We start from the raw sequence: 288,358 nt of genomic DNA on the forward strand, positions 1-288,358 counted from the left end.
GCCGCCTGGTTTTGTCCGGGTCAGGCAGACCAGCCCCAGGACGCGCCCAGCCGACCCACGCATGGCAACCTGCCCTTCTTGGCAGGAGTCGCAGAGGGCTTTGGCTTCTGAGGTGGAAGTACCTGTTATGTCTCCTAATTCCGGAGTTTGCGGGGGTTTGGGCTGGCGGGGGGCTCATTGGGAAAATGCTTTTCAAAGCATTCTGTTTGGCTGCCGTGAGCACCTATTTGCCTTATGTGCATATTGAGAAATGTGTGCTTCTACTAAGGTTAGTCGCTGAGCCCAGGGACAGTGTAGGCCTGGATTTCAAATGCATTAATTAGGGTCCAGCACCCAGCCTAGAGACTTCCACAAATGCAGTAGTTATTTAGTCACGGGGACTGAATGCGGAGAAAGTAGCCACACCGTTATAGGCAATTGTTATACCCTTGTGATCCTGCAGAAAACCTGTTTCTTAAATGTGCTTCCCCCCTCTTTCTTTCTATGTACTTTCAGTGCCTTGCAGAACTAGGAGTAGCGTGCTGACTTTGAACACGTGGTAGATATTTCAGAAAGGTAAAATTGTTAGGCTTGTGGATTTGACAGATACAAAATACAGTTGCTCAGACAACTAAAGCATTTATTTTAATAATTGGACTAATGTTTCATTTGATAACATACTAAAAAATAAAACAGGTTGGGCGCAGTGCTCACGCCTGTAATCCCAGCACTTTGGGAGGCCAAGGCGGCGGATTACGAGATCAAGAGATCGAGACCATCCTGGCCAACATGTTGAAACCCCATCTCTACTAAAAATGCCAAAATTAGCTGGACGTGCTGGCGTGCGCCTGTAGTCCCAGCTACTCGGGAGGCTGAGGCAGAATTGCTTGAACCTGGGAGGCGGAGGCTGCAGTGAGCTGAGATTGCACCATTGCACTCCAGCCTGGCAACAGAACGAGACTCCATCTCAAAAATAAAATAAAATAAAATAAAATAAAATAAAATAAAATAAAATAAAATAAAATAAAATAAAGCAGAGTATTTGAGACATAGAAAACAATAAATTACGATGACTCTGCACTCTGAGTAGAAGTAAAAATAAGCCAACTTGTTAATCTTTTTATGTTTCAACTTACTGCCCGGTGGGCGTGGTGGAAAATTCCTTGCGTGCAGCTGTGCCAGGGAAGGACAGCCAGCTTCCTTTCTCTAGGTTACAGCAGGGAAGGACAGCCGGCTCCTTTCTCCAGGTCACAGGATCTGCTCTGCTTGGATTTGATACGGTGGTTAGTGCAGCCCATAGTCCAGTTGCTGCAGCAAAAGTTGCTTGAGTCTTTGATAGGAGAGGACACTTGAAAGCAGGAAATGAGAAACACATTTTGATCTTTATGTAGGAGCTCATTGTTCCTGACTCTCTCCTGGGATAAAGGACAGGGAAGAGTGGACTTTTTTGCACTTCTAGTTCCTTCTCCCTGTAGCTGTAGTCGTAGCAAGTAAAGGGGTTGTACTGATGCTTTTTAAGGCATATTATCAACATACAGCCATGACTTGTCCAGAGAATCTCACCTGACAAAAACTCAGAGAAGAAAGAGAAAGAAGATGAAATGGCTGGTTTTCAGGTAAATGTGTCCCAGTTCAAGGGCTGTGACATGGATAGACTGCATGGTGGTGAAGTCAGGGCTTTTAGGGTATCCATCATCAGAATAACATACATGTCTCTGAATTTTGATATTAGCCATCCTAACAAGTGTGAAATGATATGTCATCATTGTTTGTATTTGCTTCATGATTGAAGATGTTGAGCAGCTTTTCAAATACTCTTAGTTTACGTCTTCACTAAAAAAATATTTCTTTACCTGTCTTTTAATCATGTTATCATTACTGTCATTATTATTGTTGTTTTGGTTTTTTATTTGTATGAGTTCCTTACATATTTTGGATATTAACCACTTAACAGTGGTTTGCAAATATTTTCTCCCAACCTGTAAGTTTTCTTATTGTTTTCTGTTTATAAGTTTTTTAGTTTGATGTAGTCCAACTTTTTTATATTTGCCTTTGTGGCGCACTTTTTGTGTCAGATCCAAAAAAATACTGTCAAGACCAATATAAAGGAGGTTGACCACATTTTGTTTTCTTTTAGGATTTTTAAGAATTCATGTGTTTTATTTGTCCTTACTTTGAGTTAATTTTGGGATATGATGTAAGAAAAATCATCTAATTTTATTCTTTTGCTTGTGGATACCCAATTTTCTTAGCTCCAAATAATAAAGGGATTTCACTTACTGCATTGTGCATTTTCAATATCCTTGTTCAAGATTAATTGATTTTATAGGCATAGGTTTTTTTTTTCTAGGCTCTCTACTTTGTTCTGTAGGTTTTCGTGTTCATTTTTATGCACATGCTGTCTTTTTTTTATTACTATAGTATTGAATATAATTTAAAATCAGAAACTATAGGGGCGGGTGCGGTGGCTCACACACCTGTAATCCCAGTACTTTGGGAGGCCGAGGTGGGTGGATCATGAGGTCAGGAGTTCGAGACCAGCCTGACCAACATGGTGAAATCTCGTCTCTACTAAAAATATAAAAATTAGCCGGGCATGGTGGCGAGCACCTGTAATCCCAGCTACTCAGGAGACTGATGTAGGAGAATCACTTGAACCTGGGAGGCAGAGGTTGCAGTGAGCTGAGATCGTACCATTGCACTCCAACCTGGGTGACAGAGTGAGACTCCATCTCAAAAAAAAAAAAAAGATCAGAAACTATAATATCCTTAGCTTTCTTCTTCCTCAAGATTGCTTTAGCTATTCAAAGTCTGTTGTAATTTCACATAAATTTTAAGCTTGTATTTTCTATTACTGTGAAACAAGTTATTGGAATTTTTATAGGGAGTTTATTAAATCTATAGATCATTTTGGATAATGTAGAATTTTAACAATATTTACTCCTCCAATCTATGATAGCTTTACATTTTTTGTCTTCTCCAGTTTCCTTTATCAATATTTTATTTTTCAGCATAAAGATCTTTCACCTTAGTTGTTAAATTTGTTCCTAAGAAATTTATTGTTTTTTATTTTATTTTAAATGAAATCATTTTCTTCCTTTTAATTGGATAGTTTGTTGTTAGGGTATAAAAACACAATTGAGATTTGTATGCTGTTTTTATATTCTGAAAATTCATTGAGTGCATTTATTAGTTTAAATAGGTTTTTGGTGTACTATTTATGGTTTTTGTATATAAGATCATGTCATCTACAAAAAGTGACATTTTTTCAATTTAGATGGCTTTAAAATATTTTTCCCCAAATTGTTCTACTTAGGACTACTAGTATGTTAAAATAGAAGCATTAAAATTGGGCACAAGGTGGCTTCATTGTGACTCCTCTTATTTCGAGCAGACTCAACTGCTTTCAGAACTTTGATCTGTAGGGCAGATGCCAGGGCCAGGGTTCTGAAGCTGGGTTTGCATATGGCGGCCCTGATAGTAGGTGTGTGGATGAAGTGTGACTTCTGCTGAGTACCTGAGAGGGTTTTCTCTCCCTTTGTGGGTCTCTAGGTGGGCAGAACTGTCTATAAACTATGGTGAAGAGGGCTGAAACTGAGTCACAGACCTGCTTCAGAGGCCACAGTAAAGGTGAAAGGTTAAATTCTGTAGGTCTGCCTCCATTATCATGAATGTCTCTCCCCAGTTCTCTGTATGGGAAGGACTAATTCCAGACCATAACTGGGAGGCATTGGAGATGGTTACAGAGTCACTTCAGGATTCTCAGTGTGACTGAGTAGGATGGGTCAATTCCTAGTCTGTAGACAAGATCAGGGGTTCTCAGATTTGCCCCCTGAATGAGGGCCTGCCTTCCCAAAACAGCCCTCCTCAGTCTTTGTTTTTCACAGGGTATCATAATGCCCTCTCTAATCCCAAAGCTCCCATAAAGGCACTTTTGTCCATGGATGGCTGCAAAAGTATTGTAGCTGTGGGAAGATAAACAAGAGTGATCCCCTTATTCCAACATCCTTGCTGATGTCACTCTCCTTATATGGTTTCACTTTGTATTTTGCTGTATTACAAATTTGTCTGTTATTTTAGATTCATTCAGAACAATATGCTATAATTTCCACACCATGTAAGAAGTAAATCAGACAGGCACTCCCTATTTATTAAAATGTTCATTTGTACATTACAGTTAACTGAAATCATATAGGAATCATTAACATTTTTGTTTTCTCAACCTATATCTAAATGATAAATTACAAAAAATTATTTCAAAATATTTGCATTGTATATAACTCATATTTTACAACATACATGGTTTTACTTTATTTCAAAGTCTAATGCTTTTCTTTGCTTCTAAAGAGTGAATTGCAGCCTTTTTATTTTCTGTGAAAATAGCATCAATATATTAATAGTAACACATTATCTTTACTGTCTTTACATAATCATTAAAAAAATTTTACTAGAGCATTTTCTTAATGTCTGTAATGCATTTTCTGTAAAATTTTACTGCCATACAGTAGACATCAATGATTACAAGTATGTGTGCTCCATAGGTGCACAATCACAGGTGAACTCGGTAGTTACCTAGAAAAAGGTGTTATAATGATATATCAATGTTGCATACAGAATTTTATAGGTAAATGTTTATCTTGTCTTGCAATTCCTAATTACTGTGTTTTTAGTAAGGATACATTTATAGGCAGTTTATTGTGTTTCTGTTTTACCTATGTATTATAATTTTGAATGACAATTTGCAACTCTGTATATATACTTTAAATCAAGGTGGGGTTTAATTCAAAGATGAATTAACCAGCTGTCTATCACTGTTAAATTATACATATGTATGGGCATGGTTGTCTCTATAAATATAACACCAACTTTGTTTATGGTTCATCTTGTGTATTTCTCCTCTTGGCTGATTTTTTTTTTTTTTTTCCGACGGAGTCTGGCTCTGTTGTCAGGCTGGAGTGCAGTGGTATGATCTCGGCTCACTGCAACCTCTGCCTCCCAGGTTCAAGCGATTCTCCTGCCATAGCCTCCCAAGTAGCTGGGATTTCAGGCGTGCACCACCATGCCCAGCTAATTTTTAAATTTTTAGTAGACAGGGTTTCACCATGTTGGCCAGGCCTGGGTCTTGAACTCCTGACCTCAGGTGATTGGCCTGCCTCAGCCTCCCAAAGTGCTGGGATTACAGGCGTGAGCCACCGCGCCCAGCCCGTCAAATATAGTATTATTTTTTGTTTCTAGATATCCCATATCAGTGTATTCAGACAACCTGTCTTGTTGTGACTGCCTTTATTTAGCATGTTAAGATTTTGATTTTATATGTTACATATGCTGATTTTGCAAAGCTGAGCAATATTCTATTTTTATATTCCAAATTTTATTTATTCATTTAAGAAAGTTTAAGCTGCTTTAGCCTATCAGCTTTTGTCAATAATGCTGCATGGGTGTGCAAACAACTCATTTGACCACACATGTGTAGCTGTATTTCTAAGTTTTCTATTGTTTTATTGTTCTTGTTGTGTGCATTTATGCCAGCACCAAATTCCTTTAGCTACTGTAGCTTCACAATGTATTCCAAAATCAGGAGGTGTGACACCCCCGATATTGTTCTTGATATTTCAAGATTGTTGAGTCTTCTTGGTCTCTTTGTAGTCTGTATAATTCTGGGGTTGCTTTTTTATTTCTGCAAAAATAAACTGAGAATTTGGAAAGGACTGTATTGAATCTGTAGACCACTTTATGTAGTCTGGACATCTTCATAATATTAAGTATTCCCACCCTTGAAGAAAAGCATGTTCGAGGGTGTATTGTTTAACTCCCATATATTTGTGAATGTTTCATTTTCTATTTTATTCAATTTTGGTTATAAAGAATAAGCAGTAATATTTCATTTTAAAAAAAGGTGTTAAGACTTGTTTCATGGCCTAACGTCTTCTATCAAGAATATTTTCTGAAATATTGAAAACATTGTGTATTTTGTTGGATGAGGTGTTCTCTACACATGTTGAATTTGATTTTTATAGTGTATTCAAGTCTTCTGTTCACTGTGTATTTCTTGCTTCAATGTCATCAATGTTTGCTTTATAAACTGGAAACCCTGATGTATGATATAGATGTATAATTGGAAACCCTGATGTGTGATGTAGATGTAGATACAGGTATAAGCACACACACAGGAATCCACACACAAACAACATATACAATTTTTATAGGTTTCCAATGAATGAACCTTTGTATTATTTAATGTCTTTTTTATGCTGTAGTTTTGAATTAAATTTTATAAAATATGATAATGATTGACTTAAAGTCTTTTGTCACAGTGACTACTTCTGCTCTCATTTGGCTAACATTTGCATGGAATATCTTTTTCCATCCTGCTTTTAGTCTATCTTTGTGATTGGATCCAGTGATTCTCTTGTACACAGAATATAGTTGATGCTGTTGATACAATTTTTAGAATCTCTTCATGAAATATGTCTTTTGATTGGGAAAGTTAGTCCATTAATATTTTTAAAGTATTCTGAAATGGAACTTACTATTATTATATTAATCATTGTTTTATTATTGTAGCCATTTTGTTCCTTTTTCATCTTTCTTGCTGTCTCACTGATTTCTCTGGTGATATGGTCTGATTTCTTTCTCAATTTCTATATTGTATTTCTCTAATATTTGTGGTTATCATGAAGATTACAAAAATCTTCTTAAAATTACAATATATTTTGAATTGGTAAGATATTCAGATGCATAGTTTTTTTCAGTATGTCTGCTCTCAACTTTGTAAGTCACAAATTATATTGTCATATTGTGTTTATAACTACTTTCATGTTTTTGTCTATCAAATTTTGAAAATAGAATTGTTTTCTGTATTATAATTTTAATACAATTTCCTGTTATGTGCATGTCTTTATTAGAGAGTTATGTGTTTTTTATATAATGTAGGTTTTTTCTAGAATTTTATTTTCAGTGGAAGAGACACCCCTAAGCATTTTCAGTAAGGCAGATATACTAGTGATGTACTTTTACTGCATTTTGTTACTTTGGAACTTTTTTTGAAGACTTTTCCTATAGTATTCTTGCTTTGAAAGTTTTTGTTTCAGCACTTTGACTATATCACTTAACTTTTTTTCTGGCCTGCAAGGACTGTGTTGATAAATCCACTGCAAATCTCAATGAAGCATGCTATAGATGACACAACAGGTTTATCTTACTGCTTGCTTCCAAGATTCCTTTTGCCTACGACTTTTAAAATTTTGCTTATAATCTGTCTTGTTATGAGTAACTGTGTTTATCTTAGCCAAACTAATTTAAGCTTCTTGATATTTTACAAGTATTTTGTTTGAGAATTTCTGTCTTTATGACTTACTGTAGTCTTCAGCTCCATAATTTTTGAAGGTTTTTATAATTTTTTGTGATATTCTCATTTTGCTGCTTTCATTTAGTTGTCTATGTTCCCATTTCATACACTGAGCATCATTTAGATGGTTATTTTGAATATTTTCAAGTAATTTGTATATCTCAATTTTTTAGGGTTCATATCTGGAAATTTATTGTGTTTTTTTGGCCATGTTACTCTGGTACTCTGTTGTCATCTTTCATTGTGATTTGAGCATTAACAGAAAGCTGTCACAGTCTTTATAAAGTGGTTTGGAGTCTGACACCAATTGACCAGGCTAGAGATTCTGGAGGTTTCTAAAGCCTGTTCTCAGGCTGTGTCTACTCTGGGATTGTGTGTTTATTTTCTTTCTTCAGAAAGAAGTCAGAAGTTTACTTCTATAAGCATCATGCTGCATTGGAGAGGAAGAAGGGCTGTGGTGGGTAAATGCAACAAATTTTCCTTCCTCTACTATTTGGCTTTTGGCATTCTGCTTGCCTGGGGTGCTGCAAACTCTTGATTTTTAAACTTATCACAATGGAATTTTGTTCAGGATATTTTTGTTAAGTGTATATGTATATGAAGAAATTAGGGCCTATGATTTTTATTGTGCCACTTTGCTAATGTGCTTGACATAACTTTATACATTAGGTTTCTAACACGTACTCACCTGAATCTAATAAGTGAGGTAATTTATTTTCCCTTTTCCCAGATGTGTATTCTCATTTTATGGAAGACATGTTGCCAGAGTAAAGCACAATATATTCATCTTGAAATGTAATACTGAGAAGATATGGAAGTTATGGAAGTTGTGGCCTTCAGAATTGACACTTACGGAGAGACTAGAACAGCGTGGGTGAGTTGTGAGGGGCAGGAAGCATGTCTTAATGGACTTAACCAATTTTCGTCAACTATTCACAGTAAAATCTTTCAATGTACAAAATTTAGTAATCTGATAAACAATAAACAAAATATTTGAATAGGCATTTTTCATAAGACGTACAAAGGGCAGACAGGCATACGAAAAGGTGCTCAACATTTTTGATCATCAGACAAATGCAAATCAAAACTACAATGAGATATTATGTGACTCAGTTAAATGGCTTATATCCAAAAGGTAGGCAGTAACAAATGCTGGAGAGAAGTGGAGAAAGGGAGCCCTTGTATGCTGTTGACAGGAATGTAACATTTTGAAAATTCTTCAAAACAACTAAAAATAAAGCTACCATATAATTCAGGAATGCCACTCCTGAGGATTCACTTACTAGAAAGGAAATCCATACATTGAAGAGATATCTACCCTCCCATGTTTGTTACAGCAGTGTGCTCCAGCCAATATTTGGAAGTAACCTGATGTCCATCAAGAAATGACTGGATAAAGAAAACATGGCACATATACACAATGGAATACTATTTAGCCATAAAAAATAAGATCCTATTATTTGCAACAACATTGATGGAACCATAGATTAAGTGAAATAAGCCAGGCACAGAAAAACAAACTTTCCATGTTCTCACTTATTTGTCGGAGCTAAAAATCAAAACAATATAACTCATGTAGGTAGAGGTAGTTGCCAGAGGCTGGGAAGGGCAGTGGGGAATGTAGGGGACGGTAGGGATGGTTAATGAGTACAAAAAAAAAGAAAGAATTAGTAAGACCTAGTGTTTGATAGTACATCTGGGTGACTATAGTCAATAATAATTTTAATTGTACATTTTATAATAACGAAAAAAGTAAAATTAGATTGGTTGTAACACAAAGAATAAATGCCTGAGGGGATGATGGATACCCCATTTTCCATGATGTGATTATTGCTTTCTATGCCTGTATTAAAGTATCTCATATATCACATCAATATATCTCCAACTAAGTACCCACAAAAATAAAAAATTTAAACCAATTCAAAATGCCAGAATTTCTATACATTAACTATAAACTACCTGAAAAAGTCAAGTAAACAATTTTATTTATAATAACTACAAAAAGTTTACTCATAAATGTAACCAAAATGGTGAAAGATTTCTATATTAAAATTAAAAAACACTGAGTAGAAAAACTTTCTAAATCACAAATAAATGGAAAGATATTTCTGGTTCATTGATTGGCAGAATTAATACTGTTAAAATGTCTACACTGAGCAAAACAATCTACAGATTCAAAGCAGTCTCTTATCTGTATACAAATGAAATTATTTAGAATATTTCAAAAATTCTAAAGTTCATATGGCATCACAAAAACACTAAACAGCAACAGAAATTAAGCACAAATAATACAGCTGGAAGCATTACACTACCTTTGAAATACACTACAAAGCTTTAGGAATTGATATAGTATGATAACTGGTTTAAAAAGAGAAACATAGGTGAATAAAGCAGAATGCAGAGCCCAGAAACAAATTCATAAAATTTCAGGATCTTACACAAAGGTGACAAGAACACACAGTGGGGAAAGGACAGTTACTTCAAAAGTGGTGTTATGAAAACTGAGTATCTCCAGGCAGAACAATGAAATGAGACCCTCCACCAACATAAATCAAAGACTCAAAACTCTGGAACTGCTACAAAAAACAGAGTGAAAGCTCCATGACATTGGTGGGGACAATAATTTTTTCTTATTTATTTCACCTCAAAATCCCAGCAAACAAAAGTGGAAGTAGACAAATGAGATTACTTGAAAACTGAAAAGCTTCTACACAGCACTAGGTACAACCAACAGAAGAAAAATAACGTATAAATAAGAGAAAATATTTATGAGTTATATATCTGACAAAGGGTTACTATCCAAAATAGACAGGAAACTCAAACAACTATAGAACAATAAACAAGTAACTATTAAAATGGGTGAAAGATGTAAATAAACATTTCTTAAAGGAAGACATACAAATGGTAAAAAATATATGAAAAAAATGCGAGGTAAATTATCATAAGGCTAATCTAAGGTTAAGGCTAATCTAAGGTTAGGACTAATCTAAACCTCTATTAGATAACAACTCACTACTGTTAGAATGACTATTAATAAAAAGCCAAAAAAATAATTATTGGCAAAGATGTGGAGCAAAGGGAATGCTTGCGCACTGAATGTAAATCAGCGTAGCCATTATACAAAACAGTATGGAGATTTCTCAAACATTAAAAGCTGAACTATCATATGATACAGCAATATCATTATTGGGCACATATCAAAAAAATCAAGTATGTGAAAGAGACATCTGTGCTGTTATGTTTATTGCAGCACTATTCACAATAGCCAAGATATAAAATCAAACTCAGGGTTTATTATCAAATAAAATGATAAAGAACATGTGGCATACATCCATTCTGTACGAATGGATTATTATTCAGCCTTAAAATAGAAAATACTGTCATTTTCAATTACATGGATGAACATGAAGGAGATTATGTTAATTGAAATAATCCAGACACAGAAAGACAAATACCTCATGATTTTGCTCATATGTGGAATTTTAAAAAATTGATCGCATTGAAGTAGAGACTAAAATAGTGGAACGAGAGGCTAAGATATTTTGGAAGGGGATTGGGTAGATGTCTTTCAAAGAATATATAATTAGTTAGATTAAAGGAATAAGTTAAAAAAACCTGTTGTAAAGCCTGGTGACTATAGTTAATGATGACATACTGTTATGTTTTAAAAATACTGATATAGTCAATGTTAAGTGTTCTCCATCACAAAAATGATAACTATATGAGGTAAAGCACTTGTTAATTAGCCAGAATTTAATATTACACAATGTATGCATGCTTTAAACCACATTTTACATGACAATACATATAATTTTATCTGTCAATTTAAAAAATTTAGAAACATGAAAAGGTAGTGTTTCAAATAAGCAGTCTGTGTCTTATTCATAAGCTTAGCAGAGTAGTATCAAAATATATAGTTTTTGTGGTGTTTTTGTCATTTCACTTGTCAGTCATAAGCATAGAAACTCAGATATTTACCAGCATGTGCAAGAACCAGCACAGTGCCTGGGAGAATCCTATGTACTTTAGAGCTTTTACTTTGAGCTCCAGGTACCTGGAATTCCTGGTATAGAAGACACTAAAAAGGCAGGTGCTGCTAATGGTTTCGCCTCTGGCCCTTCTGTAAACACTGAAAACAAGTTTGCATCCAAAATCACTGAGAAAATGTTTTAATCCAAAAGCCTGCCATTGTCTTTGAGATTTCTCTAAAGAGAATGACCTAGAATTTGGCTGTAATTAGGTGTCTGAGAATAAAAACTGTGGACTGTAACTGTGCCCATTCAAATAAAAGAAGTTATAATAATATGAGTGAGAAATTTCCCAAGATGGCAATACGAATCCGCAAAAAAGATTATTCCAAATTTTAAACCCACAAAGGTTATTTTATTTTTGTCCAAAACTTATTATACCCACTCAACAACAGAAGATTCTGCATGGAAACAAAAGCAGTGGGATAAATATTTCATAGAAATTTGAATTTAAAATATTTTACTTACCACTAACTCTCCTTAATACAATTTTATTTCTAAGACATGTCTCTAATGAGATATCCAAATTTTGATTTGTTTTCTTATGTAGCACTAATAATACATGGCCCACTGGTATTAATACTTCACTTAGTCTAATTTGATATTTACCATTCTTTGTGTTATAATATAATAATGTTTAACAATGCTATCTGTCCAACGATCTAATCCATGGATACTGCGTTATCTTATCTAAATTAAGTGACAAGAATGTTGCATTTGTAATCTATAAATGACTTCAAATTCTCCAGCTACAAAGAATTTTTAGGCACATTAAAAATAATTCTAACTTGTCCTCAGAACCTGCAGAGTACTGTGTGAAATAACATGGGGTGGGGAGAACAGTGAGCAAGCTGTTGCCATAAGACAGGCAAAGAAAGAGAAGGGCTATAATGCATATGTATTTGGGGGTGAAGATAAAAAGACAGTGAAAGAAAAACTGAAGATAATTAGAAAATAAAAGAAGCAGAATTTATCTGTCTAAATTTAGAGTTAGTTGTGCAGCCTGACTACAGATTTCCTCTCTCACCATGCAAAACCAATGCCACTTCTTCACTCTGGGTGTTTTTAATCTCTTATATGAAGATACAAACTCACTCGAGCAGAAATATTTCCTGATAATTGTAAAGCATTTGTTACACACCTAGCACCGTCTTGTGTTTGTTTACTTCATACAAATGGCAAGAAAATCCCATGGCTTATGAAGCCTCCCGAGTTTTTACCTTAAAAGCATGGCTCAATAAATTCAATAATTATATCAAATATGTCTACTATAAAACATGAAAGAAACAGTAATAAAAACATTTTGCTTAAATAGAATTGTCTAATTGAAAAGATTAAATATACTAATTAAATAATAAAATTTAATAATATACTCACTGCAAAATTACTCAGATCTTCAAATTATTTAGTTAGCACCATTACATTTTACCGAAAGAGCTATAATCATTAGGCAGGTCACGTAAAGAATACTTCATGAACTTTGAAAGAAGAAAATTGTATATTAGGTCTAGCATGAATAGAAGGCAAGCTAGAACAAAGGGTTTGGATGGGGAGATTCTGAACCACAAGATTTTAGAGATGAATGGAAAGCAGAGGAAATAAATTTGCTTTCAGAATCTGTGAGGTTTTAGTTTGCTAGTATATCATAAACACTCATGAAATCATCTGCTTTGTTCTGATATATTTTCCTACTCAGAATAGGTCCACACTCACATAAAAACAATTACTTCTCCAATTCTTTTATATCTAAAGTTTATCTTTAGAGTAATATATTTAGAAATTTTACACCATGTAAATTAAAACTAAAATTTTGTGTTTGTAGAACCAGAGATAACATGTTCAAAAAAATGTAGGCTGAATTTTCTAAATAGTTATTCAGAATTCAGAAATGTAGGGCTTTTGATTATACTCCTATATAATCTTCAGTATAACCATCACAATAACTTCACAGTTACAAAATAAATAAAAATGTAATACGTGGGAACAATATTCTCTAAATTATTTGAAGTATAAGGCCACTGGGAAAAAGAATCACTACAGATGTTATTCCACCATATTACTTAATGGTATAGTCTTACCATGTTTTACCTACAAGCCTGAGTAAGGTAGAATAAGTTAATGTTGACAGCAGGATGACACTTCAATCAATGCACAAGACCCTTAACATATTAAAAATATTTTTTATTTGTTAAAACAAATAAAGTTTACAAATAATCTGAGACATATCAAAATCCACTCTATTTTATTAGTTTTATGTGCATTTGGTGAAACAATTTTCTTCTAAATTTTACAGTGTTTATTAATAAAATGCAGAGGATATGCACTGAACACCTACCTCATGCATCGCTTACAACACTGTTATCACTTAACCACAAACAGCCTCTCCACTTAGATTTTCTTCATGTATCTTACATTTCCAGGTCCTTAATCTTTTATGGAGAAGTATATAAATGATGACCACCTAATACAGAAGGACCGCTCAGAGCTGTAATGCATCAAACATTGACCACATGCTTCCATATAAACATTAGGAATAAAGGCAAAGCACTAAGTTATTCGAAAGTTTAATTATATCAATACTTGCTATTCAAAACATTTAAAATTATTTTAATGCAAATAATTACACTCAATATAATTTTAAATCTTCAAGAAGCAATCTCCTACTACTTTTATCCTACATACAAATAAATTATCCAATTATTTTAACTTTGGATTATTCTCTATAATGAACACTCTGAATAATTTAACTCATGACAGGATTCATACAATTAACCTTTTAAACATTTGTCTTATAGTTTACATCACATTGATTACCCTTTTATCAGATCTCAGTAGCACCAAAAACCTGACAATGGTATAGACACTGCCCACTAGCCTCTAGACACCACGGTCATATGCCCATGGCAACGTTGAGGAGGTTGAGATGATGAAGTCCATCTTGTACATGCCCACCGAGAAACTCACCGGCAGCAGGATGTGCTGATGGCTCTTGCCTCTGCAAAGATCCTTAGGTAGAGGCTGGGGCTGTGAAGGTACCAGGATCTCCTGTAGTTCCTGAATGAGAGTCATCATGTAGACACTTGAGAACAGCATTATTTGTTTAAGAAAAACATCTCTGAATAATGACAGAGTGAAAAACAGTCCTCTGATTATGGAGTTTATTGGGAAAAGTGAACAGTATTTACTGACATGCAAATTGATCTGGGTCACATTGGAAGAAGCCACAGTGTAAAAGATCAGGCTACTACTAACAGGAAAACTGAGAGACCATGAGAACAAATGGAAGGTAAAAATTGTGGATTTCCATTTAAACCTCACCAACCAGGAAATGCTGGGGCTGATGTTGACGACCTGCAGCATGCCCAGGAGGCAGGTGGTACAAATGGAGAGGACCCTGATCACCCTCCTCAGGTAGAAAGATGCCTCATATTTGAAGTCATTCTGAAAATTCAGTGATTCAAAGAGCTGTGGAGACAAGAACACCATGGTGAGAAGGACCACCATGTGGATGAGGGCCACATGACAGACTGGTAGGTAAGTGCGCTCTGGCCTGAGATCCAGAAAAAGCAGAAAAGGAGAAGACGCAGAAAAGAAGGAGAAAAGTGTTGGCTGAGATGCCAATACCAGCTTAGAAATGAAAGGCATTTTTCATGGGAACACAAGTGCAAAGTAATCATCTGAATTACAAAGACAAACATACTTTGTACATCAAAATATGAAGTATAAAAAACATTTTGTACTTCACATCATCTGTATTATATATTCTATGGCCAAAATTATCATAAACATTATTTTTATTCCACTAATTTTTTTCTTAATTAATCCTCTCATATAAATCCTTGATATATATAGTGTATGTGTGCATGTATGTATATATAATTTGATGTATAATGTTGAGAATGTATTTTGAAGAATGTATATGAAAAACTGGCTCACTTTTTACAAAGCATTTCTTAATGAAGAGTGATGGTTACATAACAATAACTCACATGTTTGTATAGTTGAGCTAAAGTAAATTTTATGTTAAGGGAAAATAATCACCTAAAGAAAAAGTTGAAAAAAAAGTTTAACTGACTCACATCACAGCACTCAGTTTCTCTTATTATTTCTTTCACTTTTAAGAATGCTTATAATTACATTAGGCCCAAATCTGTAATTCAAGTTAATGTTTTTGTTTTAGAGTCAGCTGGTTATCAACCTTGATTTCATCTGCAGCCTGAATTCCCATTTCTCATATACCATAATACATGCCTAGAACCTGGTGGTTAGACATGGGGACCTTTGCATGGCATTATTCCACTTACCACAAGTCCTATTAAACGAATCCCTTAAAATAATTCTGGCTCTGTTCAAGTTTTGTTTTTATCCCAGAGAAATCTCATGAAAGCTTTATTTCATCTCAGGAGGAAATTGCTAAAATCCAGTTTTCAATGCTACAAGTACATGGACTACCTTTTTCTACTTTATGGGATCCATGAATTTGCATTAAGTGATAATTTTCTTGATGCTTCACTTTATACAGAGATACCCTTCCATGGAAAGATGCCTTTCCAAGCCTTGGAAAAACACCAAGGTCACTAATAGTAAAGATAATTCTCCATCTCTTAATCATGATATCTCTGTATGAGAACCCTTCATAAAATTTTATTGAATAATTCTGCAATTACTTTCTTCTTTGCCCTGAATACAGTCATCACTATTGTATCCAACTAATTCAGCCCGCAGCTTAGAATAATAGAGCTCTGGCTCATGCCTATAATTCCACCGCTTTGAGAGGCTGAGGCAGGGACATTGCTTCAGATAAACAGTTTGAAATTAGCTTGAGCAACACAGTGACACCCTGTGTCTATCAAAAATAAGAAAGAAATTAGCTAGGCATGGTGGCACGTACCTGTGGTCCCAGTTACATGGGAAGCTGACATGGAAGGATCACTTGAGCATAGGATCTTGAGGCTATAGTGAGCCAGTGAGTTGTGATGGTACTAATGCACAAACCACAAATATAAATGTGCAAGGCAATGAAGATGATTTGACAGTATTTTTTACCTCATACTCAGAAATTAACATCTGAGTTAGAAAACTGCTAACCAATTTTAAACCACCTGATATGGATGAGTTTACAAAAAGGAAATTGCATAGTTTATATATCAGTTTTTATTTTTTCTCCTAACACATAATCTAGTATAAGTACACATTTATCTCAATGTCCAGAACCAAACAATGGATAGTTGCCACCAAAATATACTGATGCCATCAACATGATATGGTTCTTTTGTCATGTTAAACCTAAAAGAAGCTCCAGGATAGTATCAGATTAAAGCCATAATAATCTCCATATATTAAATACTGCAGTCTAGTTCCAGAAAATAAACATGGACAATTAATATACAAATAACTACTTACTACTTATGTAGAAATCACTTTTACTAAATATACTGTGTGTATTAAAAGTTATATCACAGAAAGAGGTAATACAATTAGATAAAACAACATACGTAAGAATTCTATTTTTTTCTCCCCATAAGGTATCCAGATCACACACTTTAATTCATGCCACACCCTCTCTAATGACTACTACATACCGCAAAAGAATGTATCTGCTAATTATCAAACTTTATTTTTCTCTAATGAAGGTTTTCAGGTCATTAATGCTGAGTCTGGAGAAAAGAACAGTGGCTCCCATGAACAAGGGTTGACAAATGTAACACACTTGGTTATATTTGAATTTCAGGTAAATGATGAATTGTTATTTGTATATACTCCAGTAATTGCTTACACATATTATACACAGATATAAAAACATTGCATAGCTATACTAAAAAGTTATTTGTTGTTTACCCCAAATTTAAATGTAACTTATGTTTTCTCTATTTTATGTCACAAATGTGCCACAACTACCATAGAACTATTGTATAATTTGGGACAACATGTTACAAACATGGGAAAACAGAATAAAAGAAAAAATATCAAAGGTTTTATAAAGGCTGAGTGCTGTGACTTATGCCTGTAATTTAAGCATTTTAGGAGGCAGCAGTGGGAGGACTGAGCCCAAGAGTTTGAGACCTGCCTGGGCAACATAATGAGAACCCATCTTCACAAAAAAATTTCAAAAATTAGCCAGGCATTGTACCACCTGCCTGTAGCTCTGGCTACTTGTGAGGCTGAGGCAGCAAGTTCACTTGAGCCTACACGGTCAAGGCTTCTGAGACCCCTGATCAAACCACTGCACTCATTCCTGGGTGTCAGAGTGTGAACTTGTCTCAAAAAAACATCAAAACATGAGATGCAGCAAACTACTGAGAGAAATTCACAGCAGTAAACACCTACATTAAAAATAAACAATTCTAAATTAATAACCTAATGTTTGGCAAAAATAGTTAAGGGCTAATTAACTACTCATCACACCTTGGAGAAAGAATATCAGTGCGGCAAGCAAAAGTCATGTAGAATATCTAAGAGAAAAGACTGAGGAGTGAGGTGCCTGGGGGATTCGGGCTTTGAAAATTATCCACATATTCCTGAGAATCCAGAAGCCCATAAGCATGTTCAGGGTCAATCAAGGGACAGGCAAATGCTCACAAAGACCTACGAAGCTGTTATCTCTCATGTCTGCTTTACCTCCAAGCCCTGCACAAGCAGGAAGAAAAGAAAACAGCAAAGTTGTAATCTTTCTGGCTAAGTAAACCCAACTGCAAGAACTAGTAGATTTATATTTGATGTGAGCAGGCATTTGAGAAAATCTCTGTCAAATAGCTAGCTCACATGAAGCTAATAAAGCAGAGATTTTTATTGCTAAACACGACAAAAGGATGATATTTTAAAAATAATTTTGAAAACTCACCAAACAAACAAGTAAAATTTACAATAAGCAACAAAAAAACCCAACGGGATGAGAGAGAATATTATTTCAGGGTTGTTGTAATAGAAAAAGTCTAGTTTTCAGCAACAGCAATGAAATACAAAGCGTGCAAATAAATTAATGAAAAAATAATGGCCCACTAATAAGATAACAGATATTAACAGAAACAGTCCTAGAGGAATCGTAGGCATTGAAAAATCTAGAAAAAGTCTTTAAATTACCTGTCTTAAATGTGCTGCAAAGATAAATAACATCAAAAGGAAAAACATTTCAGAAGAATAGTGTCTCATCAAATAGAAAATATTAATAGAGATAGAGATTATAAACTGAAGCCAAACTCTAAAGTTGAAAATTAAGATAACTAAAATAAAAAATTCACCACAAAGGTTCAACAAAAGATTTAAGTAGACGAAAGACACAACCAGCAAGCTTGAGGTCACTTCAATTCGTATTATCCCAACTAGCAGAAATAAAAAATAATGAATAAAGATGAACAGAGCCTAAGATAACAATGGGATACTATAAAATGTGCCATTACAAGCATTATGAAAACTCCCGAAAGAAGGGAGAAAGATAAAATGGGGCAGAAAGAACATCTGAAGAAATAATGGCTAAAAAGTTCCCAAGCATGATGAAATACGTGAATCTACACATTCCAAAATCTCATTGAATTCATAGTATAAACTCAAAGAACTCTACACCAAGACAAATTACAATAAAACTTTCAAAAGCTAAAGAGACAACTTTGAAGAAAGTTATGGAGAAAAGACTACTATTTGCAATGCATCTACACTGACATTAACAACTCACTAAAAACTAGAGTCCAGAATATAATTTCTCACTAAAAACTACGGAGTCCAGAATATGATAGGACAATATATTTAAAGTGTAGAAAGAAAAAAAAAAGCCAACAAAGAACTCTATTTTCAGCAAAACTGCTCTTCAAAGATGAAGGACATCCTTGAAGACCTTTGAAGACACTAAGAGCTATATAGATTAAAACAAATTTAACAGCTTGTCACTAGTAGACCTGGTATGCATTAAATGACAAAGGTTATCTTTTGGGTTGAAATGAAATGACAAACTAGGTAATAATGCAAGGCCATATGAAAAAATGAAGAATGCCAGTAAAAATGAGTACATGGCAAAATATAAATGCCACTATTAAAGAATATTTTGTAACTTTTATCTATTGTTCTTTTTTACATGTAATTTAAAATACTAATGCATAAAATAATTATAAATTTTTGTTAATGTCATACAATGCATAAAGATGTAATATGTGACAAAACAACATAACATTGGAGGAGCAGATCTCTATTGAAACAGCTTTTAAAATAAAACTGAATTACGAGCGGTATTAATTTAAAGTACAGTTACACAGTGATGAGATTAATTGTCATCCTTAAGGTAGCCACTAAAAATACAACTAAAGAAAGAAGTGAAAGAGGAAATGAGAAGAGAATCAAAACTGTTTTGGAAAAATACTAGAACATTAAAGATGTCAGTAATATAAGAGTTAATTAACAAAAATATACAAGACTTTAGAAAACAACTAGAAAAATGGCAGAAGTGTGCCCTTCCTTATAAATAGTTTAAATAGAAATTAACATCTACAATTACAATGCAAAGATTGGCAGATGGTTTAAAAATAAACAAAAACATGAACTAACTTTATGTTATCTACAGGAGAATCTCTTTAGTCCTAAGCTCACAAATAGGTTGAAAGTGAAAGGATGGGTAAAAAGATTCCACACAAATAGTAAGCAAAATAAGCTGGGGTGGTTACCCTTAGACAAGATAGGCATTAAGACAACATTGCTATAATTAATTGACACAGGAAATTTTATGTTAAAAAATTATAAATCTATCAAGAAGATAAAATAGTTTTAAATATGCATGTACCTAACAAAGACCCCAATATATGAAGCACAAATGGCAGAATGGTAGAAGTAGAAAATTCTCAATGTGAACTGCTGACTTTAATATACCAACTAGACCTAACGGACAAATTCAGAAACACCTAATCAAAAACCTTGAAATGAGCAAAAATTGATTGCATTTTCAGATTGTTTTCAAGCAAGCAATTTAACCACCTTGCTATTTTATGGCATGCTTATTTTTTTAAAAAAAGTTATGATGAAATATGCATAACATCATACTCAATACAAAGTTTCTGGTATATTTATAATTATGCAACTATAGCCATGGTATAACTTTAAAATATTTCCACTATCAGGACTAGACAATCATTACTGATTTCCCTTTTATGGACATTCCATTTTATCACCTTTATTGTTTGGTTTGGTTTCGTTTTTGAGATGGAGTCTCTGTCATGCAGGCTTGAGTGCAGTGGTGCGATCTCAGCTCACTGCAACCTCTGCCTGCCTCGCGGGTTCAATAGATTCTCCTGACTCAGCTTCCTGAGTACCTGGGATTACAGGCGCCCACCACTGCACCTGGCTAATTTTGTTTTTAGTAGAGACATGGTTTCACCATGTTGGCCAGGCTGCTCTCGAACTCCTAACCTCAGGCAATCCACCTGCCTCAGCCTCCCAAAGTGCTAGAATTAAACGTGTGAGCCACCATGCCTGGTCCATTTTTATTACCTCTTTATTATTGTGGTATGATTACTATTTTGTATAAATGGAATGATACACTGTATTATGTTTTGTGTCTGGTTTATTTCACTTAATGCATGTGAGGTCAGTTATGTCATTTTTTTTTTTTTACTAATTTTTTGTATATTTTAGAAAATGCATTTAGAAGAGAATAAAAAACTTTTAAAATAACTTCCATATTTCTCAATGTTGTGCATTTTTTTCAAAAAATAAGCAAATATTTTATTTTTTTTGGTTTCTTTGAGACAGATCTTATTCTATCACCATGGCTGGAGTGAAGTAACATGATCATGGCTTACTGCAGATTCTACCTCCTAGGCTCAAGTAGTCTTCCCACCTCAGGCTACCAAGTATCTGGGACCACAGCTGCACACCACCATGCCCAACTAATTTTTAAATTTTGTGTATAGATGGGGTCTCATTATGTTGCATGGGCTTGTCTCAAACTCCTGCGCTCATGAGATTCTCCTGCCTAGGCCTCCCAAAGGGCTGGGATTACAGGTGTGAGCCACCACACCCAGCCTATTTTTTTCTAAAGACAGGGTCTCATTCTGTCCTCAGCTCAAGTGCTGTGGCGTAATCATAGCTGAAGGCAGCCTCAATGTACTGAGCTCAAGTGATCCTCCCTCACTGACCCAAAGTGCTGGGATTACAGGCATCAGCCACCATGTCCAGCCTGAAATAATATTTTAATTAAACATTAAGAAAAATAGAAGAAATAAGATCTAGTGTTTCGTAACACAATAGGACAACTATAGTTAACCGTAATTTATTGTATAAAAGATAGAATTGTTGAGTAAGGTGTGAGCACCAGTTTAGGGTTTTGGCACATTCTTTACACTTGAAGAGTTTCTATCTGGTATGAATTATTTGATGTTGAGTATGGGTTGAGTGTCTGTTAAAAGCTTTGCCACATTCTTCACATTTGAAAGGTTTCTTTCCAGTATGAATTCTCTGATATTGAGAAAGGTGTGAGCTCCTGGTAAAAGCTTTGCCACATTCTTTACATTTGAAGAATTTCTCTCCAGTGTAGATTCTCTGATGTTGAGTAAGGTGTGAGCCCTAGATAAAAGCTTTGCTGCATTCTTTACATTTGAAAGACTTCTCTCCAGTGTGGATTCTCTGATGTCGAGTAAGGTGTGAGCCCCTGTTAAAGGCTTTGCCACATTCTTTATGTGTGAAGTGTTTCTCTCCAGTATGTATTCTCTGATGTTGAGTAAGGTGTGAAGCTCTGTTAAAAGCTTTGCCACATTTTTTGACACTTGAAAGGTTTCCCTCCAGTGTGAATTCTCTGATGCTGAGTAATGTATGAGCTTCTATTAAAGGCTTTGCCACATTCTTTACATTTGAAGGCTTTCTCTCCAGTATGGATTCTCTGATGTTAAGTAAGGTATGAGCCTCTGTTAAAAGCTTTGCCACATTCCTTACACTTGATAGGTTTCTTTCCAGTATGGATTCTCTGATGTTGAGCAAGGTGTGAGCTCTTCTTAAAGGCTTTGTCACATTTTTCACATTTGTAAGGTTTCTCTCCAGTATGAATTTTCTGATGTCCAAGTTGTAAGCCCCTGGTAAAAGCTTTGCCACGTTCTTTACATTTTACTGATTTCTCTCCAGTGTTAATTATCTTATGTCTCTTCAGATGTGACTGACTAAAGACTATTATACATTTTTTATTACATCTTTGTGAGCTCTCTCCAATATAAGTTCTTCGATGTTGAGTAAGTTTTGAGGATGGGTTAGAAGTTTCACCACATTCATTAGGGTTGTAAGGCTTTTCTTGAATATGGATACTTTGAGGATTGATAAAACACTTTCTCACATTCATTACATTTGTAATAGTTTTCTAGAAAATGAGTATTCTGATGTTTACTAATATTTGAGTCATGGCTAAAATTTATCTGATTTTTATTACAAAAGACAGATTCCAAAAATTGATGTTGATATTTACTCACAGGAATACATGGTTCTGTAGGAGTAGCTGGCAGAAACTGAGGCTTCTTCAGAAATATTCTATGTTCTTCATCTCCTTTCACAGTTAAATTTTTGTTATGAGAAGTTGTCAAATATTGGCTACATAAATTATAATTCTTTTTGTCCTTCACCTATACTTTCCCAGTTTTTCCATAAGCATAAATTTTCAAGGCCACAGCTCCCATATCTTCCCAGTGTTGCTTTTCCTAGTGTTGCTTTTTTGAATGACTCTTCTATGCCTTGCTCTGGTAAAATGCCTTGGTTGTAATAAGAATATATAGCTCAAAGTAGTAAAAATAACTAATTATTCTACATACTGAATTTAGCTGAATATACTTTACAAATCCAATATGAAATTTTACCAAGCTGAGAACATGAGCACAATGCCATAGTAGAAAACCAACAGAGGACAGAGCAAGATGGCTAGATAGAAGGCTCCAGTGATCATTTCCCCTGGAAGGACACCAATATAACAACTATCTATTAAAAAGCAAACAAAAACCTTCATAAGAATAAAGGCGAGCACTCACAGTACCTGGTTTTAACCCTGCAGTACACAAAGAGGCACTAAAACAGGGTAGGAAAGACAGTCTTGAATCACTAATGCCACTCCTCACTCATGCCCTGGCAGTAGTCACATGCTATGTAGACAGAATCTGTACACTTGGGAGAGGGAGAGCACTGGGATTGTGAGCATTGAACTCAGTGCTGCCCTATCATAGCAGAAAGCAAAACTGGAATGAACTCAGCTGATGCCTGCCCACAGAGGGTGTGTTTCAACTGGCCCTGGACAGAGGGGAATCACCCTCCCAGTGATTGGAACTTGAGTTCTGGCAAGCTTCACCACCATAGTCTAAAATGCTCTGGGGCCCTAAAGAAACTTAAAACAGTCTAGGTCACAAGGACAGCAACTCCCAGGTGTCATGCTGAACTGGGCTTAGAGCCAGTGGACTTGGGGGCCACATTACCTACTAAGATACAAGCTGGGGCAGCTAAGAGAGTTCTTATACCACCCCTCCTCCAAACTGAGGCTGCACAGCTCACAGATTCAAGAGACCACTTCCATCTACTTAAGAAGACAGAAAGAGTAAACAGGACTTTGTCTTGTATTTTGGATACCAGCAAGGCCACCAGTCAGAGTTATAAAACATCCTTCTCAGCCACTAGCTCCTAATTAAAATTTCTAGGTACATACTGGACTATAAGGAAATCTGCTGCCTTGAATGAAGAAATCCGGTACTAACAAGACCCATCAACTGCTAAGTAAAGGGCCCTTGGCCTGGAATAACCTGCAGTGATAACCAGGTAGTTTGCTGTGAGCTTTCATTGAGACTCTGAGGCTTGCTAGAATCAGGTGAGACTCGGCACATTCACAACTGTGGTGGCTACAGGGAGACACTGAAAAAGGTAGAGGAAAAACTAGAGAACTTCATCTTGCAACTTAGGTCCCAGCATGGCCAAAGAGAGGAAGAGCACCAGTGGGCTCTTGGGGTCCCTTATTCCAGGTCTTGGCACTTGGATGGCACTTCTGGACCTGTACTGGGACAGAAGGGACACCACTGACCAAAAGGATGAGTAGCAGGCCAAGCATCATTCACTATAAGTGAACTAAAGAGCCTTGAACCTTAAGAGAACATTGGTGGAAGCCTGGCAGTATTCCCGATGGGCCTGTGGTGATGGCAGCAATAGGATGAGGCCCCTCTGCCTGTTGAGTAAGGAGGGAAAAATGGGAAGAACCGAATTTCATGGTTTAATTGCTAGCTCTACCACAGTACAATAGAACACAAAGTAGACTCCTAAGGTTATTGACTCCAGCCCCTGGCTCCTGGATGGCACCACTGGGCTTGCCCAGAACCTGAGGGAACTCACTACTCTGAAGGAAAGGATACAAACCTGGCTGGCTTACCACCTACAGATTATAAAGCTCCAAGACCTTGAGCAATTACTGGTGGTACCAGGTAGGGTTACAGCTCACCATGGGTGTGATCAAGTGCTGTGCTGGTTTCAGGTCTGACCCACTGCAGTCCTACTGATAGCAACAGAAGACAAACTCCTAGGCAGACAGGGATGGGTGCACTGGTGAAACTCGACCTTCAAGGAAACAACAGTCTAAAAAGCCTGAAAACTGAGCTACCAGTTCCAGAAAGAATTCATGGACTAGAGTGAGAACTTCCATCCCTGTCTAACCTGCTCTCTATTGGTTCTTTGAGAATGATGCCTTTTAACCAATTGAATGGTGTCTTTTCCAAGCCCACCCATGAACCAATCAGCATGCATTCTCCTGTTTTAAACCCATAAAAATCCCAGACTCAGCCTCACAGATGGCTACCTACTTTCAGGTTCCCTCTTGCTGCTGATAGCAAGACCAGAAAACAAAGAACAAAATGGCAAGAGTAAGTCTTTATATAATCAATAACAACACTGAATGTAAATGGACTAAATTCTCCAATCAAAAGACACAGAGTGGCTAAATGGATACAAAAATTAAGACCCAGCGATTTGTTGCCTACAAGAAACACACTTCACCTATAAACACATAGATTAAAAAGATTTAAAAAAATTCCATGTCAAAGAAAACAAACAAAAATAGCAGTAGTTGCTACACTTATGTCAGACAAAATAGATTTCAAGACAAAACTAGAAGAAGAGACAAAGATGGTCACTCTATAATAATAATGAGTTTAATTCAGCATGAGGATGTAAGAATGTTACATACATATGCATCCAACACTGAAGTACTCAGATATATTAAGCCAGTATTATTAGAGCTAAAGAGAGAGACAGGCTCCAATATAATAATACCTGGAGAATGCAACATCACACTTTCAGCATTGGATAAATCTTCCAGACAGAAAACCAACAAAGAAATCTCAGGCCTAATCTGCACTATAAACCAAATGGACACAATGGATATTTACAGAACATTTTATCCAATGGCTTCAGAATACACATTTTGCTCTGCAGTGCATGAATCATTCTCATGGATAGACCATATGTTAGGTCACAAAACAAGTCTTAACACATTTTAAAAATTAAAATAATATCAAGCATCTTTTGTGACTACAATAAAAAAACCTAGAAATCAATAACAAGACAAATTTTTGAAACTATACAAACACATAGAATTTAAACAATATGCTCCTGAAAGGCCAGTGGGTCAATGGGGATATTAATAAATAAATTGAAATATTTCTGTAATATGTCACAATGGAAATACTTAGGATTTACAGTAAAAGCAGTACTAAAAGTTTATAACTAAAAGTGTCTACATAAAAAAATTCAAATGAACAACTTCATGACAGATTTAATGCAATTTCCATGAAAATACCACCAGTATTCTTCACAGAACTAGAAAAAAAACCCTAAAATTAATATGGATCAAAAAAGTGCCTACATAGCCAAAGTAATACTAACCAAACAAATAAATAAAAAATATGGGGTCATCACATTACCCTACTTCAAATTATACTACAAGGCTATAGTTATCAAAACAACATGGTATTGGTATTAAAATTTACACACAGACCAATGAAGCAAAATACAGAATCCAGAAATTAAGCCAAACACAGGCAACTAAACTAATCATCAACAAGGCATATAAAGACACAAATTGGGGAAAGAACACCCTATTCAATAAATGGTGCTAGGAAATACTGGCAAGCCACACACAGAGGAATAAAACTGGATCCCCATCTCTGACCTTATACAAAAATCAATTCAAGATGGATCAAATATTTCAATCTAAGGCCTGAAAGCATACGAATTCTAAATGATAACATAAGAAAAAAAACTCTTCTCGACATTGATTTAGGCAAAGAATTCATGACTAAGACCCCAAAAGCAAATGCAACAAAAACAAACATAAATAAATGGGACCTAATTTAACTAAAAAGCTTCTGCACAGCAAAGGAAATAAGCAGCAGAGTACACAGACAACCCACAGAGTAGCAGAATATATTTGCAAACTACAGATCTGACAAAAAGCTAGTATCCAGAATCTATAAGGAACTCAAAGAAATTAGCAAAATAATAATTCCATCAAAAAGTAGGCAAAGAAAATGAATATATATTTTTTCAAAAGAAGATATACAAACAGCTAATAACAACCTAAAAATGCTCAACATCAATAATCAAGGAAATACAAATGAAAACCACAGTTAGATATCAAATAACTCCTACAAAAATGGCCATTTTTTGTAGGCCAAAAAAAGTCAAGAAAACAACAGATGTTGGCATTGGATGTGGTGAAATGGGAACACTTAACAAAATAATGTCATTTGCAGCAACTTGGATGGAGCCGAAGGTCATTATTCTAAGTGAAATAACTCAGAAATGGAAAACTAGATATCGTATGTTCTTACATATAAGTGGGAGCTAATCTATGAGGATGCAAAGGCATAAGAATAATGTAAAAGACTTTGGGGACTTGAGGGGGAAGGCTGGGAGGCGGGTGAGGGATAAAAAACTACATATTAAGTACAGTGTGCACTGCTCAGGTGACAAGTGCACTGAAATCTCAGAAAACACACTAAAGAACTTATCCATGTCATGAAAAACCACCTGTATTTCCAAAACAATTGACACTTTAAAAAAAAAAAAACCTAATGACGTATCTTAGAGAGCTAGAAAAACAAGAGCAAACCAAACCAAAATTAGAAGAAAAGAAATAATAAAGATCAAAGCAGAAATAAATGAATTTGAAATAAAATACAAAAGGTCAATAAAATGCAAAGTTGTTTTCTGGAAAAAAAAAAAGAAACCTGACAGACCTTTACTCAGACTAAGAAAAAAAAAAAAAAAACTCAGCAGGCAGTGGCTCATGCCTGTAATCCCAGGACTTTAGGAGGCTGAGGCGGGCGGCTGGATCACCTGAGGTCAGGAGTTCAAGATCAGCCTGGCCAACATGGCAAAACCCCGTCTCTATTAAAAAACACAAAAATTAGCCAGGCATGGTGGTGGGCGCCTGTAATCTCACCTACTCAGGAGGCTGAGGCAGGCAGAATTGCTTGAAGTCAGGAGGCGGAGGTTGCAGTAAGCTGAGATCGAGCCACTGCACTCCAGCCTGGGCAACAGAGCAAGTCTCCATCTCAAAAATAAATAAATAAATAAAAGAATAAAAGGAAAAGACTCAAATAATATCAAAGATGAAAAAGGAGACATTTCAACTCTACAACTTATACTGCAGGAATTCAAAAGATCATTAGTGAGTACTATGAGCAGATAGATGCCATAAATTGGAAAATCTAGAACAAATGGATAAATTTCTAGACACATAGAACCTAAGAAGATTGAATTATTAAGAAATCCACAACCTGAATACACAAACAAGACGTGATGAGATCCATAATACAAAGCCTCCCATCAAAGAAAAGCCTGAAATCTGATGGTTTCACTGAATTTGACAAAACATGTATAAAACTAATAGCAATCCCACTTAAACTATTTCAAAACAGAGGAGGAGGAAATACTTTCAACCTCGTTCTGTAAGGCAAGCATTACTCTCATACTAAAATCAGACAAATGCATATCAAAAAAATCTATAGGCCAATATCAGCAATAGATGCAAAATTTCTCATAAAAATACTGGCAAGTAAAATTCAGCAACAGATTAAAAGTTTATTATTCCTCATCATCAAGTAGGATTTATCTCATGGATGCAAAGATACTTCAACATATGCAAATCAATTAATGTAATATACCATATCAACAAAAGAAAGAACAAAAACCACATGATCATTTTAATTGATCCTGAAAATCATTTGACAAAATTTAATATCTCCTCATGAAAGAAACCCTCAAAACTATAGAAGAAACATACATGCAGCCAAAAAACACATGAAAAAATGCTCACCATCACTGGCCATCAGAGAAATGCAAATCAAAACCACAATGAGATACCATCTCACACCAGTTAGAATGGCAATCATTAAAAAGTCAGGAAACAACAGGTGCTGGAGAGGATGTGGAGAAATAGGAACACTTTTATACTGTTGGTGGGACTGTAAACTAGTTCAACCATTGTGGAAGTCAGTGTGGCGATTCCTCAGGGATCTAGAACTAGAAATACCATTTGACCCAGCCATCCCATTACTGGGTATATACCCAAAGGACTATAAATCATGCTGCTATAAAGACACATGCACATGTATGTTTATTGCAGCACTATTCACAATAGCGAAGACTTGGAACCAACCCAAATGTCCAACAATGATAGACTGGATTAAGAAAATGTGGCACATATACACCACGGAATACTATGCAGCCATAAAAAATGATGAGTTCATGTCCTTTGTAGGGACATGGATGAAATTGGAAATCATCATTCTCAGTAAACTATCGCAAGAACAAAAAACCAAACACCACATATTCTCACTCATAGGTGGGAGTTGAACAATGAGAACACATGGACCCAGGAAGGGGAACATCACACTCTGGGGACTGTTGTGGGGTGGGGGGAGGGGGGAGGGATAGCTTTAGGAGATATACCTAATGCTAAATGACGAGTTAATGGGTGCAGCACACCAGCATACCACATGTATACATATGTAACTAACCTGCACATTGTGCACATGTACCCTAAAACTTAAAGTATAATAAAAAAAGAAACATACCTCAGCATATAAAAGTTATATATAGATATATAGATATCACATATAGTATGATACTAAATGGGGAAAAATGAAAAGCTTTTCCTCTAAGATTGACAACATGACAGAGATGCACACTTTCACTACTGTTATTCAACACATGGCAGCTAGAGCAATTAGCAAGAGAAAAAATAAAGGGCAAGCAAATTGGAAAGGAAGAAGTCAAATTATGTTTGTTTGCAGATGATGTGGTCTTATATTTGGAAAATCCTAATTCACTAAAACACTATTAGAACTCACAATTTTAGTCAAGATATAGGATTAAAAAGTTAGCAGCATTTCTATATGCCAACAGTGAACAATGTGAAAAAGAAATCAAGAGAGTGGTCCCATTTACGATAGCCTCAAATTAAAATTAAATACCTAGGAATTAACCAAAGACGTTAAAGATCTCTACAATGAATACTATAAAACATTGATGCAAGAAATTTAAAAAGACAAAAATATGTATTTTATGTTCATGAATAAGAATCAGTATTTTTAGTGTCTATATTAACCAATGCAATCTACAGACTTAATGCAACCCTATCAAAACATCGATACTCTTCACAGAAACAGGAAAAACAATCCTATAATGCAGACAGAACCACGAAAGACTCAGAATAGCCAAAGTTCTTGTAAGAAAAAATTTTGCCTTTATGTGCCTGGCTTATTTGTCTTACCATATGATCTCCAGTTCCATCCATGTTGTTGCAAATAACAGGATCTTATTCTTTATAAGTGAAAAGTACTCCTGGGGGTGTGTATGTACATTTGCTTTATCCATTCATCTGTTGACATGTTGCTTCTAAATCTTGGCTAATGTAAACAATGCTGTGTGAAAGGAAAACAAATCTTTGGACCCCAAAATCACTAAGCTAAAGGGAAAAGTCAAGTTGGGAACTGCTTAGGGCAAATCTGCTTCTCATTCTATTCAGTCATCCCTCTGCTCACTGCAAGTCCTACCAGTACACAGGAGAAATTTTAAAAATGAATAAAAGCAAAATAATTCAATGAAAACAAAAAAGCAACTGTCATTACCTCCATAAGAGGTGACTGTGTAGGTAGAAAATCCAAATGTAACTGACTAGCTGTTAGCTTAACTGTACAAAACACTATTAATATTCCTAAATTCTATCCATACTTAGAAAATAAAATACAATAGCAAACTTCACCTGCTCCACCCTATATTACTCCCTATGTTGATAACAGTTGAGATGTCTCATGTAGCTGATTTATTTAAATATTTGCACCAATTCAGATTTAATCAAATTTTACTATTATTTTTACTTCTTTGTTTTTGCCGACTATTGATTATTATTATTATTTTTTTAAGACAGTCTCACTCTGTGGCCCAGGCTTGAGTGCAGTGGCACAATCTCAGCTCACTATAACCTCTGCCTCCTCGGTTCAAGTGATTCTCCTGCCTCAGTCTCCCGAGTAGCTGGGATTGCAGGTGCACACCACCACACCTGGCTAATTTTTGTATTTTTAGTATAGACAGAGTTTCACCATGTTGGCCACGCTGGTCTCAAACTCCTGACCTCAGGTGATCCACCCACCTCGGCCTCCCAAAGTGCTGGGATTACAGGTGTGAGCCACCACACCCAGCCTGATTAGTATTTTTAATGCATTTCTTTGAATTCATTTTCTCTTCTTTATGGAGTGCATCCTCCAGTTTTGTTTTTTTGGTTTTTTTTCCCCTCACAGAGTTTACAGGTAGTCAGTAGTATATACTTCTGAATAAATTCTGTCTTAGGTTGGTTTCAGTGATAGTTTGGCTGACTGTAAATTTCTATTTCCAATGTTCTTTTCTGTGAGAACCCACTATTGATTTCTGCACTTCTTTTTGCTTCTGATGTCACCACCCTGATCAAATCAAAGTCTCTCTCATTCCTTTGAAGCAAATCAGTTTATATCATTCTGGTGATATAAAATGTGACCTTCATGTTTCTGGGTATGCTTTTTGTTTTTGTTGTTTTCCATTTATCCATTTCAACATAACATGAACTTTTATAACAAAAGCACATTATCCTTTTCCAGTTTCTGGAAGTTTTTCTCAATTATTTTTGTTACTAATTCTTTGAAATTTATTAAAACTGGCTTTATGCCAAGTAAAGTGGTAACTATTACATATGCAATTTAAATGGCTGCATAATATTCTCTAATCACTATATATGTCCATTAAAATCAAAGTGGGAAATAATCTATTCGAATCTTCTATATCCTTATCCTTTCACTTTATTTTATGTGTTCTACTTGTCCATTTTATCTAGTTTTTTTCCCTCTCTCTTCCTGCTTTTCTTTTGAATTTATTTATTTATTTATTGAGACTCAGTCTCACTCTGTTCCCCAGGCTGGAGTGCAGCGGCATGATTTCGGCTTACTGCAACCTCTGCCTCCCGGATTCAAGTGATTCTCGTGCCTCTGCCTCCTGAGTAGCTGGGACAACAGGTGTAAGCCACCATGCCCAGCTAATTTTTTTCTTTGTATTTTTAGAATAGAAGGAGTTTCACCATGTTGGCCAGGCTGGTCTTGAACTCCTGACCCCAGGTGATCCACCTGCCTTGGCCTCCCAAATTGCTGGGAATACAGGTGTGAACCACTCTGCCCAGTCTCTTTTGAATAATTTAAATCCTTCTACCCTCACCCACCAATTCCATCTTTTTTCCTTTGATTGGTTTGGAAATTAAACCTCTATTGGTTTGGAATCTTTACTATTCTTTTAGTTGTTTTCCTTGAAATTTTACACTGCATTTTGCATTACAATTTAACAAAGGCTAAAATTAAGCTAATTTTAACTCCCTCCACAAAATAATGCAAACACTGTAGAATGCCTTCACTCTGATCACCTCATTTTTGTATTTATTTTCAGTTGTTCGCTTATTCTGTCTTGTTTCCTTTAATTCCACCAACCACAAACAGAAGTTGTTTTACATACAGCTTTCTTATTGTTGCAAATACGTGATTAGAGTTTCAGATGTGTCATCTGCTTACTAGCTACTAGATTCTAACTATTCATAACTGCACTCCTTAATCTTTTCCTTTCTTGCTAACCTTCTCTATTAACATTTCTTTATTGAAACTTTGTTGGTCTTAAATGCTCTTAAGTCTTAAAGATTATATTTTTCTGTAAATGACTACCTCAATTTTATTTATTTATTTATTTATTTTTGAGACAGAGTCTCACTCTGTCGCCAGGCTGGACTGCCGTGGCGTGACCTCGGCTCACTGCAACCTCTGCCTCCCAGGCTCAAGTGATTCTCCTGCCTCTGCCTCTCAAGTAGCTGGGATTAGAGGCACCTGCCACCACACCCGGCTAATTTTTGTATTTTTAGTAGACACAGGGTTTCACCATGTTGGCCAGGCTGGTCTCAAACTCCTGACCTCAGGTGATCTGCCTGCCTTGGCCTCTCAAAGTGCTAGGATTACAGGCATGAGCCACCACACCCGGCTCTCACCTTCATTCTTGAAATACGACTCTACAGTTCTTCATTGGTAATGATTATTGCCACTGACTCTCCTTCATGGTGGTTTGTTTCCTCTGTCTACAATTTTCCCTGGAACCTCTGCTGCTCCTGGTATGCACCACTCCAAACTCACTGAGGCCAGACTCTGAGGACACGCCCATCTTTTGTAGTCACTCTCGTGATTGTCGTTATTTGATGAATTTATTTTTTAAATTAATTAATGTATTTTTTTGAGACAGAGTCTTGCTCTGTTGCCCAAGATGGAGTGCAGTGGCGTGATCTCAGCTCACTGAAACCTCCGCCTCCCAAGCTCAAGCGATTCTTCTGCCTCAGCCTCCCGAGCAGCTGGGATTACAGGCACCCACCACCAAGCCCAGATAACTTTTGTATTTTTAGTAGAGATGGGGTTTCACCACGTTGGCCAGGCTGGTCTCGAACTCCTGACCTCGTGATCTGTCCACCTCAGCCTCCGAAAGTGCTGGGACCACAGGCGTGAGACACCCCACTGGCCATGAATTTATTTTATGGAAGAAGATAAACATACTAAAGATTTCATAATTATTTTTCACTAATGTTATACTAACAAGAAGTTACATTATTAAATAATTGCACTAATACTGGTGCTCAATATTAGATAGTGGTACAGTTACTTTTTTGTTCCTCCCATATAAATTTCTCAGCTATGAATTTGTCTTGCCACAAAAGAGGCCTAAAGGATAAATCTATTCAGGCAGATTTGAGAAGAGTAGTTGACTCCCCCAAAATACACATTTTCCTATTTCAACATCATTGTTAATGAAATGAAGTGGCAGTGCTCACCTGGAAGAAAACACTTGCAAAACATACATCCAACAAAAGATCTGTAACCAAAATATACAAGAGCTCTTACTGTTCAATAGTAAGACGATAAATCACCCTAATAAAAAATAGGCAATGGTTTAAACAGATGCTTCACCAAAGAAGACATACAGACAGAAGCAAGCACAAGAAAAGATGCTCTAGATTGGGCGCCGTGGCTCACGCCTATAATCCCAGCACTTTGGGAGGCCAAGGCGGGTGGATCACCTGAGCTCAGGAGTTCGAGACCAGCCTGGCCAACATGGTGAAACCCTGTGTCTACTAAAAATACAAAAAATTATCTGAGCATGGTGGCAGGTGCCTGTACTCCCAGCTACTTGGGAGGCTGAGGCAGGAGAATCGCTTGAACCTGGGAGGTGGAGCTTGCAGTGAACGAAGATCGCGCCACAGCACTCCAGCCTGGGCGACAGAGCAAGACTCAGTCTCAAAAAAGGATATATATAATGATATAGCACTGCATATGTATCAGAATGGCTAAAATTAAAGATGGACCATACCAAAGCTGGTCAAGATATAGAGCCACTGAAACTCTCATACACTACTGCTGAAAATGGAAAATGGTTCAACTGCTTTGGGAAACAACTTGGCAGTGTATTAAAAAGTTGAGCATGCACTTACCATATGCACTAGGCATTCTACTACCAGGTATTTAGCCAAGAGAAACAAAGGAATATGCCTACAGAAAGGCTAGTTCACTACTGATCATAGTCACATTGCTTGATACTTGAGGTCCACAGGAGCAGTAATAGTGACTAAAATTCACTGAGATTTACTAAGTTCCAGGTATTACTTTCATATATTAATTTGTTTAATCTTCATTAACATTTCCATGAGGAAGCAGTGAGGGAGGAAGGACATCTCTCTGGCCAGCCAAATTCCTGGCCAGCCAAATTCCCTTAAGTCAACCATCAATCACTTACCATCGAGGTCAAGTTCATCCTCCTCCAAGGGAAGGCTGAAGATACTGATGGCGGCTCAGTTATGGTATCTCTCAGGGAAGGGAAAAAACTGGCTTCTTCCCTAGAGAGTGGGGCCGTGATCAATGTGGCCATGATTAATGACACACATGTCCTTTTCATGATGAGTTTCATGGTGCATCGCATGCTAGCCTACAGACTGTACCTTTCCACTCTTCCTGTTTCACTTTGCAATGATATTCACTAGAAAAAGGATCTTTTTATGGGCTAACAGGCAGCCAATCTTCCAGCAAATGAACTGGGTCACTTAATGAAGAACCATAAGTTGTCATCAATAGTGATGCAGACTTCTCAATGATCAGGTTTGCAGGTTTACAAAGACAGATCAGTAGTTCTTCATGACAAAGAACAGTAAATGATTATGATCAAAATTGTATTCTTATAATCTAAAACACCAATATTGTCTTTCTTTTTCTTTTTCTTTTTTTTTTTTGAGACGGCGTCTTTCTCTGTCACCCAGGCTGGAGTCCACTGGCGTGATCTCAGCTCACTTCAATCCCCGTTTCCTGGGTTCAAGCAATTCTCCTGCCTCAACCTTTCAAGTAGCTGGGAGTACAGGTGTGTGCCACCACGCCCAGCTAATTTTCTGTATTTTTAGTCCAGACGGGGATTCACCATGTTTGCCAGGCTGGTCTCAAACTCCTGACCTCAGGTGACCCACCCACCTTGGACTCCCAAAGTGCTGAGATTACAGGCATGAGCCACTGCACCTGGCTAATGCCTTGCAGTACACATCTAAAGAGAGCATTTGACTTTATCTAACCAGTGCTTGACTCTGAAATCTGTTAACTGTATGTCTTCTATGTCTGAAAGTATAAGTATTTTTTTTCCAATTCCTATGCTAAGTGCTCTATTTACTTCCTTATCTCATGTGAACCTTACAAACCATACGAACGTATTTTTTAGAAATTTTCCTTGAAACTTTAAGAAAGCAAATGGCAATGTGGTGTGTGCTTTCTTAAACTTCCTTAAAACTTTATTCAGTGTATCCTCTTCCCAGCCTCACTTTTTGTGACTCTTGGCAATGACTGCATCTTTCACACCATAGAAAATAACCTGCTCTGAAACATCAACGCTCACAAGCTGGTCTTACCAGAACCTCCATGAACCAAATGCTGCAAAGAAGCCTCAGAATCACAGATGCATAACATCTAGCTAGCCTGATAACATTACACAGCTGTTTATTTTTTATTTTTATGTCTATTACTTTTAGTGTAGCAGTTTTCTTATACTCAAATGTCTAAACATTGAAAACTCAGCCAATGCAAAGCTATACAACAAACCCTTTGACAGCCTTCGCACATTTGAACAGTATTATTTTTCTTAAATGAGCCAATTCTGAGACACAAATTTCATAATTCTTGAAAGATTTTCTTCCACAATAGAAATTTTGGTTAAAATGATTTATTTGACCCGAATCAAATTATGGAATTATGTTCTAAAACTAACTGTATTACATTTATTACATCTATTGGCCCTCAAGCCAAAATTCTGCCAGCATTTCTCGTCTTCGTGCTGTGCTCACAAGGACCAGCAGCATGTGCTAATACTGACTGTCTGCCCAGTAACATGCTAGAGTATGAGGAAGGCACCTCAGGCACATGGAGGCAATAGCTGCAACTGGGTCAAGGCACATGCCCTATTTCTTCATCACTCACACACTCAGAAATCCACAATGGGGAATATGCATTTTGCATGGAAGAAGAAAAAAATGACTCAATCCTAGCTAGGGGGATTCCCACCTCACTCCCTCACAGCACTCTCTACCCAACCACCTTCCCTCGCCACACTCAGACATGCTCACACCTACACACAAGGATGATCTGGCCACTTCTCCCATTAATTCACCACTCCTAGAAAAACTGTATTTGGCTTAACTTTATCAAGCTGTCTGGCTGCCTGAAGATTTATAGATGTCAAAATAAAAAACTAATTACAACTCGGAATACCGCAGTAGCACCTGATTTAATGTCTAAGGCAGCAGGCCAGTGAACATACTGAGAAAGGAGAACCCTCACACACTCTCCATAAAGGAGCCATGATGAGGATCAGCATGGAGGATCCTCAGAAAACTAAAACTAGAGTTACTATATGCCCACAATCCCACTGATGGGTATACATCCAAAAGAAAAAAAACAATATATCAAAAAGATATCTGCACTCCCATGTTTATCTCAGCCCTATTCACAACAGCCAATATATGGAGTCAACCTAAGTGCCCATAACAGATGAATGCATAAAGAAATGTGGTATGTATACACAATGGAATACTATTCAGCCATAAAAAAGAATGGGATCCTGTCATTTGCAGCTACAAGGCATAACTGGGGATCATTGTGTTAAGTGAAATAATCCAGGCACAGAAAGAAAAATATTACATGTTCTTAGTCATATGTGAGAGCTGAAAAAGTGGATCTTATGAAGACAGAGAATAAACTGATGATTACCAGAAGCTGGGAAGGATTTGGCAGGGGAGGGCTCAGGAGGCTGAGGCAGGAGAATTGCTGGAACCCGGGAGGTGGAGGTTGCAGTGAGCCAAGATCGTGCCATTGCACTCCAGGCTGGGGGACAAGAGCGAGACTTCATCTCAAAAATAAAATCATAAAATAAAATAAAATTGAAAAAAGTTCCCGGTTATCATGTTGTTGAGTAGTACTTAATCAGAATATACTTGAAAACAAAAGATTCTTTGTGGTTTTTTAACTCTTGGTAATTAATCCATTTTAGGCAGTCTTAAAAAAATGATGTAGGACAGGGAAACCAATATGAAATGGGTAGTCTGAAAAGCAGTTATTAGATATTGACCATCATTTTAGGAAAGGCAGGCTATTTACCCCACTATATGCTCCCAGGTAAACTTGTCTTCAATTCCTGTTAAGTCAAACGGGAAAAACCAAACTTGCCATCTCTCTATATTTACTATCATTTAAAAAATTCTGTTAAGAGACACCAAAACATAGTATTTCGTACCTCCTTGCAACATAAAAAATTGGCTTCCCAGCTTTGGAATTCCCAGCTTGGTAAAAAATACTTAATGTTTTCAAAGCCTTGATCTCTTCTTTTTCACATACCTGATGCCTAAAAGAAAAAGAACAGGGTAACTGTGAGGCTTTGTGTTGTCTACTGAGTATGTAAAACAGCCCATAATTGGATAAACAATAAAATGCTAAAATGAAAAATTATTTTAAAAGCAACAGGCATTCTAAAGGGTAATTTGACAACATGCACAAAAAATCTCAAGATATTACTCTTTGAACCACAAAAGCACTTTTAGGACTATTCTAAGAGAACTACTGGATGAGGATATTAACCATAGGATTGTTTTTACTCATGACTTCTTTGTGTCAGACAGAAGTTTATGATTTTTTAACGAATTCATTTTATTAATCTTTTCCTTTCTAGTTTATGGATTTTGAATGGATGAAAAAGGCCTTGCTTTGCCCATGTTTTTTTTTCTTTCTGATTTATGGGAGTCTATCCTCATAAATGGTATGAAAATATTTTTTCAGATCATTACTCAGTTTTATCAACACCATTTATTGAAAGTCCATCCTAATCTTGATTTCAAATACCACTTTTATCATATATTATGTTCCCATATGTATTAAAGCCTGGTTTACTTTTTATATAGTCTGCTCAAGACTCAGTGTGCTTCTTTAACTTCAAGATTAATGTCATTCATCAACTCTAGAAAACATTCATCCTTTACCCTTTCAAATATTACTTCTTCCCATTCTCACTGAGCTCAATTTCTAGGGAACACCTACTAGACATATTTTGGAACTTCTCATTCTATCTTCTGCATCTCTTAATCTCTTTCATATTTTCCATTTCTTTGTCTGTAATGACTGTATGCTAGGTAATTTGCTTAGAAACTACCTTCAGCTATAAACTTAATTAATTAATTAATTAACAGATGGAGTTTTGCTCTTGTCGCCCAGGCTGGAGTGCAGTGGCACGATCTCAGCTCACTGCAACCTCTGCCTCCCAGGTTCAAATGATTCTCCTGCCTCAGCCTCCCAAGTAGCTGGGATTACAAGCACCCGTCACATGCCTGGCTAATTTTTATTTTTATTTTTTTTTTAGTAGAGATGGGGTTTCGCCATGTTGGCCAGGCTTCTCTCAAACTCCAAACCTCATGTGATCCACCTGCCTCAGCCTCCCAAAGTGCTGGGATTATAGGCGTAAGCTACTGCACTCTTCCTAATTTTTTTTAAGTATACATGTTTTCTTTTACACTTAGTGTATCTATGAGTATTGTGATTTGGGAAGGAGACTGTATTAACTCAGCCCATCATGCTGCTGGTACCAGGTCAGCATTTTAAAAATATTAATGGAAACAACCTAGATATCATTTGATAGGAGAAAAACATATACATGTGCATAGATAAATGACTGGGAGACTATACACCATACGTTAACTGAATTATTTCTGAGCAGGAGGATAAACAATTTTTAATTTTTTTTTACTTTCTTTAGATTTCTATATTGAGTAATTCAATAATTTTTTTTAAATAACAGAATATTGGCTGGGCATGGTGGCTCATGCCTGTAATCCCAGCACTTTGGGAGGCTGAGACCGGTGGATCACCTGAGGTCAGGAGATCGAGGCCATCCTGGCTAAAACGGTGAAACCCTGTCTCTACAAAAAATACAAAAAATTAGCCAGGCATGCTGGCGAGCGCCTGTAGTCCCAGCTACTTGGGAGGCTGAGGCAGGAGAATGGCGTGAACCCAGGAGGCAGAGCTTGCAGTGAGCCGAGATCATGCCACTGCACTCCAGTCTGGGCAGCAGAGCGAGATTCTGTCTCAAAAAAAAAAAAAAAAAAAACTGAGGCTATTATAAAGCTACCTTCATTTTTTTAAAACAGAAAATGGGTCTCCAAAAGCATCAGTGGGAATTTAGAACAAAAATAAGATCTAACATTTATTAAACACTTTACAAGTACCAGATACTGTCCTAAGTATACTATATATATTAGATCACATAATCTTCAAAAGCACAAAAGACTGCTTTGTAAGGAAAGGTAGGATCTTAGAAAAAAAGGAGTAATAAAAACATTTTCCTAGAAAAATAGAAAAATGGCCAGGATGTCCTCAGTGATGTTAAATTTAAAAATTGTTTGTTTTGATGTACTCATCTTTATATGTATTTCTATTTACTTATTTTTTTTACTTCTTTTAATTTATATTTTTACTTATTTCTTTATTTATAGACAAGTCTCATTCTGTAGCCTAGGCTGGAATGCAGTGGTGCATTCACAGTTCACTTCAGCCTTGAGCAAACCTCCCACCTCAGCCTCCCAGGTAGCTGGGACCACAGGTACGCACCACCACACCTGGTTAATATCTTATTATTTGTAGAGATGGAGTCTTGCTATGTTGCCCAGGCTGGTCTCAAACTCCTGGCTCAAGCAATCCTCCTGCCTTGGCATCCCAAAATGCTGGGATTACAGACATGAGCCACAGTGCCCAACCTATTTATTTATTTATTTAAGACAAGGTCTCACCATGTTGCCCAGGCTGGTCTTGAACTCCTGGTCTCAAGTGATTCTCCAACCTTGGCCTCTCAAAATGTTGGGATTACAGGTATGACCCACCATGCCTGGCCTAAAAATAGTATTATATTTTTGTATTATATAATTTTCAATTAGGTAATATGAATATTCTGTACAGAAAATATGCCCTTAATTACATAGGAATAAACGTTTGCTACACTAAGAAAAATCTAACAAAGCTAAAAATAAAAATTAATTTGGAAAGTACATTATATACCCATACATTCTTATGTTTATACATTCTTTCATATATTCATATATTCTTTTAACAGTATCAATGGTTTGGAGTTATGTGTACAAAACCATGACCTATATGTAATACAACTAACAACAGGCACTTACAATTCAAGGCATATGATATACAAAGCTTTAACTTCTCATCATCAGATTTTGTTTTTTTCTTTCTGTTTTGGCAGATACTGTGAACACAACATTCAACTCACAGACACTATGGAGACCTTACTAAGCATAAGGTACTGTGAAATGTACTTTAAAAGATTCAGCAAACTACTCTCACTGTATCATCATAGAGTCAGTGTCTAACCATGAAGATCTTTTTGTTCACAAGCTAAATGCCATGAAATGGGATTCAAAACAAATGTCCACAGAAATTTTATAGCAATACTGAAGTAGACTATATTTTCTGAGCCTTAATCTAAAAGAAGTTAAAACCATTCATCTTTATGAGGGTTCTGAAAAGTGTTATAGTGTAGTAGAAAAGTTCTGCACTTAAAACCAAAAGACCTATGAATCAGGTGTGGGATCTCACACAAGCCAGTTATTCACACTGAGTTGCATTTTCCTTAACTATCATCTGAAAATAATGTTTTCTTCATTCCCTGGTAGGTATTAAATGTGAAAACTTATGAAAGCAAGATGATAAAATATGATTTGTTACTACTATTATGGCAATCAACATATAAAACATATTCTTTATATATATATATATATATATATATATATATATATATATATATATATATATATATATAAATAATATATAGAATAGGAGAAAAGTTGGGTCCCCAAACATGGCAATGTGATTATTAGATGCATCTTTCCTCATAGTCTTCTATCATATCTAACAAGTGGCCTAGTGGTAAACTCTGCTTCTCAACCAAAAAGAAAGCAGTCTACATTTCAAGGTTGTACTTTACCTCATCATAAATTCCTCAAACTTTTAACTGGTAAGGTTAAGGCTGGACCGGTATGTATCTGCCACAGGTTTGTGCTCTGGAGGACCGAGGTATACAAGAAGTGTTGCCATTTATCAAAAGGTCATCTTCCAACAGCTTTATGATCCCTAGATATAGCAAACTACTTAGAAAAAAGTAGCAGTTCACATTTAGCAGTACACATTTCTTTAACTTGTAACTGTTGCTTTTCCTTTAACTGTCAGCTGGTGGTCCCTGTTGATTTGTAAACAGCACCCAAAAGACCTCAGGCCCATGTCTACTTCAATCCATTAATAATGCATAAAAGATTAAAATGCTCTGTGGTTTAAACTCCCATCTCCCAATTGCTTACCCTTAGCTTCATAGTCCACTACTTTTCCTGTGAATGTGCTAACCACTTTTATTGGCATTTAAAAATAATTTGGACTCATTTTTCCTTTGTAAGGAACTCCTCATACTTAGGAATTTTGTCCCTTTACAAGTTTATATAACTAGATGGGACAGCAAGTAATTTATGTTAACACAAGAGACTAATAAGAGCTAATGAAACAATGCCCAAATTAATAATTTCAATTTTTAAGTATTTTTTCTTTTTTTTTTTTTCCCCTGAGATGGAGTTTTGCTCTTATGGCCCAGGCTGGAGTGCAATGGCACAACCTCGGCTCACTGCAACCTCCGCCTCCCAGGTTCAAGTAATTCTCCTGCCTCAGCCTCCCAAGTAGCCGGGATTACAGGCGCCTGACACCATGCACAGCTAATTTTTGAATTTTTAGTAGAGATGGGGTTTCACCATGTTGGCTAGGCTGATCTCGAACTCCTGACCTCAGGTGATCCACCCACCTCGGCCACCCAAAGTGCTGAGATTACAGGCATCAGCCACAGTGCCAGGCCAGTATTTTCTATATAAAGCTTTATTTGCATATACTTAGAGTATCACAAATGAGTTTATCATAGAATTGAAACACTGACAATATTTTAATTACTGAATTCCTATGAATTAGCTGTTCTTCAGATTCAAATGCCAACACTAATTTGAACTTCTTTGGGTCTATGACAGTTTGCAAGCCATACAAACCCAAAGAGCTAATCTGTGATTTCTTAACTTGAGAAAATAATAATAATAACCACCACTGGAACCTACATAGGTTTGTTGATTATTTAACATGACTTAACCTTTCGTTTGTATTTTTTTGAAAAAAAAAAAAAAAAAAAAAAAAAAAAGACTTTCTCTTTCTAAACCATAATTCTTAGTCCAAGAAGATGCAAAGTTTTTAAAAAGCACTATTCATGACCAATAATTTTATTGATCTAAATTAAAATGGAGAATGTTCACTATCCTCATGACTGGGAAATCTTACCTGTTGTTAGAAAGACACTGGCCAATTTTCTCCTGATTGTTCCGGAGTAGATGATGTAAAGCGAGCACATTGCCGTCACTGCTGAAGGAAAGGCTATGATTTACTGCATCACTTGTAGGACAATCAGATGCCATATCAAGAAAAAACATTAGAAAATGCAAAGTCACTAGAATTTTCAACACCAGAGACACACCATACTTATGTTTGAATTAAATTTATACGAAGTAACTTTGTGAAGCAACTGAGATGACAATTACAAATATGGAGGGCTTGTTCCCACAACGTGATTTGTCATTAGACAAAGTAAAAAGGACAAGGAGAAAGTTGGCTTTCCATTTCTGATACCTGGCTTCAGCTTCTGTAGTTAAAGAACAGCAAAATTGAGATGGATGAAACTTTGGAAAGAGGCTGGTATTTTACAGATAAGGAAATGAAGGTCCAGACAAAAGACCTCCCCAAAGATATATAGCCTGTTAGGTCAAAGCCAGTATTAAAACTTTGTTCCTTTTAACTTTCTTTGGGCCCTCAGTCTGCCAGAATATGAATCCTGTGCTGACATTCACTCTCTTTCCAACATGGCTTGTCATTCAGCAATATACCTTTTAAACTCCAATTTTCCTAAAAGAATAAAAGTCAGTAACAATTACAATGATGATAAACTGGAAGAGAGAGTTGTACAAGGCTAGCTTAGATGATAAGGATCAATTAGATTCACACTGCATGAAAAGCAGAATTCCAGACATAAATTTACAAAGCACTTTCTTATGAATTATCTCATTTTTTCTCTCTAAAAACAACTCAGGCAAAGAGTTTATCCCCACTTTACAGATAAACCAATAACTCAGAGAAATAAAGTGAAATAACTGGTTATGGAAATCCAGCAGAAAAGTTTTCTAAAATCATAAAGTTCAGTTACTCATGAACAAAATCTTACGTGTTTGCATTACTTGGTTTAAAGAATAACATTTTAGTTTAGATACACTTCCAAATTTAAGTATCACAAATATTCTGATACTAATAAAAACCTTATTAAACATTCTTATGCATTATCAATACCAATTTGGTTTTAGTTTTAAATAAAAGGAATCCTATTTCTTCCTTATCCCCATATTGTACCATCCTCAAATCCTTTATTTAACTAGACATGTCCAAAATGCCTCTTGGTTTTCAAATATGAAAATCACTACCAAATTATAAAAAATATTAATTTATTTCAAGACTGTCTTTTATAGTAAAATAAAATAAGGCAAGCTATGTCTTGACCTAGAGCAGGAAGAGAAAAAAACCTACACGGAACTTCATGTAAAACAGGTACATGGATTTATGTGAAACTGAAAATATTTGATTCAAACAGAGCAAGTGAATAAGTGGCAAGTAGCTTACCTTCAAGCTGCATCAAAGCTGCTTTTCACAAAATCATTGAAAGGCCGCATATGCTCTTCTTTTGTGAAGAGAACATGATTGGCAATACTCTGAAGTATTTACACAATAAAACAGGGTTATAAATAATCAGATTATTTATTGTATGAAGTTTATACATTAATATATTCTTTAAAAATATGAATTTTCTTGATATAATTTCTGCTAGTAGTTAAAATCAATCATTTCTCATTCTATATTTTAGGTAGTGTTTCTATTCTTCCTAATTATAATTATATTTACATGTACAAATACATATTAAAAATGTTTAATGTCTTAAAATAAAAAATCCTACAGCCTTCACTGTAGTCTGTTTCAGAATGTCTAGAATGATTACGCAAAAAATGATCCTCATGACACAAGACATCTGCTATAATAAAACGTATTCTCATGAAAATAAGGTCCATCAGGTACCTAACTAATGAATTCCTTTGTAATATAAACAAAATAAAAACACATAACTGAAAACCGTAGGGTATTTCCAATATAAATGTAAGAGGAAGTACTGTAAGAAAAGCTGAAAATTTAGTTGGAAGGGGAATTTAAGATAGCTAGATTATCAAAATAATTCACCTTTGACATTAACTTCAAGCCCCTTCCGATTCTAGGTGGTGGCTTTTTATCTAAAATCCCTGCTTCATACAGTGAGACAATATCAGGATTCATAAATCTGAGGAACATGGCACTTCCTGCTGCACTGATACTGTTCTGAGGGAAACGTTGGCTAACCCCCTAAAAACAAGTTGAGACTTGAGTATAAGGTTTGAATTAAAATAGGGGCATGGGAACAAAGAGTTCAAAGGTCAACATTTGCACAACAACTCTGAGTCAATCAGTCCTCATGAATGACACATTTCTATTTTTTCTTCTCCCAAAACATGAGAAAATAAAGTTTCCTCTCAATTCTAGTCTTGTATCATATTAAAGTACAATTTAGGTATCTCAGAGGAAAGAAAAACCTCATGGATGAGATGGGTAGAAGAAACCTGAAAACAGATCTTCACTGTATCATCACCTATACTGCAAGTTTGAGGAGTCATGAAAACAGACCAAATTTTCACACAAAGATGATCATAATTTATTAAGATTAACAGACATGAAAGTGTGGTCAACATTATAAGGTGAAACTAAATTTTCAACAACACACCCCCAAAACATCCTATACCTGATAGTACATATTTATGTTTTGTTGTGTACCAGTTACAACTGAATTGAAGAAAAAAATGCTTGCTATAAAAAAACAAAATCTTAGATTCCTATTGAGGAAAAAAAACTTACTTACAAGTAATGTTATTGCCTGTTGCCAGCTTCCTTTATAACAACCTACCTATTATTTGAACCATGGAGGGATGGGAATTCTTGGGCACCTAAAAGAAAAAAGGATCTCAGCAGAACAGCGAACCCCTATGTCTACCTCAATGTATAATTCTGTCAAATAAAAATAATTTAAGAATTCAAGAAATGGTTGTCCAGCCTGAAAAGTAATGTGAACCCAATATTTAAAGTGGATTGATTTTCTCTTTATAAAACATTCTACATTAAGATAAAGTAAAAGGTACCTTAGACTGGGAAGAGTGCCATAAAATGGGTTCAGCCCCCATCCCTTCCCAGTGTCCCCTGCTTTAAATCATGTTATAGATGAAAATTATATTATTTTGGAATTTACATTTTTATATATACCATATATATTCATTTTTAAAGAACACTTAATGTAACATTTTAATCTCTACAGCTATTCTTGCTTAGTGTGGCTAACTGCTGTTTAAAGTAGCAGTGATTACAAAACTGTAGCATTCCACTCAATGTTTTGTGATTCCGAGGATAAACCTTCCTTTCAAAGGATATTGGTGTGGGGGACCCAGATTTACATGCAGAATATCACGTAACTATTTTTTGCACAATGCCTCAATAAATTAATATTTCCTGTCCTAAATTCACATGGCTGACTCCAGATTAACTCTGGAATCGGGATTATTTCACTTCATCCTGTTCAACGCAGTGCTTCATGAAGTCCACATTTTAAATGCATTCTTATCACTGCTTATAATCTCAAAATAGCTTTCTGTAATCTCTAATAGGAAGTTAGTAAAAATTAGATCTTAGAGAATAAAGTATTTGTAAGCGGTGAGGTGTAACAATATAGTCCCACCTTCAGTTACACTACACACAGTTCAGGAAGCTTTCTTTATGTTACAGTGTTTATTGCATGAAGAACAACCTTAACCCTTCAATAAGGGGAAACTGGTGAAGGTGGCTAAATATAGCTGCTTTATTAGAATGGCTTTAAAACCTAAATACCATTTATTTTTAGCTGAAATATATAAATTTAGAATTAGATATAGAAGTTTTAGCTAAAACTATAAAAAGATAAAGAATTAAGAAAAAATTTGAGTGCTTTGACTATTCCAGTATAGTGTTCAACCTTCTGGGGATGAGGAACCTCTTTGAAATCTGATAAAGGTTAGAAAAATGGATGTATGCTTTCACACAAATTTCTTCACATAATTTTAGAATATTCATAGACCATCACTGCTACTGAGTGGTTCTCTTAAAACTCCCAAATTTTAATCTCAAAACAGACAATTCTCTGGTTGGGCATGGTGGCTCACGCCTGTAATCCCAGCATTCTGGGAGACTGAGGCTGGTGGATCAATTGAGGTTAGGAGTTCCAGACCAGCCTGGCAAACATGGTGAAACTCCATCTCTACTAAAAATAGAAAAATTAGCTGGACGTGGTGGTGCACGCCTGTAATCTCAGCTACTTGGGAGGCTGAGGCACGAGAATCGCTTGAACCCAGGAGGTGGAGGTTGCGGTGAGCCATCGTGCCACTGCACTCCAGTCTGGGTGACAGAGCATGCAACTGACTGTGTAAAGTGATATGTAAAGTCATGGAAAAAGGAAAGAGCCTTAACTAGTAACGGTCTGTGGAGGTAGAAGTCAAAGACATCCTTCTCCTGTCTGTCCCTGGATCTAAGGCAGATAAAAAGAAGGATAACTTAAAAAAAATTACAGATATCATTAAAGAAAAGCATATTTGTATATAACTTTTATAATTAAAAACAAATTTTAATGATCAAGAGGAGAAGTTATGAGGGCCTTGCTTCATGCAGTGTTAGCAAAAAAAAAAAAAGAGCACTTTTATGTGAAAAGATGATAAAACTGGTAGGATCCACTTCAAAGCTAACATGTTGCCCATCAGAGGATGTGATCTCAATTCGTAATAAAGCATCCAGGAGTTTTTATAGATAGGTAGCACCATATACCTATAGAAATGCATGAGTAGGACTTCATTATGCCTGCTCCATACATTTTACCTTAAAAGAAGACAATCAGCTCTGCACATTCTGTACATAATCATTACTTGACATACCTCAGCACACACACACACAAAATGAATGATACAAACCTTGAAACAGAGTGTCATTATTTTACTGGCCAAACTGTTGCCTCAGAGGAGAGTCTGAATGGAGTCAGTCTGCCAATTCTACTTCTTTACAAAACATGTTCCAGAGCAGTTGGTAGAGTAAATGCCAAGAACCAAATAGAGTAACCAGAACTCAAGCCAGTTCATCCTGAGAACAAAACAAAATCAGGTTAGTGCATTTTTGTTCTCAGGTAGATAGCTGAAGAGTGGCAAAAACATAAACCCAAAGTTGACAACTACTTGCTAAATTAAGGCAAAGGTGACTGATTAATATTTCTCCTGAGATTTATCTGCGTATATTGTTTATGATAGATGACTATATACGATGTCTACGATAGCTGTTAATTCCAAGGATTAACCGGTGAAAGCTATTAAGAGAGGCCTAGGCTTTACCAGGAGACAAAATCTCCAAGATTCAGTTCAAATTACATCACAAAATGAAAGAGAACAGAAACAGAAGATGACAGCAAATACTTTAGTTTGATTTGTACAAGCATTTGCACAGAGCAGAAATAAGACTGATGATCAGAAGAGTTCTACTCTCTTCTCATACAGTCAGGGGAACTCAGTGAATGCTGAACATAGACTAGGTAGAGACATGACAAAAACAGAAAGACTATAGGATTTTTGAGAAATCAGGAAGAAAAGGAACTGGGCGTTCAGAACCCAGAGATCAGCCAGATTTACATACAAAGCAAGGGGGACAGGGATGAGGGCTGAAATTCCAATTACCTAAATGACATCCTTGTAACTCCCTGTAGTAAAGCAGTTTGGGGTACACTCAAGAAAAATGATCTACTGGTAAATCACTGTTTAATCACAAGAAGAAATTTATAGAGAATAGGGGTAGCCATAAAAAGATGCCTCAATCCTCAAGCAGTAACAACAACGGCCAGGATCATGGCCCATAGCTCTCTAATTCTTGCCTGGTCCCAGGATTACAATAATGTGATAGGTGAGATCTGGCCTAATAGAAAATTCCTTCTCAAAGTCATTTAATATAAAACTCAACAACAAATTAAAGCTACTTGAATTTAACTGATTCTTTATTTAAAAAATTACTGAGTATTTTCAGTGCTAATCATAGGTAGATCCTAATAAGATAATTCACAATAGTCATTTTCAAAACATTTGAACGTTTGTGAAGTAATTTTAGGCTTTAGGAAGATTTCAATGATTTGGGGCTGTTGCTAATCAATCAGTATAAAATTTCAGTTATACAAGGTAAGTTCTAGAGATCTGTGGTGCAGCATTCTGCCTACAGATAGCAATACTGTATTCTACACTTAAAAATATGTTAGAGGGTAGATCTCATGCTAGGCGTTCTCACCAAAATAAAATACCAGAGGAGAAGCATTTCAGGTGGTAGCAGCAGCAAGGGTGCTTAAGGCAGAAACAAGTCTAACAAGGAGGGACAGAAAGGTAGCTGGTGTGGCTTTGGTGAACAAGAAGGAAAATGGCATAAGATGATGTTAGAGATGAGGCAGGGCCCAAATCAGGTGGAGCCTTGTAGGACAGGATAAGGAGTTTGAATTTTACTTTAAGTACAGGTGTAACAAATATCCTACAGCTTTAAGCAGAAACAAATCTACAATGACAGATTACCTTATTAGTTATACTTTACTATAAGTGAAACCATTTTTGGTACACTAAAAAGGAAATAGCCTTTTAACACTGGAAAGGAACCACCACCCTTCTCAACGTTTTCACATGTATTAGGAATGATGTGATTTGAGGAAAATTTTTCATTAAATTAAGAGAGAGACCTAATAGCCATATGATGTTTTCAGTGTTTAAAACAAACAATATCATAATATCAAATGCAAATACAGTGCTTACATTTTTAAAAATTGTGTAAGATATTATGGGGAAAAGAACAGCAAACTGGAGGTAGTAAACAGGCACAAATCGTGGATTCCAATTCCAGCGTTGCGACAACTGACTGAAATTAGGTTTAACTTAATTACCTTCTCAAATATATGAAGACAGCGGAGTAGATCAGTGATTTTTAATCAGTGTTTAAATGGAATTTTTCAGTGGGATGAAATGATATAGGACACTATTCAGGTCTAGCAGTGCCAACCACTTCCCTACAGCTGAAAAGTCACCTAACTAAACATCTAAGATTTCTTCTGGCTCTAAAATTTTATCAATTCATTCAACAAACATTTATTGAACAAATATGTTCTGAAGGATTTGCTATGTGCCAGGCACTTTTCTTCCCCACTTACTCTATGCACTTACCCACTGAGAACAAGGAACCACACTGTTCAGAGCCATCACTATAGGGAGCTCTCCTTGATCACCCATCACTGTGACCAGTTCCACCAATTGCTCAAACCCATCAGCCAATACCGTTTCTGAAGTGTGTCAAATTCTGTGCCTTGTTGAGGGATTTTCATCAGAACTTCCATAAATGTAGCTGTCTGGAGATCCTTGTAGTACCCTAAACCTGATGTGGACAAATGGATGCAAATTTACTAACATGGCCTTACTGAAGTAATTTTTGCTTATCTTACAAGCCAGTTCTCTAGGCTGTGTATTTCTATATGAAACTTTCATTTGATCTCACCTATGGAGTGCATGAGACCACCGTCTATGCTGGCACTGAGTAAGTTTGACATTGCAAGGACTGCACAGTGCCTCCGTGATGCCAACCTCCGAGACATGCCACGTTTCCTGCCACCTGTTTGTGCACTTTCATCTTCAGCTTCACTGCAGTCACTCAAAAGGTTCATAAATAGTGTGAAGTATCTGAGAAATAAAAAGACTGACCTTTACATAGCAAAGGCCGTATCAACTAGAAAGCTAACCAGACATTCCAAAACTATCACATGTGCACGGTGTGACTGGCCCTGGATTAACTGCTTCTCTCCTCTCTCAGGATAATCAGCCAGGGTGACTCATTATGAAGCATGCTGTGTTGGGCATGATTATACCTGATATAGCCTAGCATACCTTTCATAACATAAGCATCAAATAGATGCAATGTTTCCTGGTAAATGTGTCATTTTTAATGTTTAGTATATAAAATTAGTGGTCCAAACAGCTTACACAATGTCACTTTTGTAAATGACTTAGTGAAGCAATCTGGGTTTTATTACAAGCAAAATTTCAGGGATCATATTATTTTCTTTAAAAATCATAAAACACAGTTATTTTCCTAATCCTAGTCCTGCATGGGGAACATTTCTTTGTTTTCTTTTTTGTTTTTTTGTTTTTGTTTTGTTTTGTCTTTGAGTGTGTGTGTGTGTGTGTGTGTGTGTGTGTGGCGGCGGGGGGCTTTATTTGCTTTTGCTTTGTGTTTTTTGGTGACTGAAATTTACTTAAGAAATAACTGTGTCCCCTTTGGCTTCCATCAATTCCACACCATCTCCTTCCTCAGGCTGCACAGGGAGACCAGCTAGAAGTGAAACTACTGCTTCCATGCTTGCCTGGTCCAAATCTCTGAAAAAAAAAAATTAGAGACCATAAATCTTTCAGGTTATTTCACTTCCTCTCAAATAAACCTCTTATTAACAGATATAAACTTTAGGAACTACCTGTTTCATTAAACAAATTATTAGCACAACCCAAATAATTTGAATTAATATGCAGATCCTAGAATACAAAATCATCTCAAATGAGGAGAAGACAATAGTAACTTTCTACAAAGTAATCTTGGCAAAATGACTATCTTCAATCAGAAGCATGTACAATTGGCCCTCTGTCTCAGCGAGTTCTGTATCCACGGATTCAACCAACCATGGATTGAAACTATTTGGGGGAAAAAAAAGTAGGGTTTCATCTGTACTCAACATGTAAAGATTTTTCTTTGTCGTTATTCCCTAAACAATATGGTATAACAACTTGTGTTTATATAAGATTTATATTTATTAGATATTATAAGTAATCTAATGATAATTTAAAATATATGGGAGGATGTGCATAGTTTATATGCAAATACTATGACATTTTGTATCAGGGACTTCAGTCTGTGGATTTTAGTGTTCATGGAAGTGAGATGTGGGCAGGAGTTTGGGGGGTGGTTCCTGGAACCAATTCCTGACAGATACTGAGAGACGACCATATTATAAAGCTAGGCTTGGTCAAAGAAACATATGTAAAGGCTTATTATACAGTCCATAGTGTTTAATCACTTTCTGATATGTGTCAATAAGCATTTATCATTAAAGCAGACTTAATTACACTTAATTACTTCCTTTTTTTTCTGTCTCTGGTGCCTGAATCAGGAAATCAATTATTTTTTAGAAAGACCAACACAATGAGTTCCTCAAATAATACCTTTTTCTATCTAATCATAACATAAATGCAATCTGAGGCTTTATGTACCTTATTTCCCAATAACGGTAGACTATTCTTCATAAACTGACAACACTAACTTCCCAAACATACCGCTCTCGCACATTTATTTTTACAGAAAGTCTATCAGTCAAAAAAAAGTAGTAATAAAGATTAGTATCTTTACATATTTCAACCACAAAAGTTTGACATCTAAAAAATTTAAATACACATAAAATACAAGTATAAAGCTGTAAGGAAGTAATTATAATTCTTACAGGAAAACCCACTAATACTTGAAGGTCATTCTCTTTTTTACCTTGTAATACATTTTACATCATCATCTGCTGCTTGGTTTGATGTTCCCATAACCCAGACTGTCAGGTATTCTACAATCTTATTCCTAAAGAATGGCGGAGAAAAGAGAAACAGCAAACAATTTTTTTGAAGCCACACACACACACACCTTTAATTGTGTAAGATTTCTTACAGTGCAAATAATTTGGCAGATAACTCAGGTGACATGACGACTTTATAAAAGAGATACTGATGTCACAGACGTAAAAGCCAGAAGGGAACAAGCAACGTGGATATTTAACCTCCAACATGGCCCTTATTTATGGTATCAAATTGGAAACAGAATCAAATTCTTAGCTCAAGTACAGCACAGTTTTAGAAAAAGGGAGGCTTGCCACAGGCACAAAGCTTACGGAAATTTGAGGAGAGACGTAGAGAAACACAAACATGTAAATTGCTCTCTTTTTATGTCTTCCTTCCTACCAATAACCAGATATCTACTCTATTTCTGTACTTCATTCAACAAATTAAGATTTACAAGACCCTACATTGCTCTTTTGAGAACTCACCTAAATTTCATCTCTTGGCAAAATAAGAGGTCATCTCTCCTTGCCATCGTTACTTCAACCAACTGACACAGTTTCGTTTTATTTGAATTGCATGGACCATATTCCCAAGCACACGAACATACCTATACAGACACAGAGACAATAAAAAAATTATCAGATATAGACAAAAGAGAAAGCATTCAAAGTACTTTAGTCATCAAATAAAATGAACTAAATGTAAGTCTGAAAACAATATTTATTTTTATGAGAACATACACACCTTCTGGTTACCTGACTGTCACACCCTAGTTTGTGTGCAGTAAAGAATGGCAAATTATTTTATCAATTACTACCAATATCAATGTGTAAGAGGTTTTTCTGATCTCTTAAAGTATGTTTCTGCTACATTTCAGTAGAACGCTTACCTGACCAGATATAACATCATTGGTTCAATGCTAGCTTGCCCTAGATGTTCAGAGCTGCCTTCAGTATGATTATCTAGCAAGTTCTTCATTATAGCTATGGTTTGCTCTACAAATTGAGTGTTGGTATCCATCAATAAAAACTATAGAAAGAACAAATGTATTAATCATTTGCCATCAATGCCCAGAAGACAGACCTCTAGAGAGATGCAACCGACTGATCTAAACACACAAACACAGAAGTGCACCCACAGGCACACAGCCAAACAAGCATACAGATACATGCAGACACTCATACCCATACACAAGGCAGGTATACCCTCAGGCACACATACACACCAGAGTTCCTAAGAAGCAAGCTGACCCCTACATTGAGATGACTCTTCTTTCTGCAATTTTTTGGCAATTTTTAAAAACTGTGAGCACCTAATTTAAATAATTGGAAAGAAAAAGCCTTCCTTATTTCAAACAAGGTGAAAAATAAAAAAGAGCACACTTTACCTGTCCTTGGGAGTCAAAAAACTTGCTGATGGCATTCTTCAGTTTGTTAAATAGCATCAGATAAAGAGCAGGACTCAATTCTAGACCCACCAGGTCCTTAACATTGGCCCGTATTTGAAGTCCCACTTTCTCATGGTTACACACCATTAAGGACAACAGCTGATCCATACATTTGCTGACAGGTGTACCTGCGTTTCCCTCTGAGGACATCACTGAAATCATGGAACCCTGACATTCACTGACTGGACCCATGGGTGGGCTATAGGTTGCCAGGCCAGAATTACTTCTCTGCTGGAGGCACACTCCCCCAAGGGCACAAAGGAAGCCAGTCATGTTGATCCATTCCTGTAGGGAGTCTGTGTCAGACAAATCTGCGCGTCCTCCTCCACTCAGATGGGATATTCGACTCCTAACAATGGTCATGTGAAACTTTCAGCAGCCTAAACACAAAATTTTTGGGCAAAGCATGAATTAAACCTAAATTAGTTGAGACTTGACAAATTACTCTTTATCCAACATTTCTTCCATGACAAAAGTACAAAAAATGTAAAAAACACATTAAAATCAACCCCAAAAATTACCATATACATTTTTAAAGAGCCACTGATTTATTTTTGTCATACACTAATATAATCGCCCAAGTATCAAATTTCTTTTAAAAAGCTTTGATTTCACATGGATGAACCTTGGAAACGTTATGCTAAGTGAAAGAAGCTAATCACAAAAGCCCACATATTCTAAAATTCCATTTACAGAAAAGATCCAGCAGAGACAAATCTGCAGAGACAGAAAGTAGATTCAAGGTTGCCTAGGGCTGGAGAAGCCGGGGGAAGAGAGACAAGAAAGTGGCGGGGAGGTGGGGTAGGGTGTTAGAGGCAGAAATAGCTAAAGGATACAGGGGTTTTTTTTCCTCAATTGATGAAATTGTTCTAAAACGGACTGTGGTAATGGTTGCACGACTCTGGGAATATACTAAAAACAGCCACTGAATTGGACACTTTAAATGGGTGAATTGTATGGTATATTAAACAGTTATCCCCCCAAAAGCTTTCATTCTAAAGCTACATGTCCCCTCCAAATAAAGCTATTAGGTACACAATTTTGCTTCATAAAAACATAACATTTTTCTTATTGTAATTAAGTATGACAGAAAAAAAACATGGGGGAATAACCAGTTTTTATAAATCGCCTAATAATGAGAGGAATATGAACATTACAAATCAATTACACACAAACACCAACTCATCAATTTCCAGAGTAACAGATAATATAGTCAATAGTAATAGTTGAATGAACTGTCCACATTTTAAAATTTCATTTAATCTATGGGTTCAATCTTTTGCCCAAGACATTCCTTAATTAGAATACTTAACAAAATAGCAAAATGAATTGTTTCCGTGTTTTTTTTCTCTACCTCTGTTGCTCCTCTTCTGAAAATTCTGTGAAACACCCTGATGAAGGGATAAAGAGCAAGAAAAGGTCTCTGCAACAGTCTCTAGCAGTGCTGCCCAGTATTTCTGTGATGATGGAAACATTTTCTCTCTCTGCTGTCCAGACTGTCATATGTGGCTACTGGGTACTTGCAATGTGGCTACTATATGATTGAGGAACTAAATTGTATTTAATTTTCATTATGTTAAAATTTAAATAGTCACACGTAGCTAGTGGCTACCATATTACGAAGTACAGGTCTAGATAAACCACAACTAAATATCAGTCTTCAGACAACTATATGCTTACTTTACTGAGTGACTCGTGAGAGATTACCAAAGAGAAGGACATATATTTAGCAGATCAGTTAATAGACAAAAGTCAACTTTACAGACTTACCTGGCTGTCATCCATTTTGGCTTTTGGATAGTTAAAGATTAGTTTTGTTGCTTGTTCCCATTTTGCATGTGTATCTTCCCAAGCCTAAAATGAAGGCAATTATCACTTGAAAGCAACTTTAAGTCTAGAGCTAAACGTCAATCAGCAATGGCCAAGTTTCAAACTTGATGTATAATAAGTACTCAGATATTACACTTCTAACACGCACATATCTTGGATTTACTTCAAAAGCTATTCCTGATTACACATATGTGACAATAGGTTTCCAAAATTGAGGGTGGGCGCCTAGGAGGGGTGTTTCTCTTGCTAAGAGCACACCTCAGTGTTTCCTGCAGTGGGATGCTAAGTGCGCCTCCGCAGTGCCATCACTCTTTCTGAAGTGCTGCTGTTCCTAAGCAAATACAACAGCCAATCAAGTCACTGCACTTAGAGCCCTGCCTGCCAATGGAGAACCTCATAAGCCCTACCCAAAAGGCAGAGTAGGAGGAGCAGAGCAAATGCCTCAAATGATAAAGCCAAAAACTTCCTTTCACTAACCTCACAGGAAAGGTACTTATCTTAGACTCTACAATGTCCACAGCACAAAATAGCTATTCCCACCTATAATTTACTCAAAACATATGCCAATGTGCATAAAACTTCACTATCTACAACTTAGGTGGAGTAAATTATATGATCACAACTGATAATAACATATACTGCCAGTTATTTTTAAAACGTATAGCATATTAAAAACTCAGTGGGAGACTATTTCAAATGCTTTTTCTTTTCATCTTTGTTTCATTTCTTTGTTCAGAAAAGGATTTCAAGTAAGCTACTTGAATTTCCCCTGTAAACTTACAAAGTAGTAACCTTAAATACATTCTCACAATTAGATGTCACGTGCTTCAGGCAGGTTGAGTAAAAAAACCACTATTCACATTTACCTGTTGACATCACATTGCTGACAGAGGCAAACTCCATGAATGTGCTACAGTTGGGCAAGAGGTGATGCACTGACACTTCATCCACCCCACACCAGGTATCTGCTTCCTCACAGAGGTGGCGGAAACAGGACATGGCAACCAGAACAGCTTCACTGTCAGGGTTCCACAGAAACATGTACAGCGCCACACTTCTAGTTTGGTCTGCCCTTGTTGGCAAATCGGGGAAGGGGGGGCGGGGGCGGTTGCACTTCATCCTGCTGCACTATCCTGAGAGTCAAAGTTGTAAGACATATATTTGCAACTTGGGTAATTTTATGTATAAAACCCAACAATGCAATAAACTGTGTGTGTGTGTGTGTGTGTGTGTGTGTGTGTGTGTGTCTCAGCATACAATAACTCACAAGAGTTTTCTCCTTTAATCATCACAGGAATTTTTCAAACCCTCAAATATCTTGTCCAAATGAGAAATGAGATTATCTGGACCAACATAAAGCTACTCTCTGTCCAATTTCAAATCAAATAGGTATTATCCTATTCCAGATTCCAGAAACATAAACTGATTCTAACATAAACAGGTAAAACACTGTAACATAAATCTGCTGCAGTAATGATATAATGTACTTACCAGTCAATTAGAAATGACAAAAAAAGAAGTAGGCCGGGCATGGTGGCTCATGCCTGTAATCCTAGCACTTTGGGAGGCCGAGGTGGGCGGATCATGAGGTTGGGAGATCGAGACCATCCTGGGCTAACATGGTGAAACCCCGTCTCTACTAAAAACATAAAAAAAACAATTAGCCGGCCGTGGTGGCGGGCACCTGTAGTCCCAGTTACTCAGGAGAGGCTGAGTCAGGAGAATGGTGTGAACCTGGGAGGCGGAACTTGCAGTGAGCGGAGATTGCGCCACTGCACTCCAGCCTGGGCGACAGAGTAAGACTCTGTCTCAAAAAAAAAAAAAAAAAAAAAAAAAAAAAAGAAAGCCTAGGTTTTAAAGACCAATAAAATAGTAAACGTGAACGAGGAAAAAAAGAAATGAGGAAACAGTTACAAACATAGATACTGAAGGTAATTATATGATAATATAGAAATAAAATACAGCCTTTAATTGTACAAGTAAAATATATAAATATTATATACAACTCTGCACTGATAAAATTGAAAAACATGTTTTGTAGGAAAGAACAAACCATGAAAAGTGACTTTAAAAATAATAGAAATTCTTCAAAAAATTAAAAATAGAATAACCATATGATCCAGCAATTCCGCTTCTGGATGTATATTCGGAAGAATGAAAGCAGGGCCTTGAAGTTATTTGTACACCCATGTTCACAGTAGCATTATTTATAATAGTCAAAAGGTGGAAACAACCGAAAAATCCATTGGTAGATACATTTAGATCAATAAAATGTTGGTATATACATACGATATCATTCAGCTTTCAAGAGGAAGGAAATCCTGACATGCTACAACAAGATGAATACTATTTCAGCCATAAAGAATGAAATCCTGCCTTTCAAGGCAACATGAATGGAACTGGAGGACATTATGCTAAGTAAAATAAGCCCATGTCAAAAAGACAAATACTGTATGATTCCACTTATGTGACATAGTGAAATTCAGAGAGACAGAAAGTAGAAGGATGGTTGCAGGAGTTGCAGGTAGGAAAGAATGGAGAGCAGTTGAATAGACACAGAATTTGTTTTGCACAATGAAAAGGTTTTGGAGATTGGTTGCACAACAATGTGAAAGATAGTGCTACTAAACTGTGTACTTAAAAATGGCTAAGATGGTAAATTTTATGTTATGTGTATTCTACCGCATAAAAAATTTTAAAGAGAGACAGAAAAACTACATAGATCCATAAGGCAGCTCAAATAAAAGGTGATTAAAGAGTTATTTTAAATAGACAATAGATAGGCTAGTTCTAGAAACAGCATAAGAAACCAGTAGCAGTACTTGACTTAGGAAGAAAAGTATAAACTGAAGGTCAAGAGGGAGTAGGAAGCTTACTTTTCCACTGAATTCCCTTCCTGATGTATAGTGAAAATTTCCATTATGTCAATTTATTTTTTTCTTTAAAACTAATAAGCAAAAGTCAAAGGAAATCTTAAGAGCTTCTAAACTTGATGATTTTACAATGAATTTCTATCTAATCAGATAATTTCTATTACTTAAATTATTCCAGACCATAGAAAAGAGTAATAGTTCCCAAATTCATATTCTAATTTAGCACAAATAAGTGTTAGAATAACTACTTTCAAAAGTGATAATGCATATTATGTTAAATATACACATGTTCTAAGAATCAGAAAGCTGAAACACTGGAAGGAAATGTTTTATTAAGTAGCTACCCAGTACATTTGCCAATAGCCAACCAGATTTACCTCACGCACACACACAAATCAACATACTAAAAGTAAGGATTTCCAAACATATTTCCACTCCAAATTTAAAGTGAAAGTTTAAATAACATATAAACCATCTGACTGGATACAATTCAGCCCTAAAGCTAGAGTTCAGGGCCCCTTATCTTTTGTTCATTATTAATTTTAAAATTTTTGATGTATTTATTAGTATTTATGAATAACATAGTAACATTCCCATAGATTTGCAGAGATCAAATCGAGGTAATTAGCATATCCATAATCTCATTTATCATTTCTTTGTGCTGGGAACATTCAACATCCTCCTCCTCTTTGAAACTGTGTAACATATTGTTGTTAATTACAGTCATCTTACAGTGCTATACAACACTAGAACTTGCTCTTCCTATCTAGCTGTAATTTTGAAACCTTTAACAAATTGCTTTCTACCATCCCTGCACCCTATGCTTCCCAGCCTGTAGTATTCTGTTCTACTTTTTACCTCTATGAGATCAACATTTTTTTAGCTTCCACAAATGAATGAGAACACACAGTACTTAATGTTCTGTCCCTGGCTTACTTCACTTAATATGATGTCCTCCAGTTCAATCCATGTGCCTCAAACTATAGGATTTCATTCTTGCTTATGGCTAAATAGTATTCCATTGTGTATGTATACCATATTTTCTTTATGCATTCATCTGTTGTTAGATACTTAGGATGATTCCATATCTTGGCTATTGTGAATAGTGCTGCAATAAACACGGGGGTGCCGATGTCTCGTCAATATACTGATTTCCTTTTCTTTGGATAAATGTCCAATAATATATTGTTGGACCATATAATAGTTCTATTTGCAGTTTTTTGAGGAACCTCCACACTGTTCTCCATAGTGGCTGTACTAGTTTACATTTCCACTAGCCACATTTAAGTGTTCACTTTTCTCCACATCTTTGCCAGCATTTGCTATTTTTTGTCTTTTTGATAGTAGCCATTCTAAGTGGGGTGAGATGACACCTCATTGTGGTTTTGATTTGCATTTCCCTGATGACTAGTGATGTTGAGCTTTTTAGGAAAACATATTTGTTGGTTATGTGTCTGTCATCTTTTAAGAAATATCTATTCAGGTCATTTGCCCATTTTTCAGTTGGGTTCTTTTTTTTTTTTTTTTTTGCTATTGAGATGTCAAGAGTTCCTTGTATATTCTGGATATTAATCCTCTGCTGGATACATACTTTGCAAATATTTTCTCCCATTCTGTAGGTTGTCTTTTCACTCTGCCAATTTCTTCCTTTGAATTAATATTAATTTTTTAAAGAAAAGTAACTTAAACGCTTGACAATATGGAATTAAAAATACAGTACCTTCAAGCTGGGTGCGGTGGTGCATGCTTATAGCTGCAGCTATCTGAAGGCTGAGGCAGAAGAGGATCGCGTAAGTCCAGAAGTTTGAGACCAGCCTGGGCAACATAACAGCAAGACTCAGTCTCTTTTTAAAAAATGGTATATTCAATTTGGGGAACATGCTACAAATCCTCAAAAAACGGGTACAGAAGAAACATACTGCAACACAATAAAAACCACATGAGAGACCCCCACAGCTAGAATCATATGGAATGGGGAAAAATGGAAAGCTTTTCCTCTAAGATCTGGAACATGATAAGGATGCCCACTGTCACCACTGTTATTTAACATAGTACTGGAAACCCTAGCTAAAGCAATCAGTGCAGCCCCTGATATGGCCCCCAACCCACCCTGCCCCCTGCCACCAGCAGTGTAGCCCCCCCGCAATAGCGCACCCAACACACCCAAACCGCCCCGCCTCCCCGAACCACGGGCATTGCAGCACCCCATAGCACCCTCAACCTGAAACCACCAACCCCCCGCAACAGCCGTGCAGTGCAGCCCTGGATAGGACACTTAGCCCACCTCACTGTTGCCAGCAATACAGTCTGGGATAGTTTCCCCAACAGGCTCCCCGCCGAGGGCAGTGCAGCCCCGGTTAGGGCCCCCAAACCACCCCCCGGTGCAGGCAGCACAGCCCCAGATAGCACACCTAACCAGCCACCCAAGGTGGGCAGTGACGCCTGAGATAGGGCCCCAAACCCGTCCCAGGCCAAGGGCAGTGCAGCCCTGGATAGCCACTTACCCCGATGCTTTTCTACACTCTGGCCGGTTGCAGTGTCCATCGCTGCCACCAACCGCAGCGGGCAAGGCAAGCCAGCGAGGCAAGGCGAGGCAAGCCGGCGAGGTGGTGAGCCAGGGAGGCCAGCCACAGCCCGGTAGGCTGCAGCCTCCAGCATGCAGTGGCTGGCACCTCCTACTCCAAGCTGGCAATGGAGCAGCTATGAAGTCAGACGCCGACGAGGCTGGACTAGTGCAACTCTATCTCTTAACATGCTTTATATACCGAGATTATAAACTACATGTTCTGAGTGGATGAGAGGAAAACACTAGGCCTACTCTGATTGGACTTTATTGTCACGTTCTGATTGGTTAGCCTAAGACTTGTTCTGATCCAATCAGAACATGAAAATAACGTCCAATCAGAGTAGGCGTAGATGTTTCTTTCATCCAATCAGAACGTGAAGTCCGAGAACCAGGCCTGCACAACCCCCAGTATATAAGCTATGCTAAGGGGGCGTCGCGCTGTTGCAGGCTATCGTGTGTTAGCCTCTACTTCTCCCGCAGAGTTTGGAGAAAGCGGCAGCAGAGTGTGCTGCCGCAGGCTGGAGCCTGGAACCTGGAGCCCTGGAGCCTTGAATGGTGTGTGGTGGCAATGGAGAGAGGCAGCTGGCAGTGACAGCTGCTCCGTGCTTGGCTACAGGAAGGAAAGAAGGAGAAGGCACCTACCATAGGCTGTAGGCTAGAGCCTGCAGGACTGCGGCTGGCCTCGCTGGCTCGCCTCCCTGGCTGGCCTCGCTGTGGTTGGTGGCAGCGACGGATACTGCAGCTGGCCAGAGTGTAGAAAGGCAATGGGGTAGGTAAGCTATCCAGGGCTGCCCGCGGCGGGGGCTGGTTGGGGTATTATTCCGGGTGTCACTACTTTGGGTGTACTAGAGTGTTATTTTGGGCGTCACTGCTTTTAGGTGTGCTATCCGGGGCTGCACTGCCCTCAGCAGCGGGTGGGGGGGGGGTTGGTGGGGGGCGGGTTGGGGTCACTATCTTGGGCTGTATTGATGGCAGCAGTAGGGCTGGTTGGGGGCGCTATTGGGTGCTGCACTGCCCGCGACAGGGGCCGGGTTGGGGCTGCTATTGTGGTTGCACTGCCGGCGGCATGGTGGTGGGAGGGCTGGTTAGGGTGCGGACTGGTGGGGGTGCTTACTGGTCGGGCTTCATTGCTGACAGCGGTGTGGGGATGCTATCTGGGGCTGCACTGCCCATGGTGGGGGCTTGTTGGGGGCGCTATGTGGGGCTGCAATGTCCATGGCAGGGGAGAGGTTAGAGGCAGTATCAGGTGCTACACTGCTGGTGGTGGGGCGGGGCAGCGGTGGGTGCGGGTAGGTGCTTGGAGGGTGCGGTTTCGGGCACTATCGGGCCAGACTGCCCATGATAGAGGGCAGGTTTGGGTGCGCTACTAGGGGATACACTCCTCACAGCAAGGGGCGGTTTGGGGGTGATACCCGGCCGGTGGCAGGCGGGGTGGTGGGGTGGGTTGTGGGCACCGTTCGGGGGCTGCACTGTGGTCAGTGGCGGTGGGGCGAGTTAGGTGCTCTATCAGCTGCTGCACTGTTTGTGGTGGGGGCTGGGTTTGGTGTGCTATCGGGGACCATATTTTTGGCAGCGGTATACAGGTTAGGGGTGCTGTCGGAGGCTGCACTGCCCATGGCGGGGTGCGGGTGGGGTGCACTATCCAGGGCATCATTCCCCCTGAGTGGGGGATAGTTGGGGGTGCTATCTGCTATGTAGGGCTGCACTGCTCGTCGTGGGGAGGGGGTTGGGGACCTTAAGGATCCATGGCTGCACTATTGACGGCATGGAGCAGGTGGCCGTGCTCTCCGGGGCATCACTGCCCGCAGCCGGGGGTTAGTTGGAGGTCCTATCCGTGGCTGCATGGCCGACGGCAGACGGTAGGATGGGGGAGTTATCTGGTGCTGCGACGTCCGAGGCAGGGATGGGTTGGGGGCGCTATTGGGTTTTACATTGCAGCGGCGAGGGGCGGTGTTGGGGGCGCTATCCCAGAGCCAACATCAGGCAGCGGATTAGGGGCGCCATCAGGGGCTGCCTTGCTGGTGGCGGCAGAGCTTGCAGCAACAGGGTCTCCAAGGAAGGAGCCTTCTTCCTCTTTCTGGATTTCAGACTCTAAAAGGCGATCTCCTCCTGCTCCTGCTAGAGCGCAGCGAGCGCACGGCGTTTCCGCAGTAATCCTGAGCACGGCAAGGACCCCTTACCCGCCGTGGTTCCCGGGGCCACGCCCTTTTCGCTCTGTGTTGCGGAGACCACCTGGCACCCCTAGGCACGCTGGACACGGAGTGGCGGGGACACCACGGGGAGACAGGGCTCTGTGGGTGGAGGCATCAGGATGGGGAACCGGCATTTGGGTGGGAGGGCTGGCTGTGTCTGAGTTCCTGCTGATTTTGTTCCCCAAGGAGCGCAGTCCTGGTGGGCCCAGCGGTTCCTGTGGATTGGAGCCAGGCAGTGTGATGTTACCAGTCACCACTCCAGGTCCCAGTTCCTGGCCCGCTTGAGCCAAAAGGAGAGGCTGGACTTTGGAGGGTGGATATGAGTGCCTTCACTGAGACTGGCCCCTGCCACCCAGTGGCCAGGATGACAAGGTGAGGCTCTAACGCTATCAGTCTCTGCATTCTCCTCTAGGCTTTTTTGGCTTTGTGTGTCCAGCTGTTCCATGCCAGGAGGAGGAGTTACATGCTGGAAGCTTGCAGATAGCCTGGGGCTGCTGCTCGCCTTGCTGCGGTTGGTGGCAGCTACCGAGACTACCTCGCACCAGAGCGGTAGGAGGACGGCCAGCTGCGGCCATGGCAGGGGCAGGGCTGCGGCGGTGGCCAGGTAGTAGGAGCTTTGTAGGGTGGGCCAGTGCATTGAGGGCAACAGCAGCGATGGTTATAGTGACATCTGCGCTAGTTGTGGCAGCAGCCGCAAGTCCAGGGGCCGGGAAGAGGGAGTAGGAGCGCTGCGGGGCCTGCCCGGCCAGGCCTAGGGTGGGTAGGAAGCTTCGGGTGCTGTACCACAGGCCTCGGTGGAAGTGGTGGAGGAACAGCCAGGGCAAGGAGGAGTTCTCCCCCTTCTCCTGCAGTCTCTGGAGGGCGACCTCCTCCTACTGGCGCATGAGCCCGGTGTGAGTGTCAGCATATTATCTCACTCTTTCTTCCAATATAATACAGTCATGCACTGCATAACAAGGTTTCACCAGTGATGGCCTGCATGTATCAGGGTAGTTCTATAAAATTGTAATGAAACTGAAAAATCCTCATTGTCTACTGACAGCATAGCCGTCTTAACCTTGTAATACAACGCAATACTCACGTGTTTGTAGTGATGATGGCGTAAACAAACCTACTGAGCTCCTGGTTCTATGAAAGTATAGCGCATATAGGCCAGGCGTGGTGATTCACACCTGTAATCCCAGCACTTTGGGGGGCCAAGGCGGGCAGATCACGAGGTCAGGAGATCGACACCATCCTGGCTAACACGGTGAAACCCCGTTTCTACTAAAAATAGAAAAAATTAGCTAGGGGTGGTGGCAGGCCCCTGTAGTCCCAGCTACTCGGGAGGCTGAGGCAGGAGAATGGGGTGAACCCGGAAGGTGGAGCTTGCAGTGAGCCGAGATCGCGCCACTGCACTCGAGACTTGGCGACAGAGCGAGACTCTGTCTCAAAAAAAAAAAAAAAAAAGTATAGCACATTTAAGTATACATAGTACATAAAAGTTGATAATGAACAACTATGTTACTGGTTTATGTGTTTAGTATACTATGATTTTTGACATTATTTTAGAATGCATTCCTTCTACTTACAAACAAAAAAGTTAACTAAAATAGCCTGAGGCAGGTCCTTCAGGAGCTGTTTCAGAAGAAGTCATTGTTACCATGGGAGATGACAGCTCCATGTGTGGTATTGCTTCGGAAGACCTTCCAGTGGGAGGAGATGTGGAGATGGAAGACTGATGTTGATGATCCTGACCGAGTGTAGGCCTAGGCTAGTGTGTGTGTATTTGTGTGTTAGCTTTTACCAAAACAAAGTTTAAGAAATTTGTATGCTTATTTTTTGTTCTGAATACTTACCAAGATACAACTTACAGAGAGGAAGCATCGAGGCACCTGAGTGTGTCTTTTTAACGCTGACATTATCATTGAGAAAAAAATTAAAACACAGAAAAAGCTATTTTTCTTAAGAAAAAGTTTGAGTGTTTTTAACAAATCTATGAATTGATTTGCAATTTCATGGTATCTTTATTGGTAATGTACCTTCAACAATGCAATCATGTGCACATACTTTACTGAGGAGGCACTTAACACAGGCTGAATCACCTATAGATATATTCAACTGATTACCTGTGCCTGTGAGAATACACGAGGTAAACTCTAATGATGTATCAATAAGTAGAAAGCTATGAAGCAAATTGAGACAATTATCTAAATCATCCTGTCAGAAATTCCCTTTTTATCTGGACTACTAGGCCAATAAAATATCATTAATTTCTGGAACCTGTGAAGTTTGCCTCTGTTCAGTTAATTAGGGAAATGAGTCTCTAAACAAATAAATAATGTAAACCAGCAGATTGTGGTCTCCACAAGAGTCAAAGGCAAATAACTGCTCTCAACCATTTGTAAATCCAGTCAAGGAAAAATAGTTTTGTCATAACGAAGAATATTTTATTATAAAATTTGTTATATGATATTGATTATATAAAATATTTTAACATCACATTAAATTAATATGTTGAGGGAAATTAGATTTTGAAATGTTTTATTCTCATTGCTCTATCTTAACTGTATCTATTTGAATGTTCTAGTAGCATGTAGAATCTAATAAAATATCAACTATATAGGGACCTGAAAATACATTGTAGCTATTACTTATCTTTGCGTTTTCAATGTCAGAAAGTTCATTGTCATAGGTAATCTAGTAAGCAAAAGTTAATTTTTCTGAATTTAATTAATTTAAATAATTGTATCATGTGCATTAACCAGTTCATGTAATCCAAGTTAAATTTTACATGCCCTATGGCAAGAAGTTCTAAATCCCTAATGTACATCTCTAAAAGACATGATTTCTTTCCCCAGACTTATCTCATCTTTTTATCTATCCATCTCTTTCTTCCACTAACAAAAAATTCTTTTTATCTATCCATCTCTTTCTTCCACTAACAAAAAATTCTATCTCAATAGTTGTAAATCAGTTGTATCACTAGTCCCATTCCATCTATGAGAAAACTCCAGTTCAGGGATGTTAAGTGACTTCATTAATGCCCCACAGCTAATCAGTAGGAAATAACCAGGAGTGGAGGCTAGAAACCACTCCAGATCTATAGTCTTAACATTGTGCTATGTTTGCTGTGTACTTTCTGACATACAAGTCATAAAAGTATTTCTCAATTCTCTGGGAAATTTCTACACTCCACTCTTGCTCAGCCTGTTCATATACCCAGAGCCCATCACTTATGTCAGCCTTTTGAATTTTACAAATTTTGTTAAAATAAGATACCATTCCTGGTGCTTTTTCCAATTCTAAATAGAGTGATTTTTATTTTTGTGCAATTCTTAACCATTGGATCTATTCCCTTATTATGCCATTTGTCATTATTTACCAGCATTGTTTTTACATTTTTATAGGTATTCTCTTCTCTACTAATTTAGGGGCTCTTTGAAGATAATAATTACCTTGCTGTACTTTAAATACACCAAAATTTGTTATGATTGCTGAAGAAGTAAAAACAAAGTGAAAGCTACCAATTTTATTCAGTTGAAATAGTGGTATACCTCAGATATCGTGGATTCAGTTCCAGGCCACTGCAATAAAGCAAGTCAGACGGAAGTGTTTGGTTTCCCAGTGCATCTAAAGTTTATGTTTATACTACACTGTAGTCTAGTAGGGGTGCAATAGTATTATGTCCATCTTACCATTTCTGTCTATTCAATATATTGGCTATGGGTTTGTCATAAATAGCTCTTATTATTTTGAGGTGTTTCACCAATACCTAGTTTGAGAGTTTTTAACATAAAGGGACGTTGAATTTTATCAAAGGCCTTTTCTGCATCTATTGAGATAATCATGTGGTTTTTGTCTTTGGTTTTGGTTATGTGATGTATTGTGTTTATTGATTTGCAAATGTTGAACCAGCCTTGCGTCCTAGAATCCACCTGGTCTTGGGCTTTTTTTGATCAGTAGGCTATTAATTACTGCCTCAATTTCAGAACTTGTTATTGGTCTATTCTGGAATTCAACTTCTTCCTGAATTAGTCTTGGGAAGGTGTGTGTGTCCAGGAATTTGTTCATTTCTTCTAGATTTTCTAGTTTATGTGCATAGAGGTGTTTATAGTATTCTCTGATGGTAGTTTGTATTTCGGTGGAGTTAATCATTTTTTTGTGTGTCTATTTGATTCTTCCCTCATTTCTTCTTTATTAGTCTAGCTAGTGGTCTATTGATTGTGTATTTTTTTCAAAACACGAGCTCCTGGATTCATTGATTTTTTGGAGAGTTTTTATTTCTGCATCTCCTTCAGTTCTGCTCTGATCTTAGTTCTTTTTTTCTGCTAGCTTTTGAATTTGTTTGTTCTTGCCTTTCCAGCTCTTTTAATTGTGATGTTAGAATGTCAGTTTTAGATCTTTCCCACTTTCTGATGTGGGCATTTAGTGCTATAAATTTCGCTCTTAACACTGCTGTAGTTGTGTCCCAGAGATTCTGGTACATTGTCTCTTTGTTCTCATTGGTTTCAAAGAATTTCTTGACTTCTGCCTTAATTTCGTTATTTTTCCAGGAGTCATTCAGGAGCAGGTTGTTCAATTTCCATTTAATGGTGTGGCTTTGAGTGAATTTCTCAATCTTGAGTTCTAATTTGGTTGTGCTGCCGTCTAAGAGACTGTTTGTTATGATTTTAATTCTTTTGCATTTGCTGAGGAGTGTTTTACTTCTGATTACATGATCAATTTTAAGGTGCCACGTGGTGATGAAAAGAATGTATACTCTGTTGTTTTGAGCTGGAGAGCTCTGTAGGTATCTATCAGGTCTGCTTGATCCAGAGCTGAGTTCAGGTCCTGAATATCTTTGTTAGTATTCTGTCTCAATGATCTGTCTAATACTGTCAGTGAAGTATTAAAGTCTTCCACTATTATTGTGTGGGAGTCTAAGTCTCTTTGTGACTCTTTGCTTTATGAATCTGGGTGCTTCTATATTGGGTGCATATGTAGATTAATAGAGTTAGCTCTTTTTGCTTAATTGAACCCTTCACCATTATGTAATGCCCTTGTCTTTTCTGATCTTTTTGGTTTAAAGTCTGTTTTGTCAGAAACTAGGATTGCAACCCCTTCTTTGATTTCTATTTGCTTGGTAAATTTTCCTCCTTCCCTTTATTTTGAGCCTATGTGTGTATTTGCACGTCAGATGGCTCTTTTCAAGACAGCATAGTGATGGGTCTTGGCCCTTTATCCAGCTTGCCTTTCTGTGTCTTTTAATTGAGGCATTAAGCCCATTTACATTTAAAGTTAGTATTGTTATGTGTGAATTTGATCCTGTCATCATGATGCTAGCTGGTCATTTTGCAGAATTGTGCATGTGGTTGCTTCACAGTGTCCCTGGTCTGTGTATTTCAGTGTGTTTTTGTAGTGGCTGGTAACAATTTTTTCTTTCAATTTTCAGTGCTTCTTTCAGGAGCTCTTACAAGGCAGGCCTGAGGGTGACAAATTCCCTCAGGATTTGCTTGTTTGTAAAGGATCTTATTTCTCTTTCACTTATGAAGCTTAGTTTGACCAGATATGAAGCTCTAGGCTGGAAATTATTTTCTTCAAGAATGTTGAATATTGGCCCCCAATCTCTTCTGGCTTGGAGGGTTTCCACTGAGAGGTCCACTGTTATTCTTATGGCTTTCCCTTTGTAGGTGACCTGGACTTTCTCTCTGGCTGCCCTTAACATTCTTTCTTTAATTTCAACCTTGGAGAATCTGATCATTATGTGTCCTGGGATTGATTTTCTCATGGAGTGTCCTACTGGAGTTCTCTGAATTTCTTGAAGTTAAATGTTGGCCTGTCTTGCTAGGTTGGGGAAGTTCTCCTGGATGATATCCTAAAGTATGTTTTCCAACTTGATTCCATTCTCCCCATCTCTTTGAGGTACCCCAATCAGTCGTAGGTTCTGTCTCTTTACATAATCCCATATTTCTTGGAGATTTTGTTTAGTCTTTTTTATTCTTTTATCTCTATTGTTTCCTGCCTGTTTTATTTCAGAAAGATAGTCTTCAAGCTCTGAGATTCTCTCCCCTACTTGTCTCCATTTTTCTCGGGAGGTATTTTAACAAAATTTAAAGAAATTACCACACCGTTTACAATTACTGTGTATGTTTGTGTTTATGTGTGCACGTGTGTGTATGATGAACCCAAGGAAAGAATATTCTAAAATGAGGACCAGTAATGTTATTTTCTATAGTTTTTTCTTAGTACTGAACCCAAAAAAGGAATATCGAGAATGTTTCAGACAGTAGAGTAAGATAGAGATAAATCCTACAATTGCCACTTATAATCTGGGTAACTTTGGGAAAATTACCTTTCTTTTGAACTTATTTTATTAACTTTTAGAATGAGAATAATAAAAATACCCTCCTCATAGGACTGTGGTGAAGATTAAGAGAACTAATTAATATAAAACACAGCATGGGGCCAAGCATATGGTAAGACCTTAAGGAATTTTATTTCGTTAATTATAAAACACACATTTCTCCCTACATTTTAACATCTCAGTAGAGAAAATGTCTTAGAATTTATGTTCTTATAGTTGATGAAGCAAGGATTCTTACCTAAATACATGATTTATAATTGAAACATAGTTTTTTGTTTAAAAATGTTAGAAATCAACACTATGAAATCAGATACCAATTCTGTCAGTGGGGATAGTTTGCAGTGAGGGAAATAAAATGGAGAATTTTGCAAATTAGGACAAAATTAATATATGTTCTCTTTATTTTGAGTTTATTCATATTTATTCCACAAACATTTGAATGGATATCCATGTGCCAAATTCTGTGTAGGACAAATTTCATAAGATGAATAACATATATTTGTCTTCAAAGATCTAACACATGTTCATGGAAGACAACAGAACCATATAAGTACAGCATCAGTTATAAATATCTAAGCTAATTGTTTACATAGAAGCAAGACTTAATTCATAGGAGAGGAGAGGGTGGGGAAAGACAAAATGAAAGATGTGATTTCTGAACTAAGTCTCAACAGACTGGTAACATGAGTCAGGTGAAAGGTGAGAGGAAGTACGCTCTAAAAGGAGGAAATAAAAAAGGACTTGGGAGAAGAAGAGAGAAGAATCTCTCTTAGGAAACTACATGATATTTAATTTGGATGAAATATTTGCAGAAGGAGTAAAAATTCTAAGCTAGAAGTTTAAGAAGGGTCAGCTTACGGAGGACCTTGCCTGGTTATGCTGATGGGCTTAAACTGTGGCAGGAGTTAAATGAAAATACTCTGAAACAGTTTAAAATGGAGGGGTGATACACTCACAATTTTATTTCCAAACTGTTGTTCAGAATGAATTAAAGTGGATAGGATTGAAGACAAAGAGGATGGTTAGGAGCTTATTGTGATCATCATTAACAGTGGTATTGCACATGTAGTAAAATGGGCAGATTTGAGAGATTATGAAGGTGATAGAATCTATAGTACTTGATGATTAATGGAATGTGAAATAGAGATAGAAGTTAAGTTGTAATAACCACATCTCAGTTCAAATGATAAACAAATGCCATGCAGATCTAGAGCAGGGGCCATGTTCCCAAACAATTTGCCTGAGCCATTGTGCCTAACACAGTGCTGAGTCCACAATAAACCAATGCCAAACAGTTGTGCATTGATATATCATCCATTCTTCTGGAAATTTGAGGATTTCACATACAGATGTCCATATTGAATTAATACATAATTATCAAGAGAAAAATAGCCCTGAGTCAACATTCTAGAAATGTTCAATTGTCTAGAGTGGATTTTCTCATTGTCCTTTTCCATAACAACATAGTGACTTGGAATATAACGTGGCACTAAAAAATAGAAGAATAAAAAGGGTCTTTGAAGCAATTCCTTTTTATCTTGCTTTATTCTTAACAGCAGTTCTCTGGTCTTAATTCTTTTATGGTTCCAGGAGAATTACATTTCAAATTCCGTAATTGCACAGGAGAATTGGAGTCTTGTAAAAATTTAGAATACTTCGTTCAAAGGCAACTTTTATTATGAACTGAACCTATGCTGTGATGCAGCCAAAGAAATTGTTTAGAGCATCATTAAAATAACCTTTTTAATAAGACCACTTTCTCTTGAAAAAGTGTAGTACCCTCTTATTTAATATTACCATATTACAATTGACTGTATGTTTGCTGAAAGTCTCATAGTATGGTATTTAGTTTATTGAACTAGCACAAAATATACATGAACTTTATCAGTTTTCATTTTCCCTTTAACAAACCAAGAACAATATTAAATGACATTTTATGACATTTGATAGGTATTTAAAATTTGTTATTGCGGCTCTTCAGTGAACCATAAAATAACAAGTGTCACAATATGGCTGTGCTTTCATTATGAGAAATGCAAGCAGGAAACATTTAAATCAGCATCATTTTCCATCAGTGTTTTGCTCCTGATTCTCTGCCAAGTTCATTATCTCCTCTGTGCCTAAATTTGTCCATATGAAAAATTAGGAGAAAAAAGAATAAATTAATACTTGCCTCTAAAATGATCTGAAACCCAGGTATGGAAAATCTTACACAAGTTTAAAAGACTGGTTTATCCACTACTGTCCTCATTCGTTTGAACAGACCGCAATGTTCTGTGGGAGAGTAGCTGAGAGACTGATGCAATAATAGTCCTTTTCACACCTTCCATCCAGAAAGACAATTTTTTTATTTGCAGCTGAAGCTATTATATCCAGAGCCTATGGCTGTTTGCCTCTTTTAACGATGGAAATTTTGAAAGAGAAACAGCAAGTAAAATGTGAAAATGTCCTCTGGGATATTATTTTATTACTACATGTCCCTTATTTAGCAAACTAGATGCAATATAAAAAATTAAGTCTGGTGCCTGGTTGGCAAAAAATCAAATAACAGGTACTAAAGAAATAATGATGAGCTAACCTAAGCTCTGTGTGTGTGTGTGTGTGTGTGTGTGTGTGTGTGTATGTGTGTGAGTGCACGCACGCCATAAAGCCAAGGTGGAGAGGTGAATGAAAAAGTCATTAGAGGAGAGGGAAAAGCCATATCGCTTGAAAAAAGCACCATGGTATCATGGTGGAAGAATGGGCTTTAGACGCTGGCAAGCTTGGGTTCCAATTATGGCATTTTGTAGTGCGCTATTTATTTCTGAGCATTAATTTCTACAATGAAAAAATGCATAATACCATAGGGTTTGAAGGATCAAGTGAGATGATTGAAATAAAGTATGAATCAAGATGTCTGTCATTAATTCTCTCTTTTAATCATGGGATCTATTGACAATGCAAAAGTGTACCCAGTATAGCAGTAGAATGATAGTGTATCTCTTGAGATAATGTGTCAGGTTGTTCGCTAATGCCTTTTTCATAGAAATATTGTTGAGCTGCCTTCACATAGATAGAACATCTGGGTTACAACCACTTTGCAGAAAAGCTACCAGGTACAGCTTTTTGAAATTGCCTGCCTGGGTTTAAATTACAGTCTTGTAGTAACTCTTTGGTGCATTTTAGTAACTGCTGAACCGTGTGATGTTGAGTCAATCACATTGATTGGAAAGGAAATTTAACGCATCAGACAATGGAAAGTTACTAAGGTTAGTTGACATAGAATGCTCTTAAGTTAGTTCATGGTAAGTTATGCAAGTAGAGGAGATCATAGATAACTAAATAGCAGGCAAACTGCAAAAAGACTAGCAGAAGTTGGCCAGGCATAGTGGCTCACGCCTGTAATCCCAGCACTTTGGGAGGCCAAGGCAGGTGGATCATGAGGTCAGGAGTTCAAGACCAGCCTGTCCAACTTGATGAAACCCTGTCTCTACAAAAATATAAATTAACCAGGCATGGTGGCTGGCACCTGTAATCCCAGCTACTCAGGAGGCTGAGGCAGGAGAATTGCTTGAACCCAGGAGGCAGAGGTTGCAGTGAGCTGAGATCGTGCCACTGCACTCCAGCCTAGGCAACAGAGTGAGACTCTGTCTCAAAAAAAAAAAAAAAAAAAAGACTAGCAGAAGCACATCAGTTGTTACTATTCTGTAGCAAGTTCAACCAGAATGTATCTCTTTGCTGTTCTCACAGCAAAAATTATAAATGTTTGAGGTGATGGATATGCTAATTACCTTCATTTGATCATTACACAATCTATACATGTATTGAAGCATCATATTTTATCCCATAAATATGTATAATTAGTATATCAATTAAAATTAAAAAATGATAGCAACAACTATTACTCCTTTATATTACACTACTACAAGCGCTTTGTTTATAGCTTATATCCTTGGGAACCTTTTTTCTATTGCATATAGAATGTATAATACAGTCTGTGCTAAATGTCATAGAGCTTTTACAAGCCAGATAAAATTTGACTGTACAGTTAAGAGGTCAAAAAGCCATCTGCCACAATGTAGAGCCCATCTCAGGAAATTAGGATATAAAAATTTTCCAGCAAATGATTTGTAAGAAGTCATGAGTTTTATGGGGAATAACTGGTTAGCCTGGTAACAGATCTAGTGAGTTCTGAAGAATCATATATCCCATCTATGCCCATATTGAAATAGTGGCAGTGCTAGGTTTGTTCTATAATGAATTGTGGGTAGCTGTTGCAGCCTTCTCCTACTCCATATCTTTATTGTGGTCACTGACCTTATATTATTAAGTGTGTACAATATAGATTTAAAGGGTAGACATTGGGTCACCTTTGGTGAAAGAGTCTTACTTCAAGAATATGTACCGTATTCTCTCAACTGACAGTAATTAATGTCACTGATATGGACAGTATTCATATCACCATAATGAAGCCATAAAACATTGTGGCTAAAATAATTTGTGAAGCTCATTTTGAAGAACTTGTGAAAAGCTAGGCCTTGGTGCCAAGGATAGAGAGAAAAGCAACAGTAATGAGGAAAGCACTGACACCTCTTTGGAGGAAAATGTGGCCATATTGACCAAAATTTAAAGTGTGCACACTTAGGCCAGGTGTGGTGGCTCACGCCTATAATCCCTGCACTTTGGGAGGCCGAGGTGGGTGGATCACTTCAGGTTAGGAGTTTGAGGCCCGCCTGGCCAACGTGGTGAAATCCCATCTCTACTAAAAATGCAAAAATGAGCCGGGTGTGATGGCAGGTGCCTGTAGTCCCAGCTATTCAGGAGGCTGAGGCAGGAGAATCGCTTGAACCCGGGAGGTGGAGGTTGCAGTGAGCTGAAATCATGTCACTGTATTCCAGCCTGGGCGGCAGAGAGAGACTCTGTCTCAAAAAAAAAAAAAAGTGCACAGTTTATGACTCAGCATTTTCACTTTCAGAATATTTCTTTCAGATATTGTGTATTTTGCAAATTTCTACATAAATTAATAAGCTTTCAGCATTATTTGTCATAGCTGAATCTTGGAAACAAATATGTCTATTAATAGGTGACTGAATCAATAAATCATGTTACATTTAGAGAATGAAAAACTACACAGCCATTAAGAATTAAGATAGATGTATACATTTTGATAAGAAGCAGTATGTCCAAGAAGTAGTTCTAAGTGAAATAAAGTACAGAAACGTGTGATTAGTACGCTATAATTTATTTAAAAACGTGCTTACAAAGTAATGATAAATGATTGAGGTGACAGATATCCCAATTACCTTGATTTGGTCACTACATACTATATACCTGTATCAAAATAACACGTGTACCTTGTAAATATGTAAAACTATTACCTGTTAATATTATGCATTATGTAAATTAAAAATTAAATGCCCAAAGCCATGTGTTTATACACATATTTGTAAATGCACTGATTATCTATATGTGACTTAGGAATAGCAGTTTTCTTTTAGAAGAACTGAGGGTCTTGGGTGGGAGAGCTATCTTACTGTCTAAAAATACTATTCAATATTTATTTATTTTTTTCTATGTGGCTGGATTACTTAAGTAAAAGAAAGCTTTGAAGGCAAAGCTAGTGTACTGTGTGTTTCACTTAGGACATCACTTAAGACAAACCAATAGTTTGACACAGGAAGATTGTTATTGATGATTGGAACATACTAAAGTAAAAAAATCTGTCCTCACATTCTTTTCATTTCTTCCTATAAACAATAAAAGAGATTCTTACCCTTTTGTTCAAATTGAAATCTCCCCCTTCACATTCTGTATTCCATCCTCTACCACAGTTACAGGGAGCGAGTACCTTTGCTTACCACCTTTCTCTCCTTTCCCTGCTCAACCTTACCTTACAAAAACAAAAACATAATTCTTCCTTGATCTAACATCCCCCTTCAGTTTTCATCTCTCTCCTCTCCTTTAGCCAAGCCCCATGTCTATACCGGTTCTCTGTATCTCTCATTGTCACTTCACTCCTCAGCCTACAGCAATCTGGTTTCCTTCTCCACAATGTCTCTGAAATTTTGCCAAAGTCACCAGTGATTTCTATGTACCTAAATCAAATGGTTACTTGTAAGTTCGTGAATTGTTTGACTTTTTAGCAGTGTTTGACCAGACTGACAACTCTCTAAATGAAAATTCAAAGAAAATCCCATTTTCTTTGCTTATTTTCTTCTGTTTTTTTTTTCCCCCTCTCTATTTACTTTTCCTGTTTCTTTTTTGGTATTTTGCTTCTCCACCTATCCACTATATATTTATTTGTGCTTATTATGGCATTGCTGGTGGCTTGATGTTAGACTCTCTGCTCTTTTCTCATACATATTTCTTAGGCAGTATTTCTTAGGAAGTATATACCCACTTCAGGTCCAAATGCCCTTTCTGTGCTAACAGCTTCTAATATCTAATATATCTATTACCCTCTCCTGAGCTTGAGACTTTTCTGTCCAATCGCTAACTGGTTGTCTTTACTTGGATATCTCAGTGACACATAGTTGACCATGTGTACAAGTGAACTCATTGTGTTACCTCAAATTTTCCCTTCTGGGGTTTGCTATGTCACAAATTAATTACTTTTTGGAGGCAGATTTCCTTACTGTGATATCAAGAGTGAGTGAAAAAAGTGTCTGGTGAATAGTAGTTATTTCACAAATATTTATTGACTCAAGGATTGAATCAATTAATGATACCATGTATGATAAATATCATCAAATGTATAGTACAGAACATTTTGAAACATTTAAAATATTGAAAGACAAGATACCGAAAGTGCAGATTATCCTAATGTGGTAAAATTATGCTACCTCTCTAAGGATGACTATGAATAACAAGGAAAAAGAGTTAATCAAGCATTAATTCCCTGTTAAATTTCTTTCTGCTTAAAATTTTGGAGTTGTTTTTCTATCTTGTACTGAACTCTGATATGTATAGCAATGTATGTGTGAAATGCTGTGATTCAAGGGTAGAAACTAAATTAAAAAAAGGGAAGAATCAAAATTTAACAAAGTAGCTAATCTTTCTGAGGGCAAGTTGTCAAAATTTTGGCAATGGTGTTGAGTGTATGCAGTGTATGCATGACCAATATCCAGAAAGGGGTATCCTGGAAGAGGTTGTATATAGTACTCATCTTCACTCAGTGAATTTTTGACTGAAGGAAAATTTTAAAAAAATTTATTAGATACAAAGTAAGAACCCATGGTCCTGAGGGCTTTCTAAGGTAAAAAGACAAAAGGCAAGAAAAGATCTTTGCATCAAAGAGCTTAAAGTATTATAGTTAATTTAAACATATAGTTGTTTTACATTCTTTTAATAAAGGTTTAATCATATGCTTACATGAAGAACAAAGGAAGCTTAAATGTTGTAGTTGTTACTCTGTTCACCAGTATTTTGTTTTTCCTCCTGAGTGCATGATAGAATTGTACCTCCCTGACACTTGGAAATTAGGTGTGACCAAAAGACTACCCTGATTTGCCTATCGATTTCTGAATAGATGTAATGGCATGCAATTTTCAGATGGAAGTTGTAAGAGCTAGTGTGTGATTTGCCTAAGAAGGATGGTGACATTTTACTGCAGAGATAGAAAGTGAGGGCATATGGGCAGAAAGACCAGCATTAGCAAACCCATGGAAGACAGGGATTGAATTTATAGACATAGAGATACCTGAAACAGGGCAGCAAAATAATATTTTCAAGAACATGTTTTCTATCAATATTTCTAATTTAATTTTATAGCATCTAAGAAAGTGGTATACCACTCACATAAAGTCTTAAACACTCTACATTTTAATTAAACTTTAATTATATCTTTTAATTTCCATGGCTGGCTTTAAATTAAATTTAATTCTACTTACCAGGATTTTAAGAGCTTCTGAATTTGTCCTATCCTCAACTTTCTGCAACTGGGTTTACAGCTGTATTTTCTCACTACTGTTAATTGAATGCTGATGGTAGGGATAGTTCTTACTATTTTTTCCCCCTGTAACTATGTTCACTTAATTCAAGGTCCTCAGGTCTCTGTAAACCTTTGCATTCAAAAAACTAAAAAACTCCACACTGCTTCCTACTGCTTAAGATTTTTCTTATTTCTGCCCCACAGGTTTTGGCTCAAGCTAAAGGAAGGATTGTGCTTGCCGTGATTGTAGATAGGCACAAGATCATATATTTCAAAGGAAATCATATTCAAATTCAAATACAACCTAATGGTGATCTTGTGGTAAATGTATCCACTAACACTCACTTTCTATTCCTTCCTAGTAATTGTTCAGTCTCCAGAAATTATTTCCGTAATTTATTCCTGTTATTTCAGAATTGAATCTTTGAAGGGAATAAGCCCACTGAATTATATGTTGATACAGCCATTCACAAATTGCTTCTTTAATACATTCTTCAAAATGTAAAAATGTTGGTTTCAATTGGTCACTTTCTTCTCCAAACAATTTTTTTAAAGTGGATCAAACATGAAATAAGTTTATTTCTTTCTTTATTTTTTTGAGACGGAGTCTCGCTGTCACCCAGGTTGGAGTGCAGTGGCGCAATCTTGGCTCATTGCAACCTCTGCCTCCTGGGTTCGAGCAAGTCTCCTGCCTCAGCCTCCCGAGTAGCTGGGATTACAGGTGTGTGCCACCACACCCAGCTAATTTTTGTATTTTTTAGTAGAGACAGGGTTTTGCTATGTTGGCCAGGCTGGTCTCGAACTCCTGACCTTAAATGATCCACACACCTCGGCCTCCCAGAGTGCTGAGATTACAGGCATGAGCCACATGCTGGGCCGAAAGAAGTTTATTGCTCACTTAAAATCTGAATGGGTGCTCCTGATTGGCAGGTTCTTCAAGTGCTGATTCTGGAATTCAGGACTTCTCTTTGACTTCATCATCTTCATAAATGTCTTTCAATGTCATTGTGCTCAATGGTATCAAAAATCATCAAGGCCCTTGTATGGGTAGGGCCTGAAGTGTTGCACAGCAGTTTTCATTGTTTTCTCTGAACTAGAACTCGGTCACATGACCACACCTAACTCCAAAGGGGACCCAGAAATGTGATCTACACTTGAAAAAGAGGAAATGGATTTGTCTTTTTCACACAATTGATAACTTCTGGGTTGACTAACATCTACCTTGTTTGATCTATATGTGGAGAAAAAGAGTTTATAAGAAATAAAGATGGGTAGCTCTGTGGATTTCTGGGCATAAGATCCTTCTGGATTTAGTGGGCAAGATCTTCAAACTGCCAACTGGGCAACATGGATGAAAAATTTTGGGTCTTCTGAATAATTTAAAAAGCAAAGAAAAAGAAACTTGACATTTTGGAGACAAACCTGTGTGAGTGTTTTATTGGTACAAACGTATTTAACACTAGGGGTTTTGTACAATTTTTTGCCTTTTCTACTAGAAAACAATGTAAAGTGATTTCACAATGTGAAGAGAAAAAAAAATTGCCGCTGTGACCAAACGCACAGTCTGTTGTGCAGCAACAATGGGCTTCGATCAACTCAGTCGTGATTCAGCTGTAGAAATGCTTTTCCTTCACCTTGTTTGAGCTTTTCCTTTCTTTCCTGTTTTGATTTGCAAAAGAAAATGTCTTTTTTGTGTGAACTTGTGTTGTACTCTGTAGAAAATTACGGGTTTTACTTTAATGGTTTAAGAAAAAAAGCAAGAAGAGCCCTCGTCGCTTTTCTTACTTCATCACAGAGTTTGTGTAGTGAATTTAAAAAGAGAAAAAAAATTGTTAAAATTTGGAGCAAGGGAGTATGTTTTTCAAAAGAACCTCCTTCCTTTTTTTGTGTGTTTTTCCTTTTGTCCCAATGGGGAATCTAAATCTGTTTTAATTGCACAGACACATGGACAAAAAGTCATTTTTTATCTGCCAAGTGTGGTACCGTTCTTTGTTTGTTATTAAACTGTTTAGACCCAGAATTTTTTTTTCTTCTCAGTTTCTGAGATTAACAAAATTTGAAGGTAATGGTGCCTCTCATGGCAGAAAAAGTTTGTTAGCACAAAGATAATTTATTAAGATTAGAAGAGGAAACTCTGGAAGGAATACTGCTATGTTAACAGCCTGATCTGTGTGTGTGTAAGTGTGTGTGTGACTGCACATGAGCGTGTATGCATATTATGTAGTTTTTGTCTCCAATATGATTATCTCTGAAGATGAAACATACTCAAGCCTGCATAATGCACGTTAATTGCCCCCACTGGTCCCAGGATTGAGATCACCAGAGACAGAGCCTCAGACTCTGGAAGGGATAAGTAATGAGGAATGGGGAGATTTGTGGCATGTTCTACATCTGAGTAAAGCCTGAAAGGGGCCTTTGTAAAGAAAAGAATCAAAAGGTGCCTTACTTAGAGGCTATTTGACTCCTGGGCAACATTTAGGATACGGAATTATGGGCAGGTGGAGCAGTAACTTTTCTGTATCTCGAAGTCCACTTTGTTTCAGATGTTGGTATAAAAAGGAGCATAAATTTTCATGACTATTTTCCTTCACAAACAGCTTTATTATTAGGCTTATTAGACACAGAATTAAGAATTTTTTTGTCAAATAGTAATTTTGTCCTTGCAGATTATCTTCAAAAGGATTATATTCTTAGAAGACAGGAAAATGGGAGTCATTGCTGCCTGTCTAACTAGTTCAGGCTTAATTTGCTAGTCAATGAAAAACAAGATGTACTAGAAGAATGAAATGTTCAAAGCTTTATGGAAACAGCATTTTGCAAGACCATTTGGTGCAGGTTTGGGCAATAATTTGGACTAACTCTCTTGTTTATTGTTCTCTTTCACACAGATACAGCCTAGCACATATTCACTCATTGTGTGTGACTTGGAGAGAAAACTTTGTAGGTGGTAGCTAATTTATTTCATGAAATTTAACATTCTGATTCAAAAGAGTCAAAAGAAAAAAGGACTGGGGAATCTAAGAGATATCCAACATGACCCTTCAGTAGGCTAATCTTTTGGTACAGAAAGGTCCTCAATGCACAATTACTGTGCTGAAAGTGGATCTCGCCTGTGAGATACCCCATGCAGAGGACTATCTGTGGCAAATGGAAGTGAAACCTTGCTTTTTTTTTTTTTTTTTTTTTTCCTTGTTCTCGTCCTCTGCCTCTTGGGCAGAATTTAATTACCTCTGTCCCTTCCCTGGTATTTGTTTGTATGTAATTGCCCCAGGTCAAGCTTTTTACACTTTTTCCTTGGGCTATTGAAATAATTTCCAAATTTTTTTGCTAATTTTATTAACCTGCACCAAATGGTCTTGAAAAATGCTGTTTTCATAAAGCTTCAATTATTTCATTCTTCTACTAATACATCTTGTTTTTCCTTGACTAGCAAATTAAGCTTGAACTAGTTAGACTGGCAGCAAGTCCTCTGCCATGTGATTACCATATATTTATACCTTATGTCTCACAACTTTTTGCAAGCACACTTGTACTATTTTAGACTCTTCTCTGGGTATAATTTTTTGTATCCAAATCTTTCTACATTTTTATTATATGCAAATAATATTTTCCCGCCATCGTTATGGAAAATTCTATATTTTGTCAACGTTCATTTTCTTCTCAAAAGCCTTTTGTTATTATTTCCAAATTAATATTATGTGTGTCTCAGACAACCACAGAAAGTTTTGTTTTTGTCACATTCTACTGCTACTGTGTCAATGGCAGCATTTTGATATAGGTGGAGGGACGCTCACATCAACCCCATAATTTGTGTCAGCTTCTCCTGAAGTTATCAGAAGCATACAATTTAAGTAAAAACAGTATCTTCGCTATCCAAATGATGTTCCAAGGTAAATCTCCTCAGATCTCTTCCAGTACATGTATGCTCCAAGGCCTGCTCTATGTAGAACTTTTGGAGCCATCAACGTACTGCTTGAGGTTGCTTTAAACAAAAGGTATTTGACATAAGCTCTATAAGATCAGGGACTCTTTTTTATTTTATTCATTGTTCTTTATCTTCTAGAGCAATAATTTGCAAAATGACTATTTATTGAATAAACTAGGACGGAGGTGAAAAGGAAAGAACAGCTCATCCTTCCAAGGGGAAGAGAGCAGTATCCCAAACCCAAATTGAAGAAAATAAACATATATCTATTCACCAGAAGAGATAGAAGGGAGACAGGGCAGAATTTCTGTGGTTCTTACTATCTCTGTCACCTCTACAGGCCAAACCAGTGAGGACCTTGGAGACTACTAATATCACTGGATTTGTGAATGAGTTCATCCTCTTGGGCTTCCCCTGCCGCAGGGAGATCCAGATCCTCCTTTTTGTGGTCTTCTCTCTCATCTACCTTCTGACCCTCCTGGGTAACACATCCATCATCTGTGCTGTGTGGTCAAGCCAGAAACTCCACACACCTATGTACATCCTACTGGCCAATTTCTCCTTCCTGGAGATCTGCTGTGTCAGTTCTGACGTGCCCATAATGGCAGCCAATCTCATCTCCCAGACACAGAGCATCTCCTGTGCTGGCTGCCTGCTCCGATTCTACTTCTTCTCCATGTGTGCTGCAGAGTGCTTATTTCTGTCAGTGATGTCTTTTGATAGGTTTCTTGCCATTTGTAGACCTTTGCACTATCCCACCTTAATGACCCATCACGTTTGTGCTCATTTTGTGATCTTCTGCTGGGTGGGTGGCTGTCTCTGGTTATTGACCCCTTTGACACTAATATCTCAGGTGCTCTTTTGTGGTCCAAACACTATCGACCATTTTTTCTGTGATCTGGCACCTTTGCTGGCACTGTCTTGTGCTCCAATACCTGGAATTACTCTGACTTGTGGTATCATTAGCGCTCATCATCTTTCTTACCTTCTTGTATATCCTTGGGACTTATTTCTGTGTTCTAAGCACAGTGCTACAGGTGCCTTCAGGCTTAGGAAGGCATAAGGCTTTCTCAACTTGTGGCTGTCACCTTGCTGTAGTGTCTCTCTTCTATGGTTCTCTTGTGGTGATGTATGTTAGCCCAGGTTCTGGGGACTATCATGGGATAAAGAAATTTGTGACCTTGTTCTATACTTTGTCAACTCCATTCTTTAATCCTCTGATCTACAGTTTCCGGAACAAGGGTATGAAAGAGGCACTAAAGAAATTTCTGAGGAATCGCCACACTGTTGATTGAACCAGTATGGCGATTCCTCAGGGATCTAGAACTAGAAATACCATTTGACCCAGCCATCCCATTACTGGGTATATAACCAAAAAATTATAAATCATGTTGCTATAAAGACATATGCACATGCATGTTTATTGAGGCACTATTCACAACAGCAAAGACCTGGAACCAACCCAAATGTCCAACAATGATAGACTGGATTAAGAAAATGTGGCACATATACACCATGGAATAGTATGCAGCCATAAAAAATGATGAGTTCATATCCTTTGTAGGGACATGGATGAAGCTGTAAACCATCATTCTCAGCAAACTATCGCAAGGACAAAAACCAAACATCGCATGTTCTCACTCATAGGTGGGAATTGAATAATGAGAACACTTGGACACAGGAAGGGGGACTTCACACACTGGGGCCTGTTGTGGGTTGGTGGGGGGAGGGATAGCAAAAAAAATTTATGTATGTGTTATAGTAGGAAATTTCTAAAGGATCCAAGAGGCAAATTTAATATAATTCATCATTAATGTTTAGAAGGATGAAAGATCATGAGACCAATGAGATCATGCTTTTTTCCATTTTATTCTACTTTTATATATTGGGAAGATAATTTGAAAGAATTAATTGGACCCATGGTTTCAGTCTTAGGAAGTTATTACTATTATGGTCCAGATATGTTTGTACCTTAAATAGATTTTTTTATTTTTGCAATTCTACTTAATATTTTCATCTATTTCTCTAAAACTGAGCTTCTGCTTACTCTTTTGGTTTTCAGTACATACTGTTTGGTATGTTTCAACATCCTCAGATTCTGCCTTCATTGAAGCAAGTTGTTTCATTTTTTTGAGAGCATAGCAATGGTTGAATGTATTGCAACTAAAAATAGTTTTCCACTGATCCTTCAAATTACCAGATTAAAACACACACACACATACACACCTCCAAAACTCAACAATTCAGGGACAATTTTAAGCTCTGCTTTTTTATTCTTTATAATTTGAAGTATAACTTCTGGGGCTAACAAGGGCCTTCAATAATATTATGTTGACTTGATTGACACCTCACATTTTGCCAATGCTAACACTTTGGCATATGTAGACACAAGAAGGTCAGGTGATGCCCAGTGCAAACCAAAGAGCCATAGAATCTGTGAGATCGCTGACAATCTAGGCCTACTAAGCACTTTTTTTGTGTGTGTAGTTCTTCATTAAACTCTGGAAAAGTGTTCCTTGGGTAATTTCTACCCTCTAATTTATTTTTTTGAGTAGCAATTTATTAATAATTTGCAGTACTGCACTCCATGAGGAAATCTTGTGCTAAATCTTGATTCTGGGGTAACTCCAGCACTGACTTTACTACCAAAGTGTAGTTAAATATTTGCAGCATTCTGCTGGATATTTTTACATGAAGATCTATTTCAAATTCAAATGTCTAATCCTAAATTTGTTAATCTCCTTTTAAATTAGCTCTAGCCATCCTTATTTTCTCATGGATCTATTGATTTATAGCATGAACTTGAAATCTTGAGAGTAGAATTCCTTACCATCTCATTCCCACTTCTAATCTGTCATTAAACAGATTAGGCATCTTCCCTGGGATCATTTGTCATCTTTATGCTCGTCTTTTTTGTGCAGGTTCCTAGCACTCCATATCTGTGATGGCATAATCACTTCATAAATGGTCTGTCTCTGTTATCTCCCATGTCAAATTCCAGAATTATGTTCTTGAACCTCCATCACTTATTTTCTCTCTACCTAAACACAGGAAAAAACCCCAAATTCTTTAGCTTGTAAATGTTTTTAGGTTCTTCTGAATTTCTTCTTAAACTTTATTTTTACCTTAATATGTGTCTCATCACTCCCATTTGACTCACTCTCTCTAATTCACAGAGTATAATCTTAGTTTTACAACCTGAGCTTAAAATTGTTCTATTCATACCTTGCCCATGTTTAGATGCCTCATACAAAACTTTCCTTGCCCACTACAGTATATCATAATGTTATTTTCTAAGTTCATTGCCTTTTGAATTTTGCCAAATATTTACTCAAAATTGGTCTGCCTTTTGGGTATCTATTACAGCATTGTTTGTGCTATTTTTTACTTTCCTACCAGTTAGAATATAAGTTTCTTTAGGGCAGGAAATACGATCTTTTTACTGCTCCTGAATGGCTTCTGCAATAGTAATAGCTCAATTATTGAGTTAACAAGGTTATTTGACAAACATTTATTGAGCTCCTATTATGTATTAGGCATTATCTGAGCACTGAAGCTATAGCAGTGATACCTATTCCCATGCAGTTTATATTACAGTATGGGAAGACAGGGATCAATAAATAGAGAAATAAATATGTAGGATACAATATTTCCTGTGGTGATACATTCTTTGAAGAAGGGCAAAGCAGATGATGGGAATAGATACTAGTGAGAGTGGGGATGCTCTTTTAAATAGAATAGTGTGGGATGGCTTCATTTAAGCTAAATTTTGAGGAGACCTATAGGAAGTGAGGGAGTTCTGTCCTTCCTATTTCAAGTTTACGGTGAGCAAGAAAGCAAGGCAATCATCAAAATGAGTGTGGAAATGCTCTAACAAGTACACTTAGAGATCCAAATCCAAATGGTGGCTATTAAGAAAGGCAAGAAGTTTGGTTTAAAAATGTGCCTGAAGATGCACCATTGAAAAATGGCAGCAGTGTGCAGGGACAATGCCACCTAACCCGCGTTCAGAGCGAAGCCACCTGGTCGGCCACCGGCAGCTTGGGGAAGAAGGGCATGTGGCGCGCCCACTCCACCTTGCTGAAGAGCAGCCGTGAAATTTTTAATAATATTTTTATTTAACCCAACTCACCCAAAATAGTATTTCAACATGGAATTAGTATAAACACTATTAATGAGATGTTTACATTCTTTCATCCCACCAAGTGTTCAAAACTGGTATTTGATTTTATACTTGGAGCACATCTTAATTAGGACTAGTCACTTTGCAGGTGCTCAGTAACCACATGTGGGTCGTGGCTATTGTATTGGACAGTACAGGTTAAAGAGAGGTCTAAGGACTAAATACAGACCTCAAATAATATTGAGGTTAAACAAATATTAAATTGACTTTATTTTTCAGAATGAAGTTTCTTTGCCTGGAGAGAACAAGCATGCTCTTATTTCACGTATTTTCCTAATTGAAATCCTGATTTTGGAAGGGGAAAGAACCCACTGAGTGTGCTACATGTTGGAACTAGTGACCTTACACATCCATGCTCCATCTCCTGGGAAAGTCTTTCCTGAAGAATTGTATCTTCAGTCTGTTTGTCCTGATTTGTCCCAAACTGACAGAAGTACCTGCAGAGCTGGCTAAAATTTCCCTTTCAGACATTGCTGTTTAGGTGAGAGTACAGAGTGGTTGGGAGGGTCAATCAGTTGTAGAACAATACTTAGGTATAATCCAATTTATATACCCACTCAAAACCCAGAGATTTTGCTTCTATATGTACAGAAAGAGGACTTAGAAATACATCCACCAAACTAAACACGCTGCTGAGGAGGCATGTGTGTGTGTAGAGGTGTGGAGATGTGAAAATTTTCACTATTTTGTAGTTTTTTCTTTACAACGACTATTCACTATAAAATATATGATTTATTTGTATAATTAAAAAGTAGACAAAATGGAATACAATTCATTTCAGTGTAGCTAAGCAAGCCCCAGTTAGTAAAACTTTTATGTTTTTATGTACACATTTAGACTAAAAACATACTTTAAAATATTTCAATTTTATATATGAACATCTTTTTCAAGCACAATGAGAGCTTAGATACAAGTGAGGATTTTAGTTATTCAGTTAATTATGGTTCGTTGGCCCCCTCCCCCAAGTCTAAGAATTTTTGGCTTAAAGAGAAAGAGTAAGTGAAGAATCCTCTATATCCATTCTTCACTAGTTCTAAGAAGGATGAAAGGCAAGTGCACAACACTAAATCTCACTGCAGCTTACAGAGATTTTCCAGATGATAATTTATTTACCTTTAGTTTAACTTTTTCTCTCAGAACTCCAGATAATGCAGTAGTAACTTATAAGCAGCACAGTATCTTCTAACATCATTCATCATGAGATAGACAAGTCCTCAACTACCCGAGACACTGTTTTACCCCTTACTCATCCTGCTCCCCTTTCACTGCTGTTGCATAGGTGGATAATTTGATTTCCACCCTGTGTAATCTCTAGAGGAAACATAGCTCAGAGATATGGAATAGTCAAAATGAATGGGTTGTTTGAGTTATTTCTCTCTCTCTCTCGCTCTCTCTCTGTGTGTGTGTGTGTGTGTGTGTGTGTGTGTGTGTGTGTGTGTGTTTGCTGTCCAGTATCTCCATCCCTTTTTATGTTTGAGGTAATCCCAATATTATCAGGCTTGGAGCTTCTATTTATGTAATTGTTGTTTATATTGCCAGATATTAGCTCTCCTAGCTTCCCTTGCACTTAAAGTTGTAGGAATGTACTCTTGCCTTTACCAGATACAGCTATACCAGGCTTTGAATCAAGAAGCAGAAGTAGGAAGAGCAACAATGTTGAAATATTGGCATAAGAAATGACAATGAACAGGCTGGGCGCAGTGGCTTGCGCCTGTAATCCCAGCACTTTGGGAGGCCAAGGTGGGCGGATCACGAAGTCAAGAGACCAAGACCATCCTGGCTAACACGGCGAAACCCCGTCTCTAGTAAAAATACAAAAAAATTAGCCGGGCGTGGTGGCTGGCACCCGTAGTCCCAGCTACTCAGGAGGCTGAGGCAGGAGAAAGGTGTGAACTGGGAGGCGGAGCTTGCAGTGAGCCGAGATCGCACCGCTGCACTCCAGCCTGAGACGGAGCAAGACTCCGTCTCAATTAAAAAAAAAAAAAAAAGACAAGAAGGTAGCACACTTATTGCAGAAAAGACAAGTTCCTAGAACAGAATGACAGTGGTGCTCATGTAGCATCTTGGTGGCCTATAGCACAGCCATGACTGCAGTCATGATTTTTCATCATCAGTTCTGCATGGTGGTTTGCATATGTATCTTTGAATTTGAGCCTCAACTCTGGCTCTTCAGCTTTCATTGGTTCTGTGAGATTCCTGCTACTCCATCAATAAGTCCTTTTTCATTTACATAATCAGCTAGAGTCAGCTTTTATTGGATGTAAGTGAGAACACTGGCAGAATTATACTCTAATAGAGTTATCTCAGGTGGGTATAGTCTCTACAATCTGCAGAGGGCAAGAAGAACTAACGCTTTGGCATTGCAGGTTGCTCTGAATTCTCCCTTAGCTCCACAGTGGTCTATGAAGCTTTATCCCTTAACGTATTTTATTGAAGAAAATATTCCAAAAGTCAAAATAACTTGGAAGAGGATTTGAAGATGTCTGTGTGTGTCTGGATTTTTTTCACTTAGCATAATGTTCTACAGGTTCATCCACATCGTCACTAATGGAAGAATTTCTCTATTTTTTAAGGGCCAAATAGTATTCCACTGTGTGTATATATCACATTTTGTGTATCTACTCATCTGATGACAAATACCTAGGTTGCTTCCGTGTCTTGGTTATTGTGAATAATGCTGCAATGAATTTGGAAGTACAGATATCTCTTTGACATATTGATTTCAATTTCTTTGGATATATGCCCAGAAGGGAAATTGCTTAATCATATGGTAATTCTATTTTAAGTGTTTTGTGGAACTTCTATACTGTTTTCCACGGTTATATTAATTTACATTTCCACCAACAGTGCACAAATGTTTACTTTTCTCTGCACCCTCAGCAATACTTATCTTTCATCTTTTTGGTGATAGCCATTCTAACAGATATGAGGTGATACTTCATTCAGTTGAACTCTTAAAAGTAGAGAGTAGAATGGTGGTTAACTAAGGCTGGAGGGAAGAGGCGGCTGAGGGGAGGAGAGATGTTGATCAAAGGATACAACAATTCAGTTTGATGGAAGGAATAAGATTTAGTGATCTGTTTCATAGAATGGTGACTATAATAAATAATAATGCACCACATATTTAGAAACTACTAAAAGCGTGGATTTCAAATGTTTTAACCACAAAAAATAAGTATAGGAGATGATGAATTTATTAATTAGCTTGATTTAATCATTTCACAATGTAAATGATTATCAAAACATCACATTGTATCCCATAAATATATAATTATCATGTGTTCATTAGAAATAAAATTTAACAAATAATAAAAGAGGTATATGTTCACAGAAAAAACTTGAATATGAAGTCTAATGTAGACTGGATGTTTTTAGTCAAATCATTAACTTTCTCTTCAACATATTGGAGACAACATCACAAACACCTCTCTTTCCTATCCCCCTAATTTTTGTGCCTTAGTTAAAAATATGAAAATTTCAGAGTGTTGGCAGGTGATCAGGTTAAGTAAAGAAGTTTATGTTAAGTGGTGACTTTTTTTAATTTTTTATTTATTTTTTATTTATATGTACTTTTTATTATACTTTAAGTTCTAGGGCACATGTGCACAATGTGCAGGTTTGTTACATATGTATGCATGTGCCATGTTGGTGTGCTGCACCCATTAACTCGTCATTTACATTAGGTATATATCCTAAAGTTATCCCTCCCTCCTCTCCCCACCCCACAACAGGCCCCGGTGTGTGATGTTCCCCTTCCTGTGTCCAAGTGTTCTCATTGTTCAATTCCCACCTATGAGTGAGAACATGCGGTGTTTGTTTTTTTGTCCTTGAGATAGTTTGCTGAGAATGATGGTTTCCAGCTTCATCCATGTCCCTACAAAGGACATGAACTCAAACATTTTTTGTGGCTGCATAGTATTCCATGGTGTATATGCACCACATTTTCTTAATCCAGGTGGTGACTGCTTTAAGGTAGCTTATATTTTGGTTGATAGAGTTGATTCCCTGGTATCCTATGTTTATTTTCTGTAACGGTAGATGTTTCTTCACTATAAGCTCAGAAAGTATAGAAGCCCAGGTTTGAGTAAGAAATATTTAATTATTTGGCATATTTGAATGTATGCATGCCCTTCTATGCATTCTCTTCAGAGCTGGAACAGGAATTTCCCTTAAGAATCTATACCATTTCTAGTTTTTATTTGCTGCGCACCATGAACACCTTACCAAGACTTAGTAATAAGGAAAATACAAATTAAAAAACATTCTTGTTTCAGTGACGGATTCTCGTTCTTTGATATTATAGATAAAGCAATTTAATTTTTGTGAGTACAGTGAGTAGATGCTGTTTTTCATTATAGAAAAACCTATAGTTGGCAAGGAAAAAACAGTTGATAAATTTAAAACACATTTAAGATACATAAAGTTGCATTAGGATAAAGCCAAAATACAAATTAGAAACATGGGTCTTAGCTTTGTACATACCAACTGAATTACATATAGTTTTAGGACTTAAAAAATCTCCAAAATGGAAAAATGATACATAGATGAATAAAAATTGTACAGATCTTACCTACGATGAAACTTAGGACTTTGTATACTTTTTGCTTTGAGATAGGATCAGGGCTCTTTGTGTGTAATGAGTCACGCTTTTATGAGTAAGAAGCCAAGTGCTCAGACATCACCAGAAAATAGTTTTTTTTTAAATGAGAGAAATTTTGCATTTCTTATGGAATAATTGTAGAAGAATGTATATCATTTCAGTGTGTTCCAAGATATTTCTTTTGATGGCACTCCCAGCACTTTTTTAAGGGCATCTGTCATATCTTTGTTCCAGAGACTGTAGGTCAGGGGATTAAAGAATGGGTTTGCTGTGCAGTAAAACAATGTCACAAATTTCTGTGTCCCAGGGTGGCTCCTGGAGCCTGGACTCACATACATCACCATGACTGAGCCATAGAAGAAAGAAACAACCAAGAAATGGGAAGCACATGTAGAGAAAGCTTTGTTCCTGCCTGAGCCAGCTGGGACCCACAGAACAGCTCGCAAAACTAAGATATGGGACCCAAGAATGTAGAGGAAGGTGATGAAGATGATGAGAGAGCTTACTGTAGCACAAGTCAGAGTAGTTTTGGGAACTGGGGCACAGGACAGTGCCAGCAATGGTCCCAGGTTACAGAAAAAATGGTCAGTGATGTTAGGGCCACAGAAAGGCACTCGGGACATAAGCACTGCAGGCATCAGTATGGATAGAAAACCACCTGCCCTGCAGAAGGCCACTAATCGGACACACAGGTGGTGAGTCATGACTGTGGGATAATGCAAAGGTCGACAGATGGTAAGGAACCGATCAAAGGACATCACAGACAGAAAGTAGCCCTCTGCAGCACACATGGAGAAGTAGAAGAACTGGAGCAGGCAGCCAGCATAGGAGATGCTCTTGATATGGGAGATGAGATTGGCCAACATTTTGGGACATCAGAACTAATGCAGCAGATCTCCAGGAAAGAGAAATTAGCCAAGAGGATGTACATAGGTGTGTGGAGTTTCTGGCTTGACCACACAGCGCAGATGATGGATGTGTTACCCATGAGGGTCAGAAGGTAGATGAGGGAGAAGACCACAAAGAGGAGGATCTTGGTCTCCCTGCAGCAGGCAGGGGAAGCCCAGGAGGATAAATTCACTCACAGGCCCAGAAATGTTATTGGCTTCTACGACACTCATTCTTCTAATCTATGAAGGAAATGAACGATAGGGACCACTACAATAGCCATTTTCTCTCTCTTAAAGTGTTATATTTATTTCTTTTGACTCCAAGACAATCTTTTAATGCACTTTTGTGAAAAGTTCCATATAGTTCTCAATTCAATAACTCACCTCCCATCTTTGTCTTAGTTCAATGAAATCAGGGTTATGGGAGAATGTGGCTCAACATGTTACTACGTGATCCCACAGCCTCCACTATATCATATCTCTGTTTTTCAGAGTGTAAGTTTCATTGACATCACATAACATAGGGTCCAAACGACTTTCTCTATTTGCATTTAAATTAATTCTGCTTTGATGTAATGTTTTGTAATACACATATTCAAATATTTATACATATAATTTCTCCCTATTAGAAAATTTTGTATTGTATTTTGAAAAATTCTAAGAAAAATCAGTTTAAACATAATCTAAAATTGAATTAGGTGAGTACAAAAAGAGAACCTCATTATGTTGTCAATAAATTATGTTTTTAGGAGATCTGTCCTGGATAGTTCTGTTGACTGAAGTAGGGTACTGAGGATGCTGCCACAGATTTCATGCTAGCACGTGTTTGTTTGTTCCGTATAGTGGCATTTAACTTCTATTTGCTGAGCAACAGCTAATTTGACACAGAAAAGTTGCCTTCAACCCTTTACTAGGAAGATCTTGCTCTATGATAGAAAAACAGCAAGAGGCAGATGGAAAAACATCTATTTCCTTAGCTCAGATGCCTTCTCATCTTGTTACTATACTGGTGATGAATTATCTTATATTAAAAAATAAACCATAAATTTAACTGTAAAAATGTGAGAGGAATACACCAGTGTAGAATGTTAGTGTCAGAAAGGACCTCTAGTCTTATTAAGCTCAATTTCCTCGTATCACAGAAACTGAGACCAGAGAGGTTAGAATGATCCAAAGTTATGTTGGCTGTTAGAAGAAAGAGGCCTAAAACTTAGGTGTTCATATATTCAGTTCAGACTTTTTCTCATAAGCCTCTGCTATTGTGGGACCCTGCTTTTTTTGTCAGCTCAGATGGTTGCAAAAGTATATTGTGTATGTATTATACTGTTCCTTCCTTTGAATTAGATCCCTATTTATAATAAAGGAGGACATTAACCAGGTTACTAACCAAAGCTGACAATTGCTACATCATATCCCCTATTCACCTTTGACCTGCCCTTTGCCCTAATTCTTGGCACCATTTATGGCATCAATCTACTTTTGGACACTTTCTTTAAAGAACATTTGACTTCTAAGATAGTAAGCATAACAACAACCACTGTCATGTATTAAATGTTTATTGTGACAGTTACATAATGTTCATTATCTCATTAAATCCTCCTCCCCTCTCCTCTCCAGTTTTAGAGTAGAAAAACACTCTCACATGTTTAAATGTACCATTTAAATTCTATTGTGCTTCTAAATACATTGAATCTAAAATTAAAGTTTTTATTCTGTCCAGCTTTCAGCTATGTATATAATGTGCTAGCTGTTTTCTCTCATTGCATCTGATTCCATTTGTTCACATGTAACTTGCTTCTATCTAATTTTTGCTTGTGAATTTGAAAGATTTGCCTCTGGACATCTGTGTTAGGAACTGAGGTTATATATCATAGGAAAATATTATTTACATATTTCTTATAGATTATGTAGTTTACATTAGATACATCACCTGAGGCCAGGTTTGTGTCCTTCCCTTCCATGCAGCGAGTCCTCCAGGCCCCAGGTAGGTCTAGAGGTGTTGTCTGGTACCCAGGGACTGGAGTCAAAAACCTTAGATGTCTACCTGGTGTTCTATTATACTGCAACTGAGCTGGCCCTCAAGCCACAAGACACAGCCCTTCCCACTCTTCCCTCTTCTTTCCACAGGCAGAGGAGAATGACCCTGTGGCCACCACCATCACAGGCCTATGGTGAGTAACTGCCACACTCCCACCTGTGTGTACTTAAGGCCCACAGGCTCTTCAGTCAGCTTGTGGTGAATGCTGCTATGCCTGGGAATCACCTTTCATGGACATGGGCTCCCCTCTGGCCCAGAGAAGCTCCAGAAATGCCATAAAAGAGCCATGGGCTAGAATAGGGAACCTCAAGAGCCCCCTTGATGCACTATGCCCATTTGACTGTGCTGGTACTTAAGGTACAAGACAAAGTCCCCTTGACCTTTCTCTTTGCTTCTCTCAAGCAGAAGGAGTCTGTCACTGTAGTCACCACAGCTGGGAATGTGCTAGGTCTCACCTGAAGCTAGTATGTCTCGAGTCTCACCCAAGGCATATGGCATACTATTTGGGTGTTGCTTCTCATTATTCAGGGCCCAAGGGCTCTTTAGTCAATAGGTGATGGGTCTTGCCAGGACTGGTTCTTTCCTTCAAGGCAGCAGGTTCCCTTCTAGCCCAGGGTGTGTCTAGAAATGTCATCTGGGAGCTAGGGCCTGGAATGGTGCCTCATGACGGACCAATATTCTTTCTTACTGTAATGAGCTGGGATCTAAGATGCAAGACAAACATCATCTTTACTCTTCCCTTTCTTTTATTCAAGCAGAAGTAAAGGATCTCTTTTGGAGCCACGAGCTGTGCTGCTGGGGTTAGGGGAGGTGTGGGCAAGGACTCTCTTAGCTGCCCCAGCTGTTGTTTCAGTAAGTCATGTGTTCCCAAGTCCATTGGCTCCAAGCCCAGCTCAGCACCAGGACTTGCTGTCCTTGTGGCCTAGACTGCCTGTCAAATTTATTTAGGACCCTAGAGTACTCCAGCTCATGGCGGCAAGGCTTGCCAGAACTCAAGCTCCATCTGCTGGAGTGGGCAAATTGCCCTCTGGCTGGACCTTGTCTAAAGGCTCCCTCTGTGGGTCTGTGTCAGCTGAGTTCAGCACAGTTTTGCTTTCCACTGTGATAGGGCAGCACTGAGTTCAATGCAAAGTCTCACGATTGCTGCACTTTCCCTCTCCCAAACACACATTTCTCTGTGCCATGTGGCTGCTGTAGTGGGGATGAGGGAGAGTTGGCATCAACAATTCACGGCTCTCTTTCTGACTCTCTTTAGTGCCTCTTTCAATGATACGGAGATAAAACCAGGTATTGTGAGTGCTCATATTATTTTTGGTTCTTATGAAGGTGCTGTGTTTGTGTAGACAGTTGGTACATTTGGTGTTCCTGTGGGAGGACAATTGATGGAGCTTTCTATTCCACCATTTTGCTCCAGCCACTTCCAAATGCTTTTTCTTTTTCTTATCTATTTATTTTTGAGATGGAGTCTCACTCTGTCACGAGGCTGGAGTGCAGTGGTGCAATCTCCGCTCACTGCATCCTCCACCTCCCAGGTTCAAGCAATTCTCCTGCCTTAGCCTCCTGAGTAGCTGGGGTTACAGGTGCACACCACCACACCCAGCCAATTTTTGTATTTTTATTAGACATGGCGTTTCACCATGTTGGCCAGGATGGTCTCGATCTCTTGACATCGTGATCTGCCCACTTTGGCCTCCCAAAGTGCTGAGATGACAGGCGTGAACCACTGCACCCGGCCCCAAATGCTTTTTCTGAATCTATGGAGATTATATGTTTTTAGTATTTTTGTTAATGTGGTGTACTACATTTATTGATTTGCATATGTTGAATCATCCCTGCATCTCAAGGATAAATCTCTCTTGATCATGAGGTGTGATACTTTTAATGTGCTGTTGAATTCTGTTTGTGAGTATTTAAGTTTGTTGAGAATTTTTGCATCTTTATTCATCAAGAATATTGACCTGTAATTTTCTTATCTTATAAAGTCTTTGGCTTTGATATCACAGAAATACTAGCCTCATTTAATGAGTTTGGAAATGTGGTTTTTCTTCAATAATTTGGAAGAGTATATAAAGAACTGGTATTTTAAAAAAATGTTTGGTGGCATTTATTAACAAAGCCATCTCTTCCTGAGCTTCTTTGCTGAGAGGTTTTTAATCAGTTTTTTATTGCTGATTCAATCTTCTTATTCATTATTGGTCTGTTTAAATTTTCGGTTTCTTCATGATTCAGTCATAGGAGGGTGTACATTTCCAGAAATTTATCATTTCTTCTTGGCCTTCCAATTTATTGTCAAATAATTGTTTATAGTAATCCCTTATGATCATTTGTATTTTTATGGCATGAGTTGTATTGTTTCTTCTTTCATTTCTGATTTTATTTATTTGAGTCTTCTCTATTTTTTCTTGGTTAGTCTAGCTAAGATTTGCCAACATTATTTTACATTTCATCGATTATTTCTATTGTTTTCCTATTCTGTATTTGATTTATTTAATTTCTGTTCTAATCTCTGTTATTTAATTCCTTTGGTAAATTTGGGCTTAATTTGTTCCTTTTTACTTCCTTGAAGTTTAAAGTAAGGTGGGTTTGTTTTTGGACATTTTTCTTATGTTTAGAGTAGATGTTTATTGCTATACTGCCTCAATACCACTTTAGCTGCATCCATAAGTTTTGTTATTTTGCGTTTTTGGTCTTTTTTTATATGTAGATACATTCTAATTTCCCTCGATATCTTTTTGACATAATGGTTTTTCAAGAGTGTATTGATTTCCACATATTTGTGAATTTTCTAGTTTTGCTTGTTATTGATTTTAGTTTTATATCATTATAGATAGAAAAGATACTTTTCCTACTTACATAATTTCTATATTCTTAAATTTACTTGTGCTTGTTATGTGGCCTAACAGATGACCTATCCTTAAAAATGTTATATAGTCACTTGAGAAGAATGTGTATTCTGCTGTCACTGGATAGTTCTGTACATGTCTATGAGGTCCTTTTGTTTTATAGGATGTTTAAGATTGCTGTTTCCCTACTGGTTTTCTGCTAGAGAGTCATTCCCATTATTGAAAGTGGCGTAATGTTGTGTCTCATTGTTATTTTATTGCTGTCTATTTCTCCCTTCAAATCTGTCAATGTTTGCCTTATATATAGTTAGGTACTCTGATCTTGGGTGCCTATACATTTATAGTTGTTCTAACATCCTGATAATTGACCTTTTTATCATTATATAATGACCTTTTTTATTTCATGTGACAGTTTTTAACCTAAAGTCTATTTGGTCTGGTATAAATTTAGCCACTCCTGCTGTCTTTTCGTTATGATTTGCATGGAATATTTTTTTCCCTCCCTTCACTTTCAGCCTTTGGGCATCCTTGAATCTATAGTCTCTTGTTGACAGCCTATAGTTTGATTTTATTTTTTAATGCATTTGGACGTTCTTTGTCTTTTGACTGGGGAATTTTTAATCCATTTACAGTCAGCTGGATGTAGGTTCCACATCCACAGAGTCAACCAACCATGCATAAAAAAAATCACACACCCCCATAAAAATAACAATGATAAAAAATGGAATAATAAAAGTAATGCAAACTAGATGGTGTAACAAGTATTTATATACTGTTTACATTCTATTAGATATGATAAGTAATCTAGAGATGGTTTAAAGTATAGGGGATGGTGTGCATGGGTTATATGCAAATACTATATCACTTAATATAAAGAACTTTAGCATCCATAAATTTTGGTATCCACAGGCGATCTTGAAACCCATCTTTCATGGATACTGTGGGACAACTGTATTTACAAAGTTGTATTAATAAGTAAGGACTTGCTATGGCACTTCATTTTATTTTTTCTGTCTGTGTTATAATTCTTCTTTCTTTTTTCTCTTGCTGTTTTCTTTTGTGTTCATTGATATTTTTGTATTGATATGTATTTATTTCCTTTTCTTTTTCTTTTGTATATTTTCTGTAGTATTTTATTTTTTTGGTTACCTTGGGGCTTATGTAAAACATCATATATATGGAGGCAAAGTTTATTCTAAGCTAATAACAACTCATCTTTAATCACATAAAAAATTCTGCACTTCTCCCACTTTGTTATTGATGTCACAATTACATCTTTTATATGTGTATATCTACTATTATACTTCTGTAGTTATAGTAATTTCTACTTTGTTGTCTTTTGACTTTCATATTAGAAAAAGGTGCACCACCATTACAATGTTGCACAATTTTGTATTTGTTTAAAAAATTAGCTTTTCCAGTAAGTTTTATATTTTAATATGCTTAGTTATGCTTAGTTTTGCTATTTAGTATTATTTTGTTTGAGTTAAAGAGCTCACCTGTCATTTATTTTATGACAAATCTAGTGGTGATGAAGTTGTCTCTCTCAGCTTTTGCTTGAGAAAGTCTTTATCTATTCTTCATTTTAAATTTTTTTCCAGAAATTGCATTCTTGGTTGAGAATTTCTCTCTTTCAGCATTGTCTTGCTTCTTCAAAATTCACTCTTTTTGACTTTTGACATATAATTATAATATGTCTTTGTGTGGACTTCCCTTGAATTTGTTTTATTTCAGTTCCATTTGGCCTCGTGTATCTGTATGTCCTTTTTCTTCTACAGATTTGGCAAGCTTTTAGCCAGCACCGTACTTTCCTTCTTATTTTTCTCTTCTCCATCTGGAACTTTTGTGATCAGTATATTATTTCACTTTATGATGTCCCTTAAGTCCGTAGGTTCATTGGCTCTTTTTTATTCTTTTTTCTTTTGCTCCTTTGTCTATGTAATTTGAAATGACTGGTGTCTGGATTAGCTGATTCCTTCTTCTGTTTGATCAAGTCTACTTGTGAACACCCCCTAGTGATTTTTTTATTTCCGTCATAGAATTCTTAGCTCCAGAATTTCTAATTGTTTCTTCTTGTAAAATTTCTATATCTTTACTTCAATATTTTTATCTTGCTCATCTATCATTGTTGTGATTTCATTTAATTGTGTCTCAGTGTTCTCTTGTGGCATGCTGAATTATCATGGAGCCCCAGAGCTCTCCTTTCCTCATGTGTGCTTCTTCTTTCATATGTGATAACTATAATGAACTTTAACAAATCTCAAATTCGAGTACATTCCCAATCACCTTCTAAAAGTAACCTCCTAACCTCCACTGATTCCTCAGATGTGGTAGTTTGAAAGTTGTTCCCATAGATTTCAACTACAGGCCAACCAGAGGGGACCCATGGCCACTAGAATGGTCCAGTGACCTTTATACTTCAGTGTGTGTAAGAATCACCTGGGATCCTATTTAACATTCAAGTTTCTGAGCCTTCCCCTAGCCAGTAGATTTTATATACAAAATGTGAGGGAACCATTACCCTTTTCAAGTGATTAAAAAAAAATCAGAGGTGAAGCAATTAGATTTGGCTACATTTAATTTGATGTTTTATCTTTCAAGAGATTGGGATGGTTCTAGTGAAAATTATAGCTAATCTGAATACGGCTTCTAACTGTTACTGGGTGTTTATGTCATTTCTTTACTCTGATCAACAATATTGGGCAGGTGTAGTGGCTCACGCCCATAATCTCAGCACTTTGAGAAGCCAAGGCGGGAGGTTCACTTGAGCCCAGGAGTTTGAGACCAGCCTGGACAACCTGGGGAGACCTCCATCTCTGCAAAATAAAACAAACAAACAGACAGACATAAAAACACCTAGCTGGGCGTGTTGGTATACACCTTTGGTCCCAGCTACTTGGGAAGCTGAGGTAGGAGGATTGCTTGAGCCACAAGGTCAATGCTCCAGTGAGCCGTGATTGTGTCACTGCACTCTAGCCTGGAAAACAGAGCAAGACCCTGTCTCAAAAAACAAACAGCATACGTCTTATTGTTTTGTTCGCTTATTTCTGAAATAATCTCGTTAGTAAAGCACTATACTTGATAAACAGTCTGATTTAATGAATAAGGATTTAAACTTTAGATTTTGGAGAGACAAGATTAACTAACTGTTGATCACAAGGAGCACACTGTGCAACAAGCTACTCTGATAGGACAAAAGTCCTAGGAGGGCTATATAAGCAAAATCTCACTCAAGGACTGAACTTTAAGCCCTATTCACTTTTAGCTAATCAAGTGATGGGCAAGTTGACATCTATAGGGAAGAGAGAAGAGGATGTGTTTCTGAGCTTTCCTTCTTCAGTCAGGCAACTCTGTGATTCATTAATTTCCTCCCTTCCTCCTCCACACCCTGGCATGTTGGCCCATAGCCACAAGGTGGCAGGATAACCAGTAACATTTTATTCAAGCCAACTGAAGCCCTGCGGGGGCTTTGAAGTTCACACACACTGTCCACCTTCCACATACTGATGCTGGGAGCAATTTAGAGCAAACATCATCCAGAGTCATATTACTAGATGACTGGATTGCTTCTTTTGTCCCTCAATCCTGCTCTCCTTTCAGTGCTAACTCAAGGAAACACTAAGTTTACACTTTGCAGGAGCCCCTGGAATAGTTAAAGCTTTAAACCATTTCACATCCAACTCAATGATCTGTTACAAAAAATACCTGTTGGTTTTCTGTCACTTTAATGGATACCTAGCTTCCTTTTATAAATTGGCATTACAATAGTCTGGTATTAGTATTGATCTGGAATCTATGTGCTTCCAGATCAGTCCCATTCCTTTTACTTTTAGAATAAGACAAAATGTAGCTCAGACACCATTCTTCCATGAAACCACATCTCTCTAAGAAGATGCTGGAAAGTCAGTCTTTCTCAAAAAGTAGTTTTCCCCTCAAGTTTCAACACATTACTCCACTGTAAGTTTAGACAGTATAAATATGTATAAAATATATATATATAATATATATATATTTTAGTATAATATTATGCTTCAGCTTTTCCTGCATGTTTTTCTTTCTTTTCTCTTACACCCTTCTCTGTGATCTCATCTGACAATCACTACCATGGCAACCAAGCCTCTGTGACGTTCCAGCAAGCTCATTGTCTTCTCTTCACTAAACTTTAGTTAGTAGTTGGTCCCAGTCAGTAACGCTCTGGGAGGGCTCAGGCCACATCACGAAATGTGACAGGATAGCCTTGAACTCATCAATTGCTGGGTAAGAAAGAATTTTAATGCAATGGCAAACAACCAATCAAACAAGCAAACAAAAACAATAAACCCTTCCTTGAGGACCAAGAAGACATTGATTAGCTAACCTAAGAGCTCCAGGTGGAGACCTAGGTCCTGATTGGGTTTCTGAATTTGACCACTAGGCAGAAAACTAGCACCCAAAACCAGTTGGAATAAAATTACCCACCTACAGTGGAGCCAAGGCCCCCAGATCCTTTTTGTCAGGTAAGAATAGGTTGAAATAACCTGGCTGGTTGTGGGACAGGCCCCCTCTGTGAGTGGTGCAGTTAAGGACACCCAGACTGCCCTTTCACTCTGCTTTCCCTGGGGTAATGTGTATGGCTCCTAGTCTTTCACGTTCTCTTCTGTAATTCGGGAGGAGGAAGAGAAGATACTCACTGCACATATTGTGTCAGTTAATACTAATCTGAGAGCAATAATTTACGATCTTTTGAGGTGAGGTTTGATTTTTACCACTGTGCTGTTCCTGTCTCCTAATATGTTGTATCAGATTGTAACTAAGTTGAGGTGAGAATTAATTGAGGACTATATATTTGAGCCTCCTTAGAATCTCACCCACCTTTGAGATAACTTCATGTTTTAGGTTTTCTCAAGTCAGAGTGTTGAGTCCTTAAATCAGTATATGCTGGGCAGTGAAAAAACACTGGTACACTTTGATTGCCTAAGCTTAGTGACCAGCAGGGGCGGTGGGAGGCAGGCCTTTTTAACACCTGTCTTTGCTGAGTTTCATGCTGAAAAAGCCTTGAGGCTCAGACTCAGCCCACAGGTCTCTGCACTCCCTCCATCTCCCTTCTGCCCTTTCCATGCATAGCCTTCACAGCAGTTTTTTGTGAATTATTTATTTTTTTGAGCTCTCTCTTAAGGATAATTTTTCTTAAGAAATATTTACTCTCAATATTATAAAGGTGTAGAAGTTTATTGTAGAGAAATGTGGGAAAACATATTGGCAAAAAGAATATAAGGATAAAACCATTTAAGGTTTCCCCTTCCATCTATACTTATATTTATAGTTGGGCTCTAATGGCGTTTAAATGCAAAATGTAATATACATGTTTATTTATATTTTTAAAATAATAATTGATTAGTTAATTCAACAATAATAATTGTTAACATTCCAGACACTACTATAAATACTCATGAATACAGCAGTGAACAAAATGGATAAAAATTCCTGACTTGTGGAAGTTATATTGTAATGGGGGAAGACGGGGTAAATAAACTATGTGGCATGCTTGGGGGGCGATGAGTAAAGATGGAGAAAAATTAGAAGGTTCAGGTCAATAGGAAGTGTGTGTTGGAGGTGACAGGTGGCAGGTGTACATTTTTCCCTCAGCTTAATTAAGGTTTAATTTGAAAACATTGTATATATTTATGGTATACAAGGTGATATTTTGATATATGTGTACATTGCAAAATGATTAAATCAAACTGATTAACATATCTGTCACCTCACATGCTTGCCATTTTATTGTTGTGAGAACATTTAAGATCAACTCTCTTAGCAATTTTCAAGTATTCTTTTGGCCCTTAGTATCTGTGGTTCTGCATCTGCAGATTCAATCACAGATGGAAAATATTTAGAAAAAAATAAAAATAACAATATGACAAAAAATAATTCAAATATATAGTGTAACAACTATTTACATAGCATTTACATTGTCTTAGCTACTATAAGAAATGTAGACATTATTTAAACTACATGGAAGGATGTGTGTAAGTTATATGCAAATACTGCACCATTTTATATGAGGCGGTTGAGCATCTGCTGATTTTGTTGTCTCCAGGGTGAGCTGGAACTAGTCTCCCCTAGATATAAAGAGACAACTGAACAATATGTTATTATTAATTACAGTCACCATGCTATACAGTACATCTCCAGATCTTATTGATCTTGTTTAGCTGAGACTTTGAACTCTTTAACCAATATCTCCCCATCCCCACTGGGTGTAATTTTCAATAGCTAGTCAGGGAAGGCCTCACTGAGAAGGTGATATTTGAGAAAAGACTTGAAGGAAGTGTTGGGGCAAGAAATATAAATATCTAGCAAAAGAGCATTACAGGCAGAGGAGATGGTATGTGTAGGCGCCACAAGGCAGGGGGATGGCTGGCATGCTTAACACACAGCAAGAAAGCCTCATCTCTTCTTCATGCCTGCCTCACATTGAATATATTTAAATATGGTTCCCTCCCCATCATAACCCTGCAATGGCCATTGCAGAAATCACCAATAACATTCATGTGTCTAAGTCTTATGGACATTTTTTTTTCAAGATGTATCTCTTCTCAGCAGAATTCAGCACTGCTGTTCCAACACATTTTTTCCTTTGGCTTCAGTGTCAACTCTATTCTACTTTGCCTCCTGATTGCCCAGAAAACTCCCACATTTCTGGCTACAACTCCTCTATTTGATTTGTGGGCTTCTTTTCCTTTATTTGGCCATTAAATTCTGAAGCTCTGTGAGGCTGAGTTCCAGGCCTTCACATCTTTCAATGCTATACTATTGTCTAGGTCATTTTCTTCTCCAAAGCTTTGGTTATTACTTATTTGCCAATGAGTATATCAAATTGTTAATACAAATTGCATCCTCAGAGTTCCAGATGACAACTGCTACATGGTATTAATATTTGACTGCTGGATGATAGTTTTACTTGAATGTTTCAGGGGCACCTCAAACTCAACTCCAAAATTGATCTAATGAACTTTGCCAAACCACATTCCCTTCTTGCATTTCTGAGAGAATGGATTCCCATTCATCTGACTACAGTGCTACCCTGAAAGCAGATCCAGAGACTAAGATTCACCTGCAGGTGATTCATTTGGTAGGTATCAGAATCTCTGGTAGGAGAACTGGGAAGTGGGGCAAAGACCCTTATCAAGAGTGAACTATGAAGCAGTTACCAGAATGGATAACTGTGGATTAAACTTGGAATAACTCTGAGATCCAGTGTAGATAACTCATCTCAGAAACATGCTGAGAGATAAAGGGTATTCGTACAACAGTTTCTGATAGTCATTAGTTATGGACTGTCTCCTAGCGGCATTGATTCCTCAGCATGCCCAACCTGCAGCAGGGACAGCAAAAGCGGCTTCTGTGATCAGAGAAAGCCCTCAGGTAAGGAAATGCAGGGGTGAATGCTGGAAGTCAGGCTGGCATGCACTGAAGTATTAGGGTGAGGCGCCATGGCAAGGTATCTGACCATCTTTCTAACCGTTCACCTCCATTTCCAATCTTTAAATACATTTTACTTCCCAAATATGTAATAATATGCATTTCCTTCAATTTCTACCACCACCTCTACTGACTGCCTCCATCTTTTTCAAATATACTTGCCTCATTCAGCACATTCACATTGTGCAACCACCACCTCTTTTGAGCTCCAAAACACTGCCATCACCCCATAGAAAACCCCAGTCCTCTTCCCCTCCATCCATGGCCGCCACCTGGAGTGTGTTTGGCCCATGGAGGACACTGCACATTGTTGGTGGGCATGATTAAATAGTTGCTGCTTTTCTGCAGTTATCACTGTATTTTGAGTGAAAGTTTCATAATTTTCAGTGTTTTATCTGGGTTGATAGGATCCAATTTTAGTTCTTGAGTTTCTTTTTTGAGCAACTATAACAATTTTCAGGATTAACATGTCATGACATTTATTCTTTACTAGAGGTCTTCCAAAGAACAAAGATAAATTTACTTATTTTAAAAACAGAATAAAATTCATCCTGTCTTGCAAAAATACACAAAAATACAAAAACAAATATACTTGCCTCATAATTAGTTTCACATTTACCCTTGTCCTTCTCTAAACTCTTCACTACCGTGGCCACAGTTACTGTTTCAAAAAGGGAGATGAAATCATGTCATATTCTATTCTCTGTGCCTGAAATCCACTTTTCACCCTCATCTCCCTTTATTTAAAGTATGTTATTCATTTTTCTAGGGTCTCAACTCAAGCATTCCTTTCTCAAGAAGCCTTTTATGGTATGAAGAGTGAGACAGAGTTCCCTGCGCCACCTCCATTGAATCATGTTAGGCCTTAATGTACCTTTCCTTTATAACACTTACTGAATGATTAATTTGGCATTTATTTACCTGGCTATTTTATTCAGTGTTTAGGATTTATACTAGATTGTAAGCTCCTCAAGAGTGTTCCAGGTCTAGTTTAGGTCACCATGTATCCCTGATTAGTACCACACATCCCAGTGCACCATGGTTCTCAACAAATAACATGTTATATAAATCAATAAATGACAGGAACAAAGATGTTTTTCAATTTGTATTACAATGTTTTCTACTATCTGGCAGAATCTTAGTAGGATTTAATAGAAATCAGGCAATGTCTACTCCTTAACCTGACTTTGAGAGAGAAACACTGATTTTTAAGAATCACTCCCAATTCTGACTTTTTCTCATCATTATGTGGGTGAGGTAGAGATATTTCTGAGGCTTTTTTGTTCAGGAACTTGTCTCCTTGGACATTTTAACTAGGTCATCACTAGATCATTGCTACATGAAGTATGGTCTATTGACCAGCAACATCAGTGTCAGCTGGAGACTTTTAGAAATGCAGAATCTCCATTCTGACTGGTGTGAGATGATAGCTCATTGTGGTTTTGATTTGCATTTCTCTAATGACCAGTGACGATGAGCTTTTTTTTCATGTTTGTTGGCTGCATAAATGTCTTCTTTAAGAAGTGTCCATTCGCATCCTTTGCCCATTTTTTGATGGGGTTGTTTGTTTTTTTCTTGTAAATCTGTTTAAGTTTTTTGTAGATTCTGGATATTAGTCCTTTGTCAGATGGATAGATTGCAAAAATTTTCTCCCATTCTGTAGGTTGCCTGTTCACTCTGATGATAGTTTCTTTTGCTGTGCAGAAGCTCTTTAGTTTAATAAGATCCCATTTGTCTATTTTGACTTCTGTTGCCACTGCTTTTGGTGTTTTAGTCATGAAGTCTTTGCCCATGCCAATGTCCTGAATGGCATCGCCTAGGTTTTCTTTTAGGGTTTGTATGGGCTTAGGTCTTACACTTAAGTTTTTAATCTATCTTGAGTTAATTTTTGTGTAAGATGTAAGGAAGGGATCCAGTTTCAGCTTTCTGCATATGTGATCACTAAAAAGTCAGAAAACAACAGATGCTGGAGAGGATGTGGAGAAATAGGAATGCTTTTACACTGTTGGTGGGAGTGTAAATTAGTTCCACCATTGTGGAAGACAGTGTGGTGATTCCTCAAGGATCTAGAACTAGAAATACCATTTGACCCAGTGATCCCATTACTGGGTATACACCCAAAGGATTATACATCATTCTACTATAAAGACACATGCACAAGTATGTTTATTGCAGCACTGTTCAAAATAGCAAAGACTTGGAACTAAACCAAATGCCCATCAATGATAGACTGAATACAGAAAATGTGGCACATATACACCATGGAATACTATGCAGCCATAAAAAAGGATGAGTTCATGTCCTTTTCAGGGACATAGATGAGGCTGGAAACCATCATTCTCAGCAAACTAACACAAGAACAAAAAACCAAACACCGCATGTTGGCTCACTCATCAGTGGGAGTTGAACAATGAGAACACATGGACACATGGAGGGCAACATTGCACACTGGGGGCTTTTCAGGGGTGGGGGGCTAGGGGAGGGATAGCATTGGGAGAAATACCTAATGTAGATGATTGGTTGATGGGTGCAGCAAATCACCATGGCACGTGTATACCTATGTAACAAACCTGCACGTTCTGCACATGTATCCCAGAACCTAAAGTATATATATCTATAAAAAGAAATGCAGAATCTCATGCCCCTCTGACTCAATAAGCATTTAAAAAAGTCTGTCAGTATTTTGCATCACTTTGTTCCTCCAAGCCTTGGCCCAACACCTAGCACATAAGATGAAGTTTTGGGTGATGAATGAATATGCTAAAAAATAAGAGTGAAGGAATATATGAAAGGAGGGAAAGAACACCATGGGAAAGTGAAAATATATCATACTATGATATTTGAGTATTAGATCCTGACAATTTAGTTTCAACACTTTTGGTTTTGTATGATATGAGGAAATAGTGTTCACTTTGTCGGTATTAAGCTCATAGGTGTTAAAGCAAACTAAATATGGCCTGAGAAGGACTTGTACTTCCATATTTGAATCCTTGTGGATGAACTGTAACCTAGCTTAATAGGCAGACAAAATTGAAAACCTAACTTACGAGTATGCACCTGCAACAAATAGCTAAGTCTTAGCCAATCTCAGTGGCCATACTTCAATCATTAATACACTGATGAGGCAAATGCCAATCTGTAACCAATGCAGCTGTTCCTGTAACTCACTGCTGATTTCTGTATGTCATTTCCCTTTTGTTTGTCTATAAATTTACCACCACATGGCTGTGCTGGAGCCTCTGTGAATCTGCTGTGATTCTGGGGGCTGCCTGATTTGTGAATCATTCATTGCTCAATTCAACTCCTTTAAATTTAATTCAGCTGAAGTTTTTTCTTTTATCATATGTCTGGAAAAATCCTATAAGAGTAATGTAAACAGCATTTGCTTTCCAGGGTGGGATGCAGTTCCAGGAGAAAGGATACCATTCATTTCTTCTGAACGCCTTCAAGAGACATGTGAATGATAAATGTGCCTGATAACATCTCAGGCACGTTTGTGTTATGAGAGGAAACTAAGGAAAATCTGAAAGTTTCTTGGGTGTATAAATAGAGATGGCTGGAAGAAGATGGGGGAAAGTGAAAGCCATAACTGTTGAGAAAATTAAGCTTGTTGAAATATGCAAATTGGGTCTCGGCTCCATACACGGTGCTGATAGTTAGGACACTGAGACTGTCTCAAGAAGACAACCTTAAAGGCCTGAGAATCCAGTCTGTTTCCCTCTTCTAGGGCACCTCCTTCCCAGAAATGACACCATTAACACTTTTTAGCACTTATGTAAAGGTCTGGATCATTTGAAGTTACATGCCACTGTAGGACATTTTCTCTCTGAGTTGTTGGTAGACATTTAAACTGTAGAGAAAATTTTGCACAATTTAAGTAACTATTTAGAAAATGAAACAAAAAATGGACAAATATGAAAAATATAGAAAAATTATTAATGGCACAGTTCATTTACATCAAATTGTTACTAATACTTTGCTGCATTACTCCTATTTTTTCTACTTCGAATCATATTATGACTAATTTTGAATTCTACTTTTTATTCTATTTTTATCACTTTAATAGCCTATCTTAAGTCTTTACCCATATTTTGGGATAATCTTTAAAAATATTTACTTTAATACGGGGAAGCATTCTATCATGTACACATACTACAGTTCTTAACGATAATCTACTGGTGGATGTTTCATTTATTTACATATTCCATTCATTCTCCAGGGCTTATTTTTCAATGAGGAAGCTTGAAGAATTGAGATAGATAAGAGGAAATGTAAACGTACAAAGTAGAGTATGTCTGAGGGAGGAGTACGAAACCAAGAAGCTGAAACTCTTGTCACACTTTATTTATGTGATGATTTTAGAGCATTGGTCCTATTGGAAGGACACTGGCAGGGTCCCTAAAACAGCACATGCTGCACTGAAGAGAACCTTGTTTCTTAAATGAGCTCTAGGCAACAAGTACATTTCCTTAGAACATTTATAGAAAATATGAGATACAACGAATGTCTTCGTGTACCTATGTATTGTTTTTATCTTTAACGATTAGGTATGCCTATCACGCAATGTTTTTTACAGATTTTGCTGTCAAAGGCTCCTCAGTGGCTGCTTCAGCCAGCAGCTAGGACTTCAGGTCAAAGTCCTGTTATGCTGATGCAGCTTCATTTCCTGAAGCAAGATCACTCCCACTTCACTCTGATGGGAGAGTCTTCTTTCTTTACAACTATTAAGCTAAGATTTTTGAGTTAACATTTTAAAAATATATTTTTCCTTTTATTTTTAGTTGACATGTAATAATTATATTTATGAGATATAGAGTACTAGTCCAATACACATAGACAATATGGGGTGATCAAATCAAGGTAATTAGCACATCGCCTCATGCATTTAGCACTTCTTTGTCTTGTGAACATTCAAAATCCTCTCTTCTAGCTTTGTAAAAATACACAATAAATTATAGTTAACTATATTCACCTTACAGTACTACAGAAACATTTAAAACATTATTTCTTGAGATCTTGGTTCTTTAGGTGACTGTTGTGGTGGTGATTAATCAGTATCATGAAAATACTTCTGTTGTCTATCATGGTATTTCAGAAGACTACAGTTATAGAGCTGGGTGCATACAATTACCAACCACAATGATATGCATTTACATATTTCACCTTTTGACCTATTTCGTCATGAATATAGTTCATCTGTTTATAACTCTTATACTTGTGTGACTGTTGATAGAAGGCCTGAATGTTTATGCTTGCAAAAATGTATGTTATCGCTTATTTTATTGTGTAAGGTGATCTTTGAAGTGTTCTGCTGTGTTTTTATTTTTGTGTTTTTATATGTTACTCAAATAAATACCTTTTAAAAATGTAAATAAATATATCTTAAAGAATTTTTAAAACTATTTTTTCCAGAATTAAATTTTCAGGATTTCAGTCTTTTGGGATGGCGATTTTTGGAATTTTAGACTTTAAGGATTTTGTTCTTTTGATTTTCAACATTCGATTATGGTGTTTGGAACTGTGTCTTTCAAGATTGTGATTGATTCCAAATGCAACACAGGGTTAAAGGAAAGTGGAAAAGACATGAAAAAAATCTGAGCTGTGCCTTATCTGAAGCTGTTGTGTGAGAATTATAGAAACATGTAGAGAGTAGACATCTAAAGTTAGGTTTCTGTCTGCTGGAATACATGAGTCAACCTCATCTTCCTTGGTCTCCCATTTGAGAAAGTGTTCAGCAAAGAGGAACACAGTGGCGCTCACATCCAAAATTTCTTAGAAGGCCTTTAAAAGGGTCAGTGTTGGAAGGTAACATTATCAAGTATAGCAGTTATTTGGAGCCCACCCAATAACCATATTGTGGTTACAAGCAGATGTAAAGGGCACTGCAGTCTTTCCTGATTTAGGAAGCAACGATTACACCTGACTCTTTAGGAGAGTATGTAGCAGACACATTTTGAGCCATGGCTATCATACCCTGGACAGCTCCTCTTGGAGGAGTGGTGACTAAGAGCACGCTGTGTGTACACTCAGTCTTCACTGCTGACCTCCAGTCTCCACCTGCTTCATTTTTAAATAAATGTGCCAAGGTTTATTTTTGACCCTTCTGGATCATCCAACATTTCCAAGTGGACTCATCTAGGGATAACAGTGAGAAAGTTTTGGGAAGATCTCAAAAAGTGTTTCTTAACTGAGATCTTAATTGGTTCAGCCTTTAGGGAAAAAGGGAAAGATGATGAGGCCTGGGTCTAATCTGAATAATCAGTTGACCTTAAGCCTGAATCAGAATATCAAATATAATTGGAAGCCTTGATATATGTTTTTATACTAACATAGCTATGTTTTCCCACAAAATAGATGATACTGGATTTAGGACTGAAAATGTAAGAACAAGGGGTTCTATGAAGTCCAAGGATATAAAGACAGAAGTCAGTTATGGCAAAGAATTTACAAAATGCTTCAAAGGCTTATCTATCTCTTCCCTTCTTTCTACAATTCTGCACATGTGCCAGCCCCAAGGGTTCTGTACTTACGTTGAGATTTTTGGATCAATATCTGTTTTAGTGGTACTTAACTTTAAACTATTTGCCCACTTGTTTCATGAATTTGTCATTTTAGTTTCACTTAAGAAGTACATTGTCAAACTATAGTGAATTTGGCGAAGAACAACTAGAGGGGACTTAGAAGTACGGAAAATGAGTAACAGTAGAAGGAATTGGGATATTTAAATTGGAGAACAAAAAGTTTTATTGAAACAAATGAAAGGTAATTATTTAATAAAGCAAATGAATTTGTCCCATTTAATCTCTAAAGTACAGAATTACTATAATTCTATAGGGTGACACATTTTAATTCATCATGGAGACTTACTTTTTAACAGAGAAATATATGCAATGATGGAACGAGCTGAAGAACAATACTTTCTATCAGTTGCTTTTGTCAGATATAGGTTGGGAAAGTGGGAGAGGGTATCTAAGCATCAGATGCAAATTTCTTTCAATCTTGAAATTCCATGATACGATCTAAGATATTTCAAGAAAAAAACCATTCAGGTTGATTTCAACAACATAAAAAACTGTAATGGAAAATATTAAGGCTAATTAGAACGTGAAGTTTTATTAACATTGATAACAATAATAATATTTTCTAAGGAACACTAGTTGACAGCAGACAAAGGGAGGGGGGATGAAATACTGGACTTGTGGTCAGCAAAGTCCCAGGGTTATGCCACAGGACTACAAGTACTCCAACTCTATTAAGGAAGAAATTGCTAATTTTTTTTTTTCCCCTGAAGCAATGTGTGTGGAAGTCTTTCACTTTCTGAGCCAAAACTTGAGGAGCTGACCCTGAGGTGGCAGTTTTCCTGGGGGAGCTGCTTAGATAGCTTTTCATGCAGGGATAGTCCCTCAATGCATTACCTTTCAGAGGCTATGGCATCAGGCCTCTATCCAGAAGGGGAGGAGGACTAGAGAGCGCTCAGGGGAGAGGGCGATAAGAGAGAGATTTGCTTGTCTAGGTGATGTTGCTGAGTAGCCCAGTGTGGACTCTGTGTCAGAGAGCTCCAAAGTACAGCAGCAACTTGGGGTCTTTACAGCCCCAGAATTTATCTTATCTATGGCATTTGAGTTAACAGGATTCAGCTTACTGTAAAGAAGTAAACACCCTAGGGGGCTATATAAAGAAGCCCTCTTTGGCCCATTTGTCTAACAGATGGTCTCTGAAATTGTTTGCAGTGACTTTTTACCTTTTTTTTTTTTTGCTGTGTTTTTCCAGATTTAGACATTTATACTTTCTCTCAAGCTCATGTCATGCCAACAAAAAGTAGAGAATTAAACTAATTAGTCTACACTAAGGTTTCCATTTACAAAAGAGAATTTATTTTAATATTATGAAAACAACATGTGCTTATTTTAGAAAAAAATAATAACACAGGAAAGTATAGGAAGTTTAAATCATCCACAATACCATTTCTAAGACCATTTCTAGCCTCCTCTGTTTCTCTGTATTTCGTATATTAGATATCTATGTAATTATTTTCAAAATTGGAATCGTAGTGCATGCAGTTTTGTTAATACTTTTGTTTAATATATCATGTGTCTTTCCCCATAGCACTATGTGTTCTTTGAAACATGATTCTTAATGAGAACATTATAGTCCATTTTTATCAATGTACTTTATCCTTCTGTTTGGGGGCACTTATAATTTTATGCAAAATCTCTGTAAATTTGTGAAAATATTCTCAGAAATAGATAACGTGTGTGTATTTTTAAGATGTTTACCTCGTTTTTGCCCATTTAACTCCGTAGCAAGGTAAGCTGTCATCAGTTGGAGGTAAGCGGAAGACAGTAGAGAGTACAGAGCCCTGGACTGTGACTCAGAGGATGAGCACCAGATCCAGTTTGCTGTGCCACAGTGGTAAGTCACCTAATCTTTATGTGCTTGGATTCCTCATATGTAATACAGGATCACAACTATTGTTCTCACTCATGCAATACTACTATTGTGAGAACCTCATGAATTAGAGAAACTCTGAATTTGCAATTTAGCTTTAGAACACTGACAAGTAGCTCATTGATTCTTGCCTCATTCCTCTGGAATAAAGTAGCTTTTTATCAAACAAGTGAACACATTGCTTTCAGTGGAGGCAGAAGGAATTCATTTTGAAAAATGCACATAGCATTCTCCAACCCATTTTTGCATATTCTTTTTTAAGGGAATGCCTTGTGTGAGAGGACTAGCAGGGTATCAGAACTGTTTTTTGAAAGAACTTTGTTTGCAGGTGCTTTCAAATATGTTGTCTTCAACTATCATTTTCAGTGTAAAAAGCGGGCTTGGAGTAAGCACTGCCTGCAGACCACTTTTGTGAGCCCTCCCTTCAGTGATGTGATGGCAATCCAGGCCCCTGCTGGGAGAGATTTCTGCCTGGTTAAACCTCTCACAGCTTCTAATCCTCTCTTTCTCATCTGGCTTTCCTTAGCCTTCTCCAAAGTCACTCACAGAAGGCATCCCACTCAACCTCACCTTGGGGTAAATCAAAATAGTCCTCCTTCTGAAGCTACCGGGTAAAGCGGTGGTAGCTGTGCAGCTGCTGCTGATCAACAGGCTCCAGAAACAGCAGCAGGAGGTGAGCAGTCCCTGCGTTGGCCACCAAGTGGTAGGTGGCCAGCCCTACCTCCAAGTTGCACTGTTTACTTATTCATCTTTCATGGTAAAGCCTCCAGTTGCCTATTATGAAATCAGCAATAATCATGTGTCCCCTATCTGGGTCCCTGAAAAGATGGAAAGAGGCAGATCAGGCTGGTGCTCCGAGAATGACAGACATCAAACAAGAATGAAAAGTGTCACCCTCCTTGGACTTATTCAGTAACTCATGCCCTTGAGCAAAGGAGGATTTTCTATCAAAGGACATGGATTTCTGTGTCTTTCTCTTGAGATAACATTGCTGGGTGACCACAGAAAGCTGGCTCTGGAAGCACAGAAGCTGCCTTTCCTTGAGTAATAATGTCTCTTCAAAGGGAGCTGGAGCATGAGTAGTGTACATGCCTCAGATTTCAGTGAAAAGTTCAGAGGAGGCCTGAGAAGGTCCTGGGAATGAATCATCTAGATGACTCAACCTTGCAAAGCCATCCACCTCATTGTGGATATCATTCAATACATTTGGTGCTCCATCATCCTATTTCCATGGCTATTTCCTCACATTTTTCAAAGTCTGTTTCTTGAGCCCTGACTGTGTCAAATAGCATGCCCTGTTATTCTTGGGCTTCCCTCTCTATTCTAGCATTCAGGGAGATTTCAGAGGCTGGGGTAAATCTCAGACCAAGAAGACGCAATGGTTTTGAGGTAGAGATCCTAGGAATATAGAATTCTGAGCTATGCAGTGGTCCTTTGCTTTCAGGAAATCAAGTTTGATAGTATCACCTGAAGCATACTTACATTATCCACAAATGACAGCTCCTTACTTGAGCAGTTAAATTGTGGCAAGTCTTAACACACAGATTCCTCTTAAATGCCACCTAATCCCTGCCTGGCTTCAAGCCTCTGGCTTCCCTTGGAGAGGGGCAGAGTCTCTCTGTGTGAGAGATTCTTCATTTCTGCTTTCTGCCCTGTCAGTTTCTACTTACTTGCTCTTCCACCTTGTCCACAAGGCTTATCTAGCGGCTGTTTACCTCTGAGCAGAGAAAATGGAAGTCAGCAGAGACAAGGTTGAAATTTCTCAGGAAGGATTTTTTTTTCCACTTTATCGTGCAGCAAGAGTAAAGCCTTTTTTTCGGTGATTCTTTCCTCCACAATGGCCATTGGCTGCCCTCTGTCACACACAGGTGTGACTCCCTTGTTATTAACTGTCAGGTGGGAATTTCTAGGGAAGAAGGAGAGTGCTTTGTTAACCTCTTAACATCTCCCCAAATTGCATCATATTCTCTCCCTTTCCCCTCCCAGCTACCTTTTCTATTTTTGATTTCCTCTTTTTCAGTCTGATTTGGGGATTTCAGTTCCCACTAACTTTGTATAATATCCTCCTATCTCTGAAAGAACAAGTTCCATCTCCATTTTCCAGGAGAGTTTTTTTCCTTGCAGTAAGAGCACCCCATCATCTCTCCATTTCTACCTCCCCATCCCAGTGCTCCCTTTATGGCAGTACAATTGAAGAGGGACCCACAGTCTTGCTGAAGGAACATGACCTTCCTACTGAAGTTGGGATTACGGAATAGAGGGAGAAGAGGAAAGATGGATGTTTATCTGAATGGTCGGATCTTGTTTTCCAGAGGACACAGGCCAATGGGAAACTTTTGGGAAGGAAGTCAAAAAATCAAAGCCAGAACAGGGTTTTGGTAATTTAATCTCCCAAAGAGAGAAAAGTCCCCATACTCTAATTCATATTTTGTTTGACTTGACTGAAGCCCTTTTGAATATTTTTTCTGCTTCTGTTCTGTTCTTGCAATAACAATGACATAAGTTTGCCTTTGGAGACATTAAAATAGTTTTCTCATCTCTTGTTCCAAGCATTTATTTTATTTTATTTTTTTGGCGTATTTATTTATTTATTTATTATTACAGTACTTTTAAGTTTTAGGGTACATGTGCACAATGTGCAGGTTAGTTACATATCTATACATGTGCCATGCTGGTGCGCTGCACCCACTAACTCGTCATCTAGCATTAGGTATATCTCCCAATGCTATCCCTCCCCGCTCCCCCAACCCACAACAGTCCCCCGAGTGTGATGTTCCCCTTCCTGTGTCCATTTGTTCTCATTGTTCTCACCTATGAGTGAAAATATGTGGTGTTTGGTTTTTTGTTCTTGCAATAGTTTACTGAGAATGATGATTTCCAATTTCATCCATGTCCCTACAAAGGACATCAAGTCATCATTTTTTATGGCTGCATAGTATTCCATGGTGTATATGTGCCACATTTTCTTAATCCAGTCTATCATTGTTGGACATTTGGGTTGGTTCCAAGTCTTTGCTATTGTGAATAATGCCGCAATAAACATACGTGTGTGTGTGTCTTTATAGCAGCATGATTTATAGTCCTTTGGGTATATACCCGGTAATGGGATGGCGGGTCAAATGGTATTTCTAGTTCTAGATCCCTGAGGAATCGCCACACTGACTTCCACAATGGTTGAACTAGTTTACAGTCCCACCAACAGTGTAAAAGTGTTCCTATTTCTCCATATCCTCTCCAGCACCTGTTGTTTCCTGACTTTTTAATGATTGCCATTCTAACTGGTATGAGATGGTATCTCATTGTGGTTTTGATTTGCATTTCTCTGATGGCCAGTGATGGTGAGCATTTTTTCATGTGTTTTTTGGCTGCATAAATGTCTTCTTTTGAGAAGTGTCTATTCATGTCCTTCGCCCACTTTTTGATGGGGTTGTTAGTTTTTTTCTTGTAAATTTGTTTGAGTTCATTGTAGATTCTGGATATTAGCCCTTTGTCAGATGAGTAGGTTGTGAAAATTTTCTCCCATTTTGTATGTTGCCTGTTCACTCTGATGGTAGTTTCTTTTGCTGTGCAGAAGCTCTTTAGTTTAATTAGATCCCATTTGTCAATTTTGTCTTTTGTTGCCATTGCTTTTGGTGTTTTAGACATGAAGTCCTTGCCCATGCCTATGTCCTGAATGGTAATGCCTAGGTTTTCTTCTAGGGTTTTTATGGTTTTAGGTCTAACGTTTAAGTCTTTAATCCATCTTGAATTGATTTTTGTATAAGGTGTAAGGAAGGGATCCAGTTTCAGCTTTCTACATATGGCTAGCCAGTTTTCCCAGCACCATTCCAAGCATTTATTTTTCAAGCACCGTATGTGGGCCTTTTGTTCTGTGGAGAATAGGGGAAATAAATTTAAATTTATTTTTTTCCATAGACATTTGCAAGAGTTTTTGTAGTGTCTTTTTTTTTTTTTGGCTTATCAACATTTTTGTTTTTTAAAAACTTTTCTATCCACCAACTCTTTTCCTGTCTCTTTTGCAGTTCATTTGGGTATAAAGTTTTGCTTAAGAGGTGTATCAACCTCCTAGAGTGAGGCTTTTGAGAAGAGGGGCTACTTCTAAACTTCTATCACTTATGTCCATTTTCTTAATTTTATACCCAATACATGTGTGGCAAAGTTTGTTAGCTACATATTTAACACCCAATTTTATTATCTTCCTAACTAATACAACCTCAATTTTATTCAATTTGAGAATGTGCCCAGTTTAAAAAATTAGATGTTGCAGTCTCTTCTGTTTATGGTGATTATCATTTGACATGCTTATGTTCCGATATATAAACGGAATATAGTTTTGCCACTGTCTGACACTTCAGCAGCCATCTTCAGGTAATAAGGTGAACTTAAGGAAAGAAACACATACTACAAAAGATTTGTCAAAAAGGCAGGGAAGCCTAGGTCCCTGATGATATCTTGGCACTGCCCACCTCTGGACTGCAGTGGACTGATTATCTTTAGAAGCACGCATGAGAGAAGAAAACTAAACCTTTATGTTGCATAAATTACTGTAGCTTGAGTTTCTATTATATGCAGCTGAATCTAAGTCTACTATGTGCAGCAAATTTGAGTCCCTGGATAGATCTTGAGTTTCCAACACTTAAGTAAAATGTGGAGTAATTGAATTACTTAATAAAAAGTAATAATTATTTATTCCAACCATAGATACTTTGCTTCGTTGGCCATAGTTGAATTATTATCTTTTAAAAATGGTTCTGTTTTTATTAAGATGACTAGTAGTATATACTTTTGATAGATAAATGGCTTATGTTCTTTAAAAGAGATGAGTGCCCAGTTTGCTCATAATAAAAACTCAGAAGAGATAAACGTTTAAAATATGTTCTTATAATAAACACAGATAAATAAAAGGTAGGTATCCATGGTGTACATGTGCCACATTTTCTTAATCCAGTCTATCTTTATTGGCCATTTGGGTTGGTTCCAAGTCTTTGCTATTGTGAATAGTGCTGCAGTAAACATACATGTGCATGTGTCTTTATAGCAGCATGATTTATAATCCTTTGAGTATATACCCAGTAATGCGATGGCTGGGTCAAATGGTAATTCTAGTTCTAGATCCCTGAGGAATCGCCACACTGACTTCCACAATGATTCAACTAGTTTACAGTCCCACCAACAGTGTAAAAGTGTTCCCATTTCTCCACATCCTCTCCAGCACCTGTTGTTTCCTGACTTTTTAATGATCACCATTCTAACTGGTGTGAGATGGTATCTCATTGTGGCTTTGATTTGCATTTCTCTGATGGCCAGTGATGATGAGCATGTTTTCATGTTTCTTTTGGCTGCATAAATGTCTTCTTTTGAGAAGTGTCTGTTCATATCCTTTGCCCACTTTTTGATGGGGTTGTTAGTTTTTTTCTTGTAAATTTGTTTGAGTTCATGTGGCACATATACACCATGGAATACTATGCAGCCATAAAAAATGATGAGTTCATGTCCTTTGTAGAGACATGGATGAAGCTGGAAACCATCATTCTCAGCAAACTATCGCAAGGACAAAAAACCAAACACCGCATGTTCTCACTCATAGGTGGGAATTGAACAATGAGAACACATGGACACAGGAAGGGGAACATCACACACCGGGGCCTGTTGTGGGGTGGGGGGAGGGGGGAGGGATAGCATTAGGAGATATACCTAATGCTAAATGACAAGTTAATGGGTGCAGCACACCAACATGGCACATGTATACATATGGAACACACCTGCAGGTTGTGCACATGTACCCTAAAACAAAGTATAATAAAAAAAAGGTAGGTATCAAAAACATAACAATTCAAACCCTCTTTTAATTAAAGTTGGTTCTTGTATTAGTAGTAAGCAGGGAGCTTGGGGGGAGAGATGTGTACAAGTGTAGATGGGAGGTTCCCAGGTAAAGTTCTTGATTGGGAAGGTTCATTTGATTGTATGACATGTTCCTCCATTCTCTCTGTCTCTGTCTCTGTCTTTTGTTTTTGTTGTTGTTGTTGCTCTAAGCATCTAGAATGAAAACCACAAGGCCAGGGTTTGCTATCAAGGACCACTCTTTCCTTTGCAGAAAAAGCTGGTTCTGAGTGAAATAGAAGGACTAGGGTGCCAAATTAACTCCTCTCCACAAAGTGACCCCACATGGAAAAGTACTTGAGAAGCTCTGTAAAGACATGGTAAAAGCTTACCAAAGACAGTAGCATTATCCTTTCCCTTACACACAAAGTGGAGGGGAAGTGTGGGTAAGTGGTGTGTCTAAAAGCATTGCTTTAAATTATGCATCCATTTGTAAACACTAATTTTTTGTTAACTCCATGTTGTTTGTAAATTGAACAAAAAATGCATATTTGTCATGGAAAAATTAGGAAATAAAGATATTAGCATAAAAGAGGAAACAACGAATCTTAATTACCCATAATCCCATGACTTCATGTTTGTGTAAGATTATATAATACTATTGTTTCATGATCTGCCATTTTCACTCAGTGACATATTTTGCACATGAAATACGTTTTACATAAATATTTGTATAATTTGACTAGTTATTACCTTAAAACTACTGGAAAGAAATCCCTTAGTTCTTCTACTTCACTCATTTCTTCTCTACAGTATTCATTTCTGGGGTAAATCCAGCTCTTTGGCTTGCATGGCCATGTAGTTCTGAAGTTAGCTACACAGGACTTAGCCACATTTCCCAGAATAGGATGTATGGTACAGCAGAATTCTTACTGAACTTGAAGTCAGAAGAACTGGTTCCTTCACTTACTATGGGTGACCTTGGACAGTATACTTGATTTCTTTGAATCTCATCAGTGAAATGAGTATGGGAATGTCTACCTTAACTGTGTGATGACAGAATTTGTGAGGATGAACTGAACAACTATATAAAAGTGTTTGGGAAATGCTGAAGAGCCCTACAAATGAAAGACATTAATAATATTAACTGAAATAGATTCCATAAATACTATGTGTAAGATCCTACCTTGATTTACCGCATTTAATCATCAAATCCACTGTCTGACAAAAGTATTATCATTAGTTCTATTTTATAGTCTAAACAAATCTAGGCAGAAAGGTCAAATAATTTGCATAAGCTCACACAATCAGTGACTTAGATTTGATCCAATCTATTTCGTTCGATAGTGTTGGTCTTTTCCCCTAATAGTAGTAAAAACTGTGGGCTCCATTGTTAGCCTGCCTGAGATCAGATGCCATCTCCAACTAGGCAAGTTACCTTTTCTGCCTGTTTCACTCTTCAAAAATTAGAGATACAATAATACCAACCCAATTTCTTTGGGTTTCATAAGTAGGAAATAAAATAATACATAGAAAAGACTTGGAACATTGCCTGACACAAAATAGGTGTCTTAAAACGTTAATTATTATTATTTTCAATGTTGCCAAGACAGCGAACCCTGTGGTGGTGAATTTGCATGTGAAAACCTGTTAAACTGATACACACTCTTTCTTTTCTCCTAATATTGTCGCACTTGCACCTTATGTCCTAAGTTTTCTAGTAATCTTGAATGTACATAATGTTTAGTTGTGAAATAAATTTTGCTTTGTGAGGGAATTAGTTGTAATTGAGGGTAGAATCAAAGTTTGTTCAGCGAATTCCATCTATTCAGTTGTAAAGGCAGCGAATAAACACCATGACTTGTATTTGAAAGTAGAAAATACCGACTTTCAATTGTCATTTCCCCCGAGGAAATTCCATTAACCAGCACAATTGTTTTTAAATATCAACCTGAAATAACACTGTATTTTTACTGCTATTCTTTCTCCCTCCTTCTCTCTCTTTGGGATACAGTTTGGCTTTGAAAAAATATGGTATATATGCGGTGTTTGGTCAAATAATTTAGCACTATGGAAAAGGTTGTGAACCAGTCATAGTATTTGAGGTTGTAAGAAGAAACCTTTGAAAAGGTAGTGGCTGCACAAATGTATTAACTTAGTACCACAAAGTAGGGAGTTCTGAAACTGTGGTGGAAATATTGCCTGCCTTGACTACCTGTTCTTCCTGAGTCCATTTGCTGATCAGAACTCAGGTAACTTAAAAGTCATATACCCTGGAAAGGAGTATGGAAACAGGAAAGATCCTCAGCGGCTATACAAGTGAGAGATATGGCAGAGTTCTAATAAGATTGACTAAAAGCTTGATACTGTCTTACATCCAAGGAGCAAATAATTGTTCTACCTGGAATGTCCAGGCCCCAATTCACAAATGCATTCCTACCTTTTGAACTGAATAATGATCTCTTTCCCAATAAACTGTTATAAGACAAAAAATCTGAAAGGAAAATTGTTGCACATACATCATATTCTTATATTCTGTATTTTCTGGGACAGTCTGTTTCAGATTAGATGATGAGTCCTAATTCAGGTTTGCAAAATATTATCAAGGCAAATCTTTATGGAGATTTTATTGAGATATTATTTTATAACAAAAAATGGGATAACTGTAATGTTCATCAAAAAAATTGGTGGTAGAAGGAAGGAAGGTGTTGGAGTGTTCAGTAACCTTACCCCAGAATGCCACAGTACAAATTCTGTGAGAAGTCATTCTTGTGTAGTAGAGGCATTCATTTTTCTCCTAATATCCCTTCTGAAAATTCCCTTTTACTAGTCAGCTCTTAGCTTCTTGGAAAGAAGGCCCTTCGTCTAGGACAATGTTCATCTCCCCACATAAAAATTCACAATTCATGGCATGTTAGTTCAATAAAATATTATGCTTTCTAAGAATGATAATTATGAAAACTTGCTATAAATGGGAGCAAGTTCAACATTAAATCACATGAAACAGACATATTAACAAAAATAGATACATTAGAGCAATTGAACTATAAATGCTTTTTTCCTTTAAAAATTTTCCTTCATGTTATTTTCACATTCTTTTAGCAACAAATGACAATGAACTGCCATTGATTTTATTTTTTGAACTTAAGCAGTGTATCCACAAGTACACCATTGCCCTGTCCAATTTTTAGGGGGAGATATTCTATTATCTAAAACTCAATAAATTGACCCATCACGTTTTTGGTGATACCTTATTTAGGTAAAAATATTAGGCATTTAGAAGAATGCATTTGTGAATATTTTGACTGATATTACTATAGATGGAATTAGAATCTGCCCTTTAGGGGCTCAGAAGGAAGTAATGTTTGGATGTCATTAGGCTAGAATATTTTATTGTCCCACAAAAATGTTGATAAATTGCTTATAAGGGCTTATTTATTAGAAATGACCATGTCACCAAATAATAAAGCCAAATATGATAGGAATCACAATCAGAAAATATGTTTTTTCTTCTTTTATTTACAACCAACCAAACAAAATAACATAGCTGTAATTTTGTCAATGTCAGAACAATAAATTTAAGTCAAATAGAACTTAAAGAATTTTTATCACAGATGAATCAGATGGAAACTATCCAGAAAACACCCAAATATGTACATTCCTCAGTTAATACTCAGTCTAGGTGCCAAAGGGAAGCCACACGCTTCCATTTATCTATATAATTTGGCAACTTTAATTTGTAAGGGGCCCAACAGGTGTTTAATTTCATAGGCTGATATAGTCAATATCACTAGATCCATATTTTTTAGATTTAAATAACTATATAATTCTGATTTCTCTTTGTTAGACTGTACTCATCTGATCATGGAGGAATAATCTAATATGGCTTAGATTATGTTGGAACTCCCCAGAACTTTCCTCAGGGCTGCCTTTATCTCCTTATTCTGGAGGCTATAGATAAGGGGATTGAAGAGTGGGGTCACCATAGCATAGAACAAAGTTTTGATTTTCTGCATCCCCATAGAGTGTCCAAGTCCTGGACTCACACACATGACCATAAGAGAGCCATAGAACAGTGATACCACAGCCAAATGAGACCCACAGGTAGAGAAGGCTTTATGTTTCCCAGTGCTCGAAGGCATACCCAACACAGCTTTCAGGACAAGAGTATAGGATCCAATAATAAAGAGGAAGTTACCAAAAATAACTAATGAGCTTAGAGTGTAGCAAAACAGTTGGATTCTTGGGGCACAGACACAAGCCAATGCAAATAGTGGCCCTGGGTCACACACAACATGGTCATTAATGTTTGGACCACAGAAGGGCATCTGAGAGATGAGAACAGTGGGGATCAGGAAACACAGAAATCCACAAACCCAGCACAGTATGACCAGTTTGGCACAGAGATGCCCAGTCATGATTTATTAGGATAGTGCAAGGGATGGCAGATAACAAGGTACTGATCAAAGGCCATCACAGTCAAAATCAAGCATTCAGATGTACCCAAAGAGAAGAAGAAATAAAATTGGAGAAAACATCCAGCAAAGGAGATGGTTTTTTTCTCTGAAAGGAAGTTGACCAACATCTTGGGAACTGTAGAAGAGACATACCATATCTCTTAAAAGGAGAAATTTCCCAGGAACATGTACATGGGAGTGTGACGTCGCCGGTCACACCACAGGGCGCAAGCAATGGCTCCATTTCCTGTTATGGTCAGTGCATTTGTTGTAGTGAAGAGTGAGAAGAGGAAGATCTGAATTGTCCACTCAAAAGATAAATCTTGGAGTATAAATTCATTTACTAAAGCAAAGCTGGAATTTGGCTCAGAGACATTCATTGGGCCAGTGACCTGCAAGGTCAAGAGACACATTATCAGTCAGGACTCTTTTACAAAATGAGTTCCTTTTTTAAGAATGAAGAGAAGACAATGAACATGAAGTCATTTTTCAAAAGAATAATTAGGAAGATAATATAGTTTAGTTTTTCTTGGCTATACAGTATATGAGTTTTGGGCTTAGTAGGTAGCTGATTGAACAAAAACTTCTGCCAGCTTCTAAATCTCTCCTTAATATGCAATCGTGATAGAACTAGGTAAAGTTAAATTCCTTTTGTAAGGTCATTATTTTGGGACAGAAATGATTTAATATAGTTTCTGGATAGCATACAACCCAAAATTAGTACTTTGAGAAGGCACAAATGTGTTAGTTTCTTACTGCAAACCCAACTTATAGTGCAATAGACTCAGCAAGGAAAGTTTTGACCATTTACATTTCAGCTAAACATATTACTTAACATTATTTACATATGCAAAAGAAATGCACATATTTTAAAATAAATTGGTAGCTATCACGTTAAAGCCATTATCTCTGAATTTCTATTGCTGCTGTTGTTAGCTTAAGTGATTATCTAATGTTGCTTACCAATATTGACTTTTAATATTAATATTGTAAAACTGCATTGTTTTCTGTAGAAAGGGAAGGCTTTAAGTTTCTGATTAATCTTTTACCTTAATTTCATAAACTGATACAGTGATTATTATATTGATAAAATCAATACAGTATTGATTTAGTCATTATGTACAAAAGTTTGCAAAGATCTAGACATTAAACTTTATTTTTGAAGGTATTTCATAAAATTTGGAGATTGATTTTCCTTATATGCTTTTTATAAAATTGAAAAATTTTACTAAATGACAGAAATTAAACACTTTTTTTTGTTATAGGTAAACTTCCTCCTACATTCTTCTAAAAATATATTTAGGGATTTGAGTTACCTGAAAAAACTTTTTTTTCCTCAGAAATATGGAGGGATGTGAGTTCTAGATGTCAAGAGGGCTTGCATTTTGAGAAGAAACACAAATTTTCAGAAGTTTTTCTTCCAATTTGATCTCTACACCAGTGCTCTAGGAATTCTTTTGGTATGACTAGTTAGAAGTTATGTTTGTGCCTCTTTTAGTAATAGATGCCTCTTTAATTGGCTTCCAACCAGAAACATTAATAAACCAACATTAGGAAATTATGGAAACGGATTGACATGGGAGTGTCATGATTCTCAGCAGTGCTCAAAAGGTGAAGCCATCATCGTTTTGACATGAACCAAATCTCTAAATGATTTATTTTATAAACCATATTCTGCCTCCAGCTAGACAGTTTTATTGTGGCCCCAAAATTAAAAATGCACTTTATAAAACTCACTTTCTCCTGGGATGTAGCTTCTATAGCATTAGGAAAGTTATCTTCCAAGCCAATGAATCTTTAAAAAGTTAATGATTAGATATTCTCTGAAGAATCAGTAAAGAGTAATGACAACTATTCTAAGACATCATTATTTACAAAGAGCTTGCCCACCAGACGGATTCCAAAAAATCTTCCAGAAGACACAGTCTGAGGAGAAATAAGATACAAAATGTTACCAAAAGTTCTGACATAATGTTTAGGAACATTTCAAGTGTTACTGTGCATATGTTGGAGGATATACAGCCCAGTGAGGAAAATACTGATGTTCCAACATTGTCACATATTGAGCAAAAACTTACAGAATTTAGAAATAACTTTTAGAAGGATGGCACTTTTTTGGCAGATTCCTTTAGATATGAGAAAAAAGTATAAGAAGTAGCAACGTTTAAGTTAATTGACAGAAATACTTGAGAGGAACATGTGACTTCCCAATTAACATGAGAGAAGTATTGACTTTTATTTGTGTCCCTTCTATTTTTACTTTATGGCATTTAGGGGCCAATATAGTGTAGCTAAACACTCATGTGTGAGTGAATGCTCATACCAAGTGCTGTGAAGTAGTTGAGGACATCAGGGATGTATGCCCTAGGACTACAGACATCTGTCTAAAAGCACACTTCCACTTTGAAAGACTATGGAGGAAAATGTTTATTCAGACCTTTATTATCACTTAATCATAATACTTAGAAACTCCTAAAACATAGCTTTGATCTTGTTGTCTGCTCCAAAAGCCATCAATGATTTCAAGTTCCCAAGTTCTCCACAAATTGACTTCAAATTACTTTCCTGGTGTTATCTTTCCCTACTCTCTTTTACAGATAAATTAGACAGTAGACAGCATTTCATTCTCTGAATAGGTTCAGTTTCCTATGTTCTCTTTTTTGTGATCATTTTCTGTGTTTGGAATTCTATTTATCTCCACCTACACCTGTAAAAACCCTCCTTCAAGATCCAGTTCAAAAGACATTTTTCCCCCCAGAATGTTTTCCCCTCTTCCCCTAAGCAAAGCACCTTTTCCATCCTTGCATTTTTTTTTTTTTTTGAGACATAGTCTCGTTCTGTCCCCAGGCTGGAATGCAGTGGTGTGATCTCAGCTCACTGCAACCTCCGCCTCCTGGGTTCAAACAATTCTCCTGCTTCAGCCTCCTGAGTAGCTGGGACTACAGGTGCGTGCCACCATGCCCAGCTAATTTTTGTATTTTTAGTGGAGACAGGGTTTCACAATGTTGGCCAGGATGGTCTCTATCTCTTGACCTTGTGATCCACTTGCCTCGGCCTCCCAAAGTGCTGGGATTACAGGTGTGAGCTACCATGCCTGGCCCCATCCTTGAATTTTTATTTTACCATCTTTGTGTCTTTGTCATGATACTAATCATAAGCTGCCCTATATCAATGTTCATCCATGATATTGGCTTGAAGTTTTTTCTTGTTGTTGTGTCTCTACCAGGTTTTGGTATCAGGATGATGCTGGCCTCATAGAATGAGTTGGACAGTTCTCAGTTTTTTGGAATCATTTCAGCAAAAATGGTACTGGCTCTTCTTTGCATATCTGGTAGAATTTGGCTGTGAATCCATCTAGTCCTGAGCTTTTTAAAATATATATATATTTTGGTTGGTAGGCTATTTATTACTGATGCAATTTTGGAGCAGGTTATTGGTGTGTCCAGGAATTTACCCATCTCTTACAGGTTTTCTAGTTTGTGTGCATAGAGGTGGTTGTAGTAGTTTCTGATGGTTATTTTTTATTTCTGTGGGGTCAGTGGTAACATGACCTTTTTCATTTCTAGTTGTGATGTTTCTTTCAAAAGATTAGAATGGTAAAAATTATATCTATTCTGATTAGGGCTTCTAGGCATTATTAAATGTTTACACCTTTAATTTACTCTGGTCAACAGTATATTTTTGGGGACTTTTTCTTAAATAATCTTGTCACTAAACCACTATACTTTATAAACAGCCTGATTAAATGAACATGCATTTGAACATTAGACTCTGGATAGACAAGATTAATTAACCTTTGACACAAGAAGCTCACAGTACAACAGGCCACTCTGATAGGACAAAAGTCCTAGGAAGTCTATGTCGGCAAAATCCCACCTAAGGGCTAAACTTTAAGCTCTATTCACTTTTAGCTAATTAAGTAAATATACTGCCATCCCATGCTGATAGTGATGAGCAGTCTCGGGGGAGTTTGACTTCTATAGGGAGGGAGGGAGGTGATGTGTTTCTGCACTTTGCTTCTTCAGTCAGGCATTCTGTGACTTCTTCATTTCCTTCCGCTCCTCTTCAAGCCCTGGCATGTTGGCTCAGAAGCACAAGAGGGCAGGATAATCCTCACTGTCTCATTCACACTGACTGAAACCCTGGGCTTTGAAATACAGACTCACTCCTCCCAAGCTCTACTCTGATGCTGGGAGCAATTTAGAGCAAATGTTATCCAAAGTGACATTACCTAGATCACTAGGTTCTTTCTTTCACCCACCTCCAATCCTGCTGTTCTTTCACTTCTAAGTCAAGGAAACTCCAAGTTTACACTTTGCAGGAGCCCCTGGAATATTTGGGGTTTCATATTGCACATCAAAACTATTTCTCACTGACCCAATCATCTATTAAAAATCTTGTTGAATTTCTGCCATTTTAATGGCTATCTGCCTTCATATGAAGTTCTTGGTATTATAATAGTCAGTGTGCTTCCAAATTAATCCCAATTCGTTTACTTTTACTTTAAGATGAAATGTAGGCAGAGCACAGTGGCTCACACCTGTAATCCCAGCACTTTGGGAGGCCAAGGCGGGTGGATCATGAGGTCAGGAGTTCAAGACCAGCCTGGCCAACATAGTGAAACCCTGTCTCTACTAAAAATAGAAAAAAAAAAAAACAGCCAGGCATCGTGGCAGGCACCTGTAATCCCAGCTACTTGGGATTCTGAGGCAAGGAGAATCGTTTGAACCTGGGAGGTGGAGGTTGCAATGAGCCAAAGTCGCGCCACTGCACTCCAGCCTGGGTGACAGTGCAAGACTCCGTCTCAAAAAAAAAAAAAAAAAAAAAAAAAGAAGAAATGTAGCTTAGAAACCATTCTTCCATAAAACCAAAACCATATCTCCTTAAGAGGATGTTGGAAAATCAGCCTTTCTCATAAAGTAGTTTTCCCCACAAGTTTAAACACATTACTCCACTATAAGTTTAGAGACTATTTTAAAAAACTATTATGCTTCAGCTTTTCCTGCAGTTCTCTCTTTCTTGTCTCTTACATACTTCTCTGTGATCTGGTCCAACAATTATTGCCATGGCAACAAAGGCTCTGTGACATCTCTAGCAAGCTCATTGTCTTCTGCCTTATTAAACTTTAATGGGTAACTAGTAGACAGTAACACTCTGGGAGGGCTCAAACCACATAACCAAATGTGCCAAGATAATCCTGAGCTCACTATTGTCAGGTAAGACAAAGTATTTTAGTGCAATAGCAAACAATTAATTAAACAAACAAAAACAAGAAACCTTTCTTGGGACAGGAAACCATTAATTAGCTAAGCTCAGAGCCACTCATTGAAACCAGGTCCTGATTGGGTTTCTGGATTTGACCACTGGGCAGAAACTAGGACCCAAAACCAATTGGAATGAAATGGTCCGCAGATATTGTTTTCATGTAAGGATAGGTTTGGAAGTATCCAGACTTAGTGGTGGGCCAGGCCTCCCCTGCGAGCAGTACAGTTCAGGACACCTGGACTGCCCTTGCCCTCTGCCTTCCCTGGGGTAATGTGAATGGCTTAGTCTTTCGTGTTCTCAACTGTAACATGGAGGAGGAAGAGAAGAGCCTCACTGCACATATTGGGTCATTAAGAATGATCTTAGAGCCATAATTTACAATATTTTGAAGTTAGGTTTGATTTTTACCACTCCACTACTCCTCTCCCAATATGTTGTGCCAAATTGTAAGTAATTTGCAATTAGAACACATTGAAGACATATATTTGAGCTCCTTAGAGAGTCTCACCCACCTTTGTGGTAACTTTTTGTACTTCAGGTTTTCTCAAGTCAGAGTGTTGAGTCCTTAAATCAGTGTTGGGTAGTGATAAAATTTTGATACATTGGGTAGTGATAAAATTTTAATTGCCTAAGTTTAGTAAATGGGGGACAGGCTTGCTTATCAACAGTCTTTGTGGCATTTTATGCTGAAAAAGCCTTGAGGCTCAGACTCAGCCCACAGTTCTCTGCACTCCCTCCACTTCCCTTCTGTGCCTTTCATGTGTATCCTTTACAGCAATTTTTTTTTGTGAGTTCTTTTCCTTTTTGAGATCTCTCTTAAGGTTAATGGTGTACAGTAGATATCCAGAACTTATTCATCCCTTTTAGCTGAAACATTGTACCCTTTGACAAATGTCTCCCCATATCCCCTGGGCACAATTTTCAATAGGTAGTTAGGGAAAGCCTCAATGAAAAGGTTGGGATTTTGGGATGCTGATAACATTCAGTTTCTGGAACTAGGTACCTTTACACAGGAGTATCAGTTGATAACAATTCATTGAGCAATATACTTAGGATTTGTGCACTGTACTTTTTGTATGTTATAGATGAATAAAAAATTCAGAAATCTCATAAAGGTGATATTTGGATAAAGACTTGAAGGAAGTGTGGAGGCAACAAATATAAACATCTGGGGAAAGAGGGTTCCAGGCAGAGGAGATGGCATGTGTAGGTGCCACGAAGCAGGAGCACACCTGGCATGATTGAGACGGCAGGGAGTCCTCATCTCTTCTTCACCTACGCTACATCTCTGAAATGGCCATTTCAGAAAGCATGAAATTTATTTACATGAGTTTATTTTAACAAATGCTCACTTTTGATATTTTACAAGAGTAACTACAAGTTTATTATAGAAAAATTTGAGAAAACATACATATGCATGAGAATACAACATAACCATTTAACATTTAAAATTTTTCCTTTCATCACACTTATATTCATAATGTTTGTAATTAAGTGTAAAATTTACTATACATGTTTATATTATTTATATTTATATTTTAATATTAAAAACTGATTAGTTAATTCAATAATAATAATTGATTGTGAATGTTCCAGGGACTACTCTAAATGCTCATGCACATAGCAGTGAACAAAATGTACAAAAATTCCTATGTGGAACTTATATTCCAAAGGGAGACAACAGGTGTTAAATAAATAAGTAAACTATAGTATATTAGGGAGTGATGAGGAAACGTGGAGAAAAATTAGAAACGTCAGGTCAATAGGGAGTGTGTGTGGGAGCTGGCAGAGGTGCATTTTACCCCCAGCCTTACTAAGATGTAATTGACAAAAACAGTATATAGATTCACATGAGAAGAAAAAACAATTCACAGAACTAGCATTTGACTGTTTGGTGAGACATTCTGGAGTTTAAGCTGTCATTTAAACCAGTTACGATTTTCCATAGGGAGCTACTCTGTCACTTGGGTCTTTTCCCAGTTAAGCAAGGCTACTTTCCATGGAATCATTATCCAGTATATGAGGCTCACTTGGCACTTGTTCAATATGCGCTTGCCTTATAATAGGTGATTGGATATTTTTTATCAAAAAACTATGCATTTGTGGCATACAAGATGATTTTTTGATATGTATACATGGTGAAATGATTAATTCAAACTAATTAACATTTATCACTTCTACATACTTTCATTTTATTGTGTGAGAACATTTAAAATCTCTTCTAAAAATTTCAAGTATACTTTTGGCCCTATGTTTCCATGAGTTCCGCATTCAGGCATTCAACCAACTGGATAGAAACTATTAGTACAAAAAACCCACAAAAAATACAGTAAAAGCAATAAAAATAAAAAAATGCAGTATAACAACTACTTATAAAACATTTATATTTTATTAGTATTATAAGTAATCTATAGATGATTTAAAGTGTGTGGAAAAATATGCGTAGGTTACATGCAAATATAAAATGATATCATTTTATATAAGGGACTTGAACATCCCAGGATTTTGGTGTCCTTGGGGAGTCCTGGAACGAATCGCCCCCCTGATATTGCAGATATTTAGGGACAATGGTATAACACATGACTGTTAACTACAGTCACTATGCTGTACAGTAGATCTCCAAAACTTATTCATTCTGTTTAGCTGAAACATTGTACCTTTTGACCAATATCTCTCAATTCCCCTGAGTGGAATTTTCAATAGCTAGTCAGGAAAGGCCTCACCGAAAAGGTGATATTTGGTCAAAGATTTGAAGGGAGTGTTAGGGAAAGAAATATAAATATCTGGGAAAAGAGCATTCCAGGCAAAGGAGATGACATGTATAGGGACCACAAGGCAGGAGCATGCCTGCCATACTTGAGAGACAGTAAGGAATCTTCATCTTTTCCTCATGTCTTTCTCACCTCCAATATATTTAAATATGGCTTCCCCCCACCACACCCTTAAAATGGCCATTGCATAAATCACCAATAACATTTGTGTTAGTCCATTTTACGTTGCTATAAAGGAATACTTGAGACTGAGTAATTTATAAAGAAAAGAGGTTTATTTGGCTCATGGTCCTGCAGTCAGTACAAGCATGGCATCAGCATCTGCTTAGCTTCTGAAGCCTAAGGAAACTTCTACTCATTGAAGAAAGCAAAGAGGGAGCAGTTGTGTCACATGGCAAGAAAGGGAGCTAGGTGGGGAGGGGGTTGTCCCATACTCTTTTTAACCATCAGATCTGATGGTAACTCTACTATGGGTAAAATGCAAACCCATTCCTGAGGGTTGGGTTGGATACCATCACCATCCCATGAGGGATTCACCTCCATAACACAGACACCTCCCACCAGGCACCCCCTCTGACACTGGGGATCACAATTCAGCCTGAGATTTGGAGGGTGCGTTGAAGATAGTGTGAGCTGTAGGCTTGTAATACATGGTCTTTATTATGTTGAAGTATATTTCTTCTAAACCAACTCTGTTGAGAATCTTTTCATGAAACAATGTTGAATTTTTCAAATGCTATTTCTGCATCTAATTAGATGATTATATAATTTTGGGCTTCATTTTGTTAATGTATATCACATTTATAGATGTATGTATGTTGATCCACCTTGTATCCTTGGGGTAAATCCACTTGAGCATGGTAAGTTACCTTTTTAACGTGCTGTTGAATTCAGTGTGCTAGTATTTGATTGAGGATTCTTTCATCTATGTTCATCAGGGATATTGGCCTATAATTTTTCTTTTCTTTTCTTTTCTTTTTCTTGTTCTTGTCTGGCCTTGGTGTCAGAGTAATGTTGGCCACGTAAAAAAAGTTTGGAAGTGAAGTATTCCTTCCTCTTAGATTTTTTTTGGAAGAGTTTAAGGATTGCTAATTATTTCAGTGTTTGGTAGAATACAACAGTAAAGCTATTCTGGGCTTCTCTTTGATGGGAGACTTTATTACAATTCAATCTTCTTACTCATTTTTGGTCTGTTCATACTTTTTCTTCATGATTCAGTCTTGGTATCTTGCATGTATCTTGGAATTTATTTATTTCTTATACTTTATTCAATTTGTTACTGTACAATTTTTCATAGTACTCTCTTATGAGCTTTTTTTTCTTATGAGCTTTTATATTTCTATGGTATCAGTTGTAATGTCTCCCTTTTCACTTTTGATTGTATTAATATTTGAGTCCTTTCTTTTTTTTCCTTGGTCTGGCTAAAGGTTTGTTGATTTGTTTATCCTTCTGAAAAAACACTCTTTATTACATTGAGTTCTTTTCTATTGTAGTTTTAGTCTCTATTTTGTTTATTTCTATTCAGATCCTTGTTATTTCTTTCCTTCTGCTGACTTTGGGTTTAGTTTGTTCTTTTTTTATTAGTTACTAGAGTTGTAATATCAGGTTGTTTATTTTATATTTTCCTTTTTAAATGTTTATGGGTACACAGTGACTGTATATGTTTATGGGGTACATGAGATATTTTTCTACAGGCATACGGTGTATAATAATTACATCGCGGTAAATGGGATATTCATCACTTCAAACATTTACCCTTTCTTTGTGTTACAAACAATGCAATTATGCTCTTTTAGTTATTTTTAAATGTACTATAAATTGTTTGGCTATAGTCACCTTGTTGTTCTATCAAATACTAGATCTTACTTATTCTATCTAACTGTATTTTTATGCCGATTATCCATTCCTCCCCTTAACCCTACTATTCTTCCTAGTCTCTGGTAACCATTACTGTATTCTCTATCTCCATAAATCCAGTTATTTTAAGTTTTAGCTCCCACAAATAAGTGAGAACATGGAAAATTTGTCTTTCTGTCCCTGGCTTATTTTATTTAACGTAATAACCTCCAGTTCTATCCATGTTGTTGCAAATAACAGGATCTCATTCTTTTTCATGGCTGTATATTACTCGATTGTGTACATTAACCACATTTTCTTTATTCATCTGTTCATGGACAAACAGGTTGCTTCCAAATCATGACTATTGTGAATAGTGCTGCAATATGCATGGGAGTGCAGGTATCTCTCAGATATCCTGATTTCCTTTCTTTTGTGTATATACCTACCAATGGCATTGCTGGGTCATATGGTAGCTCTATTTTTGTTTTTTTTGAGAAACCTCCAAACTGTTCTCCATAGTGATTGTACTAATTTACATTCCCACCAATAGTGGGTTCCCTTTTCTCCATATCCTAGCCACTATTTCTTACTGCCTGTCTTTTGGATATAAGCCATTTTAACTAGGGTTAGATGATTCGTCTTGTAGTTTTGGTTTGCATTTCCCTGATGAGCAATGATGCTGAGCACTTTTTCACATGCCTGTTTGCCATTTATGTGTCTTCTGAGCAAGATCTTTTGCCCATTTTTAAATTGGATGATCAGAATTTTCCTATAGAGTTGTTTGAGTTCCTTATATATTCTGGTTATTAATCCCTTGCCAGATGGATAGTTTACAAATATTTTCTCCTATTTTATGATTGTCTTTTCAACATCAATTGAAATGATCCTATGGTTTTTGTTTTTAACTTTATGTGATGAATCACATTTATTGATTTGCATATGTTGAATCATCCTAGCATTTCTAGAATAAAACTCAATCGATCATGGTGAATTAAATTTTTAATGTGCTGTTGGATTTAGTTTGTTAGTATTTTGTTGAGGATTTTTGCAGCAGTGTTCATCAGGGATATTGGTCTGTAGTTTTCTTTTGTTGATATGTCTCTTTCTGGTTTTATATCAGAGTAATACTGGCCTAATAGAATGAATTTGGATGTATTCTGTGTTCCTATATTTTTTGGAATAGTTTGAATAGTGTTGGTATTAATTCCTCTATAATATTTGGTAAAATTCAGCAGAGAAGCCACCATGTCCTGGGATTTTCTTCGCTGGGAGACTTTTTATTAGGGCTTTGATCTCATTACTTGTTATTGGTTTGTTCAGGTTTTGGATTTCTTCATGGCTCAAACCTCATAGGTTGTATGTATCTAAGAATTTATCTATTTTATCTGGATTTTCCGGTTTATTGGCATATGGTTGCAAGTGATCCTTTTAATTTCTGCAGTATTGGTTTTATGTCTTAATTTTATTTATTTGGGTCTTTTCACTTTTTCTCTTAGGTAAAGTTTTGTTGATTTTGTTCATCTTTTCAAAAAACAAACTTTTCACTTTGTTGATCTTCTGTATTGTATGCTTTGTTTCCATTTCATTTATTACTACTCTGATCTTTATTATTTATTTTCTTCTAATAATTTGGGTTTGTTTGCTTTTGCTTTTTTAGTTTTTAAAGATACATCACTAGGTTATTTGAAATTTTTCTACTTTTTTGGTGTAGGCACTTGTAGCTATAAACTTTCACTTGCCAGGTTTTGGTATCAAAGAGATGCTGGCTTCATAGAATGAGTTAGGGGGGAGTCCATTCTCCTCATTTTTGGGAATAGTTTAAGTAGAGTTGATACTAGCTCTTCTTTGTATGCATGGTAGAATTTGGCTGTGAAACCATCTGGTCTAGGACTTTTTTGGTTGGTAGATTTTTATTGCTGCTTCTATTTTGGACCTTAATATTGGTCTTTTAGGGTTTTAATTTCTCCCAGATTCAATCTTGGGAGGTTGTTTCCAGAAATTGATCAATTTCCTCTAGATTTAGTAGTTTGTGTTCATAGAGGTGTTCCTAATAGTCTTGGAGGATATTCTGTATTTATCGGATCATCTGTAATGTCACCTTTGTCATTTCTTAATGTGATTATTTGAATCTTCTCTCTCTCTTCCTCTTGCTCTCGCTCTCTCTCTGTTACTGTAGCTGGCAGCCCATCAATCTTGTTTATCCTTTTAAGGAATCAACTTTTGGTTTCATTGATTCTTGGTATTAATTTTCTGGTGTATTTCAATCAGGTCTGCTCTGGTTTTAGTTATTTTTTTTTCTGCTAGCTTTGTTTTAGCTTTTCTAGCTATTCTGTTGGATGCTAGGTCATTAATTTGAGGTATATCTAACTTTCTGCAGTAATTGTTTGGTGCTATAAACTTTTCTCTTAACACTGCTTTTGCTGCATCCCAGAGATCTTGGCATATAGTGTCTCTGTTTTCAGTTATTTCAAAGACTTTTTTGATTTCTGCCTTAATTTCATTGTTCACCCAGAAGTCATTCAGGAGCAAGTCACTTAATTTCCATGTAGTTGTGTAGTGTTGGGTGATGTTTTTAGTCTTTATTTTTATATGATATACTATTCTAAGCTGACAACAATCACAACTGTATGCTTTATTTGCCAACAACAGCCGTACACTTTATTTCTCCTCTCCCACATTTTACGATTTTGATGTCAAAATATACATCATTTTCTTATGTGTATCCATTGACTATTTTTGCTCCATGTGTTTTAATAGATTTGTCTTTTAACCATTGTACTATAGGAAAAAATTGCTTTACACATCATCATTACAGTCTTAGAATATTCTGGATATGACTTTGTATTTCTTATCCCATTGCATTTGTGTTCTCATATGTTTTATATTTTTAATTAGCAGCCTTTTAATTCAGCTCAAAGAACTTCCTTTAGTAATTCTCTTAAGACATATTTAGTGGTGATGAACTCTCATAGCTTTTGTTTGTCTGGAAAAGTTTTTGCTTTTCTCTCATTTGCCAAGGACAACTTTGCTGGGTTAAGTAGACTTGTTGGCCTTGTTTTTTCCCTTCAGCACTTTGAATACATTATCCTACTCTCTCCTGGTCTCCTGAGATTTTGTTGAGAAATCCAGAGACAGCTATTTTTGATATTCCCTTCTATGTGATATGCTTCTAATTACTTGCTGTTTTCAAAATGTTTTCTTTTTCTTTAATTTTTGGTATTTGAATTATTGTACATCTTGGATAACTCCTATTTGGCTTAAACTTGTTTGGATAACTCTGCATTTGCTGTGTTTAGATGTTAGCAACTTTCTCCAGATTTGGTAGTTTTTTAGAATTTCTTCTTCAGATATGCTTTCTGGTCTCTTTTCTATTTCTTTTCTTTCTGAAAACTCCTATTAGATGAATATTAGGTCTTAATAGTTTCCCTTCATATCCAGAGTCTGTCTTTATTCTTTTTCAATCTTTTTAATTTTTTCTCTTCTGACTGAATTATTTTAAATGTTTTGTCTCTAGCTTATTGATTGTTTCCCTTCTGCTTGATTGAGCCTGTTCTTAGAGCTTTCTATTGCATTTTCATTTCAGTCATTTTATTCTTTAAGATTTCTATATTTTTATTATTCCTATTTGTCAAACATGTTATATTGTTTATTATTTTTCAATTTTTTTAATTATCTACCCTTATATTATTGTAGTTCACTAAATTTTTTTTATTATACTTTAAGTTTTAGAGTACATGTGCACAATGTGCAGGTTAGTTACATATGTGTACATGTGCCATGCTGGTGCGCTGCACCCACTAACTCGTCATCTAGCATTAGGTATATCTCCCAGTGCTGTCCCTCCCCCCTCCCCCCACCCCACGACAGTACCTAGAGTGTGATGTTCCCTTCCTGTGTCCATATGTTCTCATTGTTCAGTTCCCACCTATGAGTGAGAATATGTGGTGTTTGGTGTTTTGTTCTTGCGATAGTTTACTGAGAATGATGGTTTCCAATTTCATCCATGTCCCTACAAAGGACATGAACTCATCATTTTTTATGGCTGCATAGTATTCCATGGTGTATATGTGCCACATTTTCTTAATCCAGTCTATCATTGTTGGACATTTGGGTTGGTTCCAAGTCTTTGCTATTGTGAATAGTGCCGCAATAAACGTACTTGTGCATGTGTCTTTATAGTAACATGATTTATAGTCCTTTGGGTATATACCCAGTAATGGGATGGCTGGGTCAAATGGTATTTCTAGTTCTAGATCCCTGAGGAATCGCCACACTGACTTCCACAATGGTTGAACTAGTTTACAGTCCCACCAACAGTGTAAAAGTGTTCGTTTCTCCACATCCTCTCCAGCACCTGTTGTTTCCTGACTTTTTAATGATCGCCATTCTAACTGGTGTGAGATGATATCTCATTGTGGTTTTGATTTGCATTTCTCTGATGGCCAGTGATGGTGAGCATTTTTTCATGTGTTTTTTGGCTGCATAAATGTCTTCTTTTGAGAAGTGTCTGTTCATGTCCTTTGCCCAATTTCGATGGGGTTGTTTGTTTTTTTCTTGTAAATTTGTTTGAGTTCATTGTAGATTCTGGATATTAGCCCTTTGTCAGATGAGTAGGTTGCGAAAATTTTCTCCCATTTTGTGGGTAGCCTGTTGACTCTGATGGTAGTTTCTTTTGCTGAGCAGAAGCTCTTTAGTTTAATTAGATCCCATTTGTCAATTTTGGCTTTTGTTGCCATTGCTTTTGGTGTTTTAGACATGAAGTCCTTGCCCATGCCTATGTCCTGAATGGTAATGCCTAGGTTTTCTTCTAGGGTTTTTATGGTTTTAGGTCTAACATGTAAGTCTTTAATCCATCTTGAATTGATTTTTGTATAAGGTGTAAGGAAGGGATCCAGTTTCAGCTTTTTACATATGGCTAGCCAGTTTTCCCAGCACCATTTATTAAATAGGGAATCCTTTCCCCATTGCTTGTTTTTGTCAGGTTTGTCAAAGATCAGATAGTTGTAGATATGCGGCATTATTTCTGAGGGCTCTGTTCTGTTCCATTGATCTATATCTCTGTTTTGGTACCAGTACCATGCTGTTTTGGTTACTGTAGCCTTGTAGTATAGTTTGAAGTCAGGTAGTGTGATGCCTCCAGCTTTGTTCTTTTGGCTTAGGATTGACTTGGCGATGCGGGCTCTTTCTTGGTTCCATATGAACTTTAAAGTAGTTTTTTCCAATTCTGTGAAGAAAGTCATTGGTAGCTTGATGGGGATAGCATTGAATCTATAAATTACCTTGGGCAGTATGGCCATTTTCACAATATTGATTCTTCCTACCCATGAGCATGGAATGTTATTCCATTTGTTTGTATCCTCTTTATTTCATTGAGCAGTGATTTGTAGTTCTCCTTGAAGAGGTCCTTCATGTCCCTTGTAAGTGGATTCCTAGGTATTTTATTCTCTTTGAAGCAATTGTGAATGGGAGTTCACTCATGATTTGGCTCTCTGTCTGTTATTGGTGTATAAGAATGCTTGTGATTTTTGTACATTCATTTTGTTTCCTGAGACTTTGCTGAAGTTGCTTGTCAGCTTAAGGAGATTTTGGGCTGAGACAATGGGGTTTTCTAGATATACAATCATGTCGTCTGCAAGCAGGGACAATTTGACTTCCTCTTTTCCTAATTGAATACCCTTTATTTCCTTCTCCTGCCTAATTGCCCTGGCCAGAACTTCCAACACTATGTTGAATAGGAGTGGTGAGACAGGGCATCCCTGTCTTGTGCCAGTTGTCAAAGGGAATGCTTCCAGTTTTTGCCCATTCAGTATGATATTGGCTGTGGGCTTGTCATAGATAGCTCTTACTATTTTGAGATACGTCCCATCAATACCTAATTTATTGAGAGTTTTTAGCATGAAGGTTGTTGAATTTTGTCAAAGGCCTTTTCTGCATCTGTTGAGATAATCATGTGGTTTTTGTCTTTGGTTCTGTTTATATGCTGGATTACATTTATTGATTTACGTATACTGAACCAGCCTTGCATCCCAGGGATGAAGCCCACTTGATCATGGTGGATAAGCTTTTTGATGTGCTGCTGGATTCGGTTTGCCAGTATTTTATTGAGGATTTTTGCATCAATGTTCATCAAGGATATTGGTCTAAAATTCTCTTTTTTGGTTGTGTCTCTGCCTGGCTTTGGTATCAGGATGATGCTGGCCTCATAAAATGAGTTAGGGAGGATTCCCTCTTTTTCTATTGATTGGAATAGTTTCAGTAGGAATGGTACCAGTTCCTCCTTGTACCTCTGGTAGAATTCGGCTGTGAATCCATCTGGTCCTGGACTCTTTTTGGTTGGTAAGCTATTGCTTATTGCCACAATTTCAGCTCCTGTTATTGGTCTATTCAAAGATTCAACTTCTTCCTGTTTTAGTCTTGGGAGAGTGTATGTGTCGAGGAATTTATCCATTTCTTCTAGATTTTCTAGTTTATTTGCATAGAGGTGTTTGTAGTAATCTCTGATGGTAGTTTGTATTTCTGTGGGATCGGTGGTGATATCCCCTTTATCATTTTTTATTGCGTCTATTTGATTCTTCTCTCTTTTTTTCTTTATTGGTCTTGCTAGCAGTCTATCAATTTTGTTGATCCTTTCAAAAAACCAGCTCCTGGACTTTTTAGAATTCTTTGTCAGTCATTTTGCAAATCTCCGTTCCTTTAGGGTCCATTGTTAAGAGTTTTATTAGTTTATTTTGGAGGTGTCATCATTCCTCGATTCTTCACAATCCTTTTGTTCTTGCACTGCTGTCTGTTCATTTGAGGAGGTAGCTACCTCTTTTTATAGGTATTAGTTGGCAGGGATAGACTTTCATTATTTAGTCTAGCCTTTCATTCTAGATTGGCCAACTGGTACCAACCCTGGGAAGGTAGAGCTTGCTTTCTGCTTTCAGGTTCTCCGGATGGCTCAGCTTTTGTCTTTGCTCTGAGTTCAGTTGGGACTACTGGCTGGGCTCTGATTTTTGGTATGACCACTAAATGAGCTATGCAATCAGACAAAATTGCTTGCTCGGATGGTGATTGTCTCTGACTGGGCCGGGCCACAGGATGTATTTCCTGGCTGGATGGTACCACTATTTGAGTTCTGGAGTTGTATGGGGTTGCAGGCTTACTCATAAAGTTAAGTGGGGACACTGCTCAGGATGGAGAGAACAGCTACTACACTTGGTGGGAATGCACATTTGATGTTTGCCTTCCTGACTGGGTAGGACCTTGGGGTGGGCTTTGAGATTTGAGCCAAACCACTGTTTGGATTCCTTGTTGGGGTGCATATAGCCCTTTCACTTTGCCAAAATGCACTGCGGCAAGTATCTCCATCTCTGAGTGGGCTTTGGGGATGATTTTGAGGCTGAGTTGAACCACTGTTAGAGTCCCCAGGTAAGGCATTTCTAGACCCTACACTGTGCTAATAATGGGCTGTGGTATGCATCTCCCTGCCTGGCTGGGTCCCTGTTGTGGGTTTTGAGACTAAGCCAAACCACTGTTTGGGCTTCTGAGTGGGGCAGGTCTAGCCCTTGTACTTTACCAAAATATGCTGTGGTCATCTCCCCCTCTGGACAAGGCTTTGTGGTAGGATCTGGGGCTGGCATGGAGGCTGATTGTCTAGGGATTCAAGCCAGGTAGAACTTCCTATTTCCCGGGGCAACCAGCTTGACTTTGTTGGTTTGTTATACTGTTCGCTAATGCCCCTAATCACATACCACTGCTGGTGGTTACATAGACCTACCACCAAGATCTGCATGTTTGTCACTATGAGCTTTGCCTTCCTGCTCTGTTTCTACCTGACCACAGGTAGTCTAGCCATGCTATTACCCCTATGCTCTTTGCAAGGTGAGACCAGAGTTGGCTTCCTGGGGGAGGTATCTTGGAACACAGGGAACGTGAATGTCCACCTCTAGTTCTCTTTTCCTACTGTAGAAACTGTGGGCCTAGAAAAATTCTAAGTGGTGTTGTGCTGACTTGGGAGAAAGGGAGAGGTGATGTGGTCAGAGTGAGGCTATTCTTTTTACACTTCTCATGTGGCATTTTGTTTGGTTATTTAGTTCACACAGGTTTCTCAGGCTTAATCTTGAGTTTTGAAGTGTTCACATAGGAGTTTTTGTCTGTGTACAGTTGTTAATTGAACATTCTATGAAGGGTAGGGAAAACTGGGACGTCCTATTCTTCAATCTTCCTGATGTCACAGAGAATCTGCATTTTGAAAAGATCCATACGTGATGGTGATTGATATGGATATTAAAGTTGAGAACTACTAGGTTAAACATCTGTTTTCATGTGAAACATGAAAAATAAGCTAGATTTTGAGTTGCAATTATAGGGTAATACACATTTTTCAACTTTTTCATCTTTAATCTTGTTCATAAGAGGCTGCAACTGATCCAAAAACAACTTATTCCCAGGCTATAGCAAAGGTTTTCAAACTCAAACAATGTAGAATTACAAAATGTAGAGTTCACATCTTCTCTGGCTAAGATAATGTTGACTAATGAAAATAATGGTAGATTGGAAAATCTATTTGAGTTACTATACTTTCTTGTACCTAAGATAAAATACCCATATGATGATTATTGTTAATCCTCTACAGAAACATGATGAAAAGAAGTTTTAGTTGAGCAGAGGAGATAGAAAGCAAGATCACAGGGGGTTGGGGAGTGAATATGAAATGTAGAAGTAGAGGTTGACTATACTCTTTCATGTCACTTGGCACCCTCCAAAGTAAAAGGAATTTGATGTAATCAATTTGCCACCCATTGCTGGCTGGTTTTCTCAAAGATTGGTGCCATATTGAGGGCTTAACATTGGTTTCTCATCGAGGCTGCATCTTCAGTGGCTCAGTGATTTGTCACCAACCTTGGTAAGATAATGCCTGTATTTTTTGGCACGTGCATATTTTCCATTTATACAGCTTTCTTTATATTCCCTTTTATAAGCTCTGAGGTGAATGAAATCAGAGCTGACTGACATTTTTAGATGACTCATTCTTTTCACTTAGCTATTGAGTGCCTCCACTCTGGAGGATACTCTCTAATGGGCACAGAGTTGAGAAACAAAGATCTGCATACTTTGTGCTTATTCTCATAGGCCCATACATAGGCCTCCACCTCAAATTTCATTAAATCTGATTTTTCTGTATTTTGAGGGGGTTTGCTTAGTGAAACTTTTTTACAACAATCATTATACTACACATATCCTTATCTTGCATAGCAAGCTATTTCTCCCAACATTCAAAGTGGACAACTAAGTATATTGCTACCGAATCACTGGCTTACGAGGATTTCCTCCACCACTACATTCTATGGCTACCCTGGAGAGGCGTTAAGCTGCAGCATTAGTCAGTTTTTATCTTGTCTAAGTGTAGATTCAGACAATCCATTTGTGATCCAAGCCTGAGGCTCTTTCTTCATTTATTAGCTGGTTGTGTGAAATACCATGAAGCCATAGGTATGAACTGAGGAAGAGATATTGTCACAATGAAGGCATGTTTGTATCTTATGGAAATGCTTTTTACTGTATCTAATAGTTTTCAATTCATTCTATCAAGTGCCAGCAAGCTCAATATGAGATAGAATTTAATATTGGTAAGATAAGATTGGTTAATGATCAATTTGAAGATAATTACAAATATGGGCACTGTGCACATTTATAACAGTTGAGATTATATTTTATTAAGAATTTCTATCATTTTTTCTCATATAATTAAGAAATATAAACAAAACTGGCATGGACAGGTGAAACTCAGTGTTAAATTTATCAGCACTTTAAAGAGATCCCACCGTTGAAGTCAGTTTGAATGAAGTTCTAAATTGTTTGTATTTTCTTCCTATATAAAAGAGGTTTTCAGGCAAGTATTTAGCTATTTAATTTACATTTCACATGTGAGGTATAATAAAACAACCACTCTTTTCCCCAGAACTCTCATAAATCCTGCCTTTCAAACCCAGAAAATATTCTCAACTCAGCTTCCTTGTGACACAAAAACTAATTGCAGTTGCACCTCATTTTGTGGAGCAAATAGCTATGATGGCTTACAAATTAAAATTCTGTAAACTACATTTCATATTGTGATTCCTTTTCATTAAGTTTTTGAGAGTTGTATTTGAAAAAATGGCATAGAACGAAACAAAAGTCAAAATTAAAGCAAGATATTAGTCAAATATTTTATAAAATGGATTTTAAGAGTTTTATTTTAGTACTGTCCAGCAGTACTCAAATAAGTCACACAGTATTAATACTAAATTAGTTATGGTATCAAATCCTGTGTTTAAACTGGGTTTACAACAAAGAAAGCTATATCCTGAGTAATGCTCACCTTTTTGTTTAGGTCTTTGCTGCACTATATTCCAGGTAACGAATCTGCTTTAAATTCCTAATTCTTGGTTGTGTACTCTCTGAAAAAACACTGAATATCAAACTAAGGCTATTAGTCTATTTATATAATGTAAAGACCACTTGCTACATTTTGACAAGCTGGACTACTTAAAACTTGGCTCTTTTTCAGCCAGTATCTCTTAGTGGATAATGATTGGATTATAGTGTTAATTGTGAGAGCAGTCTATGATATCTGTCACATGTGTTACCAATTGCTTTAGCTCAGTAATACAAAAAGGACGTCTGCATTCTTTTTAAAAAGTTGAGTTACATATACACGTTCTGATTAGCATAGACATAGAATTTTACATACGTATTATTCACTTCAACAGAAAATCTAATTCACTGTTGAAACATTCTTAAATAAGACCACAGTAATGCAGATTGTGGTGAGTGGTGTTTAAGATGTTAATGGCTCATTATTATAGCAGTTCTTAAATAAAACAATAAATTTGTAGACAAATATTCATGTATAATAAAGTTAATTTGATAAATGAAAATTCTCTTATTTATATTTTATTAACATCTTTTCCAGTCCTGAAGATTTTCCTCAGATAATCTTTCATCTCTTTGTTCCTGAGACTATATATTAGAGGATTACAGAGTGGTGTTATCACAGAATAGAACAAGGTAATGATTTTTTCATTTTTACTGGGTGTGCTGATCCAGGACTAACATACATCACCATGATAGAGCCATAAAATAAGGTGACAACTGCCAAATGAGAGGCACAAGTGGAGAAAGCTTTTCGTTTGCCAGCCTCTGAAGGCATCCGTATTATAGCCAGAATCACCAGAGCATAGGAACAAAGGATAAAGAGAAAGGTGCCAATTATGAAGACAGAATTGAATGTGGAGTAAATGAGCTGGGTGATGATGATGTCTTCAGAACAGGACAGCATCTTCAATGGGACGGGATCACAAATAAAATGGTTGATAATATTTGGGCCACAGTAGGATAGCTGTGAAATGAGAATCACCAGAGTTAGGAAGATTACAAAGACACATGACCATGCAAAAATGATGAGGCCAGTGCATACTTGTTTAGTCATGATGCATGGATAACGTAGAGGGCGGCAGATGGCAAGATACCTGTCAAAGGCCGTGATGCAAAGGAAGAAGCCCTCATCATACCCCAAAGAAAAGAAGTAGAACTCTGCAAAACAACTCATGAATGAGATGGACTTGCTTGTGGAGAGGAAGTTGGCCAGCAGTTTAGTTGCAGTAACATAACATATTTCCAGGAGAGAGAAATTTCCCAAGAGGGTGTACATGGGAGTGTGAAGGTGCTGGTCCTACCACACAGCACAGACAATGGCTGCATTTCCCATCGGGGTGAGAGTATAGGCTACTGAGAAGAGACCGAAGTAGAGGAGCTGCATTTCTGGGCTTGAGGGAAAGCCCATGAGGATAAGGCAGCTAACAAAATTGATAGTTTCCATGCTGAACACATTCATTAGTCTGGAAGACATGGAGATGGCAGAGGTAACTGAAACATGAAAGGGAGCGTGCTGTTTCTTCTTGGAAACAACCAAAATTCTTCATCATGTATATTATAAAGTAGTAAACAATTAGACTTTTGTTTAAACAACAAAACTGTGACTTTCATGACTCAATTCCTACACATGTTTATTTTAATAAATCACAACAATAGAAGGGAAAATATGAATTGTGGAGAGTTTTTTTTCTTGCTAAGAACACTAGACTTGAAACCAGGAATGCAAATTTTGTGATTCCAATAAATTACCTATATACAATGGGTCTACTCTTTCTTCTGTTTACCTGCATTATTGATACTGTATTTATCTGGGTATGTAGTTCTTTCAACAGTACTATGAATACCTGATTCATTATTATTAGTGGTATAAAAATAAAATACAAAACCAAGATATTTAAAAATACTCTTTCTCAATATAGTGCCATGCCAGGGCACAAATTAATATTTACTTTCAATTTCAGCTACTCCCTGTTACTTGTAGTGTTTTAAAGTGGTAATAAGAAAGAATTCTGTCATTAGAGAATATATGGTCTTTTATGCTGTTTCATGTATCTGTACCAATGTTTAGCATAAAAAATACATTCTTTCATTTTTAGGCAGCTGGATACGCTATATGCTGTGAGGAAGTGTGCCATACTTTGGCTCTTAAATTGCTCTGACTAAATATTTTTATATGCTTCCAGGTGAATGTAAGAACTTCATATGCCTATTATGACATTGACCTTAGGGAGAACAGCTGGTCTGCGTGACTGTGGCCAAGTTCAATGTGCTTGTTTTTTGTTAACCATGGTCAAGTCAGCTGCAGGAAAATAAGAAAGGCAGATAAAGTTTATATTACAAAAGTTTCCATGTTTTTTATTCACTGCTTTCTTCCACATGTTCCTTTTCTTCCTTTGACCTTTGGTGTTATTTTGCATCTCACTGTGGTTGTTTTCTGAGGCCTTTCCTATCTAGGCAAATCCGAAACATAAAACTTTTCCCCTGATTACCCTCCGGTTAACTTCTAGCCCAAATAACAACAAAAACAAGAAAAAGTCATATGAGCTGAAGATTTTTGTTTCTTAAATAATAACTAATTTGTATAATACCAAGTCTTATTAATGTAATGGAACTGAAAAATCAGTATTTGGGCTTAAGAAAGAAAATATTGCTGGAAAGAGAAATATGCCATATTTCTTCTGCTCACCAAGTAACAAAAATTGCCAAAATATACCCTTCTCCAGCAATTCATCAGTTAATATACATCTTCACTTGAAATACTATTCTTTTTGTATATATGGCTATTCATATTTTAAAGGGATATGAACCATAATTGGAAAATATTTTCCAGATTTCAGGGAAACAAGAAGAAAAACTTATATTTTTCAGCTTCATTCTTTGCCAGCTTTTCATTCTGAGATATATTTTTAGTTTTCTCAAAGACAAGAAGAAAACATTTTCTATGATTTTTGCAAAAAAAACTGGGTGACTCACATGTTATATACTTCCCATTCGCTCTTTGAGTGAATGCTGAGAAGGTCAGGGACAGGAGACAAAATATTATTCCCCAGAGCCAAAGACATGTGAAGAACTTCCAAGAAATTGCATGATCCTGTTTGTTATCTCTCATGGGTTGCAAAAAGTAAACCCTAAAAGATTTTCCCCACCTTCAAAGCATATATTAATGGTCAAAATGCAAGCTCAAGTGAGTGTATTATATATATCTATTTACTTGCACTATAGCCTTTTGGGACTTGGAGCTCTGTCTCTCTTGGGATATTTTGATAGTGTTTGTTTAAAAGAGGATAACATTTTGAATTTTCACAATCAAAAGCCAGTTCTTACTGTCCCCTAAAGAATAGTGAAAATGTAGAAGCAGATCTTATATTTTCTTTCTTCTTTCGTGTTCATGTATTGTCAAAACTTCCTGAGGAATAATTAAGTAGTAAAAGGGATTGTCATTTTAGCTACAGTGGTTAGCTTTACCATAATACTCTCTAGATCTATTTTGAAGAAAAATCATTCTCTGGTCATCAAATATTTGTACCTGCAGAGTTATTAGAGATATTTGAGTTGAATTTTATGTAGAGCACAAGAAATTTGATTGACATTTAGTTATTCCACAGATATTTACTGAATGCCTACTGGATACTCAAACATATACTCTATATATTTTTAATTTTTTGAGGAACCTCCATATTGTTTTTCATAATGACTATACAAATTTACATTACCACCAACAGTGTATAAACGTTCCCTTTTCTCTGCATTCTTACTGACTATTACCATCTTTTGTCTGATCATGAACATTCTGACTGGGCTGAGGTGCTATCTCATTGTGGTTTTGATCTGCATTTACCTGATGATCAGTGATGCTGAGGATTTTTTCATATGCTTTTTGGTCATTTGCACGTCATATTTTAAAAAATATCTAGTCAGGTTTTTTGCCCACTTTTAAATTGAATTATTTGGTGGTAGTGTTTTTTGCTATTGAGTTGCTTGAGTTCCTTATATATTTTGAATATTAACCCCTTATCAGATGTATAATTTGCAAAAATTTTCTCTTATTCTGTAGGTCATTTTTTGGTTCTGTTGTTTCTTTTGAGCAGAAGCTTTTTATTTTGATGTAACCTCATTTGTCTATTTTTGTTTTTCTTGCCTTAGCTTTTGCCTACATCAATGTTGTGTAGTTTTACAGCTTTAGGTCTCATGTTTTAGTGTTTAAACTATTTTTTGTTGATTTTTTGTATATGGTATGAAGTAAGGGTATAAGTTCGTTCTTCTGCATATAGATACCCAGTTTTCCGAATACCATTTATTGAAAAGACTGTCCTTTCCCCATTGTGTGTGCTTGGCAGCTTCGTCAAAATATTAGGTGACTGTGTATCACCTGTGGATTTATTTCTGGGCTCTGTATTCTATTCCATTGGTTTATGCATCTGATTTTATGCCAGTATCATGCTGTTTTGGTTACTATAGCTTTACAGTATACTTTGAGGTCAGGTAGTATGATGCCTCCAACTTTGTTCTTTTGGGTCAAGACTGCTTTGGCTATTCCAGGTCTTTTGTAGATTCCATACGTATTTTAGGATTGTTTTTTCTATTTCTCTGAAGGATGTCATTGTTATTTTGATAAATCCATAGCTTGTTTTGGGTAGTGTGAACATTTTAACAATATTAATTATTTGAATCCACAAATGCAGGATTATCTTTCCATTTATTTCTGTCTTCAAATTTTTTTCATAAGTGTTTTATGGCTTCATTATAGGTATCTTTCACATCCTTGGTTAAATTAATTCCTAAGAATTATATTTTTTTATTTTGGAGCTATTGTAAATAAGATTGTTATCTTGAATTCTTTTCAGACAGTTGATTATTACCACATAAAAGTGCTGCTGATTTTTGTATGCTGATTTTGTATTCTGCAACGTTACTGAATTCACTTATCACTTCTAAGAGTTGTCTTGATAACGTTTTTATGTTTTTCTCTATATAAGATCATGTCATCTGCCATGAGAAACAATTTGACTTCTTTTCCAATTTGAATGCGTTTTATTTCTTTCTCTTGCTGATACTCTGGCCAAAACTTCCAATACTATATGAAATAGGTGTTGTGAAAGTGAGAATCCTTGTCGTTTTTCAGTTCTTAGAAGAAGGATTTTCTGTTTGTCCTACGTCAGTATGATTTTCACTGTGAGTTTCTGATATATGGCCTTTATTATGTTGAGGTATGCTCCTTCTATGCCTAAATTTGTTTAATTTTTATCATGAAGCAATGATAAATTTTATCAGATGCTGTTTTTGTATCTATTGAAATGATCATACACTTTTTGTCTTTTATTCTATCAGTGTAATGTATCAAACTTTTTGATTCATTTATACTGAATAACCCTTGAATTCCTGGAATAAAACCCACTTGGGCGTGGTGAACTGTCTTTTTAATGTGTTATTGGATTCAGTTTGCTAGTATTTTGTTGAGAATTTTTGCATCTAAGATCATGTTATTGCCTTGTAATTTATTTTCTTTCTTTTCTTTTTTCTTTCTTTCTTTTTCTTTTCTTTCTTTCTTTCTTTTCTTTTTTTTTCTTTCCTTCCTTCCTTCCTTTCTTTTTACTTACTTTCTTTCTCTCTCTCTTTTCCTTCCCTTCCCTTCCCTTCTCTTCTTTTCTTTCTTTCTCTCTCTCTCTTTCTTTCTTTCTTTCTTTCTTTCTCTCTCTCTTTTCCTTCCCTTCCCTTCCCTTCCCTTCTTTTCTTTCTTTCTCTTTCTTTCTTTCTTTCTTTCTCTGTCTTTCTTTCTTTCTTTCTTTCTTTCTTTCTCTCTTTCTCTCTCTCTCTCTTTCTTTCTTCTTTCTTTCTGACAGAGTTTCGCTCTTGTTGCTCAAGCTGGAGTGCAATGGTGCCATCTCAGCTCATTGCAACCTCCACCTCCTGGGTTCAAGTGATTCTTCTGCCTCAGCCTCCCGAGTGGCTGGGATTACAGGTGCCCACCACCATGCCCAGCTATTTTTTTTTTGTATTTTTAGTAGAGATGGGGTTTTATCATGTTGGCCAGGCTGATCTTGAACTCCTGACCTCAGTTGATCCACCTGCCTTGGCCTCCCAAAGTGCTGGGATTACAGGTGTGAGCCACCGTGCCTGGCTTTTTCTTTTTTTTTAGTTTACTTTAAACTTTGGTATGTATGTGGTAGGTGCATATATTTATTGAGTACATGAGATACTTAGATACAGGCATGTAATGCATAATAATCACATAATGGTAAATGGGGTATCCATTCCCCTCAAGCATTTTTATCCTTTGGGTTACAAACAATTCAATTACACTCTTTTAGTTACTTTAAAATGTACAATTAAATTATAATACACAATAGTCATCCTCTTGTACTATTAAATACTAGATTTTATTCATTCTTTCTAACTACTTTTTGTGCCCATTAACCATCCCTACCTGCCCTCCCATCCCCCTAACCACTATCTTTCTCAGTTTCTGATAACTTTCCTTCTACTCTATATCTCCATGAGTTCAATTGTTTTAATTTTTAGCTCCCACAGTAGGATTTATCCCAGGGATGCAAGAATGGTTCAATATGTGCAAATCAATCAATATGATAAACAATAAACAGTATGAAGGAGAATAAGCATATGATCATTTCAACTGATGCTGAAAAATTTGATAAAGTTCAACATCCATTCATCATAAAAATTCTAAAAAACTGGGTATAGAAGGAACAAACTGCAACATAATAAAAGCCATATATGACAGACCCACAGATAGAATTTTGCTGAATGGAAAGAAACTGAAAGCCTTTAATATCTGGAGCACAACAAGAATGCCAACTTTTACCACTTCATTGACTATAGTACTAGAAGTCCTAGCTAAAGCAGTCAGACAAGAGAAAGAAATAAAAGGCATCCAAATTGGAAAGGAAGAAGTCAAATTATCCTTGTTTGCAGATGATGTGATCTTGTATTAGGAAAGACCTAAAAACTCCACCAAAACACTATTAGAACTGATAAACAAATTTAGTAAAGTTGCAGGATACAAAATCAACATATAAAAGTCAGTAGCATCTCCATATGTCAACAGTGAACTGTCTGAAAAACAAATCAAGAAAGTAATCCCATTTACAATAGCTACAAATAAAATTAAATACCTAGGAATTAACCAAAAAAGTGAAAATCACTACAATGAAAACTATAAAACATTGACGAAAGAAACTAAAGAAGACACAAAGAAACGGAAAGATATTCCATGTTCATTAGCTGAAACAGTCATTGTTAAAATGTTATACTACCAAAAGCAATCTACAGATTCAATCTCTATCAAAATACCAATGCCATTCTTCACAGAAATAGAAAAAACAATCCTAAAATTGATATAACCAAATGACCCAGAATACCCAGAGCTATCCTGAACAAATAAACCAAAACTGGATAAATCACATTACCTGACTTTAAACTACACTATAAAGCTATGGTAACCAAAACAACATGGTACTGGCATAAAAAACAGACCCATAGGTCAATGGAACAGAATAGAGAACCCAGAAGCAAATCCGTACATCAACAGTGAGCTCATTTTCTACAAAAGTGCCAAGAACATACATTGGGGAAAGAACAGTCTCTTCAATAAATGGTGCTGGGAAAACTGGATATCCATATGCAGAAGAATGAAACAAGACCCCTATCTCTTGGCATATACAAAAATCAAATTAAAATGTATTAAAGGCTTAAATCTAAGACCTCAAAAAATTAAACTACTAAAAGGAAACATTGGGGGAAACTCTCTTAGATATTGGTCTGGGTAAAGATTTCTTGAGCAACACTCCACAAACACAGGTCACCAAAGCAAAAACGGACAAGTGGGATCACATCCAGTTAAAAAGCTGCTGCACATCCAAGGAAAAACAATCAATGTGAAGATCAAACCCACAGAATGGGAGAAAATATTTGCAAACTGCCCATCTGACAAGGGATTAATAACCAGGAAACAACTCTATAGGAAAAAACCCTAATAATCTAATTTAAAAATGGGCAAAGGATCTGAATAGAGATTTCTCAAAAGACAATACAAATAGCAAACAGATACATAAAAAGGTGCTCAAACACCATTGATCATCAGAGAAATGTTCCTCAAAGCTACAATGAGGTATCATCTCACCCCATTTAAAATGGCTTTTATCCAAACACAGGCAATAGCAAATGCTGGTGAGGAAGAGGAGAAAAGGGAACTCTCATACTCTGTCAGTGGGAATGTGAATTAGTACAACCACTATGGAAAACAGTTTGGAGATTCCCCCAAAAACTAAATGTAGAGCTACTTTACGATCTTGCAACCTCATTGCTAGATGTAGACCCGAAAGAAAAAATAGCAGTATAACAAAGAGTTATCTGCATTCTCATGTTTGTTTTAGCTTTGTTCACAATAGCCAAGATTTGGAAACAACCTAAGTTTCCATCAATAGATGAATGAATAATGAAAATGTGGCACATACATATACAATAGAGTACTATTCAGCCATAAAAAAAAATCAGATCATTTGCAACAACATGGACGGAAATGGGGATTATTGTGTTAAGTGAAATAAGCTAGGCACAGATAGACAAACTTCCCATATTCTCACTTACTTGTGGGAACTGAAAATTAAAACGATCGAATCATGCAGATAAAGAGTAGAATGATGGTTACCAAAAACTGAGAAGGATGGTGGAGGTGTGGGATGTGGAAAAATGGGGATAGTTATGGGTACAAAAAGATATAAAGAATAAATAATATTTAGTATTTGATAGCACAACAGGGTGAATATAGTCAATAATGATTCAATTGTCATTTAAAAATAACCAAAAGAATATAATTGGATTGTTTGTAACACAAAGGATAAATGCTTGAGGGGACGAATACCCCATTTACCATGATGCGATTATTATGTATTGTATGCCTGTACCCAAATATCTCATACTCTATAAATGTATACACCTACTCTGTACCCACAGAAATAAAAAATAACAAAACAAAAAACATTGTTTAGCAAGCCCAGCTAAGGGTCATCTGACTCTCTAGCAAATGTGATTTTGTTTAACTTACTATATATGAATTATGGAATCTCAGACATTGTATAATTACATATAGCTAGATGTTATAGAAAACTGCTACATTGTATCTTTTTAGTGTGGTAGAAAAGATAATCCCAAAGATTAAGGTCGTATTGCCCCTTTTTAGAGCTGTATGAAAAAATATGAATATTTTTGTTATGTTGATATTTTTAACTTTTAAGTTCAGAGGTACACGTGCAGGTTTGTTATATAGGTAAATCTGTGTCATGAGACATTAACTGGATTACATCAAATTTAACAATTTTATTTTAGTGTTCATTTTTTTGCTGTGATTATGTAAAATCACACTTTTCATATTCTTTTTGGAACGGACTTTGTTATCCTGCTATCCCTCATTAATTAAATACAGTTTTTGATGTGTTCATTATGTATTTGTTTGAGAATTATGTTTTATGATATTTAAAAATTAGACTGACAGTCTATAAAAAATTAAATTACTAATGACAACAGCTGTGTTTTCTGGATACGATCTATGAATAAATGCCAGTAGGTAAGCTGCTTGAGGTTTCAAGAAATCAGGTGTTGTATCAAGACACTCTATATTACCTTAAAGGATAAATACCAAGCTATCCCTGGAATTATCTCAGAGATAAATACCTTAGGTTGGTATTTATCCTTCAGCTTCTGCTACTTCAAGGAGCATGATTGAGATAAAAACCAGTGAGAATCTTCTTCAGATACAGACTGAGGCATTGAAAATGGATGGCATATACAAACAAATCAATGACAAATTACAAATAAATCAATCCAAAGTAAGTAAAATAAGTGGGTTCTGTTATGCAACAGGTCTAATTGCTTCAGAGCCTGCAGGTCCCAAGGTCAACTTCCTAGCAAGAACTAAATTTAACAGAACTCAAACAGCAGCAGCCTAGGGAATCCCAGGGCTCATTAAGCTAAGTAGTGTTGTAAGAACCATAGCAACCTCAGATACAGCTAGAGTCCTAGGGATAGGAGATATTTCCAGTTCATACAGCCAGCCGTCAACTAGGGCTTGGCTTATAAGGAAGCAATTAAGACATGTGCTGGGCAGCTGTGATGGTCACCTGAGGATTGTCCATTTTGCTGGCCTGAGGCTGAAGAGAGGGTTGGTAGGATGAATGGCAGGATAACATCTTCCTTCCTTGAAACCACATAGCTTCTGACAAGCAAAGATGTAGGTTTCTCAGATATATTTACTCAAAGCTCCCCTCCCCTTCCTGCTCCTCTGTCTGACTCTGATGCTATTTTTATGTTTACTGTTGTCCTCACTCTTTTTCTCTATATACTCTGGCATTGATCATTTTTAAATTTAAGAGATCATTTGAGTTTTGTTGTTTTAAATTTACACTTAGAAACATTCACAGAACAGTGAAATTCCTATAGCATCAAGGAATTCTAGGGCTAGTGGCATCTTAGAAGACAGTTGCAATATTTGGATACGATAGGACCAAATTTACATAACTGAAGGCACAGGTTTCATGGCAATATTGTCTTAAGACTACCTAATTCTGTTATAGTCCCTTCTAGATTCTGTTTTCCATTTCTTTAATTATTAAAGTTTCTTTTTACTAAAATCTTCTTTACGTTCCACAGGTACAATATAGAATGCAATGTTTCAAACAAGGCCAAAGAAGTTTAGAACAGAAAGATTGTTTCTTTCTCAATAGAGAATACCACTATAGGTACCATCTTCAACTAATGGTGTCCACTTCTTGGTTTTCAGGAGAAATTTAAAAATGCATCAAATGCGTCTAAAAGGAATTCATATGGAATTGAAACTCCAGCTAGCCAATTATTTTCTATTGTTGAGATAGTCAAATTTCCTCCTCTAATAATGCATTTAGCTCCACACAGACCAAAATAAATACAAGACAAACATAATAGCAAAATATGGTATACTGTTATGCTTAAAACACACACATGCACAAGTTACCAGGAGAAAAATTTTACTCCTTTTCTTCATATTTTCCTCATAAACATCTCTGGTTCCTTGTTTAGAAAGACGAGAGACCAGCTGCTCAGCTGTACACAAGTAGCCTTTGATTATTTAAGGTGCTTTAGTTTGTCCTCTTCTCTCTAAGCAGGACCCTTCCATAAAGACTTTCATTTTGCATTAAGCATTCTCAATTTTTTTGGCTCATTTTGTGTACTTAAAAATATTTTTATTGACTTTTTCACATTCTTAGGTTATTTTTAGGATATGAAACATGAAATGCTTGGTAGGGTCTGATCTTACTGCTAATGGGATAATGGAGCTGGTATTTTTGAATGTGGCTTTCCAAGCTCTGCAGGGCTTTGGCAAGGGAAATTATATTGTGACTGGGGTTAGTTTTGGGATGTAGACATTCATTCATGTTGTTGGGTGTATTGTTCTTTTTATTCTTTGCAGAACAGTGACAGGCTTAATTTCCTACTGTGATCAGACTTCAGAAGCTGGGAGATGACTCAACCAAATGTGGAAATGTTATTAAACCTAAAAGGGAGCTTTCTATATTGTTTAGTATTATGTTTTATATTGTCTGAAGATTGCAAATTTACTGTCATTAAAAAAAAAATCCAAGAATAACCAGAATCCAGCCCTTACCTTGATTAAAACTCAAATAACTAACATACAGGGCTGCCTATTTTTAACTTATGCAAGTGTAAAGATTTTTATATCATTATTAATCAAAATCTTATCACAGTAATCACCTAGGAACTGTTCAGAATATTTATAGTGCTGAAATTTCCTAATATTAAATCTTACTTTAAACAAGTAGGCCATAAAATCAGGCTTATAAATGGTTTGTAGTAATTTGGGTTATAACATATTTTACATATTCTTCTCTTATTTAATCTATCCTTCTGATTTATTTAATTTTAATATTGTCTGTTTTAATGTAATCTTTTCTTTCCCAACATATGTTCAGTGGAAATAACAAGTGTACCGTACACCCTTGGTATACTATGCCCTTCACATTAGGAAATAATCACATTGTTTCTCAGCCATATTCTGAGACTAAATTATAACAGTGTGTAGGATTATGTGTTCCCATTGTTTTCTGGCTTCTAGAAACCTTTTTTAATTAAAAAAATAACTTTGGTTTCTCTTTCTCAGACTTTTCCAGTTTTCCCAAGATTATTTTAAAAATTAGATGCATAATTTTAATGAGACTTGACCCCTGTTAATTATACATTTTAGATAACTGAAAAGAACATCAAAATGATGTTTTCTTATGGAACTTTACAATCCTTGGTGCATCCAAAAAAGATTAGAGAATTTCCAATATAGCAGAGCTCAAGTAGGGCTGTACACATAACAGCAAATCGTTCCCTAACTTGTATTTCTTGCTTTGGTTTATTTTCCAATTGACTCTAGAAAGTGAGGTGATTCCTTCTATCAGTTATGAGATTATAGATTTAGATGCACCTGTGCACTTGGCTATATAGGTAGATGAAGAGGATGGTCACAATCATGGTGTGACAGAGGCGTCCAAATGTGACTTGAGCCCCAAATCTCTCTCTCACTGGCTTATCTTGGAATAATACCCTAGAGAAAGTTTTCTTGTCATTAGAGGTTTTCATTTTTAGAATTTAAGTACTTTTCTGCATTGTCTATGTAAATACCTGATATCTATTATGAAGGATTTTATTGGATAACATTCTCTGAATGACTTGATAGAACCAAGTGCAACATGGATTACAAAGCTTGGAACACAAAATAAAATCTTGTCTTATTTCATATTTTGTCTATAGCTGGTTCTAGATAAAAAAAAATTCTAGACAGGGAGACATCTACTAATTTTTAACTACTGCAATGGAAGAAATGTATCAACATTCTCTGATTTTCTGTTTGTAATCCAAGGTACTGTCACCAAACATTGGGGATGAATATGAGTGTAGAGCAGGGGAAAATATATCTAACAATATCTTAGCAAATCTTTTATTTTCTTATGTATCTATGGTTGTTGAAAAGTCCAGAAGCAACACAACTCTGGTTTCTCTTATTACTTTGTCCTGTAAAAGGGTCATGGTGGGCTTTTGTGCATGCCTCCACGATATGGGTCATGGCTCTTGGTCTCTTGTCTTGGTGATTGGTGTCTTTTAATCATTGTCCTACTCATCCCCAGTCTGATGCTTCCCTAAATCTTAAAGATTGAGACTGTTTCTTCTTACCTCATTTTTACAAACTTCCCAATTTCTGTAACCTGGGATAGTAAAGACAAAAAATATGAGCTTTTTCAATCCTTCCTAAATGATTTGTTTCCTAATATATTTATTCACAGTAACTACTAAACTTTGTACAACATAGCAATTTGTTGTTTACAAAACATTCTTCCTTCGATTTGATAAATTATTGAGCTTCTGCTATGCAGTAAATATTGTGTTGTGGATACAAAGATGAGTAAGATATTTCCTCATCTTGAGAGATCTAGTTTTTTTTTATGGTGCACATAGGCATTACATTTGATTCTCAGAACAATCTTGGGAGATATTATTAACTCTGCATTAAATTGAATAACCAAAGAACAAAATTCAGAGAGGTTTATTTCCTTGCCTGAGAGTACTCCATTGGTAATGGTGGAGCTAGGCATTCGATCTAGATACTCCATTCCAGAACTTTTGTCCTTAGAGGACATTATTCTGTCTATTAAAAGAAATGGAAAGATTAGCACTTACCACCTCATGTCCAGGTCATTGTGTTTCTTTCTAGTTTATTGTGAATGCAATTTAAAAGTAGTACAGGAATAAAGAGTTGGAAGAAGTGAACAAAATTCAATGTTCTATCAATATAAGACTACTGCCTATACTACCTCATAGAATTTGCTAAAATAATTTTTATGTAATTTATGTATTACATACTATATATATAGTGTATATCTATATCTATCTATATAGATAGATACGTAGATAGATTGATACCTTAAATCTCCCTTGTTCTGATTTAATTCTTCTTTCTCTAGGTCACTTGATATTCTTGGCTTGATGAAAAAAAACAAGATTCTAACGTGACAGAACTTGTTCTTCTGGGCCTATCATCTTCTTGGGAGCTGCAGCTATTTCTCTTATTACTATTTTTGTTTTTTTACATTGCTATTGTCCTGGGAAACCTCTTGATAGTGGTAACAGTGCAAGCCCATGCTCATCTGCTCCAATCTCCTATGTATTATTTTTTAGGTCATCTCTCTTTCATTGACCTATGCCTAAGCTGTGTTACTCTGCCAAAGATGTTAGGGGATTTCCTACAGCAGGGCAAGAGCATCTCTTTTTCAGGATGCCTGGCCCAGATCTACTTCCTCCACTTTCTAGGAGCCAGTGAGATGTTTCTGCTGACAGTTATGGCCTATGACAGGTATGTTGCCATCTGTAACCCTTTGCGCTACCTTATAAGTCATGAACCCCCAGCTATGCCTTTGGTTGGTTCTTGCCTGCTGGTGTGGGGGTTTTATCCACTCTATCATGCAGGTCATACTAGTCATCCAGCTGCCTTTCTGTGGCCCCAATGAACTGGACAACTTCTACTGTGATGTCCCACAGGTCATCAAGCTGGCCTGCATGGACACCTATGTGGTAGAGGTGCTGATGATAGCCAACAGTGGTCTGCTCTCTCTTGTCTGCTTCTTGGTCTTACTATTCTCTTATGCTGTCATCCTGATCACCCTGAGAACACACTTCGGCCAGGGCCAGAACAAGTTCCTCTCTACCTGTGCTTCTCACCTGACAGTGGTCAGCCTGATCTTCATGCCATGTATATTCATCTATCTGAGGCCTTTCTGCAGCTTCTCTGTGGATAAGATATTCTCCATGTTTTACACAGTGATGACACCTATGTTGAGCCCCCTCATCTACACACTCAGAAATGCTGATATGAAGACAGCTATGAAGAAGCTGAGGATAAAACCATGTGACATTCCATTTCCTTGTTAAAGAATGAGCAGAAGAGGTGATTTGAAAAACATACTCTTTCTTGGAAGACTCTTAACTCATCTTGTACATGTCTAAAAACCATTTTGATGACTTTGGTATAAAAAAGATAGCCTAAAGATTATAATAGATCACTCTTGATTACAATTTAAAAGCACAGGTGGCACTCTGGAAAGCCACCTATGCCTTTTGACCATAATCAAGAGAACTCGGGAACTCAGTAGAATTTACTGGCCACAAATAACAAGCATTAATTGAAAGATCAACTTTTCTATCTTCATGTTCTAAGTACTCTTCATTTATTCAATTTGTTCCACTTTTTAATCTATTCAAATGAAACAAGATATATCTCTTTTTGTGTTCCTTTCCTCCAGCATTTAATGATTCCTAGTGTTAGGAAGTTCCTTCTGATGTCTCATCAGATCCTCTTCTGAAGTAGTGTGAATTTCTTTGTTCTGTTATAACAAAGCCTGAGAACAGTAACAACCACCTATGTAGTAGTATTTACCTCAGAACTGTGTTCCACAGTGTCCCAAGTTTTAGAAATGTAGTCAGGCATCACTCTAATGAACATATGCTCTTAGCAAAGTTTACGTGTGAGAGAAAGGAAGTCCAGGAGTGCAGGGGTGATGGAAGCTGTTAGTATTCTGTTGTAGAGGCTTCTCAAGAAGAGGTACCCAGTTTCACATTGAGTTTTTCTTTGAGTGGAATTACAGTGAGGGTGAATAGGTAAGCTGGCTCTTCAACTGACCATAATGTTTAAGAGTTTTAGCCTCGAAAGGAGGAAGAAATGAACTGTGGTTGAAAGCACTCATTCTTGAGATGCTCACAGTTATTACCTCTGAGTCTCAAACATGTTTGAGGAATAAATTTACCTAACTTCATTTTTGAAAATGAACTCTGAGTTAAGTGACTTGCCCATGACCACTTAGAAAAAATGTAATCAATCAAGAAAGCTGCTTGTAATCCCAGCACTTTGGGAGGCCAAGGTGTTCAGATCATCTGAAGTCAGGAGTTTGAGACCAGCTTGACCAACATGGAGAAACCCCATCTCTACTAAAAATACAAAATTAGCCGTGCATGGTGGCGCATGCCTGTAATCCTGTAATCCCAGCTACTCAGGAAGGCTGAGTCAGGAGAATCACTTGAACCCGGGAGGCAGAGGTTGCAGTGAGCTGAGATCGCACCACTGCACTGCAGCTTGGGCAACAAGAGCAAAACTCGGTCTCAAAGAAAAAAAAAAAAAGAAAGCTAATAATTATATAATTAAGTTAATATTTTATTTCTCCTCAGAAAGTGTATTTATCCCAATTATACAGATTGCTTCTTTCTTTCTCTTTCTTTCTGTGTCTCTTTCTCTCTTTCTTCCTTCCTTTCTTCTTTCTCTTTCTTTCTTTTTTTTTTTTTTTTTTTGAGACAGAGTCTTACTCTTGTCTCCCAGGCTGGAGTGCAGTGGCACGATTTTGGCTCACTGCAACCTCTGCCTCCCAGGTTCAAGTGATCCTCCTGCCTCAGCCTCCTAAGTAGCTGGGATTACAGGCACCGGCCACCATGCCTGGCTAGTTTTTGTATTTTTAGTAGAGACAGGGTCTCTCCATGTTGGCCAGGCTGGTCTTGAACTCCTGACCTCAGGTGATGTGCCTGCCTCAGCCTCCCAAAGTGCTGGGATTACAGGCGTGAGCCACGACACCTGGCTAGATTACTTAATTTCTATAATACCTGTATAGGAGCTTCAGAGCTGGAAGATCCCTAAAAAGGTTAACTTAAACATTTATATTTAAGATTATCTATCTCTGACATAGGATCCTTGCAATATTTTATGGCTATGAAAAGTCTTTATTCTATTTACTATATAATAAGATAATGACAAATTTTTATAATGTTTTTTATATTTTGTCACTTTATCTCCTAATGAATTGCCATAGAGAGGTATTTATGATTACTTAGCTGAAAAATATACTTGTGAAAAAAAGTCTGAAACTCCATCTAATACTAGGATATACTGGAAAATGCCAATAACCCTGGTCATGTAAGAGCTTTCTTGATATAGGGACAAAAAATGTATTTTTATTTTTGTGTTGGGAGTTAATGACTTCATATTTAAGAAGCCATATGTACGTATGTGTATATGTATATATTGCTACAGAAGGACTCCTCACAGACTAGGAACTAGGCTGCCATTTGGGAGATTTCTAAATAGTATGGGTGAGGGTGAGAATGGCATACCTGGAACATCATGTTCTTCTTTTTTGCTTTACTCTGCTCTACACTTTTAGAGTTTTTTGCATACGTTGAATATCCTGAAGAGCAGTATGATATCCTGAAGGTAATATTTTGAATATCCTGAAGTGCAGGAAACTGCCCGAGAGTAGTGTGTGAGTTACCAGAAAGATTTGAGTGGTGCTAGGGATTACCAGGCATGTTTCAAGAACATAGAGCTCCAGGCTTTCTCTTAGTATAAGCCGGCTGCAACATCCCCTTTTTCTGATGCTCTCTTTCATAGCAAAATGTATAGTCTTGGCAAATCATTTTAAATGTCCTGTTGATAGCTGGAATTGGTAGCGTTATTTTAAGAAAAGCAAGAGCGTTTTGTATTCCCTTTTGCATTTTCAAGTCTCTCTTTGTTTCCAGGAACAAAGCCTACTTGATCGTGGTGAATTAACTTACTGATGTGCCGCTGAATTTGGTTTGCTAGTATTGTGTTGAGGATTTTTGCATCTATGTTCATCAGGATATTGGCCTGATGTTTTCTTTCTTTGTTTTGTTTCTGCCAGATTTTGGTATTAGGCTGATGCTAGCTTCATAGAATGAGTTAGGGGGGAGCCCTTCCTTTTTGATTTTTTTGGGAATACTTTCAGTAGGATTGGTACCATTTCTTCTTTATATGTCTGGTAGAATTCAACTGTGAATTCCTCTGGTCCTGGGCTTTTTTTGGTTAGTAGAGTTTTTTTTTTTTTATTACTGATTCAATTTCAGAGCTTGATATTGACTTATTAAGGATTACAGTCTCTTCCTAATTCAATTTTAGGAGATTGTGTTGTTCCAGGGATTTATCCGTTTCTTCCAGATTTTCTAATTTGTGTGCATACAGTTGTTCATAGTATTCTCTGAGGATCTTTTGTATTTCTGTGGGATCAGTTGTAATGTCATTTTTGTACTTTTTGACTGTACTCATTTGGATCTTCTTTTTTTTTTACTTTTTTTTAATCTAACTAGCAGTCTAACAATCTTATTTTTTCAAAAGACTAACTCTTGGTTTCATTGACGTTTTGTATAGATTTTTGCACCTCACTTTCATTAAGTTGTTCTCTAATTTTTGTTATTTCTTTTCTTCTGCTAGCTATGGAGTTGGTTTGTCCTTTATTTTCTAATTCCTTGATGTGCAAAGTGCAGGAGGATGAAGCTAGACCCTTGCTTTTCAGCATGTAAGAAAATTAACAGGATAGATTAAAGATTTAAATGTAAGGCCACAAACTATGAAAATCCTAGACCAAAATCTAGGAGATATTTAGAGACTTTTAATCTAATTGAGAAATTGGAAACTGAGTCTTCCTCTCTTGATTAAATAAAATGTTACTTTTCTATAGGTGAGTAGCATACATTATATTTGAAGGATTCTGAAATTTTATACATCAGATCTTATACTCTGACTTCATGCTTTTATTTACAGCCTCAAAAAATTAATTAATTTATTTAAACAAAGTTCTCACTCCAAAGTAAATTTCTGACAAGAGAAGTTGGAGGTGGGGGGAGAGAGAGCGCTGATTAGGGAAAAACATTAAATTCAATAAAAAAGACTCAGATTCTCTAGGTTCTTGTATGGAAAAGAGGAACTATAAGACTAATTATGAAAGAAATTCAAATGTGAGTCAATAGTGTGGAAATCAAGCTAAAGACAAGAAAAATATTCATGAACTATGTTCAAGAAATATGAAGAACTTTCTCTACCATATTTAACATCATATAGGTGTTTTCACAAGACTCTTACTGATAGGCTTTACTATGCTTACCATGGTTTATAACGTGTTTATTTTTGCAGAGAACCAGAGTCACTCCACGAGTCCTGCCTGGGGCCCCATGAAAGTGGCCAACAATGTCACTGAGTTTATATTCCTGGGACTTTCCCAAGATTCTGGAATGCAATTGATGTTCTTTGTCTTATTTCTCCTCTTCTACGTCGTGATCATGGTGGGAAATTTGCTCATTTTGCTTATGGTCTTTTCTGACTCCCGACTACACACACCCATGTATTTCTTCCTCAGTAACCTGTCTTTTGTGGACATTGCCTGTTCCTCAGCCACAGCACCCAAGATGATTGAAGACTTTGTTTCTGAGAAAAAGACTATTTCCTACTGGGGCTGTATAACTCAGATGTTTACCTTCCACTTTTTTGGTTGTGCTGAGATTTTTGTTTTGACTGTCATGGCTTTTGATCGCTATGCTGCTATCTGCCAACCCCTCCGTTACACTGTCATCATGAGTGCTAATGCTTATACTGTGCTGGCATCACTGTCCTGGTTGGGGGCCCTGGGTCATTCCTTTGTTCAGACCGTCCTGACCTTCCAGCTGCCCTTCTGTAATGCTCAGGTTATAGACCATTACTTTTGTGATGTCCACCCAGTCCTAAAACTTGCCTGTGCTGATACAACTCTGGTAAATATGTTGGTGGTTGCCAACAGTGGTCTCATCTCCCTGGGGTGTTTCCTCATTCTTTTGGCCTCCTACACAGTCATTCTGTTTAGTCTTCAAAAACAGTCTGCAGAGAGCTGACACAAAGTTCTCTCTACCTGTGGATCTCATCTGACTATAGTAACTTTCTTCTTTGTTCCGTGTATCTTTATTTATCTCCATCCACTACTTTCCCATTGGATAAAGCTGTGTCTGTGTTCTATACCACCATCACCCCAATGCTGAACCCACTCATCTATACTCTGAGGAATGAGGAGTAAAGAATGCCATGAGGTGGCTATGGAGTAGCAAGATCTCCTTGAAGGAAAAGCAGAGAGGATAGTTTGTCAGAATTGCAAAATCACTGAATTAGTGGATACCTTCAATGATCCCTAATTTACTAATAATTAAAAAAACAGTTCCTAAAATGCAGCTTTTATATTTTGTCTAACAGGAAATAATTTGAGGCTATTTTAGACGGGCTAAACTTAAACCTTTCCATACTTGGCAAGGTTTATTCTCTCTTCTAGAGTACAAGAGTTAACACTCCTACTCAATATCTCATTTAACCTCGTTAAATCCCTTCTATTCACATCAAACTCTCTTAAGCTACCATTCAGTAATTTAGAGTGGGGTTATAAGAGAAAGATATCCCTGATCATATCTTCTCACCATATCATGTCTCTTCAAAAAAGAGGTCTAATTTACCAGAAGCTGCACCTTTTCCCTCCTTCTTTTGTTTTCTTTTTCGTCCTTCTCTAGTCTTTTCTTATACATATTGCAAAATCTAGTCAGGGAAACAGATTTGCAAGGAGATAATTACAATACAATACAACAAATGCAGACATAGAAATACATACTTCCTATAATGAAGAGGGTTAGTATAAATCAACAAATTGCCCAAAGGATGGTTTCTGTGCAGGAAAAAAAAAAATAGAACTTTACATATTTTGAGGTGGACAGCAATTTCTTCAAAGACCCTCTTGGAGAATTTGAATACTCTTCTACCCATTACTATAATACTATCTTTACTGAAAGAAATCTTACTTTTTTGCCAATAAAAACAGACTAGATTAAAGCAACTAAAATGAGTTGGTATTTGTACCATTGAAATGACTAAGGAGATGTAATTCTATTATAAATTTTTAGTTGAACTTGTCTTCAGTTCCTTAAAACAACAAAATGGAATAAGCACATTTTCTTCTTGTGGTATTCTTAGTAAAGTTGAAAAATAGTTAAGTATTCTCAGTATTCTGGAAAAGGCATTTTTCTTCTAAGAAATTTTCTTAGATCTTGTCTCATGACTGATGTTGTTCAAGAATTCTGCCCTGATTATTTTTGTTCAACATTTATTTTCTATATGCCTTAAGCAATCCTGTATGCAATTTATAAAATATCACTTACCTTTTTCTCTTTTTTAGTGGATTTTTATCTGAGATCTACAACTTATGAAGAATACAAATGATGTATATTCTTTTCTACTCTTCATGTATGGACTAGAGGGGCTTGCACAGTAGGTACTTGTCAAAATCTGTTGATTGTAACTCCAATTTCTATTTTTTTCCTTAGTAATGGGGACCTGACATTATTCATGGTGGCCCAACTAAAATATTGCATTGACTTGCCTCAGGCTCTTTTAAACTTCAATTCAATAATTTAGAATGACCTTATAAGAAAAAGATATTCCTTTTGAAGCCCAGTGGACAATCTGATGTTAATAGTAGTTGGTTGGTGGGACTTTTGAAAAGTCTTTAAAATGGTTTGTCTACTCCAGCCCTCTCATACATGATCACCATTAACATTTTGATTATTAAAATTTCTTTATAGTTATTGCATGTCCTTATAGTTATTTTCATATTACTTTCCCTTTGCAAAAGGGTCATTCTATCCTTTTTTTAAACTCCTGATTTTTTAAGATAGACAACAAACCCACAAATTATATTAAAAATGATAGAATACATTAGGTTTCCTTTTCCCTCCTAAGAGCAAAGTATTAATAATAAAAATAACAACACTTGCAGTAAGAAAAAAATGGCTGAGACCCACAGGAACAAAGAAACAGGACAGGAGTTAGATGCAGAGAAGAGATTTCAACAAAAGTTTGGAAAAGGTAAGACAAAAAAGTAGTAACTGATTTGGGAGGGTCGGGAAGGCTAAGTCTAAATTCCCAACAAGAGGAATAGTGAGGAAAAGGGGAGAGATTCATTTCCTGGAATCCCTACGATGATTGGGATGCAGGATGCCAGGTCAGCGGGAGGTGAGGTTCAGGGCTGCTAATGAAGATTAAGAGAAAGGAACAGTTCAATCTTCTATCCTCTCTTTCTGCTCCCAGATGCTAACGGTAGCATATGAGTCACAGACAGAACATTGGCACCTTTGTTTAAGAAACTGAATGTTAATGTCACATCTGCCTTTGGAGATTACAAATGAAATGGCTACCTTTCTACTGGAACCCTGACCAGAAGCCTGCCAGTTAGTAAGCTGGCTTAAGAGATCAATCTAAAATTTACATAAGGCTTTTGAAAAAAAGAAAAAAGTAAGTCTTTAAAAAAGCCAAAAGGAAACTGGTGGAATTAGAGGTAATTCGGGGGGGGGGGGGGGAACTGTAAAAAACTGTATCTTCTCATCAATGAAAGAAAATATTTGTAATCTTGAAATAAGAATATGATGTACTGAAAAAATATAGAAAAATTATTTTTGGAAGGTAAAATCAAAAAGAACAATAAAATTAATATGGCATTAAAAGAAATAAAACAAGTAGTCAAAGAAGTCATAAAAGTACAGTCTCTATGAAAGTAGAATGAAAATGTCAAAGAAATAGAAAACATGAAAGATAAAAACAAGAAACACAAGGAATCAAGTTAGGGGCAAACCATTCAACTCACACATATTCCAGGAGGACAAATTAAACAGAAGGATGGATTTAAAAGAAACAATGAAAATAAATTTCTTAGAACAGAAAAGCTTAATTTTCTCGATATGAAAGATTTACTGAATGCCCACCACAAGATTTAAAAAAAATCCCAAGGCACGTTATTATGAAATTTTATCACCTTAACGATTGAAAATATTGTAAAATTATTAAGAAAAAACCGTATAGCTCACGAATGAACAGAAATTCAAATGGCATGAGTATGCTCTGTAGCAAGCTCATCCTTAGAATACAGTGGAAAAGTTTCTCACACTGATTTTCAGGCTAGAATTCTATACAGAACAAATCTATCAGGAAGATAGAATAAAGCATATTTAATCATACAAAAATTTATAAAGTTTACTTCATAAGTACTCTCTTTTTTTGAAAGTGTGGGATAATATATCCCAGCAAAACAAGAGGAAGAAATGAGATCAATAAACTAATATATGCAATGCAGGGTGGCTAAAGCCACTTTAAAAAAAATCCCAATCTCTTTTTTCTTTCTTCATGTGAGTCAGGTAATGTATATATGTCATAAGGTTTGAGGGAGGTACATTTCACACAGGAGTGCAAAAACTCAGTCATCACGCTTATGAACTACGAAGGGATCAAAAGGCACTTTTAAGATGACAGATGTACAGTAGGCATAGGAGACAACAGAAATGGATGAAAGCAGAAGATGGAAGCCCTCCAGGTTCATAAAACAGAAAGGAGAGTGTGAAAATTTATATTATCTAATATATAGAAACATCTTAGTTGTAAAGGTACAGTCAATAAGATGAAACAAGTTGATACACTCAAGGAAGGATACATTTATAGAAAATTATATCATTTAGAGTTCCAACAGGAAGTTAATGACACACTTAATATAGGATAATTTGATAAACATTTATTTAACGAGATGCTGTCTATGAATTTATAGGTATAGAGTACCACACAGGCCAGGGGTAAGATGGGGTGGAGCTGTTTACACCATTGTGCCTGAAGGGACTGAGAGAGGGAGGAAATACAGAAACCCCAAAAAGAGATATTTATGATAGCCATTTGAAAGGAGGAATGACCTTCAGTGGGAGGTCAACCAGCATGTGGCCACATGGTCTAGCTTATTCTCCTTCATTCCCCTTTTCCAGTTTTATTGAAGTATATTTGACAAATAAGAATCATACATATTTAAATGTGCAACTTGATGTTTTGAACTATGTGTACACTGTGAAATGATCATCACACTTAAGATAATTAACATATCCATTACCTCACAGGGTTATGTTTTTCTGTGTGTGGTGTGAACCCTTAAGATCTACTCCCTTAGTACATTTCAGTTGTCCAATACAGTATTGCATTGTAATACAGACACCATGTTGTGCATTAACTCTCCAGAACTCACTCATTTTTGCATAACTGAAACTTTGTAACCTTTAGTCCATTATCTCCTCATTTCTCCCTTTCCTTTCCACTCTTGGCAACCGCCATCCTACCTTCAGTTTGAGTATTTTAGATTCCACACATAAGTGAGATCATGCAGTATTTGTCCTTCTGTAAGTTGCTTTTTAAAGGCTGAATAATACTCCATTGCATATATATACTACAATTTTCTCAGGCTTTATTGAGGTATGATTTACAAATAAAATTTGCATATATTTAGGGTATATGCATACTTATGAAATGATTACCACAACCAAGCTAATTAATATATTCATCATGTTACATCATTACCATTTGTGTATAATGTGTGTATGTGTGTGTGTTAACACTTGAGATCTACTTTCTTAGCAAATTTGAAGCTACTGTACATTTGGTCTCCAGTACTTACTCATCTTGTAGCTGAAAGTTTGTACCCTTTGACCAACATCTTTTTCCTGGCATTTCCCAGCCCCTGCTAACCACCACTCTACTGTCCATTGCTATGAGTTTGATTTTTTTAAATATTGCACCTGTATGGGATATCATGTAGTATTTGTCGTTATGTATCTGGCTTATTGCACTTAGCATAATGTCCTCCAGGTTTATCCATGTGGCAAATGGCAGGATTTCCTTCTTTTTAAGGCTGAATAATCCATTGTGTGTGTTTGTACCACATTAAAAAAATCTATGCATCTGTAGATGAACACTTAGTTTGTTTCTATATCTTGGCTAGTGTTACAATGCTGCAGTGAATTTGAGAGTGCAGATATCTCTTTAAGATAGTGGTTTTATTTCTTTTGCATACATACCTAGAAGTGGGATTGCTGTTATTATATGAGAAGTTTTTTTTTTTTTTTTTTTGAGGAGCCTACATACTGTCTTCAATAATGGTTGCACTAATTTATATCTCTACCAAAAGTTTACAAGGGTTTTGTATTAGTCCGTTCTCACACTGCTAATAAAGACATATCTGAGACTAGGTAATTTATATAGGAAAGAGGTTTAACTGACCCACATTTCAGCATGGCTGGGAAGGCCTCAGGAAACTTATAGTCACAGTCATGGTGGAAGAGGAAGCAAACATGTCTTTCTTCACATGGTGGCAAGAGAGAGAAGACTGAGAACTGAGTAAAGGATAAAGCCCCAGGTAAAGTCATCAGATCTTGTAAGAACTTACTCACTATCACTAGAATAACATGAGAAAACTGCCCCCATGATTCAATTACCTTTCACTGGGTCTCTCCCATGACATGTGAGGACTACGGGAACTATAATTCAAGATGGGATTTGGGTGGGGACACAGCCAAACCATATCAGGTTTCCTTTACATCCTTGCCAACACATGCTATCACTGGACTTTTTGATAAAAGGCAATCTAACAGGTGGTTGGTGATATCTCAGTGAGGTTTTGATTTGCCTTGATGATTTCTGATTTTGAGCATTTTTTCCATATACCTGTTGGCCATTTGTGTATCTTCTTTGGAAAAATATCTATTCAGATCCTTTGCCCATTTTATGAAATCATTTTAAAAATATCTTTTGCCCATTTAGAAGCTTGTTTGTTTGCTATTTGGTAGTATAAGTTCTGTATATATTTTGGATATTAACTCCTTATTGGATGTATGGTATACAAATATTTTCTCCCTTTCTGTAGATTTCTCTTTCATCAAACAAATAAAGATGAGACCAATATCCAGGAACTTTTCCCCATGTTTCCTCCTAGGAGTTTATGGGGCCAGGTCTTATGTTAAGTCTATAATCCACTTTGAATTAACTTTTGTGATTGGAATAAGAGAAGCACGGATTCTTTGCATGTGGATATCCAATTTCCCAACATCATTTATAGACGAGTCTGTCCTTTACATTGTATATTCTTGGTACCTTAGTTGAAAAAATTAGCTGACTGTAGGTATGTGAGTTTAGTTCTGAGCTTTCTATTCTGTTTTATTGGTATACATGTTTTTATGCCAGCAACATCTGTTTTGATTATTACAGTTTTGTAATGGAGTTGAAATCAGGAAGTTTAATACCTCTAGCTTTGTACTTATACTCAAGATTGCTTAAGCTTTTCATGCTCTTTTATGGTTGCATATGAATTTCAGAATTATTTTTTCCATTGCTGTGAAAAATGTTCATTGCCATTTTGATCGGGATTGCGTTGAATGTACAGATCATTTTCAGTAGTATGGACTTTTTAACAATATTAATTCTTCCAGTTCATGAATATGGGATATGTTTCACTTATTTTTGTCTTCCACAATTTATTTCATTAATCTTTTATACTTTTCAGTGTACAGATATTCTACCTCTTTAGTTAAATTTATTTGTAAGTATTTTATTCTTTTTGCTGTGCTCATAATGATAACTTTTTCTTGACTTTTTCTTTCTATAGATCATTATTGGTGTAAAGAAATGCAACTGAATTTTTCTGTTGATTTTGTAGTCTGCAAAATTACTGAATTTGCTTATTAGTTCTAACAGTTTTTTAGTGGAGTCTTCAGGATTCTTTCTACATAGGATCATGCCATCTTCTAACAGAGACACTAACTTTTTTATTTGGATGCACTTTATTTCTTTTTCCTAATTACTTTGGTTATGACGTCCAGTACTATGTTGAATGGAAGTGGGGAGAGTGGTCTTGTTCTTGATCTTAGAGGGAAACATTTCAATTTCTCATCGAGTATAATGTTTATCATAGGCTTGTGATATACAGGCTTTATTGTGTTGAGGTACATTCCTATAATTAATTTGTTGAAAATTTTGTATTGTGAAAGAATGTTGAATTTTGTCAAATGATTTTTCTGCATTTGTTTAGATGATCTCATGGTTTTTATTTCTTATTCTGTTAATGTGGTGTAGCACATTTGTTGATTGTGTATGTTGGATAATTCTTACATCCCAGGAATAAATCCTACTTTGTCGTGATGCAAAATCTTTTTAATGTCCTGGTATATTTGGTTTGCCAGTAGTTTGTTGAGGATTGTTGGACCTTTGTTCACAAGGGACATTGGCCTATAATCTATATTTCTTGTTGGTGTCCTTATCTGGGTTTGGTATGAAGGCAGCGTTGGCATTGTAAAATGAGTTTTAAAATATCCCCTCCTCTTCAACTTTTTGGAAGGATTTTAGAAGGATAGGTATTAGTTCTTTTCAAAATATTTGGTAGAATTCAACTATGAAGCCATCAGGTCCTAGGATTTTCTTTGATAGGAGATTTTATTATTGATTCAATCTCCTTACTCATTACTGTTAAGATTTTCTAGCTTTTCATGATTCAGTCTTGTAGGCTGTATGTGTCTAGGAATTTATCCATTTCTTCTAGGCTATCCAATCTTTTGACTTGTAATGGTTCATAGTATTATCTTATGATTCTTTATATTTTTTGTAGCATCAGTTGTAATGTTTCCTTTTTCATTTTGGCTTTTATTTATTTAAGTCTATTTTTTCTCAGTGTAGATCAAGTATTGTTGATTTTATTTATATTTCCAAAAATCAATCTTAGTTTCATGATCTTTTCTACTGTTTCTCTAGTCTCACTTTCATTGATTTCTTTTCTAATCTTTGTTATGTCCTTTTTTTCTAACTTTGGGCTTAGTTTGTTCTTTTTTTAGTTCATTGAGCTGTAATGTTAGGTTGTTAATTTGAGACCTTTCGTCTTTTTTTTGTAAACATTTATTACTATACATTTCTCCCTTAAAACTACTTTTGCTGCATCTCATACCTTTTTGTATGTCATGTCCATTTTCATGTGTCTCAAGATATTTTTACATTTACCTTTTGACTTCTTTTTTTGGCCCATTGGTGGTTGTTTAATTTCCATATGTACATGAATTTTCCAGTTTTCCTGTTATTATTGATTTTAGTTTCATACCACTATGGTCAGAAAATATATCTGATATGATTTCAGTCTTCTGAAATTTGTTAAGACTTGTTTGTGGCTTAACATACAATCTGTCCAGGAGAATATTCTGTGTAAGCTTGAGAAGAATGTGTGTTCTGCTGTTGGATCAAATATTCCGTGTATGTCTATTAGATTCATTTAGTCTGAAGTAGTTCAAGACAATGTTTTCTTAATAATATTCTTTCTGGATGATTTATCCATTGTTGAAAATCAGATATTAAAGTTCTCTATTAATATTGCATTGCAGTCTATCTCTTGCTTTAGATTTGTTAATATTTGCTTTATATATTTAGGTGCTCTGATGTTGGGTGTATTCATATTTATAACTGTTCTATTATCTTGATGAATTGACTTTTTTACCAACATCTAATGACCTTCTTTGTCTCTTGTGACAGTATTTAAAGTCTATTTTGTGTGATACACATGTAACTGCTACTGCTCTTTTTTGGTTTTCATTTTCATGGAATATTTTTGTTTTTTATCCCTTTACTTTTAGTCTATGTGTGTTATTAAAGGTGAAGTGAGTTTCTTGTAGGCAGCATTTAGTTGGATCTTATTTTTATAAATCAATTCAGCCACTTTTTGTCTTTTGATTGACAAAATTTGCTTATTTATAGTTGGTAAGTAAAGATTTATTATTGTCAATTTATTGTTTTCTGGTTGCTTTGTAGGTCCTTTATTCCTTTATTACTCCTTTGTTGTTTTCCTTTGTGATTTGATCATTTTCCTCGGTGGTATGCTTTGATTCTTTTCTGTTTATCTTTTGTGTATTTACTATAGGTTTTTAATTTGTGGTTGCCATGAGGCTTACATAAATATTCTTATTGTTTAACCAATTCACTTAAAGACGATAACATCTTCACTTTGATTGCTAAAGAAGCTCTGTACTTTTACTTCCCTTCTCTTACATTGTGCTTTTGATGTTACAGTTTACATTTTTTATATGTCTTAAGAATTTATTATAGCTATAGTCATTTTTCATACATTCATCTTATAACTTTATAATGATGTTGTGATTTACACCACCACCATTATGGTGCTTGAATATTCTAAATTTAACCATATATATACTTTACCAGTTAGTTTTATATTTTTATATGTTTTAATGTTACTAATTAGCTGCCTTTTATTTAATCTTAAAAATCCCCCTTTAGCATTTCTTGTAAGGCAAGCAATAGTGAAGACTCACTCAACTTTTCTTTTTTTTTTCTAAAAAAGTCTTTATCTTCTTCATTTCTGAAGGACAGCTTTGCTGGCAAAATATTGCTGGTTGGCAGTTTTATTTTTCTTCCATTGCTTTGAATATATTATTTCATTCTCTCCTGATCCTCAAGGTTCCTGCTGAGAAATCCACTGATAGCTTTATTTGGGTCCTTTTTTATATGACATGATTCTTTTCTCTTGCTGCTTACAAGCTTCTCTCTTTGTTTTTGATTTTTGCCAGGTTGATGATAATGTATGTTTGTGGATTCTTTTTTTGGTTGAATTGACTGGAGAACTTTAGGCTTCATGCATCTGGATGCTCATTTCTTTCCTGACATTTGCTAAGTTTCCTATGATTATTTCCTTAAATAAGCTTTCTATCTAATGCTCTCTCTATTTTTCTTCTGAACCTACTATAATTCTAATGTTAGCTCTCTTGATAGTATTCCATGGCTTCTGTAGGTTTTATTCTTTTTTTTCTTTTATCTCCACTTACCGGATGATTTAAAATGCTCGGTCTTTGAGTTCACTTATTTTTTTATTCTGCTTCACTTAGTCTGATGTTCAAGCCTCTATTACATTTTTTTAGTTTAGCTGTTGTATTTTTCAGCTCCAACATTTCTGTTTGGTTCTTTTTAAAATATTTTCTGTCTCTTTATTGAGCTTCTCATTTTGTTCTTGGATTGTCTTCCTGATTTCATTAAACTATTTATTTGTGTTCTCTTGTAGTTCCCCAAGATTCCTTAGGCAATTATTTTGATTTTTTCCAGGCAATTTATAGATCTCCAATTCTTTGGGGTTGGTTACTAGAAATTAATTTTGTTCCTTTGGTGGTGTCATGTTTTCCTGCTTCTTTGTGATCTTTGGGTGTTGATTTTGTCAGTGACTAAACCTGCTGGAGTCCTCTGTGGAGTTAAGTACTATAGTTTGTGCAATGATAATTGTGGGTTCCTTGGTAGTAAAAGCAGTGTGGTATGTGCAGCTGATAATGACAGGAGACAGACAGATTCCTAGGCAGACAGGGATAAGTCCCTGGTGAATCCCAACCTTCAAGCCAAAGACAACCTGAGGCCTGAAAACCAAGCCGCCAGTTCCAGGTGGAGTCCACGACCCAACTGAGAACTTCCTCAGTGCCTTTTAGTCAATTAAATGGTGCTTTTTCCAGGCCTGCCCATGAACCAATCAGCACAGATTCCTCCATTCTGAGCCCATAAAAACCCCAGACTCAGCCTCACAGATGGCTCTCTGCTTTCAGCCCCACTCTTACACAGAGGGCTGCCCACTTTGGCTACTCTCTTGTTGTCAAGAGCTTTTCTGCCGCTCAATAAAAATCTCATCAGCCTTGCTCACTCTGCGGTGTCTGCATGCTTCATTCCTGTTGGTTGCAGGACAAGAATCCAGGATCCACTGAACAGTGGGTGCGAAAAGAGCTGTAAGATACACCTCCTGTTCACCAAGCTACAGAAGTGAAAAAAAAATGCTGGGTGCCACAAGTCCCCAATTGCTGAGCTGTGGGCAGCAGGACTGAATGAGCTGTGACACATCCCCATTTGCTGAAACTGCCAGCAGTGAGAACGAACAAGAGCTGTAACACTTCCTGGGGGCTCAGACCTTGACTCCCAGAGCAAAAGCTGTAACACCTCTTCGGGCTCCACAGTTGCTGGCATCTCTGAGTTTTTGGGCACTGCTGCATCCCCCTTATCCAGATGCCAGCGCTCAAGGCAGAAGTCAGTCATAGCATGCCCAAACCAACCGTGGGCTGAGCACTGAGCTACGGTGGGTGTCATGGCATCTGGGTGAGTGAGCATGAGTGGAGCACAGCCTGCCAGGCCAAATGAGCAGGACGAGCTCAGAGGGCCTGAGTGAAGCCTCAGCAGAGGCTCTGCTGGCCATCGAGATTTCCACTTGGCAAAGTGGCCCTCAAAGAATCCTGTGTCACATCCATGAGGGCTGTTGAGGTCCTTGGTATAGAAGGCTACCAGAATTCCGCTCAGATCAGGCTACTGGGGACTGCATTGATTCCTACCACAGGACTGATACTGATAGACCTCATCATTTCTCTTTCTTACCAGCAGTTTACAGATTTCTCTCCTATGTTGGTCTCCCTAGCAATCTGGGATGGGTGAAACTTAAGCTGGTTGTTTGGGCAATGCTCCAGTAGGCTGGGTAAGATGGTTCACTCCACTCTTCTTTTCTCTGCAAGGGGAACTTGCAAGCTGAGCAGTGACCTCTCCATACTGAGCACTGCCAGCCTGAGGAAGATGACGCAGGCAAAATGAAACTGTTTTTTCTACCATTTTTTTGTGTTTTTTCTTGAAGTTTTTCTGTCTGCTCTGTTGTTTTAACTTCTGAAGTAGATTCCTGATCTCTGCTAGATATTTTCATTTGTGGATATTTGCCCAGTTGTTGTTCCTTTAGGAGGAATAAAGACTGAGATCACCTACTCTGCCATTCTAGCTGATGTCTAACACATTTTCTTTGTTCATCTGTCTATGGACTTTTAGGCTGTTTCCATATCTTGGCTTTTGTGAATAATGCTGTAGTAAACATGGGTGTAAAGGTATCTCTTTGAGGTTCTGATTTCAATTCTTTTGGACATATTCCTAAAAGTGGGATTGCTGAATCATATAATAATTTTGTTTTTAATGTTTTGAGGAACTGACACATTATTTTTCATAGTGACTGCACCATTTTCTATTTCCACCAAAAGTGTATAGGAGTTTCAATTCCCTAAATTCTAGCCAACACTTCTTTTGTTTTTTGATAATAGCCATGCTAATAGGCATGAGGCAATATCTCATTGGTGTTTGGATATGCATTTCCTTAACAACTAGTGATGCTGAACATATTTGCTTATACCTGTTGGCCATTTGTGTATTTCCTCTGAGAAATGTCTTCAAGTTTTTCACCCACTTTGAAATTGCATTATTATCATTATTATTTTTGCCATAGTATGACTGATTTTTAAGTGCTTCTTATATAATGGAGTTATTTAAATTTATTTTTTTCTGTTCATTATTTGCCTGTTAAATTTGTCTTTATTTTCTAGTAATTTTAAATTGTTTTAATTTCTAACATTTTCCCCTATATTTGTGTTTGCCATTGATAAATTTTAAATTTCATTATCAAATATGCTATAACTCTTTTCTTATTGTTTTTCCTTCATAGGGGCAGGATATACTTAAAAGTTTTTATTTATTCCAAAATAATTTAAATAGTCTCTCTATGTTTCTAGTAATTAAAAAAATTACTCCTTTGCAATTTATGTTAAGTATAAGTTATAAAATATAATTCTTTTAAAAAATCTGGTTAACCAGTTGTTCCAGCACAACTTATTTTGTCCTCTGGGACAATAGAATTGAAAATGCACGTCATACTCTAGAGAGCACATATTGTACATCGTAGCATTTTCCACCCCTAATCCTGGGAAATTCGCCATTTTTCTTACTTCTTCTGTGAAACTCAAAAGTTGTGTTTCTGTGCTCTTTGGATGAAGTGCAAATCAACTTTTAAATTATTCCCTCAGGGCTTATGTTCCTACTTGGCTTCTCCTGGCCTCCAGAGGATTGATTTTTGTAGTTACAGCTCATGCTGCTAGTTAGTTTACTGTTACATCAGGGCAGAAACTGATGCATACCAACATGTACCCAGGATAAAGTCCTCCACTGCGGGTGGTGGAAGAGGCTTCTTCTACCTCCTCCCCATAGTTCCTGAAGGCACCAAGACTGTCACAGTAATTGGTAGGTGGAATGTTGTTATAACATTTACATAAACCATCCTATTTTTGAGACAGTAGGACAGATAATAATGATGGGAATAACTATGTAAAATGCTCAGAGATCAGTGGTAAGAAACAGAAAGCAGCATGTAAGGAAATGTCTTAGGGAACTGTGATGATAGTATAGAGTAGGTTTTAGCTGTGGAGTGGGTGGACAAATTGTTTCTTTTCAGCCTTGGTCTCAATAATTAAAGCATTTTAAAGTCAGGGTTGAACAGGGCATTGAAGAGACAGCTTCATCATTTTATACTCATAGGATGAATCATTTCTAAGCAAGCTCAGAGAAGGCTGTTTTGATTTATGGGTCTTCAGAGCGTGACAGATTATTAAAATAAACTTCCAAAATTTTGAATCCTTTTACTCCTGGAAGAAAGTCAGGAAAACCGCAAGATCTTTAGTTACTTCTTTTTATTTTTATTTTTATTTTTATTTTATTTTATTTTTTTATACTTTAAGTTTTAGGGTACATGTGCACATTGTGCAGGTTAGTTACATATGTATACATGTGCCATGCTGGTGCCCTGCACCCACTAACTCGTCATCTAGCATTAGGTATATCTCCCAGTGCTATCCCTCCCCCCTCCGCCCACCCCACCACAGTCCCCAGAGTGTGATATTCCCCTTCCTGTGTCCATGTGATCTCATTGTTCAATTCCCACCTATGAGTGAGAATATGCGGTGTTTGGTTTTTTGTTCTTGCGATAGTTTACTGAGAATGATGATTTCCAGTTTCATCCATGTCCCTACAAAGGACATGAACTCATCATTTTTTGTGGCTGCATAGTATTCCATGGTGTATATGTACCACATTTTCTTAATCCAGTCTATCATTGTTGGACATTTGGGTTGGTTCCAAGTCTTTGCTATTGTGAATAATGCCGCAATAAACATACGTGTGCATGTGTCTTTATAGCAGCATGATTTATAGTCATTTGGGTATATACCCAGTAATGGGATGGCTGGGTCAAATGGTATTTCTAGTTCTAGATCCCTGAGGAATCGCCACACTGACTTCCACAATGGATGAACTAGTTTACAGTCCCACCAACAGTGTAAAAGTGTTCCTATTTCTCCACATCCTCTCCAGCACCTGTTGTTTCCTGACTTTTTAATGATTGCCACTCTAACTGGTGTGAGATGGTATCTCATTGTGGTTTTGATTTGCATTTCTCTGATGGCCAGTGATGATGAGCATTTTTTCATGTGTTTTTTGGCTGCATAAATGTCTTCTTTTGAGAAGTGTCTGTTCATGTCCTTCGTCCACTTTTTGATGGGGTTGTTTGTTTTTTTCTTGTAAATTTGTTTGAGTTCATTGTAGATTCTGGATATTAGCCCTTTGTCAGATGAGTAGGTTGCGAAAATTTTCTCCCATTTTGTAGGTTGCCTGTTCACTCTGATGGTAGTTTCTTTTGCTGTGCAGAAGCTCTTTAGTTTAATTAGATCCCATTTGTCAATTTTGGCTTTTGTTGCCATTGCTTTTGGTGTTTTAGACATGAAGTCCTTGCCCATGCCTATGTCCTGAATGGTCATGCCTAGGTTTTCTTCTAGGGTTTTTATGGTTTTAGGTCTAACGTTTAAATCTTTAATCCATCTTGAATTGATTTTTGTATAAGGTGTAAGGAAGGGATCCAGTTTCAGCTTCCTACATATGGCTAGCCAGTTTTCCCAGCACCATTTATTAAATAGGGAATCCTTTCCCCATTGCTTGTTTTTGTCAGGTTTGTCAAAGATCAGATAGTTGTAGGTACGCGGCATTATTTCTGAGGGCTCTGTTCTGTTCCATTGATCTATATCTCTGTTTTGGTACCAATACCATGCTGTTTTGGTTACTGTAGCCTTGTAGTATAGTTTGAAGTCAGGTAGTGTGATGCCTCCAGCTTTGTTCTTTTGGCTTAGGATTGACTTGGCAATGCGGGCTCTTTTTTGGTTCCATATGAACTTTAAAGTAGTTTTTTCCAATTCTGTGAAGAAAGTCATTGGTAGCTTGATGGGGATGGCATTGAATCTGTAAATTACCTTGGGCAGTATGGCCATTTTCACGATATTGATTCTTCCTACCCATGAGCATGAAATGTTCTTCCATTTGTTTGTATCCTCTTTTATTTCCTTGAGCAGTGGTTTGTAGTTCTCCTTGAAGAGGTCCTTCACATCCCTTGTAAGTTGGATTCCTAGGTATTTTATTCTCTTTGAAGCAATTGTGAATGGGAGTTCACTCATGATTTGGCTCTCTGTTTGTCTGTTGTTGGTGTATAAGAATGCTTGTGATTTTTGTACATTGATTTTGTATCCTGAGACTTTGCTGAAGTTGCTTATCAGCTTAAGGAGATTTTGGGCTGAGACAATGGGGTTTTCTAGATATACAATCATGTCGTCTGCAAACAGGGACAATTTGACTTCCTCTTTTCCTAATTGGATACCCTTTATTTCCTTCTCTTGCCTAATTGCCCTGGCCAGAACTTCCAACACTATGTTGAATAGGAGTGGTGAGAGAGGGCATCCCTGTCTTGTGCCAGTTTTCAAAGGGAATGCTTCCAGTTTTTGCCCATTCAGTATGATATTGGCTGTGGGTTTGTCATAGATAGCTCTTATTATTTTGAAATACGTCCCATCAATACCTAATTTATTGAGAGTTTTTAGCATGAAGGGTTGTTGAATTTTGTCAAAGGCTTTTTCTGCATCTATTGAGATAATCATGTGGTTTTTGTCTTTGGTTCTGTTTATATGCTGGATTACATTTATTGATTTGCGTATACTGAACCAGCCTTGCATCCCAGGGATGAAGCCCACTTGATCATGGTGGATAAGCTTTTTGATGTGCTGCTGGATTCGGTTTGCCAGTATTTTATTGAGGATTTTTGCCTCAATGTTCATCAAGGATGTTGGTCTAAAATTCTCTTTTTTGGTTGTGTCTCTGCCCGGCTTTGGTATCAGAATGATGCTGGCCTCATAAAATGAGCTAGGGAGGATTCCCTCTTTTTCTATTGATTGGAATAGTTTCAGAAGGAATGGTACCAGTTCTTCCTTGTACCTCTGGTAGAATTCGGCTGTGAATCCATCTGGTCCTGGACTCTTTTTGGTTGGTAAGCTATTGATTATTGCCACAATTTCAGCTCCTGTTATTGATCTATTCAGAGATTCAACTTCTTCCTGGTTTAGTCTTGGGAGAGTGTATGTGTCGAGGAATTTATCCATTTCTTCTAGATTTTCTAGTTTATTTGCATAGAGGTGTTTGTAGTATTCTCTGATGGTAGTTTGTATGTCTGTGGGATCGGTGGTGATATCCCCTTTATCATTTTTTATTGTGTCTATTTGATTCTTCTCTCTTTTTTTCTTTATTAGTCTTGCTAGCGGTCTATCAATTTTGTTGATCCTTTCAAAAAACCAGCTCCTGGATTCGTTGATTTTTTGAAGGGTTTTTTGTGTCTCTATTTCCTTCAGTTCTGCTCTGATTTTAGTTATTTCTTGCCTTCTGCTAGCTTTTGAATGTGTTTGCTCTTGCTTTTCTAGTTCTTTTAATTGTGATGTTAGGGTGTCAATTTTGGATCTTTCCTGCTTTCCCTTGTGGGCATTTAGTGCTATAAATTTCCCTCTACACACTGCTTTGAATGCGTCCCAGAGATTCTGGTATGTTGTGTCTTTGTTCTCGTTGGTTTCAAAGAACATCTTTATTTCTGCCTTCATTTCGTTATGTACCCAGTAGTCATTCAGGAGCAGGTTGTTCAGTTTCCATGTAGTTGAGCGGCTTTGAGTGAGATTCTTAATCCTGAGTTCTAGTTTGATTGCACTGTGGTCTGAGAGATAGTTTGTTATAATTTCTGTTCTTTTACATTTGCTGAGGAGAGCTTTACTTCCAACTATGTGGTCAATTTTGGAATAGGCATGGTAGTTACTTCTTATAGTTCTTCAGGATGATCTCTGTGAAGAGGAAGGGAAAGGTGAGGCTTGAAATATTTCATTTCAAAGGGATTAGTGTTAGTAGTAGCAAAAACTTTGAAAATAAATAGAAAAGCAAAAAAGAAACTTAAAAGCAAAGAGACTCTTACTTGAAATAAATGTGGGTGAAATATGTATTTTAACAAAAAGGATTCCAAAAAGCAAAATTAGGAATTATGTAGCAGAGTAGGGAAAGAAGAAATGAATTAATAAAAACAATTAGATGTTGTGGTGTTTAATTTTTGTCAAAGTCTACTGATCTATTTATTCAATAAAAAATCCATGTAATCATCCCATCCATCCATCCATTTAACAAACACATATTGAAGACCATAACATGCTAGGAACTACTTTAGGCAGTAGATATATAAATGAGACATACTCCATGACCTCAAGGAGCTCAGAGTTCCTGTTATATTTTGCAAAATACAAACTGAAAAATTACAATGTAATGAGTTAAAATTTGTACTGGAGGTGTAAACAGTACTATTATGGGAGCCATAAAAATATGACATTTTTATGGAACTTATATATACAAAATTCATACAAAATTTCAGGCATTTTAGAAAACAAGCTTCTGAGAATAGCTGAAGGATTTAAAAATAGTGATACATCAACAATGTAACAGGACTGTGGGTCTGGGAAAAATGTGGGGAGCATTATATGCATTAATCACTACAATACCTGTGAAGTAGGTACTGTTATTATTTCCATTGCACTAATGAGGCACACTGAGGCAGAGGTAAGTGAGTTGCCCAGGATTACACAGCTAGTAAGTGCTTAGCTGTGGTTAGAATGAAGGCACTGAGAAATAAAATAAAAATGAAACCCTTAGCTCCCCAAGCTACTGAATGGACCCTCTCTTGGCCAAGGGCACCCCAGAGTAACCTTAAAAGCTGAGTTTTCATCCATGACAAGATGGGCGGTCAGAGGTGCCTTCTTACATCCCCGCCCTCACTTAACTACCATTAGACTTTCCTACCTAAGTGCTAAATAGAAACCAGCTCTTTTGAAAGACTCCACTGCTGATATCAACAAATCACTGAAGCAGTCCCTCTTTTTTTGTGGTTTTAACATGGCAATTAACCAGCATTCCTTCCTGATAAGAGACCAACTATATGCTACTCATGAAGGGGCATGAAGCACAATTGTGCATGTGCATGGTTGTCCTTTCATAAATATTCAAGATTCCTCCTATAGCTTATTGAGCATATGTATTTGGCCACCTCACTCAGTACATATTCCTTTTGACACTGTCTCGAAATATTTGTTTCTGGCTCCTGGCCAGAGGCTATATTTCCCAGCCTGTCATAATAGCCACCCTTCAGGCTACAACTCTATGAGAAATAAAGGTCCTCCTTTCCAAATTTATGAACCCCATCATTCTTCAGTTGATAGCACTGACACCCCATATCTAAGTATATTAAAAGAGAAATAAGCTGCAAATATATATAATATATAAATATGTAATATATGGAAATATATGATATATACATATTTATATATAATTTATATTATATATAAAATATATTTTAATATACTTTAATATATTCAAGTAAATTAAAAGAATATATTAATAGTTGTATATAAAATAAGTATTTTAATATACTTTAATAATGTTAATGTATATACTATATATTTTAATATACTTTAATAACATTAAAGTGTATTATTAAATATAATAATATATTAAAGTATATTAAAAGAGAAATAAGCAGCAAATGATCTTCAAAATAGTCTCATTGAGATCAGCCCTTCTCTTATCCTAATGGTTTCTTCTTGCCTAGTTTACTGTGGGCAACAATGCATACAGAAAATCAATGTAATAACTACATCTTGATATTTTCTGCTACTGGTTTATTTATGACACTCGAGGTCCCTTGGCTACCTATACCCATCTATATGGTGAAGATGCTTCTGTATACTCCTTCCTCACCATCCCACAGAATAAGTGAGCTCCATATCCTAAAAATAGGAAAATTAATTTGCATTCTTTCTAAGTGTTGTATATATCCACAATGGTGATGATATCACTGTTTCTCCCTATTGCTACCCAAATCATTCTTAATTTACCTTTCTGAGAATTTTACTCTCAACCTACTTTTACTTTAACGGAATCATAGGATTTTAGAGGTAGAACATTTCTTAAAATTCTAGTTAAAATCCCTCCTTTTGCTATGAAGAAACTGTCATAGAGGAAGATCTCACGACCTCAACATCACGCAGATTCTTGTTTTCTCCCAAAGCATTGCTTCTCTTGAGAAGATTTCACAGTTCACTCACCGACAGGGAATGCACCTGTACTCCTAGGTATTTCCATAGTCATCCTCTAGGTACTACATCCCTGTAGATTAAGAATGGGAATTTTCTAGATGTTGTTAAAAGAGGAGCAGAAGCTTAGGAGGAGTAGGTGGGTGGATGTAAGATGAAGTAAATCTTCTTAAGGAACTTATCCAACCACTGCTCTAAGAGTAAGGACTGATTTGGAATAGTCATCCCCTCCTCAATGGCAACCTTAGAAAAAAATGCCCTAAGTCAATCTTCATGAGTGGCTTATCTCCCCCAAGAATTTCCCATAAACATAATTGCTTGCTTTGGGTTTTTTTGGTACAATTCCCAGCTTTTCTTGGAGTGTTACAGTGCATACCCAAGTATGTATAGTTTATTTAGCCCAATTTTATTAAGGACGTGGTATGGGCTGGATGAACCTCATTTTAGACACAGAAGATAGGAAAACAATATTTTTAAATTGCCATTGTGGAGTTCAAATTCCAGCTGCCTTTGGTAGTATGACAATAGCAACATATGATCCATTGATAAACCCTGGAGTTGCATCTCCTAAATATTTTCTAAACAAATTATTATTCTCTTCAAATAGTTATTGCTGTATTGTTAGTTTAAGCCATATATATATATATATATATTCTTGTAATGTTGTCTTACTCTGATTTATTCACATAGCAGCCAGGGTGATATTTCTAAATTGCAAATTGTATTAAGCTATTCTCCCGAGTTTTATTGTAAAACATATTGAAAGAAAATTGGAAATCCAATTTTATTATTGTGGGCTACATTACTTGGTCTTTGACTAACTCTTTATTTTGTTCTTATGCTTCTACCAGTTGTGGGTCTTCTACAGTTCTTAGAAAGTCTTTCATGACACAAGGCCTTTTCATTTACTATTCTCTATTCCTAAAATGCTTTTCTTCAAACTTTCAAAGTTAGAAAAACGTCACCAACTCAGAACCTTTTCTAAAATACTCCATCACACACATACCACTCCCATCATTATTTACTCTACCATTGCCTTTTTATTTCCTGCTTGTCTTTTAGCACTAGTAGCAATTATTTTATTTTACTTATTTATATTTTATTTTATTTTTATTTGTTTACTTATTTATTGTCTGTCTATATTTTCAGAATGGAAGTTTGATGAGGCAGATATTGAGTGTTCCTTGTTCATTGTTGTGTCTCAGCAGGTAGCATATAGTAGATACTCTCTAAATGTTTGCGGGATAAACAAATGAATAGTTTACAGAAGTGACACAGAAGCTATATATTTAGGAATAGACTTTTTAATATCACATGTAGATAGCTTTGTTTTGACATGTGTTAAATGACAAGTGCTGGACAGAATAAGAATTGTTGCGTCATTTATGGTATTTTAGGTAATGGTTATGTTAATGTAGGGAAACTAGGTGCTTGTTCTTCCTTGAAGTGACATGGTGTAGTGGTGTGTGTGTGTGTGTGTGTGTGTGTGTGTGTGTGTGTGATGAGTAGTGGCTGAGCATTACTAGCTTTGGGAGTAGGGGGTTTGATTGGCTGCCTGACTATTGGATTGAGATGCTCCAGCAAAATATTTCTTTTCCACTTGACACTTGTGAAGGGTGGAGGACAGAGACACTCATCAAGGAGTGTGGAGGGATGAATCCTTTGTATTTTTGTCCTAAGGAATAAATGTGGTTGATTTTGGTTCTTAATGCAAAGTATATACATCATTAGTTTCTAATTTTATGTCATATGTTGAACACTGAGGTACAAAAGAAAATCTCTTTGACACTTTTTTCTGGTAAAATCACCCTTTCTATTCCATAATACCTGATGTATGTCTGTCTTTTCAAGACATCAACACTCATTCACCTAAATTCTTTCTAGATTAGTGCCATTTTCTACTTCTGTTTTGGTGGAATGGGTATGGAGTAGAGCAGAGGAAGAAGGGGTGATTTGTGTGACGACACTCAGAATCATTGCATCATGTCCCCATAATAATAAAAAAGCATATGATCTTGTAATGGTATTTACTGCTTTAAAATATTCATCTCCTTTCAATAATAAAGGGACAATTATTTACTTAGGAACAAATAATCGCTTCCATCTGGTCAAAAACTACATAGCATAATAGCAAAATATGTAAATGAGCTGAGTAATCATAATATTTCAGATGCTTTTGTTAGAAATTTATTTGATTGTTGGAACCTCATAGTTGACTTATCAGTGAATGTAAATGAGTTAGTATATAACTAGCTCATAGCCCTCATAACTAATAACACAATGTTGTGTTATTAGTTATGAGGGCTATGAGCTGCCTCCTCCAGGTAAGTACAATAAGATCATTGTTTCTTGGAATGTTAGGAAATATTTCATTCTGGATAACCTTATTATCTTTCTTTTGATTAAAATCTTCCTAAACCAAATTTTAAATTTTTCAATCTTATTAAATATGCTTCATTAACTCACTGAGGTCCACACTGGGCAATTTATGGGCAAGGGGAAATTGATCCCTTTTCTAAATAGTCCCACACTATTCAATTTCTGAGTATTTTTACCTTTCTTCTGCTTGCTACCAGATTCCTGGAAAACACTGGTTTTATGTGTGTGTGTCTGCTTGTAGTAAGCCATCCCTTTTTCAAAATACAATGCTTCTATAAGATATTGAAAGTCATTTATCTATGTTTGTTAAAATTATGTATAAATTGAGTCAGTAGGTTCCAAAAATGGCGCATTTAATTTCTTTTCTCAGTAGTATACATAGTGCCCATAAGTGTTTGGACACAGCCACGTCTATTTGGTTTTACAGAACCTTAACTTTTTAAAAATTCCTTTCCATATTTAATTTTTTTAAGTAATAGGAGAGGCAATATCATAAAATATCACATCAACAGAAAAGAAACAACTCTCTTGTATTTGCTGTTGGTTACAACAAAACTTACTTTGGTGTGGCAGTTTTTAACCTTACTTAAAGAAAAGCATATTTGGTAATGTGAACTGTTATTTCATTTTTATTTGACAAGTTTTGTGCTACTTAGTGGTGTCAGATTCAATACAGGGCAGTAAGCAAAATTTTAAAAATAATATTATTCCCATTGTCACCTTGAAACAGCAGAGCAGATCAGCTCAGAATCAAATTGGGTAGCAAGCATACTCATTTCTCAGATCAGTACACCTACTTACGTTCCTGCTGTGGTGAGCAAATTTTATACTCAATGTAGTATCAGGTATTGATGAATCTGGTCACAGCTAGAAGAATTTTTTATATAAGGCCTTGCATAGCTGTATGTTGTGGCTGGTTACCTGTTACCAAGGATTAAGCTGTACAGTTTTTGGTTATAGTTATGGAAAAATATGTCCCTTCACTACTTATGAAGCCTTGGGATCTCTTTTCTGTATCACAACTAAAGTACTGCTAGATCTGTGTGTGTGCTATTAGAATGCAAGCCTAAGTTTCCAGGTTGGCAAGATTTCCCAACAAAAAAAAAGATATAGAAAAAAGAGGCCACATCTCTGATTGCCAGTCTAAAATTTGGCTACACTCAGAAGTAGCTTCACATATTGCTTACTAATGTAGATGTTTGGGGGAAGAAGTAGTGCATTGCCAAATTTCAGAAAAAGTAAGTTTTTAACATTAACAAGCTGAGATTTGAGTTTCAAATATATGCCACACTTCATATAGTTTTAATGTTTCCAATTTATAACTTCATCACATACTCTCTCCCTCTTGGTTTATCAGATATAAAATGGGCAACCAAATGTATCCTCGTGTAATCTGTTAGTGACAGGGAACGTATGACAATTTTGAAAGCAGTGATATAACTCTAGGTAAATGCTATGTCTACTAATTATAGTTTCTTAATTTTCATAGCTATATTATGAAAAGAGTAAATTGAAGAAATGGAAACTGCAAATTACACCAAGGTGACAGAATTTGTTCTCACTGGCCTATCCCAGACTCCAGAGGTCCAACTAGTCCTATTTGTTATATTTCTATCCTTCTATTTGTTCATCCTACCAGGAAATATCCTTATCATTTGCACCATCAGTCTAGACCCTCATCTGACCTCTCCTATGTATTTCCTGTTGGCTAATCTGGCCTTCCTTGATATTTGGTACTCTTCCATTACAGCCCCTGAAATGCTCATAGACTTCTTTGTGGAGAGGAAGATAATTTCTTTTGATGAATGCATTGCACAGCTCTTCTTCTTACACTTTGCTGGGGCTTCAGAGATGTTCTTGCTCACAGTGATGGCCTTTGACCTCTACACTGCTATCTGCCGACCCCTCCACTATGCTACCATCATGAATCAACGTCTCTGCTGTATCCTGGTGGCTCTCTCCTGGAGGGGGGGCTTCATTCATTCTATCATACAGGTGGCTCTCATTGTTCGACTTCCTTTCTGTGGGCCCAATGAGTTAGACAGTTACTTCTGTGACATCACACAGGTTGTCCGGATTGCCTGTGCCAACACCTTCCCAGAGGAGTTAGTGATGATCTGTAGTAGTGGTCTGATCTCTGTGGTGTGTTTGATTGCTCTGTTAATGTCCTATGCCTTCCTTCTGGCCTTGCTCAAGAAACTTTCAGGCTCAGGTGAGAATACCAACAGGGCCGTGTCCACCTGCTATTCCCACATTACCATTGTGGTGCTAATGTTTGGGCCATCCATCTACATTTATGCTCGCCCATTTGACTCGTTTTCCCTAGATAAAGTGGTGTCTGTGTTCAATACTTTAATATTCCCTTTACATAATCCCATTATTTACACATTGAGAAACAAGGAAGTAAAGGCAGCCATGAGGAAGTTGGTCACCAAATATATTTTGTGTAAAGAGAAGTGAAAGATAAATTATACATTTTATAGTTCCCCTGAGGATCATTGTCCTAAAGCAGGAAGTATTTGCAGTAATAATGCTGCATTGACTTCCTCCTTTCATTTGTGTTATTAAAATTTTACTATAATTTTTCTCTATTCATTCCTCTTTATATTGAAAAAATAGAGGCATTAAGATGAAAATAAATTTACTCACACCTACCCTGAAATTCCCAACAGATCATTATTAGAATTTGAGATATAATAATCTGCTAAAGTACATTTTAACTAATTGTTTATTGAGTACTCTGCAGAGGCTCTGGCTTTGACGGGAACATGTTGAGAAAAATAAATAAGACATGGAGACGTGTCCATTACAAATATGAAGTAAATGGCAAGCATATGGATGCAGCTAGCTTCAAGTTAGCAAATAAATATTTTTGTCATGTTTCAGTGTTGGCTCAGTGGAATGGTATCTGGTCAACATCTTGCTGGGTCTGGAAAAACAGATTATTTGTCCTTTATCTCCTCTTATTTCCAGAGTTGATGGAAAATGAGGATTTTCCATCAACTTATAAACTGAAATACCTTATAAAGGTATTTCAGTTTATATTTCAGGTGGTGTCTATTCAACAGTTTGGAGACAGAACTCAAAATTTTATCACATTATGAAAACAATTTTTATGAATTCAAAGCAGAGTATAATTTGGCTGATACATGAGATTCATGTCATTCCAGATGAAGCCTCCAGGCAACTAGCAATTTTTGTAGCCAGTCCCTACTTACATCCTTCAGAGTGAAAGCAGCCTTGGGGAGAAAGCTTCTAGGTTGACTGGGATTGGTAGACATCTAGCCGTGTAATTTTTTTCTAAACTATCATCTCCTTTGCCACTTTTGTATGTTTTCCATAATTGCTAATTCTGCCTCTCATGTTAAACTTAAATTGGTAGAGTGCTGTTTTTGTTAGTGCTTAATTCAGAGTTCTTTCCCATTGACAGACCTAGACGTATTGGTTCCCATGATCCCTTAGAGAATTATTAGGGACTGATTTCCTATTCTCAAGCACTAAAAACTCACTCTCCAAGCTTCAGAATGTAAGAGGTAGATTAGAACATTTGATTTTATAGGTTATGTTTTTTACTTAAATTTATTAGTTTTTAATTTCAAAACTAGGGAATCTTTTCATTGAAGGGCAAGAATGCATTGGGTATATTAATCTTTAGTCTTCTTTTTTAAATTTGATAATGTAATATGGACTAAATTTTAAGTGAATTAGATCCTTGTCAACATTGGGAATGAATATATAGAAACAAATGGTATAACTATTCCTAGAGTTACTATTTATTTACAGATATATTATTTATTAATTGAGGAGGTAATTTGTGCCAGACCCAGTGTATCTCAGATGCACAGGATGGAATGGTGGTACACAAAGCTTGTTTTTTGCTTTGGGAATTTTTCCTTATGGTGACCTTCTTCGATCTTCAATGCTATGTTGCTTCTCTTCTAGGAACCCAAAGGCACAGATTGACGTTATAAGTCCTGATTTTTGACTTGACTTCTCATCACCTGGAAGTGAATAAAGCAGTAGACTTCTCTAACATTTTGTAACACAGCATGAAAAAATATAGAGTACAAAAGATATATATATATAATATGATAAAATGATGAGTTACGTTTCTAAATCTTTTATCATCTTACTGTCATTTCTCTATATTTGGTCTAGCCAGACTTCTATTCATTTTGTCACTTATCTTTCATCAAACTAGGGCTGATGTTCTTGGGAAAGGGACCACTGATTTGATATGCTCTTCAAACACCAGCACACTGTACTATATAGAAAGATATTTACTGAAAATACTGAAGCTAGTAATACAAAGGAAAAAGGCATAAAAATAGTGTGATAACTAATTGCTTACTTAAGAATATTATCTGAAATTAGAAACTAATATCAATGAAGAAAAGGGGAACTTTTGGCAAACTCTAGTAAGTAATAACTGAGCCTGATACATGGAGGCCATAATTGGAATAAGGACTGAGAGCAATTTCACCCCTTGGAGGACATTTGGAAGTGCCCAGAGACATTTTTGGTGGTCACAACTGAGGACATATATTGGCATCTTGTACTGTTTAGACATCTTACAATGCACAGGACAGCCCCCAGCCCCTGACTCCCACATGGATTATCTGGCCCAAAATGTCAATAGTGCCAAGAATAAAGAACTCCATCAGGCTGAGAAACTCTGACTTAAATAATGGGCAGGGATAAGGCAGGTTAGTGTAGAAGAAATAGGTGTTAACCTCATATGCAATCTTGTCTCATTGAATATTGTTTCCAAATAGCTCAGGATCCTCAGCAGTCAAATACAAAATATGCTTCAGGACTCCTTTTCCCTATATAACTCCTACATTTTCTTTCAGTTACTTTTAAATGTCTTTTAATCTCTTTTTTTTTCTTTCAGTCTCTCCTACTCCTCTTTCTTTCAAAACTGCTGCTGAGCTACTATGTTTAAAATCAGCAATATCTCGGTTGAGTATATTATCTTTAGCTCAGTATTGTGATTATACTTTCAATTATACACTGACTTGTGTGAAACTTTAGAACCCAAGTCCCATTCATCTTCTGGCTTTTTGCTAATCTCAATATTAACCAGAATTTTATTATTATATCTGGTTAAAAGAGAGCTTTATTGCTCAAACAAAATTAAAGTTCTTCTGTTTTTTTAATTACTAAAATAATATATATTCATTAAAAGTTAAAAACATATGAATATATAAAGAACAAAACAAGTATCACTGGCAATCTCTTTTCTCAGGGATTTTCTTCAACAAAGTTTATAAAGTCTCACCCCTCCAACTCCATTGGAAGCAGACCAGTTGGCCTATCATGCATTGTTCCAAAATATAATTACCATTAAATAGAGGTCCAGGTGAAGACAAGCTACAACATGCTTACATAAATAAGTATAACCCTCAGATTTTATATCCCACAAAACTGGCATTTAAATAAACAGGCCACAAAGTTTTAAATATGCAACAAAAATCTGTGAATGTTGTTTTTAAGACCTCTTTGATGAAATTATCAGAGAACAAATTACAGTCAAACATGTGACTAGGACAAAAGGCTGGGTTTCTGACACACACACACACATATATACATATATATATACACACACATATATGTATATATACACACATATATGTATATATATATATACACATATATATGTATATATATACACACATATATATGTATATATATATATACACACATATATATATGTATGTATATATATATATACACAGTAGTCCTCTTTTATCCATAGGAGATATGTTCCAAGACACCTGTGGATGCCTGAAACCATGGATAGTACCAAATCCTATATATACCATGTTTTTCTTATACATATATGCCTATGATAAAGTTTAATTCATAAATTAGGCACAGTAACAGATTTATAACAACCAATAATAGAATAGAACAATTACAACAATATGCCAACACTACTCTTGCACTTTGGGGCCATTATTAAATAGAATAAGGATTACTTGAACACAAGCACTGTGATGCTGTGTCTAACTGATAACCAAGGTGGCTACTAAGTGATAACGTGCAGGTGGCATGTATAACATGGATACACTGGACAAAGGGATGACTCATGTCCCTGGAAGGATGGAGAAGGACAGCTTGAGATTTCATCCTGCTACTTAGAATGGGGCATAATTTAAAGCTTATGAATTGTTTGCTGCTGGAATGTTCCATTTAACATTTTTTGGACTGAAGTTGACCATGGACAACAGAAACTACAGAAAGCAACACTGTGGGTAAGAGGGGGCTACTGTATTTAATCTAGTATTAGGCTTATTAAACTATAAAGACAACTAAGCAGACGTTGAAAACAGAGATCGTCTTCAAGGGAAAGGCAGTCAGGATAATATCTCACTGGTTTCCTTCCTTCCTTCTTTCCTTTTTTTTTCCTTTTCTTTCTTTCTTTCTTTTTTTTTTTTAAGCAGAGTCTCACTCTGTATCCCAGGCTCCAGGGCAGTGGCTTGATCTCGGTTCATTAAAGTCTTCGCCTCCCGGGTTCAAGCAGTTCTCCTGCTTCAGCTTCTTGAGTAGCTGGGATTACAGGTCCATGCCACCATGCTCGAGTAATTTTTGTATATTTAGTACAGAAGGGGTTTTGCTATGTTGGCCAGGATGGTCTTGAACTCCTGGCCTCAAATGATCCACCTGCCTCGGCCTCCCAAAGTGCTGGGACAGGCATGAGCCACGGGACCCGGCTGATCTCTTTTCCTTAACAACAAAAAAGTAAACCAGTGAAGAGTTATATTATGACAAGAGAAAAGAGTTTTTATCTCAGTGAAAATATAATCAAATAAGAGCATCTTCAGAGCTGGATTATACTCCTAAATGTAGTAACTAGAAATATAAAGTATCTAGAAGAAAACACAGAATAATATATTTGCTTACACAATTGGAATAAGCAATGATATCTTAAGCAGCACAAAAGCAGGTGTAATAATAAAAAGTGATCCAATGAACCTCAAAAAATTAAAAATTACTGCTCGTCAAGATACACTATCATCAAATTATTAAGGAAATCATACACTGGGAGGAAAATTTGGTCTCTCTTAATCTCCCTGTTTCTCTCTGTCTTCAAGTAAAGAAAAATCAGCAAAAAATTTGAACAGACACTCCAGAAAAGAAGATACAGAAGTGATCAGCAAGTTCACGAAAAGATGCACGTCATTACTCAGCAGGGAATGGTCCACAACACACGATCAAGTGTTCAGGCAGAGCGCTCTCCCACTACTCTGAGGAACAGAACAAAATGGCAGAGAAGGAAAAGAGGAAGGGGTTTATCAAGTGCCCCAGGAACATATAACATACTGGAGACTAGACACGTCCATAAAAATGACTCAGTTTCCCCATTGCTTGTTAGTGCTGCCTGGTCAGTGGGCCAGATTCATCCATGGCACTAGGAAGGCAGTCAGTTCTCATCCCCTTCGGACGAATCTTTCTAGAAACTGATATAGCCAATTACCAATACATCCTCACCCTCACGTGCTCTCTCCTGGACTCCGGATGCTCTACCAACATGAAGAAATATATTGAGTGCCTCCAGGTGCTCAGTCCCAGGCACTTGACACTCTAGACTATGCAGCAGCGCTGGGAGGACTCAGCTTTCCGAGCTCCACAATTTTATGTTGGGAGCCTGTGGCAACTACTGACAAAAACAATGTAGCTGCCATCAAGATGTAGTTCTTGTCTGCTGCACTGTTTTAAAGGTGCCCGGTATTTATTTTAATCAGGAATGGTAAGACACACTGTCATGGAAATGACTGTCATGAAGGAAGAAGTTTTTAGACTCACAAATCCCTAGAAATAAGAGGTTGGTTAGGTGAGTGGGGAAATGAGAAAAATGTGGGTAAGAGCCTTTATCATGGTTTCTGTGGAAATAAATGGATGGGGCAGGATAAACAGGTTTAGGATTGGCTAGATTGAATAATTCCAGTGGGCTCTGGAGGATAGGGGCTGTCTCTAAGTGTCTGGCACTTGGCCCTGGGGTGATTAGGGAAGGCAAATAGTGGCCTGGAGTGTAATAGCGCTATAGGTGCCTGATAAAAGAAGCGGCTGGAGTATGGTTTCTAGATTGGTTGCAAGTGAGGCTTTTACCATCTCTAGGAATTGGCTAGCCATAAGAGGGATAGTTCCTCCAGTGTTAGGAAGGCACAAGACATTAAAGCATTAGAAATGCAGAAAATATAATGGCATAAGTAAAACACAACACCAAATGTTGGTGAATTAATTGTTGGAATAACTTGAACTCTCATACATTGATGTTGGGAATTTACAATGGCTAACCACTCTGAAAAACTTAATAGAAACTTCAGGTAATTTCAGGTAGATGTAAACAAACAGCTACCTTATGACCTGATAATCCCATTCGTGTTTAGCTAAGACATGTCTATGAAATGATTTAAATTCGCATGCTAATGAAAACCTTATTGGTGGCCTAAGATTTGAAACAACCCAAATGTCCATAAAAGGATAAAATGATAATAAACAAACTTAGGGTTAAGTATATAATGAAACATTAGTCCGCAGTAAAAAGAAACAACTACAGAAAATGCAACAATACGCATGAATCTCTAAATCGTAATGCTGAGTTTAAAAGCCAGATACAAAATAACACATGTCATATGCTTCTGTTTTTATAAAATCCAAGAAAAGGTAAAACTAATCTATGCTATTAGGAATTAAAAGATGAAAGCTCATTATGATGTTAGATGGTGGGGGTGGATGGCAAAGATCACAAGAAACCTTTCTGGAGTGACGGAAATATTCTTTATCTTGTTTACAATACTAGTTTCTAAAGTGCATATATTTAACACAAGTTACTACGTTGAACACTTAAATGTGTGTATTTTAATGTATATACATTGTATTCTAAGAAATACAACCAAGAATTTATTTTCATGCTTGCTTGTAAATACAGATAAATTTCTTGAAGGATACAAAAATTAATATTAGCTTCCAATTTTGAGGTATGGGGTGAAATGGACATATAGGGGACAGATATAAGAAGGAAATTTCTCACTGTATGAATTATTTTTTATTTAAAAATGTAAATATATTACCTATTCAAAAATTAAATACATTTTTAAAGTCAAGTATATTTAAAGTACACTGCCTAATTTCCAACCTTATGGTAATGCCATTAAAAATTCTGAGTTATTCTTGCTTCCATACCTCTCATATGCAGTCCTTCAATAAGTCCCATTGATTATCTCTCCAAAGTTTATCTTTGGTATAAATTCTTCTGTCTTCTTTTTTACCTCTTATCCTAACCTACCAACATCTCTTATTTATATTAATAGTTCTTCAAATGCTCCCTACTGTTCCCCTTGCCTCCACTTCTTGCATTTTATAGCCCGTTTTTCACTTAGTACCTGGCACAACATTTTAAACATGTAAATCAGGTAGGAACACTCCTCTGCCTGTTACATCTCACACATAGTATGTTGACCGATTGCCATTTGGCCCATATTGGCTCTACCTCTCTATCTTCCCTTACAATTTTTTCCATTTGCTCACTACTGTCTTGCCACACTAGCCTCCTTTCTGCTTCTCAATGCACCAGTCTCTCCCTTAATGAGCTTTCAACAAGTCTATCTTCAGATCTTCCCAGAGACGGTGTAGTTCTGTCATTCAGATCTTAGTTGAAATGTTGCCACCTTGTCAGAAAGGCCCTCCCTGGCCAGCTCACTTGGAATAGTAGCCTCTTCCGCTTTCTCTTATATTTTTATCATAGTGCTCATTACAATCAGTTGTTTTCTCTCTGGTATGTTTGTTTGTTGTCTGTTTCCATGCTTTAGGATGTAAAATCCCCAGGAACAGGGATATTTTCTGTCTTGTTCGGTGCTGCATTGCAGACACTACAATACAGCCTGGTACATGGTTTTAGTTTCTAAGATAGTCTAGGGAGACAAATCTTTCCTAGCAGGAATAACAAGCCTTCATTCTAAGGATTAATTTAGATCATTAGACTATCTTCACTTTAAGTATTGTGGAAAACATTAGGAAGCAAAGTCCCTAACTATGTCTACAATTATGAAAAAATCATATTTTAAAAAATCTTTGGTAGCAAGAAAGACTATAATATACTCAAAAATGGGAATGTTTTTCCATGTGTTTCTTTACTTATATCACTTCTTTTCTGTTTCTTTTAAGAAAGTAAACACTGCACTTTTTAGTTTATTTGGTGTATATAGTTTTACAAAATATGCATTTTTGTGCCTGGCTTTTTATTTCCTATTATTCCATTACTGTCTTTGCATTTGTTCCTGTTCTTGCATTTCTCCCCCCCGGTTTTTTTACCTTTATGATTTTGTGTATCTCTTTCTCCCTTTTTCTCTTTTCCCCATGTTCCATTTTTCCCACTTATTATTTTCTGAATTGGACATAAATTAGAACAAAATATTATTGATTATGCATTATATTTGTTGAAAAACTGTTTATTAATTTTTAAAATAAAAAATCTTTTTAAAATAAAAATAAATCTACTGAAATTTAATTATATTGTGTTCTACTATGTGATTCTTAATTACTTTTCTTCTGTCTAGTAATATTTACTTAAAAAAATAGTTGTCTTTGCTTTAGTGGAACATAGGAGACACTTATTCCTAAAATGAAAACAACAAAGGCCAAGACCACAATAGGGTGTATTTAAGAATACATCTCTTTGTGAGGAATTAGTCCTTCAATATGCAGTTCTCGTCTCCAAGAAGGATTATGTCAAAGAGTCTTTGTGAACATCATTTATTTTTCTTTGCCTATTTCTTTGTCATCAGAAATATGTTGAATTTACCATACTACCTACCTGACCACATTACTTCTTTTCTTGATCTATCAATGATTTCCTATTATACACTTTTTTAAAAAAAATAGTAACGTAAGAAATAAAATAACCTCTTTTGGCTTTCTGCCCACATGGACCTAGTAAACATGCTGACTATTCTGTAATATGTGTCACTGATAGAATGTTGATTTTAAAACTTAGAAGTAACATAGTGACTTTTAAATCATATATACTTCACTATTTATATATAACATGTTTCTAGTCTCATTCTTTGACTATATTTTGTTGGCATTTTAACAATTCCCTTTGAAAGTGTTTGCAGCTTTGTTAGCCTTCAAATTCCCAAAGTACATTCTCCATTGCATCACAAATTGGTTGCATAAGAGATTCCTCTGTGAGAAGAGATATTTAACAATGAAGTCAGGAAAAATTAGTTATTGTTCCTTCTATTAGAAGGAGGTGATATCTGCTGTTTGACAGGAGCATTAGATTACTAGAGAGGTAAATGTTTTTCCATTCTCCATATTTATAAGGAACATAAGGAAGAAATGGAAACATATTGTAACACCTCAGGTGGGACATCTGCTGCCTTGAAATGCAAAGATCAGAATTATAGTGATTATATAGGTTATGGGTTTCAAACTAGAAATAGATTAATATGTTTAATCTGAATTCAGTAATACAGTAGCACCTTTTACCTGGTCTTAATAATATAGCCCCAGTTTCTCCTAATATTTAGAATTAATTTATTGGGAATATATAAAGCCTTTATTAACATTGCCTTGGGAATGTTTATACTTGGTCCTAAACCTATAGCTATTAACTGAAAGACGTGAGGGAACAGAAGTCATATCCAATGCAGAAATGCTAGGCTGCAGAAGAAATCTTCACCAACTTCACGATTTTGCAGGAGACTAGCTCTGTCTAGTTCCCACACCTGCTGGGATGAGAGGTTCTTTTACAAAGAGTCTTACCATATACCAATCTGGGGCTTTGACAGCTGGCTGAAATGAAGCCTTCATAAATTCTTTTCTAGTAATTTCTTACATTAACATAGCTACCTTTACCCCAGCAACTCATTTCAAAGGCAGGGACAGAGGATCTATATTATATATTTACTTCTTAGAAACTAAAGCCCCTCTTAATATCTACATTTTTTCCTTGTTTAGTTTTGGTTTAGTCAGACTTCAATATGCTACTTATTGCTATCATTCTCATATTATATTCATAAATCAACACAGTGAGATAAAATAACTCAGGCTAAGGAAGATGACCGTCCCAAGATCTCACGGTTAAAAAAATTGCACAATGAAGAACTTAAACCCAGATAGATGCCCAAACGAGGGCTTTTTAAATGACATCCATTACTTTGCCTAGAAATCATGGCATTATAAACATTGGTATCAGTTAATGATTTGATGATACTCTAACTTTATCCACATTTCTCAGAACACACAAAAAATTAGTGATTATATAGGTTATGGGTTACAAATTAGATAGCACATATTAATAGACATCACATTCTTATTCTTATTTTGGGAACATTTCTAAAATGTGTTTTTGCTGGTAGGGTGGATTAATGAGAAATTTCTTTCAAGCAGAAAGGTGAATAGTGCCACTTTTATTAAGATCAGTTATAAACAGACAAAATATTTGAGGTAATGGGAAATAATTTAAAAGTATTTACACAGTATATTTTAAGTAGGATACTATTCAAGGAAAGTAATTTAGTACTGAAATATGGGTTAGGTATTTTTAACCCTTACAAAAATTGGAGTGAAGAAACTTCATGTGCTGTCCTTACTACTGTTTCAAAAGAAAACAATAGTGATGCTTCTCAGAATTAATGGGAAGGCAAACATGAGATCTAATAAAGGAGAAATGAATAGAGAAGAAGAGAGAGTGGAAAAATATTGGAAACTGCAAGAACATTGAGAAGTAAAAACAACAAAGGAGAAAAAATAGAAGAGATAAGAGAAAAGCAAGGGGAATCATTAGAGAACAAATACGAGAGAGAAAGAGAAGATAAAATAGAGAAAGAGAAACCAACTTAAGTAAAAGTATAACTTAAAAAATGAAGTGTAGAAATATTTAGCGAGATGGGAGGGGAAGATAATAAAATAAATATTTTAAAAGGAGGCATGAGGAAATATAAAGAAAAATGAGTGAATTAGTGCCTGTGGATGGGAATCAAATCTCCAAATACCTGCTCCATGAACTTTTTAACAAGAGCCTGGACTCTAAACGTGAACAGTGCATAGCGCAGCCTTTATCTGGAATGTGTGTGTGCCCCCACCCATCACTCTTTCCTCTTCTGTGCTGCTCCAGCATTGTCAGGAACAGATGAAATTTTGTTTCTGTTGAAATTGAAATATAGGATAGAGGGAGTGGCAGTCATTCAGATTTCTATTTCAGCTTCCACTGACAGTGATCCTTCTAACATTGTTATGTTCTTCTAATATAGTTAGACAAGACCAAGCTTGTCTTTGCAGGAATTTCTGTGCTTTTATTTTGCTAGGACTTACTTCATTTTACCTAGAGGAATGTCCACCTTATGAATATATATATTTGGTTTCTGGATCCATAATGAGCATGATGTGAGCACTATCCATATAACAAAAGAGCTTAGAGGGAAGCACACAAAGGGAACACAGTGAATCAAAGATATTTGATGGTAGAGGGTTCCAGATGTTACAGAGTCAGTAGGAGAACAGAAGTGGATAACAGGGAATAAAATGCAAGGTACAGTGCAAGAACCTGAAACTCCCAATCTCAGAGATACTTGAAAGTTTCTCCTATGACCCAAATACATCCTCAATTTTTGAAAGAGTATGAAATAACCAACTGCATAATAACATGCAAGATGTACACAACTTAAGAGTAAGCAGAGAGGGATTCCCGACTTTTCTATTAGCAGGTTTTATATGCACAGAAAGACTGATAAATATTAAGGTCAATAAATGGCCAAGTGCCAAAAAAAAAAAAAAAAGAAAAGAAGGGTATGATATGTAAAATTTTATGCTTCTGTTTTGGTTAGGATACGTGTGTTTGCGTGTATTTATTTGTGTCTGTGTGATGTACATACATGTGATGTAAGATACTTTTTTTTGTTTGAGACAGAGTCTTGCTCTGTCACCCAGGCTGGAGTGCAGTGGTACAATATGGACTCACTGCAACCTCCACCTCCCAGGTTCAAGCGACTCTCATGCTTCAGCCTCTGAAGTAGCTGGGACTACAGGCTCCTGCCACCACGCCCAGCTAATTTTTATATTTTTAGTAGAGTCAGGGTTTTGCCAGGCTGGTCTCGAACTCTTGGCCTCAAGTGATCCACCTGCTTTGGCCTCCAAAAAGGGTGGGATTACAGGTGTGGGCCACAGTGCCTGGCCTAGGTACTTCTTTCATAATTCCCAATTCTGACCATACCTGAAAACCTCTGCTATTAATTAATATATTAGGATTAGATATATTTTGAAAAGCATATCTTTTGATGTTTTAAATAGATGTGCCATTATAAATATTTTCTTTGATTTCTTAATTCGGGACTTTATTGTTTTTGTTTCCCTCTCTTCTTACACACCGACTCCTCATTCAGTTAGTTAATGAACCTCTTTCCCTCTACGCTTCATAGTCCACATTATTTTAAAACAAATGTGCTGTGTAACAGAAGCATATGAAATATTTTTCTGTATCACATTGTAGTATTTTGTTCTAGCTCAAGATCTTTAGCTTTTAAATTTTTTTATTTCAACCACAAACCATTTTTTGAACATGCACCAAAAACATACGTATCTTCTTTATGCATTTCATATCCAATTACATCATGATTCTATATAAATGTAAAATGTTCAAAAATAAAACTTCAAACAATAGGATACAATAATGTAAGTGTAGAAATTCTCCTATTATTGCTTTCATACCAATAAATTATCATGCACATCCCCAAGCATGAGCACAGTCTCAATTTGGAAGCCACTGTACAGAGAAGCCTCAGATCTTGTTTTCTCCAGAGTGACTGAGAGCTTTTTATTTAGACCAGTTCATTTGGTTGATGTTCTATAGAGAAAAGGGAATTATTTCTGGTAAGTACAGTTGCCTTTATAAAAGTTTTTAGATAAACATTCCTAAGGTAGCATTTATATAAAATAAATTGTACTAATTGCTGTATAGTTCAATACTCAATAAATTTTGACAAAAATAGATACATATAACCATTATAATTAAAAACGGAACATTTCTGTCCCCTTGAAAAGTTCTGTCATTCTTCTTTGCTGTCAATCCCAGCTCATCTTCCATTCAAAGCAAAACATGAAGTCCTCAATAACTGGGGTTAAGTTTTTTCTCAGTCAGAAAAATTTTCATATGCCTCATACAAATCAGGAACAAATTCAGAGCAGTAACATCCAAGTCTCACATGAGTGAACACTTAAACAGAAGCACAGGACTGAAACAGAAGAAAGAGTGTGGCTTCAGGACCAGGGTGTTGGCTATCATGAAATGAGGAAGCATAAACAGTAGAAGTGATTTCTTAGGTTGTTGAGATAGATAGAATAATATAAATGTGGCATACCTTGTGTTTAGTTCAAGAACTATAATCTAGATGTAACACCTGAAAATAAACTCTTTTATTGATATTCTACAGGCAGAAGAAATGAAGATAGCAAACAACACAGTAGTGACAGAATTTATCCTCCTTGGTCTGACTCAGTCTCAAGATATTCAGCTCTTGGTCTTTGTGCTGATCTTAATTTTCTACCTTATCATCCTCCCTGGAAATTTTCTCATTATTTTCACCATAAGGTCAGACCCTGGGCTCACAGCCCCCCTCTATTTATTTCTGGGCAACTTGGCCTTCCTGGATGCATCCTACTCCTTCATTGTGGCTCCCAGGATGTTGGTGGACTTCCTCTCTGAGAAGAAGGTAATCTCCTACAGAGGCTGCATCACTCAGCTCTTTTTCTTGCACTTCCTTGGAGGAGGGGAGGGATTACTCCTTGTTGTGATGGCCTTTGACCGCTACATCGCCATCTGCCGGCCTCTGCACTGTTCAACTGTCATGAACCCTAGAGCCTGCTATGCAATGATGTTGGCTCTGTGGCTTGGGGGTTTTGTCCACTCCATTATCCAGGTGGTCCTCATCCTCCGCTTGCCTTTTTGTGGCCCAAACCAGCTGGACAACTTCTTCTGTGATGTCCGACAGGTCATCAAGCTGGCTTGCACCGACATGTTTGTGGTGGAGCTTCTGATGGTCTTCAACAGTGGCCTGATGACACTCCTGTGCTTTCTGGGGCTTCTGGCTTCCTATGCAGTCATCCTCTGCCATGTTCGTAGGGCAGCTTCTGAAGGGAAGAACAAGGCCATGTCCACATGCACCACTCGTGTCATTATTATACTTCTTATGTTTGGACCTGCTATCTTCATCTACATATGCCCTTTCAGGGCCTTACCAGCTGACAAGATGGTTTCTCTCTTTCACACAGTGATCTTTCCATTGATGAATCCTATGATTTATACCCTTCGCAACCAGGAAGTGAAAACTTCCATGAAGAGGTTATTGAGTCGACATGTAGTCTGTCAAGTGGATTTTATAATAAGAAACTGAGAAGGAGGAATTCTGGCTGGAATTCATATCATTCATTTAACAAGTCCTGTTTTTCACTGGTACCTCCCATTTGCCAGGTACCATTGTAGGCAATGGAGGAGAGTTATGCATAATGAGAGAATAAACTTATTATATTTAAAGAATATAAAGGAAACCCCAGAGTGGTTGAAGTATAATGAGTAAGTGTGAGAAATTTAAGGGTTAAGTTTTATGTGACTGCAAGGGTCTTTCGGTCTGAGGTAAGAATTTTTTCATATTTTAATTGTGGTAAGAACCCATTTTAATGTTTTAAGCAAAGGAGCAGTTCATCTACAATGCTTTCCTCTACTGGTTAGAGCAACATCAGCAAGATTTTAGGCAGAGATTAATAAACTGTAAAATATCAAAAACCAAATGTATGTTGCAAGTATGTTATGAAAAAGACTATAGTATTTTATATATATATATTAAAATTACATATATTTTAATGTTTTTATATATATTTTATATATATGTATATTTACATATATATAAAATAAGTAATATATTTTTATATATTTATAAATATATATTTTTATATATTTATAAATATATATTTTTATATATTTATAAATATATATTTTTATATATTTATAAATATATATTTTTATATATTTATAAATATATATTTTTATATATTTATAAATATATATTTTTATATATTTAATCAATATATAAATAAATATATATTTCCCCCCCAAAATTTGGTGGCGAGATAAGAAAGGAAGCCAATTTGTTTCATGGTAAAATGTCATGAAATTATTTCACTTATTTTTTCTTCAGAGCTTCACGATGATTATTAGACATTATTAGATATTTAGTACTTCAGATTGTATTACAGATTACATAAATCACTCCAGTTATTTTCAACATAGTGAAGCAGCTTCGTTGTCTGGGGAAATACCTGCAGTTCGTTGTCTTGTGCTGTGCCGATTAATGACACAGACTCACACACGGAGTGGGTTAAGGAACAGAAAGTTTATTAGGCAAGAAGGAAGAGAAGAGCTTCCCCATAGAGAGGGAGAAGCACTCTGAATGGAGTAACCCCACTTGTGGGGAAAGCAGTCAGTTATATTGGGAGGCTCAGGGAGGTAGTGTCTGATTTGCATAGGGCCCAGGGGATTCCTTTGACCAGGTGTGTCATTCACACAACCCATGAAAAGACTGGCCCTCCCACCCTAATCTTTTATTCTGCAAATGCGGCTTCTACCTGGCTGTCGCCATGATGCCTGCACATGTGGCTTTACTTGGCTGGTGCCATGACAACTGCACATGTGGCAACAAAGGAAAGTGAGCGGGAAGAGTCATATTGAGTGGACCTGGCTGTTAGCCACCTGCATTTACTTCTGCAAGCCTGTAATTTACATACCTATGCTTCCAGCATGGCTTTTCAGGCTGCTTTCTGTTAGAAAAGAAATGGTTTGGGGGCTGCTTTTTTATTAAAAGGAAAAGCCTTTCTGAGGACTCTTTTACCCTTTCTAGCTGCCTAAAAATAATTTCTTAATAACTCCTGTATTAATAGTGGGGTCTAATGTGAGAAATTAGGTACTTATAAAATTTTTCAAGTATAGAAGACCATTATTTATGCTGGGCATCTATTATAGAAATTGTTACCAGAAAAACACTGTAGAACTAACCTGCTAAGTGACCTATCCCTGCCATAACCAGGAGACTGAGAGGACAAGAAACCACTTTCCCAGCTCTTGGCTCAGGGAACACATCAATCAGCCATGGTCTGGCATGAAGAGAATTGTAGAGAGCACCTCTCATGTTATTGTCTCTCTAATTATTTTTTCTAAATTAAATTTTGTATGAGTATATTTGATAGAATCTGTAATGGTAGTGGCAAAAGTCTTTGACAAACCTGTCTGTGTGTTGACAGCTTCTTCAGAAAGCAAACAAAAATGGTGGTAAAATATAGGATAAAAAGTTTGCAATCTTGGAGGTGAGAAAGGCCATTGAAGTTTGACAAAGAAAATGAAAATAAAAAGATGTATTAAATCTTGATATCTGCTACATATTTTGATATGTAAAAATGAAAAAAGTTTATATGGGCAAAAGGCAGAAAAACGCTGAAAATATTTCTATGGCATATAGATGTGGAGATTATTTTCTGCATGATTATAAGGTTTGCATGTAAATTGAATATTTTTTCCCTACTCCAAGATTGTATGAGAGGGCATCCATGAATAAAAATTAAAATAAAAATTACTAAAAATCGATATAAACGATAAAAATTTATCTAATACATAAATAATTTGCTTAAATGAATATGAAATAGGTACATAGAAGGAAATGTGGGCAATGAACAAAGGAAAAAAACGAAAAGGCTTATAAGCATGAAAGTAAGCTTACCCTTAAAAATCAACCACAGAAATGAAAACCACTGATTTTGATTAGCATGTAGGATAATGTTGCTCATGTATTATCAATAAAAAAGTACAGAATAGGGTGAGGTGCCAGAAGCAGCTATCATGTGCCACTCATGGAGAGGGAGACAGGGTGGTGAGTAAACACTAGCTCTTCACATGGATCGTCCATGAGGCCATGTTAGGATTCATCAAGGAAGCAACTGCAATCGATGGACAGCAGAAAGGGGCCAGGCAGGAAAGCAGTCCACCCAGGATTGGCATAGAGCCAGGTGAGGCTCCCTACCATAGGGAAAGGGTGAATAAGAACCTCCTGGGACCCACACTTCTGCCATGGGCCTCTGCAATCCTGGCACAGGAGATCTCCCGTGACCCCGAGGGGCTTCCAGACCAACACAGAGAGATTACTGGAGTCTGGGCAGAGCTGCAGCTAGGGTCACCTGGAGCCCCATGAGCCGTGGGGCCCTGAGCACCTTGGTGCCAGCTGCCATAGCCACACCAACAAGGGAGGCCAGCTCTCTCGCATGCCCCTAGAATAGGGGCTGCATCCACGGTGCTGAGGAGCAGACTGACCGCAGGCCCCGCTTGCTTCATCAAGCCAGGCAAAGCCCACTGGCCTGGGTCGCCCACGCAGCCAACCCACTCCCACCTGAGCACTCAGGCCAGTCAGGCTCTCCATTTCTTTGGAAAGGAACTCCCAGAGGTAACCAATAGGCCTGAGATTTCTGGTACTGTGGTCTCCCACATGCCGCCCTCAGGCTGGGGAGGGATCGAAGAGCGCAGGAACTATCCTAGACCTTCAGCAAGGCAGCTGTCATACGAACAGCTGTCATACGGAAAAGTGGCCAGATTATTTTCCACTTGGGTCCCTGTCCCAGCTACTCCTCACTGGGCAGGGCCTCCGAGCCTGGGGTCCCAGCACAGCTGCCCCACCCCCACCCGTTCTTTCATTTGGCGGTGGCCCTAAGTTTCTCTGGGGTAGAGCTCCCAGAGACAACCGGCAGGCTCTGTGCCACCACTAGCTGAGTGTAAGGTCCTTCCTTGCTCCCCGCAGGCTAGGTAGGGAACAAAGAGCCTGACTGCAGCTGTCCTAGGGAGAGAAGGCCAGATTGTCTTCCTTGCGAGCCCCTGACCCCGGCTACTCTTCACCAGACACGGCCCGGCTTTGGCCCACAACACAGCCGCCCCACCCCTGGATCCTTCACCTTAGCAGTAGCAGTAGCTCTGGGTGGAGTTGCCAGAGGCAGCTGACAGGCCCTCTGCCACTGCTGCCACCCCCAGGGCTAGGGAGGGAACAAAGAGCCTGCTTGCTGTGCTTGCACATCCAGCATGCCACAGCTGCACTACGGAGAGGAGGTCAGACAGTCCCCCCAACAAGCCCCCGATCCCTCTGCTCTCCACCAGGGAGGGCCCTGGGCTTGCGCCCACAGCACAAACGTCCCATCCCGGGCTGATCATTCTGGTTGGCAGCGGCTCTGAATTTCTCTGGGGTGGAGTTCCCAGAGACAACTGACAAGCCCTCTGCCACCGACACCGCCAAGGTCCCCTTCCCTGCTCCCCCAAGCAGGGGAGGGAATAAAAAGCCCGAACTCGCCCCAGGTCCAATACTAGAGCGGGAAGAGAAACCCACACTCCCAGAGCACCGAGAGGGGTAACCGCATGAGTTCCTGGGCTGCTGTGGGAGCGGGGCGCGCCTCCCTCTGCAGGAGGAGCCTGGAAAAGGTGTGGCCTATCTCCCTGCGGTGGCCTCTGCCTGAGGGAGCCCCGCAGCCTGGAACACCTAGCAAAAGAAATGATGGTGCAGTGCTAGTGATCGGAGGGGGTTCCCCCAAGGCTCAGGAGCTGACCTGGTGAGGGGGTCACTTCTTTCCCCGCTGTACGGGAGACCAGGCTGTAGATGTGAGGAAGTACAAAGGAACCACAGGCCTGAGCAAGAGTGTATTTACCGTCCATTACTCTTAAGCGACATCTACTGGATTGCAGCCAAAACTGCTACAACACCAAAAATATTTTGCTAATATCCCCCAGTGAAATCAAAGGCAAGAATCCAGCCACAAATAAAGACCCTGCACAAAGCCTTGGCTATCTGAAAACATTCAGAAACAAAGCCAAGTGACTATACTCAAATTACACCACAGGTAAAGGAACGCCAATGCTTCCAGATGAGAAAGAATCAGTGCAAGAACTCTGACAATTCAAAAAGCCAGTTTCCCCATACCTCCAGATGAGTCCACCAGACCCCAAGCAATGATTTTTTTTATTTGCTTTCCTTATTTGTTTGCTTGTTTGGAGATACCTTTTACTTTTTTAATTTTAATTTTTTAATTTTTAGGTTCAGTTATACATGTGCAGATTTGTTATATAGGTAAATTGCTTGTCATTGGGGTTTGGTGAACAGATTTATCACCCAGGTAATAGGCATAGTACCTGATAGGCAGTTTTCTGATCCTCACCCTTTTCCCACAGTCCAATCTCAACTATGCCCAAGTATGTATTGTTCCCTTCTTTGTGTTCATGTGTATTCAAGGTTTATCTCAAATTTGTAAGTAAGAACATGTAGTGTTTAGTTTTTTGTTCCTATGTTGGTTCACTCAGGAAAATGGCCTCCAGCTCCATGCATGTTGCTGCAAAGGATATGATCTCATTCTTTTTATGACTGCATAGTATTCCATAGTATATTTGTACCATATTTTCTTTATCAAGTTCACCATTGATGGGCATCTAGGTTGATTCCATGACATTGCTATTGTGAATATTGCTACGATGAAGGTACTTGTGCATGTGTCTTTATGGTAGAATGATTTATATTTCTTTGGGTATATGCCCAATAATGGGATTGCTGGGTTGAATGCTACTTTGGTTTTAAGTACTTTGTGAAATCACCACACTGCTACCCATAATGGCTGAACTAATTTATATTCCCACCAGCAATGCATAAACATTCCGTTTTCTCTGCAAACTTGCCAGCATGATCTATGATTTTTTGACTTTTTAATAATAGCCCATCTGACTGGTGTGAGATGGTATCTCATTGTGCTTTTGATGTGCATTTCTCTAATGATTAGTGATGTTGAGCATTTTTTTTCATATGCTTCTTGGCCAAGTGTATGTCTTATTTATTTTTTTTGAGATGCAGTTTCACTCTTGTCACCCAGGCTGGAGTGCAATGGTGCAATCTCGGCCCACTGCAACCTCTACCTCCTGGGTTCAAGAGATTCTCCTGCCTCAGCTTCCCCAATAGCTGGGATTACAGGCACCTGCCACCATGCCTGGCTAATTTTTGTTATTTTTAGTAGAGATGGGGTTTCACCATGTTGGCCAAGCTGGTCTCGAACTCCTGACCTCAGGTGATCCACCCGCCTTGGCTTCCCAAAGTGCTGGGATTACCGGCGTGAGCTACTGCGCCCAGCCTTGACTACTCTTTTTTTTTTTTTTTTTTTTTTTGATGGAGTCTCACTCTGTCACCAGGCTGGAGGGCAGTGGTGCGGGCTCGGCTCACTGCAACCTTTGCCTCCTGGGTTCAAGCAATTTTCCTGCCTCAGCGTCCCGAGTAGCTGGGACTACAGGCGTGCATTTGCAAATACTTTAACCTATTCTATAGGTTGTCTGTTTACTCTGTTGATAATTTATTTTGCTGTGCAGAAGCTTTTTAGGTTAATTAGGTCACATTTATTAATTTTTGCTTTTGTCATCTTTGTCATGAAATCTTTGTCAGGGGCTATGCTGAGAATGGAATTTCCTAGGTTGTCTTCCAGGGTTTTTATAGTTTGGGGTTTCACATTTAAGTCTTTAATCCAGTTGGATTGATTTTCATATATGGTATAAGGGAGGGGTTCAGTTTCCATTTTTTGCATATGGCTACCTAGTTATCTCAGCACCATTTATTGAATAGGGAGTGCTTTTCCCATTGCTTGTTTTTGTCAGCCTTGTTGAAGATTAGATGGTTTTTGTTTTTAGTTCTGTTTATGTGGTGAATCACATTTACTAATTTGCATATGCTGAACCAACCTTGTGTTCCAGGGATAAACCCTACTTGATTGTGTTGGAGTAGAGTTTTAATGTGCTGCTGGATTCAGTTTGCTAGTATTTTCTTTTTTTCTTTTCTTTTTTTTTTTTTTTTTTTTTTTTTGCTAGTTTTCTTTTTTTGTTGTATCTCTGCCAGGTTTTGGTATCAGAATGATGTTGGCTTCATAGAATAAATTAGGGAGGAGTCCTTCCTCCTCAAATTTTCAGAATAGTTTCAGAGGAAAGGTACCAGCTCTTCTTTATGCATCTGGTAGAACTCAGCTGTGAATTCCTCTGATCCTGGGCTTTTTCTGGTTGGTAGGCTTTTTATTATTAACACAGTCTTGGAACTTGTTATTAGTCTGTTCAGAGTTTCAGTTTCTTCCTAGTTCAATCTTAGGAGGTTGTATGTTTCCAATAATTTATTAATTTCTTCTAGTTTGTGTGCATAAAGTTGTTCATAGTAGTCTCTGAGGGTTTTTAAAAAATATTTCTTTGGGGTTGGTGGTAATGTTTCCTTTGTCATTTCTGACTGTGTTTATTTTTATCTCTTCTCTTTTTTGCTTTATTAGTCTAGCTAGTGCTCTATCAATCTGATGTGTTATTCTGAAGCAACAAAACCTGGATTTGTTTATCTTTTGTATGGTTTTTTGCATCTCAATTTCTTTCAGTTCAGCTCTGATTTCAGTTATTTCCCTTCTCTTGCTAGCTTTGGGACTGATTTGCTTTTGTTTCTCTAGTTCCTCTTGGTGTGATGTTAGGATGTTAATTTGAAATCTTTCCAATATTTTGATGTAGTTTTTTTTTTAGTGATATAAACTTTCCTCTTAATACTGCTTTATCTGTGTCCCAGAGATTTTGATACGTAGTATGTTTGTTCTCATTAGTTTCAAAGAATTTCTTGACTTCTGCCCGAATTTCGTTGTTTACCCAAAAGTCATTGAGGAGAAGGTTGGTTAATTTTCACGTATGCTTTTGATGTATTTTATTGTATTGATTTCAATGTTTATTGCATTGTAATCTGAGAAAGTGTGGTTTGTATGATTTTGGATTTTTTGAATTTCCTGAAAATTGTTTTATGATTGATTGTGTCGTTGATTTTAGAGTATGTGCCATGTGCAGATGAGAAGAATGTATAATATTCTAATGTTTTTGGGTGGAGAGTACTGTAGATGTCTGTTAGGACCATTTTGTCAAATGTTGAGCTCAGTCCCGAATCTCTTTGTTCATTTTCTGTCTCAATGCTCTAATATTGTCAGTGGGTTGTTGAAGTCTCCCAGTAGTATTGTGTGGTTATCAAAGTCTCTTCAAAGGTCTCTAAGAACTTCCTTTATAAGTCTGGGTACTTCTGTGTTAGATGTATATATTCTTAGGATTGTTAGGTTTTCTTGTTGAGTTTAACCCTTTACCATCATGAAATACCCTTGTCTTTTTTGATTGTTATTGGTTTATAGTCTATTTTGTCTGAAATTAGAATCAGACCATTTGCTCTTTTCTGTTTTCTTTGGCTTGGTCTATTTTTTCTCCATCCCTTTATTTTGAGCCCCTGGATATCACTGCATGTGAGATGGGTCTCTTGCAGAGAGAATACAGTTGGGTCTTGCTTCTTTATCTGACTTGCCACTCTATGCCTTTTAAATGCCTTGAAGCATTTAACCCATTTACATTCAAGGTCACTCAAGGTTAGATTGTGTCTTTCCCAGCAATGATTCCTAAACCATAAGAAATTACTGAAATGAGAGACATAGAATTCAGGATCTGGATGTCATGGAAGCTCATTGAGATTCAGGACAAATTTGAAATCCAATCCATGGAATCCAGTAAAATGACAGAAGAGCTGAAAGACAAAATAGCCACTTTAAGAAAGAACCAAACTGAAACTCTCGAGTTAAAAATTCACTAGAAGAAGTTCATAATACAGTTAGAAGTATTAACAGCAAAATAGACCAAGCTAAGGAAAATATCTCTGAGCTCAAAGACTGGTTCTTTGAATTAACACTGTGAGACAAAAATAAAGAAAAAACAATTTTAAAAGTGAACAAAACTTCTGAGAAAGATTATATAAAGAGACCAAATCTACAACTCATTGCCATTACTGAGAGAGAAGGACAGAGAATAAACAACTTGGAAAATAAATTCGACTATATAGTCCATGAAAATCTTCCTAATCTTGCTAGAGAGGATGATATGCAAATCCAAGAAATACAGAGAATCCTGGCTAGATATTGTACAAGATTTACAAGGCACATAATCTTCAGATTCACCATAGTTAATGCAAAAGAAAAGGGATCTAGAAAGAAAGGTCGGGTTATGTATGAAGGGAACTCCATCAGGCTAGCAGCAGACCTTTCAGCAGAAACTTTATCAGCCAGAAAAAATTAGGGGCCTATTTTTAGTATTCTTAAAGAAAATAAACTCCAACCAAGAATTTCATATCCCACCAAACTTAGCTTCATAAGTGAAGGAAAAATAAAATCCTTCTCAGAAAATAAAATGCTAAGGTAATACATTTCAACTTAGCTAGCCTTATAACAGGTCCTTAAGGGAGTGCTAAACACGTGAACAAAAGAACAGCATCTGCTGCCACAAAAACACGCTTAAGCACATAGCCCATAGACACTATGAAGCACTACACAGTCAAGTCTATAAAACAGCCAGCTAACAACATGATGACAGGATCAAAATCTGACATATCAATATTAATCTTAAATGTAAGTTATCTAAATGCCCTACTTAAAAGGCATAGAGTGGTAAGTTGGATAAAAAGGCAAGACACCACTGTCTGCTGTCTTGAAGAGACCAATCTCATATGTAATGAAACCCACAGGGTCAAAGTAAAGGGATGCAGAAAGATTTGTCATGTAAACAAAAAACAAACAAAAAATAGTAGGGGTCACTATTTCTTATAGCGTATAAAACAAACCAACAACAATTACCAAGGACAAAGAAGGGCATTACATAATGATAAAGGGTTCAGTTCAACAAGAAGACTTTATCCTAAATGTATACACACTGAACATTGGAGCACCCGACTCATAAAACAAGTTTTTCTTGGCCTACAAAAAGACTTAGACAATCATACAATAATACTGGGAGACTTCACTGCTCCACTGATGGTTTTAGATCGTTAAGGCAGAAGACGAACAAAGAAATTCTGGACTTAAATTTGACACTTGACTAATTGGACTTAATAAACATCTACAGAACACTCCATCCAACAACCATAGAATATTCATTCTCATCTACACATGGAACATATTGTAAGATCAACCACACGCTTCGTCAGAAAGCAAGTCTGAATACATTCAAAAACACTGAAATCATCCCAGGCACATTCTTGAACCACAGTGCAATAAAATTAGAAATAAACGTCAAGAAGGTCTCTCAAAAGTACACAAATTCATGGAAAGTAAACAACTTGCTCCTGAGTAACTCATGGGTCCACACTGAAATTAGGCAAAAATCAAAAAAATTCTTTGAAATTAAAACAGGGACACAACTAACCAAAATCTCTGAAATGAAGCTAAAGCAGGAAATAAAACTTTTTATATAAATAAGTAAATAAGATAATAAGAGGAAAGATTATAGCACTAAATACCTTCATCAAGAAGTTAGAAAAATCTGAATTTAATAATCCAACTTTGTACCTAAAGGAACTAGAAAAAAAAAAGCTCAAAGCTAGCAGAAGAACAGATATAACTACAAATAGAGAAAAACTTAATGAAAGTGAGATGCAAAAATATGTACAAAAGGTCAGCGAAACCAATAATTGGTCCTTCAAAATAAAAATAAACAAAATTGGTAGATTGCTAGCTAGATTAACATAGAAAAAAAGCTGAAGACCCAAATGAGTACAATCAGAAATAACAAAAATGATGTTGCAACTGATCCCACAGAAATACAAAAGATACTCAAAGAATACTATAAGCAACTTTATGCATACAAATTAGAAAATCTAGAAGAAATGGATAAATTCATGGAAACACACAATCTCCCAAGATTGAATCCCTGGAAGAGATTGAAACCCTGATTAGACCAACATCAAGCTGTGAAACAGAATCAATAATAAAAAAACCTACCAACCAAAGTAAGTCCTGGGCCAGATAGATTCACAGCTGAATTCTACCAGAGTTAAAAAAAGAACTCTACCAATTTTATTGAAACTATTCCAAAAAATTGAGGAGTAGGAGCTCCTCCCTAACTCATTCTATGAAGCCAGTATCATCCTGATACCAAAACCTGGCAGGGACAGAACAAAAAACAAATCATCAGGGCAATATCCCTTATGAATACAGATGCAAATATCATCGACAAAATATTAGCTAATTGAATCCATCAGCACATCAAAAAGTTAACACACTGTGATCAAGTAGGTACTATTCCCGAGAGGTAAGGCTGATTCAATGTATGCAAATCAATAAATGTGATTCATCACATAAACATAATAAGAGACAAAAACCACATGATCATCTCAATAGATGCAGAAAAAGCATTCAATAATATCCAACATCCCTTCATGATAAAAACCCTTAACAGACTAGATTTTGAAGGAATATACCTCAAAACAATAAGAGCCATCTATGACAGACCCACAGCCAACATGATACTGAATGGGCAAAAGCTGGAAGTATTCCCCTTAAGAACTGGTAAAGGACAAGGATGTACATTCTCACCACACTTCTTCAACAGAGTACTTGAAGTCCTAGCCACAGCAATTATGCAAAAGAAAGAAATAAAAGATATCCAAATAGGAAAATAAGAAGTCAAACTATTTCTATTCACTGATGATATAATTCTATACTTAGAAAACTAGCTTTCACAAAAAGGCAACTAGAACTGACATACAATTTTAGGAAGGTTTCAGGACATGAAATCATTGTATAAAAATCAATAGCATTTCCATACATCAATAATGTCCAGGCTGAGAGTGAAATCAAGGACACAATCCCATTTACAATAGGCACAAAGAAAATTAAATACCTTGGAATACAGTTAACCAGAAAACCCTCTACAAAATTAATGGCAAAAACACTGCTGACAGAAATCAGAGATGACAGAAATAAATGGAAAAACATTCCATACTAATAGATTACAAGAATCAATATAGTTAAAATGGCCACACTGCCCAAAGCAATCAACAGTTTAATGGTATTCCTATCTCACCACCAACACCATTCTTCTCAGAATTAGAAAAAAAGATAGAAAATTCATACAGAGCCAAAAAAGCCTGAATAGTCAAAACAATCCCATGCAAAATGTACCACATGAACATATGCACCTACTCTGTACCCAGAAAAATTGAAAAAAATGTAAAAAGAATGAAACTAGAGGCATCACACTACTCAAACTATAAGGCCATTGTAACCAAAACAGTATGCTACTGGTACAGAAACAGACACATAGACCCATAGAACAGAATAGAAAACCCAGAAATAAATCCATGCACTTACAACCATCAGCTCTTCAACAAGGCAGACAAAAATAAGCAATGGAGAAAAGACTCTCTGTTTAGAAGCCCCTACTGAGGAAAGTTGTGGGCTTGAGTCTGGAGCCTAAGAACATTCAACCAAGCTAACTCTCAGGTCTCTCTATTCAATAAATGGTGCTGGGATAACTGGCTAGTCAGATACAAAAAAAAGTGAAACTTGACCCTTATTTTTCACCATATACAAAAATCAACTCAAAATCGATTACAGATTTAAATTTAAGACCTCAGCCTATAGAAATCCTAGAAGAAAACCTAGGAAATACTCTTCTCAGCCACAGCCTTGGCAGAGAATTTTTGGCTGAGTCCTCAAAGGTAATTGCAACAAAAACTAGAGTTGACAAGTGGGACCTCATTAAACAAAAGAGCTTCTGCACAGCAAAAGGAACTATCAATAGAGTAAGCAGAAAACCTACAGAATGGGAGAAAATACTCACAAGCTATGCTTCCAAACAAAGGTCTAATATCCAGAAAGTATAAAGAACTTAAACAAAGCAACAAGCAAAAAAACAAAACAAAAAAAATCCACTTAAAAATGGGCAAATAAGGCAATCCTAAGCAAAAAAGAACAAAGCTGGAGGCATCATATTACCCAACCTCAAACTATACTACAAGGCTACAGTAACCAAAACAGCATGATACTGGTACAAAAACAGACACATAAACCAATGGAACATAATGAGAGGCCAGAAATAGTGCTGCACACCTATAACCATCTGAACTTTCACAAAGAGGATACAAACAAGCAGTAGGGAAAGGACTTTCTATTCAATAAATGGTGCTGGGATAATGGGCAAGCCACATGCAAAAGACTGAAATGTAACCCCTTCTTTCTTTTCCATTTGTTTTATTTTATTTTATTTTGTTACTATTATACTTTAAGTTTTAGGGTACACGTGCACAACGTGCAGGTTTTGTTACACATGTATACATGTGCCATGTTGGTGTGCTGCACCCTACAAAAATCAGTTCAACATGGATTGGAGAATTAAATGTAAAACCGCAAACTATAAAAACCCCAGGAGATAACTTAGGAAATTCCATTCTCAAATAGGCCCTGGCTAGTATTTCATGGTGAAGACACCAAAAACATTGACCACAAAAACCAGAAATTGACAAATGAGACCTAAGTAAACTAAAGAGCTTCTGCAGAGCAGAATGAACTGTCAACAGAGTCAACAGACAACCCACAAAATGGGATAAAATATTTGCAAACTATGCACCCAACAAAGGTCTAATATCCAGAATCTACAAGGAACTTAAATGATCGAGCAAAAAACAATCTCTTTAAAAATTGGGCAAAGGACATGAACAAAGGCTTTTCAAAGACCTACATGCAGCCAAGAAGCATATGAAAAAATGCTCGACATCGCTAAGCACATCAAAACCACAACGAGATACCAACTCACAGCAGTCAGAATGGTTATTATTAAAAAGTCAAAAAATAACATGCTAGTGAGGTTTCAGAGAAGAGGGAACACTTATACGCTGCTGGTGGGAATGTAAATTAGTTCAGCCATTGTGGAAAGCAGCGTGGCAATTTCTCAAAGAAATTAAAAGAGAATTATCATTTAACCTAGCAATCTCATTATTGGGCACATATCCAAAGGAATATAAATCATTTTACCATAAAGACATATGCACACATATGTTCAACACAGTACTATTCTCAATAGCAAAGTTGCCATCAATGGTAAACTGTATAAAGAAAATGTGGTACACAGACACAATGGAATACTATGTAGTCATAAAAAGAATGAGATCATGTCCTTTGCAAGAAAGAGATAAAAGGAAAAGAGTCAAAATTAATGAAACATAAAGTAGACAAACATTAGAAAAAAATTTAAAAGCCAAAAATTGGTATTTTGAAATGATTACCAAAATTGATAAACCCCTAGTAGAATGATGAATTTTAAAAGAGAAACACACAAACTACCAACATTAAGAATAACAAGAGAAGCACTATTAGTCCTAAAGAAACTGAAGGGATAATAAGGGAATATGAAGAATAGCAATATGACAAAACACATTTGCCAAAACTGGCACATCAAGATATACAAAATCTAAATAGGAATATATTTTAAAAGGAAATGAATGTAGAGCTGAAAACTTTCTACTAAGAAAATTCCAGGTTCATATGGCTCAACCAGGGAGTTTTCTAAAATATGTAAGAAACGGGTAATGCCAATTGTATCTAAACTCGTTCATAAAATAGAAGAAAGGATACCATTGCCCAACTTTCTTTATGAGGTCAGTATAACCCTGATACCAAAATCTGACACAGGATTTTGCATTGCAAGGATTTTGCATTACAAGAAAAGATGATTTCTCAAAAACATACACATACAATTTTATTTTTATTTTTTTGAGACGGACTCTGACTCTGTCACCCAGGCTGGAGTGCAGTCGTGCGATCTCGGCTCACTGCAAGCTCCACCTCCCGGGTTCATGCCATTCTCCTGCCTCAGTCTCCCAAATAGCTGAGACTACAGGCGCCCACCACCAAGCCCGGCTAATTTTTTGTATTTTCAGTAGAGACGGGGTTTCACCGTCTTAGCCAGGATGGTCTCGATCTCCTGACCTCATGATTCGCCCTCCTCGGCCTCCCAAAGTGGTGGGATTACAAGCGTGAGCCACCCTGCCCGGCTACACATAAAATTTTAAAACAAAGCATTAGCAATCCGAACATGACAATACATAAAAAGTTGTGACCAGATGGGATGTATCCCAAAAACGCATAGTTGGCTTAACATTTGAAAATCAATCAAGTTAATTGCTATATTCACTGAATGAAGGTGGAAAAATGATATGATCTTGCCAATAGAGGCAGAAAATCATCTGTTTTAACATCCATTCATGTCTGTAAAAAATTCTAAGTACATTGGAAATGAAAGGGAACCTCTCCAGTCCAATAAAGGGCAATTATGAAAAACCTATAGCAACCATTATAACATATGATAAAATCTTGAATGCATGCCCCCTTAAGATTAGGAAGAATGCAAGTATCCATGCTCTCACCACTTCTATTCAACATGTGCTAACCACTGAAATAAAGTTTTTTTTAAAGGTATTAATATTAGGAAGAAAAAAATAAAAATCTATTTATTCATAGAAGAAATGTATGTGTAGAGCATACTATGGTGTCTTTAAAGAACTAGAATTTACAAGGAAATTTATCAAGGGTTGCAGGATACAAGATCAACATTTAAAAACTAAATCTTGGTGAGAATGTGAAACAACTATTAACTCTGAAAAACGAAACAAAGTAAACTTAAATGTTATTATTCTTCTTCCTTTGATTTTTTTGTATAAAGTGTTAAGGATATAAAAATACTAGAAGTCATGCCATAAAAGTAAAAAAAGAAAAAAAAATTCTCTTTGAATTTTTATTTTTTGACTTTTCTTTTTTTTTCTTTTCTTTTTTTTTTTTTTTTTTGAGACGGAGTCTCGCTCTGTCGCCCAGGCTGGAGTGCAGTGGCGCGATCTCGGCTCACTGCAAGCTGCGCCTCCCAGGTTCACGCCATTCTCCTGCCTCAGCCTCCTGAGTAGCTGGGACTACAGGCGCCCGCCACCACGCCCAGGTAATTTTTTTTTTTGTATTTTTTATTACAGACGGGGTTTCACCGTGTTAGCCAGAATGGTCTCGATCTCCTGACCTCGTGATCTGCCCACCTCGGCCTCCCAAAGTGCTGGGATTATAGGCGTGAGCCACCGTGCCCAGCCATTCTTTGACTTTTTAATAATAGTCCTTCTGACTGGTGTGAGATGGTATCTCATTGTGGTTTTGATTTGCATTTCTCTAATGAATAGTCAAGCTGAGCATTTTTTTTTTCATATGCTTATTGGCCGTATACATGTTTTCTTTTGGGAAGTATCTTTTCATATAAAAAGTGGTCATTTTTTTGAGAAAAAAATGAATAAATTCAGAGACAAACTCTTGTTGGTTAAAAATAATATTGAATATATACATGTCAATGCATAAATAGAATACAATTTAATAAAATACCAGTAATACTTTTCATTGTAAAATTAATTCAAGATTATCTAGAAGAGAAAATCTATCCAAGGTGATAAAACTTTCCTAGAAGGATTAAAAAGTCTCCATTTTGAGGACTATTTTAGATCTTCAGATTAATTTTATCTTATCTATTAGAGTGAACATTAAGAGGTGAGTAAGATCCTGGATTATATGCACAATTATGAAAAAAAATCATGTTTTTAAAAGTTTTGGTGGCAAGACTAACCTACTCCAAGATGGGGTTGTTATTCCACTTAAGAACGTATCTAACCTCATTCATTTTGCTTCCTTTCTCTATTTTCCTCTGTGCAGCTCTCTTTATCATTGTTTTCTTTTTATGGTTATATGGATTTGTAGACTGTGCATTTATATGGACTGCCATGCGAGCTGTCACAGCCCAGACAGTGGAGTGTGGTTGGCTTGTGGGTAGTAAGAAGAATTTACCAACAACTGTATAGATTTGAAAAGGAAAGTTGTATTAGATGGAAAGAACGCTGCAGAGGAGTGCAGCAGGGCTCCTCAGCAAGAGAGGACTGAGGACGCCACTGCAGTAGATTTTTCCTTAGGGTATTTATGGACCTTAAAGTGGGAGCTTAAGGGTAATTTTTACCATATTAGCCACATAGGTCATGGTAAACAATTACATTTATAGACATTTTGGTGCCTTGATGTCAGCAGGGATTGCACAATGAGTTTAGAATACATGCATTCCAGAGATGCATAGAAATTCTGGTTACTCACAAATTTTTGGAAAAGAAATCTCATACCAGATGCCAGCTTTACATAATAGGGATGTCTAATTACTTCTGAATTCCTTGGATAAGGAGTTTTGCCTCTGGATGGTCTTGCTCTCCTCATGGACTAGTATCTCTCTGTCTCTTCACCATTTGTTTTTAAGTCATACGACTATCTTTCCATTTATGTCTCTGCTAGTCTTTCTTTTCCCTTTTCTCTTGATTTTTATTTTGATTATTGTAACTTTTTCTGTACTTCTCTCTCTCTCCTTTCTTCTTTCTTTCCTTTTTCTACTCTTACACTTTGTTTTTGAACTGTGAAATAAATTAAAACAAATGTATTTGGTGATAAATTATGTTTATTACCCCCAAATCTGTGTTCTTATTTCACTTGTAAAGTGACCCATAAACTCAGTGTTTTCTTTAAAGCAAAAGATTAAACTAATTTTTAAATAAAATTAATAAAATTAATTTGCATTTATTTTTTCTGACTCAAATAATTTTTAAAATTAATAATCTTTAATGGAAAAATGTTTTTCATCCTTGTTTTAGTTGAGCAGAGTGAAAGGGAACAAATTACAAATACCAAGAGCATGACACATCTTTTCATGCTATGTAGGAGATCACCTTCCCTTTAGCAATTGTTCTATCCTATACTAAGAAACTATTTTCTCTAAGAAGAATTATGCAGCAGTATTCATGAGCTTTTCAATATTTCCTTTGCTAATGTCCTTATCACCGTCAACATCCTACAACTGAGTAAGGTGCTTATCTTGCATGCAAAATTTAAAGGCGTGCCCAAAAACTCAATAGTAGAGATAAACATTTAAATCAATATTTTGAGAAATCAAAATTAATTTTAAAATTTGTGATAAAGTACCAAATTTTAAGCAAAGGCAGGATCAGCAACTGCCATGTTGAGCCATGTTGGAACCTGAGGCAACAGGAAAAATAAATAATATTGGTGAAGTCTTTTTTAAAAATTATACTTTAAGTTCTGGGATACATGCGTAGAATATGCAGGTTTGTTACATAGGTAAATATGTGCCATGGTGGTTTGCTGCACCCATCAACCTGTCACCTACATTAGGTATTTCTCCTAATGCTATCCTTCCCCTAGCCCCCCACCCTGTGACAGGCCCCCGTGTGGGATATTCCCCTCCCTGTGTCCCTGTGTTCTCACTGTTCAACTCCCACTTAAGAGTAAGAACATGTGGTGTTTGGTTTTCTGTTCCTGTGTTAGTTTGCTGAGAATGATGGTTTCTAGCTTCATCCATATCCCTGCAAATGACATGAACTCATCCTTTTTTATGGCTGCATAGTATTCCATAAAGTATATGTGACCCATTTTCTTTATCCAGTCTATGATTGATGGGCATTTGGGTTGGTTCAAAGTCTTTGCTATTGTGAACAGTGCCACAGTAAACATACATGTGCATGTGTCTTTATAGTAGAATGATATATAATTCTTTGGGTATATACCCAGTAATGGGATTGCTGGGTCAAATGGTATTTCTGGTTCTACATCCTTGAGGAATCGCTACACTGTCTTCTACAATGGTTGAACTAATTTACCCTCCCACCAACAGTGTAAAAGGGTTCCTATTTCTCCACATCCTCTCCAGCATCTGCTGTTTCCTGACCTTTTAATGATCACCATTCTAACTGGCATGAGATGGTATCTCATTGTGGTTTTGATTTGCATTTCTCTAATGACCAGTGATGATGAGCTTTTTTTTCATATGTTTGTTGGCTGCATAAATGTCTTCTTTTGAGAAGTGTCTGTTCATATCCTTTGTTCACTTTTTGATAGGGTTGTTTTTTTTCTTGTAAATTTGTTTAAGTTCCCTGTAGATGCTAGATATTAGCCCTTTGTCAGCTGGATAGATTGCAAAAATTTCCTCTCATTCTGTAGGTTGACTGTCCACTCTGATGAGAGGTTTTTTTTTGTTTGTTTGTTTGTTTGTTTGTTTTTTTGCTGTGCAGAAGCTCTTTAGTTTAATTAGATCTCATTTGTCAATTTTGGCTTTTGTTGCCATTGGTTTTGGTGTTTTAGTCATGAAGTCTTTGCCCATGCCTATGTCCTGAATGGTATTGCCTAGGTTTTCTTCTAGGGTTTTTATGGTTTTAGGTTTTCCATTTACTCCTTTAATCCATCTTGAGTTAATTTTGTATAAGGTGTAAGGAAGGGGTTCAGTTTCAGTTTTCTGCATATGTCTAGCCAGTTTTCACAACACCATTTATTAAATAGGGAATCCTTTTCCCATTGCTTGCTTTTGTCAGGCTTGTTAAAGACCAGATGGTTGTAGATGTGTGGCATTATTTCTAAGGCCTCTTTTCTGTTCCATTGGTCTATATATCTGTTTTGGTACCAGTACCATGCTGTTTTGGTTACTGCGGCCTTGTAGTATAGTTCGAAGTCAGGTAGTGTGATGCCTCTTTCTTTTTGCTTAGGATTGTCTTGGCTATACAGGCTCTTTTTTGGTTCTGTATGAAATTTAAAGTTGTTTTTTCTAATTCTGTGAAGAAAATCAATGGTAGCTTGATGGGGATAGCATTGAATCTGTAAATTACTTTGGGCAGTATGGCCATTTTCATGATATTGATTCTTCCTATCCATGAGCACAGAACGTTTTTCCATTTGTGTCCTCTCTTTTTCCTTGAGCAGTGGTTTGTAATTCTCCTTGAAGAGGTCCTTCATATCCCTTGTTAGTTGTATTCGTAGGTATTTCATTCTCTTTGTAGCAGTTGTGAATGGGAGTTCACTCATGATTTGGCTGTTTATCTATTAATGGTATATAGGAATGTTTGTAATTTTTGCACATTGATTTTGTATCCTGAGACTTTGCTGAAGTTGCTTATGAGCTTAAGGAGATTTTGGGCTAAGATGATGGGGTTTTCTAAATATACAATCATGTCATCTGCAAACTTTGACAATTTACCTCCCTCTCTTCCTATTTGAATACGCTTTATTTCTTTCTCTTCCCTGATTGCCCTGGCCAGAACTTCCAATGCTGTGTTGAATAAGAATGGTGAGAAAAGGCATCCTTGTCTTGTGCTGGTTTTCAAAGAGAATGCTTCCAGCTTTTGCCCATTCGGTATGATATTGGCTGTGGGTGTGTCATAAATAGCTCTTATTATTTTCAGATACGTTCCATCAATACCTAGTTTATTTAGAGTTTTTAGCATGAAGGGGTGAATTTTACTGAAGGCCTTTTCTGCATCTATTGAGATAATCATGTGATGTTTGTCATTGGTTCTGTTTATGTGATGGATTATGTTTACTGATTGGGTATGTTGAACCAGCCTTGCATTCCAGGGATGAAGCCAACTTGATCATGGTGGATAAGCTTTTTGATGTGCTGCTGGATTCGGTTTGCCAGTATTTTATTGAGGATTTTTGCATTGATGTTCATCAGGGATATTGGCCTGAAATTTTCTTTTTTATGTGTGTCTCTGCCAGGTTTTGGTATCAGGATGATGCTGGCCTCATAAAATGAGTTAGGGAGGAGTCCCTCTTTTTCTATTGTTTGTAATAGTTTCTGAAGGAATGGTACCAGCTCCTCTTTGTACCTCTGGTAGAATTTGGCTGTGAATCTGTCTGGTCCTGGACTTTTTTTTGGTTGGTAGGCTATTAATTACTGCCTCGATTTCAGAACTTGTTATTTGTCTATTCAGGGATTTGACTTCTTCCTGGTTCAGTCTTGGGAGGGTGTATGTGCCCAGGAATTTATCCATTTCTTGTAGATTTTCTAGTTTATTTGTGTAGAGGTGTTTGTAGTATTCTCTGATGGTAGTTTGTATTTCTATGGGATCAGTGGTGATACCCCTTTATCATTTTCTATTGTGTCTATTTGATTCTTCTTTCTTTTCTTCATTAGTCTGGTTAGTGGTCTATTTATTTTGTTAATGTTTTCAAAAAACCAGCTCCTGGATGCATTGATTTTTTGAAGGGTTTTTTGTGTCTCTATCTCCTTCAGTTCTGCTCTGATCTTAGTTATTTCTTGTCTTCTGCTAGCTTTTGAATTTGTCTGCTCTTACTTCTCTAGTTCTTTTAATTGTAATGTTAGGGTGTTGATTTTAGATCTTTGCTGCTTTAAGCTGTTGGCATTTAGTGCTATAAATTTTCCTGTAAACACTGCATTAGCTGTGTCCCAGAGATTCTCGTACATTGTGTCTTTGTTCTCATTGGTTTCAAAGAACTTATTTATTTCTGCCTAAATTTCGTTATTTACCCAGTAGTCATTCAGGAGCAGGTTGTTCAGTTTCCATGCAGTTGTGCAGTTTTGAGTGAGTTTCTTAATCCTGAGTTCTAATTTGATTGCACTGTGATCTGAGAGACTATTTGTTATGATTTCTGTTCTTTTGCATTTGCTGAGGAGTGTTTTACTTCCAATTATGTGGTCAATTTTATAATAAGTGTGATGTGGTGCTGAAAAGAATGTATATTCTGTTGATTTGGGGTGGAGAGTTTTGTAGATGTCTATTAGTTCTGCTTGGTCCAGAGCTGAGTTCAAGTCCTGAATGTCCTTGTTAATTTTCTGTCTCTTGATCTGTCTAATATTGACAGTGGGGTGTTAAAGTCTCCCACTATTATTGTGTGGGAATGTAAGTCTCTTTGTATATCTCTAAGGACTTGCTTTATGAATATGGGTGCTCCTGTATTAGGTGCATACATATTTGGGATAGTTAGCTTTTCTTGTTGCATTGATCCGTTTACCATTATGTAATGCCCTTTTTTGTCTTTTTTGATCTTTGTTGGTTTAAAGTCTGTTTTATCAGAGACTAGGATTGCAACCCCTGCTTTTTTTTGGCTTTCAATATGCTTGGTAAATCTTCCTCCATCCCTTCATTTTGAGCCTATGTGTGTCTTTGCACGTGAGATGGGTCTCCTGAATACAGCACACCAATGGGTCTTGAGTCTCTATCCAATTTACCAGTCTGTGTATTCTAACTGGGGACTTAACCCATTTACATTTAAGGTTAACATTGTTATGTGTGAATTTGATCCTGTCATTATGATGTTATCTGGTTATTTTGCCTGTTAGTTGATGCAGTTTTTTCATAGCTTCAATAGTCTTTACAATTTGGTATGTTTTTGCAGTGGCTGGTACCAGTTTTTCTTTCCATATTTGGTGCTTCCTTCTGGAGGTCTTGTAAGGCAGGCCTGGTGGTGACAAAAATCTGTTAGTATTTTCTTATCTGTAAAGGATTTTATTTCTCCTTCATCTATGAAACTTTGTTTGGCTGGATATTAAATTCTGGTTTGAAAATTCTTTTCTTTAAGAACGTTGAATATTGGCCCCCACTTCTTTCTGGCTTGTAGGGTTTCTGCAGAGAGATCCACTGTTAGTCTGATGGACTTCCCTTTGTGGGTAACTACTTGACCTTTCTTCCTGGCTGACCTTAACATTTTTTCCTTCATTTCAACCTTGGTGAATCTGACAATTATGTTTCTTGGGGTTGCTCTTCTCGAGGAGTATCTTTGTGGTGTTCTCTGTATTTCCTGAATTTGAATGCTGGCCTGTCTTGCTAGGTTGGGAAAGTTCTCCTGGATAATATCCTGAAGAGTGTTTTCCAACTTGGTTCCATTCTCCCCGTCACTTTCAGGTACACCAATCAAACGTAGGTTTGGTCTTTTCACATAGTCCCATATTTCTTGGAGGATTTGTTCATTCCTTTTCAATCTTTTTTCTCCAATCTTGTCTTCACGCTTTATTTCATTAAGTTGATCTTCAATCCCTGGTATCCTTTCATCCACTCAATTGATTTGGCTATTGATACTTGTGTATGCTTCATGAAGTTCTCGTGCTGTGTTTCTCAGCTCCATCAGGTTATTTATGTTCTTTTCTAAGGTGGTTATTTTAGTTATCAATTCCTCTAACCTTTTTCAAGGTTCTTAGCTTCCTTGTTTTGGGTTAGAACATGCTCCTTTAGCTCAGAGGAGTTTGTTACTACCCATCTTTGGAAGCCTACTTCTGTCAACTTGTCAAACTCATTCTCCATCCAGTTTTGCTCCCTTGCTGGCAAGGAGTTGTGATACTTTGGAGGAGAAGAGGTGTTCTGGTTTTTGGAATTTTCAGCCTTTTTGCTCTGGTTTTTCCTCATCTTCTTGGACCTATCTAACTTTGTTCTTTGATGTTGGTGACCTTCAGTTGGTGTTTTTGGGTGGACATCCTTTTTGTTGATGTTGATGCTATTTCTTTCTGTTTGTTAGTTTTCCTTCTAACAGTCAGGCCCTTCTGCTGCAGGTCTGCTGGAGTTTGCTGCGGGTCCACTCCAGACCCTGTTTACCTGGGTGTCATCGCAGATGCTGCAGAACAGCAAAGACTACTGCCTGTTCCTTCTTCTGGAAGCTTTGTCCCAGAGGGGCACCAGCCAGATGCCAGCTGGAGATCTCCCGTATGAGGTGTCTGTCAACCCCTGCTAGGAGGTGTCTCCCAGTCAGGAGGCACAGGCATCAGGGAGCCACTTGAGGAGGCAGTCTGTCCCTTAGCAGAGTTCAAGCGCTTTGCTGGGAGATCTGCTGCTCCCTTCAGAGATGGCAGGCAGGAACATTTAAGTCTGCTGAAGCTGTGCCCACAGCCGCCCTTCCCCCCAGGTGCTCTGTCCCAGGGAGATGGGATTTTTATCTATAAGCCCCTGACTGGGGACGCTGCCTTTCTTTCAGAGATACCCTGCCCAGAGAGGAGAAATCTAGAGAAGCAGTCTGGCTATAGCTGCTTTGCTGGGTTGCAGTGGGCTCTGCCCAGTTCAAACTTCCTGGTGGTTTTATTTACACTGTGAAGAGAAAAGTGCCTACTCAAGCCTCAGTAATGGCGGATGCCCCTACCCCAACCAAGCTCGAGTGTCCCAGGTCAACTTCAGAGTGCTGTGCTGGCAGCAAGAATTTCAAGCCAGTGGATCTTAGCTTGCTGGGCTCCATGGGGGTGGGATCCACTGAGATAGACCACTTGACTCCCTGGCTTCAGCCCCATTTCCAGGGGAGTGAATCGTTCTATCTTGCTGGCATTCCGGGTGCCACTGGGGTATGAAAAAAACTCCTGCTTCTACCTCAGTGTCTGCCCAAATGGCTGCCTAGTTTTGTGCTTGAAACCCAGGGCCCTGGTGGTGTAGGCACCCAAGGGAATCTCCTGGTCTGCAGGTTGCAAAAACCATGGGAAAAGCCTAGTATGTGGATCAGAATCCACCATTCCTCTTGGCACAGTCTCTCATGGCTTCCCTTGGCCGGGGAGGGAGTTCCCTGAACCCTTCCACTTCCCGGGTGAGGTGATGCCCCACCCTGCTTTGGCTCATCCTCCGTAGGCTGAACCCACTGTCTAACCAGTCCCAATGAGATGAGCCGGGTACCTCAGTTGGAAATGCAGAAATCACCCACCTTCTGCGTTGGTCTTGCTGGGAGCTGCAGACTGGAGTTGCTCTTATCTGGCCATCTTGCCAGCCACCCTCTAAAGTTTGGTGAAGCCTTTAATTGAAAAATTTGAGTCTAGTCATATATATATATATATATATATATATATATATATATATATATATATGTATATATGTAATTTTTGCCTCATCCTACCCCTGCTTGCTTTTGTGGTACAAAGCAATAATCTCTCATCATTTATTTAATATTTTTCTCCTTTTGAATTTTATTATAACATGTAAATTTACTTCTCTCAAACTTCTATTTACTTCTGGACTAAAAAGTATGCTTCTGAATAGGGTTCTGTCTTTTTCACAGTAGAATTTTTGTTTTAGAACTAGAAAGGAAGTCAGCTTGGCATTATGTAGCACATTTAAAAAAAATTAGTTCTTGCAAAGCTCTGGTATTTTTCTTTGCCTTATTTAGTTGATAACTAATATAGTTTGCCTAATAACTCCCTTTGGAAGCATTCAGTGGGTCACGGTAGTCTCAAATCTCAAAAGCACTTTCTCCATTACAATAGAGAGATTTTAAAATCTAAGGTTCCTCATGTGGCAATGAACATTTATGAACAATGGCAAAATTGGTTAGTCTTACTAGGAGAGGGAGGATGGCTACTTTGTGAGAGTAACATAAGATCCCTGAAGGCTTAAATTTCTGGAGCTCTTCATATATATACAAGAAACAAGAAGAAAGAGACAATAGAAAAAATATTGCAACTATTTTACTTGTTCACCTGATATCTTAGATTGCAGTTGAATAGACAGGTCAGAGTATTAGCAGGAATAGCCACAGGCTAAGGTCTAAATTCAGCAGTGGGGCACTGTGTATTCTCTCTCCTAATAGATCTCCATCTGCATTTAATGCTTGGGATTACTTTACTGGTGAACTAAACCTTTAATTCTATTATAATTTTCCATAGACTCAAGAGAATTGACATCTGGTGTTAAAAAACAAAAAATCATACAAATGACTGATATGTATCATTTTCCTTATTAAATATGGAAGAAAGGGGAGGAGGATGCAGAAATGGTTGGCTAAAAGCTCCAGAGAAAAACTTAACAGATTTTATGATTTTGCGGAAGGTAAGTCCTTGACCTCTTCATTTTCACATTCAGCAGGTATGAAAGTTTCTTCTGTTACATATGGTTCTATCATTCATTCATAGAATTTTGACAGAAAGCTGTAGAACTGAAAAAAAGCTTGATATACAAACTACTAGCTGTATTGGCAATTTTACATGAAGGCATTACTGACCCTCCACAGCTTCTTTCTATTAACCATTCAGATTTATGCAACTACCATTATCCCAGGGGTTACTCAAAGACATTGACAAAAGATCTAGCAGCATTCTGTCCATTCAATATAACTACTTTTAACATCTAAATATTTTCAGGATTAACTTTGGTTGAAGCATACTTGAATGAATTACATATTAATACCATCATCACCTCATTTGATCCTCATGTTACCCCCATCAGACCCAAAGAGTCAATACATTAAACTATTTGGTAGATGAAAACTCAGGCTTCTGAAAGCTAAGTGACTTTGCCAGAATCACACAGTAAGTTAATTGCTCAGTCAAGGCATGAGAGTCAGATAAATGATTCCCAAACCAGGGATCCTTTTATGTTATTACATTGCCTAAAAAACTGGCATTCAAATGGAATTTAGAGGGCATTTAATCTGGCCATCTCATTTGATTGATGAATAAATTTTCTGGCTAAGAATCTACACATTTGTTTAGTGCTTTATATACTCAGCATCAGCATCAGTATAAATTAAATTTTCTATTATGTTCTCAGCCTGATTCACACTTTTTAGAAAATATAAAACTTATTTCATACTCAAATAATTTACTAACCTTGTGTAGTTAGTAAATTATTACTACTAATATTACATCTCTATTTTTGAAATTTACATTCAATATATTTATTTCATTAGGATGCTACTAATGAAATTAACTTTTTTTTAAAAAAAAGGTGAATCATCTCATTTTTATCAGGTTCACTACATATATATGAAGTAGTTGATAAATGACTCAGCGTTGGCCAATTGCAAGAATACCACTTAAAAGTAAATGGTTATTACTGAAGAGTGAATTATATATTTTCATTTTGTAGACTTAACATTTAAAATGGAAGATGGTGGGAAGCACACACATTTCTCAGTCTTGTTGGAAAAGCAAATGACAACGAGATTTTCTGTTTCTTGTTTCGTTTTGTTTTTAGATGCATTAGCAAGACAGGTGTGGGTAGAATGGAGTAGCCATGAACATAGACAAAAAGTGGAGAGAGTGAAAACATATCAGAGTGAAAAAACATAGATAAATGTAAGGGAGAAGAAAGAAAAAAAAATAAAGAACAATATTTAAAGAGAACAAAATAAATAGAGCCAGAAAGAAACAGAGAAGGGGAAAAGAACAGGCAACAAATTAACAGGGAAAAGAAATCACAACCAGAAAAAAAAAGAAAATGAACTGCTTATTGATGAATAAAGAAAGAGAGAAAAAGAAAAATAAGGAAGGAGGCGGAGTAAGCACATAAGATCTCTAAACACTTGGCTCCAGCAGCCCATCTGACCACACTCAGACTCCAGGCATGCACACACAGAGTTGCCTGGAGATGTTTCTGTGTCTCCACCTTGCAAATGTGGTGAACCCTTCTCCTTCATCTTCCCTATTTCTGCAGTGTGTCATCATGGCCAGAAACTGATCAATCCACGAATTAGCTGAAGTGGCAAGAACGATTAGAGATACAGTGAGGAAGGTATGGTACAGAGTTTTGACAGAACTTTCTCTACTAATTTGGCTAAAATAGAACACTTTACTCTGATGACGTCATCATTTATGGATTTTTTTTTTTTGGTAGAAACTTATTTTATTTTGCTTAGAGGAATGCTCATCTGATTAGTCTCCGCGTCTATTCCAACCACAATTTAGAGAAGGTAGAGATAATTCAAAGATGGAAGTGGGACAGGGAAGAAAGTTGATCAAGATGTCAAGTAGTACAGAATCCCATCTGTTAAGAAACAGTGGAAAAATAACAGTGAGGCTGGGACACAGGCAGAATGGAAGAGCTTATAACCTTCAATTTCAAAGTCCTTCAGAAATCCTCAAATGTCTCAGGGATATTGTTAAATGCTAACACATCAAGAAATACCTCACTCTATGTTAGCATGTGGGATGCATAAAACATATAAGTAAGTACAGTTGACTCCAGAAAAACATGGGTTTGAACCACACGTGTCCACTTATATGTGGATTTTCTTCCACCTCTGCCACCCCTGAGACAGCAAAACGAACCCTTCCTTTTCCTTCTCCTCAGCCTACTCAGTGGGAAGACGACAACGATAAGAACTTTATGATGATTTGCTTCCACTTAATGAACAGTATTTATATCTTCCTTTCCTTATGATTTTGTTATATTTTATTTTCTGTAGCTTAATTTATTGTAGGAATATAGTATATAATACATAAAACAAAAATATTTGTTATTCAACTGTTTATGTTACCAGCAAAGCTTCTGATCAACAGTAATCGTTAGAAGCTAAGTTTTTAGGGAGTCAGGGTATGTGCTAATTTTTTATTGCACAGGGGATCTGCCCCCTTAACTCCTGCATTGTTCAATTGTCAACTGTAGAAGGGGCTCTTGATTTAAGGAAATATTTATATAGGCAGATAGTAGAATAAATGTTGAGACAAATGGCTGGCAAAGGGGGAAAAGGTTAAGACATGAGCAGAAAAGCTCATTTGAAGGATCTACAAAATATTTTTTCCTATTACAATTTTGCATGTGTTTGTATGTGTGTGCATACGTGTGTGTTCATGTGGTATTTGCATATGTATATATGATGATGTGTTAAAATATGACTTTCATAAATTCCACATGTGGCTGCCAGTAACACCCAGAAATTTCTGTATTAACCACTCTATTCCACTCTAGGGATACATAAAGCAGATAGTTTTAATGCTTCTTAAAATATGTACCCTAAGATGACACTATATAGATGTGCTGTCTGTCTTTTGGTGTTTGTTTGCTTGTTTGTTTGCTTGTTTGGTGTTTGTTTGCCTGATTTTCTATTTCTCTCTTCTTTCTTCCCTCATCCTCTATCTTCTTGTCTTTCTTTTCTAGGTACTGTTGCAGTAGCATTTTCTGTCAAAGATTTTCCCTTCCTTCCGTACCCCATGTGCTAGAGCACTTATTTATTTATTTATTTATTTATTTATTTATTTATTTTGAGACAGAGTCTCGCTCTGTCACCCAGGCTGGAGTGCAGTGGCATGATCTCGGCTCACTGAAAGCTCTGCCTCCCGGGTTCACACCATTCTCCTGCCTCAGCCTCCTGAGTAGCTGGGACTACAGGCAACCACCACCACTACGGCTAATTTGTTTGTATTTTTTTAGTAGAGACGGGGTTTCACCATGTTAGCCAAGATGGTCTCGATCTCCTGACCTCGTGATCCACCCGCCTTGGCCTCCCAAAGTGCTGGGATTACAGGCATAAGCCACCACGCCCGGCCGCTAGAGCACTTATTTAAAACAAATACACTGTTTAGTTAAATCATATTAAGAATATCCTTTTATATTACAGTTTGTATTTTGTTGTAGGCCAACAATTTTCAAACTTAAAAAATTTACTCCCCTAAGACATTTTTTGAATATATAACCTTAAATGTATGCATATTTATTTATAAAGTATATATAAACCATTGTACTATGTTATCCATTATAAATATTAAAAAGTGAATTTAGAAAAGAATGAAATGTAGTGATACATATAAAATGTTATACACTGACTAAATATAGATAAATTACTATGTTCTTTCTATACTTCAGTGGATTATCATGTGCACCTTCTGGAATGAGTATACCCCATGAAAACAATCTGAATTTTAAATATGAATTTTCTTCACAATGGACATTGTTTTTCTTTTTATTTAAACAAGGTTGAACTTACAAATCAAAGCAATACGGGAGTGATTTTAGACTAGCAATATTATCTTTAGTTATTCAGATGCACAAAAAGAACATTCATTCATTGAAGCTGTGATTAAAAAATTCTTTATCTATTTAAACTGAATAGTATACACTTGCATTATCCTACTACTTATCAAGCAGAGCAAAAAATAAAACTCACTCTAAACTTAAGTAATATAACTACAGGTTATTTCTCATCTTTGAAATGGAAGAATAACACTACAGTATCTTTATGGCTACTTACAGTGTATCTATGCTATGATCTTATGAGTTGAGATAATGATATTTTAAAGTTTTATACTTGCAAATTTTATATTGTAGCATATTTTTTGTTAAAGGGCTGTATCTTGGGTGTCATACTTGGAACAGAGAAAGAAATGTGTTGTGAGTTTATTAGTATTTGAAACTCAAAAAGTGCTAAATAAGCTGCATGCAGGTGTGGAGTGGCCACAGGAGTGGTGTTCAAACAGAGTTACAGCTGGAGCACTGTGCCTGTGTTAGGTCAAAAGTGGAGCTATAGCTTGGGATTCTCGTGAACAGTCTGGGAAAAGAGTATTCAAGGATATCAGACCAAAAGGAGTATAGTAAGAAGTAAATTAGATGATAAGACAGAGGGCAAGGAAGAGAGTTACCAGCTAGGAACTGGGAATTACACAGGAATTGAGGGAAGAAACTGTCTAGGAAAATTTGGGGGTGGTGTGGACAAGGAGAAAAAGGGTCTAATCCCAAGAAAAGAACTAACCCTCAAGCATAGTATATCCAAAAAACTCAAAGACCTTCAGATTTGAAGTTAGGTTGTGTCTCCATTAGGAAACTTACATGATTTAGGAATGTAGGAATCCCAACGTGGAGGATACCAGACTCCTAACATGGAAAATGATTCTGTAGAAGCACATGGTTGAATGGGAATAAAACTGTAGCTTTGAGAACCATATTTTGTTTTCATTTTTCATTTTAAATTTGGAGAAATTAAGGTAACAGAGTTTCCCCAGAATAGGAGAGGGATGGGAAGTGTTGTTTTTAGCTGAAGTACTATATGTGCCAAATATTTTTTAGCTGTAGAACTAGTATCTAGTTGGAAGACATAGCAATAACAATTAATTCTGCTTCTTAATGTACTGCAGGCCAGGGAAATGGAAAGCGAGAACAGAACAGTGATAAGAGAATTCATCCTCCTTCGTTTGACCCAGTTTCGAGATATTTAGCTCCTGGTCTTTGTGCTAGTTTTAATATTCTACTTCTTCATCCTCCCTGGAAATTTTCTCATTATTTTCACCATAAGGTCAGACCCTGGGCTCACAGCCCCCCTCTATTTATTTCTGGGCAACTTGGCCTTCCTGGATGCATCCTACTCCTTCATTGTGGCTCCCAGGATGTTGGTGGACTTCCTCTCTGAGAAGAAGGTAATCTCCTACAGAGGCTGCATCACTCAGCTCTTTTTCTTGCACTTCCTTGGAGGAGGGGAGGGATTACTCCTTGTTGTGATGGCCTTTGACTGCTACATCACCATCTGCCTGCCTCTGCAGTATTCAACTGTCATGAACTCTAGAGCCTGCTATGCAATGATGTTGGCTCTGTGGCTTGGGGGTTTTGTCCACTCCATTATCCAGGTGGTCCTCATCATCCGCTTGCCTTTTTGTGGCCCAAACCAGCTGGACAACTTCTTCTGTGATGTCCGACAGGTCATCAAGCTGGCTTGCACCGACATGTTTGTGGTGGAGCTTCTGATGGTCTTCAATAGTGGCCTGATGACACTCATGTGCTTTCTGGGACTTCTGGCCTCCTATGCAGTCATTCTTTGTCGCATACGAGCGTCTTCTTCTGAGGCAAAAAACAAGGCCATGTCCACATGCACCACCCATATCATTGTTATATTCTTCATGTTTGGACCTGGCATCTTCATCTACACGTGCCCCTTCAGGGCTTTCCCAGCCGACAAGGTGGTTTCTCTCTTCCACACAGTGATTCTTCCTTTGTTGAATCCTGTCATTTATACCCTTCATAACCAGGAAGTGAAAGCTTCCATGAAAAAGGTGTTTAATAAACACATAGCCTGAAAAAGGGCAAAAAAAAAAAAAAGAATAAAAATAGACTGTAGAATTTTATCTGAAATTGATTTGTTTATTTCCAAGTACTGCAATCATTGAATACCTCCCATTTGTCAGGACTATTCTAGGAACTGAAGAAAGAAAGTATTGAGGCAGATAAGGTCTATCTGCTCTCCAAGAGATACAACCTAGTAAAAATAGACCGCCGTTAAGGTAGAAAATAAACAGCATAGTTTCAGGAAGAGATACTGCTCTGTAAAAACTAAAACGAAAAGTGAAATGATAAACTGTGACTCTGGATTGGGAGTAACCAATTTGTGTTTAATAATAAAAAAAGGCCTTGAAGAGCTGACATTTTGGATCATATCTGGATAAACTGAAGAAGCCAAACATGCAAACATTTGTGGCTATAGTATGGTAGACAGAGGGCACAGGCAGTGCAAAAACTCAAAGATGATGATGAACTTGGTATATTTGAAGAATACAATAAAGTCCATGTTACCAAGAATATAGTAATTTAATGTGAAAATGATTAAACTTAAAGTTAGAGATACTGGTAGTGTCAAAAACATATGGTCTACATAGTAAATGTGAGTTTTCATTTTATTACAATTACAATAAGAAGCCATTCTGTGGCTTTAAGCAAAAGAGTGATTCCTCTACTGAAGGGTCATAAATGACTTAGGGCTGTAAACTCAAGATTCTATGCAGATATCAAAGAGTTGAAAAATATCATTAAGAGGAAAATATTATATTTGTAAGTGCACTTTGAAAGATATTAAACTACCAATTTTTCTTACATACATAAGCAGAGAGTGGCAAAAGAAAGCTGGTTACTTTTACTGAAAAAGATCAAAAAAAATTTTACTTTTTTTTTCTGGAGCTTCATTATTAATCCTAGCAAATTTTTATGACTTTTAGCTGTATGTTTGACCTTATTGCCAATTGATTTCACTGTAAGTTTAATAATGACAGTCTTTTCATAGACCAATCAGGATTTTGTGTCAGAGAGAAGAAACCATTCCAGCTATTTTAAACAAAACATCATTTAATATCAAGAGAGGTGTTCACAAAATCACTGCAAAGTCTAGAAGAGCAGACTATAGGCTGGACACCCAGAGATGACTTACAGACTAACACAGGTGACCTATGTTGTCAGGGAAGTTGTTCTTGCTACAATCTTAGCCATCTGTTGTCTGAAAAACACTACAATTTTAGCCATGTGCCTGGGATCAAGTTGATGATCCGGAATCACTTTGGACCTAACAAATCGCCCCTAGTATAACAGAAGCCTATCCTACTGCCTCCCTTTAACTAGCTTACTACATATTCAAATCTCAAATGAGTGCATTAAATGGGCAGCATCCAAAACATCTGGAACCCCAAATGCAAGGGGGTCAAAAATTGAGTTTTAAAATATTTTATTTTTGATAAAAACCAAAGTTTATACTTAGGAATATAAATTTTGTACATGGTAAAAATATTCAGACTATAGAAAAAGTGGTCTGAATCTTCAAATAATCCTTCTCTATTATCACTCTGTTTATTGTGTTGCTTCCTGTTTTACTGAGAAAGGTAACAGGTGAGAATTCCTTAATCTCCCATCACTACCACTATACAACCTGCATCTGTGATTAAGTTTCCTTTAACTTCTCCTGAAACTGGGTGACCTGATCCTGCTCCTACAGAAGTAAACCCTTCCACCTGTGCACCAGATTCCATCCCGTCCTCTCTACTAAAGGCAATTACTCTGGTAACTCTCCTTTCTCTCACCTATAACATGAACTTTGTCCTCCCTATTGGGTGTAACCTTTAGCGTGTAACCGCATTTATTCCCTCCTAAATAAAACCTTCTTGCCACCTTTTCCCCTGTCCATGTCACTTCATGAGTCTTTGTGTCTCCACATGAATTTTAGGATTTTTAAAAATTTCTTTAAAAAATGATGTTGGGATTTTCACAGAGATTGTATTGAATCTATAGATTGCTTCAGGTAGTGTGGATATTTTAACAATATTAATTGTTCTATTCCATTAACACAGAAAGTCTTTCCGTTTATTTCCATCTGCTTTAATTTCTTTCATCAATGTTTTACAGTTTAAGTGTACAAGTCTTTCACCTCTTTGTTTAAGTTTACTCCTAAATATTTTATTTTTTGGTTCTAATGGAAATGAGATTAATTTCTTAATTTCCCTTTTAGATAGTTCTTTTTTATTGTATAGAATTGAAATGATTTGTTTCTTTTGTAGATTTTTAAATTTATAAATATTTAATTGACACATAAAGATCAAATATATTCAAGGTATATGAAATGATAATTTGATATACATATACATTGTATAATGATTACCACAATCAAATTAACACATTAATCACCATCCATGTTGTACATTAGTTACCAAGAATGTGTTTATCTTAGGGCTGAAAGTTTGTACCATTTGACCAACATATTCCCCTTTTCTCTGACTTCAAAACCCTCTGACAACCACTGTTCTACTCTCTCCTTCAATGAGCTTTTTTTTTTTTTTTTCAGATTCTACATGTAAGTGAGATCATATAGTGTCTGTCTTTCTGTGTCTGGCTTATTTCACCTACCGTAATGTCTATTAGGTTTATCTATGTTGCTGCAAAGGGCAAAACTTCCTTCTTTCTTTGGCTGGATGATAATCTATCACATATATGTACCACAATTTTTATACTCATTCATCAATTGATGTACACTTGGGTTGTTTCCATATTTTGGCTATAGTGAATGATGCTGCAGTGAACATAGCAGTATAGTTATCTTTTAGAGATACTTATTTCATTTCCTTTGGGTATATATCTAGAAGTGAGATTGCTGGAACATATGGAAGTTTTATTTTTTATTTTTTGAAGAACATCTATATTGTTTTCCATAATGCCTGTGCCAATTTACATTCCCATCAATACTGTGAAAGGGTTCCCTTTTCTCCACATCCTTACCAACACTTGTTATCATGTGTCTTCTCATAATGGCCATTACAGTAGGTATGAGGTGATGTTTCATTGCGGTTTTAATTTCATTTTCCCAATGGTTGATGATGTTGAGCACCTTTTCATATACATGTTGGCTATTTCTATGTCTGTTTTGGGAATATGTCTGTTAAAATCTTTGCCAATTGTAAAAATCAGGTTGTTTGTTGTTTTACTGTTGACTTGCGTACTTCCTAATATATTATGAGTATTAACCCCTTATCATACATATGGTTTACTAATATTTTCTCCCATTCGATAGGTTACCTTTTAATTTGGTCAATTGTTTCTTTTGTGGCGCAGTGGAATTTTTAGTTGATATAGTCCCACTTGTTTATTTTTTGTTGCCTGTGCTTTTGTGGTCATATCCAAAAAATGATTGCCAAGACTGTTGTCAAGGTGTTTTTTCCTTATGTTTTCTTCTGGTAGTTTTACAGTTTCAGGTTTTACATTTAAATCTTTAATTCATTTCCAGTTAGTTTTAGTATATGTCATAAGACAAGACTTCAGTTTCTTTCTTTTGCATGTGGATATTTAGCTTTTACAACAGCATTTATTAAATAGACTTTTCTTTTCCCATTGTGTATTATTGGCACCCTTGTCAAATCTTAGTTGGCCATATATGTGTGAATTTATTTTTGGGCTCCCTACTGTGTTCCATTGTTATGTGTCATGTTTTTATAGTACCATACTGTTTTAATTAATATGGCTTTGTAGTAGAGTTTGAAGCAGTGAGTGTGATGCTTCCAGCTTTGTTCCTTTTTCTCAAAATTACTTTGGCTATTTAGAGTCTTGTACAAGTACATACAAATTTGGTTTTGTTTTTTCCATTTCTATGATGAATGCCATCGGAATTTTAATAGGGACTTGATAGAATCTGTAGGTAATTTAATTATTTTAGATATTTTAACAATATTAATTTTTTAAAATTAATGTACATAGGTATATTTACTTTTAATTCTCTTTTTCCATTTATTTCATCAATGTATTATAGTTTTCAGTGTACAGAGATTAAACCTCCTGGTTGAATTTATTCCTAAGTATTTTGTTTTAATTTTTTATAGTTATAAATGGGATTGTTTTCTTGACTTCCTTTTCAGATAATTCATTGTTACTGTTCAGAGATACCACTAGTTTTTGTATGTTCATTTTTTAATCTGCAGCTTTATGAACTCACTTATTCTAGAAGGTTTTTTTGAGGACATCTTTAGGATTTTCTCGATATAAGATCACGTCATCTGCAAACAGACAATTTTACTTCTTCTTTTGCAATTTGGTTGCCTTTTATTTCTTACCTACTTACTCTAGCTAGTACTTTCAGTAATATATTGAGTAGACTCGGTGAGAGTGGGCATCCTTATTTTCTTTCTGATCTTAGAAGGAAAGCTTTCAATTTTTCACCATTGAATATGATGTTAGCTGTGCGATTGTAATATGTGGCATTTATCACTGTGGTAGGTTCCTTCTAAGCATAGTTTTTATGATGAAGGATGTTGAATTTTGTCAATGCCTTTTCTGCATCTATTGAGGTAACCATATGGTTTTTGCCTTTCATTCTGCCAATGTGGTATATCACATTTATTGATTTGCATATGTTCAAATATCACTGTGCTTGCTAACCATGAATTATCCTTTTAATGTGCTGCCAGATTTAATGTGTTAGTATTCTGGCATTTATGTTCATCAGAGACACTGGATTGAACTTTTCTTTTAGTATCCACCTGTGGCTTAGGTATCAGAGTAATGCAGGCCTTCTAAAATGAGTATGCCTATTCAATTTCAATAAATTGGTATTAGTTCTTTTTCAAATGTTTGGTAAAATTTAAAACAGAATCCATTAGGTCCTGGGCTTTTCTTTGCTGTGAGATTTTTGAAACTATTGATTCAATTTTATTCCTTATTGATCGGTTAAGATTTTTTATTTCCTCTTAATTTAATTTTGACAAATTGTGTCCAGAAATTTATCTATTTCTTCAAGGTTATTCAATTTGTTGTAGTATAGTTGTTAAAACTTACACAAATTAAGTTTTTTCTATAATTTTTGACATATTTATAATATCATGTATTCATTTCTACAGCATTAGAAAGAATAATTTCTTCACCCTAAATTGTTCTTCAACTTAAATTATTCCACTCTTCTTTCTTCTCCTTGTACTCTTGGTAACCACCAGTCTTTTACTGTCTCTATAGTTTTAATTTTTCTAGAATGTCATACAATTGGAGTCATACAGTATATAACCTTTCAAAACTGGCTTCTTTCAGCTAGCATTATGCATTTAAGATTCATTCATGCTTTTTTATGGCTTGGTAGTTAATGACCTTTTTATTGCTGAATAACATTCTATTGTAAATATAGCACAGTTTGTTTATTCATACACTCGTTGAAGAACATTGTGATTGTCTCCAATTTTTGGCTGTTAGGGAATGAAGTTGCTGTAAACATTCATGACTGGGTTTTTGTGTACACATGTTTCAAATCAGTTGGGTAAGTGCCTGGGAGTGTGATCATATGGTAAGGCTATGCTCAGCTTTGTAAGAAACTTCCAATTTGGTCAAGATGTCTGACTAGTTGCAGACAGATAGAACAGCTGTCACTGTGGGACTGGGATGACTGGCACAGTCCTAACAGGTCCTCAAGACACAAAAGCTGGGCAGAAGCTGGGTGGGGCTACCGTGCAATGGGACTCGTTCCTCACCCCCAAGAACTTTGGGGGAATGGGTGAGTTGAACTGGCAAGAAGCAACCTACTCTTGCCACAAGCCTCTGGAATCCCACCGGGAGGAGACCCCTCAACCACTACAGACACAGAGTTGGCAGGGGAAGTGCTTAGAGGAGTGGTAGGAGCAGCATGGTAGCCGATATGGAGCCCAGAGGGTTTGTTGCAGGAACATCTATAGCAGAGCACGGCCAGGGATACCCATCTCTCCAGACTTGACTTGCCTCCATAGGAGACTTTAGCCCTAGGGGAACTGTCAGATATGAATTCTGCAGGGCAGTCTTCCCATCAGATGGGGCAGATCCAACCTTAGTACCCCCTGGTCTGCTGACCTCTCCCAGTGCTCCAGCCTGGTTTTTTTCTGCTTGCAGTACAGACTCAGGTTCCCTGGGGACCCGCATCTTAGCTTCTGCAATGGCAGACCATATCTAATTGGTGGAGAGCTCCAGCGGGGTGGCCCCTAGGGCCATGCACCAACCTGCCTGCTCCCTCCCTCTGCTGCAGCTTCTTCCAAGCCCATGGCCAACCACCCCTGCCCCCTGACATCATTTGGCTGGCTTGTATGTGTGCAGGTGGATTTTCCCTTCCCTTCACCACCAGCTTGTGTGAGCACGTGTACGCTGCCCTGCCTCTGCTGCCAGCAGGAGTGCACTCTGCTCCCCTTCCTCGGCCATACTACCATTGCAGTCAGAGCTGTAGTGGGCACAGAGCCCACCAGTCCTGCCTCTGTCAGTGACCTGCCCCTGTGCCAACACTGCCACCAGAATGAAACTAGGCACTGAAAACAATGAACCCTCCCCTGCCCTGAGTAGCCACAGAGGGTGCACACACACCTGAACCCACCAGTGTCCTGCCCCCATACTAACACCACCATCAGTGCACCAATGCACACAGTCACCAATGGGGGCCTGCTGACCCCCCAAGTTATGCTGACTCTACCCCTGCTGTCAATGCCTTCATGGAGGCAGGCATCTCAGCACCTGCTAGCAGTCTGCTGCAGCTGACAAGCATGCATCCTGATTTAATACTGCTGGTTCTGGTGCTGCTGAGGGCACCTGTGAATGAGGACAGACCCCCCCCCCTACTGCCACCACACTACAAAACCCTTTGACTAGCACCATTCCATCAACGTGTAGTGACCAGCAGTCCAGGAGCACCTTAGCACCCCCATCACAGTCTGTTCATAATCTTGAGAAGTCAGAGAACAAAGTAGGGTAGGATATAAGTCCCCCAGAATTAAAACATGCAGCTGGGGAGATGACAGCTGAACCTTGGTCCCCAAAATCTTCCAGAAATAAAGCCAGTTGACTGAACCCACTTTATAACACAATCAAACTCTCAAAGTCATCTAATAAGATAAAAAAAAAATCCAAAGGACAAGAACTTCAAAGATTGAAAAAACACTAGCCCACAAAAATGAGAAAAAAACAGTGCAAGAACTCTGACAAGTCAAAAAGCCAGCATGCTGTCTTTCCTCCGAATGCCTCCACCAGCTCTCCACCAAAAGTTTTTAACTGAACTGGGTTGGCTGAAGTGACACAAATAGAATTTGGAGTATGGATAGAAATGAAGAGCAACAAGGTACAGGAGTATGTTGAAACCCAATCCAAGGAAGCTAAGAATCACAATAAAACAATGCAGGAGCTGACAGACAAAATAGACAGTATAGAAAAGAACATAACTGACCTGATAGAACTGAAAAACACACTGCAAAAATTTCATGATGCAATCACAACTATTAACAGCAGAATAGACCAAGCAGAAGAAATGATATTAGTGCTTTAAGACTGGCATTCTGAAACAAGACAGGCAGACAAGAATAGAGAAAAAAGAATGAAAAGGAAGAAACAAAACCTCTGATAAATATGTTTATGTAAAGAGAACAAATCTATGATTCACTGGTGTCCCTGAAGGAGATGGGGAGAATGGCAGCAACTTGGAAAACATATTCCAGGATATCATTCATGAGAACTTCCTCAACCTAGCTAGAGAGGCTAACATTCAAATTCAGAAAATACAAAAACCCATTTAAGGTACTTCACAGGAAGATCACCTCCAGGACACATAATTATCAGATTTTCCAAGGTTGAAATGAAAGAAAAAAATGCAAAAGGCAGCCAGAGAGAAAGGTCAGGTCACCTACAAAGGGAAGCCCATAAGACTAAGCAGACCTCTCAACAAAAACTCTACAAACCAGAAGAGGTTGGGGGCCAATATTCAAGATTCTTAAAGAAAAGAAATTCCAAACTAGAATTTTACATCTAGCCAAACTATGCTTCATAAGTGAAGGAGAAATAAGATCCTTTTCAGACAAGCAAATGCTGAGGGAATTTGTTACTACCAGACTGACCTGCCTTACAAGAGCTCCTGAAGGAAGCACTAAATAAGAAAAGGAAATATCATTACCAACCACTTCAAAAATACACTGAAGTACATAGACCAATGACACTAGAAAGCAGCCACACAAACAAGTATGTATGGTAACCAACTAACAGCATGATGACAGGATCAAATCTACACATATCAATACTAACTTTGAATGTAAAAGGGGTAAATGCCCCAATTAAAAGGCACAGAGTGATAAGCTGGATAAAAAAGCAAGACCCAATGGTATGCTGTCTCAAGAGACATGCAGTGACACGCATAGGCTCACATGCAATGACACGCATAGGCTCACATGCAATGACACACATAGGCTCACATGCAATGACACCCATAGGCTCATATGCAATGACACCCATAGCCTCAAAATAAAGGGATGGAGGAAAATCTACTAAGTAAATAGAAAACATAAAAAATACAGAGATTGTAATCCTAATTTCAGACAAAACAGACTTTAAACCAACAAAGATAAAAAAAGACAAAAAAGGGTAATGACATAATGGCAAAGGGTTCAATTCAACAAGTAGTGCTAACTATCCTAAATATACGCGCACTTAACACAGGAGCACCCTGTTCAAACAAATTCTTAGAAACCTACAAAGAGACTTAGACTCACACACAATAATAATGAGAGACTTCAACACCCTACTGACAGTATTAGACACATCACTTAGGCAGAAAATTAGCAAAGATATTCAGGACCTTAACTCAGCACTGGATCAAATGGACCTGATAGATGTTTACAGAACTCTCCACCAAAAAGCAACAGAATATACATTCTTCTCATCACCCCATGGCACATATTCTGAAACTGTTTCATGGAGGAAACTGTTTCATGGAGAGGAAGCCACAGGGCTGACAGGAAACCAGACCTTAACCTCCCTCTGCACCTGCCCTGAGGCTGGCTCTTGTGCTCAGTGGGTCCTGAGCGTCCCCAGGTGGTCCTGTTCCCTCTTCAGGGAGGCTTGTTTCTGGGCTCATACTGACATTTTTTCTAATTGTGTTCCCCAAAATGGAGACAGAGTAAACCGTGAATCCATGCATCTCAGAGAACACAGAACAGCAGAATTACACCCACTGATCCCCCCACACACATTTAGGTAAATCTTATTAAAACTGCTGAAAAGGAAAGACAAATAGAAATATATGCAGGCAAGTGGAGGTGAGCAGAGGGGGCATTCCTTCCAAAAGAACAGAAAAGATGATGACAGCATTCTTCTGGTTAAAACCTTACAAGCAAGAGGAAAGTTGATGGTATCTGTAAAGTGTTGGATGAAAAGTCAACCCATTATTTTATAACGCATGGGTGTTCTCTAAAAAGTGAAAAAAAATTCTATTTCTCTTCGACAGCATGAGGGTTTCAGTGAATCCAGGCCCTCATGAGACCAGTGAAAATTATTTTGAAAAATTACAGGGTTTGGAAAGGCTCTAACAGCATAAAGCAAGTGAAGAAATATTTATTCAAGAAAATCTAGAAAACTCGGTAAGGCCAGTCATCATGCTTGATCTAAGATGATCTTCCTTCCTTCCACATCCCAGCTCAGCATGATGTAAACTCCACTGCCGACAGATGCAGCCAAGAAGACAGGACACCTTCTACCAACTCCCACCAGAGGAAACTCTTCCCCAGGGCCCAGTACGTTGGCCCTCTGACCCTGCACACAGCACATGATGCTGAGGTTCAGTGCTGAACAAGAGCTACCGAGAGCCAGAGACTCACTTCTTCCATGGAGCCCCACTCATGGATGGAGGCTCTGCCCCGGGTCCAGTGCCACTGGGAACACTGGGTCTCTGGTTTCTAGCTCTGTCCTATGGCAGAGGTTCCACCCCACAATAACCGAAGTGCTGAGAAGGTGGGAAGCTCCTGCCCGACCCTCCACTGAGAGCTCAGCTCCTAGGCTGAGGAATAAAACAGCTCAACTTTGTCTACACCTGCAGAACCTTGTTTAGGAGCTCTGTCCCAGGAGAGAGGGAGCAATGGAATTCAGTCATAAAATATGATCCTTAATTAGTCCTAAAAATCCTAACTTCAGTAACAACAGAATGTGGACAAATTGAAAGCCTGCCAGTGCTCTCAAAAACAGTGGATGGTGTGGTGGAAAGCCCTTGGAAGGAGATGGGTGGATGCATGGGAGATGCAGGCTACACTGCAGGGCTGCTGGCTTGCAGGAGAGAACCGAGAATGAGGGAGAGCTGGGGAAAGTTCTCTTGTGGTTGAAACAAATGCCAGACACTCTTCAATGGAGCCCATGTTTGTTTGGTTCAGTCTGTGAAGTAATTCAAACCTCAGTGCATGATTGAAAATAGTACAATTTTCCATCTGCAAGTGGCAGCCCTGGATGACTGGATGGTCTATAATTGGGACACGTATCTAGACTCAACGATGCCTGGATGGAAAATGTGCAGGCTGCTCCACTGATGTCAGCTGTTTCATCACAGTTTTATGATTTAATAAAAGTCATATTTTTTTTCATTTTTGCACATCAAATTTTTTTCTGTGATCCATATTCCTAAGCCCATCTTTGAGCTCACAGCCCTTTCCCAAGAAATCAACATCTAGACCTCCCTCTTCTCGGGGCTCCGAGGTGATTCCTGAGTGGCATCCTCTCCACCTCCCTGCTGGGAACAGAGCCAGTTGCAGGGCTCACGGGCAGCCTTAGAATGTCTGCTCCTCCGGGGTGTCCCCCTGCTTCTCACTGGAGAAGAGGCCTCTGGGGTGGTCACAGCCTCTTTCTCCACATGAACCCTGAGAGTTCTTCCTGAGCTACACAGCTGGGGGAAGACTGCCCTAAGAGACGTGAAAAGAGAGACATGGGAAGTGAGGTGTCTCAGCTCTTGTCTCCCCTGGGTGGTGTGGCCTGACCTCACCAGAGCCCCAGCCTAACCCACCTGACCTGTCCCCAGGAGCTGTACTGAGCGATGGCTGCACCTGCTCAGTTACCTGTGGGGCCCAGTGCCTCTGAGAGAGGTGCCCAGTGAGGGCTCTGCAGGGCTCCCCCCGAGCAGGAGCTGGGCTGAGGGAAATCAGCAGGAGGTAGGGGCTGCCCAGGCCCTGGGGAGGCAGGCAGCGTGGAGAGGACACAGAGGTGCACTGGGAGGGCGCAAGCCAGTCAGGACCACCCTCTCAGCTCTGAGAAATGAGCTATGCTCACGGAATGCTCACAGTCAAATCCTGCTGGGAGGGCCATCCTCTGCTCGGGTTCTCTACTGTCCAGGGCAGGAATGACTCATGTGGCCATTCAGAGGCGAGGCCCCACCAGGAAGCATCCACTGACTGCCCAAGGCTGTGCATCCCCATAGCGCTGAGCTCATGTCCCTGACCTGTGGCCTCTGGGCCCACACTCTGCTCAAAGTTCCCTCAGGGGGATGAAGGGAGAGGCGGGCCCTAGGGCAAGGGTGCCCAGGAGGAGAGAAGGAAAAGGCAAGCATGTCTTCATCAGTGGGGTTTTCTCCTGAGAGCAGAATTCATTTCCACACCTTCCAAGTTCCCTCTTGTGGCTGGCACTTCTCTGACCTGGAGCCCCAGATGGCGGGGCACTCAGAAGAGGGAGGGTCATTCCTGGGAGCAGATAAGGCCTCCTCCTTCTCCAGCTCCTGAATCAGAAACTGAGGCCTCCCCTGGACCTTCCCTGCTTATGACTGAGGCCTCCCACGTGCAAAGCACACCTTCATCTTGCACTGAAGTCTCAGGACCTGGAGAGCACCTCCACACGGGGGGCTGGATCCTCCTGGAACTGTAAGCCTTGCCCAGAAAGCCCTGAAGGGGAGCAGGGAGGCGGCAGCAGCACAGCCTTCTTCAGCTTCCAGGGGAAGGGATGAGGGAGGCGGGTGGACGAGCTTCCAACCGGCATGGCATGGGATGCTGAAAAACGCGATGGGCTCTGGCCTATTGGAGCCATCTCTCCTTGTCCTGTACCTGCCCCTTGGGGGTTTAGGGCAGAGGAAATGTTGGCTTGTTGTGTGAGTCAGATAAACAGGTGGGGAGAATGGGCCCGTATGCCCTGGTTTGCACAGGAAAGGTGTGCTCACCAGCAAGTGTTTCTTCTAGAAATTAAGTAATCCTGGGACAGGCTTTTCCTCCCCAGTTCCACAAGACTCCAAGATGTCAGAGTATCATAAACACGGAGAATAAGGACACAGGATTAACCCAACCCAACCTCTGATGGTTTCATGTCATGTGAAGGAATTTTTGGAGTGTTGATGCTGAAGAGTTTACAGAGTGTGGCTACATCAGTTGCCCTAAAGGATATAGAAAACATTTTACTGTGAGAGTAGAGAGGAGGAACACAAGTAGAAGTATCAAGAGTCGCTGCCAGCCAGCCCATAAATAGGTTTCCCATTTGTATGACAGCCAAGAAACCTGGTCTGAGACAGCTGGGGTCGCAAACAATGTCTTGGTGCAGTTATAAATTTCTTTATGCATGTATTTTTCTAACAATAATATTTTGGTGTCTTTCTTGGGTCAAGGTGGCAGGTCCTCTAGTCACATTGTTGGAGTGCATGGATGGATGGGTTAGTAAATTATTTCTCAAGATTAGTGGTAATCAAAAGGTGGAAGTGTTGGTGGTGGTCGTAGTTCAGAGATGCGGGTTGGGAGTGGGAAAAGTTACTGGGGAGTGGGTGGTTCTCTCCTCATGGTGTCAAAGGGTTGATGGATATGAGGCAGGTTCCTTTGTGTGCAGCAATGACCTCTGCTGATTTTCAGACTGACAGAGATGGTAGTAACCACTATCAGATTTCTCTGTATGAACAGAAATGTAGTGTAGCATGTTGTGGCAAACAGCAAGGAGTGCACTGGGATCCTGGACCAAATGGACAGCAAGCTCAGGGAGCACAATAGGATCCCTAGTATCCAAGGGACAAAAGCAAGGCATGTCCAATGCCTTATTGTTTCATTGAGAGACTTCCCAGGCCATGACTGGTGTTAAGGTTTAGGGCACAACTGTCTCCAGCTCGCCGGGGAAAAGCCAAAGCCACCTCCAGCTTTGAGCCCTGGGCCAGGCCGATGTGCTCTAGGATGGGGTACTAGGGTGTCCTTTCCAGGTGGGCATGTGCTCAAGCGGACTGACTGGCTATCAGCACTTGCCGTGTTTGGTTGAAGTGATGGCCTATTTGGAGGTTTCTGCCCTTTGGATTATAACAAATAAGTCCACAATACAAGCAGCCACATGGACAATGGTGAGACCAGCAGTCAACAGAGGGGTGCTTGGCTGCAGTTGGCAGGTGTTGATGTTGTTTTCATTTGTTTTTTGAGTTTGTTTTTGTGGAACTTTACGTTCAAATGGGCTCATATCAGATGAGCAGCCGACTGACCCACGGGACCCTCTATGGCTAATCATCCGAGGAGAGTTTTTACCCTCAATAGGTTCTCCAGCCCTTATGAGATAAGAGCAACATCAAACATTTGTAAAGATATGGAAATAATATTTTAAATAGCCTCAATAATGCAATGAATATAAGCCTATAAGTATCTCAAAGGGTGATGGAGAAGTCCTGAAAGCTGGGATGAGGGCGACTCAGCTAAGAGCCTTGAATTTAGGGAGAGTTAGTTCTACAGAAGTTGGAGATCCATTGGGTGTCCATTTACTGGAGTGGAATTTGAAGGAATTGTTTGAGGAGATCAGTATGTCTCTGAGTTAAACCAGCCCATAATTAAGTTCTATTGAATGGGGCCTAAGAGGCATGAAGTTCTATCAAGTGGCTTTTTCTGTATCCAGCATTGTGTGTTTTGAAAAGTAAAATGTGTGACTTGGTTACTGTCAGCAAAGTATGCAATTTTGAAGGACATTAGTGTCCCACCAAAGCCTCGTATTGTGAACTTATTATGTGCAGAGATATGAGCCACTTGATTTATATTTTCAGTGTCTGGGAGGCAAGAGACTTTCAGATTTCCTTACCCTGAAGACAGCTCTTAAACAACGTCTGAGCTGTTTATAATAAATGTGGAAATGGAGCCATTGGTTCGATAGGGCACCCAATGCTGGTGTGACTGCCTGATGTCTGCCTAATTTTGGGGATCCCCAGCCCCATCCTTTGTTGGGACATATGGCCAAGAGAGGGAGAGCAGAAGCATGCCCCAAGCCCCATCACTTGTCATCCTTGCAGCCCGCAAATGCCAGTCACTGTCCACTCAGTGAGTCCCAGCGTTCTTCCCATGTGGCCGAGAGGTGGCCTCCTCCAGCACTTGGGCACCTGCCAGGTGACTGTGGATATAGGAAGCCAGTCCTGCTGCAAGCAGAAATGACAGAGGGCCTGGGTGTTGCTTTATCCTGTCTTAAGAAGGCCTCTGGAGCCATGCTAAGTGTGTGGGGTGCTGTTCCCGTGACCCCAAACACAATAGTTAGCTGGATGTGTCCAAATAGTCCAGGTTGTAGACAGCAATGTTCAGTTGAATGATTTATAGTCCAAGGCCAAAGGGAGCAGTTACTTGCCTTGGAAACTGTCGAGCATCTTAAGGCCACATTGATCGCCCAGAGACACCAGGAGGCATGAGAAGGGTTTGCCAAGTTTCTTTAGTGAAGGAGTTTCTGAGGATACTAACAGAAGAGCCTGTTGATTTTAAATTAGGCACACTGTTGAGCCTTTTGTTGAAGGAAATTTCATTTAGGGGAGGTGATTTATAAGTAGCAACAACAGCGAGGCTAGTTGAAATTTATGGGTGAGGAATATGTTGCACCAGAACCCACAAGGAACAGCAGGATGTGGCATTTGTATGTCCTTAATGAAAGTATGGGGAGCATCTCCTCAGAGGAGGTGTCAGCAGTGCTGCGGAGGAAGGCAGATGCAGTGAGGAGCCAGCCTGCGAAGCTCTCATGTGGTGGCCACGCCGCTGAGGTGCCCGCGTATCCTGAGAAGGGTGTCCTTCCCAGGCAAAGACAATCTGCAGCTAAGGGGCTGCTGAGATGGGCGCTGAGTACAACCAATTAGACACATCTGGAAGAGCAAAGTCTGCACTGGCTGTTGGTTAAAGCCAGTCGTTTTGAGAACATTGGGAGTATGGGGCCCTAATGGGTGGGGCCACGGCATGAAAGTTGTGACAATCCAACATAGGGCAACCTTCATGCTATTGTCTTTTCTTCTTCACCGGTTTAAGAACAGGCAAGATTTGGCTGTGAAATAGAGAAGCAATGGGAAAAATCACCTCTTTATTGATTAGATTTGTATAATAGTTTTTAATCTTCGAAGGTCCATTTTCACTTCTGTTGGAATATATTAACTACATAAACTGGAACTCTTTGAGTTCCATTTTATCAAGCCAATGCACAAGTGCCAAACACCTCATTCCATTTTAATTTAATTCATTGTGTCAGAGTGTATGCCCAATATGAGATATTTTAGGACAAAGGACATTATGATCATGTGAAATCTAGGCAAGGCAACCGCTAAAGTGCGGTGTGTCTATTTCTTCTTCCAAATATATTGATTTCTATTTAATTATCTTAAGTTCACATGGGATACATGTTTAAATCTTGAAATCTAATGAATTTCCTAGGTATAGCTATTATTGGAGCCCTGGTATTGATCACAAAGTTTGCCAATTGGTGCAATCCCAAAAATGCTAAAGTGAAATTACAATGGACCAGTATACAGTTCCAAGGTCAGAGTCTGGAAGGCGTTTCACAGAACTAAAGACTTGAGCACCAGCCATGCTGCTTCCTTCTAGAGTTATCTGGGAGAATCTATCTCTTGCCTTTGCCAGCTCCTAGGGGCGCCTGCGTTCCCCGGCTGGTGGCTGTGTGACTGACCTCCGCTTCCATCCCACACCTCCCCAGTCTTGGACTCTGCTGCTCCTCTTTCTCCTCATCAGGACCCCAGGGCATATGGCATGCACAGGCCAGGGTGACTGTAACATCCAAGGGCCTCTATCACGTCAGCCCAGTCCCTTTGGCCCTGCAGGTGATGTCTTTGTAGAGCCCCAGGACTATGGCATGGGCATCTTTGGGGGGCATTCTTCTGCCTGCTGCAGGATCTAGATTCCCCTCTCTAGAACCTGTAGTGTAGAGGGGCACGAAGCCAACCAGCTTCATTTTCAATTTTTGTCTTAGAAGTTATTTCAGTACAGAATTTTGTATATAAACTTTGGATTTCTAATTGGTCAAATGATGGACATTTATTTAAATTTAGTTATATATATACATTATATATACCAAAGTGATATATAATTATATAAATAATTATAATACTGTTATAATTATATAAATAATTATAATACTGTCATAATTATATTAGAAATATACTATTATAATTTTATAATAATTACATTTATATAAAATATCTATATGTAGTTTCATGATTATTTAGTTCCTTTTCATTTTTGGAACCTATGCTAATATTTCCCCTCTATTGCTCCTCTTTCCCTAAGGTCTCGAGTTCCTCTGAGCCTGATGATGAGCCAGGACAGGAAGGGGCCTGGGCCTCCAGGCAGCAGCATCTCTCCAGGATGCCCCCAGCCACAGCATAAGGAATTCCTACACTTTTGTTATCTTAAACAAAACCTTCTAGAATTCCTTCTAACTCTAGGAGACTGAAATGTATTTTTCTTTCTTTCAACTGTCTCCTGTCTGTCCCTGACTCCCTCACTCCGTTTTTTAATGTTTGGCCATTTATCTCATGAGCTTACTAAAAATAAATTGTATACTCAGCAATGGATAACATAGAAGAAATGGATAAATTCCTAGATATGTACAATCTTCCAAGATTGAATCTTGAAAAAGTAGAAACAGAACTATTACTAGTAAAAGACTGAATCAGTAATCGAAAGCGAGCTTGGAACCACTTCCAAAAGTTTTTTTGTTTGTTTGTTTGTTTGTTTTTTGAGATGGAGTCTCGCTCTGTTGCCCAGGCTGGAGTGCATGGCATGATCTCTGCTCACTGCAAGCTCCACCTCTCAGGTTCACGCCATTCTCCTGCCTCAGCCTCCTGAGTAGCTGGGATGACAGGTGCCCACCACCATGCCCGGCTAATTTTTTGTATTTTTAGTAGAGATGGGGTTTCACCTTGTTAGCCAGGATGGTCTCGATCTCCAGACCTTGTGATCCACCCATCTCGACCTCCCAAAAGTTTTAAGATGAAGAAATACTTCTAAACTTATTTTATAAAGTCAGCATTGCCCTGAAATCAAAACCAGGCAAACACCAAATTAACATAAATTACAGACCACTCTTACTGAAACACAAAGATGCAAAAAGTACTCAACAAAATATTGGCAAATCAAACTGAACAGCACATTACAAGGATCATTTGCCATGATCCAGTGGAATGTCTCTCTGGAATATTGGGATGGTGCAACATCTAAACATCACTGAATCTGATGGACCACATTAACATAATGAAAGACTAAAATATTATCTCATCAGATGCATAAAAATCATTTGACAAATTTCAACATCTTTCCATGATAAAACCTCTTAACAAACTACAAATAAAGGGAAATTATCTGGACATATTGAAAGCCATATTTAAAAGCCCACAGTTAGCATCATAGCCAATGCTGAAACACTGAACAAGCTTCCACTTAGATGATGGAGAAGACAAGGATGCCCTATCTCACCAATTCTGTTCTACATAGTATTGTAAGTCCTAGTCAGAGAACTTAGGCAAGAAAAAGTTACTAAATCAGAAAGAGAGGAGTAAAGGTGTCACTGTTTACAGATGACATGTCTTGTATGTAGAAAATCCTAAAAATTGCCCCCCAAAATCAAAACAAAACCAAAACAAAACAGCTGTAAGTTGCTAATTTGTGTGTATAAAATTGGTGTTCTGCAAGATGAATAAGTTCTGGAGACTGGATGCACAGAATCCTGAGTCTAGATAACTTGACTGCACAGTACACTTAAAAATTTGCTGAGAGAGTGTATCTCATGGTAGGTATTCTTATCACAATACAAACTTTAAAAGTTGTATATGAGGACATTGGTACTGCTTTCATATTATTTATTATGAATGAATTTCCAAAAAAAGTGTTATCAGTAATGAGTTGAGGTAATGAGTAATTCATATACAGGAATAGCCTCAAGAGAACAAGAGGAAGAGATGCATTTAGAGTAGAAATCCTCACACTTTAGATGCATTTTAAATGTCTGGATAATGGAGTACTTAAAAAGGGATGTGTCTGTCTCTTCCCCCAACTATTGAGAATTAGTTCCTGAGTAAATCAAAGAACATTATTTTATCCAGCCCCGGTAGGTCCTGAGGTCCTTGTCTCTGGCATCACAGAATGGGTTAGAGTGCAGGGCTGGCGTAGAGCTCCTGAGACAGTAATGTGATGTTGTCCAAAGCTCCATGGGTGAGGAGAGCCACACCACAGGTGGGACCCAAGGAAAGAGCCCAGGAGCTGTGCTGGGCTCAGCACTGAGGAAGCAAGACCTGGGCCTGTGGATAGGGGGAGCTGCGCTAGAAACAAGGAAGGGCAGGAGGGAAGAGGGGTTGGAAGGAAAGTAGCCCTGGGATCAGAATGGCAGGGCTGTCCTTTGCCTATTCCCATTTGTCTCGCAGACCAAGTGTCCTCCAACCACCAAATGTCAAGTGACATGCGTGCCACATGAGTTTAGGAGGAAAGGCACTCTACACAACGCTCAACTACCAGGAGGTAGGGGCCATATCTTAACTTTTCTACTTATAAAAAGAGTCAGCTAGGCTGGGCACGGTGGCTCATGCCTATAATCCCAGCACTTTGGGAGGCCGAGGCAGACAGATCACATGAGGTCAGGAGTTTGAGACCAGCCTGGCTAAGTGACAAAACCCTGTCTCTACTAAAATTACAAAAATTAGTCAGGCATGCTGCTGGGCACCTGTAATCCCAGCTACTAGGGAGGCTGAGGCAGGAGAATCGCTTCAACCCGGGAGAAAGAGGTTGTAGTGAGCCGAGATTGCACCACCGCACTCCAGCCTGGGCGACAGAGCGAGACTCTGTCTCTAAATAAATAAATAAATAAATAGTCATCCACCCCGTGTAATTTTTTGTTTTAGCTCTGGGGTAAAATCCACCCCTGGGCTGTGGAAGCATCCAGTCACTTCTCAGACTGGGACGGTGTCTCTGGGGAAGACAAAGGTGGGTTCAGAAGAAGATGAGATTGCTGGGCCTTCTCCTGTGCCTGCTGACACCTCCCGAAGGTGAGCATCTCAGAGGCCAGACACGGGCTGTGGCAATAACTGTGATGTCCCATGACTGACAGGGACTGACTGTTCTTGTTCCCAGCTGTCCTGTCCCAGGTGCAGCAGCAGGAGTGAGGCTCAAGACTGGAGAAGCCGTGGCTGCCCCCTTCCTCACCTGGCACGACTCCGGATTCTCCATCACAGCCAGTGGTTACTGCGGAGGCCCGGTCCACCGGCCCCTAGACAAGGGGTTGCACTGGCTGAGGAGCATCGATTATAAGAGAAACACGAACAACCGCCGCCTCTCAAGAGCCTCATCTCCATCCAGAGACTCATCCAACAAGCAGCGCTCCCTGCGGCGGAGCTCCAGGAACCCACAGGACAGCCAGGTATTCCTGTGGGAGACACAGTGAGGGGATGCCGTGTGAACCCAGACAGGACCCTCCCTCCTGGGGGCCTGAGATGTGCAGGATGCACTCGACACTTGGGTCCACTGAAGAGCAGGCTCAGATGGGAAGTGGCGAGGACTTCTCCTTAGAATCTGAGGCTTTCTTTTCTCTAATTCTCAGATGTCCTCAGGGACATTTCATTCTCTTCTCTGTGGCTCTGATTTCCCCCTTTCTCACTGCAGGCAAAAAAGGATGAAATAACTTTCTCCACTGGCAGATAGGCTGTTTCAATTTCATAGAAACCTTCCCTTCATCCGGCTCCCACGTGGTCTGCTTTTTCCTTCATCTGCTTCCATGTGGTCTGCTTTCCTTCCTGAAAAACAGGTCATGTTCAGGATTCACACTTGCTCGAGAAATTCTTCCCTCAAACTCCAGTTCAGACCAGGCACACCCTCTCCCACATCTGTCCCCACGTGGACCCTTCCATGAGATGACCCCACCTGTCCCCAGGTGGACCCTTCCCTCAGACGAGCACACCTGTCCCCAGGTGGACCCTTCCCTCAAACAAGCACACCTGTCCCCACGTGGACCCTTCTCTGAGAGGAGCACACCTGTCCCCACGTGGATCCTTCCTTCAGATGAGCACATCTGTCCCCACGTGCACCCTTCCCTGAGACAAGGACACCTGTCCCCACGTGGATCCTTCCTTCAGATGAGCCCCCCTGTCCCCACGTGGACCCTTCCCTCAAATGAGTACACCTGTCCCCACGTAGACCCTTCTCTGAGAGAAGCACACATGTCCCCAAGTGGACCCTTCCCTGAGTCAAGCACACTTGTCCCCAGGTGGAACCTTCCTCCACACGAGCACACCTGTCCCCACGTGGACCCTTCCCTGAGACAAGCACACCTGTCCCCACGTGGACATTTCCCTCAGAGGGGCACACCTGTCCCCACGTGGACCCTTCCCTGAGACAAGAACACCTGTCCCCACATGGACCCTTCCCTTGGAGGAGCACACCTGTCCCCACGTGGACCCTTCCTTCAGACAAGCACACCTGTCTCCATGTGGACTCTTTGCTCAGAGGAGCACAGGTGTACCCATGTGGACCCTTCCCTGAGACAAACACACCTGTCCCCACGTGGCCCCTTCCCTGAGATGAGCTCATCTGTCCTCTTCCCCAAGGCGAGCACACCTGTCCCCACGTGGACCTTTCCCTGAGACAAGCACACCTGTCCCCACATGGACCCTTCCCTCAGAGGAGCATAACTGTCCCCATGTGGACCCTTCCTTCAGATAAACTCACCTGTCACCACGTGGACCCTTCCCTCAGAGGAGCACACCAGTCCCCATGTGGACCCATCCTTCAGACAAGCTCACCTGTCCCCATGAACCCTTCCCTGAGACAAGCACACCTGTCCCTACATGGACCCTTCTCTCGGATGAGCACACCTGTCCCCATGTGGGCCCTTCCCTGAGACTACCACACCTGTCCCCACGTGGACCCTTCCTTGAGACAAGCACACCTGTCCCCACTTCGATGCTTCTCTCAGATAAGCACAACTCGCCCCACCTGGACCCCTCCCTGAGACGAACTCACCTGTCGCTACGTGGATTCTTGCCTTAGACAAGCACCTCTGTCCCCACGTGGACCCTTCCCTGAGGGAATCACACCTGTCCCCAGGTGGACCCTTACCTCAGACAAGCATGCCTGTCCCCAGGTCAATCCTTCCCTCAAAAGAGCACACCTGTCCACGTGAGGACCCTTCCTTGAGACAAGCACTCCTGTCCCCACATGGACCCTTCCCTCAGACGAGCTCACCTGTCCCCATGTGGACCCTTCCCTGAGACAAGCACAGCTGTCTCCATGTGGAATCTTCCTTCAGACAAGCACACCTGTCCCCACATGGACCCTTCCCTCAGATGAGCTCACCTGTCCCCATGTGGACCCTTCCCTGAGACAAGCACGCCTGTCCCCATGTAGACCCTTCCTTCAGAGGAGCTCACCTGTGCTCAGACACCACCAGGGTCCTCAGACACTAATAGGGTGGCTCAGACACTAATAGGGTGGCTCAGACTCTAAGAGGGGGGCTCAGAAACCACCAGAAGGGCTCAGACACCACCAGAGGGCGCCCAGCAACCACGGAATGCTCAGAACCTACCGGGGGCGCTCAGGACCTACAGGGGTCGCTCAAGACCTGGCTCAGGAGCAGATGCAAAGTGAAGCTGAGGTTTCCGTTTTCTCTTTGGGGATTCCTTGTCCTGCCCTGCAAAAGCCTTGCTCAGCAGCTATTATTGTTTCTTCCCTGGAATTCCCCAGTTCCTCTCATCTGAAAAGGACTTAGAGCAGAAATCCCATTTAACTTTTCACACTTCATTTTCAGTCTCCTTCTAGTGATATTTCAGTAAAATATTAATAAGAAATAATGAAGCCACAGTCCAAATGTTAGCACCATGCAAAGATTCGTGTGTCTTCTCCACTCTGTCAGTTACGCCTTAGGAAACTCTTCTCTCAATCCACTGCTCAGTGTACACTATGGCATTGTGTTTTCTTCTTTGCTTTCATCTGCTTTGCAGGGAAATGAAGCACCATTTATTGGGACGTGTCCTCCATTTCTGATGGGCTCCCCGTGGTCTCCACCTCAGATGGTTTTGCCACCATCTTTAATCCGTTAATGCCTTCAATCGCCCTCACCATCCATGTAATGAAGCAATGAATGCCTTTACTTCATCTACTTGTGTCTCCATCAGTCAGTTCACTTCTCTCCATTCTCACAAAGGACAGCCACCCACTACTTCAGAGCCTCCTGCAGCCTTGGGTGGTAAACCTATTAAAAAGCCCCTGCTGTTTAGAAAGGGTGTGTATTGGAAACTTAATCCCAAATTCCATAGTGTCCAGAGGTGAGAATGTTAAGAAATGATTAGGCCGAGAGGGCTCTGCCCTCATGAAGCAATTAATGCCATTATCATCAGAGTAGGTTACTTATTGTGGTAGCAGATTAGTTACTACAGGCCTGGGTTCCTCATTAAAAAATGAGTTTAGCCCCCTTTCCATCCTTTGCACATGCTCTCCTGCCTTCCACATGGGCATCACAGCAAGAAGGCTCTTGCCAGATGCTAGCACCTTGACATTGACTTCCCAGCCTCTAGAGCTGGGAGAAAATAAATTTCTTTTCCTTACACATTAGCCAGTGTGTGGTATTCACTCATTGCACCACAAAGTGGACTAAGACAAAAAATCAGTATCAAGAGGTGGGGCTGTTGTGATAACAAATATCCCAAAATGTAGAAGTGGAAGTAGTAATGCACAGAGACTGGAATAATTTGGAGGATCAGGTTATAAAAAGTCTAGATTGCCATGACTAGAACACTAGGGGTATTCTTTTGAGGACTCAGAAGAAGACAGCTGTGAGGAAATTCTGAAACTTCTTAGAGATTATTTAGGTGATGATCATTAGAATGTTGGTAGAACCGTGGACAATAAAGGCCGTTCTGATGAGGTCTCAGGAGAAAAAGAAGAATAGCTCATCGGAAAATGGAGCAAAGGCCATCCTTCCCTTAAAGTGGCAAGGAATGTGGCTGAATTGTGCTCATCCCTAGGTCTTTCTGTAAAGTGGAAGTTCAGAGCCATGAGTGAGGATATATGGTGGGAGAAATTTGAAGCAAATCTATGGCCTCACTTCTAGCAGGCACTTTAGGACTCTGTTCCCTGTGTCCAGGCACAGCACTCCTTGGCTGCCCATGATGTGGCTCAGGAGGACCTAGGTGTGGCTCAAGCCATCACTTTAATGGTACAAGTCATCAACTTCCATGGCATCCATGTATTGCTAATTCTGCAGGTGTGCAGAATACCACGAGGGCATGGCTTTCTCCACCTAGATTTCAAAGAATGCTGTGGACAGCCTAAGGTCTCGGGCAGTGAGTTGTTGCAGAGACAGAGTCACCACACTGGACCCTTAGCACAATGCCAAGCAGAAATATGGGTTTGGAGGCACCACAAAGAGTTTCCAGTCAGCCTAGGAGAGCTAGAGGCCTGAGAGTCCCACCTGTGAGAGGGGCTGAGTGGACTGAACCCAGAAAATCCATAGAGGCAAGACTGCTGGAGGCCTTGGGGGCCCTTCCCCCTCCCCAGTGTGCACAAGATGCCGTCAAAGAGGATGATTTTCCAGCTATAAGACTTTTTTTTATTATACTTTAAGTTTTAGGGTGCATGTGCACAATGTGCAGGTTAGTTACATATGTATACATGTGCCATGCTGGTGTGTGCACCCATTAACTCGTCATTTAGCATTAGGTATATCTCCTAAAGCTATCCCTCCCCCCTCACCCCACCCCACAACAGTCCCCCGAGTGTGATGTTCCCTTTCCTGTGTCCATGTGTTCTCATTGTTCAGTTCCCACCTATGAGTGAGAATATGCGGTGTTTGGTTTTTTGTTCTTGCGATAGTTTACTGAGAATGATGATTTCCAATTTCATCCATGTCCCTACAAAGGACATGAACTCATCATTTTTTATGGCTGCATAGTATTCCATGGTGTATATGTGCCACATTTTCTTAATCCAGTCTATCGTTGTTGGACATTTGGATTGGTTCCAAGTCTTTGCTATTGTGAATAGTGCTGCGATAAACATATGTGTGCATGTGTCTTTATAGCAGCATGATTTATAGTCCTTTGGGTATATACCCAGTAATGGGATGGCTGGGTCAAATGGTATTTCTAGTTCTAGATCCCTGAGGAATCACCACAAGGACTTCTACAATGGTTGAACTAGTTCAAAACCCAACAAGGGAAAAAAACATTAAGTCTCAGCTATAAGACTTAATGTTTTTTTCCTCTGTTGGGTTTTGAACTAGGCACTGCTTTCTCCTTCCCTGTCTCTGAGCTTTGGAATGGGAATTTCTATCCCATACCTGCCCCATTGTTCACTGTATTTGAAAGTAGATAACTTGTTTTGACTTTATAGGCTCACAGATGGAAAAAATTTATATCAGGCTAAATTGTGCCTTGAGTCACACTCACATCTGATTTAGATGAGACTTTAGACTTCAGACTTTTGCACTGATGCTGGATAAGACTTTGGAGACAATTGGGATGGAATGAATGTAGTTTGCATTGTGATAAGGACATAAATTTTGATATTAGGAATGGAATGCTATGACTTAAATGTGTCTCCCAAAGTTTAGGATTTGGAAAAAATCTTTAATGCAACAGTGTTGAGAGGTGGGACCTTTATTATGTGATTAGGTCATGAAGGCTCTGTCCTCATGAATGGATTAATGTCACTGTCATTGGAGTGGGTTAGTTATTACAGGAGTGAATTTCTAATAAAAGATAGTCTCCTTTCTCTCGTGGACAAATGATCTCTTGCTCACCCACCTCTGCTGTGAGACGACACAGTGAGAAGGCCCTTGTGAGATGTCAGTGCCTTGATATTAGACTTCTCTGACTCAAGCACCATAAAGTATAAATTCCTTTTCTTTAGAAATTGCCCAGTCTCTGGTATTCGGTTATAGTAACACAAAGACAGACTGAGACTAAGCCATTGTAACATGTGTGAGGTGATATCTCATCGTGGTTTTAATTTGCATTTCCCTGATGATTAGTGATGTTGAGCATTTGACTCTTTATGTTAAGTGAAATAAGCCAGGTATAAAAAATTACTCCATAATCTCACTTACACATGCAATCTAAAAATGTTGAACTCAGAGAAGTAGAGAGAAGAATGGTGCCAACCAGGGGCTGGTGTCAGGGGCATGTGAAAGCTGAGGCATTGGTGAAAGGGTACAGAGTTTTGGTTTGACAGAAGGAATTAGTTTGAAGATCTATTGCACAGCAGGGTGACTTCCATGGTACTAATGTACTATATACTTGAAAACTGATAATAGAGTAGATTTTACACGTTTACACCATAAAAAATAAGTATGTGAGGTGATGGGCATGTTTATTTACTTGATTTAATAATTTCACAATGCCTGCATATGTCAAAACATCACGTCATACCACCATAATATATGAAATAGAATATGTTTTTCTAGTAAGTGTGATGCCTCTGTTTCTCTTTTTTTTTTGGAACAAAACAATAAACACCTTTATTACATGGGTGAAGACAAAACAAGGATTTATTTGCCCTTCCGGGCCTTGATTTTCCTAAGATAGAACTCCAACTCTTTGCCCTCTAGCACATACCCATCTGCTCAGCCACACTGTCCTGGCCTTGAAGCAATGCATGCAAGAAGCTTGCCCTGCTGGAACTGCTCCCCCAGGAGACTGCTGATTTTGGCATTCTTTTTCCTTTCATGATATTTCTTCTGAATTTTTTTAGATCGCTTTTTGTTCAAAATCTCTTCTTCCTCAGGAGTCAGCTTGGCTCCCTTCTTGCAGCCCAGGGGCGGCGCATAGTGGGACTCGTACCACTGTCGGTACAGTGTGCTGTCAATGAGCACAATGCAATTCTTCACCAGGGTCTTGGGACGAACCAGCTCGTTATTAGATGCATTGTAGACAACATCGATGATCGTTGTTTTATGAGCACAACATTCTGAGCCCCAGGAGAAATTCCTCACGTCCAGCCTCAGGGCACAGTATTTCTTGTTACCTCCCCACACACGGACTGTGTGGATGCGGCGGGGGCCAGTCTTGGTGTTGGCAGCTGGGTGCCCCAACTCATACTTCCGCTTCTTGTGGTAGGGCTTTCTCTTGTCCCTGGTTTTGTGGCACTTGTGCCAGTTGTCCCAAGAGATGTCCATCGCTCGGCACTGGCTGGAAAGAGGGCCTCTGTTTCTTTAACAACAGTTTCTGGAGATTGTTTTTCCCTTGAACAATGTTTCCTCTCTGCTGTCTTTACACAGTTTTCCTTTCCCAAGGGTTGATTTAAGACAGTGACAATTTATCTATTCTGTATCTGGTAGTTTCATGGAGAAATTTAATGAATAGCCACTTGAAACCATGTGGTGCTACTGAGACACCATCTGAAGGAGACAGATTTTCTGAGTGTAGGCCACAACCATATGTTAACACATTTTAAATTCAAAATCAGGGTTTAAATTTTGATATTTTACAATGGCTTCTTTGATTCCTTCCCAAGATCTAACCATTGAGCGTGTGAAAAGGGCTGGGACTCAGTTTACTGCTGTGCTTGGCATGATGATGTCCTGCAGAAATTCCTTTGGCTTTCTACATGTAGCTCAGCCTCCATATCAGCCAGCTCGCTTGGAGGTCAGAGTACTTCTCAAAGATCCTCAGTGTGTTGTTTCATTTTGAGAGGTTTCCAGCCCTTGTGAGACACCCCTTGGTTTTACAATCATCGCAAAGTTGTTTACGATTCCAAAAACATACCTGCCATCTGTCCATATGTTTGTTCTGCAGCTTTTGATTTCCTAAAATGCTGTAGTAACTGCAATAAGTTCTACCATCTGGATTAATTTTCACCTCAGATGGAAGAGTATATTTTAAGATAAAGATAAAGTAGTAACAGTATATTCTCCTCGGTAATATCCATTTCTATATTTTGAGCTATGGTCCATCAATAAATAATGTTCTGTCAGGCTCCTCAATGGAGTGCCTGAACATCTAAGGAAGGTACAGAAGGTACAAAACAGAAGTTAAGGTACAAACCATGGTGAACACAAGCTTGCTATGCTCCCATGTCTCCTGTCTGTCTTACTGTGCACCTGACACTCATTTTAACCTCACCAGGAAGTCAGTTAACTCTCAATCAGTTTATTGTAATGCCTCTAGGTAATTATATGTGGCAGTTTCAGCAGAAATGAAGAAACAACTTCACTAGAGAATCTAATACAGAAGAATGCAAGTGGCCCTGGGCTTGTTTTCATAAAAGCAGCATGCACCAGGCAGTTGATTCTCTTGGCTGTCGGCACTGAACACTCAGCATGCTGGCTTCGTCCCCTAAATAAGCTTCATCATGCATGGATAGGCTGGCAGCAATCCCGAGGCCATATGCAGATACACAGCCAACTGGGAAATGGGACACAATTCTTCTCCACTCCTCCTCTGAAGAATGGTCTGACAATGCCCTCTTCAGTTCCTTCCCTCTGCCACCCTGACCAGGACTATGCCATATGTGCACAGAGACACAAAATTCCTGATGGGAAGAATGAGGCTGGATCAACCAGACTAGCGGTTTCTCACTGAGGTAATGTGAGGTCAACTTCTAGGGTGGACAATTCAGGAAATTATCCAGCAGTTTTGTAATTGATGGCTATGGGAAAATGAACCACTGAGATGAGTAATTACTTATATTCCATTATTCCATGTGAGAAACAGACATCACAGTTCACCATAACTAAATTTTCATAACCTAAATTGATTACTTTAAATTTCTTCCTACATCTTCACTTAAGAATTTTTAACCATGAATGTGTCTTACCTATATTCCCAATATTTAAAATTGGGCTGTCAAGAGAGTCTAGAGAATTCGAGAACTAAGAACAGTGAAACTCCTGTATGTTCAGCAGCTCCCAAAGCAACACAATATTCCCCAGGAACACTGTTCTGTGCTTCAGCACAAATCATGCTTGTGTATTTCCTAATGGCTCCAATAGTGACCCTCCATTCCCATCAAACATTTGGCCTCCCCTTTCTCCACTCCCCTCCATTCATACATTATACTCTCAGCTCTGTCTAGGGTATCATAAAAGCCAGCAGACGGACCCTCCTGATCTCCTGAACGTGAAACCTAACACTATCATGCGATCGGCTCCTCTTGGCATAGTGACCTTCAAAGGCATCTCATTTGAATAATTACCTTTTTTTCCCTTCTGTAACAAAGTGTTTCTTTCCATTGTGCCTTCCCATAAGCATTTTAACATAATTTACTGTCCGACTACAGTTATTAATACACACAAATGCCACAACCTCTTTCTAGCCCAGGAGACCTGATTAATTCTTCTCTGGGGATGAGCACACCCTAGAAACACATCCCATTCACATAAACACGGGCACAACGATGACATGTTCTTGAGTCTACACCATTCTCCGTCCAACTCCACGAGCCCCTGAAGACCAAGACAGGCTCTTTCATGCCTGTGCAAGCTCTGGCCCAGGGACAGCCTGCTGAGGAATGGGCTCAGCTGGGTCTGGGTGCTGGGTTCATCTCTTCCCCTCTCCTGTCCCAAAGCAGGTCCATCACCCTGCTCAGGTCTGAACAGGAGTGTCCAGGTTTGTCTGGCCATCCGACTTTTTCAATGTATAGAAGCTCTCCTATTACCTACTGTATTCATTTTATAGGGCTTTTATGACAAAATACCACAGATCGGATGGCTTACAATACAAAACCAATTTCCTCACACTTATGGAGGATGAAAGCCTAAGATCAAGCTGCCAGCTGGGTGGGTTTCCTCTGAGGTCTCGCTCCCTGGCGTGCAGATGGCGCCTTCTCGCTGTTCTGTGGTAACATGGCCGTCCCTCGGGGCGTGTGCACCCCCCCTCCTGCTTCCCCTTCTTATAACAACAGTCAGATTGCATTAGGGCCCCACTCCAGGAATCTCACTTTAACTTATTTAGCTCTTTAAAAGACACTAATCCAAGTATGATTTCATTCTGAAGGACCAAGGGTTGGGACTTCAGCACATGAATTTAGGAGGGACACAGTCTCCCCTAGCAGCCTCCTCCAGGGATGTCAAATAAAAGGAATAAAAGGACACTGATGCTCCAGAGGGCCTTGAAAGCTTGCAGCTGCTTTGTTGTGGTGGGACATGGGTAAGCCCGCACCTTATCTATGATGGCAGATGGAATGACTTTAGTTTTACCAAACCAGATGACACCAACTATTTGACTGATAAGCCTGGACCCTGGATTTTGTCTGTATTAACCTCCCATCCTCTGTTCAGCAAGTGAGACAGCAAGACAGGGGCTGCAATTTATAAGCTGAAAAAAGACTCAGAAGTTACCATGATAACACCAATGTAGTGGAAAACATGTATCCCCTTTGGGTCAGCCCATCAACTGAGGTTGGAGGTCACTAGGCTGTGAGAGTTGGGCTGTGTAAATATCCCTGGAACAAGACAGTAAAAGTCCATTGTTCTTTTTAGGTTAATGCAAATTGATCTTGAATGTGGGGCAGCAGAAATGCTGAAGAAGGTATTGACTAAACTGATAACGAAATGCTATGTGGCTAACACCTCTCCTATTCTCGTCAGACTGGAGGAGATATTAGGAACAGCTGCATTCACTCGGGAGACCACCTTATTTAACTCCCAGTAATCTACTGTCATTCTCCATGTCCCAACTGGCCTCTGCATGGGCCATGCAGGTCTGTTGTAGGAACTGTGCAGTGGCCTCCTAATGCCTACCTGGGCTAACTCCTTAACAATCTTCATGATTGGATCATCTTCCCCTCCCCAGGGCGGGTGGTGTTGCTCCAGCTGTGGGACTCCCCATGGGTTGGCAGCTCTACCGGCATCCAGTTTGCCTTCTGCTTGGTCACATGCGTCACCACTTTAACTCTCAGTTGGAATTCCCTGGCAGTTGTTTGGAGGGTCACGCCTAAGAAGATATCCATTCTCATGTGTTCTAAGATGGAAGCTATGTATACTAAACAGGGTCTGGGTGGCAGTCCCCCAGGTCGTATCACTAGTTCAACCTGTCTGACTTCTGTGGCCCTTCCATAATCACCTATTGCTGCTATGGGCCCAGATAACTGGTAGGTGTTGCCAGTTAGAGCACATTTGTTGTCTGGCCACGCTGACTGGCTCCTTGGCTGTCTCTCTTCCTTTGGTGCCATTGTTTTTCATCACAGTAGGGTGCATCCCTTGCTTACTCAGTTTCTTCTTTTCTCCTAAGTCAGCAACTACCTGGGGCACATGAAATGTTGGCTGCCCTCCCAGGGGGCTTAACATGGAAATCAGTGCACCATGCCATTTGGTAGGCACTGAATACATAATTGTAGCTTTTATTTTGCAGTAAACAATTCATTGTTGGGACTTCAATAATTCTCAGCATAATTAGCATGCCTCATTTCAACTCCCAGAAGATGTCCTGCAACTCTTCTATAGTCTGCCATTGAGAAGGAGCTGTGTGGGCATCTTCCTCATTGGACCTGGCCCCGCTGGAGCCTGCAACCACTTACCATAAAGGTGCCATCATAGGGCTGGATGGTTTGTGATGGGTGCCATTTTACTCATCTTGAGTCCAGAAAGTATAACACTCTCCACCCCCTGTCCCATAGAGAAGCCACCCTGTGATCCACTCTCTCCCCTTGTGTCTGAATCCAAGTCTAAGCTCCCCCAATTCCACAGTGGTGGCATCCCACATCGTGGTTCACTGCCTTCTCTTAGGTGGGGGAAAGTTCTGTGGGGCTAACTTCTGCTGGCACAGTTGGCCCACTTTTATGTTGGTGGTGACCACCACAAGTACCATTTGGCTACAGACTGTGTCCTGGTATTCCAAGGCTTTTGTGTCTGGAAGGCATCCTTTAGCCAGCCTGCTAAAGGTTGTTCTGGATGTGGAGTGGCCCTCTGTCACATCCTCCACTTGTAAGGCATGACATGTAGTGCGGTTGTTACTCCTAAACAGTATATCTCACTTCAGCTTCCTTCTGTCTTTGAGACCAGGGTCTTAGGGACACACACTTATGTCCTTGCCTTTAACACAGTCCCCACCTAAACCCCTCAGGGTAACTGACTACATCCAATTCACAGGGCTGTCCCTGCACTAGAACTCCCAAGGTTTGTATTCATTTCACTGTGACTTTAGCTTCTTCAGAGCCCTCATCCTCCCTTTTGGAACAGTCGCAGTGGGGCACCTTCTTGACTAAGTGCCATGGGGGCCTAAGGAGTTTGCCGAAATGGGGAATAAAGGATCGCCAATGTCCCAGGAGGCCTTGGAAGGTTTCCAACTGCTTTGGTGTGTTGGGACATGAGTAGACCTGCATCTTATCTTATCTATAATGAAATATGGAATAACTATAGTCTTATGTAACCAGATGACACCAAGTATTTGACTGATAAGCCTAGACCCTGGACTTTGTCTGCATTGACCCCCCCATCCTCTGTTCACCAAGTGAGACAGCAAAGCAGGGGCTGCAGGGCAAGAACCTTTATGGAGTCATCCTAACCTTCATCTCCTTCCCACTGGAGCTCTACATCGGACACCAGGACTTAGGCTTCCAGGACGATGTAGTCATAATAGTCCTAACGCATTGGTGTGGCAGTCGGCAACACTTTAAATGGCCTACCAAATAAACAATGGTCTCCAATTTGCTATCCTATCCCTGCAGGCGGCATCTCATTATAGTTACAGCTGTTCTTGTGGCTGACACACCCTAGCCTGTGCAGTGAGCTCTGCCTCAGTGGTTGCTCAGAGTGCAGTCAGGAGTGGCCAACAGCTGCGACAGCTCAGGCATCTGACTGTCACTTTGTCACATTGTCACATCCACCTCAGGCAACAGGTCCTCCAGAACTTTTGGCATTTTGGAGGCATCCCTGTACACTTGCAGCAGGCCCTATCCATCAAGGATTGCAGCTGTTGGGCCCACAGAGATGTGCATGGCCTGCCTGGGATTTCCCCACAGGTCTCCCCTTCCTTGACACCGTTGTCTAAGAACTTGTGGGATTTTCTTTGACCTTGTTCTGGGCCTCCCAATTGTCATGCTAGACCCCTATTGACTGTAATAGGCATGGCACCATGTCCAAAAGGCTAAAGAGGAGACCTGGAGCCCATGAACAAGATCTAGGGTGTATTGAGGACTTCCATACAATGTGGCCCAGGAAGAGTGTGTTGGACAGGAAAACCACTACCATTTGTAAAACATGTGTAGTTTATATTATGATTTTCACTTAGCACCCTCTACCTAGCAACCTCCAGATTTAACAAAGAGCCTCAATCACCTGGACATCCTGTGTTCCAAGGGATAGGCCAGGGCTTCAGACGTCCTTCACAGACAAGGAATAAACTTCTGGGTGGACAGCTCCTGGATTTCTTAGCTCAGAGCTCTGAACATACATTCTTCTTAAACTATAGGGTCATTCTCACAGTGTGCTTAAATTAATGCTGCCAGGCATTTCTGGCATACATAGATCTGAACACGCACCTCGTAAAACAATGTATAAAAAAGTGTTCATCAAGACTTTGTATTAGGAATATGTATATTTAAACAACCATTAAATACTGCTACTCATTTACTATAATATTACAATGGCTGCACAGCAAAGCATTGGTGAATACTGACAAGGCTCCAGAAAAGAAAGTCTTATTCACTGTTGGTAGGAACATAAAATGGCACTTCCTTTTTGGAAAATATTTTCATGATTTCTTTGGAGTTAAACATGTTAATTGAACAGATGACTCTAAGGTACTTTATTCAACTGATTTTTTTGTTTTGTTTTGTTTTGTTTTGTTTTGAGATGGAGTTTCGCTCTGTCACCCAGGCTGGAGTGCAGTGGCGCGATCTCGGCTCACTGCAACCTTCGCCTCCCTGGTTCAAGCAATTCTCTGCCTCAGCCTCCCAAGTAGCTGTGATTACAGGCATCCACCACCACGCCCAGCTAATTCTTTGTATTTTTAGTAGAGAAGGGGTTTCGCCATCTTGGCCAGGCTGATCTTGAACTCCTTACCTTGTGATCCACCTGCCTCGGTCTCCCAAAGTGCTGGGATTATAGGCATGAGCCACCGTGCCTCACCTATTCAACTGATTTTAATACTTACTTCTACACAGATACTTTCATGGGAATGCCGGTATCAGCTTTCTTCAGTAGAGCTTTTCCTCCTCCATGAATTTTGCTTATAGGGTGATAATTATATAAACAATTCCCATATAATTGGGCCAGGCGCAGTGGCTCACACCTGTAATCCCAGGACTTTGGGAGGCTGAGGAGGGTAGATCACCTGAGATCAGCAGTTCGAGACCAGCCTAGCTAACATGGTGAAACCCCGTCTCTACTAAAAATACAAAAATTCGCCGGGCGTGGTGGCGGGTGCCTGTAATCCCAACTACTCTGGAGGCCAAGGCAGGAGAATTGCTTGAACCTGGGAGGTGGAGGTTGCAGTGAGCTGAGACTTTGCCGTGTCACTCCAGCCTGGGTGGCAGAGTGAGACTCTGTCACAAACAAACAAACCAAAAAAAAAAAAAAAAACACCAAAAAACTGAAAAAACAAACTTCCCATATAATTAGAGTATATACTTCTATTGTTACTTTTTTCAATTTATTAATGACATACTGTAAACAACATTAAAAATAATAATCCCTTTCATTTCTCAGCCCCAGCACAGCTGCCTCCTCCCTGGGGTTTCTGACACTCTCAGGATGTGGGTTTTCACACTGTGTCTCTCGCACAGTAATACGTGGCCGTGTCCTCAGATCTCAGGCTGCTCAGCTCCGTGTAGGCTGTGCTGATGGACGTGTCCCTGGTCATGGTGACTCTGCCCTGAAACTTCTGTGCATAGTTTGTGCCACCACTGTTAGGGTTGATCCGTCCCATCCACCCAAGCTCTTGTCCAGGGGCCTGTCGCACCCAGTGCATATAGTAGTCGGTGAAGATGTATCCAGAAGCCTTGCAGGAGACCTTCACTGAGGCCCCAGGCTTCTTCACCTCAGCCCCAGACTGCACCAGCTGCACCTGGGAGTGGGCACCTGTGGAGAGGACACAGGAGTGGATGAGATCTCCCTGGACTGGACTCAATCTCTTTCTCATCACTGGGACTAGGGAGCCTCCTACCTGTAGCTGCTGCCACCAAGAAGAGGATCCTCCAGGTCCAGTCCATGGTGAGGAGCTGAGCTCTCAGGGGATTCTCTAGAGGACGGATGTGGTTGTTGGGTGATGCTCTCAGGGCAAGGACAGATCTGTATTTACTTCAGTAAATCTCAGGTTATTTGCATATTCATGAGGGGTACTATTTCATAGCTTCATAGCTCTAGACTTGATCCAAGATGAGAAAGAGAACACACATTATTTATGGGCCATGCAACAGTGGGACGCTGAAGCCCTGTCCTAATCCTTGTTTAATGATGTGTGTCCCCTTGTATGCCCAGAACTCTGCTAAAATAAATTGTCTCTGCTGAAAACAAGTTCCCACAAAACATGGTCCTCCAAGTGAACCCATACTTAAATGGCACTTTGACACCTTCATACTTTTCTGGGCTTTGCTTTCTGCCTGTCTTACTACTGTCTCTGCTAAGATTGGCAAGCACTGAATTAATAAAACTATCCCTTTTCTCCATCTCCTAACTATTAAGATATCTGAAAATCCTAGAAATTTCTCCTTTTAAATGTGATTCTCATTGACTTGTTAGGTTAGATAAATCCTACAAATAGTCTTTACTAAATTCTTGTTTAACTTATTAAAGCATGTTTGTTCAAGAAAAGGAAGACATCAACCCCTGGGAGGAACCCCTCCCCAGCCTCCTGTGCACCTGCTCTTGGGCTGCAAGTCTGTGCTGCGGGGAGGCCCGAGCGCTCCCTGCCACCCACACCTTGCACTGCAGGGAGCTTCCTGTTGGGTCTCACAGAGCATTTTTCTCTCAGCCTCTGTAGCTCACTAGGAAGTGACTGTGCCCTGGCTCAGAATGCTCCTTCAGTGACAACATGAGCGGATGACACCACCTCTTGAAATAGTGAATGGGCCTTTGGAAACCCAATGTCCTCTTCAGGGAGGCTCCAAGAGAAGAATCACTAAAATCACCAGGGAGTCCCTTTCCTGGAGGTCTAGATGCACTGGATCACTGGAAACAAAGGGAGGCTAAAACTCTGGGGGGGGTTGGAGGTGGCTCTTTTCTCAATTTGGCTCTTGCAGACAAATACTGCATCTGAGAATACCTGAAGCTGCAGATGGATGTGGATTAAAGCTCACTCCACGTCCACTGTTTCAATAACTCCTACTCAAACATACAGAAGCACAAACACAAACATACTCACACACACTGTGGCTGATTTTCACAGTTATGGGCCCCTAATGTTTCCTTCTTCATAGTATCTTACTCATGGGAAGTGCTGCCGACCCTGACCCTAGGCCTCAGCATGTGACTTTCTTTCTCAAACAGATCTAAAGCAATCACACTGACCTCTTTAATCCACATTAATGATGCTGTTGAGGAGGTAATGTGTGGGGCAGGGGAGCATGGTATGTTCTTACAGTTGACTCTCCCTGGTTTGGTTGCCCTCTTCACCTGAGCACCTTTACAAGGAATCTCCAGTGATACAGCTGATTTTCTCTCTTTCCTCCCTTCCGCAGATGCTGCACCCAGGGCTACCACCTTGAGTCTGACTCCTCTTGGCTAATTTTATCATTTGCATGATAGAGGAAGGCTGAGGAGGAGGGGTCTGTAATATGGAAGTACTTCCTTCCCCCACATAAACTAAGATTTTAGAGAACACCTTCCCTCGGATGAGCTTTCTAGAAAAGTCTTTTTGTGCATTTTTTCTCAGTGATTACTCCTCCCCAGTTCGTGGCTATAGGGAATCTATTTTAATCGCTTCCATGAGAACCTGAAGGCCCTGGAGGGCAAGTCCACACAAGTGTGGGGTGTACAGCCTCTAGGAGCGCTCACCTTCCCCCTAGTCCACACTTGTCCTCCAGACATTCAGCGTAATCACCAGGTAAGTGTTCTCACCAATGTGTTTCCAGGAGCTTCTCTTCCAAGTCAGCAAGTCTCTGCTGTAATTGTGGATGTGCCTATCTCTACAGCTTTTGGAGGGAGTAGTTTTTTCAGCAATTTCAGTTCTTAGATGGATTAAAAAATACTTGATATTTAGATGGTTTGGAGATATATATATATATGGTTTGGATATGGTTGGATAATCACTCTATTTGGGGAAATAAGAATGCAGATATATATATATATATGCTTTGGATATTTAGATGGTTTGGAGATCTCATATATATATATCACACACACACATATATATATACACACACACATATATATATACACACACACACACACACACATATATATATATATATATAAATTTTTCTTTTGAGATGGAGCCTCACTCTGTCGCCCAGGCTGGAGTGAAGTGGTGTGATCTCAGCTCACTTCAATCTCCACCTCCTGGGTTCAAGCAATTCTCCTGCCTCAGCCTTTCAAGTAGCTGGGATTACAGGCTAGTGCCACCACACCTGGCTAATTTTTGTATATATTTTTTAGTAGAGACGGGGTTTCACCATGTTCACCAGGCTGGTCTCAAATTCCTGACCTCAAGTGATTCCTCTGCCTTGACTTCCCAAAGTGCTGTGATTACAGGCATGAGCCTCTGTGCCCCTCTGGTTCAGATGTTTTTTGATGTAGAAATGGAGCTAATGACTTTTAAGATCATCATATATGTGATCAAAACCCTGAAGTCTCCTAAGAGGTCATGTGTGTTCTGGTACTGGAAGCAGAACCCTAATCTCCCTACATAAAAGTGGCATCTGGACAGACACAACTGAACACGTAGGGACAAAGGGAATGGCACAGCAGGACACTTTTGAGGAAGTTTCAACAGTTTCCTTTTTATTCAGAGGAAGCTGCAGCAGGTGAAAGCTGGTTATACCTCAGGTGATGTCATTTTCTGGAAGGCTGTTCTTGCTCTCGTGCTGAATCAAGTGGATGCACCTGGGCCCTCACACCTGGGACAGGAACTCTCATTCCCTAACACAAGGTGCTCGGTGAGAAAGTTTTTTCCAGCTGAAGTGCAGAGAAAGGGGAGAGAAGGAGTTGTCTTTGGTGTCCCAGGATGTGTGTCAACTCTAGGATAAAGTCACCTTTGAGGGGCGCTGGTCTACCTGAGGGGATTACATCAGTTCTGCCTTCAATAACCTGTGGCTGTGGTCAGGAGAGTGACTCATGCCCTTCTGCTCCTCCTACCTGCCTTTCATTAAATGTGCAATGAATGAGTGATCCCTCACCAGAGAGTGTCGTGGTCTAAACATCATGATCTCACACAATAACATCCCCACGCCCAATCTCATATACATTATTGACCCCACTCAATCAGCAATTGGCAAATAATTTGCTCTTGTAGACTTGGTGAATACATTTACTCAGCGTTCATGTCAACAGCCTCTCAGCCACATTTAGCAAAGTGATTGACAAAAATGAACATGTCTCTATCAGCAAATAGAAAATATAAAATCACCAAGTTGGTTGAAACGTACACTATTAACTCTGAACAAATATAATAATTAATTAGGCATATCACAATGGCACACGTTTGTTTTACCCTAAAACTATCCCCTGAGCTTTGCCAAGTCAGTCTCTTGTCTTTCCCCAAAAGCCCTGCCTATCACAAACCTGTTTTTTAAATCCTTTTAATTTTACTGTATTTAGCAGGTCTCATGAATGGAATTGTACAATACTTAGTCTCTTTTGTCCATCTTCCTTCACTTAGAAAAAATGTTAAAATGTTGTTTTCTGAATTAATAACCCATAAGTTTTTATGACTGAATAGTATTCCACTGTGTGAGTATACAAATATTTGAGAATCAATTCTGTTGAAATACATCATGTTTACTTTTGTGTTTGGTAATTATGAATATCGGTTTATGACAATCGATACTGAACAATTGTCTATATTCTTATTTTCAGATAACATTTTTTCTTGGTGAGGTGTTTGTTCAGATTTTCAGTCATTTTAGAATTCTGTTTATATTATGCTTTCTGTTGAGTTTTACAAATTCTTTTTATAGCCTAGAGACAAGACCTTACAAATAGTAAAAAGAAATAGTTTCTGATTTTGAATAGATTCAATATACATACATAATTTTTAATTGTTATAAGCACATAATAGTATATATATTTCTATTTGTTGGGTATATGTGATGTTTTGGTACAGGCATACAATGTGTAATGAACAAAGTAAAAAAAACTACAATAAATCTATAAAACATTGATGAAAGAAATTAAAGAGGACACAAGATGGAACAATATTCCATGTTTATGAATTCAAAGAGTCAATATTGTTAAAATGTCCATTATACTTAAAGCAATCTACAGACTCAATACAATCCCTATGAAAACAACAATGATATTCTTCACAGAAATTAAAAAAAATCCTAAAATATATGTGGAAAAACAAAAGATGCAGAATAGCCCAAGCCATTCTGAGCAAAGAGAACACAACTAGAGAAATCACATTACCTGACTTCAAAATTTATATTTTTATTATTGTTAATTTATTTGATCTAAAAGTTATGTTTCAAACAATGAGAATAACAATACGTTAAATGAGTCTGATGTATGTATACTTGAAATTAATGGCATCAATTTTATGAATGATGGAGGTAATTGAGAATGTTCTGTGTAAGGCACCTGCACTAGATTTGATGTGGAATAATGTCATTTTGAAGATGGAGACAGATTAGTTACACACGCATATTGTAGGCCATGGTGCAAAGCAGGCTCACCATGCAAAAGTGACCAAAACAAGGCCACCTGGGTTGTACACCTCAGCAGCTGTGTTACCCACTGGGACAAAGCTCTGAAGGACATCCTGCCTCCAGGGAAGAGAAGAACAAAGCCCAGGGTGTCCCTAGCTGTTTTTCCCTAAATCAAGATTTTATATCCTCTAGGAGAAACAGGAACAAACCTGAGCTGTTGCAGACAGACAGGATGTCCTTGGCTCTGTGCACGTTCGGGAACAAGATCAACTTGTTCTGAGTCTCTATTTAGTGATTTAGGTTTGGGGAAATAAGAATGCAGATCTGAAATTATGGAGCTTTCAGAAGGTTTTCTTGTGTCTCAGTGCAATTTCTTCATGTGTTATTTTGGCTTATGGTATTGATAGGCCCACAAAAACTAGATTTAATTCAATAATTCAAGTGATAGAGCAAAATTGAAAGAGCTGAGGGGGTTTCTAGCAGGATTTAGAAAGTTTAAAATACTTCATGTTAGAAAATGTATTTGCTGGACATTGATGGGACTGGAGTACAGAAGGATGTGGGGGAGTCCAAGGATTGTGCTTTCACACACACCACAATGACTTCTGCTGTCCCTTCCCTCCCTCCCTCCCTCCCTCCCTCCCTCTCTCTCTCTCTTTCTTTCTTTCTTTCTTTTTCTTTCTTCTGTTTCTTTCTTTCTCTCTTTCTTTCTTTTCTTCTTTTCTTTCTGCTGAGTGAGCACAGAAGTACACACAGATATAAAATTCACTGAATCACCATTAGCTGTTCTTCCTTGTGCCTCCCACCCAGTTCAGGAGGAATTGCAGGTCCTACAGAATTCTAGTTCTAAGAGAGTGAGAATCTTTATATGGCTGATTATTCCAGAATTTTCTATAATGATACAGCTGTTGTTTCTTTTAGCCAGTTTTTATTGAATTCTATTCTTTTCTATTGAGTCGTAAAACTTATTTCTATATTCTGTTGCAAGTTTGTTTTAAGATATATTATATATATAATATTCTTGAAATCGGAAAGGTTCTGTTCATTTTCTTAATGTAATTATTTAAATATGAAACTTATTTTATTAGAAATTACAAATAATTTTTGCATATATTTATGACATATGTTGTTTAGTTATGATACATGTATACATTATGAACTGGGTGACTCAAGCCACTTATATTCATCACCTCACAAATTTATCATTTCTTAGTGGGGAAATTTTAATGTTTTTTTTTAGTAATTTTGAAATATATACCACCTGATCAGCTATAGTTGACATGCTGTGCATTAGAAAAGCATAACTTATACCTCCTGTCTAACTGGAACATTGTGCACTTTAACCCACATCTCCCTTTCCCAGTCCACCCCTCCAGCCCCTGGTAACCAACATTCTACTCTATCTCTGCAAGTCTACTGCTTTAATATACTACAGTGAAATCTTGAATTACTCTTCCTCCGTTCCTGGCTTGTTTCACTTAGCATAAGGTCCTCTAGATTCAGGCATGCTGTCACAGAGGCAGGGTTTCCTTCTTATTTAAGGAAGAACATTACTCTGTTGTGTCTGTATGCATTTTCTTTATTCATTCATCCATTCATGGGAATTTAGGATGTTTCCATATCTTTACTATTTTAAAAGATGCTGCAATGAACATGAACATGGAGTGCAGATATCTCTTTGACATGTTGATTTCATTTCCTTTGGATACATAGCCAGTAGTGAGACTGCTGGATTCTACAGTAGATTTTGTTTCTTTATTTTTTGAGGAACATTTATAGTATTCTCCATAAATAGCTGTATTCATCTACATTTTCACTCTCCATATTCTGAGTTCTGTTTCTGTCATTTCAGCCATCTCAGCCCCATTCAGAACCCCTGTTGAAGAGGTGCTGCGGTTGTTTGGAGGAATGAGGGCGCACTTTTTGTTCTCATGACTTTTGCACTGGTTCTTTCTCATCTTTGTGGGCATATCCACCTTCAGTCTTTGAGGTTGCTGACTTTTGGATACATTTTTATTTTCTTTTATCCTATTGGATGATCTTGAGGGTTTGATTGTGGTATAAGGTGGATTCAGCCAACTGGCTTCATTTCTGGAAAAATTTAGGTGGTCAGTGCTCAGCTCCCAACACCTGGACTGTGTGCTCTAACTCTGGGGGAACTTATACAAGTCCCTGACTTGGTTCTCTGGCTCCTTAAGGTTAGGAATCCACTGTTCTTGGGGGGCTGGAGGTGTGGCAGCTGTGACAGAGTGCTAGTGGGTGTCTGGGGGCCTGCCTCCCTGCAGGTGTTCACCACAGTGGCAGAGGCACTGCATCTGTGGGTGTGTGGGGCCCTGCTGGTGACTGTGTTCAAAGTCACGCTGGAGGTGGTGTTGGCTCAGGGGTGGGACACTTGTGGGCACAGGTCCGGGTGCCGTATTCATGCCCCACAAGCAGGAGCAATTTCTGAATGTGTGAGATGATCTGCTATTCTCTGTGCAGAATTAGTGCAAGTGCGGGACGCTGACAGGAGCGGGCCTGGCTTTTTCCCCACCAAAGCTACCTCTGCCGTGGTGGTTGGGGTGGGGGGAGGGGACTGCACTCCACGCAATGGTGGGACAAGAAAAGCAAAACCCACCTATACAGACATGTGCCTGCAAAGTGATGTGGGGAGTTACGTGGGCCTGGGGGAACCTACAGTATTCGGAGGAAGTGTGTAAGCTGGTGTGTGCACATGAGAGCTGCCCGATTGGAGCTCTCCACCAGTCAGGCATGGTCTGCCAGGGCAGAAATTTTGGTGCAGGATCCCAGGGTGCCCGAGACTGCCCTGCAAGCAGGTATGGCCAGGCTAGGGCCCCAGGAGAGGCCAGTAGATGGAGGGGCACTCAGGTCCGTACATTATTTGAGAATATGGCCAAGTTTTATGTGAATGAGTGATGACTTGATTGTAATGCAGCATTTTATTCCAGTACACAAACATATCTCAAATTGTTTAACATTCACCTGTAATGGATATTCAATGTGTTCTCTCAGTTTCTGGCTTTTATACAGAAAGCAGCTATTCAGTGTGGGAATGTGAAAAAAATGAGAAAACTGTGATTTTATTCTGACCTCATTAACAACAAAGCTGAACAGCTACAAATAAAAGAGAGAAAAAGCATTCAACATATCTGAGTCGATTTCACCGAGCAAACAAGAAAACTGAAATCTGACAAGATAGGAGCCTGCAAAGAGAACCAGGACCTACCTGCTAGTGTACATAGGGCAGGTGCCACTGGATGGCATTTGAGATAGAAACAGACTAACCTAGAAATACTTAATGACTTTTTTTTAGTATGCATGTACTAATGGTGTTAGAGTGGCCTAGTGCTTGCAAGCTTTTCCTAGAGAACTTGAAAAATCCACGGACAACTTCCTCATCTGGTGTCTTGTGGTGTTGACTGGGGAAAAGAACAGCAGCTCCTGTGGAATGCCTGGATGCACCTCCACTACCTCCAGGGGAAATCCACCAAAGCATGTGTCATGTGAGCTGTGGTGAAGTCAACAGAAACAAAAGGAAACAGAGGACACCAAGGAAACTTGATCCAGAAACACCTCCCATCTCCTTCCTCAGGAAAGAAATCCTTACTCTTTAGGGTAAGGATAGTGGGTAAAAAGCTGGGGACACTGGTGAAAAACAATTCTGTATGGGAAAATACATTCCAGCCCTGGGGAAAGAGTTAAGGACAGGACAATCTGCAAGGCCACTCCCCAGAACTATGCTTACTACTCCTGCATAAGAAGAAGACTCAGTCAGAAGGTTGGAGGACGTCCCGCTTTGTCCAAGCTCCTTCACCACACAGTCAGCAATTTAAACTGTCAGTAGGGTGCACTTTCCACAGCTGAAAGAGACAGACTCCCTGGGGAAAACTAAATATAAAGACCCAGGATCAAACAGGGACACAAAAGCAAGTATCATGGGAGGAACTTGAAATCTCTGTGGACAGCAGAAGCTGACTTCAACTCTGATAATTGTGGCATCCATAAATTGCAAATATAGCCCTGAATAGATACACACAAATGTCTATAATGAAGGCCCAGCAGAATGGAATGTGTGACCATCTTCAGGAAGAAAATAATGAATACATGAGTACAAGAAAATAAATTACAAATAAAAGTCAAACTTGAATTCTATATGTATTAAAAATTTCATTTAAAGAGAAAGTCAAATGAATACCCTGTAAGACAATTCGATTCTGAGAAAATTTATTGCCAGTGCATTCATCCTTCAGTAGGTGCTTTGGCAAATTTTCTGCCAGGGTGAGTAGCCATATGATATACATCTGAAACATGAATCTATCCAAATAAAACAGGTGGTCAAGAATGAAAAAATGAAGTTGAAATGTAGTTTTTATATTTTTAATTGTTCTAATATATGTCTATGTAAAGTAACGATAAAAATGCACATATTATATTTTATAGCACATATAAGTGCAAACTGAGAATAAACTAAGACAACGGATGAGAAACAGGGTTTAGAAGAATACAGTTATAATAGCTCTACAACCTATGAAGAGGTTTTACATTATTTGAATTAGAATCTGATTATATACAATTCGTATTGTATATCTTATGGCCAATATAATATTCATAAAGGATGAACTAAACGATAAGTTAATAGAGAATAAACATGATCATAAAATGCTAAATTAAAACAGAAATTAACAGAAAAATAGTAATACCAGTTTTAAAACAGAATTTATTATAGTTGTTTTAAAAAGCAAGACCCAACTATTAGCTCTGTATAGAAATTTGCTCTACATAGGAAAGTTAAATACAGGAAAACATGGACCATGAAAATATGAACGAAAAGAAAGCGTGCTTAGCTATGTTAAATTCAGACAAGGTAGACATAAGACTTTCAGGAATCAAGGGGCATATTACATAGGGTAAAGGGATCAGTTTTCTAAAAGGCATCACCAAAGATTTAACCAATGGATCTGCAATAGAAAATAGGCTAACATCTATAACAGATAGAGACTTCGACACTTATTGTGATTGACAAAACAAACGTGATAAAATAGGTAAATACATAAGTGACCAGAATCAACTTATTTCACTAGTTTCATTTATAGAATATTCAATGGGAAGACAGCAGGAACCCAAACTGTGATTAACCAGAAGATATTAGAGGGACATGGTGATTGAATTTGATGTGGTTACCTGAGTTGAACAAAGAAACAAACAAAAAGCAATAGGAAAGTGAGACTTTATCTCAAAAAGAAAAGAAAAAGGAAAAAAGGAAACTGTTAAAAATTGGCAAAATTCAAATAAATCCCAGAGCTGAATAAACAGAAAATTATCAATGTAAATATATTAGTCCCATGTCCCATTTTTTTAACATACTAACTTTAGTGAAAACTCGGAGATGGATGTGAACACACTGTATTTTCCTTACAATTGTTCTGATAATCTATAATTATTCCAAATAAAAAGTGTGTAAAATATAAAGTAACAATCATAAAAATAATAGTTCAAAGAACTTATAAAATAGGCTTCTGAAAATAATATTGTTACTAACATTATTATGGATAATTATTTTAGAGGATAATACTGAAATGATCATCAAAGTAGTGGACAGATGTTTATTTATTTCAGAAAAAGATGTGAGGCATCTCATATTAAACACTAGTGATGGAAGTGTTTATAGAGTTATTTTATCATCTATAATACGATGGATGAAAAGCATTATCATAAGCATTTGATGGATGAAAAGCATTACTCATAAGCATTTATTTAGCCAATATCATGAATGTATTATAATTTCCTCAATTGTGCACCACTTTTGTGTTAATACCATGTGAACATTTTCCACTGCGTGTGTCATATCTAAAAATTTGAACTAGTTTGTTTCTTATTAACGTGACTCTTGTAAATGCTGTAGGCATTGCTAATGTTCTCTGTAATTTCTCTACTGGTGACTTTTTCCTAATATTTTAACATGATAAATTTGGATTAATACAACTATGTAATTTAATAATATATTTTAAACTTCATAGTCGTACACACACAGACACACACACACACACACACACAACAGCCAAGCAATGACACATATATGCGTCCATGCAAAAATGAATGTATATTAAACACCAAAACAACACACCCATTTTTTCTATATTATTTTAATTATTTAACTGAATGTAACTTGTATTTGCAGTTTCATTTTTGAATGAATGTAAATGCCATTCTTGCCAAATATATTACTTAAGTGTACAGTGGTATTTACTTTTTTTTTTGAGACAGTGTTTTGCTCTTGTCGCCCAGGCTGGAGTGCAATGGCGTGTTCTCGGCTCACCGCAACCTCCACCTCCCGGGTTCAAGCGATTCTCCTGCCTCAGCTTCCCCACCATGCCCAGCTAATTTTGTATTTTTAGTAGAGAGTGGGTTTCTCCATGTTGGTCAGGCTGGTCTCGAATTCCCGATATCAGGTGATCCACCCACCTTACCCTCCCAAATTGCTGAGATTACAGGCATGAGCCACTGTACCCAGCCAGTATTTACTTTTTAAATATCAGTCAGTTATTAATAAATTGAATAATAAGACAAACATCACTTAAATTTTTATTAAATCATTGATTAAAGTAACATTGTATTTTTTTAAACTAGGCAAGATATAACTTTTCTATTTGAAAAATTTTTTAAAAAACTTTTTGGTGTTAATTTTCAATACAAACTCTAGTCTTTATTTGCCAATATGCCTTTATAATAAAGAACATCCAGTGATAGGAAACTGAAAGCAGCCCATGCTTTGCAGGATTCAATCACAATGGCAGCTTGCTGGAGGGTGGTCTGAGAGTGTGCAAACACATTAGGGATTTGGACTTCATGAAAGCACTAGTGAGCCCCTGGGCTGAGCACACAGAGGGTAGCATGAGTTGCAGAGCCCAATCTGTGGTACTGAGGGAAAAAGAGGAATGGGTGGGGGTTATGTCTGCAGGACCCTAGAAAAGTGTGATGAGGGCAGAGAGTCTGCAGGTAGAGCATATTCTAAGGAGAACTGTTACTCTCCTAAACTTGGTTGGCTTCAGTGATCATGAAAAGAAGTGAACTGATTTACCAGACATGGGGGACAGAAAGTAAAAGGACTTCCTGTTTCCTGCATGGAGAGTGAGGAAGATAAAATATTTTGACAGAAAAAGAGAAGATGGAGAAAGTTTGAGAAGCAAAACACCAGGGGCCAAAGTGGAGGACATGAGCCCTTAAAGCGGTGTTTCATCTGCACAAACAGCCGATGAAAGGAAAAGAAACTGGACCCCACGCATATGCTGAGTTGTTAGAAAAGCATTTACAATAGTGTGTCTGACAGCACAGAAAACAAAAAAATTGTGCATAGAGCCAGACTTTGGATTGAATATACACAATTAAAAAAAATTATACTGAGATATATCATTGCTAGTATAACTCTGAAAATAGGCAGAGTTTAAAGTTGAATTGAACCCCTGTTCTAAGTTAATGTTTTATAGGTGAAAGAAACCATGAGTTACAAGGAAGACATGGTAAGAGATCCTGGGGAAGACTTTTGCTTGACCAGGTCAGGAATCACCAAGGTGGAAAAGGAAACCTCACCCTCCCCAGGTACCTGATATGGAGCTGCCTCCAAAGAGCCCCTTGGAGGTCCTGAGTGTCCCCTCGTGTCCTGAGCCATCCTTGCTGTCCTGAACACCTGCTGGTGGTTCTGAGCGCCCTCTGGTGGATCTGAGCGACCCCTGGAGGTTCTGAGCGTCCCCTGGTGTCCTGAGCGCCCCCTGGTGGTTCCTCAGTGCCTACTAGTGTCCTGAGTGTCCCCTTGTGGTTCCTGAGCGCCCCCTGGTGGTTCTGAGCACCCCTTGGTGTCCTCAGTGCCCCCTAGTGGTTCCTGAACCTCCCCTGGTTTCCTGGGCACCCTCTGGTTTCCTGGGTGACCCCTGGTGGTTCCTGAGCGCCCCCTAGTGTCCTGAGCATCCCCTGGTGTCCTGAGCGCCCCCTGGTGGTTCTGAGCATGCCCTGGTGGTTCTGACCGCCCGCTGGTGTCATGAGCGCCCCCTGGTGGTTCCTGAGCTTCCCCTGGTTTTCTGAGTGTCCTCTGGTCGTTCTGAGCACCCGCTGGTTTCCTTAGCATCCCCTGGTGTCCTGAGCACTCCCTGGTGGTTCTGAGAATCCTCTGGTGTCCTGAGCACCCCCTGGCAGTTCTGAGTACCCCTTGGTGTCTTGGTCACATCCTGTGGTTCTCAGCACCCCCCCACCACAGTCTCATGAGCGCCCCCTGGTGTCCTGAGCGCCCCCTGGTGCTTCTGAGCACCCTCTGGTGTTCTGAGCACCCCCTGCTTCTTCTGAGCGCTCCCTGGCAGTTCTGAGCGCCCCCTGGTGTCCTGAGCACCTCCTGGTGTTTCCTGAGCGCCTGCTGGTGTCCTGGGCTCCCCCTGGTGATTCTGCCTGCCCCCTGGTGTCAACACCCCTTAGTGGTTCTGAGCAGCTCCTAGGTTCCTTAGGGCCCCCTGGTGGTTCTGAGTGCCTCCTGGTGTCCTGAGCACCCCCTGGTGGTTCTGAGCGCCCCCTGGTGTCCTGAGCACCCCCTGGTGGTTCTGAGTGCCTCCTGGTGTCCTGAGCACCCCCTGGCGGTTCCGAGTGCCCCCTGGTGTCCTGAGCTATCCCTGGTGGTTCTGAGTGCTCCCTTGTGTCCTGAGCGCCCCCTAGTGATTCATAGCACCTCCTAGTGTTCTGAGCGCCCCCTGGTGTCCTGAGCGCCTCCTGGTGGTTCTGAGCACCCTCTGGTGTCCTGAGGGCCCCTTTGTGGTCCTGAGCGCCCCCTGGTGTCCTCAGCACCAGCTAGTGGTTCTGAGCGCCCCCTGGTGGTTCATAGCACCCCCAATTGTTCTGAGTGCCCCCTGGTGGTTCTGAGCACCCCCTGGTGTCCTGAGCTCCTCCTGGCAGTTCTGTGCACCCTACCTGATGGTCCTGAGTGCCCCCTGGTGGTGCTGAGCACCCCCTGGTGTCCTGAGCCCCTCCTGGTGGTTCTGTGCACCCTCCCTGATGGTTCTGAGTGCCCCCTGGTGGTTCTGAGCAGCATCTACCGCATAGTCCCCTCCTGTCTCCCTGCAGTGAGCTTTGTGTCTGGGCTCACACAGGGTTTCCCTCACTGTGTCACTCACAGTAATACATGGCCTTGTCCTTGGCTTTCAGATTGGTCATTGTAAGGCAGACTGCACTTGAAAGGGTGTTGCTTGAGATTGTTAATTTATTTGTATTCATGGAGAGTAACCCTGAGAATTCATACTTGATCGCTCACTGTTGGCATCCACACCTATCCCTGTTGTGAAGCGTGCTGGACCAAGCTCATGCTGTAGCCAGTAAAGGTGAAACCAGAGGCTTTGCAGGAGAATCTCAACCGCTGGGCTGTAAAATTTTCCCCCTCTGACTCCATCAGTAAACTTCACACAGGACTTCCATGAACACAGAAAACAGACTGAGAAAATCCCCATGAGGAGCAGCCACAGCTGGACCTGTTTTACAAAGGCCACTAATGTTGACGGGGATGAGAAGGGAATCCAGATCAGTGCAGACCCCATGGTGTGGACACTGAGGAAGGGCACAGACATGGGGTGGCTCCTCGCCAGGGCCTGAGGGAACAGGGGATAAGCTGCCTTTCTTGAGAAGGGGAGGGGACACATTTCCATGTCTTTCTTTTTGTGGTCATGGGTGCACCGCTCAGCATTGCTCATCCATCCTCTGTGTCTACATTTCAGGGAAGTCAAGGTCAAAGGATTTCTGGGTCTGGATGCACAGAGTTAATCTGCCCATTACTCTTTTTTATTCTCTAGTGTGGACGCTGTTCAGGTATTTTCATAATAGCAAACATTATCAACAAATATGTCCAGTAAGAACATAAAAATATGTTTCCAGAGAAAATGGACACCTGTCTCTAATTGGTACATTTAGAGCTGCAAACTACTGTTCTTGACAATAAGGCAAAGTTAGGTTACAATGAAAAAAATACATATCTACGCCTTGTCAGGGAGGGGGTTTATAATTATCATTATCTTGAGATCATTTTGCCACAGAACAATTCGACATTGGATATATGTGTTTGTGTAAGGAAACAGTCAATGTGGACATATGTGTACTTATCTGAATTGAGTTCACATGGAGACATGTTTGCTTGTCTGAGACAAGAGTCCACATGAGGAAATGTCTGTTTTCTGAGGAAAGAGTAAATGTCAGAACATATGTGGTAGTCTGAGGAAAGAGTCCACGTGGGGACATGTGTGTTTGTCTGAGGAAAGAATCCACATGAGTAACGGTGCATTTATCTGACAGAAGAGTCCACATGTTGACAGGTGTGTGTCCCCATCTGAGGGTAAATGCCCATTCAGGGACAGTGTATGCCTGAACTGAGCTGAAGTTTGGGGAAATATTTCTCAACCAAGGAAAGAAAATAATCCTGTGGGTTATTTGCTTGTCAAGAGGAAAAAACCTGGGTCACGTAGAAAATTGATTTTAAAAAAAATTAAAAAATTAAAGGTCTTTAGTGAATGGCAACATCTTATATGCAAATCAGGAAAATTACCTCATTCTTTGTTGCATACATCTCATGAAATCTCCACCCTCACAAAATAAGTAATGAGATAATTTTATACAATCTGCATTTGATCCTTGGGTTAATGAACTGCTAAGTACTTTTTTTTAATTGTGTATATTTAGGTTTATATTTTCCATCATAAAATTATGTGCTTAGACAAATTAATTGTGTCATATCTGAACCATTGCATATCACTATAAATAATTTTAATCTTCTTAAACAGTGTCTTTTTAACTTATTTTATACCCAGTCTCTAAGCTCCTGGAATATCCTCTATATGTTTACTTGACTACAGTTTTGGCTTTTATAGAATTTCAAATAAATCAAATTATACAGTGTCATTGAAATGACTTCACTGAAGAAACTGGAAAATGAAGTTGCTGACCTAAGGAACTTTGAAAATGAGGAAACTCTATAATAAGTGTAAAGAAACTGAATATAAGCACTCTATTCTAGTAGATAAACATGTTTCCAACAAGGTTACAGCTTTACATTTCTGATACTGCTATGCATGTGTCCTGAAATTGTGCAGCTAAGTAATCAAATGGCATATGGTTGGATGGGGTTCCTCACTTTGCAGTGAGTGGTTATAGACAGTCAAGGAAGGAAGGCTAGAAAGGTCCATGTGGTAGCATAATTGGGTAGAGAGACCAGTGTGTTCTCACTTTTAATGTAATCAAATTACAGAAGGTTAGATACATAGTTTACTAGGCCAGTCAGTTGAGAGGTCCTACAAGTACTTATACCACGTTAACAATGCACATACCCAGTATTACAATTTTTTAAATACTATTCTTTAACATCAGAAACAAGCAGTCTTTAGAAAAATGGCTGATTCTATGTACGAAAAAGATAATATAGAAAATGAGTTTAGAATTTATTATAATAGCAGGAAACAGGGAAGTGTTCAAAAACAAAAGCATGAGGTGAGCTGTAAGGATGCAGGATCCAAACTAAATGAGCTCCCAGCACATAATAAAGCTGTGGTGGTTTGAAAAATAAAATGAATAATGTAGCATGGATCTTCTTCAGAGTATGAAATAGACATCCATAAACCAATACACATATTAATAAGTGATCAAATAAAGAAATAATAGGAAGAAGAACACATCTTTTTACAGAAGTATTCCAACTATGTTAGGTTGATAGTCCTCCAATCAAGTAGGTGAAGCTTAAACACTCATGAGTTGATTGTAGCCTGAGACTAGAGACATGGAAAAAGTAATCATATTAGTATATTTTATAATGAGATTTCAGATATAATACCAAAGACATGATCTGTAGATGAATAAAATTTTATTTTTTAAATCTAAATTTGTATAAACACACACACACACACTTTTCTGCAATACACACTGATAAGGGAGTAAAAGACAGCCACAGACTTGGAGAAAATACTTCCAAGTCACATATTTGTTAAATGAATTCTTTTAATTTGTTAAATGACTTTTATAATCAATATGCAAGTAAACTTACAACTAATCAAAAGAAAACAATACAGTTAAAAATGAACCAAATATGAGAAGAGGCATCTCAGCAAAAACTATATGAAAATTGTTAAATGTAAATTTTTATTAAGGAAATGTGCATTTAACTAAAAATTAGATACCATTACTCACCTATTAGAATGGTTAAAACACATAATTCTCATAATTGTAAATGGCAATATGAATGTGGAAAACCAAGAACTATCATGCATTGATGGTGGGAATTCAAAATGCTACATGCACAAATGAGTTTTTTTGGCATTTTTAAAAATAGAGATAAAATGTGATTTGTGTATGTGTTCCAAAATATTTACAACACTGATTCAGAAATTGATGTTTACACAGATACCTACAGAGGAAGTTCTGTATCAGTTTTATTAATTCAATCCCTGAAATTTGCTTGCAGAATAAATATTGTATGAAAAATCTCTCAAGTAATTAAAATTTCTCAAGTACACATTTATATTGTTTCTTTTCCTTAATGACTTAATGTCATTTTCTGAGAAAGTCTTCAATCTAATAATCTTTGTCATTTCCTCCATGCCAGTACAGCTGCTTCCTCCCTGGGGTTTCTGACACTCTCAGGATGTGGGTTTTCACTCTGTGTCTCTCGCACAGTAATACACGGCCGTGTCCTCAGATCTCAGGCTGCTCAGCTGCATGTAGGCTGTGCTCGAAGATGTGTCCCTGGTAATGGTGACTCTGCCCTGGAGCTTCTGTGAATATTTTGTGTTACCATTGCCAGCGTTGATCCATCCCATCCACTCAAGCCTTTGTCCAGGGGCCTGGCGCATCCAGTTCATAAAGTAGTCGGTGAAGGTGTATCCAGAAGCCTTGCAGGAGACCTTCACTGAGGCCCCAGGCTTCTTCACCTCAGCTCCAGACTACACCAGTTGGACCTGGGAGTGGGCACCTGTAGAGAAGACACAGGAGTGGATGGAAGCCCCCTTGACTGGCCTCAATCCCTTCCTCCTCACTGGGATTTGGCAGCCCCTTACCTGTGGCTGCTGCCACCAAAAAGAGGATCCTCCAGGTCCAGTCCATGGTGAGGAGCTGTGCTCTGGGGGCTTCTTCTGAGGAGGGATGTGGTTGTTGGGTGATGCTCTCAGGGCACAAAGATATCTATAGTCATATCAGTTATTTGCATATTCATGAGCGATGCTATTTCATACCTAACACAGCATGAGAAAGAATGGAGAGATGACACATGGATTACCCAACAGGAGGATGCTAAGGGTTCAAGCTATAATCCCCTTAGAGGCCATGTGTGCCCTGCCACATCCCTAAGCTGTATGTTGACAGAGCTTCTGGAGAACAATTTTCTCCAGAACAGTGGAGAACACTGGAGAACAATTTTCCCTAGAACAGGACTTCACTGGGAACCCACACTTGAATAGCTCAGAGGTAATTTAAAGCATTTCTAGGCTTTAATACATGAATGTGTTATTTGGGGGATGAGTGTGTTTCTCCAAAAGTTGCACTTATTTATATAAAATAAAAGCTTAATTGATCTCCAGATGCTTACTATTAAGGTATGTAGCAGGGTTAGAAATCTCCAGTGTAAATTGATAAATTCTTGCAATTGAATAGGATATTTATGGAATCTTCAGCAGTCTTTGTCAAATACTTATTTTAGATTTTTTTAGAAGAATGACACAGATCTTGAGAGGAATCCCTCCCCAGCCTCCTGTGCACCTGCTCTGGGGCTGGGGCCTGTGCTGGGTGGGCCTTGAGCGCCCCCTGCAGCCCAGCCCTTGCACTGCAGAGAGGCTCCTGTCTGGGCTCCCAGAGCATTTTCCTCCCTGTATGAAGTGGCTGTGTCCTGGCTCAGAATGCTTCTTTAGTGACACGTGACACCATGTCCTGCTGACACCATCGCTTGCAATAGTAAATTGGTTGTAGGAAAGCCAGTGAACTCTGCAGAAACACCCCAAACAAGGATTCTATGAAACCACCAGGGAGCCCCTTCTCTGGAGCTCCGGAAGCACTGGATCAGTCCACACTCACAATGAGTCCAGGAGCTCCCAGGGGCTTTGGGAGAACACCTAATCTCTTGTCGGTTCCTTTGGATGAACATCTCATCAGATAATTTCTAAACCTACAAAATCATGGGTCTCAGAGCCCACTGCGAAACTCCTAATACACACACACACACACACACACACACACACACGGGTGGTTAGAGTCCCCACAGTAATGGACACACACACACACACACACACACACACACACACACACACTGTGTCTAGAGTCCTCACAGTAATGAGAGGGAACTGTGTCTTACTCCCTGTGTCTAGCGCATTGGCTGTGTGCCCATAGTGCCTCTAGGCCTGGGGATATGCCCTTGTCAAGCAGAACAACAGCAAACACTTTACTGGAGATGGGGCCCTGCACACACTGTGGCTTCCCTGTTCTCCCAGAACCTGGGATCCTGCAGATACCCCTAAGAAGAGTCCAGGCTCCCCCAGGAGGGTCAGCCACAGCCCAGCCCCACCGAGTTGGTGCAGCCTGCACTGAACTGCTGACCTGTGGAGAGGGTCACAGCAGACCCACAGCCCAGCCAGCCCCACTCCCAGAGGCACATCAAGGAAGGGGGCAGAACCCTTGGGACTCTTGATGGGCATCTTTTCAGGAGCAGACACAGGAACCGTTCCAGGAACAGGGGACCTGGGAAGGTCAGTAGCTGGTCAGGGTTTCTGAGGACGAGTGTCAGTGATGGGACCAGCCTGTCCCTTCTCATATGGGATGTCTCTCCTGGGGATCCTGTACTGTCTTATTTGTGCAGGTCCACTCTGTGGGACTTGTCTTTATAAATCTCAAATCTCAGGAACAGGAGAGCTGTGCTTCAAAAGCCCCCATAGAGAAGACACATTCCCATCCTGCTGTGATTGAAACAGCTCCATCCTGGGCATGGGGAGGGCTCATGTGTCCCACCTGGGATGAGAAGCAGCAGCCACACGTGAGCTGAGGAGGACCCAAGGCTGCTTCCCAGCACTTCCCCACAGAGTGAAATGTGTCTGTTTGCCCCAAATCCAAGCTGGTCCTGTGACTTGCTTCTTTCAAATTTCTTGGCCTGGAAAGTGCAGGCACCAGCTGTCAATGTCACCACTATTGTGACACTGTACACAGAACCAGGGAAGGATCCCAGGGATGGGGCTGAGGACAGACACTAGCTAAGTGGACCCATTGAAAACATGCAGATCTGCTGGGGTTCACACTCCTGGAAGGACAGATCTTGGAGGGTTTGGAGGAGGAAGGCGCCACTGTCGGTGACTCAGGAGCTGCTGCTCTGCGGGTCACCTCGTTGGCAAGTAACAGTGGGTAGGTGAGTGTGGTTCATCCCCTACAGGGACAGCCCCTCTTCACCAGGAAAGAAAGTGGCTTTGTTCATACTGGTTTCCCCGGCCGTCTGGTCATCCTCTCTTCCTGACCTTCTTCCCATGGCCCTCAGGGCTGTGAAACATGGACAAAGACACTTTCTACTCCAACCGTTGATTACCCAGGTCAGCTCCCTCTAGAAAAGCCATGATGCCTTCCTGGTTCTGTGTGCCTGGCTGAACCAGAATGGACACACATGGATATACCAAAGTGTCAAAGTGGAGGAGAGGAATCTTGGCAAATATCACACAGGAAAGAGAAAGGAATTCGTTTGTATGCAATGAGAGGGTGCAGGGCATGTCTGGAGGCTGCAGGAGCCAGAAGCTTCATATTTTTTTAGTGACCTCGGTTTTGTCTCCCCTGTTGTTGTGAGGCTTCCCTGAGTTCTCCTCCTCAGATAGACTCTGTGCCTTTTCACACAATGACCTGTAGGAGATGTTTACACCAAACAAGAAGCCTCAAACATGGTTTATATTCTGATCTAAATTTTCGGAGGATAAACTCAAGACAGATTCAAAGAAGTGATTATAAAGTATCAGTATGTAGCACTTGGTTGAGAAAACCTTAAACTCATATTATTTTTATGAACCACATGCATAACAAAACTTTGTCCAATTCCTCCACTTTATCAGAGACTGCCTGCAGGATGAATTTCAATGCCATCTAATTTAGAGTAGGAGCAAAACTTAAAATCCTCTATAGGTCTGAGTGCCACTAACAACCAAAAAAAATTTCGACCATTATGAAGTTTTAAGAGATGCCACAATGACAGCCTGGGTTGATAGGTGATGGCATTTTCCCTGAGCATATTCTGTGAAGAGTGATTATGGTAGCTTTTCCTTCTAATGAGGAGAAAGCAACAGAGAAAGTAAAAAAAATAATAATAATAATCACGAAACAGAAAAAAGTGGCCCAAATTGTTTAACAAAAAAAAAGCACTAGAAACTGCCACAAATTAAAAGGAGATATATTGATTACCTAGCAGAAAATTCAAAGTAAACCTTATAAATATGTTCACTGAGCTAGGGGAAGAATGCACGAACAACATGAAAGTATTAACAGGGACAAAAAAGGGAGAGAGATGAGATACAATGATTTGTGGCTTAACAGTAGGGATACATTGGCCAGGCGCAGTGGCTCATGCTTGTAATCCCAGCACTTTGGGAGGCCAAAGAGTGTGGATCACCTAGGTCACGAGTTCAAGACCAGCCAGGGCAACATGGTGAAACCCCATCTCTCCTAAAAATAGAAAAAAAAGAATTAGCTGGGCGTGGTGGTACATGCCTGTAATCCCATCTCCTCAGAAGGCTGAGGCAGGAGAATCGCTTGAGCCTCGGAGGTGGAGGTTGCAGTGAGCCAAGATTGTGCCACTGCACTCCAGCCTGGGTGACAGAGTGAGACTCCATCTAAAAAAAAATGAAAAACAGTAGGGATACGTCTGAGCAATGTGTCCTCAGGCAATTTGTCATTGTGCAAGGATCATAGAGTGTGTTTACACAAACCTACATGAAATACCCTGCTACACCCAGGCTGTGTGGGATAGCATAGTGCTCCTAGGTAACAAATCTGTATGTCATGTAAGTGTACTAAATACTGTGGGCAGCTGAATCACCATAGTAGATGTTTATACAGATGAACATATCTAAGCATGGAAAAAATGCAGTGAAAATACAGTATTATAATCTAATGAGACCTTTGTCATGTATGTGGCCTGTTGTTCACCCAAATATCAAAATGTGCATGATTCTATTCAAGTTGCTGAAAAAAAAAGCCAAAAAACTTCCAAATAAATATCTTACAGGGATTAAAGCTTTTCTTCAGTAATGCAGGATGTTTGAGAAGTTTCCCAAAAAAGTAAAAAGTCGACAAGTTCATCACCACTAGGCCGGCCTTACAGGAATGCCAAGTGTCTCTGGCAGGTTTCCTGAACAAGGAAGTAGCTGCATCAGCTCCACTCTGTTATCTGCCAATTGATAGATTTGCATAGTTTTTAATTTTAATTTCTCTTCTGTTTTTTCCCTCCATAAACTCCTTCTCCCTTCCTTTCATAATTCTGTCTATTAATGCAACTCATATTTAGCTGACAATGCTGGGGTCATTGGAATAAATTTCTATTTTTCCTCCACCAATTCTAATAAGCTGTCTCCAGGGGTGTCCATCTCCGTTTTCTTTTCTGCCATTCCCATGGGATAATTTCCTTGTTCCTATGTGAGTCCAGCCCTCATCACCACGGGCCATCCAACCATCATGCACCCAGGAACAGCTTCAGGAAATGTACCCTGCCAGCTGCCTATCAGCCTCCACCTGCACAGTGATCATTCCTTCAGCTTTCACTCAGGCCGGAGGGCTTTCCACCCAAAAGGGCCTTTCACACCCACTCCCAGCACAGTTCTAGGACCCTGTATACCTCCCAGATACAGGTACATATCCTTCCCCTTTGTTGTTAATTTTGTTTAATTTATTTAAAATTCACTGGGAAATCACTGATGATGGGAGTGACCAGCCTGTCCATTCCATTTTCTGTCCACCATCTGACGGCACCACCTGTGAGGTTGGCCACCCTAGTGTGCTGTGCTCATGGGGCCATCTGGACATACACAAACACCAGGTGTGTGAGTTATTAGAGGAGGCCCGGGATCAGCAGGTGGCTGTGCCCCACAGGACACAGGTCTGTCCTGCAGTAGAGCCCGCATGACCTGGAATCATACGTGTGCATGACCCGTGGTCTCAGCA

General features: G+C 38.2%; 3 protein-coding genes, 2 long non-coding RNA genes, 2 other non-coding genes and 8 pseudogenes across 10 annotated transcripts, besides 4 other annotated features; 6 read left to right on the forward strand and 9 right to left on the reverse strand.

The window, feature by feature from the left end:
• Positions 1 to 14,331: 14,331 nt before the first annotated feature.
• Positions 14,332 to 45,626, reverse strand: LOC105369227 (uncharacterized). Its single transcript, XR_007064502.1, has 7 exons — positions 45,574 to 45,626; positions 44,211 to 44,299; positions 42,828 to 42,938; positions 41,452 to 41,597; positions 37,708 to 37,815; positions 14,678 to 14,820; positions 14,332 to 14,409 (listed from the first exon to the last, which is right to left on the reverse strand). It is a non-coding gene; the product is annotated as an uncharacterized LOC105369227 (long non-coding RNA).
• A 1,719-nt stretch (positions 45,627 to 47,345) lies between these two features.
• On the reverse strand, positions 47,346 to 57,140 carry NF1P9 (neurofibromin 1 pseudogene 9; annotated as a pseudogene).
• Positions 57,141 to 61,304: 4,164 nt separating this feature from the next.
• MIR5701-2 (microRNA 5701-2) lies at positions 61,305 to 61,386 on the forward strand. Its single transcript, NR_049895.1, has one exon. It is a non-coding gene; the product is annotated as a microRNA 5701-2 (primary transcript).
• Positions 90,344 to 91,303, reverse strand: OR11J1P (olfactory receptor family 11 subfamily J member 1 pseudogene; annotated as a pseudogene).
• LINC02203 (long intergenic non-protein coding RNA 2203) lies at positions 100,119 to 187,867 on the forward strand. 2 transcript variants are annotated; one of them, NR_015416.2, is made up of 11 exons: positions 100,119 to 100,211; positions 102,908 to 103,065; positions 111,719 to 111,827; positions 142,952 to 143,046; positions 156,426 to 156,814; positions 163,476 to 163,571; positions 164,076 to 164,164; positions 164,387 to 164,590; positions 185,324 to 185,376; positions 185,585 to 185,829; positions 187,777 to 187,867. It is a non-coding gene; the product is annotated as a long intergenic non-protein coding RNA 2203 (long non-coding RNA). The 2 variants fall into 2 exon arrangements; NR_152818.1 differs by lacking the exons at positions 111,719 to 111,827; positions 142,952 to 143,046; positions 156,426 to 156,814; ... (4 more) ...; positions 185,585 to 185,829; positions 187,777 to 187,867 and adding an exon at positions 104,185 to 104,507.
• LOC107987217 (olfactory receptor 11H12-like) lies at positions 121,571 to 126,519 on the reverse strand (annotated as a pseudogene).
• Positions 143,030 to 143,872, reverse strand: OR11K1BP (olfactory receptor family 11 subfamily K member 1B pseudogene; annotated as a pseudogene).
• OR4H6BP (olfactory receptor family 4 subfamily H member 6B pseudogene) lies at positions 161,398 to 162,335 on the forward strand (annotated as a pseudogene).
• On the reverse strand, positions 165,477 to 165,577 carry LOC124903610 (small nucleolar RNA U13). The gene has a single exon (XR_007064835.1). It is a non-coding gene; the product is annotated as a small nucleolar RNA U13 (small nucleolar RNA).
• On the forward strand, positions 185,255 to 186,338 carry OR4M2B (olfactory receptor family 4 subfamily M member 2B). Its single transcript, NM_001395296.1, has one exon. It carries the CDS (start codon positions 185,353 to 185,355, stop codon positions 186,292 to 186,294), a length of 942 nt encoding a protein of 313 aa, NP_001382225.1. The 5' UTR covers positions 185,255 to 185,352; the 3' UTR covers positions 186,295 to 186,338.
• An 11,322-nt stretch (positions 187,868 to 199,189) lies between the features above and the next one.
• On the forward strand, positions 199,190 to 200,314 carry OR4N4C (olfactory receptor family 4 subfamily N member 4C). The gene has a single exon (NM_001365389.2). It carries the CDS (start codon positions 199,281 to 199,283, stop codon positions 200,229 to 200,231), a length of 951 nt encoding a protein of 316 aa, NP_001352318.2. The 5' UTR covers positions 199,190 to 199,280; the 3' UTR covers positions 200,232 to 200,314.
• Positions 230,384 to 231,308, forward strand: OR4N3BP (olfactory receptor family 4 subfamily N member 3B pseudogene; annotated as a pseudogene).
• Positions 241,886 to 242,387: an enhancer, noted in NCBI's record as "H3K4me1 hESC enhancer chr15:22424973-22425474 (GRCh37/hg19 assembly coordinates)". NCBI's record gives its function as "activates a minimal SCP1, AML or CMV promoter by ChIP-STARR-seq in naive H9 embryonic stem cells {active_cell/tissue: H9 hESC(naive)}" and the evidence as "EXISTENCE:reporter gene assay evidence [ECO:0000049][PMID:30033119]".
• Positions 242,388 to 242,887: an enhancer, noted in NCBI's record as "H3K4me1 hESC enhancer chr15:22425475-22425974 (GRCh37/hg19 assembly coordinates)". NCBI's record gives its function as "activates a minimal SCP1, AML or CMV promoter by ChIP-STARR-seq in naive and primed H9 embryonic stem cells {active_cell/tissue: H9 hESC(naive and primed)}" and the evidence as "EXISTENCE:reporter gene assay evidence [ECO:0000049][PMID:30033119]".
• Positions 250,247 to 250,748: an enhancer, noted in NCBI's record as "H3K4me1 hESC enhancer chr15:22433363-22433864 (GRCh37/hg19 assembly coordinates)". NCBI's record gives its function as "activates a minimal SCP1, AML or CMV promoter by ChIP-STARR-seq in naive H9 embryonic stem cells {active_cell/tissue: H9 hESC(naive)}" and the evidence as "EXISTENCE:reporter gene assay evidence [ECO:0000049][PMID:30033119]".
• Positions 250,749 to 251,248: an enhancer, noted in NCBI's record as "H3K4me1 hESC enhancer chr15:22433865-22434364 (GRCh37/hg19 assembly coordinates)". NCBI's record gives its function as "activates a minimal SCP1, AML or CMV promoter by ChIP-STARR-seq in naive H9 embryonic stem cells {active_cell/tissue: H9 hESC(naive)}" and the evidence as "EXISTENCE:reporter gene assay evidence [ECO:0000049][PMID:30033119]".
• Positions 256,941 to 257,618, reverse strand: LOC102724737 (40S ribosomal protein S8-like). Its single transcript, XM_047433400.1, has one exon. The coding sequence runs from the start codon at positions 257,616 to 257,618 to the stop codon at positions 257,067 to 257,069; it is 552 nt and encodes a 183-aa protein (XP_047289356.1). The 3' UTR covers positions 256,941 to 257,066.
• Positions 257,619 to 265,011: 7,393 nt separating this feature from the next.
• LOC102724760 (immunoglobulin heavy variable 1/OR15-1 pseudogene) lies at positions 265,012 to 265,653 on the reverse strand (annotated as a pseudogene). The gene is made up of 2 exons (NR_135695.1): positions 265,546 to 265,653; positions 265,012 to 265,460 (listed from the first exon to the last, which is right to left on the reverse strand). The product of NR_135695.1 is annotated as an immunoglobulin heavy variable 1/OR15-1 pseudogene (transcript).
• Positions 265,654 to 282,603: 16,950 nt separating this feature from the next.
• On the reverse strand, positions 282,604 to 283,345 carry IGHV1OR15-3 (immunoglobulin heavy variable 1/OR15-3 (pseudogene); annotated as a pseudogene). The gene is made up of 2 exons (NR_135666.1): positions 283,246 to 283,345; positions 282,604 to 283,160 (listed from the first exon to the last, which is right to left on the reverse strand). The product of NR_135666.1 is annotated as an immunoglobulin heavy variable 1/OR15-3 (pseudogene) (transcript).
• Positions 283,346 to 288,358: the final 5,013 nt, after the last annotated feature.

The sequence above is a fragment of the Homo sapiens genome, chromosome 15 (genome assembly GCF_000001405.40).
Source record: "Homo sapiens chromosome 15, GRCh38.p14 Primary Assembly".
In the NCBI taxonomy this organism is placed as follows: domain Eukaryota; kingdom Metazoa; phylum Chordata; class Mammalia; order Primates; family Hominidae; genus Homo; species Homo sapiens.

Bases quoted from the DNA above. Each gene is read 5' to 3' on its own strand.
- OR4M2B (NM_001395296.1), top strand. From the start codon at position 185,353: ATGGAAACTGCAAATTACACCAAGGTGACAGAATTTGTTCTCACTGGC.
- OR4N4C (NM_001365389.2), top strand. From the start codon at position 199,281: ATGAAGATAGCAAACAACACAGTAGTGACAGAATTTATCCTCCTTGGT.
- LOC102724737 (XM_047433400.1), bottom strand. From the start codon at position 257,618: ATGGACATCTCTTGGGACAACTGGCACAAGTGCCACAAAACCAGGGAC.